Source organism: Mauremys reevesii, linkage group 20 (genome assembly GCF_016161935.1).
Source record: "Mauremys reevesii isolate NIE-2019 linkage group 20, ASM1616193v1, whole genome shotgun sequence".
NCBI lineage: Eukaryota > Metazoa > Chordata > Testudines > Geoemydidae > Mauremys > Mauremys reevesii.
In genome coordinates, this window is record NC_052642.1 from 4,439,433 (window position 1) to 4,722,445 (window position 283,013).

Genomic DNA, 283,013 nt, shown 5'->3' on the forward strand with positions numbered 1-283,013 from the left:
AGTACGGGAGCGCTGGCCAACATTTCCTGGTAAAGCTAGACGGGGGATACATTGCAGCAGACCAGCGGGGGTGTGTGTGATGGGAGATGGAGGAGGAATTCCCAAGAACAAGCCTGCATTGGCAGGATGCACGTGTTGGCAGGATGGGTGGAGTGACCGATGAGCTCTCTCCCATCTCTGATTTCTATGGAGCACACCACCTTTCTCCCTTCTTTTGCTAATGCCATTCTAAGCTGGGGAGAGCTCATTACACAGCTTAGCCTGCTGCAAGCCCAGTCATCGCCTCATGCTAATTTCACACGGCGCAGCGCGGAGACGGTGGAAGCAAGGGATGCTTTGATAGCTCTGTGAAAAGGCCTGGGCTTGAATTCAACCAAAGAACAGTCCTGATGAAACACCATCCCTCCCCCTCATATGGAGAGACACCAGAGGCAACAAAGATTTTTCTTTGTTGAGGGGGGAAATGTGATGGAGCACCTGGGCTCTATTCCGATATCATCTGCTATACGACCTTCATTATGTCCCTGCACTGTTCTCTGCCTCGGTTTCCCCATCTGTGAAATGCAGATAATGTTCCTTTCCTCTGTACAGTTGTGTGGCTAAAACATGCTATAGCAGCAGAGTTATTCATTAACTCTGCAGGCTGGGAGGGTCTTAGCTATAGGGCACCCTCCATGGGTCTGCTCTGCTGTATGGGAGAAGGGGTGAGGTCTGGGTGGTGTACAGGACCCAGCTCTCTACCGCAGGCTTTGGGGGTGGACCTGCTGCCCATGACGGAGACAGAGAAGGGGAGGGTTCTCCTCCTGTTGGGTGCTGGATGTTTAACAAAACCAGCTCTCTGCTGAGTGTGTGGGCTAACCTAGTACCAGCCAGACCCAAGAACTTCAAACAAGCGGGAGAAAAGCTACTTCTCTAGGCCTCACTTGCTTGGTGCGCTTCGTGTAACAAACGTGAGTTCTCCAGTCTTCCAGGACCAGCGGGGTAAACAGGAGCCACATTTCTAAATAAAAACAAACAAACGCCCGGAAACTTCCCCCACAACATTTCTTCTATTAGGAGAACGGAGTCCAACTTTTCAAGCCCTCTGAATCCATCATTTCTTCTGGCAGGTCACCATTAAAATGCTTCTCTGGTTAGATGCATTTGTGCTGCTCAATCGAATGGAGCAGATATCCCAGGCTGTGCAGGAGTCATGGACTCCTAACGCTGCATGGGAAGGGAAGATGTATGCACCCCCGCCATGCATATACGCACACCCACATGCATGTGAGCACACATGTAGACATGTGCACGCACACACGCGTGATGCACCACAAGGCGGTCTCCTCTCCAGCCACCCTGTTTCAAGGCCTTTTGTCCTTGCGACCCAGGTGTGTTTATACACAAAAATGAGGGTGGGTGTGACCAGCACCACTGGACACAATGCTAGATCCTTGGGTTTGGCTGAGCTGGGCTTTGCACGGGACCCGAGCACGGAGGCAGAGATGGCGTCACGCCAACCCCTGACCCTGGGGGCCCAACCTAGGGGAGTCTTAGGGCTGCTCTAACTTTAGCCAGCTGCTCACAGTCCCTGGGGATTGTTCTACAGATCCAGGATCATAGGATCACCCAGCAAAGCCCTCCAGTCACACCCCCTCTCATCTCCTACACCAGCAACCAGGGCCATAAAGCCAGCTCCAGCAGCCAGCACCCCCACAGCCCTTTGCGCGTCCCGCGCAGCGCAAAGGGCTAGAACCGGGGCCTGGCTGGCCTGCAAACAGCTGGGCCAGAGACAATCCCATGGGAAGAAACAAGGCCCAAGCTAGAATGAGCCTCAGGCAAAGCCTTTCCGCAGGGGGCGAATCCCAGCTGCTCTACTCCACCCCCGGGAGAGCGTGAGGCAGTGCACGGCGTGGGGAAGGCGCCGAGGGGCCCCGGGGTCCATGCACGGTCTGCCTCCTGCAACGGGCACGTTGCCCCCGGCCACCCCCCACCGGTTTGGTGCTGCAGCAGGGAGGACATGCCCCGTAGTGCCCCGGGGCCCGTGCACACAATGGCAGCTAACCCCCCCCCCCCGAAATGTGTGTGTGTGTGTGGGGGGGGGTAAATGTCCTGCAGCGTCCGGGGCCCTGCACACGGTGCATCCTCGGCACGGGCAGCAGCCCCGAGCCAGGCCCGGGGGACTTGCCTCGCGCCCTGGGCTTTGCCACGGAGCCCGGCGCGCGCCGGGGCTGGGATCGTAGCGCGGAGACCCGGAGGCCGGGGGGGGCGGAGGCGGCTCGGGGGAAACCACGTGATCGGGGAAACCTGGCGGGGAGGGGGAGATGCGGGGGGTGTTGCTCTGCCGCTGACTCGCCTCGCAGGCTCCGGAGAGCGGCTCGTCCTCGCCGTGGAGCTGCCGGGGGGAGGATCCGGAGGTTGCAACTGCTGGGGGGGCCCCTCCCTGAGCCCCCCGCCCCCCTTTGCATTGGGGGCATCGCCTCGCCTGCACCGCACACCCCGGCTGCCGCCCGCTTTGCACCGCCACCGCGGCGGCTCCGGCTCCGGCTCCGGCGGGCCCGAGCGGGGCTCCGGGGGGGCGAGCTGTGGATTTTGCATTGCCGGGAAAGTTGGAGCGCAGCGGGCAGCGCGCGCATTGCGGGGCAGGGGGCTGCCGCGGGGGCCCAGCGCCCCCCGCCCCTGCGCAGCCTCCTCGCACCGCGGCCGGGGGAGGCGCAGCAGGACCGAGGACCGTGCGGAGAGCGGAGCTTGGCCGGCTCGCTCCGCCGGAGGCTGCCGGCCGCGTCCCCAAACTTCGCCCCGGAACTTCGCCAGGCCGGATGGATCCATGAGCGGCGGCGGCGTCTTGCTCCTGCTCCTGCTGCTGCTGCTGCTGCTGGCCGCGGGCTCGGCTCGGCGAGCTCGGAGCCCGGCGGGGCGCACGGGCAGAGTTCGCGCCCTGGCACTGGAATAAACCCCTGGAGATTTCGCTGTTCCGGCCGGGGGGGCACCTAACACCCCCCTTAGCAGATCGGGGAGGGGGGGATACACGTGCCCGCTCCTCTCGGACCCTCCTGCCTGTGGGGCGGAGGTGCCCCCTTTGCTGAGTGGGTCCCTCCCCTCCTGCGTTGGGGCTTTGCCCCCTTGGGTGCCGGGGCTCAGGGCGCCCTGCGGGGGTGGGAGGAGGAGGCGCGGGGGCGGCGGGAGGAGCCCAGGGCAGCCGCCAGTGGTGCCCCCTTCCCCCGCCCGCCCTGAGCTGGGCGCCCCGGCAGGACCGCACGTGGCTGGATTTGTTTGTCCCCCACCGCGGGGGTGGATCCCGCACCGCACCGACCGCCATGGCCCCGCGACCCGCCGCCCTGCTCTGCTGCCTCGGCGCGCTGCTGGCCCACGGTAAGAGCTCGCCCGCGCGGGGACGGCGGGGTGGGGGGCTCTCCGTGCGCCCGGCACCCTCCCGATTCGCCCAGTGCCAGGGAAAGGGCTCGCTGCACCCGCTCCCCTCCGCTGCTCCCCTCTGTGCCTCCCTGAACCCCCTTTCCTGTACCCCCGTGACATCCCCCCTCCGAGCCCCGCTGCCGCTCCACTCCTCTGTGCCTCCCTGAACCCCCTTTCCTGTACTCCCTGACCTCCCTCTCCTCCAGCCCCCCGAGCACCACTGCCCCTCCACTCCTCCGCTGCTCCCCTCTGTGCCTGCCTGAACCCCCTTTCCTGTACCCCCGACCTCCCTTCCCTCCAGCCCCCCGAGCACCACTGCTCCTCCACTCCTCCGCTGCACCCCTCTGTGCCTCCCTGAACCCCCTTTCCTGTACCCCCGTGACATCCCCCCTCCGAGCCCCACTGCTCCTCCACTCCTCTGCTGCTCCCCTCTGTGCCTCCCTGAACCCCCTTTCCTGTACCCCCTGACCTCCCTACCCTCCAGCTCCCCGAACCCCACTGCCCCTTCACATCCTCCGCCGTCCCCTGCGCCCCCTGGCTAGGGGAAGGGGCTGCTTTCATTCCGCTCTGCCCCCGCCCCTGCCCCCAGCCTGTTGCCCCCATCGCTGCCCCTCGCTCCACCTCGTCCCATCTCCTCCTGCCCCCCAGGGAAAGGGCAAGGATTAGAGTTGAGCCCGGACTTAATAAAATGACAGATTGCGCTTCTAATGTGGGGCTCCCAGGACTGCAAACGGGGGGGGGGGTCTTAAAATATATATAAACTGCCCATGTCTCCTGCTTTCTTAATACAGCGATGGATTTAGGATAAAGATCAAAGTCTTTATCTGCTATTATCTCACAGCTTTATCCAACAGACCAATGCAATCAAATGCACAATTTTTGCAGCCGGGGCTGCCCATGCACTGGCTTGGGCTGGTAGCTAAGCGATGTTGCTCCGGGTTTGGGTGTGTGTGACTGATGGTTGGCTTTTTTTCTTTATACCTCAGTGCCTCTAGATGTCTGTCCCCTCTCCCCCTCCTCCCCCTTTCTGCAGTCTGATGAAAAAACCTCTTAGTTGTTCACTTTCCCTGAGTTGCATTCAAATCGCTCCCTTAACCCTATAATTTATTGAAGCTGTGTGCATGCCATGCTGTGAAATCATTTGCTGCCATTAGGGATTACGGTACCTGCTGGTGTGGTGCCCTTTTGCTGAGCAAGGTAACAGACAACAGGGGAGTGGCTGGCTGCACTATTGCGAGCTGCAGAACCCCCCTCCCGTCCCCCCCGGTTCGGTTTGGTGAGGATGCAGTGGGTGCAGGCGGCTCCCCTTGCAAGGGCAGCTTGTGGTGTTCTCCTTGCTGCGGTTTTGGGTGGGTGGAGAGGTGGAAGGGCTGGATTTATTTATTAGTGCTGTTATTATTAGCCTGGCTAATGAGGGGGCCCTCGGGCACAGCACCGTCTGGAGGACGCGCGCTCCGTGCCCACGCTTCCAGGGTGCCCTGGGTGTTCACTGCCACGCTCATCTGGTCGCTCTGTGGCCATAATCACCTCCCTCCCCGCCACCCCCCGACTCTTGGAATGAAATGAAATTGTGCCGTGAGAGCCTTGTCCCGCTGTTTATGAACTGTGTCACTGGAGCCCTGGCTCGCTGAGGTGCCCGCTGCAGGCGAAATGGGGTTCAGAGGTGCCTTTGTGGTGCACTTACCGGGAGCCATGAGGCCCTCAGAGTTGTCGACTAATGGAAAAGGGACTTAAAAAAACCCAGCGTGTGATGCTTTAGTGGAAACACTACCCCCCGGCTCCCCTCCTCTGTTCCACTAGGAGGCAGGGATGCTGATTATAGCTAAGCAGATTTTTCAGCAACTTCTTTGAACCAAGTCAATTAGTAGAAATAAACAAAGAGACTAGATGCTTTAGCAGGCAGTGATGAGTGATTTCCCCAGCCTTTCCCTACAGAGCTGTACAAATCCTTCATGTGCAGAACAAGGGTTTATCCTGGGTGCTTAAGCAGCAGTAACTTTTATTTAGCATCCCTTAAGTGCCTCGAACGCTTTCCCCCGTTGTCTTCCAGACAAGTTGTTTGTAAGTTTTATTTCCCTGGCTGTGTTTTGCTTGGGTGAGTCTTGTTCTTTAGGAACAACAGGTAACGGTGTTTGCAATCCACGTGATTGACAGCTGGCAGGCTTGTGCGTTGGGGAAGATACGGTCTGGTTTTTTCCCCCTGCTGCTTTATCAGGTTTGGGTGGCTGGATAATCATTTTTCCAAAAGGTGGTGAGGACAATCAGGTGTCACGTTTGTCGGTGGTTGGACGGTAGCAATACAGGGAAACTCATTAGAAAAGCGATGAATAATAAATTATGATGTAGGATTAAAAGACTCCAAACGGAAGCGACATAGTCCCTGTCGTTACCCACGTTTCCAGTCGGCACGCTGTCTCTTTCCCTTGATTGCGAGCAGATGGTGAGTTAGAACCGGTGACCCGAAAACCTGGGCAAAAACTTGAGCTGTGGGCAGGTAATAAGGAACGTGGACCCAGCACATGTTGGCGATGCTAATTAATGGCTGTGGCAGTGATTGTGAAGACGGGGAAAGTGTTGTTGGGTAATTAATCTACCTTGAAATTTAAAGCTGGGATTGTGGTCTGATTTCCCATGCTGCTGCTTTAGTAAGATGCATCTTGAAGAATAAGCTGTGGGTTTTTTTTTTTTGGTTATTGCATATAGAGAGATCTTGAAAAACCCAAGCTAAATCCTCTGTTGGTGTAGAACGGTGCAGTTCCATTGAAGTCAGTGGAGTCGTGCCAGTTTACGCCAGCAGAGAATTTGGCCTCCAGTCTGTAGCTCTGAGAAGCAGGCTGCGAAATGCACGCATTCATTAGATATGCATCTACTTGATAGGCAGGCGAAGGGAGGGGGCCCTGTGGGGAAAAGGACTCCTTCCCCATCCCGTTCAAGGTTGCACTGTGGCATGTTATGTGAGCACAGGTACCAGGAGCTGAGGATGTGCAGTATCTCATAGGCATGAGCCCACAGAAATCAGTTGGAAAGTCACCATTTGTCTTCGGTGTCAGACCCTTGTAGAGCACAGATTGCCATGGATCTCACTGAGCGCCACCTGCACTCCTTCCACAAGCAAATAAAGGTCAGGTCACAGCATCGCTTCCGAGCTTTAGGCGTTTATTGTTTGACAAAAGTTAATACCAACAGAAATGCCCCCTCCCCCCTGGTTTTCCCCAAGTCCCTGGTGCAAGCGCTGGAGGACCAGAAAGTCAAACTGATTAGAAACAATGAGTGAAACCCGCGTTTCCTGCTGTTCCTCAGGCCAGAGCCTGTGAAGTGCAAGGTAAACAAACAGCATCAAAGGTGAAAAACAACCTCAGTGTTTTAAGATCCACAGGGGTTCTTCGTAACTGAGGTCGGGAATTTCAGTGGCGAGTCTGTGTATATTTAGTGTCTCTTCGTATCTGAGCAGCATAATAATAAATAATAAGCTTTATCTGCTCTATCTGTGTATCCCTCAGCACCTGACACTGTGGTAACGTCCTTGCCCCCTAAAATGTCACACAGTAAAAGCAGGAAGTTGGGAACATTAGAACCAGGCGATACAATTAAACCCTGACGTGCTATGATGGAAAGTGCTCGTCGCACCAAAGCAAAGTGCGGGGCAGGTCCCACCCGTAGGGGCTGAAGACGTGGGATGGGATGCAGAGCTGGGCATCCCTGCTCGAGGGAGGGAATAGAGGAAGGCACATGTGAGCACGGTGTCTCCAGCCGGCAGTGATCAGGGGCCGTGGTTGATCTGGATGGGAGGGTGAAGTTTTTTGTAACCCTCGCTAAGCACGTCCTGGAATGGCCCTTGATGCTGCTGTTGGGTGGGAGTCTGCACATCCTTCTGGACTGCCTGGTGTGCACAGGCCCTGCATGCCCGGCAGCAGATGAGGGTGTGTTGCTCTGATGCCGGGAAATCCAGTTGCCAGCATTGCTACGACATGGAAATCTTCACACTGCATCCCTAGAGCAGTTGGTTTAGATGCGGGGGGGGGAGAGGGGGGGCTAGCTGTAGTTAGGATCCTATCCCCCAGGGTTCAGCCTTGCCACGCTGTCCTGAAGGCTGCCTGTTAAACCTACTCACCGGGCTGTGATGGTAAAGCCAGCGATGCTTTAAGAGCCTGTTAAAATGGCTCATTCCAGGTGTGCAGACTGGGAGGATTTTCCAAGCTGCGCGTGACCCCTTAGCCTTCTGCCCCCGACTTTCATTACCAGACAGCATTGCGCCTCCTTCCCCTGCGTGCAACCCGGCCTCCTTCCAAGGCGGTGCAGCGAACTCCCTGCGACTTTGCAGCGGAAACCAGGCACGCTGACACACAGGTGCACTAAGCTGGTAGAGCCTGCTCTGGGCCCCCAGGGTATTCAGAGACCCCCATCCACCTCACCAGACTTTGAATTGGGCCTTCAGTGACTTGCAGTACGTCGGACGCTGCCAGGGTGGGATCCTGCACCCGTGGGAGCTGGGCCATGCGCAGGATCGGGGCCCACCTGCTGTCTAGAGTGCTGAGTTGCCTTGTGAGTCACTGCCCAGTCGCGCTCTGTCCTCTGATGGACAATGAAGGTCTCAGCACCTGCACTGGCTTTTGGCTTCCGGCGCGCTGGGGAATGCAGGTGCCGAAAGCTGGTAATTTATAAGCCCTTTCTCGCCAATTACTTGCATTTGCTGCCAAGGTCAGTTTGCGGCTAATCAGGGCCCTTCTCCTCTGTTCCGTTTTTAATTTAATGCCTTAGTAACAACTCGACACCCTTCCCTCCCTCCCCCTTTCCTATTCTGCAGCCTTTGAACAATTTGGCTTTGATAAGCAAATGGGCTGGTTTGAGACCGGCTTTCGCAAATGTCTTTCCACAGAGCCAGCAGCCCTGGAGACCCCGGGTGAGATCAGCCCTTTGTGTCTCCATCCAGAACAAGGGTTTGGAGTGAGGCCATGTGGCTGCGAACCCCGGAGGTGCGGGGGTCAGAGGGGTAAAGCTGCCTGAATCATTTGCACCGGAAAGGAAACGGAAACGCCCAGGAAAGCCTTGTTCAATGGGGAGCTGTAGGGATCCTGGAAGGTGTCGTTGGTTTGACAGGATTGGGGTCTGCCTCTAGGAGAACATGGAGCTCGAAGGGGCACAGAGATGAGTTGTCGCAAAGGGGGCGGAACCCCTTGAACGTGTGATGAGATCATTGGTGAAGTGTGGGGAGCTTAGCCGCTATGGGGCAATCCCTGGCCTCTCCATTGACTAAAACTTTGCACTGACACGGAAGGGAGCGTTGGACTGGGAGTGTGGACTCTCTTCCCATCTGCCAGTGACTCGCTGTGTGACCAGGCACTTGGCGGTTGTGTGCCTCAGTTTCCCCCTTTGTAATATCGACCCACCTCTGGAGCATGCCTGCGATGGAAGGCGCAGGATGCAGACGAAGTATTCCTAGCGCCTGACCCGTAGCTAAACGCAGCCCAGGAGTTCAGCTTCTGTTAGTACCTCTCGCCCGCCCTCAGGAGAGCAGAGCAATGATAAAACATTTAAGGCTGCAGCAGTCATATGAAAGGTAACTAATTAGAGCAAAGTGATTCCAGCGTAATACACACTCCTGCCTGGCTTTGCACTGCAGCTCCATTGTGTCTGGGGCCCTCTGGTGGAGGTTTTGTTGGTGTTTCATAGACTCCGTATTGATCAGAGCCCCGGCGTCAATCGATGGAGCCAGATACATGAGGGCTGCTTAGTGCCAGAGGGGATGGGGTCTGCCGGGGGGGCACCGTTCATCCCCAGCAGTCTCCTCCTCCTCCTCCTCCTTCACTGGGGCCGTGGGTGGGAGGAGGGGACTCTCCTCCTCCAGGAATGGGGGACGGGGAGGGTGGCTGTGACCCCTCGACACCTGGCTGTGACCCCCACCCGGGCTGTTGGAAGAGCAGCAGCTCCCCCAGGCCGAGTGCCCTTGCTCTGCCCCTGCTCACCCCCCCTCCGCCCCATGCTCAGGCGTGCGTGTGTGTGTGGGGGGGGCTGATCTCTCTGCTCTCCCCCTCCCGACTCAGTCGCACTGCGTGGGGTGGGGGTGGGCCCGGTGCCAGAGTGGGTTGGATGTTGACCAGCCCTGTGGGCACGCAGGCAGCAGCAGGCCTGGCAGACCGTCCCATGCCACAAACTGGGGCATCCCCCTTGGCTGCCAGTTCTGCGGGCCTTGTAATCCAGCTCTGCTTGTCATTCGATATCCACAGACTCCCATGCCCGGGGCCACCGTGGCCAGCACCGTCCCAGCAAGCTGCTACGGGGCTGGGTGAGTGGGGAGGGGTTGGGTTTGATTCCCTATTTGCAAGCCCAGGGCCTCATCAGAAGCCCAGCGGTGCCATTGGGCTTCGGTTCGGACCCGGGGCTCCGGCGTAGCTCTGGTCCTGGCTTTGATCTAGCAGGGTGCTGGCCTGGCCTGCGTGAAATAACCTGACCTGCTGGTTTTGTCAAGCAGGAGCCTTGTAAAACAGGGGCCGTCCGTGGCCACTGCTCTCCTCGAATGGAAACAGCCCCCATATTTCAACCCCCCTGCAGCTCGCCTTTAAGACATTACACGTCCCTCCTCCCGACTTCAGTTTCCTGCCTCCCGAGAGCATTTCGGAGCAGGGGAGCTGATTAAGAGCCCAGAGAATTGCATGGAGGTTGTTTGTGGGAGTCATTGGCTGGGAAAATGCACCTTTTCCTCTCCCAGATGCTAAGAGCTGACGGTGCTGCTGTCTGCACGGAGCAGCAGCGTGAATTTTTAAGACCAGTAGATGGAGATATGCTATAAACTTGGTGGCAGGCTGCCGAAATCAGCTTGATTTTTTTATTTTTTTTTTTTAATTTCTATATTGATACCATCCCAGGCAGATAATCTTTAGGAGCTGACAGTTTAGCATTAGTTACAGCACAAGGCAGAAATCGCCTCCTCTGCGCACATACAGCCTCTGCTCTGCTGAAAGATTCCAACCCCAGAAAGCCAGATGGATCAAGGTTAGGTGGCTGCTGCTGCCGTGCCTAACCCAGCAGCGCAGCGGATGCTGCTTCTTTCCAGTAAAGGCATTTTCGTGTACAGCTTGTTACGCACGAAGCGATCAGGGGACATGTGCATCTATCATTAAGCAAACAAAGCATCCATCACTTGACACCAGCTAACAGGCATTTGCAGTCGTGTTTCAGAAAGCAGGGTGGGAACCCTGCACCTTCAATGGAGGTGTACTAAAGGAGTACTCTTGTTACCCGGTAGCAGTAGTAGGCTTTTATCCTCTCACGTGGACCAGTCACTAGGCAGGGACAAAGGCTGTGCCAGGGCAGCTTACACTGGCCCAGTTTGATTGACTTTCTGGTGGCTCCAGTGGGTGCTGGATCAGAGCCATTGACTGCACGTCTGAGTGACGAATGCCCTTGGAAACCCACGGCCATGTGCCAGTCCCATTGACCCCGGAGGGCTGATCCCTCCACATGGGGCCAAACAGCCCTTGCCCCCCATTCCCTGCTCCGTGCTGGAAGGAACTGCGGGGAGGGGAGACAGGAGCAGTTCTCAGGTCTCCGCTGGTGAGCAAGCCCCTGAGACCCAGTGCCGGCCAGTGCCAGGGGACGGGCAGGTTAACCAGATGTGGGGTGGGGGCTAGGTTCAGTGGACAGGGCTGGACCACGTGGGGCTTTTCAGAGCAGTCACAGGAGGCCTGTCTAGATAAGGGAGGGTGTGCAGGGATGTGGCAGAAGGAGCATGGGAAGGATCCTAGTGAGGATGGATTGGAAGGAGGTGGGGGGTGCTGGGCTGGCCAGGAGTGGGGGGACAGCCCCATACCTGAGCGAGTGCAGTGGGAGGGGGTGACAGCGAGGGGAGTGGAAGACATGGAGAACAAGACAGAATGGGGGAGGAGAGGAGGAGGGGATACAGGCGGTGTCTGGGGCGCATGGGGAGCCTAGAGACAGTAGTCACCTACCCTGATGGCCAACACGTGGCAGGGGCCCGTTCGCTGGTGGTAAATGCCGGATCGATCATTTGCTCACATAAGCCAGTGAGGCGATTGGCGTGTTCTTGGGTGTGCACACTCCTCTGGGTGTGTGCACGGACCTTGTGTGTGTCCAGGCGTGTGCGCGCTGTGGCTGGAGGAGTGCAAGAGGGGTACGACAGGTCAGCCTCCTGCACCACAGCTCAGAGGCGGCCGGTACCGTCCCAGCTACAGAAGGTCCTGGGAGGCCGGAGGAGGGAACAGCCAGGTGGGTGTGTCCCTGTACCACTCCCGACCCCACAGCCTCAAAAATCCCTCTGATCTCCCGGAGCTTGGGAGATCAGAGGGATCTCTGAAATTGACCAGTGGCAGGTGCGCAATGGTGTGTCTGTCTCCGCAGGGATTGCCACGGCGGAAGCCAGGCCAGCTGGCAGGACGTCACCGCCACGCCCTCGGCCGCAGGAAGATCGCTGTGTTCTGCAGGGCAGAGAGCTCTCGGTGGAGCGGGAACACGCGAGGCCAGTGGAGGGGACCAGTTCCCTGCTCCCCTTTGGCGTAAATCAGGAGGGACCCCACCAAAACCAGGGGAGTGATGCTGGGGAGGGGAAGAGGGAAGCGTGTGCGAGATCAGTGATGTTCACCACGGAGAGCGGGGTCGCTGGGTAGGACACGCGTGGTCATTAAGCATTGACAGGCTGCCAGCGAGTGGTGCTCAGCACGGGGTTAGCTCCCCAGTGGCAGCTCCTCTCTCCCTGGGGCCGCTGAGATGGGAGCGGGTGGGATCGTACGGCAGTACACACAGCATGGAGCGTGTTCTTGGCTCGGCTGCGCTGGTAGGGGGTGTGCTGTAGCCAGAGTCCACAGGAGGGATTGGAGCTGACTCAGCCAGAATTCCTAGTGATAGATTCTTGTCTGGCTCATATCCCCTGCCCATCGAAACTGTATCTGAGCGCCTCACCTAGGCAGTGCAGAACAGCGCATCACCCTGGAGGGTCGAGCATCCAGCCGCTTGCACGCTGTGCACTCTGCCCCATCTTTGTGCACCCCACCTATAGGAATTGCTTCGTCCATCACTGAAATGCAGCTGCCTCTGGAGTGGAGCCTGGCAGCTGTGTCACAGCGCACAGCAACGCTTATGGGGGAGTTTAGGGCAGGCAGTGTAGGAGAAGCCCATTGGAGCTGCTAGGGGGCATTTAAGGAAGGGCGGGTTGGAATTTGGCCAGGACATTGGAGTGGGACCCCTAACTTGTGCAGAGAGCCCTTGGCGTTCCACGCAGATCAGATGGGGACTGGGGTGAACAAAGCTCCCTGCCCACCCCATGTTAAATGGCGAGGGTGACAGGCGGCTGACCCTGCCTAATCCAACCCTCTGGCCACGGAGGGTCTGGTTATTTCGCTCCCGGTGATTAGCCCCAAGGCGCCCCCTCCAGGCGGGGCTGGGGAACGGGGCGGGGCTAGTGATGACAGTTCAGAAAACGTGCAAGCCAGTTTCTCACCAGTCCTTCCCTTGTGACAAGCCAGGTACCTTAGGCCGGGTGGGTTTGGCTCAGGGGCGGGTAGCGCCCCCAGCACGGTTGGCGGGTGACCCCGCTGAGTGTGGGATGCTGGCTCTGTGACTCTGTCCTCGTGGGCCGGTGGGGGTGGGAGTAGGGACGCGCCATCTCTGTCCACTGCAGGGGACCTTTAAAGCTGGAGGATGCCTGGGGGGAGCCAGGCTTTGTAAGGATGCGGCAGTAGGAAGGAGCAGGATCACATCTCCACTCCCTCTGGGCTGGCTTGATGCAGCTGGTGACACGTCTCAGGGTGGCGTTGGCATTGGGGGCTCTCCCTGACTCCCTGGCACCCGTGGTGGGGGGGGGGTGTCACAATGTAACCCATTAACAGCAAACACCATCTAGCTATTTATTAGGTGCTTTACGGTAACACCCCTAATAGCCGCAGTCATGGACCAGCACCCCGCTGTAATGGATGCCGTATATTGTCTATTAGGTGCATTATGGTAGCACCCCTGACAGCCGCAGTCATGGACCAGCACCTCGCTGTACTGGGTGTGGTACATTGTTTATTAGGTGTATTACGGTAGCCCGTAACATCACTAATCATGGACCAGCATGACATTGTGCTAGGCGCTGTACTTTCTTTATTTGGTGTATTATGGTAGCACCTAACAGCTGCAGTCGGGGGCCAGCGCCCCATTCTGCAAGAACCCAGAACAAGGAGTCCCTGCCCCAGAGGCCTTACAGCCCCTCTACCCCTCCCTACTGAGCCTGGTTCTCCTCAGAGCGCCACCGTTGCTCCATTGGCCCTTGTGAGGCTGCTCCCACTTTGCGCCAGATCACAGGGTGAGGGATGGACCCCCCCATTGCCTAGCGGGGGGCCTGGTGGCTGCACAGCACCCATGCCGCCCAGGGCTGTTCCCCTTTGCCGGTGCCCCTCGTCAGAGCGACTCAGTGCAGAGAGCCCTGCCGGCGGAATGGTTTCATTAGCAGGGGAAACGGGCTGTGAAAGGGACGTGCTTTCCAATCCCGAAATTCAAACAAACGGAGGGTTTTAATAGGAGATTAATGATCCCCTCCCAAGCGCGGCTGTATTACCTTCTTAATGTTCAAATTGAAAAAACAAACCCAGAGCGCCGCTGCTCCCCGGGCTACTAATTAATAACGGTAACGAAGCTGCTCTGCTAAGGGCTGGGAGGACTTTGGGCTTCCCCTCTCCTGTGTCTGTTACCCCACCTGTGGCACACTTGGGATAAGCCCTGCAGCCAGTGAGAGTTGAGACGTGTCAATGTATGCGTGCAAAGCGCTCGGAGACCTTGAATGACAGAGGTAACGCAGGTGCGAAGGCCTAGGATTCGTTAATTCCTGGGCATGGACTTTCAGTGCTTTCCCGAATCAAGTGGGTGTTCTTATTCTCATGTTACGGATGGGGAAACTGAGGCGCAGAGGGGTTCAGTGACTTGCTCACAGTCATCCAGCAGGTCAGGAGCAGAGCAGGGAATAGACGTTCAGTCTCAGCCCATCTTGGTGTACTGGCCCATACTCCTCCCTTTACTTGGATATTTGGGAGTGGGACTGTGCCAGCTGGCTTCACTTGGACATCACTGGGCTGGCTCCGTGCCAGCACTTACCCTGTGGAGGGGAGGGGAAAGGGATCCACATGTGGTGAATGGGTCAGGAGGGGATCCATACAGTAGCGAATGGGGAGAGAGGGAGATCCAGATGCTGGCGAATGGGAGGAGAGAACTGAGTCTCTCTCAACATAACATGGGATAAGAGGGAAGGTCTCTCATGGATCGGGAACTGGTTAAAAGACAGGAAGCAAAGGGTAGGAATAAATGGTCAGGTTTCAGAATGGAGAGAGGTGAATAGTGGTGTTCCCCAGGGATCTGTTTTTGGCCCAGTCCTGTTCAACACATTCATAAATGATCTGGAAAAAGGGGTAAACAGTGAGGTGGCAAAATTTGCAGACAATACAAAATTACAAGGACTATCAATTAATCGCAGTTAACTCAAGCGATTAACACAGAACAAATTAACTAAATTAAAAAAAGTCACAATTTAATCACAGTTTTAATTGCACTGTTAATAATAGAAACCAATTTAAATGTATGATAAATATTTTTGGATGATTTTCTACATTTCCAAATATTGATTTCAATTACAACACAGAATACAAAGTGTACACTGCTCACTTCATATTTATTTCTTATTACAAATATTTGCACTGTGAAAAAGATAAACAAAATAAATAGTATTTTTCAATTTACCTCATACAAGTACTGCAGTGCAATCTCTTTATTGTGAAAGTGCAACTTAGAAATGTAGAATTTTTTTTACAGAACTGCATTCAAAAACAAAACAATGTAAAACTTTAGAGCTTGCAAGTCCACTCAGTCCTACTTCTTGTTCAGCCAATCGCTCAGACAAACAAGTTTGTTTACATTTACAGGAGATAATGCTGCCCACTTCTTATTTATAAAGTCACCTGAAAGTGAGAACAGGCACTGTTGTAGCCGGCATTGCAAGGTATTTACATGCTAGATATGCTAAAGAGTCGCATGCCCCTTCATGCTTCGACCACCATTCCAGAGGACATGCTTCCATGCTGAGTTTAAATGGGTATTTTGTTATTGTTTAGCCGTGCAATTAATCATGACTATTTTTAAAATTTAATTGTGATTATTTTTTTAGTCATTTGACAGCCCAGAAAATTACTCAAGATAGTTAAGTCCAAAGCTGACTGAAGAGTTACAAAGGGATCTCATCCAACTGGGCGACAAAATGGCAAATGAAATTCAGTGTTGATAAGTGCAAAGTAATGCACATTGAAAAACACAATCCCAGCTATACATGTCAAGTGCTGGGGTCTAAATTAGCTGTTACCACTCAAGAGAGAGATCTGGGAGTCGTCGGGGGTAGTTCTCTGAAAACTTCCGCTCAATGTGCCGCGTTAGTCAAAAAGTGAACAATGTTACTTGCTGATATTAGGAATGGGACAGAAAATATCCTAATGCCGCGCTATAAATCCATGGTACACTCACACCTTCAATACCGGGTGTAGTTCTGGTTGCCCCATCTCAAAAAGATATAATTATAAACTGGAAAAGGTAGAGAGAAGGGCAACAGAAATGAAGAAGGGTCTGGAACAGCTTCTCTATGAGGAGAGATTAAAAAGCCTGAGACTGTTCAGCTTGGAAAAGAGACGACGGAGGGGGTATGGCAGAGGTGTATAAAATCACGAATAGTGCAGAGAAAGTGAGTAAGGAAGTGTTATTTACCCCTTCACATAACAGGAACTAGGGGTCACCCAATGAAATTAATAGGCAGCAGGTTTAAAACAAACACAAGGAAGTATTTCTTCACACAGCGCACAGTCAACCTGTGGAACTCCTTGCCAGGGGATGTTGTGACGGCCAAGACTATAACGGGGTTAAAAAAAGAACTAGATAAGTTCCTGGAGGACAGGTCCATCGATGGCTATTAGCCAAATGGTCAGAGATGCAACCTCCTGCTCCGGGTGTCCAGAGACCTCCCTGACTGCCAGAAGCTGGGCCTGTACGACGGATGGATCACCCTATTCTCTTCACTCCCTCTGGGGCACCTGGCATTGGCCACTGTCAGAAGAAAGGACACTGGGCTAGACGGACCTTTGGTCTGACCCAGCCTGGCCGTTCATATGGAACATGCCCCCCCGCCAGCCTGCAGGACCCATTAGCAATGAGGCTGGCAGTGCCGGGCTGGGGACGAGCTCTCCAGGATGGAGGAGTGAGGCGGGTTCCCCTGCAGCAGCAGAGCGCTCTGCTTTCCAGCCCACACCTTCCTGGGCAGCCACGGCTCGTTAGGACGGCACAGCGCACGGTTTATTTTTTGTCCAGGCGGCGCAGCCAGCCCCACAGTGAAACATGCCGTTGAGCAGGAGAGAGCAGTGTGGGGTGCGGGGGAGCCGCATCGCGTCTTCCAGCCTGTCGTTCGGCCAGGACATGGGGATTGCAGTTGTTTTTGGGGTGCCGGGGCCTCCTGCTTCTTTCCCACGTTCACTGTGAAGGTGCTTGTACACGTCCAGCGGACGAGCGGGTCGCACTAGCCGGAGTGGCTACTGAACAGGTGTGGGGGCGAGTCAGACTGTGATATGTTCCTGTCCCATCCTGGCCTGCAGCAGCCTGGTCCGGGCAGCGAGCGGCAGTCGTGACAACGCAAGAACTAGGCTCAAGTTCCCGAACAGGCCAAGGTGGGTTTCTCACTCAGAGCACCGCCGAGAAAAGCTGGGGCCCTCCTCGCTCCCTCCTCTGTCCCAGCCTGTTTGAACCCTGCCGAGGCCTGGGGGCGTGCGCTCGCCGTAGGCCGGCTAGTTCCAGGCGTGGAGCTAGGAGTGTGGATTCAGGGCCCCCCGGGAGGCGCTGATTCTCCTCTAAGTGCACTCGCGGTGGTCTAGGGATCCGACCCAGCCTTGGCTGTGTGTGTGTGTGGGGGGGGGAGCCGTGCGTGGGGAGCTGCAGATAGCCCCAAACCTGCGCCTTTCTCCATCTTCAGCCACGAGAAACGGGACTGGGCCAATGGGGCTCGGCTGGTTTGTGCCAGCTGCGGATGCAACTGTCTGGAAACGAAGCCAGTCTAGACAGACACCGTAAAGCCGGCGGAGCAGCAAACCTCTTCCTGTGAACGGGGGTTCTCCTGGAGCTTTGTGCAGGCTTTAGCCGGCTGTCATTACTGAGCCTTGTGGCCTGCATGAAATCCCCTGCCAGCCGGTAAAGCCGGCTCCGGGGCCGCCTTTTCTATCGCCAATAAACACCGTGCTGCCCACAGCAGCGGCTCCTCCGCAGGATTTCAGGGTGCGCTGGCTCTCGGGCGATGAGGCCGTGCACGTCCCAAACATGGCGATGGAGCTGAGCAGCCGTGTACAGGAGGCGCCGGCCGTGCGCTAATTAGAGCTCCAAAGCCCAGGATGACTTTGGCGTGGTCTCACAGCCAGCGCATGTGAGCAGACAGCGCTCCCGTCCTTCGCCAGCCACTGAGACGCTAGTGGTCGGACAGAGGCAGGCTGGGTTTTGTCATTAACGGGACAGGCATCCTCTTTCCATGTCCCCTTTGCTGTTCTCTGCTCTCTGGCAGGGCATAGGCGCTCACTACCTGCGACCCGCCAGGGGCCCGCTGCAGCGCCGCGTTTTGTCCCTTCTCCGTGTCCCTTTGCACTTGTAGCAGCCGATTCCACCCGTGAATCACTCCTGCCCATGGGGGAGCGCAGCCCCGAAATGGCTCTAAGCCCCGCCTCTCGCTTCCTGCCCCAGCCGAGCGGGGGCAGACGACGGGGCGGCTCTGCTCACAACAGAGCACCAGCAAGGCCAGGGAGGCAGAGCCTGTATCCCGCTGCGATGGGCTGGGCAGACGGGCAGGATCGTACGATGGATGGCTTGGGAGCTAGATTGGGGAGCGTGCAATAGATGGGTCGATAAGAGACGGACGGATGGCTGGATAGCTGGATGGGGGGAATACGATGGGTGGGTGGATAGAGGATGGCTAGACAGAGGGAAGAGCGCATTTTCTCTTACCACTGGCTCTCAGACAGCAACTGTGATGGCCGGCCCCATGTCTGCAAACAGCGGTTCTCAGCCCTTGGGATTGGGGTGGCTGGTCGAGGGATCGCACAGATCCAGGGGGTGGGACGGGGAGGAAATCCCACCAGAACCCCCGGCAGCACCGTGTCTCTGTCCTTGCTTCCCTTCCCCCCGCCTTTGTGCACGGGGCTGATTACGAAAGGGAAACACCGGGGAGTTGCTGTTCCACTCAGCCGGCTGCCGGTTCTGCCCTGGGGTGACGCGGCACAAAGGAATAAACACTGCACAGATCCCCGCAGATTGCCCCTCTTCTGCAGTGGCCGCCCAGGGAGGGAGAGAAAATAACCAGCCTGCGCTGGGCGTGTTGCTCGCTCGCTCGCTGCTGAGCTCCAGCTCCATTAAAGTGTGTGGAATTGGTGCCCACCCATGTCCTGGCTCCTGGGGTCTCCCCACACCGCTCTCTGTCACGCTGTCTCGTGGCCTCCTGCAGCCAGGAACGCACGGTCTCCATCGCAGGAGCCACGCTTGGGGCAATCCCCCGGCAATCCCGCCCCGTGGCCACGCATCCCTGTGCCAGCTCCCTGGAGGACACAGGTCCGGTGCAGCCTCCAGCTGCAGGGCCTGCTCTGTCAGCTCACGCGGTGGGGCCTGCTGCTCCCAGGGGGGCGTATGTGGAAGCGGGGACCAGGTCCCAGCAGGTGGAAACCGGTGCAGCTCCACTTAGGTCTGGTGGTTTCCGCTCCCTGGGATCTCGCCCCTCGGAAGCTGGCGAGGTGGCAGAGAGGGAGAAAATGGAGAGGAGGGGACGAAGGCCAGAGCCTTAGGGGTTGTCAGCGGCGAGGGAGGGGGATGGCGTGGCCAGCGAGGCAGGGAGCATGTGAGAAACAGAGTCCCCCCCCACCCCCCCGGCTTTCACTGTGCCTGCCAGGGCCACGGCTCTGCCACTGCTCCCCGTTCCTTAGGCAGAACATCCAGCCTCACCTGTGGGTGCTGCTGCACCCTAGGAAATCCCCCCTCTATTAAGCCAATGGGAAAAATCCTGTTGACTTGAGGGGAGCCAGGGATTGGCCCCGGGGGCGGCACTGCCGCCACGTTGGTTTTCCTGCATCCACGTGCAGCGCTGCAGTGAGCACTGCCCCGCGCCCACGCCGCTCGGAACCCAGAGAGCCCAGCCGAAGGCAGGTACCGGGGGGGCGGCGCCATCCTGGGCTTTCGGCCTGTGCCACGCCCGCTGCAATGGAGACTTTGCCTGGTTCAGGCCTCGGGGCGCTGGTGCTGCCCCTGCCCTTGTGCATACGGGTGCCGGGCAGGGGAGTTGCAGGAACCTCCTTGAGACGTGGCCTTGTGAGTAGGACAGGACCCCCCTGTGGTTCCTGGGGCCAGGGTGCGCGTGCCAGCCCCGGCCGTGGGGGCAGCGGAGGGCGGATCTCTGCTGTGCAGATGTAGCCCACTCCAGAGGGGCTGCGCTGCCTGTGGGAGTGTTTTCCCTGCGGCTGGTCCTGGTACAGCAGGGGCACCCCGGACTCTCCCTCAGGGGCCGCTCGGCTAGCCAAAGAACTTCCTGTCCATAAGGCTCAGAGCCCGCCCCCGCTGCCTCTGTTAACCCCCCGGCGCAGCCGGCAGCTTGGCAGTGCCAGGGAGAGGCCTCCTGAGGCCTTTGTGTGAGAGCGGCAGAAATTCCTGCCTGGCACTGGCCCAGGGCTGCCGCCCGTCCTGGGGCCGTGCACTGCAGAGTAATTCTCAGCCAGGTTGGGGGACAGGGCTGGGCTGGAGCAATTGCTCTGCTGCAGAGATCTCGCTTCGGGTACCAATAGGGAAGCGCCTTTCGTCTCTTCCTCCCCACCCCCGTGCTCGTTTTAATTTGCCTGGGCTGTTCTCCCGGACGCAGGAAAACCCTGCCTCTCTCTGCTCTGCCAAGCCAGCTGTGAGAAGGCCGTGCGGGGAAGCATTTAAGGGAAGGAGAAGATCACAGGAATGCGAAGCCGTGCGTTCGAAATACGCCAGGCGATGATTTTATCCCTAGAGCCTTGAATCCTAATGCAGGTTAAAACTCTAGGCTGAGTTGTTGCTCTCCACTGAGTTCATTTTTGCATCCTAGCAACAAGTAGGCCCTTTTAAAGATAAAGTGCACATCAGAGCAGTGGGTTTGTTCCCTATGAATTTAAAGATGCGTTAGGCTCCTTGATTTCCTCAGCAGGAACGATGTTCTCCTGAGTGTGTGCGCGCGTTCCCCTCCCTGACAAGCATGCAAAGCTGATCTGTCCACGGCCGAGTTCTCCGAACAGTAATGTTCTTCTCTCTCTGTTGAGCCCTGATGTATTAGAAGGTAAAACTCCTGTGAAAGGAGTGCTAATAATGTTCAAAGCCGGCCGGCAACGCAGGTACTGCCACCAGGCTGCCCGGTGATTCATCTCTGAGACATCTCATTAATTTAGCAAATGCCGCCTGAAAGGAAGAGAGCGCCGGCCACCCAAACCGTTCCCACAAATAAAATCCATATCAGGGGCCACTCACCTTTCCGAGGCGGCCTTGCCTTCCCCTCCCCTCTCGTCTGAAATGTGCGTGGATAGAGGTGAGTAAGCAAATGTGCACTCCCTCACACGCACACACACACACACAGTGACACATCTATAATCATACAGTGCATCGCTCTGTTCCTAGGAGCTCAACAAAGTTCACCTCCGCTCATTAAAGGTGACATGCTAAACGATTGGATTTGAGCTCTTTTTCCCCCCCTCTTCTTTATGGTGGATAAACAAAGCATGGAAAGGCTTTTTTTTAAAATTGTTTCTTTCTTGTTTTTCACTTTGGACATACCCAGTCTTAGCTTCCCTGTTTCTGTTGGTGGGCTCCAGAAGGAGTTTTCTAATCCCTCGAACCAAAGGAGTAGGAACACTGAATATTTAGCAAAGAGAGCTTTTCTCCCTACTGTGTATTCGGCATTTGAGTGAAATGGGTGCCCACCCCCCATGCACCTGTTTCAGACAGCCTGACCCAAACCCCCTTCCTTCCTCCCTTGATCACTCAGGTTTCATTTCCTTGGCACTTGATGAGAAAGCTGTGCAAATCTGTGATCACCTGGAGCATACTGTGCACGTCTTAGTACACTTCTCTGTCACCCTGTTTGGACTGTAAGCTCTCTGGGGCACAGACTGTGGATGATAGTTTTGCTTCTCTGGCACAATACAAAAGAGAGGTTTCCGTGGCGTCACCGTGTTAGTCTGTATCGGCAAAAACAACGAGGCATCCTTGTGGTACCCTAGAGACTAACAAAGGTATTTGGGCATAAGCTTTCGTGGGCTAAAACCCACTTCATCAGATGACTTCATTAGACTGACCTCCCACTTGGTAAGGCAACTCCCATCTTTTCGTGTGCTGTGTATTTATACCTCCTACTGTATTTTCCACTCCATGCATCTGATGAAGTGGGTTCTAGCCCACGAAAGCTTATGCCCAAATAAATGTGTTAGTCTCTAAGGTGCCACAAGGACTCCTCGTTGTTTTTACAAGAGAGCCCACATCTGTGCAGGAGACGGAGCTTTCTGAGGGGCCGGTCCCAGATTGGAATGAACTCTGTCAGGAACTAAGGACCATCCCAAACCGCCCCACTGCCTGCTCCAAATGCCAGGTGTTTCTTTACAGCGCCTTCTCTGATACACACACACATAGCAACTTGTGCGTGTGTGTGTCTGTTATTAAAAAACCCACTCGATCGCGCACACTTCTCACCCTTGGGAGACAAGGGAACAAGTACGTGATGGGCGTTAGTTGTGTAGCGTAATGCACCACTGGAAGGTGCTGTGATACTGTGGTGGTGAACGTGGTAAAACAGCCTGCACAGAACAGGTTGTTCTGCACGGGAGCGACGCTTGAGATATGTCTGTGCACCCCCCAGCAAAAGCAGGGCCCGGCTGATTGTGGTCTTTCAGCACTATCGCGAGAGAAACGTTAAATAATAATAACCCGACCTCGTCAACCACTAGTTCCGTAGTCACCCCTAGAGCCAGCCGTGAAAAAAAGAGCTGCATTTCTAATGTAAAAGCAAATCAAACCCCACGGGGCTTTAACCACACGTACCCTTTATTCATCAGAAAGAAGCTGAAAGGAGCGTGCCCTGTGTTTGGTTCCGAGCCCAGGGCACCGTTTGGAAGATGTGCTGATCTCAGGATGGCAGCATAGGTTAGGCTGAGGGCACAGGCCTGGGTGTCAGGACACCTGGGTTCTATTCCTGACCTGCTCTTTAGCTTTGGACAAGTCACTGCATTTCTCCGTGCCTCTGTTTCCCCACCCACTTTTTGTCTGTGCAGACTGTAGGCTCTCTGGGGCATGGCCAATCTCTCGTCATGTGTTGGGACAGCTCCCAGCACCAGGGGCCCTGGTCTCGTTTGCGGCCCCTAAGCCCCACCGAAATAGAACCAATACAAACAATAACTTCCAGGCGGTGCCCAGCTGAAGGGGTGGGGCAGGAACCACGCTTGTGTCAATCCCGAGAGCCGCAGCACTGTATGAAAACAGCCCCAAACGCCAGCACAAGCAGCTGGTTTCTGCATAAACCAACCAGCCTCTGCAGCCCGGACCCGCAACCTGAGAGCGACTAACACAGCCGTGAAAGTGGTTTTCATGGCCCGAGGGGAGAGAGACGCAGAAGGAAACGTGGCGCCAGAGATGAGAATGGGGGATTTTAATACTGAAAAGGGGTCAGTAGTAACAGGGGCGTAGAAGATTGTTCACAGGCGACATAAGGGGCCAGATCCTCAGGTGGTGGGGTCGGGATCTCCGCTGAAGTCAGTGGAGTGACGAGAGGTTACACCAGCAGAGGATTCAGCTGGGGACTTTTGGGTCCCTTTCATTGAGCCTCACAGGAGGCTCGGTGTGACCCCCGTTTTAGAAGTGGGCCAGGGGGAGTCCTGGGCCTGTGATGAACTAAGCCAGGGATTCCCTGCTGGACGCAGGCAGGCCTGGTGGTTCTGTCTGGCTGTGACCAGCTGATCAGTGTTACCCATAGGGTCTGCTGCCTCTGCTACAAGGCAGGTTCCACAGATGGGGAAACCGAGGAATAGAACCCCAGCCTCCTGACTCCCCCTCTTCTGTCCCCAGGCCCGAGCTCACGCTCTGGTTTAGAGCGCACTCGGCGAACGCGCTTGCCGTGCCGTCGCGGGGCCGGGGGGATGGCGCTGTCTGATCGTGGCGTCTGTCTCTGTGGAGTGGGGCGCTTTTGCTCTCCCTGGGACAGCTCTGCAAACATTATCAAGGCAGGGACTGCTGGGGAGGGAGTTCTCCTGCCCACCCGTCTGCTGTTGGAGTGGGGCTCGATCAGACGGAGGTTGGGTGCGGAGCTGGCGGCTTGGCCTGGCTCTCGAATGCCCCTTCCTCAGAGATGTTGTTTCCGGCTCCTGCAGCGTCGCTGTGGCCCGTTATCTCGGTAACTTAACTCCCTGGTAGAACACGTGCTGAGCTAGCCGCAGCCGCGTCTGGGACCGGCTGGGTCCCAGGGAGTCTTCAGAGAGCGGACGTGTTGTGAGAGGCGGGGTTCTGCAGCGGGGATGCCATCGGGATGCCCAGGGGACTGCGCGGCCTGCTGGGCAGCCGCTGCAAAGGAGGCGTGGTGCTGGTGGGACGCCGTGGGGAGGAGAAGCGGCAGCCCTGGTGGAAACGGTTTGAGGTGTTGAGTGCTGGGGAGCCGCGTGTGTGTGTGTGTTGAGGGGGGGGGATATAGGCTATTGCTTGGTGGAAGAAGGTGAGGACTTGTGCGTGTCTGTATCTAGATATATGGAATCTCATTAAGCACCGGTTTGATCCTGCAATCTCCTTAAGGATGGGCCTGATCCTGCAGCCCCGCTGATGTCTTGCCTAATGGCTGCTGGATCAGGCCCAGATGTTGTGCCTGGCTCCTTGCAGGTGCAGAAGGGGAGGGTGCCGAGAGCTCGGGGTGGGGCTGAGAACGCACAGTCCTGAGCCGTAGAAGCAGGGCGCAGCCCCGTCACCCCAAAGAGGGAGGGTGCTGGCTCCATGCCGCAGGGGGTGCTCTGGGGGGCTCCTGAGCCGCACCCCCTCGCACAGCTGCCCTCGAGGGCCGCAGCCCACGCTCGGCACTGGGGACGCACGGGGCTGCTGAGGGCAGAGCGTGTAACTGAGCACTGCGGTCCCCTCTCCTGCTGGGGGAGTCAGCAGCAGACCCAGGGAAGGGGGACGGGCTGGGATCAGATGGAGTCTGTGAGGCCACCTGTGTCACGAGGTCGAGATGCTGCTGCTGTGCCCCTGAGGTGCTGGGGGGCCGCCGCTCAGGGCGAGCGGGAGGGCGGAGCTGGGGCCTGGAGCTGGGTCCGTTGTTGAGCCAGGAGTCAGTGCCGCAGGGGGGTTCGGTGCTGTGGTCCCCGAGCGGAGGAGAGGACCCCTGCCAGGCACCTCGATGCGAAGCTTGTGCCCTGGTGCCCCAGGCTGGCTGGCACTTCCATTTGGGGTCTGTTCAGGAGCGGAGTCCCTGTCCGTTCAGCCCCACCCGGGTTAGGACCCAGCTCTCTCGGACTCTGCTTCTCTTCTCTTTGGATGGTCCTGGCTGTGAACATGCAGAGGCAAAGTGGGGATTTCCCAGAATTGCCCTGGCTAGGCTCCCTGCACTCTGAGCCCTCTCAAGGGATGTCTGCACTGCATAGCGATCTCCCAATGCACTGGAGCTCCAGGGCTGAGATGGATGCTCCGTCTCCATGGCCCTTCCAGGATTTAGTCCATCTGCTGAGACACCCAGCAAAGGGGCATCTAGATCGTGCTGCTTGTGGTGAGGATACTAGTTCATTCCCTGGGAATTGGACTGAGACACGCCCGGCCCCCCACTCACTTCGTCTCCTGGAAGGGAGCGGCCGTTCATTTGGAGAACGAGAATATCCAGAGTTACAAGGATAAATAAATACACAATAAATGAGCTCAGGGAGGGATCAAAACTCTCATGCTTCAGGGCATGAGCTGACCTCTAACAACTGGTGGTCAGGAGGAAACTGCCCTTGGGATAGGTTACCCCATCACTGCCTCCTGCGGGGTTCTGACATCTTCCTCTGCCACATCTGCTGCAGCCCACTGTTAGAGGCAGGCTACAGGGCTAGATGGCCCCTTGCGATCCCTCAATCGCCATGTTCTCATGGCCCACCCGGTGGTAATAGCTGTGGTTCATTGCTACTGAGCTGGGCTGCATCTGCCCTTGTAGGGAAAGGCTCCATCAGAAAGCCCCCGACTCTCACAGCCTCCCCAGAATGGAGTTTTCTGCTCAGCTGGGAGCTGGGATTCAGTGCATCATTTTCCAGACAGACTCGTCATTATGGCATCAGTCCCCCCATCTCCATTCTTGTGACAAATAAACTGCTTGCTGGCTGCTCTGCAGACAGGCTGCCGGGCCCTGTTCCCCTCGGGCAGCTCTCTCACGTCCTCGGCAAAGTTGCAAGCCCGGCTTTGGGGATGTTTCAGTCTGTGGCCATCTGTACCCCTGTGAGAAGCAGCACTGCAGCCAGTTCACATTAATCTTAGAATCGTACTGGTGCATGCTTCCTCGGAGCCGTGCCCCTGCAGGGGCCGCTTGTCAGAAGCTGACTCAGAAGCACCGGTGCGTCGCTCTCAGTGGCCGGCTGTATCGGTGCCCTGTCATTCTTCTTGGCTCATGGCAGCTCAGGGGGGCTGGAGCTGGCGATGGGCAGAGGCCGTTCTGAGTTTGTCTAGCTGGAAGCTGAAGGAATTCCGGCTGCAAATAAGGTGTAAATTTGTAACAGTGAGAGGCGTTAAGCACTGGAGCCGTTTACCAAGGGTTGTGGTGGGGCTCCGGGGATGTTTTTCTAAAAGACCTGCCCTAGGAGTTATTTGCGGGGCATTCTCTGGCTTTTGCGGTACAGGAGGGAAGAGTAGGTGATCACCATGGTCCCATCTGGCCTTGGAATCTGTGCAAAGGATCCTGCCTCCGTTGCAGTGATCAGCTGGAAACCAAGGGACGGGGCAAGCAGCAGCAAGGAAAGCAAAAAAAGTTGGCCACCTACAAACCGATCAGGGAGGGCGCTTGCTTTCAAAGGCCACGGTTGGAGAGATTTAGATACAACAGGCCAGATCCCAGCTGGTGTAAATCAGCATCGCACCATTGGAGAGAATGGGCCAGATCCCTGGCTGGGGTAAATCAGCCTGACTCTTTTGAAGCGGCTCTGATTTACCCCCGCTGAAGAGCTGGCCCAGTATTTTCCTAGGTGACAATACCCTGTCGCTTTTTAAAAAGCAGCTACTGCCGAACCGAAGTGTGGGGGTGGGGGAGAAATAGCTGCCGTTTAGGTACGAGTCACACGACCTCACCTGCACAAAGGCAGATGGGATGTGTGTGCGCGGTGTGAAGGGTTGCGGCCGTTGTGCCGCAGCTGCCCGGTTTGCAAGCACATCTTGGCCTCATCCCCACAAATCTTTGTCCGGCCAGGCTGTACTTTCCCGCTGCAAAGCCAGCGCCCAGCCTGAAGGGGGCGCACACGGTCGCCACCTGAGGGGAAAGAGGGTGACTGAATCTGGTGTGTCAATCCTGGAAATAGTCCAAAATCTGGGGAGCGTGTTAAAGGCAACGAGGGTGGTGAGTCCCACATTGTACCTACCTTATAGCTGCCATGTTGTTCTCCCCCACTTCTGAACCATGAGAATACCCCCTCCTCGTCCACCCCCAAACAAGGGTTGCTAGGCAACCAAGTAAAACAACCCTACAAAAACAAACCCTGGGCACATGAAGTCTCCCCCTTTGTGGTCATTCCCCTGTTCATATCAGGGTTGGAAGGGACCTCAGGGGGTATCTAGTCCAACTCCCTGCTCAAAACAGGACCAATCTGCAGACAGATTTTTGCCCCAGATCCCCAAATTGCCCCCTCAAGGATTGAACTCACAGCCCTGGGTTTAGCAGGCCAACGCTCAAACCACTGAGCTATCCCTCCCCTCAGTCCACTTTGCTCCCTGCTCCACTCTGTTCAGGGACCTCTGGAAATCTACACGCATGCTGCTCTCTAAGGTCACGTCTACACTCACGGCGGCGTGCAGAGTACCGGCACTACACAGGTAGCCACACGCCCTGGGGAAAGGCTCCGGCAGCCCCCCACTGCTGGGGCCTTTCCCCGCTGCTGGAGCCTCTTACTGCAGGGAGGAAAGTCTCCGGCAGCGGGACACTACAGTGCTAAAAACAAACGTGTAGACTTGAGAGGCACAGTTTGGATGCGTAGAGAGCCACGTAGGCTGCATATCCCGGGGGGGTGCAGGTGTGTGGGTCGCTACTCTGCTCACCTGAGGCGTCCCTCGCTGGCTACCCTGCTGTTTGTAGCCAGGCCGGCTGGGCGTGCAGTGACACACGCCGCTCGAAGTGGAGACATGTCCGAAGTGGGAGGAGTGAGGAAAAGTGTCTTGTAAATTCTGGAGCCGATGGGTGGGAAGGGGATGGACCAGCGAGCTCAGCAGGGCTCTTATACATCCAGCCATGAATGGAAGGCACGCTGGTTAGCCTGCATGAGGCCGTGTGTGGCAAAGACCCAGGCTGGGACACCGGCACACAAATGATTCATGTTCTGGGCAGCCGTCCTGTGGTATAAATATACCCCGGGCCATGGTTCTTTATTGCTGGGCTGAGGGTGGCAGCTGCCGCAGGGAAGGGCTGCCAGCTGTGGCGGGTGGAAGGAGCTCTGGGGCGCGGACGAAACGAAACCCGTTCAGAAGCATGTCGGAAACCGGGTTGAGAGGTGGCTTGGATGGGGAGCAGTAGCTGAGGCGGCTCTTAAGCTTCTAAGAAGGGCGTCCAAAAGAAATTGGCGAGTAAAACAGAAAGTGGTTCAGAGCTCCTTGCTTGCCCTGTACGGTCACCTGGCCTTGTCTCACCCGTACCCGATGTCGCTCCAGAAGCAGAAAGGGGTCTCCTGGAGCAGCTGTGGGGAGATTTGCAAAGATGCAAAGTACCAGCGTTCAGTGGGAGTTGGGCACCTGCGGCCTGTGTGTACCTGTGACACTCCCCTCTTGAGGCGAAGGGGGCAGTGGGGTTTAGTGGTTAGAGCGGAGGAGCTAGGGGAGGCTGGCGCAGTGGCTAGGGAGCTAGCGTGTGGTTTGGGAGACCTCCGTTCAATGCCCTGTTCTGCCACAGGTGGCGTCTGTGACTTGGGGCCTCTGGGCCTCAGGTTCCCCAGCTGCACAATGGGGAGAATAGCGCTGCCCTGGGTTGCTGGGAGACTGACTGCATTAGAGATTACGAGGCGCTCAGTTACAGGGGTCTATCAGTACTGAAAAGAGCTTTGCTGCTGGTTTGTTTTTGGCAAGTCATTTATCGCCTGATTCCTGCCGGGAGAAGGGGAGCTGGCTTGAGTGGGGCTTCTGACGGCACTTTGACCGTGGTGCCACGTGCGTAAAATGGGTGTCGTGATATTTCCTGGAGGAGGGGAGGGGCTGAGGCCTCTGTTAATTACTGTTTGCGGTGGGCTTGGAGAGCTGCAGATGCCAGGAGTTCAAAGCACGAATGGTCGTTATCGTTCTAATGATACCATCCTGCCGCTCCGGGAGGGTGGAGCGCGGTGCATTTCAGCCACGGCCCCAATAATCCTGAGGGACACCCTGGCACGGACACTTCTCCTGCCCCGTCAGTGCCTCTTTGCTGTGCCGGGCATGCCCACCTGTTCCCTTTCACCGTGCTCTCCGAGGGGGCCGGGGACAAAGGAGACGCCGGGTATGACTTGGAAGCAGAAAGGATCCATTATTTCCTGCTTCTCTCTGCGTCAGCCGGGCCCCGCGGAGCCGTCCGCTCCGCGCTGGGCTCAGATTGCCTCCCAGGAACCTGGCACTGCTGAGAGCCTCTTGAATTTCCGCTGGTCCCCATGGCTGGTCTCCAGCTAAATGCTGCAGGAAGTGCCAGATCTGGCTCGTGTTGGGATCGGGCGGCTGCAGTGCAGGTTCTGACCTGCCCTGGCCTACACTGCCAGCTCCCAGCGCTGGGAACGGCTCTTGATCTGGGCTCTGCCGGGCTGCGGCGGCGGCGAGGCGTTGCTCTCGCTTTCGGTTGTCACAACAACGTGCCGCGGCAGCTCCACGCCGGGGGCCGCTGAAGGATCCGTCCCTGCCCCGCTGGGATCTAGTTAGGGATTCTGTAGCATGTTGCACAGGCCTGACTCGGGGCGGGAGGCTTTTTTAATCCGAGCGCTCCTTGAAAAGCCTTTCTTCTCCACATTGTGACAAAATGCTAATTCCCTTCCTCGCCCGGCTCCTCCAGCACATAATGCAGGGAGGCAGCGTGGAGAAAATGAGTTTGCAATGGGCCGAATCTGTGCAGAACGCTCTTGAATTCCAGCCGAGCGTCAAACAGCAAAGCCAGCTGCTGTCAGTACCAGTAGCCCTGTTAGTGTGTCTTCTCTTTAAATTCCCTTTCTGCTTCTAGAATTATGCCTTTGACATCAGAAACAGGATTAAATGGCTGGTGAACAGAAGGGCATCGCCGATTCTGCATGTACACAAGAAAACCCGAAGAGATGAATAGTCGGGGAACATCAAATGTTGACTGTTTACATGGTGTAACCTGATTTCATCTCCCGTAATCGCATCACCAATACAGCATGAAATTGGAAAGATGTGGAAGCTATTAGAGACTGTCCCCTTCCCACCCTCTCTCCCACACACACTGGCTCCCCGTACAGCGAAAGCACCAAGTCTGTCTGGAAAAAGTCTCTCTAATGTAATCGGAACCTCTTATTGTTAGAACAGCAACCCCAGCTAGCTAGCGACCGCACGCCCCTGAAAGGCAGCTTTTGTGGGGGCGGAGGGAAGGCATTAAAGTCCTACCCTCATAAAAGTTCCAGCTTAAGCTTTAAGGCTGCCGGTACGTGACCCGAGCGATCCAAACGCGTTGAATGGGTGGAGGGTCTGTGTCCAGTGTGAGACTGGGGCGGGAGAGACTTGAATTCAAGTTCATTTCATGCTAATAAAGCAGCCCCCAGGAAGGCAGTAGTAGTATTGGACACACCCCTATTTGGAGTTGTTGAGGAACCAAGAGGGGAAACTGAGGCAGCAGGCAGCTTGCGGGGCTGCCATGTGGTGGTGCATGGGAGGTGGCTGACAGTGGGACAGTGAGTGTTTTAAAAAGAGAAGGAGGAAGACGCGGCCCATCGTGTAGCTATAAGGACCAGCCCCCCGTCCCATGGGCTGTAAGCAGGGTTTGACTCCAAGGCTTTCTGTGCCCCAGCCTGATCTCTCCCGCGTGACTAGCGGAGTAGCCGTTCCCTCTCTGCGGACCAGCCATGAGAAGAAGACTCGCCGGCAGTCCCCTGCAGCCCCTTGCGTGCATCGCCGGCACCCAAAGGGACCCAGCCTTTTCCCTGCGGCCCTGGGATTTCTAGCTCGCGGCTTCGATAAGAAACCTTCCAAGTCCCAGCCCGGATTCCGCTCTGAGTTGCTCCCATGGTGGGGGTGCCCAGGGAGCAGAGAGCCGACCCCGGGCTGGTGTGCGTGGCTGTGGGACTGGCATCAGCGCAAAGGTGGCAGGAGAGGCTGGAGCGCTCCCGAGGGTGGGGGTGGGGGGTGACGTCCTCGCTGAGCCTTCAGCTGTTCCTCACCCGGCCCGGGGCCCTGCCTCTCCGCTGCGACTGACTAGCCAGCTGTTCAGCATGGCAGCAGCAGCTGCTTCGGCTTTACTAGTAGTGGAAACCTTCTTATCTTCTCCTTCCCGGCTAGCGGTGGCGAGGGCGAAATCTAGGGAAGCTCTGGCTCACCGCTGGGGCGAAAACGGTGCCTGAGCGTGGGCCGGATCCTGCCAGGCTCCAAGGGCCAGATCCTCAAAGGTGTTTAGGCTCCTAGCAGCCACAGTTAAATACCTTTGTGGTGCTGGGCCTGGGAATGGCCTAGGTTGCCCTGGGGGCTGCCAGTTACATCCGTGGGCCCGGCTGGGTGAGGCCGCTGGGTCGGAGTGAAATTCCCGGGAACGGCAGAATCCCCAGCCTTGTGGCGACTGGCTGAGCCGCCGCGTTGCCTTGGATACTGGTTGGGAAACAAACTCACCAAATAAAGGCCGCACAGACCCTCGGCTCCGACCTCCCCTCGCCCCTGGAGCTGCAAGCGGAGAAGGAGCCAAGTTGGCAGCTGCTTGCGATTGGCAGGCACGTTCCAGGCGCCCGCTCCCCCGAAATGAAAGCTCCCTGGGGTCACGCTCTCAGGCCCTTTCTTTAACCTGCCGAAGGCGGCGGCAGGCTGGGCTCCATTGAGCGTGACGGAGATTTAGCTGCCTGTACACTACAGGTAATTAAAGATTTACACAAAGCCCTGGCTGGCTGCCAGGTTGCCATCACTCACTCATTTATTTAGAGTCTTTTCTCCTTCAGATGCTACCGGCAAAGACGAATGTTACCTGCCCGGGGGAGGAACTGTGTTCCCCAGAGCCTGGGGATTGATGTGCGTCTACACCAGTGTGGAGCAGGGGGGGCTGTGCTACGCTGGGCACAGCACGTGGCAGGACGTTCCCCCTCCTCTCTGGTGCTGCTCCGGGCTGCCGGCTTCAGGAGGGGTCTAGAATCAGACCCTCACTCCCACACACCTTTGTGCTCCATCCTCTGGGCTCTGGCTTTCTAGCTACGCTCCATAAGCTGGAGGCTAGAGATTTCCACGCGGTGCGCCTGGGTCTGCCTCCTAGCTGCATGCCGACACTGCCTCAGAGCATTGGGGGCAGAGCTGGGCCAGGCCCCTGGAGTGACAGCACCTCCGGTCAGCCTGTACTAACGCCGGGATCGTACAGTCGGTTGTGGGCCTATGATGGTTGAAGTACTCAGCCAGGGCTCGATCCTGCGGGAGGCTGAGGGACACCCCTCTCCCACCACTGCTGGGTCATTGTGTTTAAGATCAGAAGGGACCATCAGGTCACCTAGTCTGATCTCCTGTATAGCCCAGGGCATCCCCTGTCATAGAATCATAGAATCTCAGGGTTGGAAGGGACCTCAGGAGGTGTCTAGTCCAACCCCTGCTCAAAGCAAGACAATCCCCAGACAGATTTTTGCCCCAGATCCCTAAATGGCCCCCTCAAGGATTGACCTCACAACCCTGGGTTTAGCAGGCCAATGCTCAAACCACTGAGCTATCTTCCTCCCCCTCTGTCACCCAGTTCCCTCTGCACTGAGCCCTACAACTTGTGTATGGCTAAATCACCTCTTACGGAAACGCCTCACGCAGGAGACAGCGAGAGAGCGAATCCGCCACTTCCCTGGGGAGTTTGTGAATCCCCCTGGCCCTGAGTTCAAAGGGAACGTGTCTGGCTTTAATGGCCAGCCCTGGGTTCTTGTTCTCGCTGTCTCCACTGAAGAGCCCTTTCGGAGCCAGTAGTTTCTCCCCCCGAAGATACTGATACCCTGTAATCAGGTCACCTCTTGAACTCCTGTTTGAGAAGCTAATCAGATCAAGCACGCTCAGTCTCTCCCTGGAAGGCTTTTTTTTTTATTTTCCAGCTCTTGAATCATTCTCTGTCCCCCTTCCAATTTATCAACCTCGTTTGCATGATGCAGACACTCGAATTGGCTGCGCTGTTCCACTACCGGCCTCCCAGTGCCCTGTACCAAGGATCTCCCGCCAGGATCTCATTAGCTTGTGTTCGCGTGCTCGTCCGGTTCCCTGCTCCCCGAGATCCGTGGGAGCCGAGGGTGCTCCGTGCTTCACGGTTGCAGGCCTGTGGTGCACGCGGTGATTGTGCTCTGGTGGGAGTGGCGGCTCCGCGTGAGCGATACCCAATCTCTTGTGCTGAGGGAGATGGGCACAAACTCCTCCCCTCTGAGCCGGAGCAAGTTGGGAGCAGTGCCTCCTACCGGGTCACGTTCCCTTCCACCTGCCGTCCTGCTCAGTGGGGCGATCCCCATGGTGCCTGCCTGTCTCCTTTTTCTGAGCAGCACTTGGTAATACAGATTCAGCTTCGGAAAGGTTGGGCACATCCATGGCTGGCATCAGTCCGCGTGCCCAGGGGCGATGCCATTCTGCTCACCGTGGGCCAGATCCTCAGCTGTCGTGTCACTGGTCCCGGGCGTCGCACAAGGGGGAAGGAGTCAGGGAATCCTAAACCCTTGGTTCTGCCTGGGTCATGGACATATCTTCCTGCAAAGCCTCTCTGAGATCACATTGGTATAAGTCGTGTTTGACACCTGCATTGTGCCTGTTCACAAGAGAGTTGCACTGGTGCAGAGCTCCTCACACAGACAGGCTCCAGATTAAATAGACTAGCCATCAAGGAGGGGAGCCAACATGGCCTGCCGAGGCCTGCTAGGCAGCATCAGCACAGATGACATCATTTGAAAGGCTCAGGCAGCGTGGCCTAGCGGACAGAGCACTCGCCCGGGAGTCAGGAGACCACAGTGCAAGTTGCTCTCCGTCTCATGGCTCTTTCTCCTCGCCTGTTTGGCCTGTGGAGGTTGTAAGCCCCCAGCACGATGCGACCAAGGAGGTCATTCTGATCGTCATCAGCGTAACGGCGACAGTGGTAAGAACTTTCTCCTCTGCTTGAGAAGACTGTTCCCGGTGACCGAGGGGGGTTTGGGGTCGGCTCTCTCTGACATCCGCGTGGAACACCCCTCTCTGCGCGGGCAGGTCAGTTGTAGGTGGGGAAGGATCGACAGCCAGACGCAGTCAGTTACTGGTTGGCTCCGGGAGACGTCATCCCTGCGGCTGATCCTGTGTCCCGGGCTGCGTCTGTGCTGGTTCGTCACTCCTGTCATTTCTAAGGCTCTTGTGTAAGAGTAAGAAGCGCTTATCTCGCGGCAGACCCAGCTCCCAGGGCGCGGCGGTGGGAACACAGACAGCCGGGCGGCTCTCGGGGGTTGAGGAAGGTGTGTTATTCCGTGGGGGGGGGGGGGGGGGGTCTCTGGAGATGTTTGTGTTCTCTCTCTGCTTAGGTGCCTGGGCATCAGACTGTGTGTGGCTGTGGGTTTTAGTGTTATCTCTGTGTGTGTGCGTGCCAGGGGTGAGCGTGTGTCTGTGTTTGGGTGGGCACTGACACCTGGGGGTGGGGGTGCATGGCCACGCTGGCACCGGGCTGTGTGTGACAGCTTTTGGGCTGGCCCTGGTGGCCGGGCCAGCGCTAACGACCTTTGCTGAGCTGCAAACAGCGTCTCGCCTCTGCTAAGCCAACCCGGGTGGGGTGAGCCCTTCCCTCCTGGATCTAACCGCGTCACGGCTCTGGGGATTGTTCTTACGCCCGCTGAGTATTGAATCACGGTTCCGGGTGCTGAAGTCTCCCCAGACCTCCTCACTAGCTCTTCCCCAAGCAGGCAGCGGGGCCTTGCTCCGGGGGAAAGAGGACCGGTCCCCGGGGAGCCCCCCTCCCCAGCGGGGGTCTGGGCTTTGTTCCTTGTTAGCGGCTGGCTGGGTGGCTCGCCCGCTGTGACACAGGGAGCCTAGCTGGGGACAGGGGATGTCTCCTGGGACTCCAGGGGTGGGATGTGGGATGCAGTGAGTGGGCCTGGGGTTAGCTGGGAACCCAACGCCTGGGAAAGAGCATATCCCGGGTGTCTGTCTAGGGACCATGTTCGTTAGGGAGCCTCCATCCCCGGCTGTGCCTGGGCCTAATCCTGCCTCTCCCATCAGTCCCGGGGAGCTGCGAGCCCTGAGTCTCTTTCAGGATTTGGCCCAAGGTTTGCCCCCAGGGGTCTGCTGCAGCTCACCCGGCCCGTGGCATGTCCTGCCCGTGACGCCCCAGAGCAGGGAGCGGCGGGAACGGCGGGAAGGGGGCTGCTGGGAGCTGCTGACGTCTGTCGGTGTCTCACCCCGCACAAGCTGGAGTAAAGCCCGGGGCTCGCTCGGCATGGGCTGCCGTGCTCGTGCTAGCCCAGCAGAGAGGGTCTGAGGGGGAGTCCGGTTTTCTGGCCGGGTGGCCTGCAACAGCCGGGGCTGGAGTTGATGTCCCCTGAGGCCCCTTCCAGCCCCGTGTCCTATGTTCTTATGACTCCTCGGGTTCGCCCAGGAGAGGACCGTGTCTGAAATCAGACCCTCCTCTGTCCGTCGTGCAAGCATCCCATGGGCTCTGCGGGATTTGCTATGATCCTGGGCATTAGCACCAGGCCCCGGTGCCTGCTAGGGCCATTGGCACTAGGACTTCCCGACCCCACCGACGCTGGGCTTGGCTCGCTGGTGAGGCTGGCCTCACCTCGGAGCTCCTCTCACCGCTGGGCAGCTGTCACGGAGTCCCCGGGCGCTGCTCTGGAACTGCTCCCCACAAAGCCAGGCAGGACTCTGGGGAGCCTCCTCGCCCTTGGAGCAGACTGTCTGCAGGGCAAGAAGCTCACACGGCTTCACCTCCTGGGTCTCTCCTTGGAGCATTCAGCATCCTCTGCCCCTCCGTGCGCTTCCCACAGCGAGTCCGCCCTGGTGGGGTCCTGGGGAAGCCACAGGGTCCTGCCCCCCCACTTCGCAGTCAGACGTGACTCTCAGCCAGCCAGTAACACAGAGGTTTATTAGATGACAGGAACATGGTCTAAAACAGAGCTTGTAGGTACAGAGAACCGGACCCCACAGCCGGGTCCATTCTGGGGGGCGGTGAGCCAGACCCCCACGTCTGCCCTCGCTGCTAGTCTCCAGCCAGCCCCAAACTGCCCAAGCCCCCTCCAGCCCCTCCTCCTCTGCTCAGCTCCTTTCCCGGGCCAGGAGGTCACCTGATCTTTTTGTTCACCTTTAGCATCCCCTTGCAAGGGGGGAAGGGCCCCGGCCATTGCTGCCAGGAGACAGAGTGTTGGCCGTTTATGCACACTGGAGACTTAAGAAATGCATGGGGGAAACTGAGGCACCCACACCGTATTCAGAGGAAACATTAAGAACAGTCCCACTTCCTCACAGCAGCAAACAGCCGTGTCAATGTAGGAGCGTGCAGGTGAGCTGGGAGCAGCCATTAATCGGAAGGGAAGGGAGTTCTGCAGCTTGGAACATCCCCCCATCTAATCCCGTCTGTCACGCTGGCTCTGTGCCGGATGAGAGGCCTCCGGGGAATGCCGGGCGTGATGGGAGAGGTGGCGTGGGTGACTCAGCAGCTGGCACATGCCGCTCTGAGTCAGCCCCGAGCCCCTGCTCCGTCACTGCACGGCGGGAGCGGATGCTCTCGGTGGCGTCTTGCGCAGCGCGGGCAGAGCCGAGCCCAGGGCGGGTGGCAGGTCCCAGCGCTGGACTCTGGAGGAGGGGTGATGTCCCAGCTGGTGTGTGCAGCGCAGAGGCTGAGCTCGCTGCTGTCCCCGCAGAAGTCATGAGTGGAAGCCTCTCGAAGTGAGAAGTCTGTTAAGGCCAGATCCCCGGCTGCTGTGAATCCGTGCAGCTTCCCGGACGTCGATGGGCTGGCACTGATTCCCACCGGCCGAGGGTTCTGGCTCATTACAGTATCAAGACGTGTCACTGATGGACCTGTCAGCCCTTCGCCTGCGCCCAGACTGGGGCGTATCTTGCAAACGCGCTGTTCTGCTTCCTTTGCCAAGCGGCTGTTCAAAGCTATGTGTGATGAGTTTTACCCAGAGCCTTTTCGAGCCAGCTGCTTGGGTCCCCCGCAAGCTTGTGTGACTCAGAGCAAAGTATGAGGCTGTTGATCAGACTGTGCAAACGGAGCTGGATCAGGACTAGTAAAATCCCTCTCCCTTACCCCCACGCTCAGGAGGCAGCGGGGCTGCGTGCCCACTGGGGAGTGCACTGGGGCCAGTGGAATGTGCCCAGATGCTCCGGTGATGGGCAGCAGGAGAAAACCCATAGATCAGAGGTCCCCAAACTGTGGGACATGCTGGAGGACCATGCGGGGGCAGGGGGGCATGGCAGCCCCTGGGCCAGCCCCCATGGGGAGCAGGGAGGAAGCACCTGCCAGCTCTGCTCTAGTCCTGCCCCCAGCCACGGCAACTGGCCTGGCCCCCGACTGTGGCCCGGCTGCGGCTCCACACCCGCTCCTGGTCCCAGACCCACCCCCAGCCGCGCCCTCCTTACCCCTCCCTGCGTCCCTCTCCCCACGCCCCTCACCTTGCCCAGGGCAAGGAAAACGGAGCCTATTGCCCTGACGGGGTGAGTGACTCCCGCTGTCCTGGCCGTCTTCCAGCACTGCCTGTTCCCGGCCGGAGCAGGACCCCCCCATCAAACTGCCCTTGCCCTGCCATGTCCGGAGATAGACCTCGCTCCTCCACACACCTGTCTCCTGCGTTGGGACGCTTTTGTCTTGGCTAACAGGCAACGGGGTTTTGTCATCCACGTGAGGCGCTGAGGGCCTGACCCTGGGGGGAGCTGAGCACCTGGGCTGACGGGCCTGAGTCCCCCAACTCGTGTCAGTGGAAACTGTGCCGTTGATCTCAGTGGGAGCAGGATCTGACCTTGCTAATTAGCTGTGCATTGGCCGAGGGTTAGTGGTGATGTTTCCCGGTCTGGACAGTCCTGGGGGGCAGTTCCCCCACCTGTGTCGTACAGGAGGTCAGACTCGGGGATCTAGAGGTCTCTTCTGGCTTTGGAATCGATGAATCTATTACTCTTCCAGACACTGGGGGGAAGGACAGCTCAGTGGTTTGAGCATTAGCTTGCTTAAACCCAGGGTTGTGAGTTCAATCCCTGAGGGGGACCACTTAGGGAACTGGGGTAAAAATCTGTGTGGGGGCTTGGTCCTGCTTTGAGCAGGGGGTTGGACTAGGTACCTCCTGAGGTCCCTTCCAACCCTGAGATTCTGTGATTTCTCTGCTGTGTGTCGTTGCCAGCGGGCGGGTGACCCATGTAGGAGAATACTGAGGCTTTGGAGGCAGTGTGGCTTAGTGCAAAGAGCCCTGGACTGGGAACCAGAAGATCTGGGTTCTGTTCTTGGCTCTGTCATTGATGTGCTGGGTGGCGTTGGGCAAATCTCTCTCTCTGGACCTGTGATTTCCCCTCTCTCACACTGAGATTATAGCGCTGGGGTCAGCCAACCCGGTGTGGGGGGACATAGTGCGTTCATCTACTCCCCTTCCTCTGTAAGTGGCATTGAGCTCTCTGGATGCAAAGTGCCGGGGGCTGTGATGGGCTCGGCTGAGCCCCAGGCTACTGTGTGCTTCCCTGCGGGGTCAGAGAGCATCACTGACTTCGCAGCCAGAGCTCTGCTGCTTTCCACAAAGGGCGGGGGTCTCCTGGCATCCTCAGGCTCATCAACGCTACAAAACTGGGTTGACCAATTAAGTCGGCTGTTGGTGTCCACACTAACCTTCCTTCCGCTGGTGGTGCGACTGAAGTGAGGCAGTGTGGGGCACTGAGAGCCCCGTGGGGCTTATAGCCCGAGCCCCCCACCTGCCCCAGGTCTGAGAGCCGCAGCCCAGATGTGAAATAATAGCAGCCATGGAAGGGACAAGTGTCCAGTTCACTGCCGTTGGCTCCCTGCTGTGAAACAGCCCTGCTCCATCCGCCCTGGGAGGTGGGAGCTGCGAGCCCCGGGCCGGGCTGACAGCCGACAGGCAGTGTAAGCGTCGCCGTAACTACATTGACCCGAACCCCGCGCCTCTCGCGGTGGTGGAGTTATGAAGCTGATGTGGTGGGTGGGTTAGGTCGGCGGGAGCACGGCTGTAGTGTAGACGCTTCCAGAGAGAGTTTGCCATAAGCTGCCTTATGTCAGCCTAACTCTGTAGTGTAGACCAGTCCCGAGAAAAAGGGGGGCTGGAATGCAGGGCAGTGGGAGGCCTCGGGGGGAGCTCTAGGGTCACAGGGAGAGCTGGGGGGAAGATTGAGGGAGGCCTGGGGAGCAGGCGTGACTCCCTGCAGAGCCCATCCTGGCTTCACCTTCCTCCTAATTGTGCCTCACTCCTGCTCTGCTCTCTGGGTGGCCTCTCTGCCTGGCTCCTGGCATTGCCCGGCTCTGTCTCAGGCTCCCAGCAACTCCAGGAGCCCCTGCCTGGTTCTGGCTACAGCATCCCTGGCTCCCTGTGTGCCAACCGGCCGCTGCCCACCCTGGCCTGGCACCAGCTGGCTTGGGGGACACTCTGAAGCCCTGGAGGGAAAGAAGCCGATGGGCCTGGGGCCAGGAGAAGTACCAGAACGACGGTCCTGCTCCTAGAAGTGCCGAGAGGACATTCGGGCGTGATTCAAACACGGCTCCCCGATCATTTCCCTCCCCTCCCCCCGCTGCTGCATTTGCAGCATGAAATGGGATTATCGCATTTGCCAGCTAATTCCATTTACTGAGAGTCCAGACATCAGGTGTTTTTAAAGACGTCCTTTTTTCCCCCCCCCTCTTCTCCCTGTTCTAAATGATTTGTGTAAATTGCTCTCAGGAGCTAACAAACAGAAGCCCTGCTTCTGTGGAGCCGGAGCATTGCACAGCACGTCTCATTGGTGTTTTATTTAGTTTTGTCTTTTGCTAATAATGGGTAATAGGATGCTGTCCTCAGCACTGGGGTCCTCGGCGCGAGAGCCAGGGAACCGCGCGAACTGCTGAGCGTATGTCTCCATCTTTCGGGCCTCCTGGCAAAGGCCAGTTTTAGCACTGGCCTAAACTGTGGCTCACAAAGCCCGAAGTTGCGTGCGTTGCCTCCCGTAAAGCAGGGAATTGGCGCTGCCAAAGCACTGGGCTTTTCAGTAGGGCTGTCGTGCTGGTTAGATGAGCAAAGGTGTTTGCAGAATGCGCCGACGCTGATGTGTTCTCTGGCCACCCACCACCTCCACCCTTGGTAACAAGGCTCACACAAATTGTATGATCTTCAGATTGCTTTCCTAGGTAACCCTAGTAGCCCTCCAGCCAAGCAAGCCTTAGTAAGCCCATTTGACAGGTGGGGAAACTGAGGCAAGAGGGGTGATTTGCCCAAGGTCCTACAGTGGGAGTCAGGCTCAGAGCTGGGGTTAGAATCCAGGTGCTTCCAGGCTGCTGGGCCGGGCACATGGCCTGTTGGCTGGCTGGATCCAGCATAGGTTGTGTTTCCAGTTTTCTCTGCAGAGCCTCTCCTCTCAAGGCATTTCCTGGAACGTGATGTTTCCCCCAGGCTGTCCTGCCCTGGGCTGCGTTCTCAAGGCACGCTGGAGATCCCTTTAGCCCAAGGAACCTGGCTTGAAATTTACCAGGCTGCAGCCAGGGCCCTGCCTCTCTCCAGCCTTTCTTTCCCAGCGTGTCCATGCATCTCTCATCCCCTCCACTGGCGCTGCTGCATGCTCAGGGTTTGCAAACAGCACTTCCCCGGGGCTCCGGGACTGCAGAGGGCCCACCGCTGCCCTGCCCCCCTCGGCGGCTGCACCCAGCACTAGCCAGCGGCTTTGGCCTTTCCGAGAGCTCTGGGGTATGTGAGGACGATGAGGAGGCCAGACGCAGTGGGGGGAGATGCTGGCGGCTCCAGCAGCCTCGTGCAGGGGACAGCTGTTTGTTGCCTTAACTGTAATCTGTGGCGCTGAGTCCCTAGCTGTCTCCCCTGGCTCTGTTCCCCAGTATCAGCCGTTCCCTCGGAAAGCAGCAGGGAATCGCTTTGCAGACGTGATTGCATTAGCCCTGCATAACCAAATCAAAGGTCTGGTCTCCACTGTCTGGGGCAGATGCAGCCCGGCCGCCCGTGTCCACAGTGTCGCTGCATTCCAGACATTTGGTCTCTTCCGCGTTCCCTTCTCTGTCACGCGCCGGAGTCGCAGATGACGGGGAGCGATGGGAGCCGGGCGGGTGTGCCCAGTTCAGGACCAGCGTTGGCAGGGCGGTTTATCCCTGCTTCCCCTCGCTTCCCTGGAGGTGCAAAATCCCCTTTCTCGCTAAAGCACGTGGCTCCTCGGGGGCACAAAGGGGCCATCTGCTCGGCTCTGTCACCGAGCAGGGTAGCCGGCCCCAGGAGGGGGAGCAGGGTCAGTCGTGGGCTGGACACATCCTATGCGCGCGTGTGTGAAGCTGCTGTGTGACAATCGTCTTGCCAGCCTTGGGCCCCAGGAGGTGGAGCGGGGTCAGTCGTGGGCTGGACACATCCTATGCGCGCATGTGTGAAGCTGCTGTGTGACAATCGTCTTGCCAGCCTTGGGCCCCAGGGCTGCAGTGAGATCCACAGGGCAGAGCCTTGTTGATTTCAGAGCACTCCATGCGGGTGCAGCCGTCGGCCCAGGCAGATCCGATTGCAGGATCAGGGCCTCCATTGGGCACAGTGCAGAGCCATAGGTCGGGATTTTCCAAGCTGCCAAGGGAGTTGGGTGTCCAGATACCGATGGATTCCAAGGGCAGCTAAACCCCTCTGATGCCTTTGACTGTCCTGAACCCCTTGGAACTCAGATTACAGGTGCTGGTTTGAATCAGAGCATCAGCCCCCAGCCGGTTCTTTCTTCTCATGCTCCAGAGGCGCCCGCCGTCCCCCTCCTCGCCGTGCGAGTGCTGCGCGTGCTGCCCCAGGAAAAGCGTCCTGTGCTGAGTGCAGTCTTGTGGCTTTATGAGCGACCACACCTCGACTCTCATCAGTGCTGACAGCCCCCATGTGGGCGCGGGTTCAATACCGGGGCGCGATGGTGACGGCTGCTCCAAACCATCGACTGAGGGTTAGCGACGTGATTTGCCCTGGTGCCAATTTTGTTCCTGCCCCGCTCTTTAACCTGCCAGGACAGCCCTTCGTGGGCCAGCTGCAGGGATTGAACCCACGACCTCTAGGGCTAAAAGCAGGCGTTTCTACAGCTAGAGGAACAGCTTCCTTAGGGCAGACTCAGAGACTTCCATGCCAGGAGAGACCCTCGTGATCATCTCGTCTGACCTCCTGCACATCGCAGACCTCAGAACCTCCCCAACCCACTCCTGTGACAGACCCCGAACCTCTGGCTGAGTCACTGACATCCTCAAGTGGTGATTTAAAGATTTCAAGTGACAGAGAATCCCTCATTTACTCGAGTTTGGCGGGTCTCAAACATTTGTGCTGGTGACCCCTTTCCCACAGCAAGCCTCTGTGTGTGCCCCCCCCCATAAATGTAAAACACCTTTAAACATATTTAACACCATTATAAATGCTGGATGCAAAGTAGGGTTTGGGGTGGAGAGATAGCTCAGTGGTTTGAGCATTGGCCTGCTAAACCCAGGGTTGTGAGGTCAATCCTTGAGGGGGCCATTTGGGGAACTGGGGTAAAAAACTCTCTGGGGATTGGTTCCCCTTTGAGCAGGGGGTTGGCCTAGATACTTCCTGAGGTTCCTTCCAACCCTGAGATTCTATGAACCCCCCATATAATAACCTCATGACCCCCTAAGGGGTCCTGACCCCCAGTTTGAGATCCCCTGACTAGTTCAATCCAGCAAGTAACCCAGGCTGCAGAGGCAGGTGAAAACCCCCAGGGTCTCTGCCAATCTGACCTGGGGAAAACTTCTCAGACCCCAAATCTGGTGATCAGTTAGACCCTGAGCATGCGGGCGAGACCCGCCAGCCAGACGCCTGGGAAAGATTCTCTGGAGTAACTCAGAGCCCTCCCCGCCTAGTGTCCCATCTCCGGCTGCTGAGGAGATTTACTAAGTGCAGAGGCAGCAGCGGCCTCCGGAACCGCTGTATGTGGTTTGGACGAAGGGCCGCCCTACGCTGGTGGGGTTACTTGTTCCTCCCAGTGGCCTGCCGCCCGCCCTCCCCTCGGCGGGGGGGTTAGCTCATGGTACTTGCAGAAGACTGGCAAGGGGTTGGCTACATTTTCATGGGGCCGTGAAATGAAGCCTTCTTCCAAGGAGCTGTCTTAGGTGCTTGAAATGCAGCCCTCCGTGTGGCCAGGAAGTCGCTGGCCCCATGCCTAGGCCTCGGCTTCCCCTCCCTGTTCAGTCTCAGCCGTCAGCACAGAGGGTGGGAGCTGCCCCGTTCGGCCCTCCGCTCCCCACGTGTTTCGTGGTCGGGCTCGCTCTCCCGGCGGCGCTGGCCCGCGAACGCAGGAGCCCAGGCTGTGATGACGGAGGTGCGTTGGCCTGGATCGAGCTGTGCTTGAGAGCGGAGTGACGCCCGGGCACGGGTCGGAGATTCAGTGTCAGGGAGGCGTGTTTGCAGCCTGGCAAGGAGGCTGGGGTTTGCTAAAGGTCTGATGGGAGTTGGGCACTCGGATCCCATGGATTCAGGCGCTCTGCTCCCTTGGAAAATCCCAGCTGAGACGCTCAGGGAAATCGTAGTGGCTTTGTAGACGGAATGATACCATGTAACGCTGTCCCCCTGTTCTGCTGTCATTGACTAGGGGCCTAGGGGTGCTAGGACGTCGTCCGCCCACAGCCAAAGGGAACGGTGTGGTGTGAAAGGGGGACAAAAAGCCTCCCCGTGTCACGGAGCAGATGGGCCTGATTCTCCTCTCCCCTGCTCCATGGACTTCAGGGATCGCTCCTCGCTGACCCCAGAAGCGAGAGGAGGAGTCGTCCCAGAGCTGAAAGCCTGTTACATAGAGTGGGACAAATTCTGCACTTACGCGTTCTGGTGTCAGTGTGAAGCAACTCTGCTAAGCTTTGTGGAGGAGCCAGGTCTGTCTCAGGACAAGGCAGGGACCAGGAGTCGGCAGTGTGGAGTAATGGCTAGGACTCTGCCCTGGTAGCTAGGACTCCTGTGTTCTAGCCTTCACTCTGCCACTGATGTGTTGTGTGTCCTTGGACATGTCACTTCTCCTTCTGGATGTGTCTGTGCAGCGCCTGGCACAGTGGGGCCCTGATCTTGGTGAGTGTTTCCCCAATAATGCACTGTACCAGGGTAGGATCTGAGGCCTGGATTCACTCACCCTGGAGTGACTCTGCTGATGGGAGACCAGAAGCCAGCACAGAGGGTTGGCCACGCCAGAGAGACCCCTTACTCCCTCGATACTAATCCCAAGCTCCGTCGCTGCAGGGCTGTGGCTCGGGGCGAGTGCCTCCCGCAGCTCTGCCGGGTCCCTGCTCTCCTCGGAGCAGGAGCAATTAGAAACGCCAGAATCCCAACCAAACGGCTTGTGCGCTTTATTAGCAGGACTGGCCACGGTTATTGCACGCCGGGGCTGGAAGGAACAAACTGAGGCGGGCTGTCAAAGGCAATTACGCGTCCCGTCGCTCTGCAGGGCGAACGATGTACTGCGAAGCGAGAGGCGCTAATGGAATAAGCAGAGGGAGGCGTGTATTCCGGAGGCCCGGATCATACCAGCGCGGCGTTAGCCTGGCTCACGGGACAGGATCTGACAGCGGGAGCTGTCAGCAGCTGCGAGCACTTAGTGCATACGATCCTGCCGGGCCAGGGCAGCCGCAGGGCAGGCAGGCAGAGCTGTTCTGAGCTGCTGCGTCGCTCAGGCCAGAGGACCTCAGTCCCCAGCCAGCCCGTTCCAAGCAGTCATGTGCTCCCCCACTCCCCCTTTTCCCTAACCACCCTTTCTGGCCAGTGCAAATTAACCATCATCTGTGCGCAGTGTCTGTGCAAGCCCTGCAGGAGGCGATCTTCACCCCAGCACTCAGGGACCATGGAAACACCTTTCACTGGCTCCAAGCCCCTCCAGCAGCCTGGATCCGTTGCTGTGATGTGGTCTGGAGCTCCCCAGTTGGTGTCTGCCCCCCTGACCCCTTTTTAAAGAAGTTCCCCAGCGCCGAATGGGCTCATGCAGGCAGGGTGCATCCAGTGGGTGCAGGGAAGGTGATCGGGGAAGGGGTAATGCACCCGAGGGGTGTGATCCATGCCTGGGGCACAGCCACGGTTCCCTGCCTGCGGGGGTGTTGTGAGGGCCGTGGCAAGGGGCTGGCGGGGCATCGCCGAAAGCGTCTCGCAGCCTGGTTGAGGATCAGCGCCGTGTCGGACTGGAAGGGATCTCAGTAGATCTCAGTAGATCACCCGCTGGCTTTACTCTGCCAACGCTCGGCATTGTTTAGATACGAAAGAGGCGCGTTGGCCTCGTTAACTGCAGCCGTGTGAGAGCCGGGCGGCTGTGATCACGCACGTAACCCCGTCGCCTTTCTGCAGCATCGAGTGCTGAACCGAGCTCTGGGCTGGCGGGCGTCCGGAGGCTTGGCTCTGCTCCCGACTCTGCCCCCAGCTGGCTGCACGGTCTAGGCCAAAGCCGTTCCGCTTTCTCTGGACATCTTGCCGGTGTCCTGCAAATGGGAGGAGACCCAGCCCGTCCCCCTGCTTCTGTAAAGTGGGGGTGACAGTGACAGAGCCTGCTTTGTGCAGCTTTGAGATCTGCCGCCGAAGGATGCTCTCGGGCTGCGGAGCGCGGCCGTGTCGGGGGGGGTAACAGCGGGAGGGGTGCAGACAGGTAGTGGAGAATGGGGGGCAGGACTCAGGAGATGTGAGTTCTGTGCCTGACTCTACCACGGGGTGGCTGGGTGACCTTGGGCAAGTGTCACGGAGTCCCCGGGCGATGCTCTGGAACTGCTCCCCACAAAGCCAGGCAGGACTCTGGGGAGCCTCCTCTCCCTTGGAGCAGCCTGTCTGCAGGGCAAGAAGCTCACACGGCTTCACCTCCTGGGTCTCTCCTTGGAGCATTCAGCATATGCCCCTCTGTGCGCTTCCCCCAGCGAGTCCGCCCAGGTGGGGTCCTGGGGAAGCCACAGGGTCCTGCCCCCCCACTTCACAGTCAGACGCGACTCTCAGCCAGCCAGTAACACAGAGGTTTATCAGATGACAGGAACGGGGTCTAAAACAGAGCTTGTAGGTACAGAGAACCGGACCCCTCGGCCGGGTCCATTCTGGGGCCCAGCGAGGCAGATACCCACGTCTGCCCTCACTCCCCGTCCCCAGCCAGCTCCCAACTGAAACCCCCTCCAGCCCCTCCTTTCTGGCCTTTGTCTCTTTCCCGGGCCAGGAGGTCACCTGACCTCTTTGTTCACCTTTAGCTATTCCCTTGCAGGGTGAAGGGTCCTGGCCATTTGTTGCTAGGATACAAAGTGTTGGAAATTGATGCACACTGGAGACTTAAGAAATGCGTAGGGGAAACTGAGGCACCCACACAGTATTCAGAGGAAACATTGAGAACAGTCCCACTTCGTCACAGCAAGTCACGTCCCCTCTCAGTGCCCCAGTTTCTGCATTTGTACAGTGGGGCCGCTGTGATAGCGCCCTCCCCTGCAAAGCGCTCCGAGGTGCCCTGGCGGGAAGCCCTGGCTTGAGCTGGGGAACACACGCGCTGCCCTGGCAAGCTCGGAGGGAAGGTTGGGGTCAGCGGAACGACGTCCGTCGCCGGGGCCCGTCTCGGCTGCAGTCAGGAGATGTGATTTGCAGACATACCCAGCCAGCTGTGGTCGCTCCCTCGGCTATTCGCTTCATGCCTGGGGCTGACCTGTGCTCAGGTAGCCGGGGCTGCAGCGCTGTTGGAGGCCAGGAGGTTGGTCCCAGGTAAACGAAAGCAGACGTGAGTCCGGTCTGCATTCTCCCTCTGATCTCCCGCCAGCTGTCTGATCCGCCGAGTCCGTCTGCTCCCGATGCACCTTCCACCGCCGTGACTTGATGTCACCTGAGCATCCTCTTAATTATTGATGTGGCTGGGAAACACCGCGGCTCTTAAACTGCTGCAAATGCAGAGCCGGTGGGTTCCCCTTTCAGTCCTAGACTGGGCATGTGGAAACCAGCAAGGGCCGCGGCCGACAATCAGTCACGTGGGTCTCGGCAAACGTTTCACTCCCGCTAACTGCAGACCTGAAACTCTCCGGTGGTGTGTTTGGCGCCTCGGGGGAGGTTGCTGCGCGGCTTTGATCCCTTTGTGCTGGTGCCGTCCCGCTGGCTGCGGAGATCCTGGCATTCCCACCTCCCTCGTTAGAGCTTATTGCCGGACGCCGGCGGCACCTTGTAATTGGAGGCTTCGCTCCGGACTTGGGGCGCGGTCGGAGCGGCCATTCGGAGAGGTGGCCGGGCGAGGAGGTGCCAGGCAAGGGGTCCAGCTGGGATCCAGGGGTCCACCCTGGGAGGTCGCTTTGTTGCCTCTGGGCACGGTGACTGCAGGAGTCAGGAGCATTTTGTGGGCTCTGGGACTTCTCCATAAGGCCGTGGAAACCTGCCCCAGCACAGTGTGAAGCAGGGTAGGTCAGTGGCCTGGCCTGGGAGGGCCGGTCTGGAGAGACCCGCTGAGATGAATTCCCAGGCCACTGAGCCCAGATCCTTTCTCTCCTGCACACGGCTGAGCGGCGGTAGGGAATGCTGCCCCAGGCGGCAGGGCACCAGCAGAGCCAGCTTCCTGAAGGGAGGGAAGACGAGCAATCATCCGGCTTCTGGTCATCAGCCTTGTGGGGGTGTGGGGAGAGGATACATGGCAGTGTACAGGTGGCCCAGTGCATCTTCGTGGCCGCTTGCCTTCCTCTGAAGCATCGGGGTCTGGCTGCCCGAGTTCGCTGGGTGCAGCGCGTTGGTTAGTCTGCCGGTGGCATAACTCCACGGGATCAGCATCAGCGCGAGAGAATGCAGCCCACTGTTCCCGGACTGGGACAATGCGTCGTCGTCGTCTATATTCCAGCAGAGCCGAGAGACCCCGACTGAGATCAGGGCCCCGTTGCGCCGGGCGCTGCACAGACACACAGCGAGAGACGGTCCCGGCCCCAGAGAGCTCTCACCGTCAGATGCAGGGTAGGAGGGGAAGTGACTCACCTAAGGGGAGCGGGTCAGTGGGGGAGCCAGGGATAGAACCCAGGTGTCCTGAGACCCGGTCTAATGCACCACGCTGCCTGCCTGTGGGAGTGCGGCAATGTGTCACTCGTGTTCACTGACTTACAGCAAAGGTCCCGAGGCCTCGTCTGCGCTAGGGATCAGCCCCTGCTTCAGCAGCTGCTGTAGATGCTTCAGTGCAAGTGCTGAGTGCGAGGCTGGAAGGAAGGAGGGTGCAGTGGTTAAGGCCGCAGCCTAGGACATGGGAGACGGTGTTCAATTCCCGGCTCCCTCATGGACGCACGCACACACACACACACACACACACACTCTCTGCATGACTTGAGCAAGTCACTTTGTTCTCTGTGCCTCAGTTTCCCCTCTGCGTATTACGGGTCCAGCTAAGTACTTGTGTTAGACAAGGAGAGCTGCGGCTGGGCCTGCTTGAGTGAAGCTGGTTCCAAGCAGGGCGTTAAGTTGAGCTGTTGCAAACCAGCGCTTTCTTTCCCCGTGGCTAGCTCCTACCCATAGACAAGGCCAGGTGCTGTCGAGTCTGGCATGGACCCAGTTTACGAGCCCAGCGAAAGATTCTCTCGCTCTGTAAGAAGTGTCAGACTGGATCAGTTCCATTCCAGTGGCCGGCACCAAAGGAAAGTGGAAGAACTTCCTAGCAGGTAGATGGGGGATAATCCCTCCTGTTACCCCCCCTACACGATCTCATCCTGATCTCTAATAGCTAGAGACTAGCTGAAGTCCACTTTTCCTCCACGGGGTTGCAGAGAGTTCTCCCGGATCGACACCAGCCGGGGACAAGAGCCAGACCCAAAGCGCTGCCCCGCACGGGGCACTTGCTGTCAACGCACCGTTTAAATGGGTAAAGGCCGCGGGAGGGGAAATCAGAAATGCGAACACCTCCCCGCAGCCAGTATCACCGGCTCGTCCGTAAGCGCCGCCTGCCCTGCCGGCATCTGCTGGGGAATAGCCCCAGACGCGGGAGCCGGGGTTTGTTATCTGTTTTCTGCCTCATTTTGAATGCAGCCCCGGCGATTCATTTCCACAAGTTGGTGGAAGGTAATTTTACATTTGTACCAATTATGCACTTAATTGAGTTCCAATTAAATCAGAGCGGAGATGGAGGTTTTTCAGCACATCAAAGGGAACAGTAACCATGTTGTCTTTTGTCTCGTTTAAAATAATTTTACTCCCAGTTGTTAAGAGGCATTTTTGAGTTTTCCACAAGGGCCCTTGCTTATTTTTTCGCTCTTGTCTATGGGTTTTTTTTTTCCCACGGGTTTATTTAATGATCTCTCTTAGGCCCGGGAAGAGGAATTCAGAAAGTCAAAACCGCCTGCTGCCAAGCTGTGTAAATGGTTGGGTTTTGGTACCTATAAGGCATATGACTAGCTATTATGGGGCCACATTTTCAGAAGAGCTTGGGGCCGGATTCCCCAGGGCTCTGCGCCCACAGACGAGGCGGTTTTCCCCCCAAGAGTTCAGTTTCTGTCGCATGCAAGTGGTGCAAACCCCTGTTTGGAAGCTCTGATGTTGGTTTAAATCGGGCTTTTTCTATTGGGTTAAGCTAAACTGAAAGAAAAGCATTAATACTGGGGTTTGCACCAGTTTAACTAAACTGGATTGAAACTGATTTAAGCTAAACTCGAGCTGCTTACTGGTGTAGACGAGGCTGGAGTTGGGAGGGCAGCATTCTGGTGTGAGCACTGTCATGGATCTGTCGGAAGAACTGCGCCAGGCCTCCTCAACACAGCTGGTGAGCTTCCTTGGCATGGTCTCCAACATTGGGCGTGCTTGAGAAACAGCAGTTCCACACCTTGTTCCCGGCACGTGGCAGGCATCTGTCGCGGTGCTTCGTGCATGACCGGGAGGCACTCAGATACTCCGGCGATAAGCGCCGACGCGGTTAGAGAAATCCTGCGCTCACAGTGCTGGCGGGGGTCATCTCCTTGGCGGCTGCAAATCGCCGTAGCTCCCTGGAAGTCAGAGAGCTTCTCCAGGGCTTCCAGTGACCTTGGCCTGCGGTGGGTGGGGCTCTGTTATGTTCCCTTGGACGTGCGTGCACAGAGCTAAGCTTCACAAGATCGGCCTCGACTCAGAGGGGGCGTCCGCCTTCATGAGGTCCATCGCTTTCTTGAGGGAATACGGGATTTTTGGGTCTTTTTCTTAAATCGGCTCCTATTACCCTCCACCCCCGTCCCGATTTTTCACATTTGCTGCCTGGTCACGCTGGGGCTGCGTCGGATGCAGGTATTTAGGCCTAGAAGGAGGGATGTCTCTTGTTTGTGCGGGGGTGAGGACAGGATCCCAGCGCGTGTAATTACTGACTAATGAGGCTGCTCTGAAGCAGCCAGCACAGGAATATTCCCAGCCCCACGGTTCTGCTTTCACCCAGGCTTTGGGCCCTCCGTGGGGGGTTCGAGTCCGCTCTGATCTGCCCCCTACAGAGCCAGCCGTCTGTAACAAAAGCCTGAACGCTGCAGCTCCCCGTCTGGTGCGTGTGGGGCCAGACGCTCAGCTGGAGTCAGCAGAGCTGTGCCTGCTGGTGCCGGTGGAGAATCGAGCCCTGGATACAGGCTGTGACAGCCGGAGCTCTCCACTGTGCTGACGCAGGGAATCTCCCCTGGGAGCCTGGAGCCGGTTCGGGTTCCTGCAGCTGGCGTAGAGTCCTGGCAGCAGCCCCAGAGGAAGCTGCAATTTCCACAGCTGGCTTGTTCGGTGTCAGAAGCTAGCGAGTGAATCGAGTGCTGGTAAAGGGGCTCCGCTGACTCACGCTGGAGGCTGAACGACGTCCTGCAGTGCCGCAATTCGCCCTAACCCCCCGCCCCCCAAGTCAGTGTCCTGCTGGTCTGCCTCGACCCTCGCCTGCAGGGACCGCCCCGGAGGTGGAGGGGAGTTCGGTCAGCAATGGGGCTGTGATCTCGGCGGGCGGGGGGGAGGGACTGTCTCTCGCCGTGTGTCAGTGCAGCGCCTGGCACAATGGGGCTGTGATCTCGGGGGGGCAGGGACTATCTCTCGCTGTGTGTCTGTGCAGCCCCTGGCGCAATGGGGCGGTTCACAGCCCTGGTGCAATCCTGGGCGTTACAATTCCCAAATTGGCCTGTGGGTCGCTCTGAGCATCACTGGTCTAGGGGCTGGGACACCTAGATAGGACTCAGGACAGCGGGGCACTTTTCCCAGCTGTGACCTTGGGCAAGTTGCTTCATCTTTTTTGCCGTCCTACCCTGTGCCTGCCTCGTCTACTTAATCTGCAAGCCCTCTGGGGCAGAGCCTGTCTCTCGTGATGGGTTTGTGCAGCACCCAGAGTGCCTGCAATACTTCTGCCAGGCGGGCGCTCGGGGGCATGTGTTTCGGCCGTGTGTTCCCCGTACCCCTGTGCACTGCAGGGAAGCAGCTAGCGCAGCTAAAACCCAGTGTCCGGTTTGACAACCCCACCTCCCCTGAGCAATCCGGACGTGCATCGTTAACCCCATAAACCAATGGCCCCAAATCCTTGTTGGCTTTCAGCTTATGTCACCCCGCTCCGCGTCTCCCTCCTGGTGCAGTGAGAAACCCACGGCGCCTTCAGAGCGGGGATGGCGTGAAAGGAATGGAATCGAAGAGCAGAATGAATCACCCCAGGATTGGGCCCTGGTTGCCCAAATCATTTCCAGGTGTAGTTCAGGACAGGCCTGGAATTGTTCATTTAAATCCAGCTGCTGCGGAGTTTCTTTACCTGCTGCACCAGAGGGCTGCAGGCTTTTGCCATCGGCTTCAGCACCAGCTCGCTGCTGACTGGTGCGCGTGGGGCCTCGTGTGCAGTGAACATGGTCCCTGGTTTGACTGGAACGGGACTGGTGCCTAAAGCAGCAGTTGCCGCCTGTACCCCGGGTCCTGCCATGGGGTCTGTGTGGGCAGGAGGCGCTGTGCGTGGGTCTGATTGCAGGATCCTGCCTGCTGCTGTTGCAGTGTCAGCTCCCGCCGGGGAAGCGCAGAATCCTGGACTCAGGACTCGATGGGGAAGTGACGGCCCCGGCCCTGCACACCCAGGCTTAGCTTCACGCACGTGACTCCTGCAGTCGACGGGTGGGATCCCACCCTCCCTCTCTGGCCCCTATGTGCCACTGTGGTCTCCCAGAGGGGCTGGGTGGGGAGTTCCCCTGCTGCAGGCCTGTATTGGGCTGCCAGGGGGTGTGCCGGGTGGCGCAGAGGAGCCATGCTGGGCATTGCTGGAGCCCAGGGGAGGCTCTGGTGGAGTCCTTTCAATCCTGGAGTTGGGAAGGCTTCAACGTGTCTTAAAGTGGCTAGGCCAACGCCAAGCACTTCTGCAAATCTTCCCTTCAACTGTGCTGAGCATCAGTTCCCCATTTGGCAGCTGAGGGGAATGGCTCCTAGTTAGCTGGGAAGCTCTTGGTATCCGGCACTGGGTGCTTGTGCAGAACCTGCGTTATATCGATAACAGCGGTCGTGCCCGGCCGCCAGCGGAAGCGCGGAGCTTCATTTCCCCAGTGCTTAAAAGAAAATGGAAAAATACGGCCGTTCCCCTTTGAATATTGACATGCGAGCCGGTGATCTTCGGGCATATGGAGCATGAAGGGGGTTTATGAGATGTGCTTTGCATGAGCCGACTGCCACTAAGTGTCTCATCATTCAATCCATATGCTTGCAGAGGTGTGAACCCTTTAATGGCGTTTTGAATCATGGCTCTTTCACACTTTATATACTGGACGTTCCCCCTCGCCCCCCCCCTCGGTCACTGGCCTGCCATTAGGAGCACAGAAATGAAGCCGATTCGGAACCAGCGCTGGTCTCGCGTTTTTTACACAGGCTGAAATAATGAGTCTAGAAAATGCCTGGTGCCGAGTTACTGTTTAAAGCATCCGTCAGCTGCAAGGGCCAGCATGCAGCCGGGGAGGGGCGGGGGTGTCACTGCAATACCGGTGCCCCCCCCCCCCCGAACTTAGCTCTTCTTGCTGCAGGGCAGGGCCTGCGCTGGGGTTTCAGTCCTGGCTCGGGGACTTTTCGGCAAACGTTAGCACATTTTGCTTTCTTGTTCTAAACAGCGGTGGGCCACATGCCACATCCTCGTCTGGGGTAAATCCGCATAGCTCCATTGGAGTCAATGGGCCAGATCCCCAGCTGGTGTCAATCTGTGTAGCTTCATTGATATCAATAAAAGCAGCAAAGAGTCCTGTGGCACCTTATAGACTAACAGAAAAGGTGCCACAGGACTCATGTGGATTGCCACGTACACGCAGGGGCGAAAGAAAATGCAGGCCTGTTATTTACCAGGCTGCACGTGGCAATAGACTATATTGGTAAGGGATGCAAGGAGAGTATGGGCCACGATGCAAACTGCAGACACACACACACACACACAACTAAAATTAATCAATTTAAAGTTTTATTGGGGATAATTACAAGGGGTAAGGGAGCAGCGTATGATTAGCTAATAGAGTTAATGAAACTTAAAACACACAATGACTAAATATCTACTAACAATATTTATAAACAAAGATGCAGCATTTAGTAATAACTGATACTTACAAACACAAACCAACGCATAACGACCGCAGCGTAGAAGCTCTGTTTGAAACACGTGAGCTGAGAGAGAGGCTGAGGTGATCAGGCTCTGTCACGGGTGTACACAGGATACACAGGATTCGTTTTCTTTCTCCTCTCCCTGCCTGCACATGGCAGGCAGGCCTAAGTACCAACTATGACATCATAGAAGTGTCATGACGGGCCCAAAACCTGTTTGTGTTCGTTTCTGATTGGCACAAGCAAAGTTTACACCAAGTAGGGGAGCAGGTGCCTTAAAGTCTGGCTTCGCCCCCAAAAGGTGAGGAAATGCTTATTGTGTTAGAATGTGTTCAACACTGAATGATAAAAGAAGAGGCCAGGGCAATACCGGTATGGGCAAGTTTTACAGGATGCAGACAGGAACTCATCTCAACAGTGCCACAGGACTCTTTGCTGCTTTTACAGATCCAGACTAACACGGCTCCCCCTCTGATAATTGATATCAATGAAGCTTCACTGAAATCAGGGCCAGTTCACAGTGCTAGCTGAGGATCTGGTCCATTCTTCCTTGGGCAGGGAGAGAGGGAAAGAGTGTGTGTGTGGAGTCATTCCCCCAATTTTCAGTGATTGAGTGTGTGTGTGTGTGGGAGGGAGAGGGAATGAATCTGTCTATCAATAATCCAAGGGCTGGAACAAAGTGCATGTAGCAGGATTAGGTTCCCAGGAAATAAAGCCAAGAAGGAATGAACCCTAGGACCTACGGAGAGGAGAAGTGCTTTGCAAGTGTGTTGTGTGCAAATCTGTAGCAAGGAATAGCCTCTTCTGCTGGGGGAAACCCTTAACAATAACTGTGCCTTAAAACCTAGTGCCACGCAGCGTTTGTTGGTGACGAGTCCCTAGATGCGGCGGCTAATTATCAGTGGCATTTGCTTAAAGGAGATTTCGCGCTTCCTCTCAGAATCCATCTGCTCCTGGCTTGAGTTCCCAGTGCTGGGCCCTGTATGTGCCCGCCGTTTTCCTGGGCTCATGGAACGCCCTGCTCTGGGACCCAGTGATATGGGTTAAGTTCTTGGCTCTGCCACAGGTTCACTGAGCGGCCTTGGGCAGGTCACTTCATCTCTCTGGGCCTTTGTTTTCCCCTCTGTGAAATGAGGATAATCCACCTTCCTTTGCCTAGTCCCTTGCCGGGCACAACGGAGCTCTGCTGTGGGTTGCTGGAACCCAAATAATAATATAGATCAGAAGGGGAGAGAAATTGGGCTCGAGAGTCGGGGCAGGGAATCCTTCTCACGTTCTAACACAGGAGAACCTGCTTATCGTGAGGTGGAGTACAAGTTCCTGACTGCTTTCGTGCATTCAGTGGATACTCACTCTCTCAGGCCTTGTGTATAAGTTCACACTAGCCCTTCCTAGTGCCTTGATGTCTCGGTTCTGGAGCGAGCGGCACATCTTTCTCCAGTGTCTTTGGGTGCACCCCTATACCTTCCCCTTTCTCAGGGCAAGGGCTATCGTGCCCTGTGGATCAACTATGCTCACTATCAAGAGGTCTGCCTGGGTTCTGGTGCCTGTGGGTCTTCCCTTTGGGAGCTTTTCATTAGCAGTAGATCCGGTGGTCAGACAGCCTTCTCAGTCCAGGGTGGGTTGATTCAAATCAAAGAAATGTAGAGCTTTGATTTTAATCAACAAACAGGAAACCTTAAATCATCGATTTTAATCATGCTTTTTAATTGTTTTTCTAAAGAAAAGTTGATTTTCATAGGCTGATGACCATTAAAACATGTTGATTTGAAGCTAAATAGAGCCTTTACGTGAAAATTGGTACTGCTTTTTGCTAACAAGGAGGAGGCACTGTATATGCTCATTTATATTAGCAGTCATATAGCTTAAAATACATTTATTCAGATTCTTAATTCTTACATTTTTATTTTGTTAGAAAATGTGAACGACACATTCCTTGTTTACTAGATAATGATTAATCTTTTACTCGTGATTTGTGTCTAACTGCATTTGGATGGAAATTGGAATTCAATTAAAAAGGCACTAAAGCAGCATTTTGAAAAAAGTTATTAGCTAAATAAAACTGCCGTAAATATGGTGGATGCATTAGAAAAAAAAAGTAACTTTATGAAAACAAGTTTTGGGTTTGTTTAGTTTGGAAAAGAGAAGACTGAGAGGGGACATGATAGCAGTTTTCAGGTATCTAAAAGGGTGTCATGAGGTGGGAGAAAACTTGTTCATCTTAGCCTCTAAGGATAGAACAAGAAGCAATGGGCTTAAACTGTAGCAAGGGAGGTTCAGGTTGGACATTAGGAAAAAATTCCTGACTGTCAGGGTGGTTAAACACTGGAATAAATTGCCTCGGGAGGTTGTGGAATCTCCATCTCTAGAGATATTTAAGAGTAGGTTAGATAAACGTCTATCAGGGATGGTCTAGACAATATTTGGTCCTGCCATGAGGGCAAGGGACTGGACTCGATGACCTCTTGAGGTCCCTTCCAGTCCTAGAATCTATGAATCCATGAAACTAACTGATTTAATAACCAAAGGCAGTATTATCAGCAGCTAGTGAATTGATCAGCTTCTTTCTGGTCACCGTGCCCTTCAAGATTTTAGAACTAGTAGAGCTCGTCCTCTCACACCTTGTTTCTATTCGTCGACTGGAAGGGGAAAACAAGCATTCCTGCTTTGTCAGTTCTCAACTGGTTTCTTAACTTTGAATGAACTAGTCGTTGAACTAGCTGAATAGACTGAAATGAAGAAAATATTCGCTCTGCCCCTGCAGAAGAGGCCACTGCTGTGAAAAGTCGGGTTAGTGTTCCAGCCAGTGACTTCCACCAGTTCAGTGGTTTGACTTTTTTAAATTTTGGCAGCATACATGGAGTGCTTGGATGTGGACTGGCGAGTGAAAGGAGATGGGATGTTTTCCTAGGTTAGAGACTTCCCCTCTTATGGGGAAATTCTGTTTCCGAAGCCAAACCCTGATCCCATTGGAGTCAGCGGAAAACCTCCCATAGGCCCCAGCAACAGTGTTATAAATGTATCACTACAGGCCAGAAGCTGAGGACTCAGTTGTAACTCCGGCACTGAAGTCACTGACCTGAGGGAGGCCCTCTGAATTTGGGCTACGTAGACAGGTACTCAGCTGGCCCCCAGCACCGTAGCATCTAGGCCTCTAAGTACATCTACACTGCAGTAAAACTACTGTGTCGGCGGATTGGGGCTCAGGCTTCCGGGCTGTAAAATTGCTGAGCAGACGCTCGGGCTGGAGCCTGGGCTCTGGGACCCTGAGGGACGGACAAGGGGACGCTAAGGGCCCCAGAATCAGGGTCCAGCCTAAATCCAACTGTCTCCGCTGCAGTTTTACAGCCCCGCACCCCAAGCCCTGTGAGCCCGCGCCAGCTGACGGGCCGGCCGGGGCCGGCCTGTTGCAGTGTAGACGTACCCTCTCAGGCATCAGTGTACTTATCCTCTCAGCGCCCCTGTGAGGGAGGGAGGTAAACTGAGGCCCAGAGCAATGACAGCTGGGCTCTCCGAGCAGGAAGGTAGGACTCGCAGTGGGGAAGGGCACTAACTGTCAGCGCAAAGGGCTGGTCACACGGGGTGTCACTGTCAGAGCAGGGAATTAAGCCTGGATCTCTTGAGTCTCCGGCCGTGGCCCTAGCTCCAGGGCCAGCCCTCCCCTCCGCAGCAGCAGCAGAGCAACTGCAGGCAGAGGCCAAGCGCTCCTTCCTCCCGCGAGGGAGCCCTTCTGTGCCAGGCCGAGCGGTACGCCCCTCTGCCGCTGGGCCTTGTCTGCATTTTCAAAACACAGGCTGGCTTGGTTCTAGTTCCCTCGTTTTCCTGCTGTGCAGAGCAGGGAAGCCGGGATCAAAGACCCTGCACCAAAGGCCCTGTCAGGGTCTACTTAGGGTGACCAGATGTCCCGATTTTATAAGGAGAGTCTCGATTTTTGGGTCTTTTTCTTATATAGGCTCCTATTACCCCCCACCCCCGTCCTGATTTTTCACACTTGCTCTCTGGTCACCCTACACCTACTAGAGAGGGACTCTGAGCTGCCTCGGGTGCACTTGGAGCTGAGATGCAAACAGGGGACCCCCAGGAAATCCTTTGGAGCGGCCGTTCACTCCTCCCCACGCGGAGGGGAGCAGCCCCACACTGCTCCGTCTCGGTAACACACGGTGCCTAACGAGGATGCAGAGACGCTCCCCTCCTGGCAGCTCGGCAGTGTGGGAGGCAGTTCTCTTCCCAGCCGTCCATGGTTCATCCTGAGGAGGAGGAAGGCAACCAGGTGTCTGCCCCAGCCGCCGCAGCCGGTGTGGGGAGATTGTACCGCAACACCCCTGCTCCCGCTCGGGGGGTGGGGAGAGCCGAGGCGATAATGCAGATTTCATTAACCCTGTCGCTGCAGGGCCTGCCGGTGTTCAGCACCACAGCAGGTGCATCCTAAGTGCACGTGCCTGGCACATCCAGCCGATGGGATTGTAGCTGAGAGCACCTACCCTGCTCCGTAGCCCAGCAGGTGCGTTCTACCTGGGGGTGATTGATCTGCTCCAGCAGCCCGGCAGATGCAGCGTAGTGGGAGGTACCGAAAGCATTCGGTAGCCCAGCAGGTGTGTTCAACCGGGCGCGTCTGATACACTCAGCAGCATGGGGTGGGCCGGGGCATTCGGTAGCTCAGCAGGTGTTTGCTAGGTGGGTGTATAAATAGCACAGCAGGTGTGTTCTACCTCCCCGTGCTTGGAGCTCGGAGCAGCTGCTTGGGTGCCCCAGGACCGTTGGATCGTGTCGGCGTGGCTGAAATGAGATGCGTAGTTGTGGAAAGGAAGCATCGGGTTTTCTCCGTCGCTTTGATACTGAGCTACTGGCAAATAAACTTCCCAGCGAGATAGACACAGAGCTCCTCTTTGCCTTTCAGGCAATGTCCTCGACATGGGCTGTTGAGAAAAGCTGGGTCTCTTTTTACATTCACACAAATCACCGGTTCATAGCTTGTCAGACGAGCTGAGCATCAGACCTGTCTTGCTTTCCCTGAGCTTCCCTTCCAGGGGGTCAGACCTGCTGTGGCGTTCGGAAGCTGTGTGGCGGCGCAGAGCCATTCTGCTGACTCACCCTGGCCGCCAGACCTCGAGGGTCTCATTAGCGCCGGCTCAGGAGGGTGACAGGCTCAGTAGCAAGACCGAGCCAGAAGGAGGCACAAATTACCTTACTGCATCAAGGCTGGGCTCTCACCTCTTTTTACCCAGCCTCATGCTGTAATGGTGCTGCATGATGCCCTAAAGCTGGGGATTTCCCCGTCCTGGATTTGCATGGCGCAGGATGGAGTGCGGCTCCTGTGTCTGCGCAGCCTGGAGGGGCTGGGATCTGGCTGGAGGTGGGCTCCCCTTCAGCAGGGATGGCACGGCTCCTGCTGCTTCCCTTGCAAGGCAGGGCCGGGGCGCTGGTTGCTGGGCATGGGACTGGCACAGCTGGGCACCGCAGCACCGAACAGTGGCCGGCCCAGCCCAGGACGCAGCAGTCACAGCCATCGCTTGCCATTTGCAGGCACTGCTGCCAGATGGTCGCTGTGGAAACCAACGCAAGGCACAACTCGCGGTCGAGCGGCAGCATGCCAGGAGCCCTGCCAGGCCGGGAATATATGGCACAGAGCAGCTGCCTTGTACCTGGGCAACCCAGCAGGGATGCTCCAGCTGCGGGTGCTGGAAAACCTCATCCCCATATAATACGCTTAGAAGCCTGGAGTGGAGCCCTGAAAGGTGCTGCCCCTTCCCCTCCAGAGCCCCCCCTCCAGGTTGTAATTTAGTGCATGGGAGTGGGAGACAGATCCACCCCTGCCCCCCTGCAGGAGAGAGCCCTGCCTTGCATCCTGCCCCGCAGCCAGCCAGCAGCGGGATTCTGCCTGGCTTCAGTGTTCAGCAGCTGTCTCTTGGAGCGCGCTCTCTGCCCAGGGGGCAGCTTGTGCTGCTAGGATGCCACCGCCTCCCTCGTGCCTGCCCAGACCCCTTTGCAGTGGGCAGAGCTCTGTGTGGCGGCTGGGCTCAGCTTGTTTGCAGGATCGGATCCTATCAGTGGAAATCGTTGCTGGTACCAGTGCAACCCCCCAGAAGCAGCTGCAATATCTCAAGCGGTGGGAAACAAGCCTTCGCACCCTACAGTCGTCGATAACGCTGGTCTGACTGAGCGAAAAACTAATTCCTGGGTAGCACATGGGGCTGGAGCCTCAGCTGGTCCGTGGATGTCAGTGACGTTGCACTGACTTGCACCAGCTGAGACTCTTGGCCCATTGACGTTAATAGCACGGGGCTGATTTACACCAGCTCAGGATCTGGCCCTTCGTATTTCCACTCAGATGCAGGCAGCAGAAAACAGCTGCTTCTTGGTTTTCCAGTTTGACATCTCAGGGCCCCAAGGAGTTTTTGAAACTGCAGCTGTGGGGGTGTGGTGTAGGGAGGGAGAGGGCTGGGTTACTTCCCTGGCTGCCTGGGGGGTGGGGGAGGGCACGGCCATTCCTTGCTGTCTGCAGTTCAGGGACTTTACTAACCTCATTCTCAGCCTGCCCCGCTGCCTGCTCAGAGAAGTGAAATCTGCATTGCAAAACAGGCGCGCATCCCTCCCCTCCCAGCTACTCACCTCTGCTCCCTGGCTTTGAATGATTGCAGTAGCACTTACAGGGCCTGGTTGTGATGGGCACTGCACAGCTACATTGGGAGAGACAGGCCCTGCCCCGTAGACCTCACAGTCTAACCAGATAAGGGGAAACTGAGGCACAGAGCAAGGGCCGGAACCTGCCCCAGTTCACGCAGCAGGTCAGGGGTAGAGCCAGCAGTGGAATGCAGGAATCCCAGTGCAGGGCCGTATCCGCTGGACCGTGCTGCTGACTCTCTCTGCAGTGCCTGGCTCAGGGCACGCAGGTGCTGCGGGGTTTGAAATAATACTAACCAGACTCTGTTTGCAGACCCCACTGGGACATTCTGCTCTCTGGCCGACTCTGGCCGTGATCTTGAAATAGCCAGAGGGAACCTTTGCCTTTCACCCCCCGGGCCTTTGCGCTCAGTACAAGTGGCAGGTCTCCAGCCCTGCTGCGTATTCTTCATCCCCGTCACTGCCAGGAAACCTCCCTGCTGAGACCTTGCTGGGCTAACAGAGCTAAGAAACAACCAGGACCCCTGGCTGCTCCGCCCACTGACCTGCACTGTCCCGCTCTAAAGCTGTGCCCTCCCCCTTTTTTTGGGGGGGGGGGGATTATTCTTTGGAATATTTTAATGAAGAGTGACAGGCCCAAACCGACCCGCCAGCCTGCCTACGGGAGCGCGCGGTGTTCAAACCCCACCCCTGACGTTTGCAGCCAGCCTGCGACGTTAAATATCACAGAGCCCCAAGCCAGGCGCAGCAACAGGGCTGGCCAGTGTGACCCACAGAGACAGCGTCCGCTCTGCCAGGGCGTGTGCATCTCTCTCCCTCTCCCTGTCTGCCCAGGTGCCCAGAGCAACCTTGCTAGCAGCATCCATTGCTGGGGGGTGACGTGCTTAGCTGGAGCAGCCCAGAATCCTACAGCAGGACGCACTGGGGGCCTGCCCCCCCATCCCACCCCTGGCATGCCCCTTACACCAGGGCCAGCGTGAGCCCAGGCAGCTTCCATTCGGGGGGCATTCTCTCGGCCCCCCCTTGTGTCTCTAATGATCCACAACAGCCTCTGGGGGCAGAATCGGCCTCTCTAGCTCAGTTGCTCCATTCCCAGAGTCTCTGCAAGCCCAGCACGGGGACCGAGAAAGGCTGTACTGTCAGCCCCTTGGCTTCGGTGTGGATGCACCCAGTGTTTTAACCATCTCCCTCCAACATGTGTGAGAGCCCGACTGAGACCTTGGGCCTCGGCATCCTCTTAAAGGGAGCAGCAGGGTGTGGCAATTAGAGCTCCAGGACTCTGGAAACTTGGGTGCTGTTCCTGGCTCTGTCACTTGGCCAGGTGCCCATCCCCTCCCCGTGACTCAGTTTCCCCATCTGTAGAAGGTGGCTGATAATGTCTTTCTCTTGGGTGTGCGCCATTGGAGCGTCTAGAACGCCTGAGATGCCCTAGAGGAGGGCAAAGTCTTACAGCCAGCCGGCGGCCGGGGAAGCGTAAGGGTGAAGCCTGGAAGAGAAGGGGGCGGTTGTGACGTTTTCTCAGGGCACCCACACCCGTAAGCCACCGTGTTCCCTCTCTGCAAGGAAGAGCTTTGCTGGGGCTGCCACGCCAGTCTGCCCACCTCCCCAGCAAACTCCTCGAGACGCTGCGAGCCTTGGTCTTGTTTTGCAGGTACTGTTCAGTGAACCCCAGTGCCCGGAGCCTCTGGGAGAACATTCCTCTGCAGCATCCAGCCCCGGTCTCGAGATGCCCAGAGAAATACCAAGATTGCTGTCTCCATGGAGACGGAATACACATCCCACCTCACTTTAACGTAACAGCGCTGAGATGACTTTCTGGTAAAACTAAAATGAAGTTTGTTAATAAAGCTCAGAGATTGAAGTGACGCTAAGTGGAGATGGTAGAAGCAGAATATGGTTACCAGTCATTAGACAACACGCTTTTTAGTGTCTAAAACTTAACAGATAATGCTGCTTGGCTCCGGCAATTTCTCACCTACAGTCAGTTCTCAGCGCGTGGCAGGGGATTCACCATTCACAGAATCCAAGAGCGCTGGCCCCTCTTGTCGCTTGAGTGATGGGTAATAAAGGAGACACCTTTCTTCCCCTTTGTAGTCCAGCAAACCTTTGAAATGGATGCTCTGAAAAGCAAACCCCCACCGATTTCCTGTCCCCGGCTGCTGGCTCTTTGGGGTGCAGGCACCCAGGCCTCTCTTCATCCTCTTGTCAACTGGCTTTTCCGGTTGGCTCGATCACTTTGTTCACCTTCGGCGCAAATGTGCTTTTATCGTCCTTTGCTTTTGATGAAACCCTGCTGTTTTCTCAGCTGCCTGGTAGCATAGTCCGTACAGACAGGTATAGAATCATAGAATCATAGAATCTCAGGGTTGGAAGGGACCTCAGGAGGTATCTAGTCCAACCCCCTGCTCAAAGCAGGACCAACCCCAACTAAATCATCCCAGCCAGGGCTTTGTCAAGCCTGACCTTAAAAACCTCTAAGGATGGAGGTTCCACCACCTCCCTAGGTAACCCATTCCAGTTCTTCACCACCCTACTAGTGAAAAAGTTTTTCCTAATGTCCAACCTAAACCTCCCCCTCTGCAACTTGAGACCATTACTCCTTGTTCTGTCATCTTCTACCACTGAGAACAGTCTAGATCCATCCTCTTTGGAACCCCCTTTCAGGTAGTTGAAAGCAGCTATCAAATCCCCCCTCATTCTTCTCTTCTGCAGACTAAACAAGCCCAGTTCCCTCAGCCTCTCCTCATAAGTCATGTGCTCCAGCCCCCTAATCATTTTTGTTGCCCTCTGCTGGACTCTCTCCAATTTATCCACATCCTTCTTGTAGTGTGGGGCCCAAAACTGGACACAGTACTCCAAATGAAGCCTCACCAGTGCTGATGGGAATGATCACATCCTGCGATCTGCTGGAAATGCCCCTACTTATACAACCCAAAATGCCATTAGCCTTCTTGGCAACAAGGGCACACTGTTGACTCATATTCAGATTTTAGGTCCTTTTCTGCAGATCTGCTGCCCAGCCATTCGGTCCCTAGTCTGTAGCAGTGCATGGGATTCTTCTGTCCTAAGTGCAGGACTCTGCACTTGTCCTTGTTGAACCTCATCATATTTCTTTTGGCCCAATCCTCTAAACCCACATCCCCGTGTCTAGGGCAGGCTTGTTTGGCGACTGCTTCCGTAACGTATTTTAAGAATGTATTTCTCGCACCCACGCGTAACTGCGTACATACATTCCCCAGGGGTATACATGATTAGCATGTCACCAGTTTTCACGTGAGACCTTACACAATACTGTCTGGAGAGCTATTCTGACGACTGTGTGTTGGGGATCATGAATTTGTCAGACCTGCTGGGAACAGTGCCCCCTTTGCCAGCTGGTATCAAGAAACTCTTAGGGTCACAGCTGCTCTGAGTGTGGTTTGACCCCCCCCCCCCATTTTGGAAAGTTGTGTGTGGTAGGGGAGGCTCAGATACAGGGTGATCAGATGTCCCAATTTTATAGGGATAGTCCTGATATTTGGGGCTTTTTCTTATATAGGCTCCTATTACCCCCTACCCCCTGGCCTGATTCTTCACGCTTGCTATCTGGTCACCCTACTCAGATACTAAGGTATTCAGGTGCCTGGCTGCCACTGAAACCATTATTAAGAAGGATGCTCGTCCCATAAATTCCATCAAGGAGGGACTCCATCTTTTGGGAAGGGAGGTTATGAAAATTGTTTCTTCTCTGGGTTCCTCTGGCCGTGGGGTTTGATTGGAGACAATTTGCTCTCCGAGCAGAAACAAAGAGGACTTTGATTAATGATGGGACAGATGCGGGAGGGTTTGGGGCTATCTGGGATGAAACAGTTTGTCCCCAGCCTTATCTGAAGCCAGCTAGTGAGAAGTGCAGTGTTTTCTGTGAGTCACGGACCCGAGAATTTGTGTGTGTGCGAGGACCGGGAGCGAGGTTATAAATAGGATTTGGGGAGGTAAGAAATAGCTGGTTGGATTGAAAGACACACAGCAGCCACGGCTATATTTAAAGCTCCCAGTGAGTTTTCGCTGCATGCCGTGTGATATTAAAGCATCTCTCTGTCCTACAGGAGATTGCAAAGGGCAAGCAGAGATTCTGACAAACCTCCTGCCGTGCTGACACAGCCGGCAGCTGCGGGAGCTGTATTCTGCTGCCACATACACCCCGGCCACGGTGGGGTATCTCCAACCAGCGCATGGCAGAGAAGCCACCCTGGGGCCTGTGGGCGGGTGGGGAGGACAGAGGGGCGGGGTCTGTGCACAATACTCGGTGAGTGTAATCAGATTTCAGCCCTCCTGCTGCATGGGCCAGATTCTATCCTCAGTCTACACTGAGGGTAAATCAGGAGCAAATGTGCTGGCTCTGGTGGAGTGGAGCAACCAGGGGTGCAACGGACAGAGGGGTGTGTGTGTGTGTGTGGGCTGGAGGGGGGGTTGTGGTTTCACAAATGGGCCTGGTTGTATCAGCGCCGTACGTATATTCCTGTAAGCTCCTTTAGCCTTCGGAGGAACAAGGAGTCATTTACAGCGGCAACAAAAAGTCCGTTTGTTTTCTGAAGCGACGGGGTGCTTCAGGCTTCAGATCTGCGTTAGCGGCGGGGGCGAGTCCTAAGGAGTTAATTTTTTGGAACCAGCACCTTCAAAGCCTTGCGGTTTATTTAAATTCAAATTTGTCCCAACCCGACCGAAGCGGCAGACAAAGCGAAAAAACCTTACGTACTTTCAGTCACGTCTGTATGCAAACTGCCAGCAAAGAGCTGTCTTCGCTGATCTCCTCGGGCTTTCCCCTCTCGAAAAGTGAATGTCCGCGCTCCTGGCTTCTCTCCTAGATTTCTCACAAAGCCGAGGCGGGAGGAAGGAGGTTATGTAGGTCTGTGAAAGGAGCCATATCTTTGAGAAGTAGCATGGTCCTGAGAGCTGGGGCTCAGGACTCCTGGGTTCTCTTCCTTACTCTGAGGTTGTGTAAGTCCTTTTCCTGCCACCCTTTTTCTGCCTTGTCTCTTTGTATTGTGAGCTGTCCAGGGTAGCAGCTGTATTGTCCAGTGGGGTCTCACGATGCGACGGTTGCATGAACCACACTAAAGAGAGCCCAGAGTGGAGACAGGAGCTGGTTGCATGGGGCTCGGAGGGGCCGAGTACGGACCGCTCTCGTTGCGTCTGCCGGCTGAGTCGCAGCCCTCCTGCTAGGTTGGCGTAGCCCTCACACGGTTACACCCTCCAGCACGCTGGCACGGCGGCTGTTACTGCTCACAGGGCCCACAAGCATGTCGCAGGGTGGCTTGGGGCAGCGGCAGGAAGGAGAGAGACAGAGCGGCTGCCCCCGGCCCTGGCCTCACTTTGACATTCGGCCGCCTGTCCGGGGCCCTCGGTAGGGCTGTGCCGCCGCAGGCACAGCGGCAGTGCTGGCTGTTCCCGGGCGCCGTGGCTTTGCTCTGTCCCTCGACCACGGGCCTTGGCTGAGGAGGGAGCGGCCGTCGGCAGCGCACAGGCTCGCGCCGGTGGCTCCAGCCTGACTTGTGGGGGCTGCCGTAGGCAGCACTGTCCTCGTCTCGGGCTTCAGTAGAGCAGAAACCAGGGAGAAAAACACGTCTTGCTTTATGATTCCTGCTGATCAGCTGCTCTCCCGGCCACGGACCCCCTGGCCTACATGCAAAGGAGGTTTTGCTGGATAGGGACAGTTGCTGCAATAACTGCTCCCAGGAGCGATCCCGGCGAGGTGCTGAGCCCCTGTCTCTACCATCCAAGGTGGTGGAACCCCTTGGGAGCCGTCTGTCTGGGCTTATTTAAAATCGCCCATCGCCGCAGTCAGTATCTGAGCACCCTAAGCAGGGCTCACGTCCACATTAACCGGGGATACCGCAGTGTCTGAACCCCCCGGGTAGCCTGGTATGGCCCATGCAGATGGCCAAGGGTGTGAAATACGTAGACGAGTTCTTTGCACAAAACGGGCTGGGATGCCGGCGGCTCAGACTCCACCAGCCTCCGTGACTGTCACCTTGAGCCGGAGCTGCGGGGTCCGTCTCTACGCTTAGGTTTGAACCCAGCTAGGAAGACGGGTGGTCGAGTTAGCAGCCCGCTGGTGTGGGATTTACCAGACCTCCGTTCTGGTCCCAGTTCTGCCTCCCACCGGCTGGGTGACTCCGGCTCAGTCACGTCCCCTCTCTGGCCCCCTTCTGCCTTGGATTTAGGTTGTTAGGGTCTTGGGACAGGGGCTGCCTTGTACTAGGTGTGTGTACAGGGCCCCGCATGAGGGGCTGGGTCTCCAATTGGAGTCTCTAGATGCTACCGTCGGAACAAGCTTTTGTGCTGCGTCTACACTAGAATTTAACGTCATGTTCAAACACCATTAAAGAGCCGAGTGCAGCCGCCCCTGAGCGGTCAGGTCGCCCTGGCCCTCTACTGCCCCTGCTGGCCAGAGAGAGCCAGCTGGGCCGGTGCCTTTCTGGTCACGTCGCTCCGTTGGATCTCTGCTGGAAAGCCATGTTCCCCAAGCATCTATGGGCTGGGAGTGACTTCCAGTAATGCCCCACCCTGGGGCCAGATCAGGGCTGTGAGGGGTGTCCCAGTGTGAGCCCCCCTCCCGAGCTGTGCAATCTAATTGGAAAAAGCTGAATCTACTGAGAGACCAGTCACCTTGTCCGGCTGTTTGCACAGCACCTTTAACCCTCGCTCGCCCGGGCTCTGCTGCGCAGAACGGGGCATTAGCTGAGATCCCAGCTTGGTGGGGCAGGACGAGGGGGTAGGAGGTGTGGGCGCCAAGGGTTGGGTAAGAGGCCGGGGGAGGGGGGCAAGTGGTGTTGGGAGATGGGGAGAAGGGGCTGGGAAGGGAGGGTGGTGGAGTGGGAGCAGTGGGAGAGCCAGAGGCGAGGCCTCGGCTGTGGGGAATCGAGGGGGATCTGATGGGAGATGCTTGGGGGTGGGGCTGGTCTGGGGGGAGTGGAGGAAGGCCAGGCCTTTCACGTGGGCTAGCTGGTAGGGGTTACAGCTGCACTAAGGAGCTATCGAAAACTTTCCCACCAATATTATTGCCAGGTCAGGGTTAGCGCTGGGGGAGCCCTAGTGTAGACAGGACTCCGGCAGCGCCGGTGTTCCCACCATGTCACTGAGACGCAGCGGATGTCTCTTCTGCATACACACGAACCGCGAGCCCGTCCACTGGCACTGGGAGGTGGTGACCTGCCATGCCTGTCCCTTCTGGTCCTCGAGAAATCCCACCGCTACATGGGAGATCATATTGCCGGCGGTGCTATGGAGCATCTCCCAACCAACCATGGGCTTGCGGGGGACTCGTGGTTAAGGGCAGATGTCCTGCTTTGGAGACTTATCACAGGGCACCAATCTCCTAGATCTTAAATCTCCAGTATCTTAGTGATCGCTGCTGGCTAAATCCACTCTGGGTCCTGGTTGGTTACCACAGAGCCAACCGGCCGCCTTGTCTGCATAGTGATAATAAATCAATAGGTGTCGGGGATCACAGCTACTGCAGCAGAGTCCTGTCAGGCTGGGCTTTATATTTTGCGTGATGGCTATTGAGTGAAGTTAGAAAACAGCCAGTTAACGGGGAGCAGGGCCATCTGCACCTCATTAGTCGGCTCATCCCACCCCTGCTTGGCTTTCTGTTTGGATGTTTTTTGGGTGCCCAGCACAAGATCTGGGTCCCTGGACGGTGAGCACAGCGGATGTTGAGGTTTAGGTGCTCGGTGCCTCTGAAAACCAGGCCATTTCTTTGCTGTCATTTATTTGGACGGTGCTAGTGCTGGGAGTCCAGGCCTGGACCGGTGCCTGACAAACGCAAAGCCCCAAAGAGAAGCTGAGCGTGACGTGCGGGTGTTGGATCCTTGGGAGCATATTAGACGGATTGCTTAAAGTGCTGATCTTTAAGCGCTTAAGCAGGGATTTAAGGCTGAGATTTGCAACGCTGCCTTGGGGATTTCGAGGCGCACTTTCCATTGCTTTCTGGCTGCGGTTTTCAAAGCTGCCTAAGGGACGCCCAGATCTCATTAAAAGGAATGGGGCTGGGCACCTGACTCCCCTCGCCGGCTTTGCCAGGTTCAGCCGTCAGCCTCCGAGAGCTCCTAGTCCCAACATCGAATTGCCAGCAACACTGAAGTGTCTCTGTGCTGAACAGTGTCCGTTCCTGCAAGACCGGGGCTGCAGCTGCTGCCGGTAGCCTCCGACCTGTGGGGTCGTGCATGATCCCGGAGCTCCAGGTGCGCTGCCTTACGTGGGGCCGACCTGGAATGCTGCAGTATCACAGCCCCTGGCATGGGGGCAGCGACAGCAGCAAAAGTGTTGCCTAGTAGGTAGATTACTGGACTGGGCCTGCTGGGGTCACTTGCCTGCTCCGTGCCTCAGTTTCCCCATCTGTAAAATGGGGGGAATGATCCTGACCTCCTTTGTAAAGTGCGTTGCGATTTCCTGATGAAAAGTGCTCTATAAATTTAATCCTCTGCCTGTCTGCTTGGGGCAGTCTGCCTGGTCTGACTGACGGACAGAGGCAGCTGTCTGTGTGTCTAATTTGATGGGTCTGTCTGTCTGTCTATCCTACACGCTGTACCATAAACCCACTCAGCCGTTTGAAATGCAGCCACCTCTGCAGCGCGGCAGCCGTTCAGCAGACCACAGGCCCGTGCTGCCAGGGCTTGCGTCCTCGCTGCAGAGGATTTAGCTGCAGGCCGTGGGTGGGACGGAGGCGCGGGCTCCCAGACACAGCGCAGCGCGGGGTTATGTTCGCTGGACCCTCCCTTCAGCTGTCAGAGCCGGGCAGGGGCTTCTCCCAAGATACACATTTTGTATGTCACTTTTTGCAGCGCACGGCCCAGCTGCCGAGCGGTGTCAGAACTCAGGTCCGTAGGGAGCAGAAACACTGTTCCCTCGACCAGGGGCAGGGTAATGGCCCCACTGCCAGGCGCGGGCACTTTCGCCAAGGGGTCTCGTTCTCAGGGGTTGGGGCAGGACGGTCACAGGCAGAAACTACAACTGCCATGTCCACAGTAGGAGTTCAGCCCGTGTTAGTTACCACCCATTTAAAACCCACCCTCCTTGCCTTGTGAAGAGAAGGCCGTAAGGGGCACGTTGGTTGGGAAAGCGGGCGCGGGAGCCTGAGCGCACCGGGAGCTGAGCGCTGCGACGGCGGCAGGCCCTGGGTCTCTGCGGTCTCAGTAACTAGCCGGGCTGGTCGCAAAGGGGCAGAGTGGCCCGGTGAATGGCATGGAAACAAGTGGGTGAATAGCAGAAGTTGAGTTACGGTTCAGCACAGAAAGAGTTAATTAATGGTTGATTGTTTTCCCAAAGGGTTGATCAGTTGTTATCGAATCCAGCCAGTCGCTGATAGCCATAGCTTCTAGCAAGATCAGTAATTCCTATTTCTTATATAGGGCTTACAGCTCATGGTCATCGTGTCTGACCTCCTGCACATCGCAGGCCTCAAAATCTCCCCCACCCACTCCTGTGAATGACCCCGAACCTCTGATGTTCTCACATCATGATTTAAAGACTTCAAGGTACAGAGAATCCACCATTTACACTAGTTGAAACCAGCAAGTGACCCGTGCCCCAGGCTGCAGAGGAAGGCGAAAAAGTCCAAGGGTCTCTGCCAATCTGACCCGGAGGAGAATTCCTTCCTGACCCCAAATCTGGCCATTAGTTAGACCCTGAGCATGTCAGCCAGACCCACCAGCCAGACACCTGGGAAAGATTCTCTGGAGTAGCTCAGAGCCCTCCATCGAGTGTCCCATCACCGGAGGTTGGAGATATTTGCGGCTAGCAGTCGCAGATCAGCTACATGCCATTGTAGGACGTCCCATCAGAGCCGTCTCTAGGGTACGGCAAATCGGGGAGACCGCCCCAGCTTTGGGGGGCCCCGGGGAGGCGGGCGGGCGAGCGGGATGAGGAGGTGAATGAGGGGGGCGAGGAGGAGCCCCCTTGCCAGAACCTAGCTACCCTTCCCCCTGCCGAACAGCACCTCCCTCTCAGCGCCCGCCGCGGATCAGATGTTCTGCCGGCGGCGGCAGGAGGCGCTGGGGGCAGGGGAGAGGAGCGAGGGCGCAGCGCGCTCGGGGGAGGGGGTGGAATTGGGCGGGAAGAGGTGGGGTGGGGGTGGGGCCTCGGGGGAAGGGGCGGAGTGGGGGTGTGCCCTGGGCGGAGCCAGGGGCAGCACCCTTTGGGAGATTATGTCCCGAGCCCTGCGCCCCCCTAGGGGCGGCCCTGATCCCCGCCATAAACCTCCCGAGCACAGTCTTGAAGCCAGTTAGGTTTCTGCCCCCCCTGCTCCCCTTGGACGGCTGTTCCAGGACTTCACCCCTCTGATTACGAGCCTAAACTTACCGCTGGCCGGTTCGTATCCCTTTGCCCTTGTGTCCACAGTGGTGCTTAACTGAGCTCCTCTCCCTCCCTGTATTGATAGGGAGCGATCACATCTCCCCTCAGCCTGCGTTTGGTCAGGCCAGGCCAGCCAGGCTCTTTGAGTCTCTTCCCGGAAGGCAGCTTTTCCATTCCTCAATCACCCTTCTCGGCACCTGTTCCAGTTTGTGTTCATCTTTCGGAAGCCTGGGAGACGCTGTGTCACCGTCTGTAACACGCTGCTTGTACCCGCGACATGCGTAGAGCACCTCGTCGGAACGTCTTACCCACTCCTCAACACCCCAGCTGCTCAGCCGGCTGCCCCAAAGCCCAGGGGAAGGGGCGCTGGGCGCCGTCACCCCTCCCCGCCTGGTCTTTCACTGCCTCTCTCACTGCGGCCTCCGTCCTGCAAGCACTTGTGCCCGTGGGTACCTTGTCACACCTGAGCAGGGCCATCGACGTGCGCAAGGCTGTTTGCACGTGTACAGGTATTCAGCACGTGTGGACAGCCGTCGGATCAGGGCCAGTCTTGGCTTCTCCCTCTGTTGATTTGGTCCCTATTTACGCTTGGCCTGGTGCTCGACCCCGTTAGCACCCGGTGTTCGGCCGACGTCGGTGGAGTTACTCCTGATTTACACTGGCATAAACGAGAGTTGAAGTGTTTCTCCTGATTTGCATCAGGGTGCGACCAGAATCGGGCCCATGTCTCAGCCCTACCTGAGTTCTCCCTTCACGCACCGTTTCCTTCCATACGCCCAGCATCTCTCGTTTCTGTTCATAGCCCCGTCGCGTTCCTTTCAGCCCCCTGTGCACGGGCGGCCCCTCTCTGCTCTGTGCCCTGTCTGATGGCGCTGCAGCCCCTGGCCCAGGTGTACTGGAAACGGGTGATGGACGGCTAGGCAGCCCCTCTCTCACCTCCCCAACCCGTTATTAATGAGCACGGCGTGTTGAGAGCTGAGCTTAGTGGGGGCTTGACTTCCCCTTTCGTCGCGAGATCATGGGATTTTTCTAACCCAAGCCCGGTAGCCCAGTGCGGAATCCCTCGACAGAGGGCTGGGTCCTGAGCTGGTGGCCGTGGCCGGCAGTGGCTCCACGCCTCTTCTCTCCAGCTCAGCATGGGCCGCGCCGGAGAGCAGATTGTAGTCGGAAGAGAGTCCGGCTGGCAGGCGTATTAATTCCTCAAGTGGGAAAGGTTGTACGGGGAGACTTTGGCAAACCAGTAAAATGCTTGAAACCACTATGGCGTATTGTTAAAGGCGGCCTAGTCGGCAAGCTGCGAATTGGCCATTCAGCAATCTCAGCTTGACCAAGGCAGGAGGGGAGGGGGTTTTGGGTGCCACAGAACGGGCAGCTTGACCCCGCGTCCTTCCTGATAAGAATTGTGTTGAAATTGCTGATACCTGCATTTTAAACGAGTAGGATATGTCCCAGGAATGTCTGTTGGGGTCTCAAGGCAGCAAACTCTGGAAGAACCCACACCTGGTTCATCAATAATCAGAAGGAGCCTCTTGCTTGATCATTGAAATGCTGACTTAACAAGGTCGTTTTAAGGGACGTGTCATTCTATTACTAATGTATAAATAAGAGGAAAAAGCTTGAGATGGGGGGGACTCTTCAGGACTGGTCTCTCGCTCTGAATGCATCTTGTGTTCCTCACCAGCAGACGGGCAGCCACTGCGCCACGCAAGAGCCACACTCAGCGTTGGTAATTATTGAGGGCTGGGGGTGTGTTACTAACTTGTTGCAGAGGTGTGTAAGTGCTTGAGACTAAGTAAAGTTTAGCTTTAAGTGAAAGCACTCTTGTGTTGTCCTGTTTGTGCCGGCATCTATCGGTTGGACAGCCCTGTCTCCCCGATTTATTTCCTGACACCTCCTCGCACAGAGTAAAAGTTACCAAGAGCTTTGGGTTGCAAGAACCCTGGGGAACAAGGTGAGTGAAGTGGAAGAGAGAGATGGAGCCGCTTCCTCGCAGGTACGAAGTGCGATGCTGTCTACCCCTTGAGTGAGGCAACGTTCTAGGAAATAAAATGCTGCTTGGTCTGAATGTTAAAAAGCTGCCGTGGCAGGGGAAGCGTAGAGCCAGCTCTGGGCCTGGTACATCATATTTTTCACAGTATGTTTCATGGCTCATCTGCCCCTCGATTTTTTTTTCCGTGTGGTCGATAATCAAGGAATAACTTTACATTTTTCACATAAAGATGTCGTTTGCTTCTCCCAAGCAGGCTGCCGAGCTCTGATGTCCCTGCCCAGTGCTGCAGGGCGGCAGATGCCCTTCTCTTTGTCAGTCAGCCGTCTCCATTCTGATGGGAGGGCGAGCACCGCATTATGTGCTGCCTTCTCTGTTTGGTCTGTCGGCGGGACTGGGGGTAGGTCTGTTCTTCAAGGCTGGGCTGCGTGATGCAGGATGTGTCGCCAGGCCCGTGCTAGCTTCGATCTAGCTCCTGAGTGTATCTAGAGCAGGGAAGCAGCAGCGCCACTGGCTACCTGCCTGAGTGGGTCCCAAGGGTCCCATGCTGCCATGGCTTCGCTGCGTAGCAATGGAGGGTACTTGTGCCACACATGCTGCGCTCAACCCTTCCGCCTGCATCCCGGACATACCCTACGTGTTTCTTTGCGGCCCGGCATCCCTTTGCTATTCCACTGGGGATAGCTGGGGGGATGGGTTGGAGAGAACACCCCACTGCACCTGGGAGGCTGCTGCAGACTTTCAGGAAAGGGCCCAGGCCCTGCTGCACTGGGGCTGAGCGGGGAATGCACGGAGGCAGTTCCGCCCCGGAGCCAGAGAAGTTCGCGAAGGGAAAGGCCTGCTAGACGTCTCACCCATCTGTCCAGGGCCATGAGAGGATTGTTGTTTACAGCTGTTGGGATTCCCTCCGAGACCTTTTCCACTCAGCTTATCCAGATCCCCTTGTCCAGTTTGGGGAGGAAGCTTCACCCAGTTCTCTGGGATCTACAAAAGCTCAATTTGACTCCAGATTTCATCACTCAGGCTCTTTTATTTGGCACCCAGCGAAGCTTTGCTGAGCTGATCAGACTGAAACATAGGAGGTGGGTACAGGGCGTCTCACGCGTCCAAAGTGACACAGGAAACCGCTTCCTTTATACACGTGACGTTCCATTTACTGTGCGCTGCGTCACACGTTTTTGGATTGACGCGGTTACTTTTCAGAAGCCAATCCCTGCACCGCGTGCTCTGTCCCTACGCTGCTGTTCGGGTAGAACCTGATCTTTACATTCCAGATGTATCTTGTCCTTTGTTAGTATGTGGTTCCCTGGGTGTTCTCCCTCTTATCTTAGCTGGCTCAGACATTCTGTCTTTTTAGCCTCCTGACCGATTTCCTTATCTTACTTAGAGCAAACGTTCTGTTTTCAGCCTAATGATCTGTTTATCCTCCAAGAAATGAGGCTTCCCACCAGGTGTTAATTACTCAGGTCAGGCCAAGCCTTAGCTGCCACAGGAGAGGATGGAGGGTTCTGTTCCTCTGGCTATAACTTTTTTACCATCTACTGCAAAAATTACAGCAGTTGGCAAGGATCTCTGGGCCAGATCTTCAGCTGCTGTAACCCGCTGAAGCTCTGCTGAGGTGAATTTATGCCAGCGGAGGATCTGGTCTTATAATAATTATATTCTTAAACCTCACCGGCCAGTGGCTAATATGATAACGCACGGGCTGGCGTTGGCTGGCACCCGGGTTTAGGAACAGCATAAGGCAGGCTGAGGTAACGCTGGAGCTGGATAGGATAGCAGTGCTGGAATTCCTTCTTCATCTCCTGGCATCACCATTAGGCACAGAGCAGTAGAGTGTGTAAATCAAGAACAAATGGGGATGAACTGGCCGGGAATGAGAAGGAGGTTTCTAACCATCAGAGGAGGGAAGATCTGGAACAGCGTCTCCGTAGGAGCAGTGGGAACGAACAACCCAACTGGGGTTAAGATGGAGCTTGATGAGTTTCTGATCAGATTCTATGACTGGGTTGCCTGAGATAGCAGAGGACTGGCCTGGGTGGCCCAGGAGGTCCCTTCCAGTCCTGTGATGATTCCCCCCCCCCCCCCAATTCCTTCTCCATCTCCTGCTTTCTTGTGGCAATCTCTCTTTCAGTCTCATTGCCGCAGCATGCAGGTGTCTGTAATCTTTACTCCGGTAGTTCCATGGTTCTCAGTGGGAGGAAGGCGTGAGCAAGGATGGCTCGAGTGATCCGATCTGGAGGGGCCAGAGTAAACGGCCCCTGTCCGATAGCAGAGTTCCTGGCTGCCGGAGTTAGAAGGCTTGAGAAGCTCAAGAGAGTTCAGCCATAACCCCCTGCAGCACGGGGGGAGTCAGGATCCATCTCCTTGCCCCATGGGACTTGTCCGTGCTGTTTATCTTTGGGGGCTCCCTGTGTAGCAGAGGGGGCACGTGGGTCTGTTGTAGCACTGTTCTAAGTCTATGGGGTTTTTTTCCCTCCAAAGCCGGCTGCTGACAAGCTGCTCCAGTCACTGGCGGGACGCTGCTGATGTCAATCCATCAGGCAGCATTTTATTTGCTGTCTGGCTCTGCCACATCAAATCCATTTGCCAACATAAAGAGAATCTATTCTATAAAACAGGAAAGACGTGCTATAAAACACTGGCACGCAGGCTCGGTGGAACAGCAGCTGAGACTGAATACCGAATAAAGCTGGTCTGGCTGGGAGTGCAGTGCAGGCACTGGGAGATTGCCATGAGGCCAGCGGGCAGGGACGCCAGCCCTCTCAGGACCCGCAAAATGCAGTGGCTCCAGACTCAGGAATGTCTCTGTGCGTTATGGAGCTGCCATGATGATGCAGGATTCTTTCCACTATATCTAAATGTTCAGTGTATCACAGCAACATCGTCATTTCCCTAGTCCCCAAGGGCAAGCGTGTTCAGGGAGAATGTAATTTCCCTCATTGGAATTCAGCCAGCATATGGTGGTCAGCAGGTGGAAAATGCCCTGAGATCTTTAATGACTACATGCAAGGGCAGATTAAAGTATAAGCACTAGAGAGTCATCCTAAGGCACCAGTGGTTGGAGTCATGTGATGATCTCTCAGCTTTCACTCAAAAAAAAAAAGCGAGTTTCTAATCTTCATGGTTGCAAAGAAAATCTTGAAAACGTGACTTGAATGTAACTGATGCAGTGATGCTGCCTGAGTCTGCAGAGAGCCTGAGACAGTAGCTGTGCAAGGTGTGAACTGCACCACGCGTCTTTGAGAGAGGAAATGGGGGAGGGCCCAAGGGGCAGAGCCATGAAAGGGGCCCTGTGTTGATATGTCCTAGGGCCTCAGATTGCTTTAACCTGGCTTTGAGCGCATGTGATCAGACTCTAGGATTGAGAACTCAGCAGCTGGAGACATCAGTAAGCGATTTAGTGTTATTTTTCTTGTAACCATTTCTGACTTTGATGCCTCATTACTTGCACTCACTCAAAATCTCTCTTTGTAATTAATAAACCTATTTTGCTGTTTTAGCTAATCCAGTGTGTTTAAGTGGAAGTGGCCCGGTAACTCCATTTGAGGTAACAAGTTGTGTGCATATCATGCCCTTAAAGGAATAACAGACTTAATATATTCGTACCCTCTGGGAGAGGGCTGGGCAGTACAGGACATATGTTTCAGGAGGGGGGGGAAATCTGGGACTGAGAGTGGGTTGGGGTCACCCTGAAGCATAACCAAGAGCCAAGAGGTGGCTGGCTGGTTGTAGCACCTCCTGATGAGGGATAGCTCAGCGGTTTGAGCATTGGCCTGCTAAACCCAGGGTTGTGAGTTCAATCCTTGAGGGAGCCATTTGGGGATGGGTCCTGCTTTGAGCAGGGGGTTGGACTAAATGATCTCTTGAGGTCCCTTCCAACCCTAATAATCTATGATGTGGCAGTGTAAGGGCACCCCTGGTTAGAGGGCAGGGGTGACACAGCTCCTCATTGGTCTGGATCAGGGGTTGGTGACCTTTCAGACGTGGGGTGCCAAGTCTTCATTTATTCACTCTGATTTAAAGTTTCGCGTGCCAGTCATACATTGTAACATTTTTAGAAGGTCTCTTTCTATAAGTCTGTAATATATAACTAAACTATTGTTGTATGTAAAGTAAATAAGGTTTCTAAAATGTTTAAGAAGCTTCATTTAAAATTATATTAAAATGCAGATCCCCCCGGATCGGTGGCCAGGACCCAGGCAGTGTGAGTGCCACTGAAAATCAGCTCGCGTGCTGCCTTCGGCACTCGGGCCATAGGTTGCCTACCCCTGGGCTGGACTGTACCCTGCTGTGTCACAGCATGACACCAAGCAAGCATGCTGCTGGCAAGGCACGTGTTTGATGGGTTGCCCGGAGCCGGCAGTTCACCATGTGCAGTGAGTTAAATGACCGGGCAGGGAGGAAATGCCGGGTGTGATCTGGTGAGCTTGTAAAGCCATTTGGCTGATAACTCGGAGAGCCAGTGCTTGCTTTGCCAGTTCATTTAGCCCAGCCTGAGATTTTGTCCTGTGTCCAAATTCTCCTCTCCAGTGTGTAATGGAAAACAGACAAGAAAAAAGGAGTCCCGACCAGGGCTTTAAATCAGTTCGAAGCAGCTGCTAGGACAAGACTGATCACAGAGTAACTCCCTCCCCCCGCATACTGTATCTTTCTCTCCCAACAGCCCTTCTGAGGAATTTATCGAGGGGGTTTATCATCATGTCAGCTTAAGTAATTGCTTCACAGACAACTTTCACTCCAAATGGGTGCGGCTGTTCTCCAGGGAATATATGTTATTGCCCTTCAGAGATGGCTGGAGGTTATGAGCCGTCGGGGTGGGTGGTGGGGCTGGGTGCCTGGAAGCCATGTGTGTGAAACACCCGCTGCTGTCCCATTTATGGGGCCAGATCCTCGGCTGGTGCAAATATTTGCTGCCAGCTGAGGGTACAGCCCGTGAAATCTGGTGTCAGGCTGCAGATGTTGCAGAAGACCAGGCGCTTCTGGCATACGAATTTGCTGAACCAGAGGAGCCACTAATTAGTTTAATTCTCTAGGTAGAGTCCATATGGAGCAAATCAGTTTAAATAACATTTTGTGGATGTTTGTGGAATCCAGATTCAGCTCTCATTTACAACCTTATAAATCCAGAGTGACTCCAGATTTCCACCAGTGGAACAGATCAGAATGTGGCCTTTTTATTAGTTCTGTTCCAGTCGGGATCTGGGGGCCCCATTGCAAGAGACAGGCCGTGCTGCAACGAGCCACACTCTGAACAGTGAAGGCAGGTGAAGGCTAGCAGAAGGGCCGCGTTATTATTCCCATCATACCGTGGGGGCACCCAGGCCCAGAGAGAGATTAAGTGACTGGCCGAAGGTACAGACTGGCCAGGTCTCCTGGTGTGTCAGGGAGACTCCCATTTACACCTAGAAATCTCTCGACTCCCCAGTTAATAATGTTATCTCCCGTGTGAAAACGGTGGCACGTTTTTGGCTGGGCGAAACCGGAGTGACACTGCAACCTGACTCCTGTTCGCTCTGATTTGGAGGGGGTGGGTGTAGGGGCTCATGGAGCACGATGCTGTTGAGGGGGAAGAGGAGGGTCAGGTGGGGGGGGAGGGGAATCTATGCCCCCCTCCCACTTTAAAGGGTGCTCTGCAGCCCCCTCTTTTTAAACGTTATCAGCAGATTAAGGACCAGCACTGAAATTCATTTGAAAATGCTGGTCAGTGCGCTAAGGTCACCAGGGCGGAACCGGGAACTGAAGCCACATCAGACGCTGTGTTGGGCCTTAGCCGCAGAGCCAGACTTCCCCTCGGGCTGGCCTCTGGGCTGTTGCTGGTGAGCGTAGCTAGACTGAGTTCAGGGGTGGGGGTGGGGGCTCTCCCTGTTTGCTTGGCAAGACAGGGCTGACGTCCACGGGAGGGTTCATGGCTGAGAATCCTGAATGGAGATGGGGCCACCCACTGGTCCAGCATTTCCCACGGGCTGGCTTAGGCAGGCTGGCTTCTGAGAAGCCCAGTCCAAGGTGCCGGTCTCTTCCCCTGTGTCGGATAGAGAAGCTGGCACCTAACTGGGGCTACGGTAGGGATAGCTCAGTGGTTTGAGCATTGGCCTGCTAAACCCAGCGGTGTGAGTTCAAACCTTGAAGGGGCCATTTGGGGATCTGGGGCAAAAATCTGTCTGGGGATTGGTCCTGCTTTGAGCAGGGGGTTGGACTAGATACCTCCTTCAATTCAATTCTATTCCCCAGGGCACCTCAGCATCAGCCCTCGGTGTCCTGGACGTTCCTCGCTTTGCAGTGATAGCAACAGAGGCTGGACTTTCCTAAAGCCACGTGTCGACTTCCCAGGAGATGCAGGCTGCTCGGTGCCCGAGTTGCTTTTGCAAATAGGACATAGGGGCTCCTAAATCCCTTAGGTGCTTTTGCAGATTTTGCCTGAATGCAGCAATACACAGGAAACCTCTCCCAGCAGGGAGTTGCCGAGGAGGCTTTTTCAGACTCAGCAGCTCCAATCAATACCCTGCCATCGACTGCCTTAGCAAAACAAACCTTGGCCAGCGTCTGCTCATCAAGGACGAAGGGCAGATTTTTAAAACAAACAGCACCGTGGTGCTCACAGCCAGAGAACAGAATGGCCGCTGGCTCGCTGGCTCCAGGAGATGTTTACCAGGCGTGTTAAATGCTCCCCAAACTCTCTGAAGGCCGACGTGGCAGCTGAGTTTGTAGGAGAATTAGGCGGCATTAATCTGTAGACAAAGCAATCGAGAGAGGAGTCAGTCACCGGCGTGTGCTTGATTCACAGCTTCTTCTGTCACCCACTGCCCAAGACGTGCGAGCTCCTTGTGTTGCGAGTCCCTGACGGGCTGGTCCTCTCCCATGGTGAGCTGGTGGGCCAAATCCATCCTCGGGGTGGCTCCGGTGGCTCTCGGTTCGGGTCAGGTGGAACTGCGTGGAGCGGCATCGTCACGTTAATCACCGTAGTGCCTAGGGACCAGCCGAGATCGGGCTCCATCGTGCCAGCATCGCGCAGACACAGGGATGGTCTCTGCCCCAGGCCGGTCCAGCTGGACAAAGCAGACGCAGAGTGGGGCACAGGGGTGGAACACACCAGGCCTGCGTCAGTCTCATTAGAGACGGTCCCTGCTGCAGCACCGAGGTGCAGAGAGTGGAAGTGCCGGAGTCCCGGCCTGCCCAGACCCGTGGGATGTGTGCGGCTCCCCTTGCAGTGCCTGTGGCGAGCACTGGGTGTGGTGTGGGGGTGCAGTGCCCCCAGGAGAGCGCTGGCTGAGCCTCGTTAGGTCTGTTCCGACGGGGGAAAGCTCTGTCTGTTGTTCCTGTTGCCTGGGATTATCCAAGGGGTCTAACTTCCGCTTCCCCTCAGCTTCTTTCTTGCGGAGGATGGCGGCTTGGCCCTGGCTCTGCATGTGTCTGGTGTAAATCACTGAGGGGCAATGGCAGGAAAGGATGGCCAGGCCCATGTGGAGCCAGGAGGTGGGGATTAGGCCTTGTCTGCGCTGGGGTTTTAGTGACTGGGGTAGATACTCGGGTGCATTGGTGCAGCTTATCCCCGCCTGAAAGACACCCAGTCGGGACGAGGCCTTAGGCAAGCTCTGGCTTCCCTCAGCTTGGCCCTGGCTGTTTGCTGGGGAGGGCGTGCAAGTGTGTGAGTGAGAGCAACTTTCGGCATTTAAAATATCCGTGCAGAAACACGGCAGCAAAAACAATGAATTACAAATTCAAAACTAGTTGGTCATCCCTGATAGTGCAAAGTACATTTCCAATAGCCCACTCCTGAATACACGGCTCCAAATCCCTTAAAAGAGGGTAACGTCTAACTTCCAAATGAAGGCATAAACCCACTAAAAATAACAAAGAACGTCGGCAACCCCCGTACCAAATAATTTCCAGTGGCTACTTTTTAAAATGGGCAACTTTGCTTGACCTCAAATAAAGTTTGCAAGGCCTCCCACAGCTCTGTCTGGGAACCAGTGCTGAACAGTAAAAATAAAAACAGCAGGATTAAAATCAAAGGGGAATAACCGAAAAATACCCTGAAGTAAAACAAATAGCGGCTGTAACCTGGAACAAGTAAGAAACATACGAAAAACTTCTCCGGTCACAAAAAGGACATGACACGAATGCCTGCGAGGTAAAAAAATGCACAAACGTGTTCACGGCAATAGCCCCGTGAGGAATTCGCCACTGGAGATCACCCAACCTCTTTGTAAGCTGAGGCTTATATAGAGTTTGGCTGGCTGGGTGGTTGGAGTCCGTCACCAGACGCTGTCTTCTCCATACCGTATTGGGGTAATCAACGCATGTTCGAAAATAACGAATCTGTACCACGAGCAGATACGACTTCTGACCTGAGCCAGCTTAGGAGGCAGCAAGCCGGGATCAAAAAGAAACTCTGACCTAAGCTATTAAAAGTAAATTCCGAAGACCCATTGCTGCTAGGCTTGTCCATGCCAGGAGCGACAGGCCAGAAAATAGAAACATGCGTATGTTCAGGAATGGCTCACGCAAGGAGGTGGCCGGCCATACGGACAATACCGCCCTAGAAAGGGCGGATTACATCTCGGATAAACACCGAGTAAGCCAGCAAACAGAATGAAAACCAAGCTCTTCAGAAAAGAGATCCGCTGCGACCTACATAACCTGAGTAAAATCAATGAAATGAACCAGTCTCGTTCTGCTGCAGTGAGGGAAAGGACAAGGCTCCTAGAAACAAGACTAGGAATCCTCATAGCAGGGTTATAAACAAGGGGTGCACCCACCAGCCCTGGGATCTCCGGCCACCTCAATAAGGAGGTGCCCAAGGTCTAACAAAAAAAAGTTCCCAGTCAAATACCAACTCCCCTCCCCGCCAAAGAAAAGCAAAGGTCCATTGCTTCCAAGGAACAGATCCATGCACAAAGAAGAACTGCTGCAGAGCCTGTAACTGAAACGTGGCATTATACGTTAAATCAATGCAGGAGACAAACCTGGGCCTCAAAGCAAAAGCACAATGGGTGCAAAACAAATATCCATGATCTACACAATCAAAAGCCGCCTCTTGATCAAGGGAAATCAACCCAATGTGCAGATCAGGCATTTTTGAAGTCAAAATTACATCCCACAATAGGAAAGGGGGATCGAAAATGGACCTGCTGGGGATTCAGATGACCAAACCAATCACAGTTTTCAGTCTGTTTGCCAAGGCCTTGGGAAACGTTTATAGTCAGAGCAAAGCAGGGACACAGGTCTCCAGTTTTTCACAGGTCTCCCTTTCTTAGGCCACAAGGTAAGAAGTGCTTGATGACAATCTTCTCTCTGATGCTCTCCTGGAAAACTTGGAGCAAGCCATGCCTGAGAAGGGTCCAAAAGGCCTCATAAAACTCAACAGCCAAACCATCAATACCAGATGCCTTCCCTGGAGCAAAGCCATTGAGGGTAGTAGTTAGTGTCAGGTCCTTTTCAAGTCTGTCCACATCCAACGTTCCGATCCTGGGAAGATCCTCAAGGAGCCGCCAAATCTCACGTGGTTGCACAGGCTTCACAGCAAATTTCCGAATTCCCACAGCATCTGAAAGCACTTGACCCGACAACATCTTGAAGTGGCCAATCATCGTCTGCTCCACATGTTTCTTTCCCAGGCCTAAGAAGAACAGAGTAGGTGCATCCATTTGAGAGAGGCCTTGAAATTGGGCCTTAACCAGTGCACCCTTTGCTAACGAACAGGTTCCGCAAGAGCTGGGTCTTGTATTTCTAGCTTTCCTGCAACCCAGCATTATTGCTACCAGCAAAAGCTTTTTCAGGTACCACAGTCCTCAACTCTAACTCCTCCATCCTCTGGCGAAGGCCCAGGTTGTCTGCTCTGTGCGTTGCTGACAAAAACATGTATATTCACTTTACCCAGCTCCCACCACTGCCTCAAGGAGGGGAAAACATCCTTTGATGCAACCCACGCTCATCAAAAATAATTGAACGAGTTCCGAAAGTGAAAATCTTGTACAAGGCGAGTGTTAAAATGCCAGTATGGATGACGGTCTTGCATAGCAGGAAGAGACAACACAGAAAAAGAGCAAACTATGGTCTGAAATCCCAGTAGGGACAATACAACCAGAAAGCAAACAAGACGAATGATGTCACCACACCTTGGTCAGATCAGAAGCCTGTAGAAGAGTTGCGGGTCCCTGAGCAGACAGTGGCCATGGTTCCAAAGGGTTCCTAGACAACCTCTCATTAAGAGTACAATTAAAATCGTTCCCCAAAATTAAAACATTGCGTGTCAAACAGTTTGTCAAAAGAGCACCCAAGGTCTGAAAAAACCACACCTTGTCTTTCCCTAGAGTAGGAGCATAGATATTAATCCAGAAAAGACATTGTGGTTCAAAAGTACCTTGAACCATCAGTAAACATGCAGTGACTACTTCCTGTACAACCACCGAATCGGGCTTCACCCTGGCCACAAAGAGAATGGCAGCTTCTGTGTTTGCAGGGGAGCCATGACTCCAAAAATCCTCCCTTCTCCAGATGGGTTGGTTGCCAGCATCTGTGTGCGTCTCGTGCAAAAATGAAACATCCACCTTTTTCTGGGACAGGTACTCAAAAAGACCCAGACATCCCAGCACCCATTCACATTCAGAGAGCCACTCATGCAGGAATCCATCAGACCAATACCAATCAGAAAAAAATAAGAATAAAACAGACCCAGAACCACCCCCCAGAACCTCACCCAATTCCACCCAATTCCCTATATCCATGAAGCCCCAGCATTTCCATTCGTCAAAGAGAGACGCTCTTTGGGCATCATTTTTTCAACCCGTACTGCTTCTGTTTGTCAAACTCAGAGACACGTCTCATCGTGTCCTCGGCACACAACAAAAACAGACTGAGGTCAGGAAACCAATCTGCCACCTCTACTCTGTACCACTTAGTCTCACCCAGATACCTGCCGTTAGTGTCCGGGGCGTATCCCTGTGCGGGTAGTTCAGGACCCAAAGAAGCTGTGAGTTCGTCATCGCCCGCCCCCTCAGACTCAGTTATTACCACCCTCGAGGGGGGAACCTTAGAGAGACCGGAGAGAGGCTGCTGGGGCAGAGGAGGCAAAACTACGGCCTGCGACGTCTCCGTGTGCCCGCTCTCAGCAGCGTGCTGCTCAAGCACCCTCAGCAGCTCAGCCGCCATGTCGCAGGCAGGCTCCGGCCAAGAGGCCGCTGCCTCAGGAGCCACGGAACCAATGGTGCCATTTCCTCCAGGTCAAAAGGGGGCACTAACCCCCCTAAACCAACACCCCCCAGACCGCTGGAGCCGGTGGGACCCTGTCTCTGCCACAGCCACCCCACCCTGTCAGAACCCCGTCATTCCGAGGCAGCCTGCCTCTGCGTAGGGTCCCAATTGACCAGATGTGTCAGACTCCCACAAAGAAAACTGGCCGGGCACTCGCACTCCCCGAGCCTGTACTTCAGGGAAACTCTTACCATTGTTTAATACCCTATACACCTGCCCACGAAAGGACAGGATGTACCAGAGCTCGGGCACTTTACAGCCCAAAGGAATCCGCCTACCAGAGCAGTGAGCTCTCCATAACTCGCCAGGTCTCTGGCCAGCAGCTCACACAGGTGCTGGAACTCGGCGTGCTGGGGCTGCTGCTGCACCCTCTGGCTTGAGTGGTTTCTATTCTATAGTTTGGTTCAATGGCTCTCAGCACCCCCTGGCTGGTCATTTCCTCAAAGAGGAGGAACGTTAGAGAAAGTGACTTTAACAACGGGTGTTGAGAGGGGCCCTACAGGGACAAAACCACCACGCACAGCAGTCTCCTAAGCATGGCGACAAACACAACAATGCCCCGCTCATGCGGGAGGCAGACCTTACACTTTTAAACCCAGTCACCTTCCCACAGCTAGGACAGAGAGAGAGCTGCATTCCTGCTGGGTGCGCGGGCGCACGTGTAACCCTTCTGCCAGGTGGAGCCGGCAGCGACCAGGACCAGGTTCAATATCTAGCGGTGCCTTTTCAACAATACAGCACAGAACCGGCTTGAGCCCCCACCCAGTAACCTGGGAAAATTACACACCACCCCGAGCGTCTCAGAGGTGCGTCTGTGTGAGTTCACCCCGAGCGTCTCAGAGGTGCGTCTGTGTGAGTTCACCTCTCACCCGGGGAAGAAGGCACCTTGCTTGGTCCTCCATCCGAGCACTTGCTCTGGCTGGCTGCCCCACCAGCCATGGCTCCTCTCCGCCAGCCACCCCGCCTGCCACTCATTACACTCCTCTGGCTGCCTCGCCGGCCACCTTCTGCTGCCACCTGCCTTTCCGCTGTGACCTCTACAGGTCAGTCTCTTGAGGTTCCATCCAGCTCTTAGTGACTGTCAGCTCCTAACGAGCTCTTAACAAAACAACAGACTCCTAATGGAGCCTACTTAGCTCTATCTGTGAACAGTGGGAGGGACAGGTTAAAGGAGACCAGGGACCATTAGGGAGAGTTGATATCTCCTGGAAAGGACACCTGACCCCAGAGTCTGGCATTTGAGCCCTTGGGTTAGCAAGTGTCTTTCAGCTGAGGGTGACCCCCTCAGTCAGGCCAGGTTAAGCACGGTTCTGCTCCCCTTTCTTCATACAGTAAAGATAACAGTGTGGATAACAACATTTCACTCCCCCTGCATTCAGCACTAAAGTCATTTGTAACCCAACACCAGGCAAAGCTGATCACCGTGAGCAACACAGCTTCCGCCAGCTGGGTACCTAAGCAGAGTGGGTGTGGTCATGTAAATACAGTGTGGTCCTGAAGTCTCTCCCCCTCCCTAGCTAGCTGTCAGGGAAGAGTTCAGTGAGACCCTGCTTACGCATGCATGCATCTGTGTGAGCAACGGTGTGCACGAGTAAATGCATGTGTGCACGAGTGTGTGTGCACACATGTGTGTGTGCACGGTGGTTTCGGGAGCTGCTCCGAGCTGGCGTGGTGTGCCAGCGCAGAGCACGCTCCAGCAGCACTGCAGCGGCGGTTGGCGCGGCGAGGCAGCGAGTGGGTTTTGTGCAGTTAATGCTTTTCAGTAACGCTCTCCGTGGCGCGAAAAGCTGCCACTTTATTTTCCCAGGGTCTGATCAGCATCATAACAATGAAGGAGGTAAATACGAGGGATTAAGGGATTGACTGCTCCATTAACCAAACCTGACAAGCCGGGCTGTGGGTTGGAGCAGATACTGTACTGCTCCCGGATGGCCACAGTCACTGGCTCAGACCGTCTCGGCCCAGAAGGGGTGTGGTTCTGGCCCCATCCGGCAGGCGCTTAGCGCCGGCTGTTTGTCAGCCTGAGACAGAATTTTGGGTTTGACTTTTGATACTCGTAGCTCTTACACTAACACGTGTAAACAAAGGCCAAAGACGGTGTATGTTGCTTGTGCCTAGTCAGGTGGGTTTGTTAGTACAATGGGAACAGTGCCAGTGTTACAGGGCACGGTGGGAGTGTGATAGATGAGCACACTTTACGGTTGCCTCAACCCCTGTCTCAAGCCAAGGTCAAGCAGCCAGTCGAGAGGACCAAAGAAATGCCCGTCCCTGCCCGCAGCACAACCTCACTCCTTACCCCTCCCATGGGGTACAAAAGAGGTGGGACAAAGACCCCAGACCCAAAACGGAACATGACCCTAACTTGTAAGGGGTGGGATTGTATGTGCGTGGCAGGTATATTTGGGCCTGCTAAGAAGGGGGGGGGATGGGGAAACGGGGACATAGGCAAGTCGCTGCGGTGTCAGCGCCGGGATGGGGGGCGCGGGGTGAACGCGCTGCGGCGGCGGAGCCGGGGCGGGGGACGCGGGGTGAACACGCTGCGGCGGCGGAGCCGGGGAGGGGGGCGCGGGGTGAACGCGCTGCGTGAATGCAGAGCCGGGAGAGGGGGCGCGTGAACGCGCTGCGCGCGGAGCCGGGAAGGGGGCGGGGTGAACGCGCTGCGGCGCAGAGCCGGGATGGGGGCGGGGTGAAGCAGCGCTGCAGCAGCGGAGCCGGAGGCGCGAGGTGAAGCGCGGCGGCGTCGGCGCCGGGGTGGGGGGCGCGGGGTGAACGCGCTGCGACGGCGGAGCCGGGATGGGGGACGTGGGGTGAATGCGCTGCGGCGTTGGAGCCGGGGAGGGAGGCGTGGGGTGAACACGCTGCGGCGGCGGAGCCGGGAAGGGGTGTGTGGGGTGAACGCGCTGCGGCCGGGGCGGAGCGCGGGGTGAGCAGCGCTGCGGCGCCGAGCCGGGAGGCGCGGGGTGAGCGCTGCGGCGCCGGAGCCGGAAGGGGGCGGGTGAACGCGCTGCGGCGCGAGCCGGGAGGGAGGCGCGGGGTGAAGCGCTGCGGCGGAGCCGGGAGGGGCGCGGGGTGAAGCGCTGCGGCGGAGCAGGGAGGGGCGCGGGGTGAACGCGCTGCGGCGTCGGAGCCGGGAGGCGCAGGTGAAGCGCTGCGGCGGAGCCGGGGCGGGGCGCGGGGTGGCGCTGCGGAGGCGGGAGGCGTGGGGTGAAGCGCGCTGCGCGGCGGAGCCGGGGCGCGGGTGAATGCGCTGCGCGGAGCCGGGAGGGGCGCGGGTGAACGCGCTGCGCGGCGGAGCCGGACGGGGCGCGGGCGGCGCTGCGCGGGCGGAGGGGCGCGAGGTGAGCGTGCTGCGGAGCCGGGAGGGGCGCGGGTGAACGCGCTGCAGCGCCGGAGCCGGGAGGCGCGGGGTGAACGCGCTGCGGCGTCGGAGCCGGGACGGGGGCCGCGGGGTAAACGCTCTGCGATGTTGGAGCTGGGAAGGGAGCACTAGGGAACAGACTCTGCTGCCGTGTAGCACGGTGGATACGCTTGCTTGGAACTAACCGCAAGAAACATGCATTGCCTGCACTTTGGACTTCTGGTCTTCTGCTTTCTGCCTGTGCGCCAAGAACCATTGGAGGAGGCGAAGGGAAAGCCCTCTCACACTGGCCTCTGCTCAGAAAGGGCCTCTCCGGAGTCTCTTACGAGTAACACAATTCCCCCGTCTCTACAGCCTGCTCTGTCCTTCGGGGATGATTTATACTCCCGTGTTATAGTCACCCCTTTGCTTTCTGGTCATTCCACCCCATTTCCCTGAAGCTTTATAATTCTCCGCTCCAAGCCCGTTGCCATTGCTGCTCCTTGCACTGACGCAGAGGCATTTCTAGCTTTTGGCCATGATCTGTATTGTTGTAACCCCTTAGCGCCGGTGCCCTGCGCGATCTCAGCCTGTCCCTGCTGCAGGCCAGCTGTGATTTCTGTCCTGACCTTTCCTACTGGCGCAGGCCAGGTTGAAACTGACATTTGATTTGGGTTTTTTTTTTTCCTGCCCTTTGCAAAGTCTGTTACCTGGGTTGTTTTGTTAATACCAACTCTTTCTTCAGAAGCCTCCATGCCAGTATCCTGCCCTCAAAAGCAGCCCCCAATAATAAATCCATGTAAAATGCAGTGCTCAAGGAGTCTCCTGCATAATGGGTCATGGCTGGAGATCCTTTAGTAACAAGCCCAACTCCCCCTTCGATAACCGGACAGCGAGATATCCAGACCCTACAATAACAAATCAGTGTGTGCATCCCAGTGCTCAGGAGAGACCCTACAATAACAAATCAGTGTGTGCATCCCAGAGCTTAGGAGAGACCCTACAATAACAATCCTTAGATCCGCCTTTAGTGAATAAAACAAAGCTGTGTGAGGAGGCAGGTTCCAGGTGCTGGGGTGAGCAGCGGCAGAGCACAGGACGGGTTGGCGCAAGGCTAGGATAGATAATACTGTAACTGTCTTGCTTGCAACACTATGGATAGCTGGGTCCTTTTCTCAAATGGATTGAAAAATGAAAAAAGAAACGTAGCCCTGACAAGCCAGGGGAGACGGGAGCTATAATTTCCAGCCCTGATCGCGGGCGCCAAGCCCTGGGGAACCCGGCCTTGAGCTCTGTTGGAAATCTGGCCCCACAAGGGATTATTAATTTGGGACGGTCGTACTCTGAACACAGCATCTTGGGCTTCTCTCTCCATTAGCCCTTGACGGGATCCTTGCAAGCGCCGCTGAAGCTGAGCGGTGTCTGGATCAAGAGCCCCACTCTCTGTAACACGCCCAACCTGGATCCCCACTTCCGAACAATCCCAACATTGGGGAACTTCCTCCTACTTTTGCCTTAAGCAGATGCCGTTATGCAGGGCAGGGCTGTTCCTTACAATGATCCTGGTGCCCTAGCACATGCTAAAGACAGAAAAACAGCTCCGAATTTTGATCAGGATTAGGGGAGGGAAGAGAAAGGAGGAAAATTGCTTGACAGGCAACAAAGTGCCTTTACTGCTCAGCATCTGAGCCTAATTACTAAATGAACCCATCTGTTTCCAGTTCTGCACAGCTCCCTGCAGAACCGCCCCTGGGTCTGACTCTTTGAACTACTGCTCTGTATGCTCTACACCCCGGCCCTGGTGCTAGCCCCTGCATCACGGAGGAAGCATGTCAGTGAAGATGCCAGACTTGCGGGACTGTGGCGGAGATGCTGCCGTATATCAGCTCCCAGGTAACAATGGCTGAAGGGGACAACACCTCCAAGTAACCTTTAGTTCTTCTTCGAGTGCTGGTCCCTATCTGTGTTCCCCTCTGGGCACGCACGTGCGCCACAAAAATTCTTGCAAGCAGCATCCATTGACCTGCACCTGTGTCCCTTGCTGACTTCATGCTTTCGACCGAGGGCAGCAGGCAGGGCGGCCCAACCGCCTCTCTCGATCCTCCTTACTGCCGCGTGGCCTGGGGCGGAACCGCCAATGGCCGAGCTTCCCTTTCTTCTTCTTCCGTCAGTTTCGGGAGTCAGGAACTGCATTACAATCAGCCGTTGATGCAGTGGACAGAGCGACGGGGTTAATGGCAAATCATGGCTGCACGCTTGGGGGTGTCCCAGGGAGGTTCAGAACACTGGGCAGGACTTTCGGCAACAAGACAGAGGAGTCCTCTCGCAGGTTTCCATAGCCACCCTCCACTCCAGGGCCGCCCAGAGGGGGGAGGGCAAGTGGGGGAATTTGCCCCGGGCCCTGCAGGGGCCCCGCGAGCCCTGGCCGAGGATCCCTTCCCTGGCTAGAGGCGCCTGTTTAATTTCTACTCACCCGGTGGTGGTCTGGGTCTTCAGCGGCACTTCGGCGGCGGGTCCTTCAGTGCTGCTGAAGATGCGGAGCGAGTGAAGGACCTGCCGCCACCGCCGCCAAAGACTCGGAGCACCACCCAGTGAGTACAAGCGCCGCAGCGGGTGGCGTCTTTTTTATGTCCGCTCCTCTACTTTGCCCCAAGGCCCCTGAATCCTCTGGGTGGCCCTGCTCCACTCCCTATGAGACATACACCCACCTCAAAGAGGAAATGTCACCACCTGCCCTAGGCTGCGTGCCGAGACTCGTCAGCCGGGCTGCGCTCCAGGGTGCGGTCGTGTAGCTGATCTGGGCAAACAGGCAGTGCCCTGTTACACTGGGGGATGGGTAGCCTGGTTGAGACTGGTGGCTGTGCAGGATACATGTGAGATAACAGCCACTGCCCAAAACACAGGGCATGTCTAAGGCTGGTCAGAACCTGAGCTATGCGGGTGGAAGAGTTTCACTGGGGGGCTGAATGCAAATACAGGGGGCTGGATATTGTTTGGCAGAGGGGGGTGTGTGTTTGTGTATGGACAGAAGCACCGATAACATGCCCGGAGAGAAAGCCAAATGAGAGAGCTTTTTGGGCAGAGTGCTGGATGGGAGAAGGCTGGGAACTGTGAACAAAGAAACTCTCTCGTGTTATTTGATTCCTATTGTGTTCAGGGAAACAGGACTTTGTCCAGTCTTTGTAAATAAGTAGGACTGTGTTAGAGAAATACTTCTCCTCTGAATGGAAACAACCCTCAAGGTCCTGAACATTGGCTACCCTCTTGGAGCAAAACAGGGCCACAGTACTGTCGGCCAGAAGGGCAGAGGGGGAGGCAATGTAGCGGGAGCTGGAGTGAGTCTAAAGGGAATGAGCGGAGACAAACCCGTCTCCTCGGAGGACTGACCAGCTTCATACATCAGCTTGGCTCAGCGAGTGACTTGGTGGGGGGGAGGAGGGGACTGCAGTTGAATTCCTTCTGGCTCCCAGAGCTTGGGGCTGATCTGGTGATCTGCAAAGACCACGCAGGGTACTGCGGGAAGCGGTGCTGCTGACTCTGCAGGGATGTGCTTCCCTCTGACTCAGAACTGACTATACGGCTAGGGGGTGCCGGGCTGGTAGAGGTGCCATCTTTCAACAGAGCCGTAAAACTGTGGTCTGGACCTCGACTCTACATTAACGACCTTGCTGCAGTAAAGTCAGGGGCTTAGTTTTGGCCCCTGGCCAAATGCCAGCTAGGGTCGTTGCATTCTGTCTTTCTGTATTCCCTCTGCAGTTTCCATTAGATGCAGCGGCCTTCTCCACCTTGGCCCCAAAACAAGTGTGTGGCTGTTAATCGGCGGCCATATTCCACCCCAGAGGTGGCTGCATTTCAGATGTGGGTGAACTGATCCTTGCTTGACTCAGAACTTTTTTCTGTGTATCTTCTGTTTTGGGGCTGGAATAATGGGAACCCCCCCCAGCCAGTTCTCCTGCCCTGGTCCCTACCGTGCCCTCGGCTAGGAGATGCTGGGACTGGCGTGGCCAGGAGCTCCCCCCACAGGCAGTGCTCTTTGATTTGCACGTCCTGTATTGGTGCAGCGCTGTCACGTACGGAGGGCCTTCCCAAAGGGCTCTTTTGTGGCCAGCAGACAGGACGATGACTGATTGCATTTCCAGGGATTCTTTGCGGGTAGAGAGCGCAGTTCTGTGTAGGGGAGGGGATGGGTAATGCATGCTCCTTAGGCGGAACCCGGCTGCCAGCTGGGGACTGGATTGCAAGGGCTGCAAGCTGATCGTAACCGAGGCTTGCAGGGCGAGCTGTGTCAAGTCTGTGCTTTTCTGCCTTTTCCCGAGTGGGGCCCCCAGCTCCCTGGCAGGCTGAAAGGGGGCGAGGTGGTCGCGGGACAGTGATGTACGGGCCAGTGATGTCAAAGCTGCCCAGCCCCAGTCCTCCCCCGATCACACCTGGAGCTAGCCCCCCGCCCCCAGCTGTGATCCAACCTCTGACTCCTTTGCCCACATCTTGCCAAATCCTGCATTTGCACTTGTGTCCAGGCAGGACCGGGAGTCAGGACTGCTGGGTTCTATTCCTTCCTCTGTCACTGGCCTACTCGGTCACCTTGGGCAAGTCACTTCCTTGCACCGTGCCTCAGTTTCCCGCTCTGTAAAATAGGGGCTGTAGCCCTTCTCGGTGCTGGGGGAAGTGCTCTGATGTTGGAGGTGACCATGGAACTGCTGCCACGCTGCCGTTACTCTCCCCTGCCTTTCATCACGCTCTGATCTTTGGAGTTACATGAAAGAACATCTCCTTGGCATTCAGAAAAGCCAAATGTCTGGTCTTTGAAGCCAGACAGACCTGTCAGACTCGGTGCGAGGGGGCCCTTCCGAATCCCAGCTTCGCAGCGCGCCGTGCCTTTGTCTGAGAACACACCCACCCACTCCTTTCACCTTTTATCACCCGCCATCCGGGTGACGAGCAGGACGCTCCGAGACGTCAGGGGAAGGGTTCTACTAATAGAGATGAAATTCACCTCCAAGGGATAAATTGTTGGGTTATTTTTTGGAGGGAGACAGACAGGCCGGTCTCAGCTCCCAAGATTTTTGGAGGGGGAGACATGAAAGCTCTGGGTACATCTTGCCAACACTGACAGCCTGATACGCGCCTCACTGGGAGTCTGTATGCTAACCGGGGGTTCAACACAGTCGAGAAAGCACAACCCGTATTGTGTGAAGAGGTTTGGCTGAAGCCGGGAAAGATCCATCAAAGACATTTACTTTGGAAGGAGAACAGAATTGATGCCATCCATCAGCTCCGGTTGCCTTTTATGCCAGTTCAATTTATCCTTCGCAGCCCTGAGAATTATAGGGTGGAAAGTTCCGTCGTGGAAAGTCTCCTGCCTGAGTATGCGCTGAAGTCAGATGGCGTTTCGAGGTTGCAGGGTTTCCAGCCAAAATGCCCAGGTGCCCCTAGCCCCGGCCCAACCAAACCAGCTCCTGTGTGTAGAAGATGAGTGCGATTTTGACTTGGAAGGTTTCTTTTCTATCGATGAGCCCAGACTTCGCAGCTGGGAGTGTTATTACTGGTTACTTTATAGCACCCAAAGGGGGGCTGGGTGCTTCACAGACCTCTGCTGCAGAGATCTTTCTAGCCAAAGGTGGGGCCAGAGCCCTAGCTGTGCAAATCAGCTCCTTTGTCTGCACCAGCTGAGGATCTGGCCCTTAGATCTGATGCCAAGTGCAGGTGACTCCCAGAAGGTGGGGCAGGCAGGGCCGTCTGCATGCGGGGTTCCGGGCGGGGGAGTTGGGTCGGATGTCTCTGGTTTCTCTGGAGGGACTTCCCACTCAGTGTCAGAGGCTGGGCGGAGGCCACCCACTCATGCCAGGGATGCCATGACGTCTTCTACAACTAACGGCCCCTCTTCTAAGTCTCTCCTGGACAGTGCCAGCCAGAGTCCATGCTGCAGGCCGGCCCTGCCAGTGGCTGCCCCACCAGTGCAGGTGCAACACGCTAGCCTGCCAGGTGTGCCTGGCTCCCCCTACTGGCTGGCCCCTGGGGAGGATAAAAGCCTGTTGCTTATGGCTAGCTAACGCCATAGCTTGGGCAGTGGAGGTTCTGGAGTGCAGCCATGGAGAGCATTATTATCCACCACCCTGCTTGGAGATTCATAGAGTCATAGAATATCAGGGTTGGAAGGGATCTCAGGAGCTCATCTAGTCCAACTCCCTGCTCAAAGCAGGACCAACCCCAACTAAATCATCCCAGCCAGGGCTTTGTCAAGCCTGACCTTAAAAACCTCTAAGGAAGGAGATTCCACCAACTCCCTAGGTAACCCATTCCAGTGCTTCACCACCCTCCTAGTGAAAAAGTTTTTCCTAATATCCAACCTAAACCTCCCCCTCTGCAACTTGAGACCATTACTCCTTGTTCTGTCATCTTCTACCACTGAGAACAGTCTAGATCCATCCTCTTTGGAACCCCCTTTCAGGTAGTTGAAAGCAGCTATCAAATCCCCCCTCATTCTTCTCTTCTGCAGGCTAAACAATCCCAGTTCCCTCAGCCTCTCCTCATAAGTCATGTGCTCCAGCACCCTAATCATTTTTGTTGCCCTTCGCTGGACTCTTTCCAAGTTTTCCACATCCTTCTTGTAGTGTGGGGCCCAAAACTGGACACAGTCTCCAGATGAGGCCTCACCAATGTCGAATAGAGGGGAATGATCACGTCCCTCGATCTGCTGGCAGTGCCCCTACTTATACAGCCCAAAATGCCGTTAGCCTTCTTGGCAACAAGGGCACACTGTCGACTCATATCCAGCTTCTTGTCCACTGTAACCCCTAGGTCCTTTTCTGCAGAACTGCTGCCTAGACACTCGGTCCCCAGCCTGTAGCAGTGAATGGGATTCTTCCGTCCTAAGTGCAGGACTCTGCACTTGTCCTTGTTGAACCTCATCAGCTGTCTTTTGGCCCAATCCTCTAATTTGTCTAGGTCCCTCTGTATCCTATCCCTACCCTCCAGTGTATCTACCACTCCTCCCAGTTTAGTGTCATCTGCAAACTTGCTGAGGGTGCAGTCCACGCCATCCTCCAGATCATTAATGAAGATATTAAACAAAACTGGCCCCAGGACCGACCCTTGGGGTACTCCACTTGAAACCGGCTGCCAACTAGACATGGAACCATTGATCTCTACCCGTTGAGCCCGATGATCTAGCCAGATTCCTATCCACCTTATAGTCCAATCATCCAGCCCATACTTCTTTAACTTGCCGGCAAGAATACTGTGGGAGACCGTATCAAAAGCTTTGCTAAAGTCAAGGAATAATACGTCCACTGCTTTCCCCTCATCCACAGAGAGAAGGGGCCTGTGCTTGGAACAGGAGCTGGGCAGGAAACGGGCCATGAATGGAACAGTCCTTCCCTCCATCCCCATGAAGGAGGAGAGGCAGCAATGCCGCAAGCTCCCCTGGGATCTTGCTGTGGCCTTTACAGGGAGGGAGTCCAGATGCATACTCATCCAATCAGGGAAGAGAAACGGTGCCATGTTGTCCATGCAACCAATCAGAGAACAGCAAACAGTGCCATGTAGCACATGTGACCAATCAGGGAACAAGAGACAATACCATGTAGCATATGTGACCAGTCAGAGAAAAGACCCTGTGGCTTATGTGGCCAATTGGGGAACAGTTCCGAGTGACTCCGCCCAATCACAGCTGATCAACATGACGGGAGTTTGAAATATTCCCACTCAAATCTGTAGCGGCCCTGATCAGCCCAAGGATTCTGGTGGATGATGTCATCGCCTGGGGGCGGGGCTATTCTGCAAGGAGGGAGAGAATGCGGGGGGGGGCTGAGGTGATGTTTTGGTGGCAGATCATCCCCCCCTTCTGCTCACGATGGGCGAAATTCACCATGTGCAGAGAGACAGCCCCGAACGTGCCCCAGGCCCTTGTTCTCCATCAGGGACGGCTGCTGAGCCCGGGCGCTGGGAAGGCGGAAAGGTTCCGTTAGGAGGGCCGCTGCGATCGGGACGTTGTGCAGCATGAAGATCAGGCGCCGATTAAACCTTCAGATAAAAAAGAAGAATCGTCCTTGGTTACTATGGCGGGATTAGAACAGTGTTAACCTATAAAACAACGTGTAAAACTTTTAAAGGCGTGTGATTTATTCCCTTCTGACAGTCGCAGCAGCTTGTTAGAATAGCGGGCAGGGAACTCATCTGTCTACCCATCTATCCGCCCCCCTCGTTCTTTCTATCGGTCTGTTTCACAGATCTGCCCTTCTGTCTTTCTGTCTGTCCGCCCTCCTGTCATCCGCTTTTCTGCCTTTCCATTCTACGCATCGATCTATCTGTCCATCCATCTGTTCCACCCTTTCTCCATCTCTCATGCAATCTCTCAGGCCCCCAGCCTGTAGGTAGCTCCTTTTAATGTTTGAAGGATTGCAACACTGGATGTGGCTTGCCCCTCCGCCCTGATGCAGGGAGATGCAAATTCCCCTGCCCCTTGGCAGGAGGGGATGCACCCTGGGCAGGGCAGGCAGTGCTGGTGCTATCACCCTGCCTTTGGCTAAGCTTTAGCCGGTGGTCAGCACATCCCCCAGCTGCCCTCCCTGGGCCACTTTCCTGGCCCGCTCCAGCTGCTTTTGGGGCTGTGCTGGCAACACCGTCTCTGCTGCCAGGGACGCTGGGTTGGATTGTCACTCCTCTTTACCCTCTGGGTTGACTGGGTCCTGGCCATTGATTGGATGGGGCACTGACTGTGATGGGGAAAGAGACCACCTGTGCCAAGAAGGACTGGAAGTGGGGAAAGAGACACCTGTTTTCTGAAGTGGGTTGTGTCTGAATGTGAAGTTTCCTCTATGGGGGACTGTTTCCAGGTTCCCCTGTGCAGCAGTGCAAAGGAGCAAACACTCTATTGCCTGGCAAAGAATGGGCTGCAAAAACTGCCCTGGCTGTATCCTGGCAAAAAATGGCGGACAACTCCCCCGTCGGAGGAGAGATAGAGAAAAGAAAACAAGGAAAGAAGAGAGGAGGGAGGAGGAGAAAGGGAGGGAAGCCCAAGGGAGGAGGCTGGGGGGTGAGGGTGGGGCAGGGGTGGGGCTGGGGGGAGGGCCCAGAATGGACCCGGGCTGGGGTGGGCCACTGCCCCGGGGCTCTGCCTGCTGCCCCCTCCTCTGCTTTAGAGATAAACCTGTTTTACTGGCTGGCTGAGAGTCACGGCTGACTGCAAAGGGCTGGCTGGCTGAGTGGGGGTGCCCAGCCTGTGCCTGTGGCGCACCCGCCCTGGGACCCAGGACCCCCGCTGGGCGCACTCGCTATGGGCTGGCATGGAGGGCATATGCTGAATGAGGAGAGAGCCAGACAGGCCCACAGCCCTGCAGGAGGTCTGCTCCTGGACAGTCCTGCCTGGAGGCAGTCTGCTCAGTCCCTCCTGCTGTCTGGGGTGGTGACCCCCCCCAGTGAGCATCGTCGGGGATCGCGTGACAGGGAGCCTGGCCAGTGAGCACCTGGCCTCCAGCCACCTCCCTCCCCTCCTCCCTCTCAGCCAGAGGGGCTGCCTCCCTTCCTCGGCTCTGCTGTGCGTTTGATTTTCTCTGCTCGGCTCTGCTCCGCTGCAGCCCTTCCCAGGGCGCAGCGGCGCGGACCCCGTGCCAGGCTCGCTGAGGCCCCAGCAGGCTGCTGGAGGCTGGAGGCGGGCGCTGCTGATCGAGGGCAGGCTCAGGCAGGTCCAGCAGGCAGGGTCAGGCAGGCAGCTGCTCTCATCTGGCGGGGGTCTGCCCTTGCTGCCTGCCTGCCTGCCAGTGAGTGAGTGGGGTGGGCAGAGTGGCAGAGACCAGGAGCAGGAGACCAGGCTTCTCAGGATAGCTGGACAGCAGCTGCTTCCACCATGTGAAACAGGACCAGGTGACCAGCAGGACTTCCCTCCATTGGGCACACAGCACGGGGGCACCATCCGGGGCAGCACGCCACAGCAGGCGGCGCAGAACAGGGCAGCAGGCAGCGTCCAGCAGGCAGCGTGGCAGGGGCGTGGCCGGGCGCCGACCCGGCTGCTTCCAGCCCAGCCCAGCCGCCAGCCGGGGGGTGAGCGGCGGCGGGGCACCGGCTTGCCCCTCCGCCGCCTCCTCCTCCCGGCCTCCTCCCAGCTCTCAGTGTCCCCCGTCCGTCAGTCACGTGGGAGAAGGACTGAGAGAAGGACCCCAGCGTTAAGGGACTGGCCCAGAGACAGGAATGAAGCCCAGCCCCGTGTCTTAACCACAAGATCAGCCTTCTCCTGCCTGTGGACGCTGCAGAAATCTGCCCTGGGGGAAGGAGCCGTGTCCACACACCCAGCCTGTCTCTCCGGCCGTGCCTTCTGTACCACGGCCTCTGGCTCTCACCTCCTGCCCTGGATCCTTGCGAAAGTGCAGCCTGTCAGACCCCTCCTTCCCCTCACTGCAGGTAATGGAGCCTGTGCCCCATGGTGGGGAAATCCTGGGGCCCGTTCCCAGCTGGTGCGAATGAGCAGCGCTCCGTGGAAGTCTGTGGGCCACAGGGCTGGATTCCCCAGAGCTCAGCCTCTGCAAGCGGGGCCACATTCCCTGCAATTGGCACCAGATTTTCCATAGATCCTGGCTCCCGTCTAGGCCCCTACACAAGGGACATATCTGTGCCCAGTGTGCAGCGCTCTGCAGGGGAGGATGGCCTAGTGGTTGGGGTGCTTGCTTTGGATTTGGGAGCCCTGGGCTCAAGTCCCTGCCACAGAGTCTGATCAGTCACTCAGCCCCTCTGTGCCTCAGTTTCCCATCTGTGCAATGGGGATATTAGCCCTGCCCTGCCTCGCAGGATTAAAGATTGTGGGTGCACAGGTCACGGGGGCTATGAAGATTGACAATCAAGCTCTGATTGGGGGGGGCAGTGTTAAATGCCCTCAATAAACAAATGGAAAAGAAAGCAGACCGGCTTTCCTTGTGCCTAGGGCCCAGCAGGAGTCTGTCCACACCATTCCCGGTGCAGATCGGCGTCTAGGGCAAGCAGGGGCGTTTCAGACAGACACGTGCTGTTCCCAAGGACGCTGTCCCTTCCGCCGAACGTAGCCCCGGGGAGCAGGTGCAGGGTGTGGTGGCAGCGTTCAACGGGCCCCTCTCGCAGAGCGATCCGGGGCTGGGAACGCTGCTCAGAGCAGAAAGCTTCCTGCCTGGATGCACGTTTAAAACGAAAAGGATCAAACACTTGCTCTCCTTGTGCGAATGGGTGGAACCCCCAACCCGGGAGACGTTTCTCGTCGGGGGGATTGCACCAACTTTGCCCCTTCAGAGCTTCTTCTGCAATTTCTCCTGTTAGTTAATTTAAAAAAAAGGCGGGGAGGAGGGGCGGGGTGCTCAGAACTGCTCTGGTGGCCCTGGGGCTAGCCACCAATCAGCTGTTCAAATAAATAAAGGCAAGTTCCCTGACAGTGTATTAGTTGTGTTCTGTTGCACTTTGCATTTCCTGTGTGCCACACCATCCAGCTCGCACTTCAACTGATGACAAAGGAAACAGAGGCCATGGCTACCCTTGCAAATTTGCAGCGCTGCAGCAGGGTGTGAAAACACACCCTCTCCAGCGCTGCAAAGCGCCAGTGTGGTCAAAGCCCCAGCGCCGGGAGCGCGGCTCCCAGCGCTGTCCGTTATTCCCCACAGGGATGTGGAGTACGGACAGCGCTGGGAGAGCTTTCTCCCAGCGCTGGTGCTTTGACTACACTTAGCGCTTTGAAGTGCAAGTGTAGCCATAGCCAGAGAGACCAGGTGCGGGGGTGTGTGTGTGTGTGTGTGTAAAATCTTTTATTGGACCAGCCTCTGTGGGTGAGAGAGACGAGCCATCATCCATCTGACCTCTCAGGCCTCATCCTCAAAGGAAACCTGCCCAACACTTTCGAAAGTTGAGCCAGGGAGATTAAATTCATAACTCAGCTCGACACTAAAAATCACGGACTGAACAGAGCACCCGGATTTATGGTTTATTGCAACAATCCATAACCCACTAACAACCTCCCTCCCCCGCCCACCCCGCAGCAACAGCCCCCCCTTCCTTTCCCCACTGTGACTGGAGGGGAGTTAACAGGCCACTTTGAAATATGTGCTAACTACTTATGCTAAACAATCTGCTCCACCTTGGATTTAGCTGGGAGTTTCCCAGCATCTTTCCTGGAACCTGAAGAAGATCTCTGTGTAAACCCGAAAGCTTGTCTCTCTCATCAGCAGAAGTTGGTGCAATAAACCATATAACCTCACCCACCTCGTCTCTCTCTTATCCTGGGACTGGCCCCGCTACAACAATGCTACATCCGAGAAACAAAATAGGCTGCAACTGAAACATAAAACGCATCTCTGCACATGCAAACGTGTGCCTGGCCTTTCTCTGCAGGCGAGCATAGAATCATAGAATCTCAGGGTTGGAAGGGACCTCAGGAGTCCAACCCCCTGCTCAAAGCAGGACCAATCCCCAATATCTGCATGCCCGTGTGTGTGCGCATTCACACCCGCAAATCTGACGGGATCTCTCTTTTTCTTTGCACTGATTGTAAAGCAGCCCTCGCTATCTGGTGGTATTTTTATTGTAGCAGGTCACCAAAGGGAAATAAAGTTGCCAGGCCTTGGACCCTACGGAAGGAACACTCGGTATTAGGGGGCCCTGGAATTCCCTGGTCCCCTGCCCTTCGGGGCGGCTTTGTGAGATCCCGAGGGAGGGCCATTACACAGATCAGAGCAGGCCTCTGAAGGATGGTGAAGAACTGGAATCGGTTCCCTAGGGAGGTGGTGGAATCTCCTTCCTTAGAGGTTTTTAAGGCCTGGCTTGACAAAGCCCTGGCTGGGATGATTTAGTTGGGTTTGGTCCTGCTTTGAGCAGGGGGTTGGACTAGATACCTCCTGAGGTCCCTTCCAACCCTGAGATTCTATGATTCTATGTGAGATGACTCCCTGCCTATGCTGGCAGGGCCGAGCAGCGCTTCCTGCTGACTGCAGTCTGAAAGCAATGCTTTCCAGGGCTCCTCGTGGTATCGGTCGCCCAGCACTGACTGGGCGTGTCCTCACAGATGGAGCATGGCTGGGCTCTGGGTCCAGCTGGAAGCTAAATGCCCATATCATTTGAAATGCAGTGAATCAGCCTGCCTTCACAGAGCCCGGCAGCCTTCGTCCAACGCCCTTCTGTGCGCGAAGAGTGCCCAGCAGTGTGCACACGGCAGCCTCACACTTCTGTATGCACGGCACACTGCAGAATGGCACGTGTAGACATGCATGCACCCTGCAGAACTGCACATCTGGTGCATGTATGAACACGCACACCACCAAAGTGCAAATCCGCACGCACTCCGCCAGATTGCACAGCTGTCCGCGTCCGCATGCACACCACAGAATTGCACTGCTGTAAGATAGAGCTCTCTAGCTACCATGGTGATAGGTACCTCAGAAATACTACAGAGGGGGGAGGGAGAGGGGGAGAAATAGCCCACAGCCCTAGTGCCTACAGGAAGAGTGGGGGAAACAAAACTTGGGCTTTTCCCCTCAGGGCACTGAATTCCTAATCAGTTTATTATGTGCACAGAGGGTGTGAATTCCTGGTGAGCTCTTCGAAATCTGTTCTAACAGAGGGATGCGAATGTGACTGTGGGGGCTGCATGCCCAGTAAAAACTCCATTCTGACCCCTCCTTTGAAGTGCATTTGTGTGTGTGTGTTTGTGTGTGTGTGTGTGTGCATGGTGCCATGCAAGGAGGCCATTAGGCTTATGGATCTGGTGGCCCCCCTAGGGAAAGGAAAGGTGGTCATGGGGTTAGGTTGTAAGATGAAGAGCTGAAGACTCCTTGCTGTCTTGGCTTTTGATCTGTTGTCTCTGGCACATCTTCTCATTTGGCGGTGGTCCGTCCAGCTGCAGCAGCGGCCTGGGCTAATTTCACAGCCGTCCCTCTGTCCGTCCGCTCGAGTCCAAACGCCGACCTGATTCCTGACAATTTCCCGACTGCCTGAGGGAGCAGAGCCTTGTGAGCTGCGCTCTGCTGGAGCTTGGCAAAGCACAGAGCAGCTGCCCAAGCGCTGGAGCGGTCTGTCTGCAGACTCAGGCAGGCAGCTGGGCACCAGTTTACGTTCAGCTCCTCTTGGAAAGCACTCTTTACGAGCACAGCATGGCCAACACCAAGACTTACAACATCACGATTAAAAAAAAATTAATAATAAGCATGAGATTGGCTTAAAGTCATGAGATTTTTTTTTCTCTAAAATTGACAAATGTGTGGGGCTCAGTTTATTTGTCTTCTGGTTTTGGAGCCTTTAGGGTGGGCCTGGGGCAGCTTTTCAAGCTTGTCTCTGCCATCATGGGAGCTAGAAACTTCCTTCCTTTAACTGTAAACCACGATCCCATGCCTCCGGGAGCTGGGGCGTTAGGCAAAGCTCCAAATACCGCAAGACTTCTCTCAAGGATTGGCATCGCTGCAGCCATAAGAGCCAGACCCTTACTTTGACTATGAAACGAAAGCTGAAATTCAGCAGCAAGTAACATTTCAGAATACCGCGAATCCAAGTGCGAGCTCAGCTCCCAGGGGACTGGGGCAGTGCCTGGAGGTGGATGCATGGGCAGCATTTCCTTTCACCGGGGAGCATCTAACAGGGACCCAGACTAGTCTCTGCGCCTGGACCCTACGGCGCCGTAAGGGCTCGTCGGTTGTGGGAGGATCAGAGCCAGAGCTCGAGCCCCAGGTGTGTGCAAAACAAGATCTCCGAACCGGAAAACGTCAGGTGATATTTTCGGGGGGAGGTTGCATCTTGGGAACGCCTTGCTCAGTTGCCCTGAAACTTGGACCCTAGGCCCTAGCCTGCGCCCCCATGAGGAACTCTGCTTTTCCAGACAGTCTGAGTCAGCGCATGGATTTGAGAGCACTTGGGAAGCCAAGCGAGTCTCTGCAGGGGGCAGGCAGGGGGCACAGAGACAGGACAGGAGCTTCCTTATCCCCCTGCTTCCCCAGTTCAACTCAGCAGCCACAGGCCCTACCTGCTAGCGGTGACCGTGTCCTCCTCTGCACTGCATCAGCTGCACTCACCCATAGTTCAGAGCCAAGCTTTCCTCCAGACTTTGCCCAAGCACTGCCCACTGCATGAGGCCCACGCAGTGCTGGCTGCACGACCCCCCCTTTCCCCCCTGCCTGCAGTGAGGTGCCGTGGGTCTGTCCTTCTTATCCCACCTGATGCTGCTGCACGGGCGCGAAGGCTGGGCTCCGTTCCAGCCCGCGGTGTGCAGATCACAGAGGCCGACCCGGGCTGTTACGGTAGCGAGACAGACAGACAGGTGGGCATAGGAGAGGAGCTAGAGAGATAAGGGGATCTCTGGACAGATGGGTGGTGACTTCCTCTGTGTGTACAGCCCCCGGCACAGCAGGGCCCCGATCCTGGCTGGGCCCTTTGCAACCTGCTGCCTTCTAAACATTACATAATAACAGGCAGAGCCTGGCGTGTCGTTTGGGGGAGGGCCCTCTTTTCCCTACCTCCTGAGGGCTCTGCCTCTCCCCAGCCAGAAAGCGCTGGCTTGTTTTCCATTCAAGTGATCACCAGTGCTAATAATAGTTCATTGCTAGCAACTTAACAGTCTTTATTAGATGCATAGTTAACATGTAGCCAGAGCATCTTAACGCCTGTCTATCAGTATAACCTGCAACCAGCTGCCTCCTCCCACGCCCCGGAGAGGCTAGCCATTGGCTCAAAGCCACAGCGATACCACGTCTCTTTTCCGGGAGGTTTATTTTAGAACCAATTTACTCATCCGTCTATATCAGAATGATCGTACCGGGTTTTCTATAAGTCTTTTAACAGGTCGTCTGTGACGCACGGCGCGTCTAACTGTATTACTGAAGTTCTTATTACTTAGAGGAATGCTGGATGCAGGCAGGCTGAGGATATTAGAGAGACAAGGTAGGGAAGGGAATATCTTTTATCGGACCAGCTTCTGTTGGCGAAAGGGACAAGTCTGCGAGCTTACACAGAGTCCTGGTGTCGTTTCCGTTTTCTCAGTGCTGTCGTTGCGGTACCTGTATCGTTTCTTTTTTCAGCTAAGCCTGGTCTTCTGGGTAACAATTCCAGATGTCGCCAGTTTAGTTTATGTGCTTGCCCTTTATTAGTCGTGGCGTCATAAGGTATTGGCAAGGCCAGAATATACCTGGGTTGAAAAAAGAACTAGATAAGTTCAGGGAGGATAAATCCATCAGTGGCTATTAGCCAAGATGGTCAGGGACACACCCCATGTCCTGGGTGCCCCATAGCCTCTGACTGCCAGAAGCTGGAACTGGACGATGGATGGATCACCGAATAATTGCCCTGTTCTGTTCATTCCCTCTGAAGCACCTGTCGGGAGATGGGATCCTGGGCTAAATTGACCATTGGTCTGAGGTAAAGATATATAAATCTCAATCTCCTAGAACTGGGGAGGAGGAAGGTCATTGAGTGGCCCCCCCCCTCACTAGCAGGACAAATTTTTTTTTCCCCCCCTCCTAAAGTGGCCCTCTCAAGGATTGAACTCATAACCCTGGGTCTAGTAGGCCAATGCTCAAACCACTGAGCTATCCCTGAGTATGGCTGTTCTTACGTCTCTTGTAAATTCCTGGGCTACTTTTTTTGTTACTGTGGCTTTCTGAGGCCCGTTTCTCCCATTATAGAGACATACTCTAGCATTAGGTTTCAGATAAGGTCATTTATCAGAGATCCTCTATCAGAATAAGTCTTTTGTTACAAACTCAACTGATATTTATACTTACTCCTTTCCTTATATCGTTCTCAGATAAACGTATGTCATCTGTTTCTAAGCGTTCTGTTAAATAACAACTGTGCAGATGATGCATCCGGATGGAATGGCCAAGTGCTGTAATTGAATAATGATCTTTATTACAAATACTCCAGTTCCGATTTTCAAACTTCCTTCTGTTTTTAATCTTGTCCTGAAAGAACCAGGTTCAGATGGGAGTCTGTCCCCCACCCCCTCAGTTCTTGCAAGTATACCTCCTTCATTGAGGACTCAGGAAAGTGGCGACTTGAGTGGATACCAACCCTTGTTGAAACGGGCACTTATGGGTTTTCCACTGTTCCTTTATCATGGGGATCTTTTCATTCATCCTATCCTTCAGTATTTACTTTCCTCTGTGACACAAAGCACTTCATGTTAAGGATACTTAAGTCAAATGCTATATGCATAGTAGATCTTCCAGCACTGGTGGCCAAATGTATCACCATGGACTTTCAGCTTCTGTTGGCCTAAGTGCTGCTCCTCCTCCAGGTCTGCTGTATATCAGAGCCATAGACAGTGATTGATTTGAGCAGGATCTTTTCTGGGAAGTTTGGCTGAATTGGTTTTAGTTCTATGTTGAATTCCTAAGCTGATGTTTTGTTTTTGAGATTAGATTTGTTAGTTAAGATTAATCCAAATCTTCTCTTTTTCTCTGTGGAGTTAGCACAGAAAGAAGGAAACTAGGGTATGGGTTTGAGGCAGATTCACAATGTAAATGGAGGGAATCCATTTTCTGAAATTCACCTTCTTTCCAGATTGTCTTGTCTGTTTTAAAATTAGAGTGGAGGAATTAATGGGAAAATATCACATTCATTAGTAAGAGGTGTCGTCACTACAGTTGATGGTGGGATTTTAAGGAATATTATGCATAAAGTTAAGTTTCTGAGTAGAAGGGTTGGTTTCTGACTTGATCACTCTGGGCTACTTACACTTAGCTGCAGCACAGCAGCAGCAGCAAACAAACACTGCAGCGCTCTGCAGCGCTGCGCGCGCCAGCGCAGCGCCAGTGTAGTCAAAGCCCCAGCGCTCAGAGCCCCAGCGCTGTGCGTGTATTCCTTCAGGGAAGGGAGGAGGGTGGGCGCTGGCTGGGGTTTTTTTCTCCCAGCGGCTGTTGACTACACTTAGCGCTTCAAAGCGCTGCCGCGGCAGCGCTTTGAAATGCAAGTGTAGCCAAAGCCTCTGACTTGCATTTAAAACTTGGGAGAAAAAATAATCTATTTTAAGCTTTTTAAAATTCTGCCGCTTACGGCTTTAAGATTGGCACCAGTCACTGCATGGAAACTTTGCTGCTTCACAAAGTGGCCAGCTGTAACCTCTCTGTCTTTGTCTGGAACACGTAGATTTTCTCTGTGGTCTAACCAGATTTCTTTTCCAAATTCATCTTGTTTAAACTCTCTGACTGACAGCAGCTCTATATGCAAATTCCCTGTAGCTGGCTAAGTACTTTCTTATATCTATCATAAAGACCTGCTTTTATATGGGTCGTTCCTTGTTCAGAATTCTTCAGCGGGAAACAGAATGTGAGAATGGGTATTCGACTTCAAATCGGAGTAAAGGAAAATCTCTTAAAATTCCTTTTTGAGAAACTCTTATAAACATATGCAACATATTTATACCACCAGAGTGAATTTCCTGTATTTTTATCAGTCTAAAACCCTTGACTACTTTTGGTCACTAAAGATTCCTTTGCATTTTTTGCAAAACAGGGTTTTGACAATTATGTCCTTGCCAAATACTAACTCAGGTAAATACATTCTGCCTCCATATAATCTCTGCCATTTACAGTAAATAAATAAATCTTACCTTCTTCATCAGATGTGTGGGAACAGTGCTGGTGACACAGGATGGACACAGTTACATACAGTGAGAATGGTATTTTTGAAGTGGGTGGAGTGACCTCTGTTTGAAGAGTTTATAAAAGCACTTGGTGATTTGGGATTATAGGGGCTATGTAAACATAAAGGATTATTATCTCTTTACAAGTCTAAGGTAAATGTGCAACTTCTTGTGAACATGTACATTATGCAGCTCTGGCCCAGCCTATGTGGTGTCCCTTCAGTGTAAACAATCAATCTTCAGTGCAATTAAAATATCCCAGTGTATTTTTCATCTGAACTTGGGTGTATGAAATAATTTTGCATCTGCCTATATAGAGTTAGGAATTCCTTTGCAGTTTGTCAGATTCAGATGCAGATATTTGCACTTAACAAAAAAAGAACATCTTACAAGCGGTCTCTTACAAGTGGTCTCTCTTTCCCAGTGGAGAAGAAGGGGTCAGAAAGGACCCAACTGTATGCAATGGCAAGAAAGACAACTGACTCCAATATGTGTCCAAAGCAATAATGCTTCTCTTTGGCTACGTCTACACTACCCGCCGTATCGGCGGGTAGCGATCGATTTTTCAGGGATCGATATATCGCGTCTCATCTAGACGCGATATATCGATCCCCAAACGCGCTCCTATCGATTCCGGAACTCCACCACCGTGAACGGCGGTGGCGGCATCGACATGGAGAGCCCCGGACATCGATCCCGCGCCGTGAGGACGGGTAAGTTATCGATATAAGATACTTCGACTTCAGCTACGTTATTCACGTAGCTGAAGTTGCGTATCTTATATCGATTTTTCCCCTTAGTGTAGACCAGCCCTCAGTTTAAGCTGCAAGTGCTCCTGCCATGACCTTGGTGCAAAGGATACAAGGTATGGTGGGACAGTCAGCCTTTTGAAGCTTCAACCACTATCTCATTACACTCCTAATTAGCATATGTATGTTTGTTTGTTACTATTGTACAATTAGGGTGCAAGAAAAAATGTAGGACCAAGGGAGCTCAAATTAATCTTCTTAAAACTGGTACAGTCAGGCAATTGGACAAAATGGATTTGAAGCACTGGAATGGGTTCCCTAGGGAGGTGGTGGAATCTCCCTCCTTAGAGGTTTTTAAGGTCAGGCTTGACAAAGCCCTGGCTGGGATGATTTAGTTGGGGTTGGTCCTGCTTTGAGCAGGGGGTGGGACTAGATACCTCCTGAGGTGCCTTCCAACCCTGAGATTCTATGATTCTATGAATAAACAAAACAAATGTATTAACTATTAAAGGCAGGTTTTAAGTGATTATAAGGGCTAGCAAACAGAAGAAAGCAGATAACTGAGCAAATAAAAGAAAACCCGCAAACTAAACTTAAGATCTTAAGGAGACTGGTTTCAAGAAGTAATTTCTCACCCTAAATGTTATTTTAGGCAAGTTGCAGAGTTACTGTAGCTCAGAGTTCCAGTTATTTCTTCTTGCAGACTGGACCCTTGTCTCAGTCTGGACTCACCTCTGCTTTTCCCCTTGGGATAGTTCCTTTGTCCCGCCAAGTACTTTCAGCAGCCTTTCTTCTTGGGTAGGCAATGGAGGAGAGACCAGGTTAACCCCCTCCCCAGCCTTAAAAAGGATTTACCTATGGTGAGAAACCTTTGTTTGATCCCCATCCTCCTACAGAGGAGAAGTCCCAGCAGTGTCCAAGGTGGTGTTTTGTATCAGGCGATCCTGCAGTGTCAAAGCAACTATGAAACCAGGTTTATTTGCAATGTCCACAGGAAGGAACTCCAGACAGCTGGAAGATCCACATCTCCAAAGACTCATTGCCTTTTTCTAATGGCCTATTCAGTCTGATGGCTTACAGTCTGGTGGGCATTTCCCCGAGTACACACACACAGTTGTAATTGTTACACAGTCAGTATTCGTAACTTCAGATACAGCAATGACACATGCATACAAATTGGATAATCACATCCAGTAAATCATAACCTTTCCAGTGATATCTCACCTGACCCATCTTGCATAAAGTATATCTTAGCTGTGCCATATTCATATCCTAACCATATTTCTGTGAAGACTACGGGGTGTAATGTCATAACCACATCATCTTTTTTTAATTGCATTGGTTACATCATAAGCTCTAGAAAGAGTGTCGGCCACAATTAATGATTTGCCTGGCTGATGTTCTCATTTAAAAACATATAAATGCAATTGGAAAAAAAACCCCACATCTTTGTAACTGGGATGATATGTCTGACATGTTCCTTTTTGAAATATTCACTGATGGTTTATGATCTGTTTCTGCCAGTACTGATCTACCGTATATAAATGTGGGGAAACCCTTTGCACGCAAAAACCAATGCTAAAACCTCCTCCTGTATTCTGTTTTCGACATGGCTATGCATGCATAAGCAACTGGTTTCCATAAATCACCATATTTTTTGTAATGGAATTGGTCCTAGGCCTTGGTAGGTTGCATCTGAAGACAATTTTATAAGTCTGTTACTATCAAATCGTTTTACTAGCGGAGCTGTTTTTATTAGTTGCTTAAGCTGCTTTAATTCTTGTTGTTATGACCAGTTCCATTCCCTTGGATTATTTTTACAAAACAAAGCCGTTAAATGGGTTGTTTTTACTGCTAGGTTAAGTGTGTGTTTTCCTACAATTTTAGCTCTACTCAAAACTTTCTGTAATGACTCCTAATCTTGTGAGTAAGCGATATTATCAATGGGTTGTATTCGCTGCGGATCAATCTGTAATCCCTGGCTGGTGAGTTTTTCTCCTGGAAATGTTAATTCTCGCACTTTGAATCTATATTTATTTTTGTTACGTTTCAATCCTGCTTCTTTTTTTTCTAGATAATGCTTCAGCTAATCTTCTATTATGCTCTTCTAAAGTTCTTCTCCATATTATTATATCATCCATGTACACTTGGTGTGCCATCTGTATTTTCAAAACTCTTGTGTATTGCTCTGTGAAATGCCTCTGGAGCGCAGCGTAATCCCCAAAGTAATCTTTTAAACCACTAACATCCTAAAGGTGCGTTAAATGTACATAGCAATTGACTTTCTTGCTCCAACGGTATCTGCCAAAATCCATTCAAAGCATCTAAAAGTATTTTGCTCTTGACATTTGTCCAAATATTTCTTTCCGGGTAGGTATTTTAAAATGTTCCCGTTTAACATACTTATTTAAGTCTTTTGGAGCTAAGCATAAACATAAGAATCCAACATTCTTTTCTACTATTACTAATGAATTCATCCACTCAATCGGCTCTTCCATTCTTTTAATTATATCTAAATGAACTAATCTTTCCCATTCCTTTTGTACCCTAGTTCTTGAAGCTAAGGGTATTTTTCTAGTTGCATATGTAACTGGTTTCTTGATTTCATTTTACGCATTGCATCCAATTCACCAATTCCAGGGAATAAGTGTAAATTGATGTTCTATTTCCAGTGTTTCAGAGCCCTGAAGAGTCTGAATTCTGCCAATTAGATTTAGCGCTAAACATGCTTTTAAGCCTCAGAGGGAAATGTTTTGTCCTTTAACTACTAGAAATCTTACGTTTTCTAAATTATCTTTAACTTTGACCTCTGAGTCACAAATACCCATCACAGGAATTTTTTCACCACTATAAGATTATAGATTAATTTGTATTTGTTCTCTTACTACAGAGCAAAGTTATAATTTCTTCTGAAGTGACATTAACTTATCTGTTACCTATGAAATGAATGTTCCATTAGTAGATGGGGTAACTGCAAGCCCGCCTTGTCCATTCCACGTTAGGTGTGCGCATGCCGTAAGCACAGTTGCTGGAGATTTTTCCCCTCGGTGGCATCCGTCGGGCGGACTCTAGCGCCCTCTGGTGCCACACGCTCATGTGCTGGTATAAGGGGCCTGGCTGGTCCTGCACCCTCTCAGTTCCGTCTTACTGCCTATGACAGGCACTGGAACAACTTCTCTTGCCTTGGCAGGCCCAGGGAATTTCATCCTGGATCACTTCCTGCATTCGTACATGCTACGGGCAGGCTGGCGTCCCACCTCCTGCCATTTTGACCACCCGTTTGATGAGAGCTCAGGCTTCGTCAATGGCATTTCTGGCCCAGATCCCGATCCGAGATATCTACAGAGCAGCGACCTGGTCGTTGGTACGTACCTTCTCCTCCCACTATGCCATCACCTAGCAGTCTAGAGATGATGCCAAGTTTGGTAGGGCAGTGCTGCAATCCGCCTGTCCTTGAACTCCGAGCCCAAATGCATGGGTACCGCTTGGGAGGCACCTAACGTGGAATGGACACTCGGAGAAGCAAAAATGGTTACTAAGCTTTCCGTAGCTGTTGTTCTTCAAGATGTGTTGCTCACATCCATTCCACAACCCACCCTCCTGCCCTTCTGTTAATCGGCAAGAAGGAACTGAGAGGGTGCGAGCCCGGCTGGGCCCCTTATACTGGCGCATGAGAATGCGGCACCAGAGGGCGCTAGAGCTGGCCCGACAGATACCACTGAGGGAAAAAAATCTCCCGTCGGCTTAGATCGGCTACATTAGAGAGCTTACAGCAGCACCGGTCCGTCAGTCCAGCTGCGCCGCTGTACGTTCTCTGGTCCAGCCATGTCCTAAGACTTTTGAATTTGGAACGAAACGTATATTGCTAAGTTTTTTCAGACTTCTCTGCTTATAAACTTTTGGAAAATGATTCTGCTTCTTGCAGATATAACAGGTCTGACCATATGCTGGACAGTTTCTAGGTCGGGGCTCCTTCCACATCTGGAACATTCTTTTATATGCTCATGTGTTTTAACTTGAATGCTTTCACTCTGGTTTCCTCCAGAGAGTCGTTTTTTTACTTTTCCTTATTAAGTCTATATTCACATTCCTTCCCCACTCTGAAATTTAGGGTACAGATGTGGGGACCCGCATGAAAGGTCCGTAAGCTTATTTACCAGTTTAGGTTAACAGAAAGCTGCCACCACCAAGCATGTTCCAAATCTTAGGGGAGAGCCACTTGGAACTCTGCCTTCCCCCAAATATTTCCCAAGTCTCTAACCCCCCTTTCCTGGGCAGATGTGAGACTAATCCCTCTTCCCCCCCGCAAGTCCTTTTCTTGGGTAGGCTTGAGAGTATACCCTCGCCAATTAGTCCTGGTGAACACAGATCCAAAACCCTTGGATCTTAAAACAATGAAAAATCAATCAGGTTCTTTAAAGAATTTTATTAAAAGAAAAGGTAAAGTTCGTCTCTGTAAAATCAGGATGGAAATAACTTTACAGGGTAATCAGATTCAAAGAGCCCAGAGGAACCCCCTCTAGCCTTAGGTTCAAAGTTACAGCAAACAGAGGTAAATCCTCTTAGCAAAAGGAACATTTACGAGTTGAGAAAACAAAGATAAACCTAACACGCCTTGCCTGGCTGTTACTTACAAGTTTGAAATACGAGAGACTTGTGCAGAAAGATTTGGAGAACATGGATTGCGGTCCGGTCCCTCTTAGTCCCAAGAGCGAACAACCCCAAAACAGCACAAACAAAAGCCTCCCCCCCATTTGAATGTATTGTGTCCCTTATTGGTCCTTTGGGTCAGGTGTCAGCCAGGTTACCTGAGTTTCTTAACCCTTTAGAGGTAAAGGGATTTTGGTGCCTCTGGCCAGGAGGGATTTTATAGAATTGTATACAGGAGGGTTGTTACCCTTCCCTTTATAGTTATGACAACGTCCATTTGTTTTCTTTCTAAAACGTGCAGTAGTTGTTGATTCAGTTAATCAGTTTGGCAAATTCTCCCTGCTCTTTCCAGATTTAGATCTGGCTCTTTTAATGGTCTTTTTCTTGCACTGATCTCTTTTATACCCGTCGCCATTTGATCTCTTATCGTTGACTTAGATACAGTCTGGAAATTACCCGTCTGACTTCTTAACTTTAGATCTGTTGGAAACGATTCAAAAGTCTCTTCCTCCATTTGATTTCTTGAGTGAAACAGAAATCTTTCAAACGTATGCATTGCTGCTGCCGTGTGGGTCCCAGGATGCTGGAGAGACAAGATGGGTGAGGTAATATCTTTTATTGAACCAACTTCTGTTGGTGACAGAGACAAGCTTTCGGGCTTACACCGCGCTCTTCTTCAGGTACCTGGAAAACGTGTCTCTCTCACCAACGGAAGTTGGTCCAGTAAAAAAATATGACCTCACCCACTTTATCTGTCAAATATTTCATTTTGTTTTGGTAAACTGCATGCCTCAATTTTTATTAAGAGAAACTCATAGGCGCCTCGTTCTCTACCATTAAGCTCAAATGAATTATATAATGAAATTGCTTCAGTGCCTGAATATTCAAAGAGTTGGCAATCTTGTGTTCATCTTCCTTCTGAGCAGATCCCGATGCCCTCAGAAATAAATCAACGTCTTGTTTAAACCTTTGCCAGTGTTCCGCGGCATTTGTTGACATTTTTAGAAACAGGGAAACTCTTAATTGATCCATCTTATTTCATTCAGACTTGTTTTCACTGCTGAATAACTTTCACCTCAGGTTGTTAGTTGTTGTTTTTTTAATTCTTTCAGTTCCTTTTATCATTTCCTTCACTCCTGGTACCTGTTGTTTTATATTCAAGTATTTCTGCTAGTCTTAATAATAATTAATTGCTAGGAACTTAACAACAGTCTTTATTAGGTACATAGTTAACATGTAGACAGAGCATCTTAACTCAGGTCAGTCTAACCTAAAACATCTTCTCATTGTCATGGCCTGGGTGGCCAGTTGGCTGGTTCTCTCCAGAGGCTGGCCCTGGAGAGGGGCCAGAGCGAGGCCGTTACATTCTGATAAGTAAGCTGGAAAAATGCGGAACTACCATTAAGTGGATTCATAACCCCAAACAACGAGTCACCTATTAATGGAATGATGTCAGATTGGAGGGAGGTCTCACGTGGGGTTCCACTGGGATCTGTTCTGGGTCAGATGTTTAACATCTTTATGAATGACCTGGATGTAGGACTAGAGAGCACACTGATCACGTTTGCACATGCCACAAAGCTGGAGGGGGGCTGCCAATGCTTTGGAGGATGGAGCTAAAATTCAGAGGGATAGTGATAAATTGGAGAATTGGGCTGGAGACGACAAAATGAAATTCAGCAAAGACAAATGGAAGGTGCTACACTTAGGGAGGAAAAACCAAATGCACAAATACAGAATGGGGGGCGGGTAACTGGCTTGGCAGCAGCACTGCTGAGAAGGATCGGGGAGTTGGGGCGGATCACGACCTCGACATGCGTCAGCAATGCCATGCAGTTGCAAAAAAAGCAAATGCAATTTTGGTTGTATTAATAGAGGCAGAGCATGCACGTCCCGGGGCGTGACAGTACCGCTCTACTCGGTCTGGGTTAGGCGTCAGCTGGAGTCCTGTGTCCAGTTTCAGTCACCAGTGTAAAGCAGGGATGTAGAGAAACTGGAAAGGATCCAGAGGCAAGCGACAAAGCTGATCAGAGGGATGGAATGGAAGCCATAGGCGCAAAGGCTGAAGGACCTGGGCATGTTTAATGTGGAAAAGAGGCGATTGAGGGGGGACATGAGATCGAGGGAAGAGAGTGTGCAGTTGCTTACTCAAAGCTCCCTGCTAGGCTAGCGGGCTAATTCCCCCTCCCTTTGGGCTAAGACTCCACCAGGGCCTCCCACAGCATGGTGGACAGGAGAGGAATCGCTCCCAGGCACCGCTTGCTAATTACAAGAGGAGCAAGACCGTGACGGGGAGTTTGCAATGCCAGCTAAGCCCATTGCGTATGGTGGGATCTGGGTCCCCAGTGCCAGGGTCCATTTGCAAGCCAGAGCCCTGGCTCAGGGTGTAGGGACACTGGGGAGAAGCAACACTTGTGCATTGGCCCAGCCAGGGTGATGGCACCCTCTGCGGGTTACCCACGGGTGCACTTGGGCACATTGCCAGGGTGCTGGGTCCAGGGCTGGCTGCAGACTCGTTCGGGGATTCCTGCCAATGGCTTCCCTGGCACACGCTCCGTTATCTCGACCCCCTCGCTCCCCAGCCCGGCTGCTGGGTCACAATCTGGGGGAGCGGCAGGATTTAAAAGCTTGGTGGGTGACTCGGGAAGCAAGGGGCTGAGAGCGCCGTCTGGCTACGGACAGATGCTGGACAAGCTTCCCTCCTAATGTCCGCCCACAGCCCCCCATTCTCCGAGCCCTGAGCCTCCCCACCCACCCAGACCTGCTGAGACCCCTCAGGCCCCACCTTCACCTGGAATGTGTTCTGTTCTCGTCCCCATCTTCCATGGCTCCGTGCCCACCTGCCCCCTTCTGCGCCCCTCCAGAGCAGAGGATGCGAATGACGGTGGTTTCTGGCCTGATTCCCTGCCACCCTCACGCCCAGGGCTGAGTGGCTGTAAAATGCCACCACTCAAAAATCCTGCCATGCGTTTAAGGTGCCCGGGTGCGAGCTGGGTGCTTGGGAGAGGCTGGTGCCCAGTGTGCCGTCTGCCCTGCAGAGCACATGCCAGCGGGGGGGGCTCTCCCTTCCTGCAGGGCGGAGGGGGCAATACGGATGGGCTGGGGAGCCGGGGAGCCGGGCCCTCCCGGTGGCAGAGTTGAGTTATTTCCCTGCACTTGATTAAAAGCCTAATTAGGAATGAGAGCTCCCTACATGCGTGGGAGCAGGGTCGGGGGGTAGCGCGGCTGGCAGGGTAACGCCAGCAACGTGTCGGTGGTATCCAGGCAGCTGTGGCAGATTCTTAATTACCCTCCTGCCGACCGGGCAGGTTGGCGCCGTACAGATGAGGAGGCCCGACCGGGACAGACGCCGGGGCCGGGTGGGACAGGAAGGGGTAGCTGTGATGCACGGCACTGCCACCTGAGCCCAGCTGTCAGCAGGACCCCTGCAGGGCTGCGGGGCGTTAGCCGTCCATGCTGCGGCTTAGCTCACGCTGCACTGACCGCAGAAGGAAGCGGGTGGTGGGGGGGGCTGGGGAAGTGGGCACAGGAGGAAGGTGCACACGGGTTTGTAGGGCAGGGGGCCTTGGGGGAGGCTGCTGCAACCTCAGCACGTCCCTGCAGAAACCCACAGTGACCCGCCGACGGCTCAGCTACGGCGGGTGGGGAAGGAACGAGTGGTGATTGGCTGTGGGTCGCCCCATAGAACTTCCTCAGCTCAGACTAGCTCCTGCCCCCGGATTGGGGTGGGACCCCCTGAGGGCAGAGAGCTCCTCCCCCTGCATGGGGGTGGGGCCCCAGGTTTATCTAGCTCCTCCCCCTGCAGGGGGTGGAGCCCTGGGCTATCTAGCTGCTCCCTGAACGTGGGGGTGGAGCCTGGGGATATATAGCTCCTCCCTCTGCATGGGGCCAGGGTTGGACGTACAGTCAGATCCTACCTTGCCTCCCTTCAGGACTGCGGGGGCCAGTGTCCCCGGGCCGCTCTTTGCAATGCCTGCCCTTCCCCATCCTCCGCTGGGAGCAGCAGATCCCCGGGGTCTCCGCAGGGCCATTTCCCAGGGCCGTAACGAGCCCCGCTGAGTCCCAGCGCACCCCGTGCCCTGCCTGTCTCCTGGGGATTCCCGGGGACCGGGCCGAGCCTGGGGTGACTTGGCTGCATATCTGGCTCCCGGCCCCGCCCCGAGATGCAGAACTGTGAGAGCCCTGGGCCCGTGGGTGCCCGGCCCGGGGGGGATCTGATGCCTCTGGCCGACCTTCCCCCCGCCTTTCTTAGAGGGTGTCGAGGGGAAGCAGTGGAGTCCCAGGTGCCTTGATGGGGCATCGGGGCTGTGCCCTCTGACGCTGGATCACGCGTGGGCCCAGTGTCCGTCTGCCACAGCCCGAGTCCAGTAGCGAGTGGCTTGGTGCGGAGAGCCATGGGGGGAGTGGGATAGACCGGCTGGGATCACCAGGCCCAGGGATGCGCCAAGAGAGTGGCTGCACCTCCGATCCCTCCCCCTGCTCTGACCCCTTCCACCCGCACCCAAATCCCGCCCCCCCAGCCACTGAAACCACCTCCCCTAGTGCCCCGATTCCTCCTCCTCCCATATCCTCAGTGGCAGCCAGCTGCACCCACCCATTTCCAAACCTCGTGTGTGGCTTCCTAGAGCTCGCTGCCCACGGACCGGCCGTGCCCAGGCTGGCGGTGGGCTTTGCCTGTGCTGCTTAGAGAGGAAAGGGTACAAGTGGGGGCACTGAAGGAGGAGCAGTGGCTGGCCCAGGGCAGACGGAGAGCTGAGGATTGGGTCCCAGGGAAGCCGGGGGCAATTCCCAGCTCTGCCACTGATGCCTCGTGTGACCTTGGGCAAGTCACTTAGGCCCAGACCCCAAAGGTAAATGGGTGCCTAACTCCCATTGATTTGATGATCCGGGCGTCAGTCCCACGCCTGCACAGTGAAACCTTCCTTGTGTCCGCTCAACTGGGGAGCGTTTTGGGGCAGGGGCTGGGTGTCCAGCGCCAGGAGGGTGTGTGTCCAGCGCCATGCGCCCGCTCGCTAGCTGCGGCTTTAATAGCGACAACGCAGGAGATGGAACCCCTGGGAGCCGGGGTGGGAGACACCCAAAACCAGCCTGGTCTAGCTGCTGGTTGGGGAAGGTCTGTAATGAGTCGGAGAGGCTTAGATGCGCTAGCTAGGCCGGGAGCGTGTCATTCCCCATATGATCCACAGACAGAGCCCGCCCGGTACTGACCTGATCTGCTTCTCTCTCCCCCCAGTCTATCTGCTTTGGGTCTGATTTCCGCTCTCCGGCGCTCACAGATGTTCCGGGCCCTGGCTGGGTCGCAGGTGCTTGTTTTTCACCGTGTGTCTTGTTGAATTATTTAGCCTTAGCGACGGGATTCAGGCCTTTGTATTTTTCCACCCCCCGCCCTTCATCTGATTTTCGTTTCACGGCGCCGCTGTTGATGTCAGAGGTTATTTGGAGTTAATGTCAAGGCTTTGATGTAGTGGAGGCATTCAGAATTACATGTATTAGCACTGGCATGACCTTCATAACAGTGCTAAGAGCAGCTGGAAATTAAGTTTGACAGCCACTGATCCTAGCAGGCCAGGTAAGAAGAAAGCCAATCTGGATTAAAGGGGATCGGCAAACCAGAGCCACGCTCCTGGCCGCAAGCTGCCGCCTCTGAAAGGTTCCTGGTGGGATGGAGGGCAAGAAGATAAGACTGGTGGACAAGGACTTGTGTTTTTCGTGCGGGCTGTGATGGGGGATTGAGGGGCATCGTCAGAGCCAGGGCTGGGACAGCAAGGAGAGATTGTGGGTCAGGATTACGGGGCAGCCGGGGCTGGAGCCCAGGCCTGGAATTGCAGGATGGTCTCTGGGTGTGGCAGAGCCGGGAGCCCCAGAATGAGAATTGCATCCCAGGACTAAGGTGCCTTGGCAAAGTTGTGTTTGGTGCCTGGTGCCTGGGCTGGAACAGCAGAGGGCTCTGCACGAACAGATCTCGGTGTAGGATGCTCACATGGCTCCTCCCTCCTATGCCCTGCTCGGCTCTGGAGAGCGCTTCCAGGCCTTTAACAAAATTAGGGACCGAAGCTGGCAACACCAAGCTAATAGGGTTGCGTCCCTCCCGACTCCCACGCTCCTGGTGCCTGAGACTCATGGACAGCGAGCACAGACGGCCGTTTGGTTCGAGGGCTGGAGATCTGGATTCAATCCCTGACGCCCTGTTCGACCCGGCCGGCAGGTCGTTTCAGCCCAGAGTCTCGCCTCTGGGTGCCTGAAGTTCGTACTCAGGCACCTACGCAAGCTGCCGATTTTCAGTAGCGCTCAGTGCCCACAAGGAGCAAACTGCCCAGAGAAGGGGTGGATTCGCCATCCCTTGATGTCTCCAAGGCCTTTGTGGAAGATACGTTAGCCAAGCACAGCTACCGAGCGGGTCTGTGTACAGGGCTCGGCCATCTCTCCCCGGGGGCTCAGCCGCTCAGCTGGGTCCAGTTTATTTAGCCCCCAGGTGACTCAGTGAAGCCACGTCTGCAGCCCCGACGCCGCTGGCCAGGCTGCGGCTGAGGGTGGGGGACGACCCCCGTCTCTGAGCAGACGGGATGCACCCGCTCCGCCCCGGATCAGAGCTGCGGATCAGTCCCGGCGTCCCCCTCCCCAAACACTCTCCAGGGATTAAAAGGAGAACGTGCCGGGGGATTGCCCGCAGCCTGCACCCCGGCAAGCCGGTTAGGCCTCTAAGCACCAGCCTCTCCTCTCCATTACGCCGGCCGAAATCTGCTTACCCCGTGCCCCCTCCCCTCTCGGTTCACACGCACCATACGATCCATAGCAGCTGCCCTGGGGGGGCACGAGTGGGGAGGGGGGCTTACAGGATTAGCAGCGACTCATCCCCAGCCATGTGTGGGCTGCTGGGGCTCGTCCTCTCTCCCGTGCCTGCCCCCCTCCTCTCTGCCTTCCCCCTCACCCCCGCTGCCCGGAGCGGGTGGGTTCCTGTCCCTGCCGCTGCCCATGCCTGGGCCTGTCTTCTGGATGAAGAACTAAATGTTGGCACTGGGAAGGCTGCCGCCACCTTTAGCAGACTGACTAAAAGGGCGTCGAACAACTCAAAGCCGACCATCAGCACGAACCTGCATCCCCAGCATCCTCGTGTATGGTGGGGAAATGTGGACGACGACGTATGCTCATCGGGAGAAAAGGTTGAAGAGTTTCCACCTACGTTGTTTCCGTCACATACTCGACACCCAGACAGCCCTGCTCAAGCAAAGGCGACGGCGAACGGCAGGACATCCGGCTATAAGGACACATGCGAGCGAGGCATGAAGGGATTTGGAATTGATCCCGACCGATGGGAAGTCTTGGCAAGTGATCATAAAAAGTGGCGCCATCGTCGCCATCAGGGCATCAGCGTCCGTGACAGGACCTGGCTGCTACAGCCTGAAGAGAAAAGAGCCCGCAGGAAGTGAGCTGCTCCCAACCAAGACACAGACATTTGCAATACCGGCCAAAGATCAGGCAGACCTCGGCCTGGACTAGTCAGTGACACGAGCCATTGCAAACCGTCGGCATCCTAGGCTGCAGGTCCCACCGGCCCTCGCAGACGAAAGGACGCTAACGGGCCTTGGAGACACCGGGAACCCCGAGATGAAACTGGCTTGTCGTGTAGCCTCTTTGAAATCGCTGTGGCCCCTCACTCAGCCCTGCTCTTCCTTTATTTAAATCCCCAGTCCTTCACCCTGTAAGACACTTCTCCCCTCTCGGTGAGTGACTCTCCCCGGGATGCTGCAGCAGGGGGAGGCCAGCTAATAAGCCAATGAGCCCGTTTTCGTGCCCCCGTGCGAGCTGCTCTGGCTGGGGGCTCTATCCACTAGCTTGCACTGCCTCAGCAGCTCCTCGCACTCATCCCTTGTTTGCATTGTCCCTAACAACCCTGACTCAGCCCCAGCCACCTCAGTGCCGCTCGCTGGCCAGTGGTGATCCTGCGTTGTGCCAGACCCACATGCCCTGCCAACATAAGTGGAAAGAGGCCCTGTGACCCCCATGGAGGGGTAAGTGGGGATATAATCCCCGAGCCCCTGCAGCGCCCAGTGGGATCAGTAGGGATAAAGGGAGGCAGATCCCCTCGGAGTGGGGATAAAGCGATCCCCACCAGACACAGCTGGGCTCTGGGATAATGCTTTCACTCACTGTTGATTATTGCGGCCCTATAATGGGGAGGGGATGGAGAGTTTAACCCGCTAAGGCCTTTCACTGGGTTAATCAGGTTGCTTGAGGAGCTGGTATCTCTGATAATCGGCCGGGGCTCCCGGCCTGGGTCCCTGCCTTCGGGGCTCTGTGTGGGGCACTGTGATTATGAAGGGGGTGGGGAGGTGCTGTGGCAGAGGCTGTGCGGGGGCCGTAGCTGTGGGCAGGGAACCGGGCTGGGCACCCAGAGAGCTAGGTCTGCACATGGGAAACAAACACGGATGCCTGTGGCCGTTTCCAGCGGCTCCGAGCAGGTCTGGGGGTACCTCTCCTGCTCACTCCAGCGCCAGCCCCACTGTTCCTTCCTGTTCGCTCTGGCCAAGGGAAGTGGGATGTAGCCCCTCCCCAGAGCTGGGCAGCCCACTCCACGGGGCCGGCCAGGATGGGCTTTGGAGGGGGATTGCCCAGGGCAGAAGGGAATGCCGGGTGCGGGGCAGGGATTGTCGGGGGCAGCGGGGAATGTCGGGCGCGGGGCTGGGATTGTCGGGGGGCAGCGGGGTGTGCCGGCGCGGGGCAGGAATTGTCAGGGGGCAGCGGGGAATGCCAGGCGCAGGACAGGGAGTGTCGGGGGGCAGCGGGGCGGGCCGGCGCAGGGCAGGGAGTGTCGGGGCAGCGGGGCATGCCGCGCGGGCAGGGATTGTCGGGGCGGCGGGAATGCCGGGGGCGGGGCAGGGATTTTCGGGGCAGTGGGGCATGCCGGGCGTGGGGCAGGGATTGTCGGGGGCAGTGGGGAATGCCGGGGGCGGGGCAGGGATTTTCGGGGCAGTGGGGAATGCCGGGGGCGGGGCAGGGATTGTCAGGGGCGGCGGGGAATGCCGGTGCAAGGCAGGGATTGTCCGGGGCAGTGGGGATTGTCGGGCGCAGGGCAGGGATTGTCCGGGGCAGTGGGGATTGTCGGGCACAGGGCAGGGATTGTCCGGGGCAGTGGGGATTGCCAGCTTTTGGGACAGGTACTTCCTGCAGTTCCAGTTTTGGGGTCCCCATACACTGCTTCAGTGAGGCTCCTCGGTCCCCCTGTTATTCCAGCCCTGGGCTCCCCATGAGGCTGCTGCCCAGCAGGCAGGAGCTGGGAGCACAGTAGAAGGATATCTGGTACGTGGGGAGCTTGGTGTACGTCGGGGGAGAATCCACCGCCCTTGGCTATTGGGGTGACCTATGGGCATAGGGCAGGTGTGTAGCAACGAACTGGGCGGGAGGGGGCGGGCATGGGGCTCGTCTCCCCGCCCTGTGGGTGTGTGGGAGGAGTTCAGTGTAAATCCCGCTGGCAGAGGGACAGACAGAGGGTGAGAAGTGTATGGGGCTAGGGGGAGGGATGGGGGAGAGATGGCTAACGCCCAGGTTAGTTACTGCCCATTTCTCTCTCGTCTCAAGTAATGGCCCTGCTATTTCCAAGTTCCGCCTTGCCTCTGGATGGTCTAACGCCAGGGCTTTCCCAAACTGGGGCATCTCCCCTCTGCCCCGCCCCGAGGCTGAACCTCAGGCCCGGCTCTCCCCCATGTGGGCCGGGTGCAGCCAGGGCTCCCAACGTGGCACTATCGTGACTTGGAGCTGTTTGATCAGCATCTCACCCCACAGGAGGCACTTCTGTCCCCTCGCTGCCCTGCAGGTCTTCTCCTCCCCAGTGGGGCCAGCACATTGACGTAGTCTGGCGGGGTTGGGAGGCATGGTTCCCGGTGGTGGTGATGGGTCAGGACTCCTGGGTTCTATTTCTGGCTCAGGCTGCCTCAGTTTCCCTCCTCAGCAAACGGGGCCGATAATGGTTCTATCTCACTCTCCTGGGGCCGGGCAGCTCAGCTCATTCATATCTGCAGAGGGCTGCGAGATCCTGAGTAGTGGGAGGAAAGGGGCCATCGCTGGTGGGTCTCAGGTGCTCTGACCCCAGCTGCAGACTGGAACAGGGTGGTTATCTGGCCAGCCTGGCACTGCCCAAGGGATGCGCTAGGCAGGCGGGAGCGTCATTTTAACTGGCTCTTTCTGGCCAAGAAAGCCTGGGGCTGTCTGGGGGGCAGAGAGCCATTGGGCTGTCCTGCTAGTCAGAACACCAGGGAGGAGACAGCCTGGCACTGAAGGGCCGTGGGTCAAGGGGCATCCTGGCACTGAGACCCCATGGGGTGGCCAAGATGTCCCGTGGAAGGGCTGGCACGGACACCCCAAGGGGGCGGTAGGGGCTGGCAGTGATTTCTCCTGAGTTTCCCCATCCCTTTGAAAGACGCCTCGCCAGTCCGGTGCCCGTCCCCACAACGGAAGGCCCCAGGGCATCTCCGTGCGGCCACCCAGCAGCAGCTGAACCCAGCTTGTGCTCCACTGCCCACAACCCGCTGTGGACACGGCCCATGGGAAGTCCCGCCTCAAGGGGTCTGACAGGCAGCAGCCTCGTGGCTCCTGATTGGCTCCCCGCCCTATATAAACCCAGGGGCCTTCTAGGAAATGTCCAGGCAACAGTGCGGCTCTCCTGGAGCTGCCACGATGGGTCCTGCTCCTGGGTTTCACCTCAGCTCAATTTGGCCCTCGCCCCCTGACCTGGGGAACGTGACTTTGAATCCTCTGCTACTCCCAGCCTCAGGTTTGACCCTGCTCTGACCCTTGCTCCTGACTGCCCTTGGTAGGATCCTGACATGCAGCAGGGGCCCCCGTTGCCCTCCATTGGGGTGGACTCCCAGCCCCTCTCCACCCCACTGCAGAAGGTCGGGCTGCATGGATAAACTCCACTGGGTAATGGTGCTCATGCTGCACGCCCTGCCCAGAAGGGTCTGGCTGGCGGGTGGGGATGGGAGGGGGCAGGTCCTGCCTGCCTGCCCCGTCATCCAGCCCAAGTGAAACCCCATGCCTGGAAGGGTCTGGCTGCGGTGAAGGATCTGCCCTGCCCTGCTGTCTAGCTTCACACCGGGCTGTGCCCCATATCCGGCTGCGGGAAGCCGGCCCCATCTAGCTCTCCTGTTCCACAGCGTGCCTCCTCCGCTCATGGGAAGCCGAGGTTTAAACAGCTCCCGGTAAACGCCACATAACCCCGGCTGCGGGGCAGGAGGTAATTTCCTGCCAGCAGCCGCTTGCATCCATCTCTTCGCGGGCTGCCGTTGATCAGCCGCGAGGCAGCGCGGGCAGGGTCGGGGCTGTGCGGCGCCGGCAGGGCCCTTGATTATGATGATTGTTGTTCCCGCCGCACCGCCGTGATTAGAGCGCCACGTCGAGAAATTGGATCGGGAGGTTAACAAACACTCATTGCTGTGCAGAGTGAAGCATGAAATCAGGAACACGGGAAACAAGCGATGGGCTGTGCACAGGGGAGGGGATGGAGTGGGGAGAGCCAGTTTCAGGGACCGGGCTGCTTAATTAGGCCCATTGCCATGTCTAGTGGATTTCGGGAGCTGCTGGGGAGCAGGGCGGCCTGGTGCCTCAGCACGGTGGATTTTCCATCAGTGTGCCAGCAATACCCTCCTCCTCTTGGTACTGCAGGCCTGTTACCTCCCAGGAGATGCCTCTTTTCCACTGCCACGGATACACCGGCCCTGCTCTGGCAAAGAGGCTGCTGGCTGGGCCGTCAGGGGGATGCAGCTCCTGCCCACTCGGCAGCTGGCGTCTCCACGTCCTGACCGGGGTGAGATTTGGGGAGGCGGCAGAGCAGCTGCAGAATGCGTCTCTCCATCCCCATACGCACCCTTCAATCTCTCTCCCCATACGTCTCCTTCTAGTCATTTCGAGTACGCCCGGCACCGGGCAGCTGCAACCATTGCCATATCTTTCCGACACGTGGCCAAAGCCCCCGGCTGCCTAAACGAGTTCATAAATCAGGTATAAAGGCCTTTCTGGACGTGTGCTCATCAGTTGGTTGTGGTTTATGTAGCTTTGGAGACCAATCTTAGCCTCGGAATATTCATCAATCAGAGCCATGCTTTCTGGTTTAAGATGGCTGCCAATAATTCAGATCAAACAGAGACTGGTAGTAGCCACAAAACCTTTAGCAATGGGTCTGAGATGTGGCCAGCGGGTGGATTTCACCTAGGCAACGGCAGTGTTGCCAACTCTCATGAGTCTTGTGATATTTGTTAATTTAAAGACCTGGCTCCTGGAGTCACGTGATTAGGTAAGAACCCGAGCTTTCATTTAAAAAAGAAGCAAGTTTCTAGCTCTCATGATTGTGAAGAACCGCTTGGAAACATGACCTGAGCGCACTTCAAATGTTCAAAATCCAGAAGGTAAAGAAGCCGTATGGGTCTTTATAAAATCTCATGGGTTTTTTTTTTAAGTCCTTGTCATGATTTTGGGGTTTATGAATCGTAATGTTTGAACTCCTGGCGTTGGCCATGCTGCAGACATCTCGTCTGGTGTGGGTGTGTTTTCCCTTCTGAATTGGCGGTTTGCGGCTCGTTCTGTGACCGAGCAAGCAGCTTCCGATGCTGAGCAGAAGACTGAGAGCGGATCCAGGGCTATGGCCCCTGAGAGTGGAAAGCAGCCATATGCTGGGGCAGCTTAGTGATATCAGTGTTCAGATCGGAGATTTAGGCAGCCAGTCAGGGATGATTTTGAAAGGCAGCTGTTTGAAGGCAATTGATACGGAGCCTTCGTCTGAGCGAGGCGTTTCTCATCTGCCTTGTGGTGGGAGACCAGGCGAAATGGCCAAAGGATCTCCCCGAGGGGGAAGGGGATGGGGCGGGAGGACGGGGCCGTGCTGTGCGGCACATCGCAGGTCATTGAGCAAGGGGTGCAAGCGAGTATAATGACCCAAGCTGCCATCAGTAACAAATCCCGCTAAGCCTGGGCTGAGATTTGTGGTGCCCGTTAAGTTGGTTTGCTTCGCGCCGTGGGTGCGGTCGCAATGTCTTGGTTTTCCAGACCCGCCGTGTGGAGCCGGTGGGGGTTTACTCTGCCCGCAGCACACGTAAGGAGACCGCATGCTGGTGGGTGGCAGCGGTGTGCTCAGAACTGGGGCAGTGAGTTATCTTGTCATCCTACACCCATCTCTGCTGTGACCTGAGGCCCCGATTGACAAAGAGGTTTAGGCACCCAACTCCCATTGAAAGCAGAAGGGTGGTCGAGTGAGTGGTGAGGAGAAAGTGAATAAGGAAAAGTTATTTACTTGTTCCCATAACACAAGAACTAGGGGCCACCAAATGAAACGAATGGGCAGCAGGTTTAAAACAAATAAAAGGAAGTTCTTCTTCACGCAGCGCACAGTCAACTTGTGGAACTCCTTGCCTGAGGAGGTTGTGAAGGCCAGGACTATAACAGGCTTTAAAAGAGAACTGGATAAATTAATGGAGGTTAAGTCCATCAATGGCTATTAGCCAGGATGGGTAAGGAATGGTGTCCCTAGCCTCTGTTTGTCAGAGGGTGGAGATGGATGGCAGGAGAGAGATCACTTGATCATTGCCTGTTAGGTTCACTCCCTCTGGGGCACCTGGCATTGGCCACTGTCGGTAGACAGGATACTGGGCTGGATGGACCTTTGGTCTGACCCAGCATGGCCGTTCTTATGTTCAGTGGCTAGCTCATTCGCCTAGTGGCAGTGAGCGGGGCGTGGGCAGTAGGGCCTAGTGGTTAGAGCTGGAGTCAGTGGTCAGGACTTGGAGGTGCGGGTCAGGACAGGGTTACCTGGAGGGAGGTGAGGCAGGGAACAAGGGAGCCGCAAGGCTGGGAATGAGCAGGAGCTGTTGCAGCCATGGGCAAAGGCTTTGAACAGCCCCTGCACTGAACGGGGGCGGCTGCTGGGCTTAAGAGCCAGTTTGGCCAACTTTCCCGGCCATCAGGCGTGGAGCCGATCGGGCAGCCCGCTGCAGGCCAGCTGGGCCCACTGGGCTGCCTGAGACCGGCCCAGCGGCAGGCCCTGCTTCCTGACATCTGGAATTTGGGACGCCCGGTTTCAGTTCCCTTCTTAGCCACAGACTCCATGTAAGACCTTGGCCAAATCACGTCGTCTCTCCAGGCCTCCGGCCCCGTCTGTGCCCGTGCGTCTCGTTAGTTATGACGCGCTGTGGTGTGTGGCTCTTGAAGAGGGAAGTTGGCTGTGGCTCCCGGGCGTGGCAGCAGCATGCACGGGGCTGGGTGCTTAGCCAAACGGTGCCTCGGCATGGAGCAGGGGGTGTGCGGAAGGGATCCGTGGGGAATGCCCCGTGTGGTGGTGGAGAGGAAGGGATGCTAGCGTGAGTCAGAGAGGGGAGGCCGGGCGGACCCACCCGCCACACTGCTGCAGCCCCCCGCCCGGCTCACCGGCGCCCCCCGCTGGGGAGACAGGGCGATCGCCAGGCTGCTGCTGCTTCACGTCGCTAGTGAGCTAATACAGATGTGGGGCTCGGCGGCTGCTGTCTTGTAATGAGGACTGTGCGCCGGCCGCAGATTACCTCCTTCCCGGGCCTTAGTCCCCATACCACATGGGGTGGGGGAAGGGGGGGCCTTCTCTCCTGCTCTTCCTGGGCTGATGTCTGTCTGCGTCCCTCCGGCCCACCGTGGGGAAAGCGGGCTCCCACGTTCAGTTCGGGGAGGCCAGGAAAGAGGATTTGCTTTAGCCTCCAGGCACGAATCTTGGAGGGACCATATGGTCTACTCAGGTCTGCCCCAGTAAGCCCCCCACATGCAGCTCTGAACCCCTCCCCCCATCCAGAGCCCCTGCGGCTGGAATGAACCCTGCGCCCTCCCCCCATCCAGAGGGGCTGGGAGCAGCACTTCCCTCTAGGAACTGCAGCGGGAGAGCACGGTGGGGGTGCCCTGTGCCCCTTAATCCCATGGCTCCCCTCTTCCCTCCCCTCTCCTTGCCCCTTCCCCCCACCAACGGGGGAGCCGAGGTTCCCCACAGCACTCGCGGGAGGCAGGATTCGGCTTGGGTCATGAGTGGACGTCTCCACCCGTTTCTCTGTGCGGGAATCCCCAGCCAGGCCCGTTATGTATCTTTCTAGTTGTGCACGTCCTGGGAACACTGCCGAAGGGCTGGACTTATGGCGAGGGAAGGGGGATTGGCCGACCAGAGCCTGGAGGCTGCGGGATTCCCCTGCCCATGTCAGGGGCGCGTTGCTCCGTCCCACCAGCGCCCTGCTTGTCCCTTGCCTCGGGCCATAGGGGGCACGTGGAGCTGGGATCCGCTGCATCGTCCGGGCTGCACCAAGGAGTGGCTCTGCCTGGTGGTATTTTAGCAGCGGGGAGTGCCAGGTGCTGTACAGTCAGAGCTGACAGCCCGCGCTGAAGCCAAGAGACAGCGGATGGGTACAGCCGGACCGACAGGGGAGCCCAAGCGTGCCAGTCAGCCAGGACGGGCGCTGTGCTCAGCCGGGCTCATACTCATTGCTGCGTCCTGCCATGCGCCATTCCTCAGTGCCAGGGGCCAGGCACGCTGCCGACTGGGCCGTCTCTGCCCAGGGGGCACAGGGGAGAGGGAGCCCCTCGTGCTGGCTGAACGGGGGCAGCGTGGAGCACCCCCAAAGTCCTGCCCTCCCTTAGCCAGTCGGATGGCGGCTGCTCACGCGCGGTGGTGATGGGAATGGGAGGTATCGAGATCAGGGGTGAACCAGGAACCACGCAGGACAGAGCCGACCCCCAGCCTCTCGCCCTCCCCAGCGAGCTGTGTCCGCCTCGCACACGCTGCTCAGAGGAGAGTGGGGCTGGCGTCTGGCGGCTCTAGCACACACCTGTGTAGCTGATGAGGGATTGGCAGCGGTGAGGGAGACGGTGCGTGCCTGATCCTAGTTAGGATCGCTGAGACTGCCCTGAAGGAAACCTCTCCCCTGCCCATCTGCCCCACTGCACAGCACAGGGCCAGTGCTCTGCCAGGGGCTGGAAGCTGCAGGGGGATGCTTAGAATGACCCCCCCCCCCCCCGTTTTCTCCTGGAGGCAGAGGAGCCGCAGTTGAGGATCTCTGGAGCAATTATCCGCCGTGTGGTATCTGAGCAGCTCCCACCCTTCAGTGGGTTTCTCCTCACGCCCGCGTGGTCGGCCAGGGCTGTCTCCCCACTTTAGGGTTAGGACCAAGGCCCAGAGGCTAAGGGACTCTCCCAAGGTCACAGTGGGAGACTGTGGCAGAGCAGGGACGTCAGCCGAGGTCTGGCCAGTCCCAGGACTGCCCTAGCCACTGGTCCGGCCTTCCCCTGGGTTGTGCTGTAGCCCCGGCTGCCCCATCCTCTGAGAGGAGATGGGCCCGTCCCTTCGGTCCCAGCGCGGCCGGGGCAGTGGGGACTGTAGCATAGTGGCTCTCCCTGAGGCTGCTCTGTGTGGGGCCCAGGAAACGCCGTTTCAGTCCTTAGCACCAGGGCACCCGGGCTTTGGCCAGGCAGGCGCCAGTCGCTGCCCCGCGGAGACCACGCGTGCCAGCATGCCATGTGCACCTGGGATGGGCAGCCCATGCCCAGAGCTGTGGGGCCGTGTGGGCGGCACTGGGCTGTAGGTAACAACTCCCCTGCCCGTGTGCCCCTGAATGTGGCCCCATGCTGCTCTGGGAACGCTCTGACACCATGGTTCTGGGTGTCGCTCTCTGCCTGCCCACCTGTCCCAGCAGCTGATTAGCCATCCTCATGCCAGCACCCTGCATAGCCCACCAGCAGCCATTGGGAGGGCAGCCACCCACGTCCTGCCCACTGATAACCCCCCGTGGGCCTGCCCAGTGCCTCTCCCTCACACTGCTCGGTCTGCACCCTGTTAACATCCTGGAGTGTCACCCGCTTGCTCTGGCCTGAGTTTAGGGGCCCGGCGTGTGGGAGGGACGGGCGAGTCTCCCTCAGCCAGGGCTGGAAGCAGGCCGATTAGACAGCTTTCTCGCAGGATTAGTTTCCAGCAGAGGAGCGATGTCTGCTCCCTGCCCCCTGCGGCGACAGATTATAGGGTCGTTTAAATGCATTTTGTTTTTAAAAGGAAATAGACTGGCTCCGTGCTGGGGATCCAGGGCTCTCGAAATTAATCTTGGCCGGAGCTTTTCTCCTGTCCCCTGCTCAGCCCCCGTCGGCCACCGATCAGGATTCAGGCCCCGTCCCCTGCTGGCTGAAGGCTGGAAAAGAATGAATCAGTTCAAGCGGCTGCTTCTGGCTGGCTTGGGCTCTGCGCCGCCAGTGCCGCCGCTCAGGGCTCCCCCTTCGCCCCCACCCCTCTGGCGAGGCACCTCGTTCGTATTCAGCCCAGCAGCCCACGGGGCCCGTTTCATGATTCTTCCTCCGCTGGCGGAAGAGCCCAGACAAACGGGCTTGAGCCCTGAACCCAGGCACTGGATCACCCCGTGAGGTGCCAGCCTGCAGCGTGGCAGGATCCTGTGCCCACACAGTGCCCCTTCTGTGCCCTCCCATCCCTGGCAGGCTGTGCTAGGGGCTGGGTTGTGGGCTCGCACTGACACCAGCTTTTCCTGGCTGGCAGGTCTCCTCGGAGCCTGTTAAACGCCGGCGGAACGAAAGTACAAACGCCCCATTTAGTCACAGGTCGCTCAATGGGCTGGGCCCTAAATAACCCCCAGGGCCTCGCACCACAGCATCGCCCAAGGCTCGGCATGGCGGCTGGGTGGGGCCGGGGGCGGCAGGCCTTGGGCAGGGGCCTGGCGCCCACCCTGGCCCTGCGCCTCCCTCAGGCTCCTTCACCCTCGGCACCGACTGGGAAACTGCTGGGGGGGGGGCGGCTTCCCCACAAAGGGCGACACCCAGCCCCTGCGGCCCTGCTCAGCTCCGGACACCCCAGGATGGTGAGATTCCCTGGCTGAAACAGGCCCTGGAGACGGACGGTTCCTCCAGACTGCAGCCACCGTGGTGGTGACCCAGTTGTAGAGTGCACTCACTCACACCCACCCACAGCGCACACCTCTGCATGCGCACGCACACACGTGCACCCCCCCCCCACATCCACACACACACACCAGTGCACACATCACTCCCCTCCCCATACAAACACTGACCAACATGGCGCATACCCCCCCCGACACCCTGGAGCACCCTGCCCCGCTTGGGGCAGGTGGATCCCTGGTGCCCGGCACCCTAGAGCTGCAGACGGCCCAAGGCCGGCCCCTCCTCCCGCCCCCATCAGGCCAGGCCAGGCCGGCTGCTGCAGCTGGCTCTGGTTCCGCGGGTTTTGCACCAGCGATTTACTGTTGCATTAACCACATGTGGTGTCGGTGCTCGGGGCCGGGACGACACACGGGTCCCTAACGTGCCTGAGCTGAGAGTCAGCTGGGTGGAGATTGGCTTGGTGGGGGGGAGTGGAGGAGAAAAGCTATTTCACGGTCCAGCGGGCCCGGCGCCGGCCGGGAAAGGAGAACAGCCTCCCTCGTGCACGTGTGATCCCAGCGGTCCCCACCCACCACTGATCTCTCCCATTTCCGGCCGGGTGGAGGGGCACGGCACAGAGCGGGCACTGCCACCCCCGTCTGCCGCAGCGAAGTGGGAGCGGGGGCAGGGATACAGGCAGCCGTTCTGTCCATCCCAGCCTGGATGTGGCGCGCAGGCGCATGGGTACCGGTAATACCCCGCCGGCCCGTTATGGAGCAGCACGCCCACGCCGATTGATGGGGGGAGAGGGTATCGGGCAGGACCCTGCGGTCTCAACCAGGCCCCCTGCCCCCCACCCGCGAGACAGCGGGGGGGCTGCAGGGCAGGGTGTGGAGTCAGAGGTGGGGTGGGTCAGTGCTGCTGACGCCCCCACGGGGCGCTGTGCCCCTGTCGCTCCCTGACTGGCTGGTTATTATTAATCATGAGAGATCGTTTGCCCAAGCAGGGAGGCACCAAGTTGATGCTGCATAACCCAGGGGCAGTGCAACAAAGGCACTTGTGCTCCCCCCGTCGTCTGGACCAGCCAGGGGCCGGTGCAGCCCCCACCGTCAATCGGAGCAGCCCTGGAGCAGCACGTGGGAGTTGAGGGCAGGGGCTGGGATCCACCCCCTCCCAGAGTCCTGATGACCCCCCCACACACACACACACCCCCGCCAAGCAATTGTATCCTGCCATTTGCCAACTTAATTCCTCTCCATCCCCTCTGCTAAAGTCCCTGTGCTGCATTAAGCACCTGGCCTGTTCCACCCCAGAGGCGGCCGCATGTCAGCGGGCAGGAAAGTGGGTATGATGATTATAGACATGGCACTCAAACTGGACGAGGGGCCTCCCGGGCGGTCCCCTGCCCCATCGTGTTGACAGTCCCACAGGGCATTGCGCAGCCAAAGGGGGCGGGGAGGGGAACAAGCCTAGCAGGAGTGGGGCGGGAGGGATAAACAGGAGGCTGCGGAGTTGTGGGTGCGGGACAGTAGGTGACTTATTGCAGGGCTGAGGAACAAGCAATGGATGGGAGGTGTAGAGGGACGGGGGAGGGGCTTGTGGCTCGGCACCCTGGTGCTGTGGGTTCAATTCCTGGCTCTGGTACCTTGGGAGAGACCCGGAGAGCTGCGTTTCAAAGGTGCCCAGTGGGATTTTTCAGAGGCATCTAAGTGGATTAAGCACCCCAGGGGTCTAAGTAAGTCCCATTGTCAAAAGTGATGTTAGGATCCCAAATCCCATTGGTTTTGAGCACCTGTGTCACTTTTGAAAACAGGATTTAGGCTCCCAAGTCTCTTAGGTGCTTTTGGAAATGTGACTCTTAGGTGCTCCGTGCCTCAGTTTCCCCTTCTGTGAAATGGGGCTAATCCTTAGTGGGGGTGGGGGTGAGGATAGTGTGCTAGTGAGGGGGATCCCAGAAGCACTGAAATGGACCTAAGAGGAGGGAGGGTTAATTGGCTAAAGTCTGTCCCTGGCGGTTTCCCAGCTGGCAGGTGCTGTAGGAGCCTGCGATGCCAGTTCTGAGTGCCAGGCTTTTCCTTCCTGGCGTGGAGCTCTTCAGAACAACCCCCGCCCCGGTAGTGTGGCGCAGGCCTCACCCCTGGTGCCACCGCCCCAGCAGGCTGGAAATCCGCCTTGGGGATGGTTTTATTCCCCTTGGCCAAAGCCTGGCGGGGTTCTCCGGGCGCGGGCGGCATCCGTCCCATTGCTGTACAGAGACCCCGCTGTGAACAGACCCCTTCCTGATCCATAGCCCGCTGGGGGCAGCGGCCAGTGTCTGCAGAGCAGGAGCCGGCCAGGCCAGGGGAAGGGAAGGGCTGGGTCCCAGGGCTCAAAGGCAGCAGGGGAGGGAGCCGGGCGCCATGCAGGCTGCTACAGACCTTCACCAGTCGCTCTGACCGCTCACGCCCAGCCCCGGCCTGGGTAGGGCTGGCAGGGGCGCGTGAACGACAGGTCATCCACGTATGAGCCTCAGCCACGCGGTGCAGTCTGATCGGGCTGGGCGGACGAAGGGGTGGGCATGGGCCGGGAGGCAGAGATGGCAGCTTGATGGGCTGTTGGATTCTGGGGCAACTAGATGTCCAGTGAAAGGCGATGGGGGCCAGTAGAGGACATCTGCTGGGATTTCTGTGCCCTGACAGGCCAGATGTTCAGGCTGCCAGTCCATCTGCCCCTCTCCTGCTGCCAGCCCCCAGATTTCAGCCACTGCTGAGCTCCAGCCAGATTGGGGGCGGGGGTGGGGGGCAGGGCAGGGAAGGTCTAGGACCACGAATGTGGCCATCCCCGAGAGCAGGGGTCGGCAACCTTTGAGAAGTGGCGTGCCAAGTCTTCAGTAATCTAAGGTTTCCCGTGCCAAAATAAACTTTACATTTACAGAGGCCCTCAACAGAACCCCAGACCGGCAGTGGGCTGAACGGGGCTGGTGGCCGGGACCCCGGCTGGCAGGGGCCGGCGGACGGAACCCCAGACTGGCAGTGGGCTGAGCGTGGCTGGTGGCCGGGACCCCGGCTGGCAGGGGCCGGCGGACGGAACCCCAGACCAGCAGTGGGCTGAACGGGGCTGGCGGCGGGGACCCCGGCTGGCAGGGGCCGGCGGACGGAACCCCAGACCGGCAGGGGGCTGAACGGGGCTGGCGGCGGGGACCCCGGCTGGCAGGGGCCGGCGGACGGAACCCCAGACCGGCTGCCACCCCTCTCCTCGAGGCCATTCCCTTCTCTTGATGGGTTGATACCATGGTGTCCTGAACAAACTCCAACTCAGGCAATTCCGCTCTGCCTCAAATCCCGTGTCCTTTCCATTGGAAGTTGTGTTCTTCGCACCCTGCCTTACACTGGCTGTTAACCAGCCGCTGCGTTCTGCCCCAGAGGGGGCTGCATGTCCGTGGTGGGGAATGCACTTTTGGACTTATTCCAGCCAGGGAGAAATTTAGATTCTGCAGCAAACAGCAGGGAGGTAGCTGGACCAGTTTAAGCACCAGAGCAAGGGGGGGGGTGGGGGTGCAGCCTGGATGGACTGAAGCTAGTGCGTAGCAGCTGATTATTACGGTGGTTTGCGGGAGTCACGGAAGGTCCCGCCGCTCTGCCATTAGCCCTGCATGTAATGGGGCTTCTCACTGAGCCGGAACTGCTCCATCCAGCCATGCAAATGCAGAGCCGCCCAGCGATTGATTTCTGCAGTCACCAATTTGGGTTTAAATTGTGCTCGGCTGGTTTGAAGACAAAGTCCAAGCCAAAAGGGGAATAAATGAGGGACAATAAATTACTGCAGCTGCCCGTGCATTTATTTATTATTATTTTTTATGCCCACAGAGAGTAACTCAGACCCAGCAGCTCTTTCGTGTGGGCTCGTCAGTAGCCCAGGGCAGGGCCGTGTGGCTGGTCTGCTCGGAGTGGTTAAAGGAGTTCAATCTATTTAGCTTAGTGAAGAGAAACTTAAGAAGCCTCTTGATTGTGGTCTGTAAGTACTTCCATGGGGAGAAGATACCTGAGAGCAGAGGGGTCGTTCATCTAGGGTGACCAGATGTTCTGATTTTATAGGGACAGTCCTGATTGTTGGGTCTTTTTCTTATATAGGCTCCTATTACCCCCCATCCCGATTTTTCACACTTGCTGTCCGGTCGCTCTACTTTCATCTAGCAGATGAAGGCAGGTTGAGATCCTGGCACTGGCAGCTGAACTCAACAGAGTTCAAAGTGGAACTAAGACTCACATGTGTGACCAGGAGGGACAACTTACCTAGCAGCCTGGTGGATTCTCCATCCCTGGAGTCTTTAGATGGCGCGTGGAGAGCTTTCTAACAGCCACACGTTAGCTGCAAGTTATGGGCTGGATGCAGGAATCCCTGGCTGACGTGGGAGGTCGGGTTAGTTTGGTCCCTGCTGGCCTTAAAATCTGTGAATGGAGCCGGCCGCTGGACAAAGACACCTTCACAAATGATCTGGCGGGCGGGATCGGGTGTGTCTATAACGCTGCCCTCTGCTGAGCGAGCTCGGGACGCTGAGAGTGGCGAATCGGCTGTACTGACGCTGCCCCTCGGCAGGCCTGGCCGCTGCAGGCCGGGGGTTCTCCTCCCAGCTCCTCCTCCGCTGGCGAACGCGTTGGCGCAGGAGCCGGCAGCAGCGCAGCGAGCGGGTGAACAAATGGACGGAGGCCGCGGCAGGTCTCTGGCCATGCAGCGATGTCAGAGGCAGGCTGCCCGCTGTCCCAGGGCAGGCGAGCTCTGCAGTGCGATAGCAACACGACCTCCAGAGAGCAAAGGGAGTGAGATCCAGTGCCCTGCCGGCGTGTAGCCTGGGCACGGAGGCCCTGCCCGCCCCATGGGCCCAGTGGCTTGATCGTCACCTGCTGGGGCGCTGCTCTCCGAGGGGATCGTGTTGAGGGAGGGATTGATCTCCACCTTTGGGAAGGCCACACCCACTTCCCCTATGGCCTGTCCCAGACTGTGCCTGCTGCCCTGGGAGTGCAGGGCCCCTGGGACAGTCAGATGCAGCTTGTACCTTGGGTTGCCACTCTTGGGGAGGGATCAGCATTTGCCAGGATCAGGCCCAGAATCCCCCATCACCCCCCGCATGTCCCCTCTGCCTGAGGAGCCCTGCGTCCTGCGTAGTGGGGCACAACCTCCCGTCGTTTATGGGCCTCGGTCTCCTCTCGCTGCAGCTGAGCGGCTCCCACTGGTGCTGGCTATAGATTGGGGCCCCGCCGCTCCGTTCCTCTCGCTGCAGAGTCATTAACGTGAGGGCTGCTGCCACCCCGCTCCCAGAGAGCGCTTCCCTTCAGCAGCTCTCGGTATGCTTTACAAAGGCGGGCGGGATCATTAGCCCCATTGTATAGATGGGGAAACAGAGGCACAGACGGGGCATGATTTGCCCAGAGTCACTCAGAAGCAGGAATCAACCTCGGGTGTTCTGAGTCCCGGTCCAGGGCTCTAGCCACTAGGTTACATTGCCTCCCCGTTCGCTGGCCCTGATTCTATTGCCCTCACTCATGCTGAATAGCACGTCACTCTTGTATTTCAGTGGGGCCATGTGCGGCACACAGGTTCCTCTGGTGGGGCGGGGAGAGGGCAGCGATTCCCAGGCTGGGCGCAGGGCAAGGGGGACCCTGGGGACAGCATCAGGAGCAGGTTCCCTGGCCTGTGCTCAGCCGGAGGTAGGGGCAGTGCCCATGTCCTGCACCCTGCACGTCTCCTGCTGAGGTGTCCTCGAGCTCTGGGGAGACACTGGTGCTGTGAGCGTCTCTGGGCCAGGGCTGGCCCTAGCCCGACCCCAAGGTCCCTGCTTCCCAGGAGCCGGCAGGATTGGCTGCGCTGGCCCAGGGAGGAGGATCTGGACACATGGGACAGTCAAGTGTGCCCCCCCCACATTGTGCCCCCCAGTATCAGGAGGGGCGAGTCGTCCTGCTCAAGCCAGGCCTCTTGAAATGTCCCATGGCTCATCTTAGCCCAGGGTGGAATTTGTCAGGCAGGTTAAGGTGGTTTGGGTTAAGGCCACCAACCTCTTTTCAGTTGTGGCCCAAGGCAAAACAGTGCGGTTGGTCACTGGAGGGACAAAGCTTTGTCTTTGCTGAACGTGTAATTAGCCTGTGGAACTCATTGCCACGGGGAGGGTGTTGAGGCCGGGGTCTGAGCAGGGCATCTGTATGTATAACGAGTATCCAGAGTTACAGCTGTTACTGGTAACAAAAATACTGGAAGGGACATTAAACCTGGGGCTTCAGGGCTTGAGTTGCTTTCTGGCTACTGGAGATCAGGGTGAGAACTTCATGGGGGGGCGGATTATCCCACCTCTGCTGCTGTGGGGTTAGGAAGGGGTAAGAACTCGGAAGCATCTGGTGCTGGCCACTGTCAGAGGCCGGATACCAGGCGGGATGGACCTTGGGTCTGATTCAGGATGACAGCGTCTGTGCCTATGAAGCGCCCACTGGTCATTCCGCATGTTCTTCGCAGCCCCAACCCGTGCTGCATGTAGCACCCCCTGGTGGCCAGTTGGGAGCAGACAGGCTCTTCTTGCCGCAAGTTTCTTTGCTCCAGCACCTTCCAGGCAGATGGGGCGTAAGTGTCTTGCCAGTGGCTGCAGCTTGAGAGCCTTTGGATACCAGCTCCGTGCCAGCAGTCGTTCAGTCTGGGGAGGGGAACGCTTGCCCTTACCCTCCCCATAAAGCCCCTTGTCTAGCGATCTCCTGGTGACGTTGCCAGATGCCATATTGGATGGTGCCAAAGACGCTGCCTTTGCCATGAGCTGATCGGAGCCGGAAATCTGCAGCTTCCTTCCTGCCTGAAAGGTTGTGACGTGTACGCAGAGAGCGAGAGCGAGGGGCGGTTCCTTGTTAGCCAGGCACATTTTAAATCTAACCTTTTAAACACTCTGCAGCGGAGCTGCAGTTCATTATTCCCACGAGCCTCCTTGTAATTCAATTAAAAGTCTTAAAAGAAAAACAACCCACCGTGCTACTTGTTTATTTCACTTGGAGACTTTAGGAATTTGCAATAAAGCATTTTAATACTCCAGCTACTTATAACGGTGATGGATCTATCCCGTGCGATTCCTTGTCTCGCTGCTAAAATGGTTAGCGACAAATTCCCAGCTGGCTCGGACAGCCCGAAATGGAACCCGGGGCTATGCTGTTACTGGTAGTGCAATATCTAGAAGTCTCAGGTGAGATCAAGACCCTCTTGTGCTAGGTACAGTACATACAAATGGCAAGAAACAACCCATACTCCAGAAAGCTTGCTACTGAAATAGACAAAGAGGAGACAGAGGAAGGGAGTGACTTGCCAAGGGTGACGCTGAGCCAGGACTAGACGCCAGGTCTCTGGATGCCCAGGGCTGCGCCCTAGCCATTGGATCATACTGCCTCTCTCTGCACCTTCTGGATTCACAGCCATGCCGCCCACGCTGACCTTGAAGTGTTTCTCTTCTGGGAGTTGCAAAACATTTAGTGGAGAGCTTGAATCCATCAGGTATGTGCCTTTAATGCTGCGGGGCGTAACCCCCGCGGGGAGCCTAACGCAGTTTTCCCTTGGATGTGCTGGTATTGCTTACTAGAGATTTGGGTCAGCAGGCCGCGGGCACCCTGTGAAGCAGCCCCTGTGCCTCCCGGTGCAGCACCAGGCTCTGCCAAGCTGAGCTCGTGGGACCTGATCTACAGCTGATTGGGATCCTTCCATCCAGCTCACTGGCCTTTGCATCCGGCTCTTTGGGGAGCACATGGTCTCTCGCAGCCGCTGGGGCTTAGAAACGCTCCTCTCGATTGCGTTATGGAGGCCAGATGGGCAGATCTGATTCCCAAGAGAATGCCAGGAAAACATGGCTGTTTAATGGGAAAATTTAAGCAATGGACAGTGCTGGCAAGGACCGGTAGCAAACCTATCTGCCAATGTAACGTGCCCAGCAGCGTTGTGGTCTGGGCACAACACACAGGCCACTCAGCAGCGTGGGGCAGTCAGATTTTTCCCTCATGCCCTTAGTCGATTGCAGCCCACCCCGTGGCTCTCTCTTCTCCAGAGAACCTGTGGGAGCTCAGGGTCACGTCCTTTCCAGCTCCTGGTGCCCGGCTGCTGTGGAGGGGAGGGGGAGTGTTTGTTGGGCACAGATTGAGACCCTGTGTGGAGATGGCCATGAGACGCTGGGGTAGTTCCCATCAGTCCCTGCTCCCCTCCTCTCCAGGAGTGCGGCGAACCCAGGGGGCACTCGGCGTCATCGGCTCAATCCTGGGGGAGGATAGGGCATTCGAGTGGGACTCGGAACACCTGCTCTCCGGGGTGCTGGGAACTAAGATCCATTGAGGGTGATGAGGGCCGGGCAGGGGTGAAGAGAAATCGCTACGTTGGCACTCGTGCCCCATAGCCTGGGCTCAGTGACCTGATCCCAGCCATGCTAGTGCTGGCTTTGGGCAGTGCCCCCGGTCGGGTTTGTGGTGAGTGTGTCTCTCTCTCTCCATGCCCGTCCCTGCCGCAGGGAGCCAAAGCCAGGAAGCGCCGTGCACTGGTTGTTAACGTGGCGATAGACTGGGTGCAAGGCGGCTGCTGTGGGCTCACCGGCAAAAAGCAAATGATTCCTATCTGCAGCAACGCAATGCAGAGGAGCAGTGGGCTGGCGACCGGAAGGCATTTATCTTGGGCGCGTCTGTCCTGACACCTTGTTAATTTGTTTCCCCTCTGGGAGCTGGGTGAGAGGCATTGCCCAATGGTGCATTGCCAGCAGACCCTGGCCTTTGGCCAGGGCCTGGGGAGGGGGACCAATGGAAGCTGTGCAAAATGCAAAGCCTTCTCCTAGCCAACGGGTCCCAGCCACTAGCAGAGAGCTGGATGGGCCCAGGAGAAGGTGGGGAACTGGGTGTCAGTTGCTGCTTCTCCTAGTGAGCCTGTGAGTAGGTTTTGCAAACTGGACTCCCTTTAAATTAGAGGTGGAAAAGTTCTGCTGGGAATCTGTGTCTCCGTTCTATGCTCGCTCTGGTTATCTAAATGTGTCCATCAGCACCATATCTCGGAGCCATTCAGGCCCCCTTTGCCACTTGCTACGAAACAAACAAGGGGCAGAAATCCCCTGGTTCGAAGCCCCCTGTCACTCAGGGTTGCCCCTAGACACCAGGAGCCCTGTGAATGCCCCATCTCCTTTAAATGCCAGCCAGCCACCTGCCGCTGTTCCTCCCTCTCCACACACAGCCGACAAGCGCAGGGAGATCTGAGTAATCTAGATGAAGAGGGCAGGAACGTGGCAGATTACAACCGGCTTCACGACAAAGAGCAAAAAAATACCCACAATCAAAGGCTTCCGAGCTATTGGTGTGTCATCTCTTAATCCACATGGTGCTGATCACTCAGTCTGTGTCGTGTGTGCGCGCACGGGTATGAGTGTGTGCTTGTATTTGGGGGTGTATGTATCTGTGTGTGTGTCTTTGTACGGATGTGTGCCATTGCACGTGTGTGTGTCTGAGTGTACGTGTGTGTGTACGCACGCATCAAACAGGTGATAGAACCTGTGAATCCCAGGTGGAACCCTATTGTTTTCAGTGCCATTACACCAGCCAGGATCTTGGCCCGGTGTATTTAATAATAATCCTTTGTCCTTAAGTAACGTTTTGTTTATCCCGGGGATCTCAAAGCACGTCACAAAAGCAAGGCAGAGGACTATGGACAGGCCGTTGGGTTGGGACTCAGGGTGCTCTTCCCAGCTCTGCCAGTGGTGGGCTGCGTAACCTTCGACAAGTCACATGCCCTCTTGTGCCTCAGTTTCCCCTCCAACCTTTGTTAGTCTTGTCTGTCTGTAAGCTCCTCGGGGCAGGGACTGTCTCACTCTGTGCACATGCAACGCCCAGCACAATGGGCCCCGGGTTTCAACTGGAACCTCTAGGCGCTACTGTCATGCAAACCACAGCGGTCCCAGAGTAGCATGGTCCCTTTAACAGGGAGCCTGTGTCTCATTAACAGCCTCTCGATTGGGCCTGGTGGATGGCAGCTGAGCTCCCTAAAGAGCCAGAGGGGCACAGGAACCAGGGAGGGTTGGCCGGGTTGTGACTGGTCTGGTCTGGCTGACAAGTGGGACGCAGGCGGCTGGGCTGGAGGGTGGGTATCTGCTCCTCTGGCTGGGCTGGACTTTGGAGGAGACGATGGAGAATACTGGAACCAGCAGAAGGGAAGCCTGGTGGCAGGTGAGGAAAAAGAGAAAAACCGAACTGCTCTCATAATGAAATCGCTAGGGAAGGATGCTGAGGCAGAGGCTACAAACCCTCTGAGAGCAGCAGGTGGGTTTGAATGAGTGTCAGAGGCAGAGCGCTAGAAAGCCACAAGGAGGGGATCTGTTAGTTGAATGTAAACACAAGGAACACGTTTAGAAGGCCAGGAAATCCGAAAGGAAGCCGCCAACTGCCTAAGTGTCTGACACGAGACGGGGGGAGTTGTAGCTGGGGCGCTGATCGAAATGACTGAAGAGAAGGTAAAGCCAGGCGCAGGGCTCTGTATGTAAGTGGCTGATTAGCAAGAGAGGAGGGGGGAAAAGCCACCAACCACTGTGTGGGCTGCAGTTCCAGACAAGCCCTTCCAGACAGCGTAAGGGCAGGGTACCCGATTGCACCCTTGCCGAGATGCGGCAGATTCCAAAGGTTGGGACTTATGGCAAATTTATGTAAAGGGAAAATGAGATGCAGTAAAAGGGAGTGGGGTGGGGGGCGCACGCCGATGACAATTGCGTGGAAGGGACAGAACGGAAGAATACCAGCTGTGGAGGGGAGCCCAGTGCAGCACTGTGGCGAACTGGGAATGTTCTTAATGTTTTCTCTGAATACTGCGTTGGTGCCTCAGTGTCCCCTAGGCAGTTCTTAAGTATCTAGGTTGGGGGATAAGGGGGTGTGGTTGCTGCAGAGCAAAGGGCCAGTGCACCTAAATGCCTGGCACTCTGTCTCCTAGCAACTGATGGCCTGGGCCCCTCCTCTGCAAAGGTGGCAACTGAAGGTGTTGGAGACAAAGAGGTCAGGTGACCTCCTGGCCCGGGAAAGGAACTGAGCAGAGGAGGAGGGGCTGGAGGGGGTTATTAATCTGGAGCTGGCTGGGGACGAGGAGTGAGGGCAGACATGGGTGTCTGGCTCACTGCCCCCAGAATGGACCCGGCTGAGGGGTCCCGTTCTCTGTACCTACAAGCTCTGTTTTAGACCCTGTTCCTGTCATCTAATAAACCTCTGTTTTACTGGCTGGCTGAGAGTCATGTCTGACTGCGAAGTGTGGGGGCAGGACCCTCTGGCTTCCCCAGGACCCCGCCTGGGCGGACTCGCTGTGGGAAGCGCACGGAGGGGCAGAGGATGCTGAATGCTCCAAGGAGAGACCCAGGAGGTGAAACCGTGTGAGCTTCTTGCCCTGCAGACAGGCTGCTCCAAGGGAGAGGAGGCTCCCCAGAGCCCTGCCTGGCTTTGTGGGGAGCAGTTCCAGAACATCGCCCGGGGACTCCGTGACAAGCACATGCAGGTTACACAGAGGCGAAGCAAGCAAGAGAGATTCAAAACCCAACCGCTACAAATCGCGTATCCTATGCGGAAGCACCGCAGCAGCATCTGAGACCGAGCAGGGAAGAAGAAAGGAAGCTCAGGAAGGAGGAAGATAAACACACAACCGAATAAATCAAAGGATATAATGCATGATACAGGGGAAATAGGAGATGTATTATGTACAGACAAAGAAAAGTTTATGGCTTTTGTGATTGAAGTAATAAACTGTATATCACAGCCGGGGAAGAAACCGGCGAAAATGAAAACTGTAATTAAAGCTGCAGAAAAGTGCATAGATGTTAACAAGTTATTGGTGGAACGACTCCGTGGTTTTTCAGTGAAGGGTAAATAGAATGGCCCTGTTTCTTGCTGGAATGCCCGTCGCCTAATGGCTCGTGGACAGGAATTACAGACAAGAGCCTTGATAAGGCTACTAAACCAAATCTCATTTGCATACAAGAAATCCGGTTCATCAGAAACCCAGATGGCCAAATCCCAGGATAGGGCATCTGTAGGCAAGTCAGGGAAGGAGGAAGAGGAGGGGAAGTTTGTACGCTCCTCACCTCGAAATTGAGGGGAAGAACCGAAATACGGAATATAACCCTATTGAGAGGCCAGTGCAAAATAAAGCTGCATCTCTGAGTGTATATAACGTCTGGAGCCCCTGTGGAAAACTGGAGATGATAAATTTGACAGAGATAATATATGTGAAAACCGGAACAGCCATAACACATTGTGGGGAAATGGAAAAAAGAGAAGAATGGCAAATGTTCATTGACGAAACGAATTTCATAATCCTGAATGAAGGTACAGGCAGCCAATGGGAATCCCTCCGTTCTGCACCTGGAATTGTGTCTAGCAAGCAAAGGCAGCTGGGAAGTAGATAGAGGGGAGGGTACGGGAAGCGATCACTTCCCTGTTCTTCTAGCACCTCAAGGTAAGGGCAGTGTTGAGGATGGAGGAAGGAATGTATATAAAACCAGGCTGGGAACTAGGTAGCCGCCAATGCATTGACCCCATTAACGAACAGCGTATAAGGGATGATACTGAGGAGTTTCGTAGCAATGTTCCTAAGGGAATTGTCATGGCAGCAAGGTTAGCTGTACCGAAGCTGTCCAGTCACTCTAGCCGTAGAAGCCATGTAGCGCGGCATGACGGGCGGTATAAAAAAGCAATTAAGGGAAGGAACAAGGCATGGGAGAAAGTGAAAAATGCAATGAATAGCGAGGAGTTAATGAAGTAGAAAAGAAACAAGGCGGTTGCGCAAAGGGCTGTGAAAACGGCCAGAAAAGGAAGCTGGAGGAAGTACAGTGGGGAAATGAATACAGTCCAAGCTGTGTTTTCGGGCACTTTACCAGCTGGAAAGCTCTAGAAACCAGCATTTCTGATAGCCATTCAAAGGCCAGTTGGCGCGGGGCCGGCAGGCTCCCTACCTGGCTCCGCGTGGCTCCCTGGAAGCAGCGACATGTCCCTGCTGCTCCTAGGCAAAGGAACGGCCATGGGGGGCTCCGTGTGCTGCCCCCGCCCCGAGGGCTGGCTCCGCAGCTCCCATTGGCCGGGAACCATGGCACACAGAGCTGCCTGGCTGCACCTCCGCCTAGGAGCAGCAGGGATACATCTCTGCTTGTGGAGAACCACCCGATGTGAGCGCCACCCGGATCCAGCACCCCGAAACCCCTCCCACACCCCAAACCCCCTCCCGCACTCAAACTCCCTCCCTCCATTGGTAAGTATAACTCTTAGTTAACTGGAGTTTTTGACTAACCGGCACCCTCATTTCCCCCAACATGCCGGATGCCACAGCTTTTACTGTAAATACTAAAACAGCAGCAGTATATAGGCAGGTCAGGACAGCGAATGCAAATCCAAGTGAGAGCACTTCTGTACCAGCCTCATTGCAGAAAGCCAAGGGATGAAAAGTTCTAATGAAGGCAAAGCGGAAGCCGTAGCAGAAATATCCCTTAATATTAGTAATGGTGAAAGTCGGAGTGTAGAAATCCATGTGATGGAGAAAAAATCCTTAGAGAGAACTGGCAGAGGTGGGAGGAAGATGAGGATATGAGATTAAACAAAAAGTCCTGCACGAGGGAACTTCAGAAAGCCACAGCTAACAGCAGAAACTCTGCACCAGGCAAGGTGTAGGCGGTGAAATGCTAAAACACTGGGTTGAAGCGAGTCTGAAGATAAAGCTCAAACTGTCCCACAGTATATGGGGAATAGGTGAACTGCCGATGGAGTGGAAACATGCCGTTGGAAAGAATGGTGCAAGATTAACGCTGTATTTAGAGAGACATGGACTTAGAGATGTCGTACAAAGTGGGTTCGGGAGGAGAAGGAGTACACTGATCCTGTAGTATGAGAATAAAGTATATATGAGAGGTTCCCTAGATGTTATGGGAAAAGGACTTATTACATAAAATAGCATCCATGGGGATGAAAGGAGGAATATATAGGTGGATAAAGCATTTCTTAAGTAAAGGAAAGCAAGGGACACTTACTCTAGCATATATACAATCACAAATGGCCCTTGGCAGGGGAGTATCATCACCCGTACCGTACTCAGCGTAATGATGATCTCCGAAAAGGCTGCATGCAGGAATAGGCATTTCCTCGTTTGCAGATGACCGTGCCACATGGGCTGAAAACAAGAACCAGGAAATATTTGAGACGTGAAGGAGTGAAACACGTAGGAAAAGTGCGGCCTGGGGACATGTGGGGCTTCACTTTTGAGGACTGACAGAGTCAAAGAATGATATTCACTAAAAGGAAAATTATAAAAGAGTGGAAACTGGCGCTGTATTTACAGCCAGTAAGTGTAGTTAAAAGCTACAAATTCCCGGGTGTGACATTTGATAGCAAGCTAACGTGGAGGGAGCACATTGAAAATATTGTAGATAAACATGAAGGCAAAATCAATCTACTTAAAAGTATCGCCGAAGCCACCTGGAGTGTGGATAAGACAGCAGTGGGAATGCTGCACAGAGCATTAATAAGACTAGTCATTGCGTACGGATGCCAAGCGTTTAGTTCAGCATCAGAAACGAACCTAAGGAAGCTCGATTCAACCCAAGCCCAGGCATCATGCATAGCATGCGGCGCCTTCATCTTGACCCCTTTGTGTGTAATGCAGATAGCTGCTGGTGCAATGCCTGTAGCGTTAAGAATGAAATTATCTTAACCTTTTGGGCAGGAAATAGGGAAGATGGAAACACTGAACAGATATATGAAGAATGTTGGCAATTCATTGGTCAACATGAGGAGAAAAAAACCCAAAATGCCTTCTGGTAATAGGACAAGTATGGATAAAGGAATTAAGAAAAAAAGACTTAAAAGAAATTAGTAGATATCAAAAAGAACAGGAGTACTTGTGGCACCTGAGAGACTATAAATGTATTTGGGCATAAGCTTTTGTGGGCTAAAACCCACTTCATCAGATGCATGCAGTGGAAAATACAGTAGGAAGATATATATACACAGAGAACATGGAAAAATGTGTATTGCCATACCCACTATAACGAGACTAATCAATGAAGCTGGGCTATTATCAGCAGGAGAAAAAAAAACGTTTGTAGTGATAATCAGGATGGCCCATTTCAAACAGTTGACAAGAAGGTGCGAGTAACAGTAGGGGAAAAATTAGCATGGGGAGATAGTTTTTACTTTGTGTAATGACCCATCCACTCCCAGTTTTTATTCAAGCCTAATTTAATGGTGTCCAGTCTGCAAATTAATTCCACTTCTGCAGTTTCTTGTTGGAGTCTGTTTTTGAAGTTTTTTTGTTGGAGAATTGCGACTTGTAGGTCTGTAATCGAGTGACCAGGAAGGTCGAAGTGTTCTCCGACTGGTTTTCGAATGTTATAATTCTTGACGTCTGATTTGTGTCCATTTATTCTTTTACATAGAGACTGTCCGGTTTGGCCAATGTACATGGCAGAGGGGCATTGCTGGCACATGATGGCATATATCACATTGGTAGATGTGCAGGTGAACGAGCCCCTGATGGTGTGGCTGATGTGGTTAGGTCCTATGTTAGTGTCACTTGAATAGATATTGGACAGAGTTGGCAACAGGCTTTGTTGCAAAGATAGATTCCTGGGTTAGTGTTTTTGTTGTGTGGTGTGTGGTTGCTGGTGAGTATTTGCTTCAGGTTTGGGGGCTGTCTGTAAGCGAGGACTGGCCTGTCTCCAAAGATCTGTGAGAGTGGTGGAGCATCCTTCAGGATAGGTTGTAGATCCTTGATGATGCCTGGAGAGGTTTTAGTTGGGGGCTTAAGGTGACGGCTAGTGACGTCCTGTTACTTTCTTTGTTGGGCCTGTCCTGGAGTAGCTGACTTCTGGGACTCTTCTGGCTCTGTCAGTCTGTTTCTTCACTTCAACAAGTGGGTATTGTAGTTTTAAGAACTCTTGATAGCTGTATATCGGTGGCTCTCAACCGTTCCAGACTATGGTACCTCTTCCAGGAGTCTGATTTGTCTTGTGTCACCTCACTTAAAAACTACTTGCTTACAAACTCAGACATAAAAATACAAATGTGTCACAGCCACACTAGTACTGACAAAATGCTTTCTCATTTTTACCATATAATTCCAAAATAAATCAACTGGAATATGAATATCATTACATTTCAGTGTATAGTCTATAGAGCAGTATAAACAAGTCAGTGTCTGTATGAAATTTTAGTTTGGCCTGACTTCACTAGTGCTTCTTATGTAGCTTGTTGTAAAACTACTAGGCAAATATCTAGGTGAGTTGATGTACCCCCAGAAGACCTCTGCGTATCCCCAGCGGAATGCGTACCCCTGGTTGAGATCCACTGGTGTGTATATAACCATGGGGAAAATGCATTAGAGGTGGGAAATCACTCCCCTGATAGGAATGTGGAGCTATATAATGAAATCAAAAAGGGAAAAGGAGAGCTAACTGTATGAAATATAGCAAATCATAGAAGCATACGTGATGAATGGGGCAAACGTTGCCAGGTATGTACGGATGGGTCTAAAGATGAGCAAACCAGAGAAGGGGGAGAACGTTCTGCCTCCCAGCACTTGAAATAAAGAAATCCATTCGACTATCAAATTTTGTAGCCATCACAGCGGCCGAACTAGCAGGGATAACGTTGGCATTATGCCGGATGGGCAACTTACCTCCAGTGGTATCCTGTCAGGTTCACTGGCAGTCAGAACTGGGAACTGGAGGAGCAGGAATGAGAGAATTAATGACATATTGTTACTAACAATGGAATTGGCACAGATGGGAGTACACGCTGGGTGAGCATGGATCCCAGCACGTGTTGGGATAGCAAGAAACGAGGTGGCAGACGTAGTAGCAAAAAATGCAGTAAAAATTGACATAACCCTCGCCCCCCATCTAAGTAAATAGAAATTTAAAAACCTAATTAAAAATGAACTAAGAGAGCAGTGGCAGGAAGTCTGGACAAAAGAAACAAGGGGGGAAAGATTACATGCCGTATGCCGTGGAATCGAAAATGCTGCGGTACTGCAAGAACATCAAGGTTGGAAGGGACCTCAGGAGGTCATCTAGTCCAACCCCCTGCTCAAAGCGGGACCACTCCCTAGACAGATTTTTGCCCCACATCCCTAAATGGCTCCCTCAAGGATTGAGCTCACAACCCTGAGTTTAGCAGGCCAATGCTCAAACCATTGAGCTGTCCCTCCCTGCAAGGAAGAGTGCAGGAGCTCCATTCCTAATACCTCCCAGACACTATGACGTAAACAGTAACTTGGTCTTAATGAATAAACCCAGAGATGGACTGCGGGAGACATTCAAGGAAAGGGGTGATCACATCCTCAGGGATTGCAAGGATGGGAATTTTAGGGAGATTTTATATGACAGACTCAGGCACCAAGAAGTGACAAGGTTTATGTCAAAATTCCTAGTGACGGCATCAGGAAAACGGAGCGCCGTTAAGAAGCAATATTACAAATTTTCAAACATACTGGGGAGAGAGCGAGACTGTAATTGTAGATCACGATCATGAACTCCAGCCCCTGCCGGTTACAGGCTGAGAATGTGAGTCAGCTACACCATGAAAGACAACAAGACAAAACAGGGGAAAAGCTCTGGAGTGACGGCAGAACGCAGGAGGCACCTGCAAGAGACATTTGACAAGAGGGAAGGGTTTGGGCCTGAGGCTGGAGATGGCTGAAGGCCAGGGATAGCACGACTTCACGGGAGAAGAAAAGACTCCAGTCAGGTGGGAAGAGCTGCACAGAGCGGGGTCCAGGAGGCAACGGAAACCCCAGGACTCAGTTTTGTTTGTGGTTTGTGTCAATGAATTAGACACTGGGAAGCAGGGCATTACTGGGCTAAAAGCCTTTGTGGAGTTACTGAGAAGGGGAAACTGAGGCAGTGTGCCTGCAGAGCCAACTCAGAGCACAAGGGGGCGCTTAGGAGGCAGCTGACCCTGTAACAAGTCTTATCTGCATTTTATAGAAGGGAAAATGAGGTCCACTTGGGGGGTGACTTGCTGTAGATCACAGCACAGTTTGGGGCAGAACTGGGAAGAAAACTCAGGTCTCATGCGTTGCAGTTTCCTCTTACCACTGTTAGACCCACGGGGCTTGTTTCTGCTCCTGTGACTGTTGCGCCAGGCTGGCTTCCCTGGGCCAGCCCTGGTTTATCCTGGTGCCAAACTGGAGTCAGTTTGGTCTGTGTAACATAACTGTGGGTTGCCGGCCCTAATCCACTGCATGGGACAGGATGATGGAGCTTCCCGCCGGCTCCCTCCCTGCTGCCTTGTCTTGGGGGAAGCTCCTTGCCCGGGATGCTCTATCCCCCGCCCCTCCTGCCTGCTCTATGCTCGCAGAGTGCTTTGGGTGGCCTCTCTTTCTTCTGTGATGTAAGCTGCAAGGCCCTGAGCCAGATCCTCAGCTGGTGTAATGTGGCATTGAAGTCAGTAGCCGAATTGCCATTTTACCCCACTCCATGGTGCAGTCTTGTTGGGCTGCCCGTCCGGCCCGGGAGCCTTGCATGCAAACTCTTTCGGATTTCAGGGCGGGGAGGGGAGATGCCCAGATCCGAGCCTGGCCCTACTGATTTCATCAGATCCTGCTCAAATCCAACCCCCCGGTTCCGGCTTGGGCGCTTCTGGAGCCCCCACAAAAACCATTGCTCCCCGCAAGATCTCTAACAAGGCACACAAATCCAAGCAGGCTCCGCTGCTGTGTTGAGGCCAAGAGGCAACATTTTCCAGAGCACCTAAGTGATTTAGGAGCCTTGCATCCCATTTTTCAAAATTGACCTAAGCACCAAGGGGACACACTGTCAAAGATATTTAGGTGCCTAAAAATGCTGGGGTTTTCAAAAGCACCTAGGCAGGTTCGGTGCCTAATGCCCATTGAAAGTGGAATCCTTCCCCCTTGCCTCAGTCCATGTTCCCGATCCATACTCTGCCTCCTCCAGCTAGTATTAGAGGGTGAGAGGGTGATAAGGAGTAGCCAGCATGGACATGTCAAGAACAAATCATTCCTTGTCAACCTAACTTCTTTCTTTGACAGGGTTACTGGCCTAGTGGATGGGGGAAGCAGTAGATGTGCTTTATCTTGATTTTTAGTAAGACTTTTGACTCAGTCCTACATGACATCCTCATAAGCACTCTCAGAAAATGTGGTCAGGATGAAATTACCATGAGGGGGGTGCACAACTGGTTGAAAGACCGTTCTCAAAGAGTAGTTAGCAATGGTTCGCTGTCAAACTGGGAGGGCATTTCTACTGGGACCCTGCAGGGGTCAGTCCTGGGTCTGGTACTATTCAATATTTTCATTAATGACTTGGATAGAGCATGCTTATAACATTCAGAACATAAGAACGGCCATACTGGCTCAGACCAATGATCCAGCTAGCCGAGGATCCTGTCCTCCGACAGTGGCCAATGCCGGATGCTTCAGAGGGAATGAACAGGGCAATTATTGAGTGATCCATCTCCTGTCGCCCATTCCCAGCTTCCAAGCAGAGGCTAGGGACACCATCCCTGCCCATCTTGCTAATAGCCATTGATGGACCTCTCCTCCAGGAACTTATCTCGTTCTTTTTTGAATCCTGTTATGGTTTTGGCCTTCACAACATCCTCTGGCAAAGGTTGACTGTGCGTTGGGTGAAGAAATACTTCCTTGTGTTTGTTTTAAACCTGCTGCCTATTAATTTCATTGGGTGACCCTAGTTCTTGTGTTTATGTGAAGGAATAAATAACCCTTCTTTCTTTACTTTCTCCACTCCAGTCAAGATTCTATAGACCTCTGTCATATCCCCCCTTAGTTGTCTCTTTTCCAAGCTGAAAAGTCTCAGTCTTATTAATCTCTCCTCATGCGGAAACTGTTCCAGACCCCTAATCATTTTTGTTACCCTTCTCTGTACCTTTTCCAACTCCAATATGTCTTTTTTGAGATGGGGTGACCTGATCTGCACACAGTATTCAAGGTGTGGGCGTACCATGGATTTATATAGAGGCAAAATGATATTTTCTGTCTTATCATCTGTCCCTTTCTTAATGATTCCCAGCAGTCTGTTCGCGTTGTTGACTGCCGCTGCACATTGAGCGAATGTTTTCAGAGAACTAGCCAGACTCCAAAATCTCTTGCTTGAGGGGTAACAGCTAATTTAGACCCCGTCATTTTATACGTATAGTTGAGATTATGTTTTCCAATGTGCATTACTTTGCATTTATCACAATTGAATTTCATCTGCCATTTTGTTGCCCAGTCACCCAGTTTTGTGAGATCCCTTTGTAGCTCTTCGCAGTCTGCTTTGGACTTAACTATCTCGAGTAATCTTGTGCAGTCTGCAAATTTCGCCACCTCACTATTTACCCCTTTTTCCAGGTCATTTATGAATATGTTGAATAGGACTGGGCCCAGTACAGACTCCTGGGGGACACCACTATTTACCTCTCTCCAGTCTGAAAACTGACCATTTATTCCTACCGTTTGTTTCCCATCTTTTAACCGGTTACCGATCCATGAGAGGACTTTCCCTCTTATCCCATGACAGCTTCCTTTGCTTAAGAGCCTTTGGTGAGGGACCTTGTCAGAGGCTTTCTGAAAATCTAAATACGCTATATCCACTGGATCCCCCTTGTCCACATGCTTGTTGACCCCCTCAAATAATTCTTATAGATAGGAGAGGAATGAATTCCCTTTACAGAAGCCATGTTGACTGTCCCCAACAAATCGTGTTCATCTATATGTCTGATAGTTCTGGGTCTTTACTATAGTTTCAACCAGTTTGCCCAGTACTGAAGTTAGGCTTAGGGACCTGTAATTGCCGGGATCACCTCTGGAGCCTTTTAAAAAAGAAATGGTGTCATGTTAGCTATCCTCCAGTCATCTGGTACAGAACTGATTTAAATGCTAGGTAACATACTGTTTGTAGGTGACATCAAGCTGGGTGGGGTTGCTAGCACTTTGGAGGACAGGATTTGAATTCAGAATGACCTTGATAAATGGAAGAATCGATCTGAAATCCACACAATGAAATGGAATAAAGACACGGGCAAAGTACAGCACTTAAGAAGGAAAAATCAAACGCACAACTGCCGAAAGGGGAATAACTGGCTGGGTGGCAGCACTGCTGAGAAGGGTCTGGGGCTTACAGGGGGTCACAAATGGAACATGAGTCACCAGTGTGATGCAGCTGTGAAGAAGCTTAGTATCTCTCGGGGGTGTATTACCAGGAGCGTGGTGCGTAAGACACGGGAGGTCACGGTCCCACTGTACTGGGCAGAGCTCAGCTGGAGCGCTGGGTCCAGTCCGGGTGCTGCACGTTAGGAGAGATGTGGAGAGAGTCCAGAGGCGAGCGATAAAAATGATCAAAGCTTTAGAAAATCTGACGGGTGAGGGAAGGTTTAAAAAACTGGGTTTGTTGAGTCCTGAGAAAAACAGAGTGAGGGAGACCCTGCTAAGTCTACAGGTATATTACGGGCTGTTCTAAGAGGACAGGGATCCGTTGTTCTCCAGGTCCACCTAAGGTAGGACAAGAAGTGATGGGCTTAATCTGCAGCAAGGGAGATTTGGGTTCGATATTACAAGAACTCGAAGGGTGTTAAGCTCTGGAATAGGCTCCCAAGGGAGGTTGTAGAATCCCTGTTATTCTTGGACCAACACCTGTCAGGCCCGGTCTAGATTTACTTGGTCCTGTCTCAGCTCAGCGACCTCTTGAGGTCCCATCCCCTGACTGATGCCGGCATTAACTCCTGCCTGGGCTGACATGCTTGCCCCTCTGTGGTCGAGGGATCCCTCCCACTCTGCTCTGAGCTCTACCCCCTTCTCCTAGCTCTGCCCCTGGGGCACCATCCTCTTGTGTTCCCGCTTGCTTTGTTTTCGGGGGGCTTTCCATTCTTTCCTCTGGCCGGGCTGCTGCCAAATGCCGGCCGTTAACCCAGCATTCGGGCAAGGCCGTCTCCGTGGATCTCTTCTGCGGCCTGCCTGCGGGAGACGCTCCGTGTAAAGTCACGTGGGAGAGGGGAGCTGGGATGTCAGGGATACATCAAATATCCCCTTCCGCCCTCTCGGGCAATCGGTGGTATTTTGTCTGGTTCCCAGGCTAGCAGTTGCAAGAGGCAGGGTTGCCAACCCTCAGCCGTGGGGAAAGTCTGCTGCCAGAGCCCGTCTGACGCCCAAAGATCCTGCCTTTGGGCCAGTGGAATAAGCCTAAATATGTGATTCTCTCCCGCCGCCCCGCGCCTGCCCATTACACCGTTAGCAGCCCCCAGTAACGGGGAGGGGCCGGGGAGTTGTAAAGGAGGGGTCCTGGTTAGTTTCTTCTGTCCTGTTTATTATTTGTGTCACGTTTTTGGGTAGATTCCTATTTCCCTGCGTCCTAGCAGCCCTTCGGGAAGCTCCCGGTCCAGTCCATGTCTACCCAGTGCCTGTTATCTCACCACACGTGCATGGCGTTTGTGCCATGGACATAACTGAGGGTGGGGCCGCTGATGGGCATGGGGCCATGCTGGTGCCTGCAGCGCCACCCCACCTCGTGTGTCGTGGCTTCATTTCCGTCTGCCCCCGTGCAGCGCGGGGCTGGCGTGTTCAGGGAGCCCCAGGAGGCCAGGCCCTGCATGCAGCTGTGTTCTTCATAGCAACTTTCCACTTCTTTGCATGGAGCAGACTGGAGCCAAAGAAACCCCACGCGCAGGTAGTGACTGGATCCTCCATCCCGCTCTCAGAGCCTCATTCTGCAGCCCTCCCTGTGTGGTGTGATGCAGGGAAAAGCAGCCAACCCAGCTGCTCCCATCTCTGAAACTGCCTCCTTCCTCGAGGGAAAGGTCCTCATGGCCCATCAACCCCCGAGTGGGCATGGCCAGGGAAAGGGGAGGAGCCCTGGTCACCAGCATGCGCCTCCCCCAAGGATTGTGCAGTAAAGCCCGTGTGAGCGAAGGTGGCTTGTACTGGGACAGAGAAGGGTCGGGAAGGGTGACACTGGTGTGATGAGTCGTTAGCACGATTCGAACCCAGGACCTTCAGCACTGAAAGCACAGACCTCTACTGCCTGGGCTAAAGGAACAGCTCTGTTAGCTGGTAGCAATAGTGAGCTCTTACCCTTTCACATGAGCCAGGCACTATGCCCTTAGCCGGTATGTTACACTCCCGGGGCTGGGGGCTGGGGGAGTCCTTCCATGAGGCCGGCTGGGATGAGGTCACTGAGGATCCCAGTCCTGGCTGCTTCATACTTGGGCTTTAAGACCTCTCTGCATTCCCGTCCCTCCCTCCGCAGGCCTGGGAAGGGAGCGTCCCCTTCCCCAGGCACTGTGCCTGGCAGATGGGCCCGCGCGTTCTTTCGCTTGTCTTGTGTCCATTGCCCGGGGGCAGTTCCCCGTTGCCCCTGGATCCGCACTCTGCAAAGAGCAGCAGGGAGGGGGGTCGGCCTGCTCCCACCACCTTGGTCCCGGGCCGGCGTGCCCAGCAGAGCACCCCCCGCCTCCTCGGCCCTGAGCCGTGGGGAAGGAAACAACTCTGGGGATCTGGCACCTCTGCTCCAGAGCCAGCAAATCTGCCATTGTGCTGACCTGGCTGCCGAGATCCCCGCTGAGCTGGGTGCAGAGCTGCAGGGCGGCGGGCGGGGGTTGTTGTTAAGCAATAAAACCAGAGAGCAGATGGTGGCCAAAGGTCCCGCATTAAAGCAGGAGGCTGCTAATTGTCCGGCATTCGGCTTAGAATGAAAAGGCTTCGGTTGATGAAATTAAACAGCTCAGAGGAGCAGGGGGCAGGCAGAGGTATAGGTCAATCAGCCTCAGTTTGAGTGACTCACTTCTAATGGCTCCAGGGGTTAATTCAGGTGAGGCGGGCGGCTCCAATCCAAGGGGAGGGTTTGGAAGTCTAGCAGCTGCCGCAGCCGGGATCAGCGAGGGGCTGGTGGAGAGGCCGAGGAGGGACAGCGTGCACCGGGGCAGAGGGGATTTTGTCCACTCGAGCCATTCCGGTGTCACGGTGATGCTCCAGCTCGGGCTGCAGCCAGAGCTCTGGGACTCTCCCGACTTGCCGGGGCTGAGAGCCTGGACTCCAGCCTAAGCCCGAATGTCTACACCACAATTAAACAGCCCCTTAGCCCGAGCCCTGTGAGCCTGGGTCAGCTGGCAGGGTCTGATCGCAGTGTAGACAGGGCCTCCATAGACCAGAACAGAGCTTGCACCAAGCCCAGTGAGTGTTTCTCCCTGGGCAGCTCCGTGCTCCCCCCCCCGGGTAACCGGGGGGGAATCCCAGGCAGTGACAAACCCGCCTGCTCTTAGCTCTGTTGCTGTGACACAAATTCTCTTAACAGCAGCGCGGGGTGGCAGCCGGAGTGAGCATCCTGGAGAGAATCGTTTCTCTTCTTCCAGCCATGCCATCCCAGAGGAGAGAGAGAGAGAGAACAAACCCCTCTCAAAGTCCCACCTCCCCAGACGTGGGCGGGGGGCAGGGGGACATGACCCCATTTCTCTTTCACTGAGAGGCTGGCTTCTCGCTAGCAGTTGGCTGAGTATACCAAGTGGATAGATGATTGCCGGATGGAGGGTGTGTATGGGGGTAGATGGGTAGGTAGATAACGGTGAGTGGGAAGGGGGGATGGATGGATGGAGAAATTTGATAAACATCAGCTGGATCATTGTTACCAGTGTCACTAATTAGGGGCCTCTTTCCTCCTCTGCCTGCTAATCTCCAGCCGTGTCCCCTGAGCTTTCTCCTCCAGGGAGGATTTGCGGTGTCAGACCAGTCTCCATCGTGCCCTGTGCCCTGTCGCTGGCATCGCAAAGCCCGGCTGCCTCAGAGGAAGGACTAAACCTCACGTGTTCTTAATGCATCTAATCACCGCCTGCTGTCCCAGGGCAAGAGGGGAATTCTGACTCAGCCCCCACCTTTGATTGGTTTATGCCCGGAAGCGTGAGACTAGACAAAGCCCTGGTAATTTTTATCTTCTCTAGTGTAACTGCAGATGCTATTCTTATTGCTATAAACCTGTAATCCTTTTGTGAGCCTTGCTAAGCTGCTTGTCTCCACAATATCCTGCAGCAGGGAGTTCCATTGGTTAGTTGTGGGCTGTGTCAAAAGATAATTCCCTTCTGCAATTTACAAAGTACTGGTAGCTGGATCATGCATCTCCCGGTGGTTGTGCTAGAGGGGCCTTCAAGCAACTGCCTCTACCATCTCCACCTCTCGCTCTCTTCCTTTCCAAACTACGCAGCAGGGCTGGCTGGAAAATTCTGTTCAAAACCTCTTCCTGTTGGGAAATGGGGTTTAGTCAAAACCACAGATGTCTGGGGTGGGGAAATCACTGCAATGTCCTATGAATCTCTGCGTCCTCCTGACCTGCTGCAGTGTCTCCTGGGAGTTGTAGTTCCGGCTCCCTCTGGCCCTAAGGGCCCAGGTGCCATGAGAGACTGGCCCTACCTGAAGAGCTCACAGTCTACAGAGGAATCTGAGACGGGAAGGGACTGGGAATAAAACCCTGCTCCCGTGGCATGCAGGATGGCGAGGTACCCTGTGCATCTCAGCCAGACTTTCTCTTAGGATGCAGCATCTCTCTCCACAGCACACCTGGGGCAGCACTGCCTGCAAACAGCAGGATCTCGCCCTGAGGTGGAAGTCCGGGGACCGTGCTCTGTCACCTATGATGCTATACACCCAACAGCAGGGAGCTGCTAACATCACAGCCCCAGGGCCTTTGTCGCTGGCCAGACCTGCGTGCTGTACAGGGCGCCGCGGATCCTAGGACTCTCTGGGGCCGCAGGCTGGAACCGCAGCAGCTCCAGGGGCATCCAGCAAGGGAGGCTTTTCCAGAGTCAGATCCAAACCCGAACTGCACGATCAGTGAGTTATTACAGCAGTCGATCCTGCTCGTTTCTGGGTTGTAATGCAGTCAGCTTATAGCTGCTTCCTGGATGTTGTCAGGGGTATCTGGGGTGTCTAGCTCTGGGGGGAGCATCGGAGACAGCCGGGAATGGTGAGAGAAGCGCATGCACTGGGCAAGCAGTTGGCAGTGCAATAGCTACCAATGCTGTTGTTAGGTTTCAGAGTTAACACACCTCCCGGCTGTTGTTGCAAGCTGTGTGCAGACAAAGGCATACAACACCCCATTTCTGACGGCCGGGTCTGCTTGACTGGGGAAGGGTGGAGAACATTGCTGGGAGTTAAGGAAAGCCGAGATTCTTGAGAACAATTGTACATCAAGGGTTGGGTTCTGCGGCGCCTCGGCTGTCTATCAAATGGAGGGAGTGCTGTGCTGAGGTCAGTGCACGGGGTGGTAGACAGGCTGCCTGGTTTCTGTCCTCCAGGTGGGAAATACTGGTGAGTTCACAAGCATGTGCACAAGAGGACAGCCCTGCCCGCGCCCCCTTGGTTCCTGAAATGTCCTCTCCTGCCCTGGTAAGGCGCAGAGACAGCGCAAGGGGGTGAGGGGGAGGCCTGTGTCCTGTCCCCTCCGGCTGCCCAGCGGCTTGACTTGCTAAGCTCGGTCTGGAGAGCTCAGCGTGAGGGGCGGAGCCATCGGCACTAGTTTTCCCATCGAATATTATACGAGCCCATAGACCGTCATTTGAATGTAAATCCCTCACTTAGTCACAGTCATCGGAGCGCCGTAGAACAAACGAGAGGATCGGTGCGTGATGCCGAGACACGCTGGCTTTGGCATCCACCCGTTCCGTGCTGGGGAGGAGGCTGTGGCGAGCACTGGGTGCGGTGTGGGGGTGCAGTGCCCCCAGGAGAGCGCTGGCTGAGCCTCGTTAGGTCTGTTCCGACGGGGGAAAGCTCTGTCTGTTCTTCGTGTTGCCTGGGATTCTCCACGGGGCCTAACTTCCGCTTCCCCTCAGCTTCTTTCTTGCGGAGGATGGCGGCTTGGCCCTGGCTCTGCATGTGTCTGGTGTAAATCACTGAGGGGCGGCCAGGCCAGTGTGGAGCCAGGAGGTGGGGATTAGGCCTTGTCTGCGCTGGGGTTTTAGTGACTGGGGTAGATACTGGGGTGCATTGGTGCAGCTTATCCCCGCCTGAAAGACACCCAGTCGGGACGAGGCCTTAGGCAAGCTCCGGCTTCCCTCAGCTTGGCCCTGGCTGTTTGCTGGGGAGAGCGAGCAAGTGTGTGAGTGAGAGCGACTTTCGGTGTTTAAAATATCAGTGCAGAAACACGGCAGCAAAAACAATGAATTACAAATTCAAAACTAGTTGGCTGAGGGGGGATCTGATCGCTCTCTATAAATATATCAGAGGGATAAATACCAGGGAGGGAGAGGAATTATTTAAGCTCAGTACCAATGTGGACACAAGAACAAATGGATATAAACTGGACACTAGGAAGTTTAGACTTGAAATTAGACGAAGGTTTCTAACCATTAGAGGAGTGAAGTTCTGGAACAGCCTTCCAAGGGGAGAAGTGGGGGCAAAAGACATATCTGGCTTCAAGACTAAGCTTGAGAAGTTTATGGAGGGGATGGTATGATGGGATAGGCTAATTTTGGCAATTAATGTGGCAATTGATCTTTGATTATCAGCAGGTAAATATGCCCAGTGGTCTCTGATGGGATGTTAGATGGGTGGGGATCTGAGTTACTGCAGAGAATTGTTTCCTGGGTGCTGGCTGGCGAGTCTTGCCCACATGCTCAGGGTTTAGCTGATCGCCATATTTGGGGTTGGGAAGGGATTTTCCTCCAGGGCAGATTGGCAGAGGCCCTGGGGGGGTTTCGCCTTCCTCTGCAGCGTGGGGCACGGGTCACTTGCTGGAGGATTCTCTGCAGCTTGAGGTCTTTAAACCACGATTTGAGGACTTCAATAACTCAGACATAGGTTAGGGGTTTGTTACAGGAGTGGGTGGGTGGGATTCTGTGGCCTGCGTTGTGCAGGAGGTCAGACTAGATGATCATAATGGTCCCTTCTGACCTTAAAGTCTATGAGTCTGTGAGAAAGGGGTTCATCCGGGGGTCCTTACCCTTATAGCCTCCTAGGGGGGGTGTTAGCAGATCCAGCTGGAGCCGCACAGGGGTCCACTAACGAAAGCTCTCAGTGGGTTATTCCTCTTGGAGGCCGGACAACCAGCGGAGGAGGCTTTGGGTGAGGGTCCCACAGGGAGCCAGGTGGCTCCAGGCACCATGTGAAAACCCACCCTGGGGCAGTGGTATAGAGAAAGCCAATGGCAGCAGCTTGCCAGGAAGGGAGTGGGAATTTCTTGACCTTGTACGACTGTATTATTTGTGTATCGGTATCAGATAAAGGCCCCAGCAAAGATCAGCGCTAGTCCCTGCCCAAAGAGCTCACAGGCTAAACAGAGAACAGGGAGGGAGTGAAAAGTGAGACACAGAGAAGGGGCGACTCAACCAAGGCCTCAGAGCAGTTCAGTAGCAGAGCTGGGACAGGAACCCAGGAGTCCTGAGTCCCATCCAGTGCCTTATCCACTGGCCCATGCTGTCTGAGCCAGGGGAGGGGGTCGGGTGCTGCTCTCTGACTCCAAAGATGCCCCAGGATCCTTGGGGAAATCCCACAGATCCCAGGGGTCCGCCGAGGGCTGGCTCATTTTTTAAGAAGGGTTGGCCCTTGTGTGCTAATCCCGGTCTCCCCTCCGCCCCCGCCAGCAGTGCTGCTGCTACCGCAGTGCCTGGCGCTCTGCCTGGGTGGTGATGTGTGGCTGAGGGCAGCCCGGGAGATAGGCGGACACACAGGGGAGCGGGCTCAGGACGATGGGCTGGCTCAGGGCTTTGCTAACGGTGCACAGAACCGGGGGCCTGTGTGCGAGGGACTGAGGTGCCTGTGCGTGAGCCGGGGCAGGGGAGGAGAGAGAGGCTCATGGAGCAAGCTGGCAGGGGCAGGGCCGGAGCAGGTGCCATCCAGCAAAGGGGCCGCGAGGGGCCTGGTGCAGAGCTGTGGAGGGCCGTGGGCAGTAATACACAGGGTGCACGTTAGGCCAGACTCTACACAGCTCAGTCAGACAGGGATGGAGCCCTATTCCCTGGGCGGACACTGACCTGCCGGGTGACCCCTTCGGCAGGTCTCGGCCCTGCTCTGTGCCTCATTTTCTGCTCTCGGCTACGCTGCTTTGGCTGGGGCCGCCTGGATCCAGCCATTCCCCCCAGCTCTGTGCACCCAGAGTTTCCATGGGGCCAGCGCTGGCAGGCCGTACTTTGCCCTGCGCGTAAAGCCAGGGAAATGGACTCCAGGGTTCGCTATCGTGCCCCGTGCCACGCACTGCCCCCAGCCTGCCTGTGGTTATGGTGCCGTTACGCCGGGTGAGCCGGCCCTCCTGCTGCAGCCGGCTCCTGGCCTCTAGTACCCGCAGTAAAATGTGCCCTCCAGGGGAGGCCGCACACGGAGGCAGCAAGCTCGTCCTTTGTCTTGTCCTGTACCTGCCAGGGCTGAAGCCTGCCAAGGAAACCCAGCCCTGCTCACGTCCCTTCCCTCCGCCACTCCCACTTCAAGGATCACCTGCCTGGCTTCCGCGCTAGCCCCCGTGAGGCAGCTGTCCAGTGAATTTCCTCTCGTTTCCCACCCTCTCTCTGCGGGCGTGGGGGGCTGGTGGGGGTCCGCCGCCATGGGCCCCAGGTGCCCAGTTCGCCTGAGAATCTCAGGATGTTAATAGTTACCCTCAGCTGAGTAACCGGCTCGGCCTGCGTCCGGGCTGGGTACCTGTCGGATCCCGCCCCCAGCACGCCAGCCTTTGAAACTCATCCCCCCGCCCCCGGCATATGAAGACCCCGACATGACAAGAGTTCATACAGCGGCTTCCCGGCACCGGGCGAGGAGAGTTCCCCCCAGAAGGGCTCTGCCGTGGGCATGTGGGCAGGTCGGCGTTCAGCATGGGCATGGGGGCATGCTGCTGGGCTGTGGGGAGGGCCTAGCCGTGGCGTGCCTGGTTCAGCGGGTTCAATCTAGGGGGCTTTGGGGGGACAGGCTGCAGGCTCCATGGCACCCTAGAGATGCACCGTTTCCCCTTTCCCAGTGTGACCCTGCCCCCGCAGTGCCCTGTGAAAGCAGAGCTGCTCCATCAGTCTGCGTTTGCCCCCAGGGCTCTGCTGAGCCCCCTGCCAGGGAGTGAGGTGGCTCTCCGGGGGCCGGGCTGGCACTGGCTTGGTCTGATGGGAATAGATAGAAGCCCAAGGGGAGCGTCTGCAAGGGACAGATTGTCCCTGAGCTGTTTCCTTAGCAGCGTGCGTATCACAGGAGCAGCTAGAGGCTGAGATCTGGGCGCCACGGTGCCAGGCCCTGCACAGACACCGTCCTACCCCAACAAGCTTCCTGTCTGCATAGACAAAGGGTGGCGGGGACCCAATGGGATAAGAGAAGTGACTTACCCAGGTTACCCAGCTGCGTGAGCAATAGAACCCAGGTGTCCTGCCACCGGGCCCGAGGTTGCCCTTGCTCTTCTCTGCTGCTTGCCCCACGGCCGCCCTCCGAGCGTGGCGCCCTCCTGGCTTTCCCTGCTCCAGCTCCTCTGGGCTCCTCTCTCCTGGCCGCAGCTCTGGGGCTGGGCGAATGGGAGGAGAAGGAAATCAGAGGGCCAGGGAGGTGGGTACTTGCCACTGGCTCTAGTGGGGGGCGAGCCACATGCTGGCTCCCAGGGGATGCCCCAAGGCAGCTGACCAGCCCAGCCTGCAGCCTGTGCGGCCCAGCAGAACCCCCTGCCCTGTGGCTCAGTGTCCCTGGTACCGCCCGGTAGAGCCCCCTGCCCTGTGGCTCAGTGGCCCTGGTACCGCCCGGTAGAGCCCCCTGCCCTGTGGCTCAGTGGCCCTGGTACCGCCCAGTAACCCTCCCACCACCCTATGGCTCTGTGTTCCCGGTACAGCCCAGTAGAACCCCCTGCCCTGTGGCTCAGTGGCCCTGGTACCGCCCGGTAGAGCCCCCTGCCCCGTGGCTCAGTGTCCCTGGTACCGCCCGGTAGAGCCCCCTGCCCCGTGGCTCAGTGTCCCTGGTACCGCCCGGTAGAGCCCCCTGCCCCGTGGCTCAGTGTCCCTGGTACCGCCCGGTAGAGCCCCCTACCTTGTGGCTCAGTGTCCCTGGTACCGCCCGGTAGAGCCCCCTACCTTGTGGCTCAGTGTCCCTGGTACCGCCCGGTAGAGCCCCCTACCCTGTGGCTCAGTGTCAGTGGAAGAACTGACTAGAAACTGGATTTTCCGTTCACTGGGATATTCTGCAATTTTGAAAAGTTTGAAAATTTCCCGTGAAACAATTTAAAAAAAATTGTTTTGAGTCAATCAAGAGATTTTGTTTAGATAAAATTTGAAATGTTTCATTCTGATTTGGGCATTTAAGAATCTCTGTGTGTCTCTATATATCCGTAACCAGAAGTCACCTCAAAATGAAAATCAGAAACATTCCATTCCAAAAACGTCCAAACAGAACGTTTCCGCCTTATCAAAATGCTCTTTTCTCTTAAATGAAAATTCATCAGAACTGCCACGTTTCTGCAAAACATTTTGCATGTGACAAATGTGCATATTCCGACTTTTTTTTTTTTTTTTTTGGTAAAGAAATAACCTCTGGCAGAAAGCAAACCTGGAACATTTCCGCCTCAGAGATGAATGAACGCGTCTATTATTTATCAGCATGCAAGACAGAGCCTTTGAATGGAAACCGTGGCCAACTTCTTGAGTGCAACGGCTGCTGTAATGTGGGTGCACATTGAGCCGAATTCTGCTGTCGACTAGATCAGTGTGTGCAGAGCATAGAAATGTGGTCCTGTCCCTTTAAATAGTTTGTGAGTCCTCGGTCGGCACTCACTGTGTTGTGTGTGTTGTAGCCCATATCCCACTGGTACCACGAGCCACGTGCTTTAATAGAAATGTTTTCATGGTTTCTTTTTTTGAAATCATTTGAGTCCAAACATTTGCTGCATTTGCAACCAGAATAGTGCAGCACGGTGTGAGAGCATGGGAGCTGGAGGGTGAAAGTGATCGGAGACTGACTGTAGGGAAACTGAGCCCTTGCGTTCATCATCTGGTGGTGCAGTTGGGAACAAAGGTAAATGATCTGGTTAGAAACAGGCAGGAGGGAGGAATGTTCGCTTGAAGTGCTTTTGGCTCGAGCAGTCTCCGGTGTTCCTGGGAAAGGGAATGTGCTTCTAAAGAAAACATCATTCTGAAACCGACCGGATCTTGTCATGTATTTATACCACACGCGTGTTCCCCCCATGGTGATATTTACATGGATTTGTTGGTGTGGTTTTCTGCATGCAGATCAGACTGTACCTGCCTCCCCGGCCCTGTGCTGGGGTCTCTCACACCGAGCATCACTACTACACACCAGGGTCGGATTTTCTGCTCTGCAGGGGCAGGGACCCAAGCACTGCTTTAAAACTCCCAAATCCACTGCCCCTGCAAATACTCCAGCCTGAGCCAGGGGCCACTGACGGGCGCTTCCAGCCCCCACCTCCTCCGCCACAGCTGTCAGTGCCAGGCTCCCTGGGTGGTTCACACGTCCGTCGGGACGGGGGTGGCTGCGTGGAGACGTGCCAGGTGTCTGTGTCATCGCGCTGGGAACCTCACGAATCACTGGGACTCCCTGCACAGACTGTACGGGGCCTGCAGCCAGGGGCCGGCGGTGTCAGTGGGTGGCCCCCTACTGGCCACAGATGGACCTTGCAGGTGATGGGATGGGAATGGATAGCTCAGATGTGGCCCATTATTAGCTCCCAAAATACTCTGGGCACACTCCAGATGCAGGGGAGAGGCCGTGCCTGCCCCGGGGAGCTGGTGGCTGTGAAGGACAGGGCAGCCTGGGGGGGGGGGGCAATTTGCCCCAGGTCCTGAGCCCCACAGGGGCCCCCACGAGAATATAGTATTCTATGGGATTGCAATTTTTTTTAATGGAAGGGGCCCCCAAAATTGCTTTGCCCGAGGCCCCCTGAATCCTCTGGGCAGCCCTGGTGAAGGAGGCTATGGGGGCATGGAACATACAAGGGAGGTAGGGTGACCAGACAGCAAGTGTGTAAAATCGGGACAGCGGGGGGGGGGGGTAATAGGAGCCTATATAAGAAAAAGACCCAAAAATCGGGACTGTCCCTATAAAATCAGGACATCTGGTCACCTTAAAGGGAAGAGACCGGCCCCAGCAGGGGCAGATTATTGGTATTCATTTGTAGAGCGGCCCAGCAGCCGGGAAGTCTGGGGCAGTGCCAGGCAGAAGGGAAGGATCATTCCCCCTGCTTTCCTGGGAAGGGCGGGGGGTCGAGGCCCGGAGAGATGTAATGACTCACAGTCACACCGGGCGCGGAGCTGGGAGCCGCTCCCCGATCTCCTGAGTTCCGCTGCTTGGCCGCTCTGTCTCCTCAGCGCCTGTTTCCTGGGGCACCTTTCCTCGTCCTTTCCACGGTCTCGTTTTCACAGGCCCGCGTTCCTACCACGCCCCTTGGGCGACGGCGACAGGATCTCAGTCAAGCTGCTGGACTGCATGTTAATTTCCTCCTGTGCCCTCCTGGCAGCTGCAGCCTGTGATGGAGGTGGCCTGAGCCGGCCCAGCCAGCTCTGGGCAGGGCTTGTGGTGGGTTCCAGCCCCCTCTGGACGGGGGGGCTCTGAAGCTCACAGGCACTGTGCTAATGGGACAGCTCGCACCTTGCTGAGGCTGAATCGGGGCCCTCCAGAGCTAAGAGCAGAAGCTGCTGCAGCTTGAGGCAAAGGGCCAGGGCTGTACGGCTGCTGGCTGTACCAGACTCGCCGCCTCTGTGGATGGGGACACCGGGGCCTTGGTCACACGCCCCAGCGGGTCCCACAAACCAAACGCTTGCAGTGTGCAGGGGAATGGGGCTGAGGGCTGGACCCACTGAGGCTTCCAGCTGTGGGGAAAGCTCCAGGAGGCCAGTCTGCAAAACGGCCGCAAGAGAGAAAACATCAGCTTCCTTCGGCCGCCCTTCCTGCCCAGGCCCCTTCTGCTGTGTGCAGGCGAGGGGGCTAGCGCAGTCCCGCCGGGGCCCTCCGCACTGGCTGGGGAACTGGGAGGGGCTGCTGGAGGTGGATCGCAGCTAACCCAGCGACCAGCAAGGTGACATCTAGTGAGCGCGGCTTGGGAGGGGGCGGAAGGGACACACCGGCGCAGCAAAGGGGATGAGCTCAGTGGCTCCCGGCAGGTCTAGGCACTGCCGGCTGGAGGAATCGGTGACGTGGGAGAGTCTGTACCGGAGCAGGCCTGGGACGGACTCGCCTTCCCCCAGGGAAAACTCAGGAAGCGGTGAGCAGAGGGGAGGGGTCACTGCAGCTGTGGTCTCCCCTGCTGGGGGGGGTGGTCAGCTCAGGGTTGGGGGGACTATATCCCTCGCTGTTGGGGGAACCCTTCTGGGCCGGGATTGGGCCGCACTGGGGGAGCAGCGTGGCGACTCACGGGGGGCTGCGGGCGTCCTCCCTGTGAGAGTGACAGACGCTGCTGTTGGAAAGAGTCAGTGTGACACACAATCGGGGCGGCGGGGGCAGAGAGCGGGGGGACCCGAGACAGGTGCACTGTGCGGCGTGGGGAGTCCGAGCGTGCCCAGCCCAGCCGGGTGGCTAGACAAGGCCAGACGGGGACGCCCCCATGGTGAACAGATACAGGTTGGCATCCCATCCTCCTGGCTAGGCCAGTAACAGGGGAACTCACTGAGGCCTGGTCTACACTGGGGGGGGGGGGGTTCGAGTTCAGCTACGCTATTCACGTAGCTGAACTTGCGTACCTTAGTTCGAACTACTCACCCGTCCTCACGCCGCGGGATCGAAGTCCGCGGCTCCCCCGTCGACTCCGCCACCGCCATTCGCGGTGGTGGAGTTCCGGAGTCGACGGGAGCGCGTTCGGAGTTCGATATATCGCGTCTAGATGAGACGCGATATACCGAACTCCGAGAAGTCGAACGCTACCCGCCAACCCGGGCGGGTAGTACAGACGTAGCCTGAGTCATCTATAGCAGCTGGAGTTAAAGCTGACCTGCAAAAATTGGGCACTGGATCTTGTTTGGTTCTTCCTGGAGAACAAAGGAGGCCAGAAAGGGTTACATCAAACAGGTCTCTTTTCCCTGCTTGATTGTCTCCACTGGCAATGTCAGGGCTTCTCTCCCCGGAGCCCGCAGGGCGAGTGCTGGGCCAGCGAACGGGCGGGTGTCAGGAGGGCGGGAGCCACTGGGAGGAGAAGGGCTTTTGACTCCAGTGCCTAAGGAACACTCTGGAGAAAGGACATCCGCGTTGAAACTCAGCTCCCCTTCCCCCGCCACGCATGGAGAATACTCGTGACGTGCCTGGTGCTGTTATCATAGTCTGCGTCTAGTCTGTGTCCAGCAGCCTCAGTATAAAATCCCTTTCTACTGGTCCCTCTCTGCCACAAGGGACACCTACGATCGTCAGACGCCCTATGGAAGCTCTAGTCCATAGTCTCCCCAGGCTGGGCTGTTCAAAGGAGCCCAGGAGATTTAGGCACTGCAATGGGAGTGGGGCACTTCCTTTACAACCCCCCAGCCCCAGCCGGCACCTCGTGGCAGACGCTTCCGTCTGTGCCATAAATCCCTAGAGCCTGTCTCCATTCTGGGAAAGCCAGAGAACAGCTGATTGAAGGACGAAATCTGCATGCAGTTAAGAGGATGATGAGGGCAACGAATTATTAACACTGATAATCACGGGCATTAATAACGGGTAGGGCTCTGGGTCTGTCACGGAGGTTGTGGAAGTCACCGATTCCGTGGCTCCGGGGCCAGTCACACTGGCCACTGCTGGAGCGGCTCTGCAGCCAGCCGCTCGGGCGGCCCCAGGGCCAACCACCCCGGCTGCTTCTCCGGCAGCCCCAGGCAGCGGGTGCCGCTGGCCCTGGCCTCCACCCCATCCCACGTTGCTATTCAGCCTGTTTGTAGCAGTATCGCCCACATGCAGCCAACTCGGGGGGAAGGAAATTGCGACGCTGCACATCAGTTTAGGACAGGAAGTGAAGCAGGGCACAGAAGCACTGAGAACTAGGGGGAAAGTGAGGGCAACCAGGAGGGAGGGATAGCTCAGTGGTTTGAGCATTGGCCTGCTAAACCCAGGGTTGTGAGTTCAATCCTTGAGGGGGCCATTTAGGGATTTAGGGCAAAAATCTGTCTGGCGATTGGTCCTGCTTTGAGCAGGGGATTGGACTAGATACCTCCTGAGGTCCCTTCCAACCCTGATATTCTATGATAATGACTCTCCAGTGAGATTGGATCAACGCAGGTGACCTGTTCTGGAGCAGTGGGACCCTTATCTCTGGTGTTCTGGACAGATTCTAGCTTGTGCCTCTATCCTGGCCTAAAATGCCAATGGTTTCTAAATTAGCTACAGTATTTCTCCTAGAGCGGCGTGTCGTGAGGCTGTTAAGCAGCTGATTTGTTCCACCCCAGAGCTAGCTGAACCATCTCAATCTCACTGTCTAACCTGGGAGGCTCTTGGGTCAGAAATATAAGTTGCTTTCTGCGTGGCTGGTGCTCCATGTAACTGGCAGGTCGCCCGGCTCTGGTTCAGGGGGGTTGGTATTTCAGACCCTGAGCCCCCCAGTTCAATGCAAGGTTTGGGTCTTTTGCACCCTCAACCTTTCGGGCCCCCAGAATTCAGCTCTGATTTGGGGGGGGGGTTCACCCACAGAATTCCCACAATCCTGCTGTGATTTGGGGGTTCAGTGTTTCAGTCCCCGAACGCGCTAGGGCCCAGCAGTCTAGCTCCCTGCCTCGGCCGCTCCTCCCCCTGGATGTCGGTCATGCCCGAGCGGCTTTCTCGGTGAGCCTGTTTGCTGGGAAGATAAATGAAGCAGCGTCCGGCCCTGCGGCGTGCTTGAAGCTGCCTGTGCTAATTGCTGGCGACGAGCTGCTGATTTATGGCTCCGGCCTTCCGGAGAAGTTTGGCTCCCGCTCTGTCTCGCTCGCTCTCAGAAGCGTGAGCCGTGCGACGGGGCCGGGGAGGCGGCCGGGCGGAGATGCGGGGCGGAAGGCCCGGGCGGGCAGACGATTCGAGCAGGGAGAGACGGAGAGACCCGCCCTGGCGCGAACGGGCTGCTGAGATGGGCCGTCTCGGCAACGCTCTTTCCCCTGCTCAGATACACGGTGTGAACGCAGCCCGCCGCTGGCAGGGCCCAGCGTGACCCCTGGGAAGGACAGCGCGGCGACGCCAGGCGGCTGGGCCAATGATTTCGCCAGGCCACCCGGGCCGGTGAGAGTCACCCCTGGTTAGCTCGTTGGCGGGGAACACGACCCCCTGAGCGGAGACGGCCGGCAGCCCCTAATGAGTGCTTGCAACCGGCCTCCGGGGTGAGGTGCCTGGAGCTTAGCCATGGCAGGGCCCAGCTCCGTGCCACATGGGGGGCTGGGGCTGTGTGGTCAGGGCTGCCCTGGGTGGTGGGAGCTCCAGAGGAGACCAGGCACCTGTACATACGATGCATTACTGGATGAAAAAGCAGAGAGGGGAAGGAAAGAGGCTTCCGCCAAAGAGGGGCCGGAATCCACATCTCTGTTAAGTTGTTCATGGCACCTACAAATCAGACAGAAAGTGTCGGATCCCCTGAGCCGCCCTGCCCTGCCCTGCAGATCAGGGAACGAATCGACCCCAGGGCTGGGTCCAGGTCTCGGGCAGCCCAGCGGGCACCTGTCGTATGCTGCCTGCCAAGGTGCACGGAGAACAGTCGTCTGTGGATGGCGCCCCTGGTCCCACCTTCCCATGGCGGGGGGGTCAGGACTCTCTGGAGCTATCTAGCCACCTAGCTATCTGCAAATCCCCCCCCCCCCATCTATTTAGGGTCCCATCCCCGTGGTATCTGAGCAGCGCATGCTAAGTTAGCTGCTCCCCCTGTCCAGGGTGTGTCCACGGGGGCGTGGGGTGGGGGAGAGGGGCTCGGGCATCCGGCGCGCTCTCGGCAGAGGCGTGAGGGCAGAGCCGGGTCTGGGAACGTCTGCGTGTGCTGAGTGGCGGAGAGGGGCCTGTGATGAGAGGCGGCGATAGCGCCCGCTCTGCAGCAGGCAGATAGCAAGAGCTTCATTAGCTCTGCCCTGTGCAGCTGGAGCCGCAGCAGCCGCCTGCCCTGATTACACAGTGAAGCGAAGCGGCTGGAAGGATTTCATTAGGCTCTGGCTCCCTGGCCAGGCAGGGGCTCCCCGCCTCCCCCCACCCCTCATTGCAGGGGTCTTGGCTCCGGGGCTGGAGAGTAGCTTAGCACAGCCTGCCCTGGGCCCAGCGTCTGGATTCAGGAGGCTGCCCGAGGGATAAGCGATGGTGGGATGGTGGGGGGGGGGGGCTCTGCTGTGAGTCCCTGCGTGACCCTAGCGAGTCCCGCCGGCCCCGCTCCTCAAGGGAGTCTACGTGCCTAACTCCCATGGACCGAGGCTCTCGAGTCCCAGCTCTGTGCACCGGGGAGGCTAATTCTTCCCTTCCTTCGCTCTTGTCTGTTTAGATCGGGGTGGGCAAACTCTGGCCCGAGGGCCACATCGGGGTCCGAAACTGTATGGAGGGCCGGGTAGGGAAGGTGGTGCCTCCCCAAACAGCCTGGCCCTGCCCCCTATCTGACCCCCTCCCACTTCCCACCCTCTGACTGCCCCCCTCAGAACCCCCAACCCATCCGACCCCCGCTCCTTGTCCCCTGACTGTCCCCTCCCGGGACCCCTGCCCCAACTGCCCCCTCCCAGGACCCCACCCCTATCCAACCCCGCTGCTCCCTGGCCCCTGACTGCCCCGCCCATCCACACCCCGCCCCTGACAGGCCCCCTCAGAACCCCGACCCATCCGACCCCCTGCTCCTTGTCCCCTGTCTGTCCCCTCCTGGGACCCCTGCCCCAACTGCCCCCTCCTGGGACTCCCACGCCTATCCAACCCCCCCGCTCCCTGTCCCCTGACTGTCCCCTCCCGGGACCCCTTGCCCCAACTGCCCCCTCCTGGGACTCCCACACCTATCCAACCCCCCTGCTCCCTGTCCCTGACTGCCCCATCCCCATCCACACCCCACCCCTGACAGGCCCCGGGACCCCTGCCCCTTATGCAACCCCACCCCTTACCATGCCGCTCAGAGCACCAGGACTGGCAGAGCACCGGGACAGGCCAGAGCCGGCCACGCCACCGCGCAGAATAGAGCACCGGGACAGGGCGGAGCCGGCCACGCCACTGCGCAGCCTAGAGCACCGGGGCAGGGCGGAGCCGGCCACGCCACTGCGCAGCCTAGAGCACCGGGGCAGGGCGGAGCCGGCCACGCCGCCGCGCAGCCTAGAGCACCGGGGCAGGGTGGATCCAGCCACACCGCCGTGCAATCTAGAGCACCGGGGCAGGGCGGAGCTGGCCACGCCGCCACGCAGTCTAGAGCACCAGGGCAGGGTGGAGCCGGCCACGCCGCCGCGCAGTCTAGAGCACCGGGGCAGGGTGGAGCCGGCCACGCCGCCACGCAGAATAGAGCACCAGGGCAGAGTGGAGCCGGCCACGCCGCCACGCAGAATAGAGCACCAGGGCAGAGTGGAACCGGCCACGCCGCCGCGCAGTCTAGAGCACCGGGGCAGGGTGGAGCCGGCCACGCCGCCGCGCAGAATAGAGCACCAGGGCAGGGTGGAGCCGGCCACGCCGCCGCGCAGTCTAGAGCACCGGGACAGGGTGGAGCCGGCCACGCCGCCGCGCAGTCTAGAGCACCGGGGCAGGGTGGAGCCAGCCACGCCGCCGCGCAGTCTAGAGCACCAGGGCAGGGTGGAGCCGGCCACGCCGCCGCGCAGTCTAGAGCACCGGGGCAGGGCGGAGCCGGCCACGCCGCCGCGCAGCCTAGAGCACCGGGGCAGGGTGGAGCCGGCCACGCCGCCGCGCAGAATAGAGCACCAGGGCAGGGTGGAGCCGGCCACACCGCCACGCAGTCTAGAGCACCGGGGCAGGGTGGAGCCGGCCACGCCGCCACGCAGTCTAGAGCACCGGGGCAGGGTGGAGCCGGCCACGCCGCCGCGCAGTCTAGAGCACCGGGGCAGGCCAGCAGCTCTCGCAGCCGCACTGCCCGGCCGGAGCTCGCAGCTCTGCCACCCAGAGTGCTGGCAGCACAGCAAGCTGAGGCTGCGGGTGAGGAGGGACAGCAGGGGAGGGGTCACCTCTGATTTAGATGGTAAACGCTTCAGGACGGGACGGTCTCTCGCGATGTATATGTACAGTGCCTGGCACCTGGGGCCCTGATCTCAGGCACAGTCCCTAGGTGCTCCTCACCTAACAGTAACCCCCTGCAGGGCCCTGCATCACAGGACCCTTCGTTATCTATCAGTGGGCCCAGAGGAGCGCAGGGTAGTCGGGTCAGCTAGCTTCCTCCACAGACAGTCTGCAACTCGTGCCCGGCTTGCGTTCGGCTCTGCGTTCTCAGCAGACGACATGGCAAAGTGGTAGAAGACTCAGGCTGGGGGGCTGCCACCCCGTCTCTATCCATATGAATTCAGTGGGTGCTGACCGGCACAGAGACCTGTCCGAGCCCTCCCAGCTCCACAGAGTCGCTGTGACGCTGCCCGCCCCAGCAACAATAATACACTCGTGTGTTCCTGCCGAAGGCAGCATGTCTAGTGGTTAGAGCGGGAACGGGCTGGGATTCAGGACACCTGTTCCTGGATTTGCCACTTGGGCGAGTCACTTTGCTGCCTGTCAAACGGGAGAACCGACCGGGACTTGCGGACGTGCTGTCGACCGGCCGGAAGCCCTCAGACGGACACACGCAATGTTGGGGGGGATTTAAAGCGCGACTTGCCTCCAGGAGAGCTGCCCCCATGGTCCCTCGTACCCTGAGCTGGAACGAGGTCAGCAGATAACATTCGTATGGGTGTGACAGAGCAGCGCTAAATGCCTTCACGACTCTCTGGAGGGGCCAGATCCCCACGCTCTGTTGACTTCAAGGCATCTATGTTGATTTACACTGGCTGGGCTCTGGCCCTCGGTCCCTGCGTTTGAGTGACTCAGAACTTCCCCAGTGTTTCCCTCCGGTTCTGAAATTTGCTTTGTCGCAGTTCCAGAGCGGATTGGTGGTTCTTCTTTTTTTGCCAAGCGGGAAGAAAATCCACATCTCTGCTTTGGAGTTGGACAAGCGCCGGGGGGGAGAAAACAGCCGCGACATTTTATGCTTGAAAAACAAACCCAAAGCTTCTGTTGTTCTGACGCTTGCGGGTTACAAGGGGCCGTGTTTGAAAACGTCAAGCTCCGGGGGTGTTTCATCCCGCAGGAGGGACGTGTGCGCTGCCTTGTTTGAAGGCGGCGGGAGTTTGAAGTCACAAAGTGAGGAGCGGTTGTCGGTCGTGCCCCAAACGTGCTCCGTGTGCCGCGTGGCGTTCTGATGGAAAGGACGGGCCTGCTCGGAAACTGACGGGGCAAAAATAGCACCTCCCTGCTCAGCAGATCTGGTCAGAGTCACAGCAGCTGACTGGAGTGATCAAAACAAGTGTTTACTGTTTGGAATCCCGACGGGAGCCGGATTCTCCCCGCATTAGCCCTGCCCGGCCGGCCCAGCGACAGGAGCCGGATTCTCCCCCCATTAGCCCTGCCCGGCCGGCCCAGCGACGGGAGCCGGATTCTCCCTGCATTAGCCCTGCCCGGCCGGCCCAGCGACAGGAGCCGGATTCTCCCCGCATTAGCCCTGCCCGGCCGGCCCAGCGACAGGAGCCGGATTCTCCCCCATTAGCCCTGCCCGGCCGGCCCAGCGACGGGAGCCGGATTCTCCCCGCATTAGCCCTGCCCGGCCTGCCCAGCGACGGGAGCTGGATTCTCCCCGCATTAGCCCTGCCCGGCCGGCCCAGCGACGGGAGCCGGATTCTCCCTGCATTAGCCCTGCCCGGCCGGCCCAGCGACAGGAGCCGGATTCTCCCCCCATTAGACCTGCCCGGACGGCCCAGCGACGGGAGCCGGATTCTCCCTGCATTAGCCCTGCCCGGCCGGCCCAGCGACAGGAGCCGGATTCTCCCCGCATTAGCCCTGCCCGGCCGGCCCAGCGACGGGAGCCGGATTCTCCCTGCATTAGCCCTGCCCGGCCGGCCCAGCGACGGGAGCCGGATTCTCCCCCCATTAGCCCTGCCCGGCCGGCCCAGCGACGGGAGCCGGATTCTCCCCCCATTAGCCCTGCCCGGCCTGCCCAGCGACGGGAGCCGGATTCTCCCCGCATTAGCCCTGCCCGGCCGGCCCAGCGACGGGAGCCGGATTCTCCCCGCATTAGCCCTGCCCGGCCTGCCCAGCGACGGGAGCCAGATTCTCCCCCCATTAGCCCTGCCCGGCCAGCCCAGCGACGGGAGCCGGATTCTCCCCCATTAGCCCTGCCCGGCCGGCCCAGCGACGGGAGCCGGATTCTCCCCCCATTAGCCCTGCCCGGCCGGCCCAGCGACGGGAGCCGGATTCTCCCCGCATTAGCCCTGCCCGGCCGGCCCAGCGACGGGAGCCGGATTCTCCCCGCATTAGCCCTGCCCGGCCTGCCCAGCGATGGGAGCCGGATTCTCCCCCCATTAGCCCTGCCCGGCCGGCCCAGCGACGGGAGCCGGATTCTCCCCGCATTAGCCCTGCCCGGCCGGCCCAGCGACGGGAGCCGGATTCTCCCCGCATTAGCCCTGCCCGGCCGGCCCAGCGACGGGAGCCGGATTCTCCCCGCATTAGCCCTGCCCGGCCGGCCCAGCGACGGGAGCCGGATTCTCCCCGCATTAGCCCTGCCCGGCCGGCCCAGCGACGGGAGCCGGATTCTCCCCGCATTAGCCCTGCCCGACCGGCCCAGCGACGGGAGCCGGATTCTCCCCGCATTAGCCCTGCCCGACCGGCCAGCGACGGAGCCGGATTCTCCCGCATTAGCCCTGCCCGACCGCCCAGCGACGGAGCCGGATTCTCCCGCATTAGCCCTGCCCGCCGCCCAGCGACGGAGCCGGATTCTCCTGCATTAGCCCTGCCCGCCGCCCAGCGACTGGAGCCGGATTCTCCCCGCATTAGCCCTGCCCGGCCTGCCCAGCGATGGGAGCTGGATTCTCCCCCCATTAGCCCTGCCCGGCCGGCCCAGCGACGGGAGCCGGATTTTCTCCCCATTAGCCCTGCCTGGCCGGCCCAGCGACGGGAGCCGGATTGTCCCCGCATTAGCCCTGCCCGGCCGGCCCAGCGACGGGAGCCGGATTCTCCCTGCATTAGCCCTGCCCGGCCGCCCAGCGACGGAGCCGGATTCTCCTGCATTAGCCCTGCCCGGCCGCCCAGCGACGGGAGCAGGATTCTCCCCCCATTAGCCCTGCCCGGCCGGCCCAGCGACGGGAGCCGGATTCTCCCCGCATTAGCCCTGCCCGGCCGGCCCAGCGACAGGAGCCGGATTCTCCCCGCATTAGCCCTGCCCGGCCTGCCCAGCGATGGGAGCTGGATTCTCCCCCCATTAGCCCTGCCCGGCCGGCCCAGCGACGGGAGCCGGATTTTCTCCCCATTAGCCCTGCCTGGCCGGCCCAGCGACGGGAGCCAGATTTTCCCCCCATTAGCCCTGCCCGGCCTGCCCAGCGACGGGAGCCGGATTCTCCCCGCATTAGCCCTGCCCGGCCGGCCCAGCGACGGGAGCCGGATTCTCCCGCAGCCCTGCCCGCCGCCCAGCGACGGGAGCCGGATTCTCCCCGCATTAGCCCTGCCCGGCCGGCCCAGCGACAGGAGCCGGATTCTCCCCGCATTAGCCCTGCCCGGCCGGCCCAGCGACAGGAGCCGGATTCTCCCCCCATTAGCCCTGCCCGGCCGGCCCAGCGACGGGAGCCAGATTTTCCCCCCATTAGCCCTGCCCGGCCTGCCCAGCGATGGGAGCCGGATTCTCCCCGCATTAGCCCTGCCCGGCCGGCCCAGCGACGGGAGCCGGATTTTCCCCCGCATTAGCCCTGCCCGGCCGGCCCAGCGACGGGAGCCGGATTCTCCCTGCATTAGCCCTGCCCGGCCGGCCCAGCGATGGGAGAGAGAACGATTCTATCCCTTGCTGTGGATCCTTGGCAGGGCTGTTACCTTCCAGCCATAGCGGAAATGCGCCCTCCCAACCCACCCCTAGAACAGGGCTGGGAGCTGGCCCTACCTTAGCTCCAGAGGGCCAGGGAAGACCTCTGCCCAAGGGGATTCTCAGCAGCAGACTCATTCCCCATTAAAGCCCCTCTGCACTGCCAGAGCAACGCACAGGGACAGGAGCGCCACTGAGAACCAGCCCTCGGAGCCCAGGCAGGTCTCAGCATAGACCATCATTTTGTTTGTAGGCTGAGCTGGATGGACTGGGGTGGGGGTGGGGGGGAGGCTGGCAGCCAGATGGGCCTGGCTTTCTTGGTGCCATTCAGCAAACTTGCTTTCAACTACCTGAAGGGGAGTTCCAAAGAGGATGGAGCTCGGCTGTTCTCAGTGGTGGCAGATGACAGAACAAGGAGCAATGGTCTCAAGTTGCAGTGAGGAAGGTCTAGGTTGGAGATTAGGAAACACTATTTCACTAGGAGGGTGGTGAAGCACTGGAATAGGTTCCCTAGGGAGGTGGTAGAATCTCCTTCCTTAGAGGTTTTTAAGGTCAGGCTTGACAAAGCCCTGGCTGGGATGATTTAGTTGGGAATTGGTCCTGCTTTGAGCAGGGGGTTGGACTAGATACCTCCTGAGGTCTCTTCCAACCCTGAGATTCTAAGATTCTATTCTATTTTTACACCCCCTGAAGTGATTCACATCCCAATCTGTGTATCCATCCCGATCTGCACCCCTCTCCCTGTCTATGCTGCTCATGTCCCGAGCCACAAAAACCGTCCTGATCTTTTCAGCCCCCCTGCTGCAAATTCCCTGATCTTTGTCTGAAATGGATTTCCCAATTTATCCCCTTTGCAGGGTCTGAATGACTCCGCCACTGATATGCAGCCACCTCTGGGGTCATACTCAGCGGCTGTTCAGTGGCGCCGACTCAGAGCAGAGAGCGCCTCCTACTGAATCAGCAACCCCACGCCCTGCAGCCAGTGGGGCTTCCTGGGAGCCCTTTCCCATCCAAGCACAAGTGATAGCTGTACCAGGCCCGATCCCAGAGCTCCAGTGGGAGAGCTCAGGATGGGGTCCTTCAGTAACGCTGCTCAGGATGTATACGGTGCTCGGCAGTCATTAACTACCGCACGTCATGCACGTCACAGCCGTCCCTGGGCCCCGTGTAAGTGACATCCACACAGCGATGGGGTGAAGCCTCTTGCAGAGCTGGGAGTGAGGGAAAGAGAGCCGATTGGCCTTTTGGGCTGTCAATCACCCAGAGAGCTGGGGAGGGACATCCCTTCGCTGCAAAGGGTTCTGGGTAGGGAAGCCCTCTATAAAACTCCCTGGTGTCCAGCTGGGAGGTGAGAAGAAGGGTTATGTGTAAGGGTTGGTTGGAGTTGATTCACAGACGAGGTTCTCTGCAGGCAAAATGTTCTGGTACAGATCTGCCCCCAGTGACGAGCCCTGGTTCACACAAGTCAATGCCCAGCCTGGCATAGAAATCAGGGCTCCAACATGCAAACAGTCCCCACTCGGAGAAGTGTATGAATCAAACCAATAGACAGGCCCATGCCCAGTCAGTGCTCCGCACGCACACGCAGCTTATCAAACAGATGACTTCAGACGGGAACAGGTGCTGAGAAGGGCTACTCGGATGGGCAGAGGAATGGAGAACCTACCTTACGCGAGGAGACTCAAGGAGCCTGGCTTGTTTAGCCTAGCAAAGCGAAGGGGAGATGTGATTGCTCGCTGTAAATACAGCCGAGGGATAAACACCCGGGAGCAGAAGCAGTTATTTAAGGTAGGGGGCAATGGTGGCACAAAACCAAAGGGATATAAACTGGCCATCAATGAGTTTAGGCTGGAAATGAGACGAAGGTTTCTAACCATCAGAGGAGTGAAGTTCTGGAACCGCCTGCCAAGGGGAGCAGTGGGGGCAAAAACCTATCTTGTCTTAAGACTGCGCTTGATGAGTTTACAGAGGGGACCATGTGATGGGACTGTCTACATGGCATGTAGCCAATCTGCACCTGCTAGCAGCAAATATCTGCAATGGCTGGGACAGGACACTAGGGTGGGGAGGGCTCTGAGTTACTACAGAGAATTCTTTCCCAGGTGTCTGGCTGGTGGGTCTCGTGCTTAGGGTCTAACTGGTCACCGTATTTGGGGTCTGGAAGCAATTTCCCCCCCAGGTCAGACTGGCAGAGATCCGAGGGCAGTGCCGCATGGGTCACTTGTAGGTTTGAACTAAAGCAAGTGGTAGATTCTCGGGCTTTAAATCCAGGTTTGAGGACGTCAGTAACCCAGCCCGGGTGAGGGGTCTGTTACGGGAGTGGGTGGGTTCTGCGGCCTGCGATGTGCAGGAGGTTACACCAGCTGATCATGATGGTCCCTTCTGGCCTTAAAGTCTCGGAGTCCTGAGTTGGAACCGGCTCAGCCCCACCCAGAGGGTGGCACCGGTCGCTCCAGGCTCACCATGCTGGTCTGGCCCCTGGGCACGGTCTGTTCGTCGCAGGCGTGTTCGTATACACCATTCCTCCGCTGCCATTAGCCCGGCTCGTCAGAGCGGCTGCAGACGCTTCCCCTGTTTTTCCCAGCGACGTTTCGTTTTTAATTTGCTACGCTGAAACCGCCAGCCTTTCTCCATATTCATACAGCTCCTGATGTGGATCAAGCTACGGGCCGCGCCAACCCCCTCTCCCTCTCCCCCCACCCCCGCCGGGTGCCCTGTGCAAACCAGGGTGGAGTGTATAGGGGCCAGAGCTCAGATCTTCAGCCAGGTTTTGTAGCTTGTGCTCTGTTAAGTCTGAGGGAGAGACATTCGCCCCCGAAACGCAGAGGCACTCTCTGTCTGTTACACAGCGCGTCCAGCTGCAGTTGGTCAAAAATCACAAGTCAGGGCCCCCAAAGTCATGAGATTGGCTTTAAAATGTTGAGATTTTTAAAATAGTAAACTTCTTATTTGCTTTCTGGTTTCTGAGCCTTTTGAGGTTTCGTTTTCCAGCTTTTCTCCCCAGCCACAAGGGAGAGAAACTTTCTCTCTTTTATTTAAATTAAAGCTGAGCGTCCCCTCTGATCACCTGACTCCAGGAGCTGGGGCTTTACGAAAAATGCCAAATACGGTGAGAGTTGGCAACAGCGCTCACTGGGAGCAGAGCATAAAGGGGTAGCCTAGCCGCCGTGGGACGAGGGATATATCACCAGGCGTGGCCTGTGGTTCGGGATTGCCCCATGCCAACGTGAGCTAGCTGGTAGCAGAGCAAATCAGATCCTGCCATAGCCATGGGTATGTTAGTGGGGACTTGGAGAAGGGCTGGGAAAGATGGGCAGAGGCCTTGCACCACATGGCTCCTGGGTGCGGGTGCGTGGCAGGAAAGGAGAAGGCATGTGCCCCGTAAACCCGCAGTGCCCCTGCTAAGGAGAGGACTGGGTCCCGCTGGTCACTCATACCCTGTCCCGGGCCACGCTCTGGGGATGTGCACACCCCTGCTGGCCCGGGGGTCCCTGTGAGCAGGCCAGGCCCAGTGCCCCTGTGTCAGAACAGGTGGGCCCATTTCAGCCACTTGAAAGGGGGCAGGGCAGGAGGCCGGGGAGTGGCTGGGGCAGGCTGGAGGCGCCAGGGAGGAGTGGGGCTAGCACCGGTGGTGGGGCCCTGGATTAAGGGCCCAGGAGGGTAGCGCGGGGGGCGATGCTCCAGAAGGGGAGCAGAGCTGACTGGGACGGGAGGCTGTGAAACCCTTGGACAACGGGGCTGTTTCTGGCTCTTCTATTTGCTTGCGTTAGCTCAGGAAACCTTCCGAAAGGAGCCTGGGCGGGGCAGTGTGTGCTTGTGCCCACTCCCGTGCCCATGACTGCGGTCACCGCAGGAGCAGGGCGTTGACTGCCTGGGGGGTGGGGGGAAGGAGGGAGCTGGCTCCGCCTAATGCCGTGGTACCTGGAAGCTGGGGCCGAACGACTGAGGGCCTCCCATTTGCATCACCGAATCTCCCCGGCTCTCTTTGCCAGCACCGGACACTCCCCTGAAATCCACCCCGGCTTGGAGAGTGGTGTCCCATCTCCCTGCTTCCCTTCCCTGACGTGTCAATCAGCTACGGCCCTGGCCCACAGCGTCAGCCTTTGAAAAGGCTGCCCCGCTGCTCCCCAGAGGTGGCTGCAGTTCAGTGGTGAGGGAAGGGATCCCGGCAGGCGTGCGTTTTGGGTCAGGTGCACAGATTCATCCTGGCGACAGGTGGCACTGGATTCGGGGCACTTTGCTGTACTCGCAACATCCCCCCGGGGACACTGGCTGCAGCGGATTCAGCCCCAGCGCTGCCCTCTCGGGTGCCCGGGTTGGCGCACGATTGCTGGCACTCCTGCGGGTTAATCGCACGCCCGTTTGCACACCCAGCCCCTCAGTTTGCACTGGAGGGTGGTGCTTTGTGTGTGGAAAAGCAGGGTTGTGAGAACACTGATCGCACCAGTGTGACGTTATTGATATAAATTGGGACCATATAGAACATGGGTTGCAACCAAGGTCCTGCAGTGGCACCAAATCTTAGATAAAGGGGGTCATCTAAGGTGTCTAAGACCAGATTATGGGTTGCTGATTATAATTATGCTGTCTGTATGTCTGTATCATTTGTAGTTAAAGTTATAAGTATTGGCTCTGTAATGTCTATAGTTTGTATTCTGCTCTGCCTCTGGGAAGTGTCCCAGACAAGCTGATGTTAGCCCGGCATAGCTGGCTTGATGGCCCATTTAAAGAGCCATCAGCTACACAATTGACCCATGGAGAGAAGGCAGACACGCCTTGTGACTCAGCAGAGTATGCAGGGACTGGCTCATGTGACTCAAGGCTCCATTTTGCTGTAAATTTCCACAGTGAAGACAAAGGGATTCTTACACCTGGAAAAGTCTATATAAGCCTAATGCCTCATCTCCATCTTGTCTTCAATCCTGCTTCTGACCTCTGGAGGGACTTTGCCACAAACTGAAGCTGTACACAGGGGACTGAACGACCCATCCCGGTGGGGGATGCTCTCCAGAGACTTAAACCTGCAGTTTACTCCAGCACTGCTGCAAGCCTGAACTAAGAACTTTGCCATTACTGTATGTAATTGATTGCATTTAACCAATTCTACCTCTCATCTCTACCTTTTTCCCTTTGTAAATAAACCTTTAGATTTTAGATTCTAAAGGATTGGCAACAGCGTGATTTGTGGGTAAGATCTGATGTGTATATTGACCTGGGTCTGGGGCTTGGTCCTTTGGGATCGAGGGAACCTTTTTCTTTTATTGGGGTGTTGGTTTTCATAACCATTTATCCCCAGGACGAGTGCACTGGTGGTGATGCTGGGAGACTGGAGTGTCTAAGGAAATTGCTTGTGTGACTTGTGGTAAGCCAGTGGGGTGAGACCAAAGTCCTTTTTGTCTGGCTGGTTTGGTTTGCCTTAGAGGCGGAAAAACCCCAGCCTAGGGCTGTAACTGCCCTGTTTGAGCAATTGGTCCTGATTTGGCACTCTCAGTTGGGTCCCGCCAGAATCGCTCCGTCACAGTGGCGTAGTCGTGCTTGGATCCACAGAACCAGGTCAATTAAGCTTTGGGTCAGAACCCCACGCTGTCCAAATTTTAACTTTGGGATTGAGAGTTTGGTTGGTTAAAGATCAGTGACTATGAGACAGAGAGCATCAGGAAAAGCAAGGAAACTGCAAGCCTTGAGAGACAGCTTGCAGTTTGATTATGAGCAAGAACTGGCAGAAATTCGAATGGAGAAAGAGGCTGATGAGAGAAAGAAAGAAGTTGCTAAGAGAGAAGAAAAAGCTCGTAAGAGGCGTCTGGAGCTGCTGGCTGCTGAGGAGAAAACTCGACAGATGCAACAGGAGACAGCTAGACTCCAACTCCAAGTCAAAAAAGCAATGGAAGAACAGCAGAGACTGTATCCTCTTGAAAGTCCAGTTTGTAACAATGTTGGTATGTTGTATCACTCCAAGCAGTTGTCTGTGAACAGCCCTGTGTGCTGGGACAAGGGAAGTAAAATCCCAAGCTGTGTGTCTGGTAAAGGAGAACGTGTCTCCGGCTCTTCTGTGTCTGTGGAGCAGACAGAAGGTGCCTGTCAGCCTGTAATGGTTGAGGGTGATTCAGTTGTCTCGAAGTTGGTTGTAAATACAGCTAAAGCCCAGGAAGGGAATGGTCCTGAGTTTGTGTCTGCTGGGGGGAATGGCACTGTGACTAGGTTGCATCCAGTTAGTGTCTTAGCAAAATCCCAGAGACCAGACAGTTCTGGTGCTTGTAGTTTGCCAGTTGCTAATGTGTGGTTGGAAAAGGGTGCAGCAACTCTGTCTGATCAGGGTGATACCCCAGCCGGGGCACAAGGAGAGCATAAAGGTGATTTAATTGTGTTACCGACTGACAGTTTGACAACTTGTATCAAGAAGGAAAAGATTCCTGAACTTGTTCATGGCCAAGGGAAGGAGACTACTTCTGACCTGTTATCTAGAAAGTCTGTAGCATCTGTGGTTGCTCAGGAAGTGTTCCTTTAGAGCAAGCCCTAGGTGAAGAGGAAGGGCAGAATTTCTGAGAGGGGTGAATTGCTGCTTAGAGAAGCTCCTAGGGAAAGGAATCCTCATGGTAGCCTGTGCAAGCAGTTTACTGCAACTGAAGGGTGTAAAGGTGATTTAATCAAGAAAGTTTTAGTTCCTAACAGCCAGAAATTTTCTGTTGTGAATGGATCCACTGACTTTCCTTTTGAGAGATCCAGTGTGGGCAGCTTTGAAAAGGTCTCAGGTGGAGTAGAAGCTGTTAAGGAAGTTGAGCAGCCCTATAACCACCTGGCTGTGTGTGGCCAGCTTGTTGGTGGGGAGACAATGCTGTTGGGACAGGAATGTCTCCATGCTGAATCTGTAAGTGAGCAGTCTGTGCTTCAGGATCTGAGGACAGATTCAGTTACTGGTGTTTCAGGGCAGAACAGTTGTATGGCTAAATGCTTGAGGAGGCAGGGAGAGCAAGCCAGCTCTCACCCTCAGACTCTTTGGATTTGTGTGGTATCTCTGTAAGACAAAGTCCAGCCGTGGAATCCATAGCAGCTAAGAAGTTAAAAGCTAGTGTCTGTGTTGATGCGAATTACTGGGCTGGCAGGGAGAAGAAAGACTTGCTAATGGCTGTTAGCACGGAGGGCCCACCCCATCAGCCAGTGATCTCTGTTAAGCAAGAGAAATCAGGGTTTAATCCTGAAGAACAAGAAGGAAAGAGAAGACTGAATTTTGCAAAGGGAACCCGCAGGTTAACCCTAAAAGGCCCAAACTCCAATGGTATTGAGCCAAGGGTGTGGCATGACAAACATGTTTGTAGATGGACACTTGCAATCAATTTGTTGTTATTGCTAATGCTAACTGTAACAATGTACAATGTGCCTAATCTTTTGGAAAATCCCTTGAACATGTTGAAAGGAATACATGAAAACACACTTTATGTTAAAGGGCCTTGCTATACTGATGTTTCACAGTTAATGCCTGTAAACAGTGTTGGAACTTTTCACAGGGGAAAATACATTCCAGACCTGATGTGCTGTATGAGAGGGGAAACTGAGGCACACTACCATATTGCTTTCATGGCTAAATGCCAAGATTCCTGTTCTATGAACAACCTCAATATCTACATTGGTTTAATGTTAATTGGGTTCCAAACATTGGCCAAAGCTGGTATGGATAAAGTAGCTGTTTTCTTTAGCTCTTGGCAAGATCACATGAAACATACAGGAACCATGCTGCAAAAGCTAACCAAGTTATACCTTGAGTTTGTAAGGAGATTCATTCATGTTATTGAACATGACTTTGATAAACCATTTCGGTTATACACTGGTACGGCCTCTAGCCCAACACTAGCTGTAGTGAGACAGACCCAAGGAAAGGGGGCTCTTGGGATGCAGTCAGTGATGTTTTGTCATCCCTTCCTGCATCAATTTTGCGTTGGGGTGTGACGTTATTGATATAAATTGGGACCATATAGAACATGGGTTGCAACCAAGGTCCTGCAGTGGCACCAAATCTTAGATAAAGGGGGTCATCTAAGGTGTCTAAGACCAGATTATGGGTTGCTGATTATAATTATGCTGTCTGTATGTCTGTATCATTTGTAGTTAAAGTTATAAGTATTGGCTCTGTAATGTCTATAGTTTGTATTCTGCTCTGCCTCTGGGAAGTGTCCCAGACAAGCTGATGTTAGCCCGGCATAGCTGGCTTGATGGCCCATTTAAAGAGCCATCAGCTACACAATTGACCCATGGAGAGAAGGCAGACACGCCTTGTGACTCAGCAGAGTATGCAGGGACTGGCTCATGTGACTCAAGGCTCCATTTTGCTGTAAATTTCCACAGTGAAGACAAAGGGATTCTTACACCTGGAAAAGTCTATATAAGCCTAATGCCTCATCTCCATCTTGTCTTCAATCCTGCTTCTGACCTCTGGAGGACCTTTGCCACAAACTGAAGCTGTACACAGGGGACTGAACGACCCATCCCGGTGGGGGATGCTCTCCAGAGACTTAAACCTGCAGTTTACTCCAGCACTGCTGCAAGCCTGAACTAAGAACTTTGCCATTACTGTATGTAATTGATTGCATTTAACCAATTCTACCTCTCATCTCTACCTTTTTCCCTTTGTAAATAAACCTTTAGATTTTAGATTCTAAAGGATTGGCAACAGCGTGATTTGTGGGTAAGATCTGATGTGTATATTGACCTGGGTCTGGGGCTTGGTCCTTTGGGATCGAGGGAACCTTTTTCTTTTATTGGGGTGTTGGTTTTCATAACCATTTATCCCCAGGACGAGTGCACTGGTGGTGATGCTGGGAGACTGGAGTGTCTAAGGAAATTGCTTGTGTGACTTGTGGTAAGCCAGTGGGGTGAGACCAAAGTCCTTTTTGTCTGGCTGGTTTGGTTTGCCTTAGAGGCGGAAAAACCCCAGCCTAGGGCTGTAACTGCCCTGTTTGAGCAATTGGTCCTGATTTGGCACTCTCAGTTGGGTCCCGCCAGAATCGCTCCGTCACAACCAGTTTCTTTGTTAAGCCGCTGACTGCCAGAAGCCGGGTTTGGACAGCAGGGGATGGATCACTGGATCATTGCCTTGTTCTGTTCATTCCCTCCGAAGCACCTGGCACCGGCATGGGGCTGGATGGAGACCCAGTATGGCCATTCTTACGCTACCAGTCTTAATCGTTAACCCCACACAGATACATTTGGCGGGCACTAGCAATGCAAGCGCCCCCTCCTCCCCGCCCCCCGATATCTAGGCTGGGTCTATAATAGATTTGAATTCCCATCATCTCTCCCACAGCTCAGTTCTGCCACTGGTAGGAACACAAGGATCCCCCGTGTAGATCAGCTGACCCCCTCCCCCGGGCAGGTCGAAACAACAGCTCTATTCCTGTGTGTTTTACATTGCCGTAGTGCCTGGAGGAGATCACCCTGGTCCATAGAGTTGCATAGAGGCCTGGTGTACAGCCTGATCGATCCAGATACCCCTATATTGAGCCCAGATGAAAGCGTTTCAGCCCTCTGAGTGTACCCGGGTGCCACCAATGCCCAAGGCCCATGAAATGGGGAAGGGTTTGATTAGGTGAGACACAGAGGGCCAACCAGCTGCAGGGGAAGGTGAAAACCCCCCAAGGTCCCTGTTGCTCTGAGCTGGGGGAAAATTCCTTCCTGGCCCCCAGTCAGCATGCGAGAGAGGCCCACCAGTCAGGCAGCTCAAAGAGGATTGTCTGTGCCAGCTCCAGGCACCGGCCTGCCCTGCCCGGTGTCCCGTCTCCGGCTGTGGCCAAGCTCTGATACGTGCGAGGAAGGAGCTAAGACCCCCCCCGCCCCCAACCACCACCACGGACGGGGAGCTCAGAGCCAACCCCTGCCCCCAAGAGATTGCTGTGCTCTTGCCATTTCAGCCAGTTCAGACAACACTGGGGTGTGACGCTGTTCAGGGGGAGCAAAGGGGATTGCATAGGAAATGAATCGGTGATGCTGAACATTCAGGAACCATAGAAAGGGCTAATCAGAGACTCCTGGGTCTTGTAATAACTTGCTAGCCAGCGCCTATAGAATCCAGCATGGAGGCGAAAATGCCAGTGATTACCGGGGGCCTGTAGACTGGCCTTTGAGCCACACTCTCCATTGCTCCGTTCCTCCACTCGCAGCAAGGACAGAGAGGGTACAGCGTATGGTGGTTTTGAATCCCTGGAGACGTGCAGGGCGTAAATCAGTGCAGCCTCAGGGCTGCTCCTCCTGGCCCCCTAGAGGCACTGGGGAAAAGCACAACCCTAGTGCCCCACAATCCGAACACCCCCCACTGATTTATCCCCATGCCAGGAGTGGTGTTATATGCCTGCGACACTCTAAAGCCTCTTTACGGGGCATAAACGCAGCAGAACACAGCAGAGAGTCAGGCCCCGGTTCCCACCATTGCTGTTGCTGCGTCAGCCCCCACTGTCAGAGCGATGGGGGGACTCTGCTGTGCCCAGAAAGCCTTGGAGACCCAGAGCTGTACATACACCCACAGATGGAGACTGAATATTTCAGCGTCTTTGATTGCCGGGTCCTTCTTCCTGCAGTGGGGACAGGACCGATCGGCTGCTTCGGAAGTGAATCACTCCAGCTCCCCAGCGGGCGTCAATTGGCATCGCTCCATTGAAGCAACAGACCTTGGCTGATTTGCACCAGCCTGGTGCATTTCAAGAGGCCGCATGCGCCAGGGCTGTCTGGCTCACAGCGGAGCGAGCTGTCGGGGTGCAGACCGACGTGCTGGAGATGAGAGAGGGGGTGGCGAGAGCTGAGGAGCGCAGCCTGCCGAGCTGACCCAGAGTACGAGAGAAATGAACACCGGGGAGGTAGGGATAGAAGGAAGGAAGAACATGTGGACAAGGGGGATCCGGTGGACATAGTGTACTTAGATTTCCAGAAAGCCTTTGACAAGGTCCCTCACCAAAGGCTCTTACATAAATTAAGCTGTCATGGGATAAAAGGGAAGGTCCTTTCATGGACTGAGAACTGGTTAAAGGACAGGGAACAAAGGGTAGGAATTAATGGTAAATTCTCAGAATGGAGAGGGGTAACTAGTGGTGTTCCCCAAGGGTCAGTCCTAGGACCAATCCTATTCAATTCATTCATAAATGATCTGGAGAAAGGGGTAAACAGTGAGGTGGCAAAGTTTGCAGATGATACTAAACTACTCAAGATAGTTAAGACCAAAGCAGATTGTGAAGAACTTCAAAAAGATCTCACAAAACTAAGTGATTGGGCAACAAAATGGCAAATGAAATTTAATGTGGATAAATGTAAAGTAATGCACATTGGAAAAAATAACCCCAACTATACATACAACATGATGGGGGCTAATTTAGCTACAACGAGTCAGGAAAAGATCTTGGAGTTATTGTGGATAGTTCTCTGAAGATGTCCACGCAGTGTGCAGAGGCGGTCAAAAAGCAAACAGGATGTTAGGAATCATTAAAAGGGGATAGAGAATAAGACTGAGAATATATTATTGCCCTTATATAAATCCATGGTACGCCCACATCTCGAATACTGTGTACAGATGTGGTCTCCTCACCTCAAAAAAGATATTCTAGCACTAGAAAAGATTCAGAAAAGAGCAACTAAAATGATTAGGGGTTTAGAGAGGGTCCCATATGAGGAAAGATTAAAGAGGCTAGGACTCTTCAGTTTGGAAAAGAGAAGACTAAGGGGGGACATGATAGAGGTATATAAAATCATGAGTGATGTTGAGAAAGTGGATAAGGAAAAGTTATTTACTTATTCCCATAATACAAGAACTAGGGGTCACCAAATGAAATTAATAGGCAGCAGGTTTAAAACAAATAAAAGGAAGTTCTTCTTCACGCAGCGCACAGTCAACTTGTGGAACTCCTTACCTGAGGAGGTTGTGAAGGCTAGGACTATAACAATGTTTAAAAGGGAACTGGATAAATTCATGGTGGCTAAGTCCATAAATGGCTATTAGCCAGGATGGGTAAGGAATGGTGTCCCTAGCCTCTGTTCGTCAGAGGATGGAGATGGATGGCAGGAGAGAGATCACTTGATCATTGCCTGTTAGATTCACTCCCTCAGGGGCACCTGGCATTGGCCACTGTCGGTAGACAGATACTGGGCTAGATGGACCTTTGGTCTGACCCGGTACGGCCTTTCTTATGTTCTTATGTTCTTATGACTCGCCCGGGGAAATCAGCCTGCGGGACTCCCAGCTGCAGCAGGTCAAGGAGGCAAACGCTAGGGCCGGCCTGCATGATTTGATGGCCAGTCATAATGCCGTCAGCAGCGCTGTTGTAGCCGTGAGTGAGACGAGGTGAAAGAGAGAAGCTTCTTCAGGGCAGACAGAGCTGTGGCGCTCGCAAGCCTGCCTGTGTCACCGGTAGGAACACTGGCAATCATGCACCAGGCTGAGATGCACCCAGAGGGACCAGCACCTGCCTTTGGCGCCGGCTCTGCCCATGGGACTGGATGCTCTGCACAGCGGTGAATGTTGCCGTAAGAGAGGGGTGAGCAGATTCCCTTCTCCTGGGCGCTGCCTGAGTCAGGGACATCGGGAGGATGATTTATACCAGCTGGGGACCTGGTCCAGGATTCCTGGAGTGCCCTGCTGCTAACCCCACCCGTCTCAGGCCATCTGCCGTCCTTCGTCAGTGTTCACTCGGTGTGACGGTGCTGCGCCGTCATGACACAAAGTGAGTTCCCTTCCTCGGCTCGTATTGTAATTCTAGCAGAAGACAAGATCGTGCTTGCCTGCCGATTCAGTTGTCCTTATGCCTAGGCTTGGAAGGATTAGATTTGGATTGGTAAATGTTGGTAAACGTCCATTTCACCACACCCCAACCAAGGAAAAAATATTCCCTCAGTGCTCAGCTCACTTTACAAAGAGGCAAACCAAGAGAAAAGCCGCTTGAGAACGTATGAGAGTTTGATTTCTATTTCCTTTGTGTCGTTTGACCAGCGACGTTGACAATTCGCGTTTTAACCGTTCTAAATCTCGGCATGGAATCGCAGATATCGACGGTCATGACACATTTTGATTGTCTGAACTCCCTCCCCCTTCATAATGTTGCACAACTGTGACCCTTTAAACTGATCAAAATCTAACAAATGTCTCTGAAGAAACATCGATATTGTCCATCGAAATGGTGAAAATATAAAAATCAAATGTTGCCCAGCCTAAACCAACCCCTCGGCATTCCTTACGGGCGAGCTCTCATTAAAAGGCCACGTTTAATGCTGCTCAGAGCTGGATTCCCCAAGCCTCAGTGCTGGCAGTTCGATCTCGGCACCTAGCGGGCACCCCCCACACGGAGACCTTCTGAAACTCCATCCCTAGATGGGTGCAGGTTTCTTTTCCTCGTGGCATAACATCTGCTGCACTGGGATGAAACTCAGCTTGCCACGGTGGGACTTCCTGGGATCAGTGCGTTTCCTTATTTCGAAAAGTGCCTCCCACATTTGAACGTGTTCCATTTGTCTGGATTTTTCAGAAATAAGTGCCTGCGGTGGGCACAGTACGTTTGTTCGCCCTTTCCCTTAAGGCCTGGGATCTGTGTTGTCTCGGCTGGCTGTTTTGTGTCTGTCAGGCCAGGCACGGCTCTCAATTGGACATCAGGCCTGGTGGAAGCAGGAACTGGCCCCTTTGAGTTTCCCTCACTAGCTGTTTAATCAACAGGCAGCGATATTGCCAGCGAATTGTCCAGTGGGCTGCTCTTTAATTCCCTGGGTCGAGACCGCAGGAAGGAAGGAAGCTGCGGAGATTTAGTCCCCTGTGTGTTAATTAATGGGTTCTCCCCAGACAGGCTGGTAAGGGCCTGTCTTCGTGTCCTTAATTCCAACCTCTCTGACCGCAGGAGCAGTCTCCTGAGTGGTGACCCTGATCTGTTGCCCTGCTGGGCTCTGCAGACCTGGCTTGTTACTGGGCCCCTGGGTTTCATTAATGACAGTTGGTGTGGCCGAGTTTTGCTGATTCACTCCAGCCGAGGACGTAGTTCAAGGATACAACAGGCAGAAAGCACAGTGCTGCCCCCCCCTCCCCCCAGGATTTACCCCAGTATCTGCTGGGGAGGTGGGCTGGGCCTGCTCCACCCTTCGCCTTCTGTCACACAGAGTCCTCTGCTGAGGTGGGGTTGGACGGGCCTCCACAGCAGCGGGGCTGGGTCTTAACACCCTGTTGAGATGCTTGGGGCAGTTCCCCTCCCCGCCCAGAGCAATTGTCTCAGGCTCTCTGCAGACTCAGGCAGAAGTTGCTGCGTTGGTTACGCTTGAGTCACGTTTTGGGGCTTTTTACCACCGCTTCCCAGGCTAGGAACTGACCTTGGTTTTTTAATTGGAAGCTAAAAGTCTGGTGTGATCATAAGACTCTGGAAGCCGGAGCCCTAAGAACTGGCCTGCCGGGCCTATGATTTAAACTGGTTCCATTTCCCCCCTCCAACTGGGCCAGGGTGAAACTGGGGTGGGCCAGGTCCCAAATACTGGCGTTCCCATTCATACCAGTCCCCTCTCCTCATGAACCTTTCCCATGGGTGTGCACGTGCCTACGGGCTCCCCAAGGTCAATGGGAGGCTGTCCTTTCATTCCTATCCTCCAGCACAAAAGGGGGTTCGTTAGCTCTGTGTTGTGGCACCGCAGGGCGCTGGGGTACGTTAGCTCTGCGCCGTGGCACCACAGGGCACTGTGTTCGTTAGCTCTGTGCCATGGCACTGCAGGGCGCTGGGGTTCGTTAGCTCTGTGCCGTGGCACTGCAGGGCTCTGGGGATTCGTTAGGTCTGTGCCGTGGCACCGCAGGGTGCTGGGGTTCGTTAGGTCTGTGCCGTGGCACCGCAGGGTGCTGGGGTTCGTTAGGTCTGTGCCGTGGCACCGCAGGGTGCTGGGGTTCGTTAGGTCTGTGCCGTGGCACCGCAGGGTGCTGGGGCTCGTTAGCTCTGAGCTGTGGCACCGCAGGGCTCCGGGGTTCGTTAGCTCTGTGCCATGGCACCGCAGGGCTCTGGGGTTTGTTAGCTCGGCGCCGTGGCACTGCAGGGCTCTGGGGGTTCGTTAGCTTGGTGTCGTAGCACTGCAGGGCACTGGGTTTCATTAGCTCTGTGCCATGGCACCGCAGGGCTCTGGGGTTCGTTAGCTCTTTGCCGTGGCACCGCAGGGTGCTAGGGGTTCGTTAGCTAGTGCCATGGCACCACAGGGCTTTGGAGTTTGTTAGCTCGGCGTCGTGGCACTGCAGGGCGCTGGGGTTCGTTAGCTCTTTGCCATGGCACCGCAGGGTTCTGGGGGTTCGTTAGCTAGTGCCATGGCACCACAGGGCTTTGGAGTTCGTTAGTTCGGCGCCGTGGCACCGCAGGGCTCTGGGGGTTCGTTAGCTCGGCGCCGTGACACTGCAGGGCGCTGGGGTTTGTTAGCTCTTTGCTGTGGCACCACAGGGCTCTGGGGTTTGTTAGCTCGGCGCCGTGGCACCACAGGGCTCTGGGGGTTCGTTAGCTCGGCGCCGTGGCACCGCAGGGCGCTGGGGGTTCGTTATCTCGGCGCCGTGGCACTGCAAGGCTCTGTGTGTATTTAGGTCACTCTGTGACACTGCAAGGTTAGACCCCCCTCCTCTGCCAATGCCCCTCAGTCCTGACCCGAGTCCTGACCTCTCTCTCCAGGGCACTGCTCGGAGCCGGGCCCTGGGCCCTGGAGCTGTGTCCCAGGTGCTGGCATGGTGAGCTCACCCCAGGGCAGTGGGGCCGGACTGCTTCTTGGAGACTCCTATCTCCCCGCCGCTAATGCAATAGCAGCCCCCCCCAATGGAGCCGAGCCCGCTGGACCCCCCCCATTCCCTGGTTGTGGAATTAGCTCCCCAGTCTGAGCTTTCACTTGAAAAACCACAACAGGCCCACACGTCCGCCAGCGTGAAGCAGCCCCACCCATCCCAGCTGATTTCAGTGGCGCCACCTTGATTTATACTCCCTGACAAACCTGGCCTTCTGCGCCTCCCCTTCGCAGTTGGGCAGGCCTCAATGCATGGCGTGGTGCGGCAACGTCCGCCTGAGTCTGCAGGCAGCCTGCTCCAGCAGCTCGGCAGGCGGGTCGGAAATTCGCGGCACTCGGAGGACATCGATTCGGTGCCATGGAAGCAGTTCGTGGTTTGACTTTTACACATTTGTAAGAGCCCAGACAGGCGTCGGTCCGAAACCTGCTTGATTTCCCTGCCAGCTCACCCACCTGGCTTCAGCGGCCTGCCTGGTGGGCTGACAGAGTCTGGGAACACCGGTTCCCTAGCTCCAAGGTTCCCGCTTCAACCGGGATTCCCAGGGCGTCTACACCCCCAGCCCAGTCAAGCCTTCCACGGTCCCAGCTCCCTGTCAGCAGGCAGGATGCTGGGGAGCCTGGAAGCCGTAGGACTGCTGGCTCCTCAGCGGCCCCAGCTCCTGACGTCCTCTGCTCCATTCCCTTTTGCGGAGAATTTTGAAGGTTTTTGGTTTCATTCCAAATTGGAAGGAAACCAGATTTTGCAACATCAAAATCCTCCTGCTAAACAGAACTGCCTTTCTCCGCCCAGCTGCAGTTCAAACTGCTCCTTTGGTCTCGATGGGGCGTTACCTCTGAAACCTACCAATGTCCATCTAGAGGGTCACATTGCTCTCTGTTGCACTGCTGCCCAGTATGGCAGTTCCTGCGCTTCTCCCTCAGCCCACCTGGTGCCCAAGTCCCACACTGCCCCCTCCCCAGATGCCCGACCCCCAGCTGCCTTCTCACAACCCCCACGCTGCGGCTCGGAGCTGCCAGCACCACCCCCCTGACCCATCACAGTGGGAAAGGGAAGATCAGTGAAAAGCATATTGTCTCGCAGATCAAAGGAACGCTCCCAGGGGCTGCTGGGCTGAGCGTACTGCTTATTTACATAGTGGCTTCATTAAAAACTCCTAATTTTAGCAAAGCTTCCCCAGAATCCCCAGTCTGCCCGAGGCGGCAGGATCCAGGGGCCTGCTGCAGAATTTAGATCTAGCTCCCCACAGAATCGACGGGGCCTTCGTGTTCTCTGGCTTGCAGCAGCTCTTAGCAGCCCCAGACCTCAACTCCTTGTGCTGGGCACTGTATGTTATTTATTAGGAGCATTACGGTAGCGCCTAGCTGCCCAAGTCAGGGGTCAGGATGCCATTGTGCTGGGTACATTATTAGGTACATTACGGTAGCACAGTGGTTCCCAAACGGGGGTTCCAGAACCCCTGGGGGGTTGCGAAATGTTACAGGGAGTTCTCGGGAAAGAATTCCCTAATGGCGGACAGAGCTGTCGTAGGGACCCCGGGCAGCGTGGGGCCAGCAGCCCGGAGCCCCTGGACTTCCAAGAGTGAAGCAGATCGAAGCAAGCGTATCTATCACACTGAGGAGATTTAAACTTCAAGATTCCTAATAAGAAATGGAAAGGGAGGTGGATATTTTTTGCTGTTTTTAAAATTAAGTAGGCAGCTAGTGTTGTTTTTAAAATTATGATGAAGAACAAGTTTAAGCTTTGTTGTAATGAACGTTGTTTGCCTGGACTGCTCAAGATCTGAATGCTTGTGTAGGAGGAACGATTTGAGTCGGCTTCTTAAATCCCTTCCTGCTGTTTCACATATGATACTTGGCTCGGTATGTTATTTATTAGGAGCATTACGGTAGCGCCTAGCAGCCCGAGTCAGGGGCCAGGACCCCATTGTGCTGGGCGCGGTACGTTATTTATTAGGAGCATTACAGTAGCGCTTAGCAGCCCGAGTCAGGGGCCAGGACCCCATTGTGCACGGCGCGGTACATTATTTATTAGGAGCATTACGGTAGCGCTTAGCAGCCCGAGTCAGGGGCCAGGACCCCATTGTGCACGGCGCGGTACGTTATTTATTAGGAGCATTACGGTAGCGCCTAGCAGCCCGAGTCAGGGGCCAGGACCCCATTGTGCTGGGCGCGGTACGTTATTTATTAGGAGCATTACGGTAGCGCCTAGCAGCCCGAGTCAGGGGCCAGGACCCCATTGTGCACGGCACGGTACGTTATTTATTAGGAGCATTACGGTAGCGCTTAGCAGCCCGAGTCAGGGGCCAGGACCGCGTTGTGCTGGGCGCGGTACGTTATTTATTAGGAGCATTACGGTAGCGCCTAGCAGCCCGAGTCAGGGGCCAGGACCCCATTGTGCTGGGCGCGGTACGTTATTTATTAGGAGCATTACGGTAGCGCTTAGCAGCCCGAGTCAGGGGCCAGGACCCCATTGTGCACGGCACGGTACGTTATTTATTAGGAGCATTACGGTAGCGCCTAGCAGCCCGAGTCAGGGGCCAGGACCCCATTGTGCACGGCACGGTACGTTATTTATTAGGAGCATTACGGTAACGCCTAGCAGCCCTAGTCAGGGGCCAGGACCCTGTTGTGCTGCAGAAACCCAGTGGATTTCCAGTCTGATTCCCCACCTTTTCCAAATTCCTCGCTGCATTTTCAGTCTGTATCTCACGGGGGCGTTGGCAAAATCTGGGGCTCTGAACCAACCCAGGTGGAGATCGGCATCTCCCCGAATGGGCCCCAGTCTCTCCTTGCGTTTTTCCTAATGCAGTTTTGCCGCAGCTTATCTCCCGGTCGGTGTCCCCCCACCGTGCGTTTCCTCCCAGAGCCCGCGGTGAGACCTGGGGCGCAGAGCTCTGGCGGCGAAGGGCGGAGTTGGGGAATCAATGTGGGAGTTTCTTCACCTCCCAATAAAAACGGTTGTGAATACACACACTCACGTCCCCCCTTTCCCCCCCCCCAGCAAACTGCCCCGTGCTGCCGATGGTCTGATGGGCCGGGGCGTTTGCCAGGGGCCGGCTGGTGTGATAAAACTCATGGCCGGTGGCTTATAGGCCCCGACAAGCTGTGGAGAGTCTCCCGGGAGGGGCCCCACCCCGCAGGGGGTTGCACAGACTTTCAGCGCCTCAGGGGTTCCTGGAGCTGGGACTCCAGGGGATTGTGCAGGCACCGTACCGAGGGGATCCCATTCGCTGGATCCTTCGGAGCTTTGCCTCTGGATGCCAGTGCTGTAGGTGCCCCACGCCGGCGCTCCCGTGGGACTGCAGGGGAGGTATAAACCCAGCACGGAATCCAGCAGAGACAGCAGGCCGGCTCCTGAGCTAGTGTCCATCTGTGCCTCGGTTTGCCCATCTGTACAATGGGGATAATGAGACGGCCCTCCTGTGTAACGCGCTTTGCGATTGGTGGATAAAGGCGCGGTCACAGTGCTGCTGACAGCATGGGGGTGTGTGTGTGGGAGACGCAGGGGTACATGGCAGGTGCAGGGCAGTGGCCGGTCAGGGGTGGCGGGGGCTGCCGGGGGTGGCAATGCATGGGCGCTCAGCACTCTGTCCCGTCCCTAACCCGCCCTGTTCTCTGTCCTGTTTCCAGCCCAGGGCAAGGTGCCGGCGCCCAGCTCGGAGCCCCCGGAGCCCTGGCCCCCCGCGGCGGCCGTGACCCTGCCTGTGAGCTACCGCCTCTCCAACACCCGCCTGGCCTTCTTCCTGAAGGAGACGGGGGCGGGGCCGGGGGGGAACGCCAGCGCCCCCCTGCAGCGCTCCGAGCCCTTCGTCGTCTTCCAGACCAAGGAGCTGCCCGTCCTCAACGTCTCGCTGGGGCCCTTCAGCACTGGCCTGGTCCTGCCCAAGGAGCAGCTCCAGCCCTCCAGCACCCTGGAGATCCCCGACCGCCTCACCGTCAACTGGAAGGTGCGAGCCTTCATCATCCAGCCGCGGGTGCTGGCCAGCCAGCCCGTGGTCCAGGTGCTCTTCTACGTGGCAGGCCGGGACTGGGACGACTTCGACGTGACCGACCGGCTGCCCTGCGTCCGGCTGCACGCCTTCCGCGAGGCCCGCGAGATCAAGAGCTCCTGCCGCCTGCGGGGCAGCCTGGCCACCTGCCTGGTGCAGGCCGAGCTGCCCCACGCCTGGTTCGGCCCCTCGGCCGTGCCCCTGGGCAGGAGGAAGGTGCCGGAGGCCCTGGAGCTGAGCGGCGAGAGCCAGCAGGCCGAGTTGTACTACACGCTGCATGCGCCCGACGGGGCCGGGGAGTGCCCCGGAGAGACGGCCCCGCGCCGGGGGGGCGGCGCTGCCCGGACCGAGGGCCCCACGCAGCACCCCCTGCTGCGCATTGGCAGCATCAGCCTCCTCCAGCCCCCGCCCACCCAGCTGATGCAGGAGCACAGGCTGGACGGCAACATCTTCATCCGCCTGCCGGACAAGCCCCTCAAGCCGGGGGAAGTGCTCAGCATCCTCCTCTACCTAATGGCCAACTCCACCGTGGAGCACTTCACGCTCAGGTACGTCCGCGGGGCCGGGGGCGAGCACGGTAACCGCTCCTCTGCAGCCCCGGCCTGAGCGCCAGCCTGCTGCTAGGAGGCGCTGTGCTGCTGCGTCGCTGCGCGCTGGGATACAGCTGCCGCGGCCCACCCCAGAGCGGGCTGCATTTCAGCAGCGAGTGCAGCGATCCCTCCCAGGTTTGGAAAGGCGCTTGGTTTCGTTGGGAGTTCGTTGGCTGGGCGCTCTTGAAAGTCCGATGGGGAGCCTGTCTCCCGGGGGCAGGTTCAGCGGCGGGTGGGGAAGGGCGCGGGTGGCGCTGTGTGTGATGTTTAATCCCCGGAGGTGATTCTTCGGGCCTTTTGGTGGGCGCAGGGGAGGAAGTGTCGTCACGCGTTGTTACTGCGGAGCACAAGGCCCCCGATGCAGACGCCCCCGGGGAGCTAGCCAGACCCACAGACGGGGCGTCCGAGGAGATCAGAGCAGGGTCTGACTCGGCGTTTGCTGCTGTGTCATTAGAGCGGGTGGGAAAACGGGCCTTTATCAGGCCCAAGCTTGTGTTTCAAACACAGACTATTTTGATTCGGGGCCGCTGCCGTGGGTCCCTCTGGAGGCTAGGCCGGCTGGCTGCACCGCCTCTGCCAGGCCGCGGGGCAGGGAGACCGTCCATCATGGGATCATGCCCCTTGGCTCAGCGCTCAGAGGGCTCCACCTCAGAACGGTGGCTTCCCACGGGGCCCACAGGCCAGGTTTAACTTCAGAGCTGCCGGATATTTGGAAAGGTCTGGCCCTACGGGACTTACCCAAGGTCCTATGGAGCCAACAGCAGGGCAGATTTCCTGGGTCCCAGCCCAGCCTCCCTCGCTGGCTCTGATGCTGGTTCGGAGGGTGGCCTGGAGGAGATGGCGCCGCAGAAGGTGGATGCCAGGGCAGGGCCTGGGCGCTGGGTTTTCTGGGGGGTCTCGGGGGACAGTGCTGTGAGGATGCTGCGAGCACTTCGGCGATCGGCTCAGCTCCCGGGGTGCGTGGCAAGGGCGCAGTGAACAGGGATCCCTTGTGAGGTTGGCCTCGTTAACCTGATGCCAGTAACTGTGGGCATCCCCACTGTGGGTGCATGTTACAGATGGGGCGTGGTGCAGAGAGAGAGGCCCTTTTTGGGCGACAGGGGAGGCCGGTGTGTGTGTGTGTGTGTGTGTGTGTGTGTGTGTGTGTGTGTTCCTGGCAGCCCTGCTCGTCGCCCCAGCGCACAGCTGTCCCCATGCCAGGGACCCCGAGCCCATGGCAGGCAGTTCAGTGAGTGTTGGGGAGCCCCTGTCAGTCTATCATGGGAGTCATACAGCACAGGGCGTGAACGTCTGCCTGGCCCCTGAGCGGGACGGGCCCTGCCATGGGGCACAAGGGACAGCCAGAGCAAGAGGTGCAGGGTCCTGGCAGGAGGCTGAATGAGTACGGGGGGTGGAGGGGAGAGGAGAGTGGGGCTGGAGCTGTGGGGTGCAGAATGGGCATGGCCAGAGAGTGCTGCAGTGGGTGGGTGGGTGCTGGAGGGGCCGGGTGGCAGAGCAGTAGGGCGCTGGAGGGGCGGGGTGGGCAGGGCTTTAGGGCACTGGAGGGGCCGGGTGGCAGAGCAGTAGGGCGCTGGAGGGGCCGGGTGGCAGGGCTTTAGGGCGCTGGAGGGTCCGGGTGGCAGAGCAGTAGGGCGCCGGAGGGGCCGGGTGGCAGAGCAGTAGGGTGCCGGAGGGGCCGGGTGGCAGAGCAGTAGGGCGCCGGAGGGGCCGGGTGGCAGAGCAGTAGGGCGCCGGAGGGGCCGGGTGGCAGAGCAGTAGGGCGCCGGAGGGGCCGGGTGGCAGGGCTTGAGGGCACTGGAGGGTCCGGGTGGCAGCGCAGTAGGGCGCCGGAGGGGCCGGGTGGCAGAGCAGTAGGGCGCTGGAGGGGCCGGGTGGCAGAGCAGTAGGGCGCTGGAGGGGCCGGGTGGCAGAGCAGTAGGGCACTGGAGGGGAGGGGTGGCAGGGCTTTAGGGCGCTGGAGGGGCCGGGTGGCAGAGCAGTAGGGCGCTGGAGGGGAGGGGTGGCAGTGCTGTAGGGAGCTGGAGGGGCCGGGTGGCAGAGCAGTCGGGCGCCGGAGGGGCCGGGTGGCAGAGCAGTAGGGCGCCGGAGGGGCCGGGTGGCTGAGCAGTAGGGCGCCGGAGGGGCCGGGTGGGCAGAGCAGTAGGGCGCTGGAGGCCGGGTGGCAGAGCAGTAGGGCACTGGAGGGAGGTGGCAGGGCTTTGGCAGGGCTTTAGGGCGCTGGAGGGGCCGGGTGGCAGAGCAGTAGGGCGCTGGAGGGGCCGGGTGGCAGAGCAGTAGGGCGCTGGAGGGGAGGGGTGGCAGGGCTTTAGGGTGCTGGAGGGGCCGGGTGGCAGAGCAGTAGGGCGCCGGAGGGGCCGGGTGGCAGAGCAGTAGGGCGCTGGAGGGGCCGGGTGGCAGAGCAGTAGGGCGCTGGAGGGGCCGGGTGGGCAGGGCATTAGGGCGCGGGAGGGGCCGGGGGGCAGGCCCGTAGGGCGGCGGGGGGGCCGGGTGGCAGAGCAGTAGGGCGCTGGAGGGGCCGGGTGGCAGAGCAGTAGGGCGCTGGAGGGGCCGGGTGGCAGAGCAGTAGGGCGCTGGAGGGGAGAGGTGGGCAGAGCTTTAGGGCGCTGGAGGGGAGGGGTGGGCAGAGCTTTAGGGCGCTGGAGGGGAGAGGTGGGCAGGGCTTTAGGGCGCTGGAGGGGTGGGCTGGGTGCCCTGCACACACGGCCAGCTGCCCAGGGCGAACCGCCCACGCAGTGGAAAGGAGGGGGAGCTGGCACCGGGTGGCCACGTGGGCAGCGTGATGGGCGCGCCGTGTCTGGGGGAGGGTTCGGACCAGCTGCTGGCAGGAGGGTGTGGATAGGGGGCTGGGAGAGGTGGAGGGTGGAGATCCCTTTAGGCCAGACTCAGAACAGGACCCTGCCGTGCATGGAGCAGTCGTGGTCATCCGGCAAGGTGCTGAGCCCCCTCCCCCAGCCCCGCCCAGGGGAGCGCTCGGCGTCTGGCACGTGGAGCCCTGGCATGCTGGCATCACGCCCTTCTCCAGTGCCAGAACAGGCATCACACTTCCTGGCGTCCTTCCCAGCCAGTCCGAGCCCGGAGCTCCTGCCCGCTCTCCCTCCAGCAGCGCCCGTGGGGGGCCCCGTCGCTGCTCCTGCCCTGCCCTGGGTTCAGCACTTGGGAAAGGGAAGGATTTGTGGCCTCAGCAACCTGGAGAGCTGTGCCCTGCTAGCCCAGGCCTGGCTCCTGATGCCCCTTAGCCCTGGCCTGCAGCCTCCTGCTATCCCCCCTTCCCCCCTTCCCAGATCTGCCAGGGCCCCTCCTTCCTTACCCACAGCCCCCTGCCATGCCAGCCCCTCATGCCAGGTGCACCACTGTGCTTGCAGACTGCCTTGGGACTGGGCTCCAGACAGGAGGCATCTGGCAGACATGGCATAAAACAGAGCTATGGAAAAGCGTAAGCAGGGTGCCTGGATCCCGGGGGTGGCAGCTCCTGGTTCATAGAGCCCTTGATTGGAGCCCGAGCGTAGAGCCCTCCCTTCGGTGATATCACTGACGTCATGGGGCAAAGACAGAGCCATTTGTTAGTGAACGAGCCGGATGCGAAAGAGATGGGAGAGGGAGCACCATCCCCACCAGCTAAATGCTCAATGCACCCTCCTAATAACCCCACCCCAAGCCACCGAGCCGCTGCGTGCGCCGCTCGCTCGCCCGCTGGGAGTTCATTCGCTCGGCTCCCGTCCTGTCAGGGCCCCGCGGGAGGGGAGGGAACAGCGAGGGGAGCAGACTGTAGCAATCTCCCTGGAAGCACGGCGGAGAGCCGGGGATTGAGCTGCAGAGGGAGCTGCCTTCTCCGCCCGTTGGTAGTGGGACAGGGCCCCTTTGTCCCAGGTCTGCACCGGTGAAAGTCTCTCCAGCATCCCACGGGCGATGAGCTCGGAGGGTGGTGGGGGGGGTGGGGTCCTTGATCCAGGTCCCAGCAGGCCACAGAACCGATCACCACTACTTGCCAGGTCAAGGACCCCCGAGCGTCTCCGCGCGTCTCTGCCCTGGATGCAGCCCTGCCGGGGGAGGGTGGCGAGGAGCGGAGGGGCCCGGGGTGGTGCGTCCCAAGGAAATAAACCTTGGTGCACGCAGCCCCGTCTGCCTGGGCAACCCTACAATAACAAAGGGAGTGTCCTGCAGCTAGGGCGTTACCCTGGCCTTCAAGAGCCCCCTGCTGTGCCCCAGACTCCCCGTGTGCCCTTGGCCACATCACTTAGCGTATGATTGCACCTGGAGCAGCCGGACTTTCAGCCCAGCTAGCTCGGGTCCTGAAGCTGTAGCAGCACCCAGAGCCCTGGTAGCACGTGGCGCCGCATCCTCACAGCTGAGTGCTGCCGACACCGCTGCTGCGTACGTCACCCACCCCAGGGAGCCAGGCTAGGACCCTGGGCCCGTTGCTTCCCCACACACAGAACTCTCCTGCTTGAATGAAAGACCTTTCCTAGCTGGTAGCAGCAGTACGTCTGTTATCCGTTGGGCGGGCCAGTCTCTCCCGTTCTCACACACACTGTCAGGCCACGCCCTGCCCAGACCCGTCGGCAGCATCCTTCACCTCTGCATCAGCGCAGTGCACTGAACTCCTGCCCCCTAGTCTGCCCTGGCCGCCGGGCACCACACGCGCACACAAAGCCGGGCCAGAGCCGACGTTCTCTAGCTCGACTGCAAGATCTGGGCGGGATGCAGGGATCACTGGGTGAGGTTCTCTGGCCGGGGTCATGCAACGGGTCAGACTAGCTGGTCACCGGGTCTCTTCTGACCTGGAAATAAGCCCCTGCAAAGCAGAGTAATCCAGTATTAGCCACCTACAGTCACTGCCAGGCTTTCATAGCCCCTGAATAACACCTCTCTCTCACGTTAACCTCGGAACGCAGTAGCACCCCCGTCTGCCAGTGGGGAAACTGAGGCAGGGAACGCCTCTTTCCTGACTTCCAGTCTAGTGCCCTGCCTCTAACCCTAATGGCTACTAGCCGCCCCCAGCTGAATACTAGCCGGTAGCCGCAACGTTGTCCACTGTGGTCCCTGGGGGAGGAACAGTGCTCTGGGACATGACGCCCCTTCCCCCGGTATCGTTCCCGCCGTGTGTGGCCGCAGGCAGGCAGCCGTGCGGACGTGAGCCTGGCTCTCCTCTCCGGCTCTGCAGGGTGAAGGCCAAGAAGGGCGTCAACCTCGTCAACACCAAATCCAGGAACCTCCAGTGGCTGGTGACCTCCGAGCTGCTGACGGGCGGGAAGCACTCCACAGCCACCGTCGACGTGGCCAAGGTAGACGGCGCGCTGCCCAGGTAAGCGCCTCGCCGCGTCCCTTTCTCTTTCTCGGGGTCAGCGTCTGACCGAGCCACGGCATCGGGCGGGAATTTCCCCCCGCTCGGATCGGCATGGATGGGGTCTCTGCCTTCCTCCGCAGTCCGGGGCACGGGTTGTCTGCTGGGATCCTCTGGGCTGGGCACGTCTCACGTGCCGCGGCACTGGTGCACCTCGTGTTCTCTGCCTGCGGCTCGCCAGGGCTTAGTCTCCAGGGGGCTGCACTTGGGCTCCACGCGGGTTTGCAAGAGATCTGGTGGCCCCTTCCGACCTTCGCCTCCAGGATCACTCACCAGGGGGCTCCTATGCTGCCCCCCCGAGGGCAGCGGCACCCAGCTGAGGGGCGGGACCGTGGTGGTCTGTATCCTCCTGCTGCGACACGGCCCCTGGCGCTGCTCGGCCTGGCTGGCAAGGCCCATTCTGTGGCCGGGAGCATTGCAGGGGCGGGGCAGCATTTGTGGCTCATTGCAGGGGGGGGGGAGGGAAGCGGGGTCTCGTGTTGCCCTGCGGGAGCCCCCAAAGTGGTTGGCTTTGACGAAAGACCCCGTCCCCCCCTCCTAGGCCAAAGGCTCTGGAGGGGCGTTGCATTAATGTAGATAGACTCGATGGGCCGCAGATGTTAGCCAGGATGGGTAGGGAATGGTGAACACACCTGCACCCTGCGTCTCTTATCCCCCATCCCCGGTGAGTGGGGTCTCCTTGCAGCAGGCTTCCCCTTTCAAATTTGGCATCTGCCTGTACCTTGCCGGCTGCCCTCCTTCCCTGGACACTGCCCAGAGCGGCACGCAATGCACGTGGGCGGGGCCGTGCTGGGACTCCGCTCGCCCGGCCTGCACGTGCTGGAGCTGATAAACTTGCCCTTCTGATCTAATGCGTCCGTGCCGCACGTTAGCCCACAGGGGAGCTCGTTATCTCTGCACAACAGACCTGAGCGGCGCTCCTGGTGCTCGGATCCAGGCAGCGGCCCCGCTCCGGCCTGCACGGGGCTCGCAGTGCAGCCGCGCTCGACGGGCCGCCTGGGGAACCCTGCCCGCCCCAGAAATACTCCCATCCCCGTTCCCAAATTCCACTCCTTTCCCCTGCTCTCCAGGCAGCCTGCCCGGGAGCTCATCAGAGCTGGGCGGAGATGCCGGCGGCATGGAGAGGCTTTGCTATTCACTGGGATCCTCTGCCCATTGCGCTCTGCTTAGGTGGGGCCCCAGCATGGGGCTGGCTCTTTAAGCACCTGGGCATTTGGGGACTCCAGCAGGGATCTGTCCCCTGGGCCTAAGACCCACCCTGCCCACCCCAGCAGGGATCCGTCCCCAGGGCTCTCACGTCTCTTGCTCACTGCTAGACAAGCTGATATTTGGGGAAGGAGAAGAGGCAGCCTTCCCCCTAAGCAGCTCCCATCCCCAAAGCAGCCACGTGAACCTTCAGGACACAGGGGCGATGGGGGCAGGTTGCCTGCCCAGTGAGATCTTATCTTGGCACCCTAGATAGCTGGGCAGGTCCCAGCCAGGGGATTAGCCTGCCCGGCTCTGGTGTAGCCAAGGACAGTGTGAGAAACCCCAGAGCAGAGAGTTCTGTGCCCTGGCGGCTGGGCCGGCGCCGGCGGTGGGGTGTGCAGTGGCAAAGCTGTTTGTTTCCAGGAAGAGGCTCTGCCGCCCACGGGGCTTGGGGCCAGCTGGGAAGCGGAGTACGGCCGGGGGTTGGGATCTGGCTGGTTTAACAGGGCCGGGGCAGAGTTTCTGGACGGAGCGCTGATCACGGACGCTGCGCCTGTGTCTGGGGAGACGAAAAGCCGGGGCTGTTGTTTTGTGCCGTATGGGAATGAACGGAGCGGGATGGCCGTGGGGAGCCCCGCGCCCAGCAAGACCCAGCTGGGGCCTGCAGAATGGCAGTGGGCCAGGAGACAATCCGGCAGGAATCCCAGCAGGCTCCATTGAAACCCTCCTGTTGACCTTGCTTAGTTCGTAGGGGCCTCTGCTTCTACGGGCAGATCCTTAGCCCCAGGAATTAGAAGCCCCAAGAGACAATCGGCCCAGTTGCTATAGGTGCTAGCTGGAGGCACTAGAGGTACAGGCGCCCGGGGGGCAGGTTACAGGAGCGTGGGGCAGGTGGGGTTGGGAACTGGAGGTGCTTGTGATGCTCTCGGGTGGTGGGGTCGCCTGGAAGCAGCATGCCCCCCCCGACGAATGCCTGAGGGCCGGCAAGATCCCACCAAGCCGGGGCAGCGAGGGACAGGCCGCTCTCCAGAGTCACCCTGAGCTGCATGAAAGCGACTCTACTGGCCTGGCCTCAGGGCGCCTGGTGGTCTGCAGCTGGCCTGGGCAGGGGGCCTCGTGGAGAAGAGAATGGCTTTGGGGCGTATCCCCGATAATGGGCGTGGAGCCAGAGCCCATGTGCGTGGTGGCAGGGATCTTGGGGCTGTCCTTAAAGGTATCTCAGGGTGGTGGGAATCCACGTCTCCTGGAGTTCCACAGGCACTTTCCTCCATGCGGCCAGTAGAGTTTCTTCTGTCCCGACGCAGGAAAGCCAAGGCTCTTCCTGCCAATCAGAGCCTGGTCCAGGATTCACCCGTGCAGCTGGACTAGACTGAGCTCTTCTGTGATCGGTGTTGTCCTTTGCCACCTGTCTCTTCGGTGCCGATTTAACTGGGGTCACATTTGTGGAGGATGATGCCAGAACGGGAGGAGCTGGAAGCTGGCTGCGTGGTGAGCTGGAGAGATGAGAGTGAGAGTGAAGGAGGAGCTGCCACCGCTCGGCACAGACCCTGGAGCATTTAGCTGCGTGACAAGGATGGCGCTTGTCCTCGTTTGGTCTGAATTAATTCCAGGGAGCCAGGCCTAGAACCTTGATCGTTCACTCCAGAAATACAGGCCTCTGCTTCTTGCACGAAAGGAGAACACCTGCTGCTGCGGCTAAAGGTGCCGCAGGCCCAACTATTTCATTCACTTGCTTGTGCAACGCAGGCCAGTACGTTACACCTACCCCTTGGCCAACAGCTCAGCTGGGCTGGGAGGTCCCATGGGAGGGAGGAGAGACACGCCAGCTAAATGAAGGCCACAAGAAAGCCCCAGACCTGTTGAGAGGAGCTGGCATTGGACTGCGGGGGGAGGGAGGGATCAGACCAGATCTGGAGCTGAGCTGTAAGTTTGGCAGCACAAAATCAAGGTCACACTTTGACAACCCCCCTCCCGGCCTCGGGAAGCCGGAGGTGGCCCTCAGGGGGCTAATTCTGTTCCGCTCGCCCGGTGTGCACTCCGTGGGAATGCCTGATAAGTGTTTGGGGTGAGGGAGTTTTTAACTGAAAGAGCAGCTTGTGAATTCCTTGAGGAAAGACAAGTCCAGATGCTCAGGAGAAATTCCTCAGCCTTGAAGGTGGACTGAAAGCTAAGCTGGAAATAGAGGTAAACTTAGATGTAGGCCCTAGACACCCCTAATGCCCAGTCTGGGGGAGCTATTGATCACCATCATTGGTTTTAATTTGCCGTAGTTAATAATCCAATGGCACCTCACAGTTTGCTAAAAGAAACCCTAGAATGTGCATTTCTGATGAGGTTTACTTGCAGTATATTAATCAACCACTAGATGGCTCTGTGATGTAGAGTTCCAGGATCAGGTCCCTGGTAAACAAAGGCAACCAAGCTGGAACTCAAGTTGTGTGGAAGAATGTTTCTTTGCAACTATAGCTGCTGTTGATTTCTTTAGTAAACGCCTCCTGCTTAGGAAGATCTGTGTCCCTCCATCACACGATGGTGCCAGATACTTAAGCACCCTGAGATTTCCATAGTAAATCAGGAAGCGATGGAGGATTTCACAGGGTGGGAAAGAAAGAACATCATCATTACCATTACTTATTTATTAAATATCATTAACATAGCAGGACGCATTCACACAGCTCCTTACAGACATCAGTTAACATAAGAGCCTGGCCTCTAGGAGGTTACTGATCCAGCTAACTTAGCAACAGTTAAATCAGTTGTGATTTATGTTCAGAAATAAAGAATTATTAATTGTCACGATTAACTAATCAATTAATGTGTGCAGTGTAGCAGCTGGGGGCCCCAATCAAGGTCTCATTGTGCCAGGTGCTGCGCAAACATAAAAGGAGACAGACTCGTCCCTGGGGAGCTTAAAATCTAGTTAAGAAAAATGGACTACAACTGTTGTATTGAATGCCCACTTCAGCAGTTAACCTCTAAGCCCATGGAGCAGGATGGGCTTAGACCCAGGGAAATGCAGCAGAAGTGAACAAAGAAAGGGAGCGGGACCAGGCGACTTATTGAGTTTGAAGCATTAGATGATTCAACAGACACGTCTGCATTTGAGACCCAAGTGAGTGGGTAACTGCCCTGGCATGTGTTAACCTTTTCAGCAGGGGGCGCCCTAGAGCATACTAAACCAACACGCCATCCTGATGCTGAGCGTTGTCCGAGACAGGATGCTGGGTCAGGAGGACCCCTGCTCTGATCCGGTGTGGCTCTTCCTGTTCTGTTCTTGTGTATGTGGGAGTAAATCCAGAGTCACACCCATTGACTTCAGCAGCCAGAGCTGGTGGAACCATTTACATAATCAATTTCATATTATTCTCCTCATTAATTATTCCGCTACAATATGGTGGGTTTGTGACATGCTGCTAAAATGTGTTCTGCGTCCCCTTTCAGCGGCCAGTCTGTGTAAAGGATGACAGCCTACTACTGCAGCTAGCTAAAAGAGTTGTTGTAGTCCTTCAGCTCGCGTGATAGAGGCCTGCGCTTTCGAAGCGGCAGATCTTTGCTTCAAGCCCTGCTGATAACCCATGGGAGTGAGGATGTGGTGACAGTTTCATTATTTGCCCAGCTGCCTAAGCTGGGTGAGTCGCTCAAGGCTGTTTGCAAACATACACAGTTCTGGGCATTTTTTCAAATGCGCTGTTGACAAATAATCATATTTTTTTCCAGTCTTCACCGATCTGGAACCTAACCAGGAGCAGAGTGATCAGCAGTAAGCCTGCGCTTGTCCGTTAGGCCTGCTAGTGCCTGGGAAAGGCAATTAGGTCCCTAATTTGGTTCCTCAACCTCAGTGATGCGTTTACATGGGTGTAACACAGAGTCATTGAAAAATGTCCCCATTGCAGTGTTTGCATTCCATTGTGAGTGGGCTGGGGGTGGGCAGAGATCCCTGTGACTGGGGAGGGGTAGGACGGGGAGTCAGGGGAGGTCCCATTCTCCACTTCTCAGCCTGATCCTGAGCACAACCACAGCTGCTCCAGCCTCTCTGAATCCTGCTCTCACTCCCCACACAGCCCCGGGTGGGTAGGAGCCCGGAGGTAGAGCCCCCAAAATACCTCAGTTGAGGGGGACTAGTCCCCTGCCCCTGCATCGCAGGTTCCACCACCCTTGTGTTGCACTGCCTATGATCTGACTAACGAGTGGGAGGTTTGGATTGCGGAGCGTTGGGAATGAAGGTTCCTCTTGTTTGGTGCATTGTGTGGAAAACTTCAGTCCAAGGGAAGCGAGCAATGGCAGGACACAGCAGCTAACGGCAGCAAAGAGCATGGAGACCCAATCAGCTAGCAGCACAGGGACCCCTGGGTACGAAGAGAGAGGACATGGCATCGTGCATTGATCCTAATAAAGGATCCTGACCCTCAGTGCCCCGGGCCTACAGGGAGCGCTCAGCAGCTTGCAAGTTCAGGCCCGGATACTTTACTGGAATTGATCAAAAACTGGAATTTTCATCCTGTGGGAAACTCCAGAATATCAGCATGTTTTCTGACATCGGGACAAAGCACAGAAATATCCAAACGTCTCGCAAAATGGAAACCGCAGAAAAGTGTCTATGGGCAATGTGTACGTGAAATGGGAATCCCATGATGCATTGCGGGAGCTCAGCCACAGGGAGATAGTCTAGGGCATGCTGGGGTCATGAGGGCCCTGGAACTACAACTCCCATGAGGCACTGTGACAGCTCAGCCACAAAGCAAGATCATGGTGCATTGTGGGAAGTGTAGTCCGTTTTGGGAGCAGAGTCCATAGAGGACAGTGGGGACTGAGATGCGTGGAACTACAGCTCCCATGAGGCACCACAGAAGCTGAGACAGACATAGATTTATTATTGATCTGAAATTAAATGTTTCATTTTGATTTCAGCAAAACCCCATTTCCCAGCAGGAAAACACTGAGCTGGAAATTCGTTGACCAGCCCTGCTGTCTAGTCCTAGAGCAGCCTGTTGTACCAGGCACTGCACATACCCACAGTGAGAGACAGTCCCTGCCCCGGGGAGCTCACAGTCTAACTGAGCAAGACTGCAGCTGCATAACCCCACTTCCTCTGCTCCCACAGCAGCCACGGGTGCTGGCGTAGGACAGATCCCAGGAAGCCGGATCTTCAGCCCACATTGCACAGCTCCAGCTCACACACATGCCAGCTACTCAAGGAGCCCAGGCGCTGGCCATAAGGTGTGAATTGGGTTAGTCCCACTGATTTTAATAAAGCATCGTCAATTCACACCAGCTGGGGAGCTGACCCCTAGTACCTCAGGACATGCAGCTCATGTGGGTTACAGAAGATGCCAGGACGTCAGGATGCCACCAGCAGGTCTAGCCTGGCATAGCACGTTCCCCTACATAGGCTGGTTCCCCACTTGCACCGTGGGTAACCGGCTGCAGCTGTTAAATGCTACCAAGTCCAGGTGGCACTCGCTATGCATGGGCATCCAGGGCTATTCCGGGTGCTGGCAGGAAAGGATCAGATCCATAAGAAACGAGACCCCGTCTGCGCAGATTGTGCCGGACTGTTGGTTCTAGGGAGACGTTGGTTTTCACCAGTGTTACCATCTCCTGAGGTGGCCTTTATAGATTGTGAGAATGAAATCGCCCCCTGCCCCACAGCTCATCTCGGTGTCTTGTCCGTACCAAAACGAACCGATTCAGTGCTTCCAAAAGGAATGTTTGCGGAATCTCCGTTCTGGGGAACCGTTGGACTTTTCGACTTTTCTTCCAATTTGGAACGAAAACAAGATTTTGAAATGACAGGATTTCTCATGGGACAGATGGTCCATGAACCGCCCCCCCCCCACCCCGGCACCTCAACCTGATTGGAACTTACCAGCTCCTGGGAAGCTCTGTAGGGCAGGGCAGATCCCCCGAGCTCTCCCACCTGGTCAACACCCCAGGGATTGAAACCTTTGCAGATCCTCCCTCCCCTGCAGATTCTTTTCTGTGTCCCTTGCTGAGCACAAATCGAGCCTGCCTTCGGCTGCCTTGAGATGTGGTGATTGTGGGGGGTCTGGCACTCAGCTCTCACCCTTAGCTGGCTGGGGGAGCGTTCACCACTCTAAATCCTGATCATCTTCCTCTCCCCGCCACTTGGGGCTGGGATTCCCAGGGCACGAACCTGCCTTCCTTCTGTTTCCCTGAGTGCAGATGTTAGCAGCTGGAGAAATGGCGGGGTCTGAAAGCAGCACCCGCTTACATGGAAATCCCCAGATGCCAGAGGGTGGGTGGCTCTTTATCTGGGAGCTAGGGAGGTTTTTATGGCAGTAATATTTTCTTTTAATGAGACGAAGGGCTGGCCCAGGGAAGGAGAGATGCTGACGGGCTCTCCAAACCCCCCACCCCCACGTGCAGATTAAAATGAGCCTTGAAAGGTTAGAGACGGAAGATGAATTTAAAGTGATTACAATCACCTTTTAGGAAAACAACTTGATCAAATATGAATGTAATGGAAAGTATAAATGACTTAAGCCCGTTTCCCCCCTCAGGGATTTCAGCATAAAAGGATTTAATGGTTCTTGGCATTTGAAGCCAGTGTAGGGTTGAGTTTGACGACTTCTCCCTGTAGAAGGCGCTGCAGGGTGTAGGGTAGGAACAGTGACTCCAGTCCCAGCTTCTCCCAGCAGGGGGTGCTGTGGGGAGTGGGGGAGTCATGCTGGCGGTTGCGGGGAGCACCCGGTTACTCCAATCCCAAGCTGTCCCAGAAGGAGGCGCTGTAGGGAGAGGGCATCATGGGGTCCATCCCAGTTATTCCCGTCCCAGTCTCTCTCTGCGGGCAGTGGGACAGGAACTCTGTGGGGGGATGCACCTCCCGTCTCCGAGCTGAAGGCGAACTTGAGCAAAGGAGTGTTGAACTCTGCCAGTCATGTCCTGAAAAGACCACGCCCGGCCGGGCGACAGCACAGGGCCAGGTGCCAGGGAGTCATGGATTGCAAGATGACAGGCGTCTCTGGGAGCTGAGAGCAGACGGCTTACTCACATATTTTCCTCCTTTTGTTCATTCTATATTTATAGGAGTGAAACTGGCCATGTAAAACATCCCCAGATCAATGGTGCATTCTCAATAAATGTAACACGATGAGAAATCAATTGCTCGCCAGCTGCAGCCCGCTCAGACCTTGGGTATTAATTATTTCTCTAGCAAAGGGACAATGCCGGGTCAAAAATCATAGGGATATATACAAATACAGATCAGCCTGGCTTAGCTGATACACGAGCCCTTAGATTGTTAACACTGACAGCATTTCCAAAATCTCCCGGACTTTTGCCCCATGTCAGCACTTCGAAGCTGGTTCCCATTTCTCTCAATGGGCAGGGAGAGTCATTTCACTTCTGAGCCTCGTCGGTTTCACTTCCTGCTTCTAGGGACCCCTGGTGCAAAGGTGGAGTCCACAAATGCTTGGTCTGCATCCCCCTCGTGGTCTCAGGCGCCCTGTGCAACCCCCGTGGCCAAATGCAATGATTGTGGAGACAGATAAGAAAGGACGGGGCAGAGCTGTCCCAGCGTGTAGAGAAGGGAAATCCGGAGCTTGTGACTGTCCTGGCTCATGACACAAAGACAGGGGGACGTTCGGTGAAAAGAAGAAAATGTAACAGGGATAAAAGGAAATGCTTTTAAATATAATTAGCCTGTGGAACTCATGGCCACAAGAAGTAGTGCTGAAGCCAGGTTTCAAAAGAGGATTGGACGTTTATATGGATGGTGAGAATATCCAGATTAGGGGAAGGGTTAAAAACTCAACAGCTTGGGAGGGATATAAACTCTCCTACTTCACGGCTTGAGCAAGTGTCTAACCGATGGGGCTGGTAGAATAGGTTTTGTCTGAGGCAGATTATCCCCTAACTGCCTCCTTTGGGTGACTTGCGTTTCCCCCTGCAACAGCTGGTACTGGCCATGGATGGAGACCGGCGGCTGGCCTGGCTGGGTCCAGTATAGCAATGCTTTTGTCACAAACGTGGATTGCAATCTACACATCATGGGCTGGATTCGGCTCCCCCTTCCACTGGGGCACACCAGGATTCGCACAAGGAGGGCCGTGCTTGCAGAGATGTCGGCTTTCAGGTGCTATTCCTCTTGGGCCTGTTTCCAGGAGGCTTCCCAAGCAGGAGTGGCCATGGAGCCTCTTACCCCCGGGTCTTTCGTACCGTGGTGGGTTGCCCGCCCCCTCAGATGGACATGAGAGCCCTGCTCCCACGGTTGCCACGGGTGGGTATGGCTTCAGAGCCAGCGTCTGCTGCCATGTGTCTGCGTTGTGCCATGCATGGGGGAGGCGCTGCGGTGATTTACGAGGGGGCTATTCCAGCGGGGAGGAGTGTGTGCATCACGTGTGATGTCTCCAGCGCCCCTTTGATTGCACTAGTGCGCTGCTGGCTCGCCCAGCCCTCCAGACGTGGGAGACGTTAACGCCGGGAGAGCCTGGGGCCGAAGCAAACGGCTCCTGGCTAGAGTCAGCACCATTTGGCAGGAGGAGAATAGAGTTTCCGGCCAGAAGGGATCATTGCATCACGTGGCGTGACACCCTGGCCGGTTGCTGTGTATTTGTACAGCACCTTGCACAGCGGGGTCCTGGCTCAGGGCTGGGGCTTCCAGGTTCTGAGTTAATCCATATAATACATCGTCAGCAGTTGCACAGCCCCTGCCCACTACCCCCATGTTGAGCCCAGTGATGCTAATTAGCCCAAAGCATTTCAGGCCTCAGGAGACCGAGCTGTGATGTGCCAGGGGCAGAGACTAGGCGGCACCGAGGGGCACCAATGCCCGAGCGCCTGCAGCGGCAGGGAATTGACTAGGTGAGACGTGGCCACGTGGCACCCGCCACCTGCGCAGCAAACAGGCTTTTCCCATGGCTAGGGGAGGTTGCGGACGGTGCCAGGACCCCGGGGGCAGAGAGGTTTGTAACGCGATGCTGACAGGCACTGACAGCCAGCAGCCTGCTTGCTAATGGCCTCCTGCGGTTCCTTCCAGACGGCTCAGGTCAGGCCGGGGAACCGGGAGTCCGACAGCGCCGTCGGGTGGTGACAGCTCCGCGGCGTCTCCTGTCGGGGAGCGGGTGGCCGGGACAACATGACGGGAACTCGTTTGTTTCAAAGTGTGCAGCGTGCCGAAGCTAGTCTGCAATGCTGCGGGTCTCTGAGCAGAGGGGGGCATTTCGTTTGGAACGGCCCCGCGGATGGCTCCTCGGTGCCCCACCCCGGGGTGCAGCATTGCAGACTAGCTTTGGCACGCTGCAGGGCGCCGCTGGAATCGACAAGCCGCCCGCCAACCCCCGGCGCATCTGCCCGAGAGGGATCAGCGAACTCGACCGGATGCCGCTGGGTCCAGCTTGGGGCGCTGCTCTCTGGAAGCAGCAGCCTCTTTGCTGCGCGTGGCCGGTGCGAGGCTGGTCGAGCGATGGGAGGCCAGCGTGGAATATCCCTGGAGCAAGCCCGCTTGGTCACGGTGCAACGTGGGAGCGAAGAGCAGGAGGCGGCAGAACCACGCTGCCATTAGAGGGAATTGAAAAGGGGAAGAAACCTGATTCAAAAAATGATATTCAGGTCCCAGGAATGTGACTGGCCAGACAGCCCCTTTGCCTTCCATCTGCGCACTGTCCGGACACCCTGTCTGCAGAGCTCTGCGCACACGGCCCTTGGTGAGCGGCCACTTCTCCAGCACGGCTCCCCCCTCGCCCTGGAATAGTCTGCATTTCCATCCAGTGCTTTGCAAACCACATGGGGGTCCAGGGGAATGCAGCCACCTCTGGGGTGGAGGGCAACAGCCAAGCGGAATGCCGCACTGCAGAGGGGGAAGGGCTATGGTACTAGGGGTGTGGAAATCCCCATTCATTGGATCTGTAACGTGCCCCCAGGATAGGCAGGATTCAAGCCCACTTACCCAGCGGAACAGCCATAACTGTCCACTAGGGGGTGCCACCTTCCTTTGCAGGCCCTGGCCACTGGGTGGACTGTTGGCTCCTCCTAGGTTCCTCTGGCCTTGCTGTGAACGGAAACCAAGCTGGGAAAGCTGGGGAGGGGGCAGTGTTGCCTAGTGGGTACAGAGCCGGACTGGGACTCAGAAGACCTGGATTCTATTCCCAGCTCCTCTGGGTGATCTTGGGCAAGTGACTTCCCCCTTTCTGTGCCTCAGTTTCTCCAGGGGGATAATGGGATCCACTGATGAAAAAAGCTCTGTTATTAAGCACATGGCAAGATTGGCCACGAAGCCTTCCCTGCCGTACGAAGCTAGGCTGCTCCGATGCCATCTCGCGGCAAGAGGCCCCTTTCCTTACCTGCCTCTCTTTGGCCCTTTGGCTGGACTTTCAGGAGAGAAAATGAAATCCCAGGAGCAGGTTAGAGCGGTAAATCCAGCCCCGCCCTGAGCCAGACGGCGCCCCCAAGCGCAGGGCAGCGCCCGGGTCACCCCTGGCCGGCGAGTCGTTCGTTCGGCTGCTCGCGCGGCAGCTGCGCGGTTAATTCCGCTGCCCACTCCCTTGTACGGAGCTGATACGCTAGAGCGGACCCCTTGGAAGTCCCGTTGCTTGGGGCTCCGTAGAGAATCCGTAGGGAACAAGAACTGTGCTGCGGGTAATAGCGAATTCTCCCCCTGCTGAAGAGTTCTGTAGGGTCGTTCCCAAGAAGATCTTCGGGATTTTAGGGTCCTTCGTTCAGTTTCTGGAAGGCCTGATCGGTTTCCTCTCTCTAGTTCTGTGGGATTTTTCCACAAGGGTAGAGACAAAACCCCCCAGCCCTGGGGTCATGGCCTCGGGCCTGATTTTCCTCCTGCGTTAGAGCAAGGCCTGGCCTGTGGCTGACCGCGGCTGCCCTCTGTCTCCTGGCAGGGACGGGGACTCCTCCTACGAGATCATGCAGCTCGACTTCGAGATGGAGAATTTCACCAGCCAGGCCGTGACGCGGCGCATCATGTGGCACATCGACTACCGGGGCCGCAACCCGCCGCCCGACCTGGAGAAGGTGGTGACGGAGCTGACGGTCATTCAGCGGGACATCCGCGCCATCGTGCCCCTGGCCATGGTGAGTGAGCTTGGACGGCTCCTCCGCCGCCTCCGGGGCAGGGCTGTGGTGGGGGGGGAGTTCCAGCCGGCCCCCTGCATTCCCCGCACAACCGCACGCACACAACAGCACGCAAACCGGACCGCCCCCGCCCATGCACTCTAAACCCACGGCACGCTCTCACTTTACACCTCCCACCCTCATTTTCGTGCATACACACCCGCCTGTAACACGCTGCACACACGCACCCCTCCCCCTCCAAATATCCAAGGGGACACACACAGAGCTAACCACACCTTGGTGTGTGCTCCTGTAACACACCCTCGCGCCGCACTGGTGCTGGCTCAGAGGCTGGGCTTCCCTGGCCTGGGGCAGAATCTCAGGGCCGGCTCCTGGGCGTTGGGTCTGGGACTGGCACCCAAACGCCTCCCCCGGGGCAGTGGTGTCTGTTTCCATGTGGTGCCGGGTGTGGGGGTAGAAGCATGTCCAACCACCAGCAGCCCCTGAATCCCTGCTCAGAGAAGCCGGACACAGCCCGCCAGGGCCCCTGATCAGTCCCCTCCACCCATGGGGGTGGGGGACACGAGACGGAAGGGGACACAGCAGGTCGTTCCGTCGGGGCTGGGGCCTGTGCTGGTACCCGTCAGCAAACACACCTGAGCTCGAGGGGTTGGGCCCCATCTTCTACACTGGCTTCTGCTGAGGGCCCCATTGTTTGATGGGGAAACTGAGGCACGGAGCAGTGACATGTTTCTCCCAAGATCCCACATGAGGAGCCAGCGGCAGGGCTGGGAGCAGAACCCAGGAGTCGTTATTCCCAGTTCCCTGCTATAACCCCTCTATCACATTCGCTCACAGAACCAGTTGTGGAACCTTTGCTCTAACCCACTAGACAACTCTCCCTCCCAGGGTTAAAAACAAGGAAGGCAGTTTCCAGTTGGTTCGGATCCCGTTTACACCAGTAATCCTACTGGGAGTGACTCCAGATTGTCATGGAGATCAGGGTCTGGCCAGTTGCGGGTCTCAGAGCCCAGCTCCAGCCTGAGCCCAAAGATTTACATGGAAATTTTATAGCTCTGCAGCCGAAGCCCAAGTCAACTGACCTGGGCCAGCCATGGGTCTTTTATTGCTGCTTCCAAGGGTTGTGAAGGTAGGGGGTGGGATCTGCCTGCAGAGTCCTGCCCCTCGTGCCTGGGGGTCACTGAGTGATGGGGGGGCTCTTCTTGCACTTTAAGGGCTTAGTTCAAGAGGGTCTGTGCGGGGCAGAGGGAAGCTGAACCGGTGCCTAGAAACTCTCCCGCTCCATGGAGCCCCACCCCTGGGATGAGAGCGAGCCAGCGATCCCTCCATCAAAGACAATCACATCACAGGCTGCCAGGAAGGCAGATTAGATTCCCTGCCATTTCATTGACTTGAAAGGTTATCTGTGCTGGCTCGCCTCCATGAGCGAGGCCCAGCTCCGAAGCAGCCAATTTAATTTCTGTATCGGATTTCCATGTTTGCATAATTAACTGGTTTGCAATTAGACTTGCCCTCCATCTACACTACTCTTGCTCTTTGAAGTTTTTAAGAGCTTGCGAGGCCTCCGAGCGAGGGGATTGAGACGGCATCGCGAGCGCCATGCCCGTGAGCGGGCAGGACTCCCTTTGCCACGGCATTATAAAATAAAAGGGGGCCCAGCGCCCCCATCCCCAGCACAGCGCCAGGTACTGGGTGCAGTGCTGACTCCCAGAGGAGAGCGCCCCCTACTGAGTCACCCGCGCACCCGCACACATTTGGGGTCCATTCCTTGCACCTCGCCGGCTGTAGGTGGAGTGGGGTCTCAGGGCAGGGGACAGGAAAATGGGGGCTGGACACTAATGCAGTGTCCCCTTTGCCTTCCAGGACACGGAGATCATCAACACAGCCATCCTGACGGGCCGGACGGTGGCCATCCCGGTGAAGGTCATCGCCATAGAGATGACCGGCGTCATCACGGACGTCTCGGCCGTGGTTGAGTGCAAGTCCAACAACGAGGACATCATCAAGGTGGGCCCGGCGGGGCAGGGAGGGGGCAAAGATTCCTGGAGCCATCCGCCCTGTGGGCCTCTGCCCAGCCTGCGAGCTTTGGCTCGGACTGGCAGGCCCTTCACGCAGTATGTATCCCAGCCAGCCCCAGCCCCACCTCAAGGCAGGAGCACGAGGCCAGGCAGGATGGAAGTAAAGGGCTCCCCCGACATCTGATGCTGGGAGAGAGCCCATGCTGCCCTGCAGGTCGCCCTGTGAGTTTGCTGCTTTGGGGGATCCAGGATCTAAGCTGTCAGGAGAGGGCCGCACGGGCCAGATTCTCAGCTGGTGTCAATCAGTGAAGCTGTATTGACTGCAGGGAGACTGTGCTGATCAACACCCGCTGGGGAACCGGCCCTGTGCCATTAGCTTTTCCAGAGATTGTGACCCGTGCATAGCCAGCGTGGTGACGTCTGCCTGAATCTGCAGACAGCCCAAAACAAGTGCTCGGAGCGGTATGAACTTCATCCGTGCAGTGCAATGGGGCGTTAATTCTGAACCCTAACAATGACGCCCCACACAGCAGTATTACAGTTAACCCTTTCATTGATGATCATCCGAACAGGAACATCCAGCTCAAGTGCTCGTCTGTTTCAGAGGGACGCAGGGCCGGGTATTGAGATGGGGGATCAAATTGGGCCTCTGGGTTTTGCCAAGGTTGGCTGGGGTGGAGAAATGATGGATTTAACCCCTCCTCCATCCACAAATATTGATATTCAGTTAACTCTGAAGGCTCTACCGCTGAAGGAGGATGGGTCTGGAAATAGACATGAGAGCCCTGCTCTGACTGGCTAGCTAGTCCCATACACCTCTCTCCCCCAGCAGGATCAGTGCGTGGGCTGGATTTGCCTGGCCCTGAGATCAGCGTCTGCACATTGACGCCCCAGTCTCTGGGTGGCTCTAAACCCGCCCTCTTGCTGCCACCGGGGCAAATCCCATCTCCAAGGCCCCCCAGCTCTGCGGCCGATGTGCCCTTTTCAGCTGGCAGCTCAGGTATTCCCACAGCTGCCTCCAGCATGTGGTCCCGAGTGCCTGCTCCAGCCTCGCTAATCTGCTCCTGTGTTATGTGTTTGGTGCTGCTTTGACATGACCCCGCGGCCTCAGAGCACGCGTGGGGTAAGGATCACCACCAGCCACAGAAGCTCCTGGCTGAGCTGAACAGCATGGCAGGGCGTTCGCAGCCTGTGCCGTTGTGTGTGTGTGTGTGTGTGCATGCGTGTGCACACATGCGTGTGTGTGTATGTGCGTGTGTATGCGTGTGCACACACGTGTGTGTGTGTGTGTGCATGTGTGTGTGCGCATGCTCCCTCACACAGAGCCAGCCTGGCACTCAGCACCTCTGCTGCCCGAACAGAAGTCACTGAGTTCTGTGTGCCAGGAACTCTGCGGGATCATTGCCCCGTAACCGCCCCGGCAGCCCCTGCGCCCCCTGCCCCGCCATGTCCTCAGGCTGCTGACCTGCCACCTCTCACTTTCCTAGCATCCCATCAACAGGGATTGCTGGGTGCCGGGGTCAGGCAGAGCCACTCACAGGCTCAAAGCCCAGCAAGGTGCCCTGGAGGCGCAGGGAGTGTGGAAGGATCACCCCCTAAATACCCCCTCTGAATGCCCATTGACACACTCACACAAACTCCTGACAACTCACACTCATCCTAACTCACACTAACGCACTGTCACTGACACACACACACTCCGGTTAACGACCCCTGCACAATTTTCCTGGCAGGAAACACACTTGTCCTGCTAACTGATGCATATTCCTGCTAACACTCACACACACGCTTGTTGTGACACACACACACACATTCCTGCTAACACATGTACACACACAAGTTCATGCTCTCTCTTTGTCCCCCCCCCCCCCCACACACACACACACACATTCTCACCTGGACTCCCACTAGGTAACAAACACCCCGATATTAGGGGCTTTGTCTTATATATGCAACTATCCCTCCTGAAAAAAAAGTGTCCCGATTTGTCACACTTGCTCTCTGATCACCCTAACACACATATACCCACTGCCTTGACACGCACTCCACTAACACAGGCACTCACCCAGACACACACATTTCCAGCAAGGCGAACGCACGTCTTCTCACATGCACCCCCCCACACCCCCCCACTGCTGCTGCCACAGACAGATGCTGTCACGGAGTCCCCGGGCGATGCTCTGGAACTGCTCCCCACAAAGCCAGGCAGGACTCTGGGGAGCCTCCTCTCCCTTGGAGCAGCCTGTCTGCAGGGCAAGAAGCTCACACGGCTTCACCTCCTGGGTCTCTCCTTGGAGCATTCAGCATCCTCTGCCCCTCCGTGTGCTTCCCACAGCGAGTCCACCCAGGCGGGGTCCTGGGGAAGCCAGAGGGTCCTGCCCCCCCACTTCGCAGTCAGACGTGACTCTCAGCCAGCCAGTAACACAGAGGTTTATTCGATGACAGGAACACGGGCTAAAACAGAGCTTGTCAGTACAGAGAACTGGACCCCTCGGCCTGGTCCATTCTGGGGGGGCGGTGAGCCAGACACCCACGTCTGCCCTCACTTCCCGGCCCCAGCCAGCTCCAGACTAACAACCCCCTCCAGCCCCTCCTCTGCTCAGTTCCTTTCCCGGGCCAGGAGTTCACCTGATCTCTTTGTCTCCAACACCTTCAGTTGGCACCTTTGCAGAGGAGGGGCCCAGGCCATCAGTTGCTAGGAGACAGAATGCCAGGCATTTAGGTGCACTGGCCCTTTGCTCTGCAGCAATCACACACCCTTATCCCCCCACCTAGATATTAAGAACTGCATAGGGGACACTGAGGCACCAACACAGTATTCAGAGAAAACATTAAGAACATTCCCAGTTCGTCACAGATGCTCCCCAAACCCACACAAAGTCCGGCTACTTTGCACTCCAGGTAACACACCCGTAGGAATACCCACTGATGCCCACTCCCGGTAGCACACTGGGAGCGCGGATAAACACACTGACCCACACTCCCACTAAGATACACACACAAACACCCGCTCCCACAAGCGCATTCTCCCAGCCCCACCCAAGCACTGAAAACGCGGGAACTTTCCTGGAGCAAAGCGCCGGGGGAATTCAAGGGGAGTTTCCCTGCAGTGACGACGCCTGAGTTTGTCCCTGCGAGATTTCAGACAAAAGTCCCATCTGGCCCTTACTTGGCCGGAGTCCGCTCCCCTCCCTGTGCCACCTCGTCTCTGGGATCTGAGTAGCCAGAGCAGGAGGGACCGATCCCGGCTGCCCCTTTTGTCGTGTCGGTTTCTGGAGCGAATCCCAGACCCATTTCTGGGCAGGTTGCTTTGCTCATGAGCCGAGTGGCTAACGAGAGTCCGGATGCTGTTCTCGTGGCTGTTTCTTGCCAATTTCCTTAGCGGACCGGCAACAAAGGGGACACGTGGGGCAGGGCAGACCCACACTGGACTTTCTCGTGTCTTTGTAAATCAAAATAAATGGGTGCAAATACGATAGTGAGAAGGTGGCATGCGGTTGGCCTGGGCAGCTGTTTTGCTTTGGTCACCAGTTAAGTCCCCTTGTTTACCCCCCTGCTCAGTGTGTACAGGGTCCCTGGTCTGGGCCTGATCCACCCAGGAGATGCATCTGTGACAGCCCCAGCTGGAGGGCTTCTATCTCCAGCCATAGCAGCTTGTGCTTGTAGCTCTGGAGGTCCCTGGTGTACTCCCCAGGAGGGCGGCTGAGCTCTCGTGGAAGTTAGGAGGGCTCCAGGCTCCGTTCTTGCTCCACTGAGAACTTTTGTAAGATGGCCGAAACCTGGAGTCTGCTGGGCTCCGGCTGGACCCTTCAGAGGGGAGGAGAACCGGGGAAGGAGAGAGGAAAGCAGAAGCCAGAAGAAGGTTTGTGGAGCAGGGATTGTGTAGATCGCATTAGTCTCCTGAGGGTTGTAATCCTTTGACCCAGTTGCTGGTGGCCAGGGAGATACAGGATGTTGGGTTAGAGGATTTGGTGGTGGCCCCTTCTGGCCTTAGACTCTGACTTTCTGGTAGCCCCTGGGCTAACCCACATGCCTTATGAAGCAGCACCCCTGTGCACCTTCTCCAGATGCAAAGGGAAGGGCAGGGCTGAGGCAGCCCACTCAAGCCCCCAGGAACCTCTGTGAATTCGGTTTCACTTGACTGTAATGTCACCTCTGAATGCAAGTGCAGATGCTCAGAATGCGGAGGGAGCCAGAAGGCCGGGCAGATGGGTTATGACCATCCTGGGGCCACTCATTCCGACCAACTCATCTTGCTGACAGATTTCTCACCGCGTGGCTGTAATTAGTCACCGGACTAGCTAAATGAAGAGCCCAGGCCGCTCCAGAGCGCAGGGGCGGTCACTCTCCATCAGTCACACAGCCGCTCCTTGGCACCCTTCTGGGCATGTGAAATGCCACGGCTTCACAGTTTGATTGGTGCCACCTCAGGGCCAAGATGCTGGAGCCTTGGGCTCTGGCGTGGGGTTTCCTGGCTTCTCCTGGAACCGTCGTCTCTGGTCCTTCTGCCGGCAAATTGATTAGGACCCAGTCTCCCAGGATTCCCTGTAGCACTTGCTCTCAGCTCACCGGCTCCCCCTGCTGAGTGGGGCTCCCATGTATTTGCTGCACTTCCAGTGTTGGTCCCCCTGCAGCTTTGATCGTATGCCCAGGGGACACCGCAGAAGAGGGGCTTTTTACTATGAGCCCAGCTGCTTAAGCTGACCCAGCGAGAAGTGTCACTGCTTGGACACAAACAGAGGCGTCACCATGGCAGGGGAAGGCAGCTCCACGCACCTTTGGAGACCAGTGCTGCAGAGCCATGGGGCCTTTCCTCTGCTGCCAGACCCCATTGATCAGTGGGGTCGACGGGAGTGACTGACCTCATCTGGGCTCCAGTGCTGCGGCGTCCTGCCCGTTGTCTCTGTCCTGAGCATGGAGAGGCCTGGCAAAGGGAAGTCAGGCACCTAACTCCCTTGGGCTCTGATACCAAACCCACTCAAAAGACGATCCAGTTGCCCTCCCACCTCACCATTCCCCACGCTGAGTCTCATCCAGCCCCTGAGAATGCCAGCGAGGTCGGCGGGCAGGGCAAGCAGTGCCCGCTGCGCACGGCACGTTCTCCCGGAGAATCCCAGAGCTCAGTGCAGTTGCTGCCAGGGCCACGGGGTCCCGCCTGCCCCGAGGGCTGGACTGAGGCCCACCAAACTCATTTCACGCCAGGGCCGTGGTAGAGCCGCGAGCTGGTCCGACCTGAACCGCATTCCTCTTCTGTGGATTTGATTTCAAGGCTTGCAGGGGAGTGAGAATCACCATCCAAGGGGAGCCACAGGAGTACTCCCGTGTCTAATGTACTAGCAGTTGGAAGCAGCTGAAACTACAGGTTATCAAGCCAGTTATTACTGATAAGGCAAAATATTGTTGCTTTGAAATGTAAATGACAAGTTCTCATTAGTGGCTTCACTTCCACCTCAGAGCCTCATTTCTTTGCAGTCGGGATCAGCGGCTAGAGTCAGGCAGCTCACGCTGACACTCCAAACTGCACAACTTCTCCCCCGGGTCAGCACTGGCGCCGGCCAAGGCTCTGTACTTGTGCTTCTCAGGCTCCCGAGAGCTGGCACCGGGGCTTACAGAGCCGGCAACCGCCCAGAGGGGCAGGTGGGTTGGGGGGCCTGGCAGCTGCGCCTTGCTTTGCACTCGCTGAGCTGGGGCGAGCACGAGGAGCTGGAGAGCACCTTTGAGGCATGATGGCCGTGAGTGGGGCACAGGGAGAGGTACCAGGAAGAGAGGGTAGAGAATAGAGAGAAGGAATAAGGGGGAATAGATGACAAAGATGCATCTGAATGCCAGCTGTGTGTCTGTTTATGGGATCCCCATACATCCCATCTATCTATCTATCCCCACACATCCCATCTATCTATCTATCTATCTATCTATCTATCTATCTATCTATCTATCTATCCATCCCCTGCCCCCTCTTTCTAGCTCTTGGCATTAGAGCAGCCCCATGCAGCATGCTCACCATCGTGGTGTGTGTGGGGAGAGACGGCAGGAGATCAATGCTAACGTGCCCTTCATGCCACAGGATTCCCAGAGTCTTCCCAGATGGCACGCACGGAGCCCCGTTGACATGCAGCCACCTCTGGGGCGCAGCGCTGCAGGGCTGTGGGCGGCGGTCACGAAGTACACGACGGAGTTGTAGGCTAGGCTGCATGTACAGAAAGTGCTCAGGCTCCGTCGGGTGGCCTCAGTTTGGAGTGGGTAACGCTGGTGCTGGGAATCCTGCGCTTGAGTTCGAACGGCGGGAGCCAGTGGAGCTATGGCCGATTTACCCCACCTGGGGATCTGGCCCATGGGGCTGTGGTGATTTACCCCCAGTGGGGATTTGGCCCATGGGGCTGTGGTGATTTATGCCAAGTAGGGATCTGGCCCCATGGGACTATGGTGATTTACTCCAGTGGAGATTTGGCCCATAGGGCTGTGGTGATTTACCCCCACTGGGGATCTGGCCCATGGGGCTGTGGTGATTTACACCCAGTGGGGATCTGACTGCATGGGGCTGTGGTGATTTACCCCCAGTGGGGATCTGGCCCATGGGGCTGTGGTGATTTAACCCCAGTGGGGATTTGGCCCACGGGGCTGTGGTGATTTAACCCCAGTGGGGATCTGGCCCATGGGGCTGTGGTGATTTACCCCCAGTGGGGATTTGGCCTGTGGGGCAATGGTGATTTACCCCCACTGAGGATCTGGCCCATGGGGCTGTGTGATTTACCCCCTGTGGGGATCTGGCCCACGGGGCTGAGGTGATTTACCCCCACTGAGGATCTGGCCCATGGGGCTGTGGTGATTTACCCCCTGTGGGGATCTGGCCCATGGGGCTGTGTGATTTACCCCCAGTGGGGATCTGGCCCATGGGACTGTGGTGATTTACCCCGAGTGGAGATTTGGCCCGTGGGGCTGTGGTGATTTACCCCCAGTGGGGATCTGGCCCATGGGACTGTGGTGATTTACCCCCAGTGGAGATTTGGCCCGTGGGGCTGTGGTGATTTACCCCCAGTGGGGATCTGGCCCGTGGGGCTGTGGTGATTTACCCCCAGTGGGGATCTGGCCCCATAGGGCTGTGGTGATTTACCCCCAGTGGGATCTGGCCCGTGGGGCTGTGTGATTTACTCCGGTAGCGACTCGTGGCAGAACTCTTCCCCCTGGCTCCCGGAGGGGCGCTAAGTGGCTCCCTCAGGGGTGCGCAGGGAGCCGTGGCAGAGGCCCAGGCATGGAGCTGGCCAGCTCCCAGGCGAGTGCTGTAATGACTGGGCCAACCTCCCTTCCTGGCCCCATTCCCGGACTCTCCCTGGGCCCCCAGAGCAGCCAGATCCCGCAGTCTGTGTTCTCCAGCCCCAGGCTGTCGCCTCAGCTCACACCAAGAGAGACTGGGGAACGGGGCGTGGCAGCCGCGATGGGAGAATGTTTACCCGAGTCCCAGAATAAAGCTCTCGTCTGCGCGATTTACTGCCCCCACCTCTAATTTATGGCGCCCCGGTCTCTGCAGCATGATAAAACACTGTCGCAATAATACACTTCCGGATGGACTCCCAGACACTTAAACTGGCTAATGCGCTGCCGTCCTGCTCATAAATCTGCTCCCCCCACTGTCCCTGCACCCAGGGGGAGCGGGCACGTGCGCACGAACCGGGATGAATAATGGATGGCGCAAACCTCCGGCCCCGCAAACTTTGCCTTGTGCTTTCCAGGAGGCGCCTCCTTGCAGTCTCTGGCTGAGTTATTTTTTGTTTGTGGCTGAGATTTGTTCTGCGGGAGCTTTCCGTTACCAGGCGAGACTGGGGAGTTTGTAAAGCTGTTACATAAATCACAGATTACAGAGCGGAATCTGCTATCTGTTCCGGTAAATCACCGAACGGTAAGAAGAGCTGGGGAGCTGAACATGGCGGCCGCTGCTGTGTACACAGAGAGGGTGCGGAGTTATTACACCCAAAAAGAAAGCGTTACAAAAGCATTTATGGCTGCAAAGTCGAGCATTCAAAAGTTGGGAAATGCCACAAGTAAAGTGTCAGAGGGGGAGCCGTGTTAGTCTGGATCTGTAAAAAGCGACAGAGTCCTGTGGCACCTTATAGACTAACAGACATATTGGAGCATGAGCTGCCGTGGGTGAATACCCACTTCGTCAGACGCGTGTTAACTCAGCCCCCTTGGGCATATGCATTATGATCGAGTCTTTAATGCAGAGGTGGATAAACTATGGCTCGTGGGCCACATCTGGCCCGTGGGACCCTCCTGTCCGGCCCTGAGCTCCTGGCCCGGGAGGCTAGTCCCCAGCCCCTCCCCTGCTGTTTCCCCTGCCAGGCAGCTGCAGAGCCGGGGCCTGACCCGGTGCTCTATGCGGCGCGGTGGCGTCGCCGGCTCCAGCTGGGCGGCACGGCTGCCTGACCCGGTGCTCTGTGTGGCGCGGTGGCGTGGCCGGACCATACCTGGCTGTTTGGGGAGACTCAGCCTAGATGACCTCCTGAGGTCCCTTCCAACCCTGAGATTCTATGATTCTAACCGGCCCTCCATATAATTTTGGAAACCCGCTGTGGCCCTCAGGCCAAAAGGTTTGCCTGCCCCTGCTTTACTGCAGCCTGCTTCTTTCCATGGGCCCCCTGCCTCATTCAGTGCACGGGACCTGCTCTCGGGAAGCAATCAGGGCTGTGCAGCAAGGCGGCTGTTATCTGGAGGAGCCCTGCCTCGTTCGTTGCCGGAGCTGGGGGCAGTGCAGTGAAGGAGGCAGGGATGCAGGAAGAGAAAGGAGGGTCTCTTGGTGAAGGCATTTGCGTGCTGCCCTGGCGAATTGGATTCTAGCCCTGCTGCTGCCACAGAGCTCCTGTGTGAGGCGTCGCCTAAAGAAAACTTTGCACAGGGCGCCTCTGTCTGCGTCTCCTGTTCTGGGTGCCCAACCTGAGACCCTGCGGTCCAGGAAGTGCTGTCACAACTCAGGGCTCTGAAAAGTCAGACGGGGCATCTCAGACAGGGCACCTAAAAGGAGATGCCACGTTTGACAGTTTTGGTCTTCATCTCTGTGCCGCAATTCCCCAGAGACCATGAAAGCACCTAGCCTGCCTGGGGGGCCAGGAAGCTAAATGCATTAATGTTGGGAAGGGATTCAGGGACTTCATCGAGAGCACCACAGAGAAACCCGGGAGGAAATGAACCGTTCGGCAGTCAGAGCAGGGTTTGAATGGGAAGGCCTGGGGCCACCAGGGGATGATGACGATGAATGAACCGTGGAATAGCTGCTCTCACAGAGCACCGTCCATCCCGTGCACTGAATGAGGCCAGGAGCCTGTGCAATCTGAATGTTCTTTTAACGTCATTTTTCTGGATGTAATTGTGATGGGTGAACTCCTGTCCTGGGGTCCCCCCTGATGTGCTGGGGTCCCACTGAGCCCGCCCTTTCCACCAGCCTGGGTTTCCCCACCCTGCTCGTGCCGTGCTAGGCGCTCAAACCTTCTCCAGCTCGCACACAGGTACGGCCACACCCAGCTGCAGACACAGACTGAAATCAGCTCCGGGTGGGAGGACTTAGCTAGGGGAATGGCCAGCACTCACGTGCACACCTCCTTTGGGGTATGTACCCCAAATAATACTGTGCTGCGCAGTATAGAGAGCGATATAGTGCAAGCTCATAAAAATTCACCCTCTCCCTCAATGTGGAGAGAGAGATGCACAGCTTTTTGCCCCTGCCTGCAGATATGAGTCGCATAAACTGGGTTTTTAAATAAACAAGAAATAAGTTTATTAACTGCAAAAGGTGAATTGTAGGTGATCATAAGGGACAGCAACCAGCACAAAGCAGATTACTGAGCAAATAAAACAAAACCCGCAAACTAAGCTTAACACGCTCAAGAAACGGGTCACAAAATGTAATTTCTCACCCTAAACGTTGTTTTAGGTAAATTGCAGAGTTTCTGTAGAGTTCCAGTTATTTCCCTTTGCAGACCGGACCCCTGTCTCTGCCTGGACTCAGCCCCTGCCTTTCCCTTCACGGGGGGGTTAGCAATCTTCCTCCTTGGGCGGGGAGGCAGTGGAGACGAGTCCTGATTGCCTCACCTCCCAGCCTTAAAGAGAATGTACATAGGGCGGGAATCTTTTGTTTCCCAGTCTGACCCCCGCCCCCTCTTAACGGAAAAACACTGAAAGCCCAAGATGGGGGTCTAGTACCAGGTGACCCGATCACCTGACCCTGTAGTGTCAAAGCAGCAACCCGGGGAGCATCTCAGGAAGGCAGGAGGTTAGTATCTTATTGTTCTTCCTAATGGCCCCTTCAGGCTGACGGCCTCCTGTCTGGTGGGTGTTCTCCCAAATACACACACAATTGTAATTGTTACATGGTCAATATTCCTAACTTCAGATACAGAAACGATACATGTATGCAAATAGGATAATCACATTCAGTAGCTCATAACCTTTCCAATGATACCTCACATGACCCATCTTGCATAAAACACACCTCAGTTATACCATATTCATCTCACAATATTTCTATGAAGAATATGGGGTGCAAGTCACACTAATAGCCAGTGTTTTTTAACACTTAAAATGAAACAGCAACAACAATGGCTGGGCTCTTTAGATCCCCGGCACAGTCCTGTACCAGCTCAGCTAACGGAGAACTGGTAGCAGTAGTAGGCTATCGTCTATGTGGACCTGCCGCTGGAGGGGGGTTGGAGACACACACTTTGCCGGAGGGTTTCACAGCTGTTTGCTGAGAGCGGAGGAGTTCTGAAGCTGATGGAGGCCCCAGGGGTGTGCAGGTACAGGGTACCATGCTCGGTAGCGAAGGGCCTGTTCCTCTGAGGGATAGCTCAGTGGTTTGAGCATTGGCCTGCTAAACCCTGTGTTGTGAGTTCAATCCTTGAGGGGGCCATTTAGGGAACTGGGGTAAAAATCTGTCTGGGGATTGGTCCTGCTTTGAGCAGAGGGTTGGACTAGATACCTCCTGAGGTCCCTTCCAGCCCTGATATTCTAGGACTCTGGGTTCCCTGGAGCCGTAGACACGCAGAGGATCTCTTTGTAGTGTCAATACTGGTGCCTCTGTAGCTGCTCTGGGAGGACAAAACAGAGACAGCGGCAAAAGGTTCCAGAGGGTGAGCGTGAAGCTGGCAGCTCTTAACGGGGCTGGAGCTATCGGCTCCTTGCGCAAACAGGCGCTGCTCTCCTCACTCAACACTTAGACGTGAATCCTTCAGCTCAGGTTACTCCAAGCATGGCCGTAATAGAGTGCAGTACATTTAAGAGCTAATATACAGTAGCTTTATAACAGGGCCGCTCCATCATCAGGACAGGGCGGGTGGCTTTGGGTGAATTGAAACGCTGGTGGCCCCAGACCAGCCGAGCTGGTGGATTTATTACCTAAGGTACTGCGAGCAGCAGACCATCATATTATTGTGATCAACGGCACAATATCCAGAGTGCTCATTCACCGGGGGATTCATTTCCGAGCTCATCTTTATTCAGACGCAGCCCAGCACAGCTGAGATTGTCTGCAGACATGCTGAGCTTGTGTCTATCTGATGTCAACGCCGGGCCAAGGAGAGCTCGAGAAATTAAATACCCCTTCTTGTGCCCTCCCCCACTGCCCACAGTACAGCGCCTGCCTGATCAGGGCCGGATCCCGCAGGGCTCAGCATCTGCAATCGGGGCCAGACCCCCCAGGGCTCAGCGCCCGCAATCGGGGCCAGATCCCCCGGGGCTCAGCGCCCGCAATCGGGGCCAGATCCCTCGGGGCTCAGCGCCCGCGATCAGGGCTGGGTTCCCCGGGGCTTAGCGCTCGCATTCGGGGCCAGATCCCCCAGGGCTCAGCACCTGCGATCGGGGCAAGATTCTCCGGGGCTCAGTGCCAACGATCAGAGCCGGATTCCTCAGGGCTCAGCTCCCGCGATCGGGGCCAGGTTCCCCAGGGCTCAGCGCCCGCATTCGGAGCCGGGTTCCCCAGGGCTCAGCGCCTGCCGTCGGGGCTGGATTCCCCAGGGCTTAGCACCCGCGATCCACACCAGATTCCAACAGTTCAGCTCCCATTTAGACACCTAAACAAGGGCCAGATTTGCACAAACATCCGGTTGTGACAAGCATCCAGCACACCAAGTCCTTGAGAAAACCAGGCCCCGTCCTGGGTGCCGAGCCCATCTGCAAACCTCCCCAAGCAGACCTGATTTGCAGCCACCACCGCTGTTTCAGTGGAGAGCGTTTTGCACCTGTCAGTCATCGAGCTCTCATGTTTTTCTGAAACCGCAAACCCAACTCGGTGCATCCGACTGAGCTGATCTGCAGAGGCAGCTGGGTCAGCGGCCAATCTCTCGGGGGCAGAGAGGCAGGCTGGATGATTTGCAGGTGTGGAATTGCACTCACAGAAACGCAGGCTGCCTGGAGACCTTGAACAGTATCAGAGTCGCTGGTCTGAGATCCTCCTTCCACCCTCCGGGCAGGCAATGTTGCATTCTGGACTTACAGCCCGAAGAGGAAACATGAGCAATCCATTAGTAATTTCCTCCCTTAGCGCCTTAATTGGCTTGGATTGGTCTGTAATAAGCAGCCCCCTCAGGATATATTTGTTTTATAGCACATTTAACTAATGTTATTTGCATAAATGGAAATTAAAGAATGGGGGAGACACAACAATGGGATTAAAATTGATTCGGTGGAGAAACATCTCAAGGTATTAACGTTAATGACGGTCACAGGGGTGCCAGTGAATAGCACCTTAAAGGCAGATCCCATGTAAATACATTAGCAACAATGCACGGCTAATAGGGATTGCTTCTGTTAAATGAATTGTTCCAGGACGCGCCGCTGGCACATGGAAGAGGCGTGTCTAATGCAATTGACTTATCCACTCGGCGCTGCATAGCAGAGGTGTGGAGAGCTGGCTGGGTTTCTCGAGCTGGTTCTAATATTACAGGGCTGGGTGCAGAGCAAGGGTGGGCTTGTGTTTATGGATTTAGGAGCTGATGGGTCAATGCTTAGCTCTCCCCGTGTGACCCACGACAAGTTGTGTAAACTCTCCATTGCTTGACACAGTTGGAGAAGTTTCAGAAAGATGCAGAATGGCACAAGGGAAAACTGACTCTAGACGCAGCTCGTCCTGTCGCATCCAGTGTCAGAGAAGGGGAGGGAGGAACACTGGGAATTTCAGGCCCTTTTCGGGTTTCGACGGAGCCAAAACAAAATGACCGTTTTGAGTCAAAGCCAAATGAAATAAACGTTTTTGTTGCAAATGGAAACACTTTAAACAGACATTGTTGAATGAAAATGTTTGATTGTGGGGGGGGGGGGTTGTTTTGACCAGGTTTGGGTGTTATCCAGCCTCTACGGGGGGAATGTGGTGGGAGGTATCACAGAGGCTGATTGTCTAGATCCGTCGATCTCAAAGCACTTTACAAAGGAAAGTCAGTAGCATTATCTTTATTTTACCGGTGGGTAAACTGAGGCACAGCAAAGTGCAGGCATTTGCCTGTGGTCACACAGCAAGTCAGTGACAGAGCCTGGGGTTCCCAAGACCATTCTCTCCACTGGACCATATGTGCGACTGCTTGCTTGCGGTGTGCAGGTTTGCTGCACTCGCACAGGTACATGTCCCGATTTTAGAGGGACAGTCCTGACTTTGGGGTTTTTTCTTATATAGGCTCCTATTACCCCCCCCTCCCCTGTCCCGATTTTTCACACTTGCTGTCTGGTCACCCTATCCGTAATGCAGAGCCATGGCTTTGGGGACTACAGCTCCCAGCAGTCAGCGCTCCAGCAGGATCGGAGCGCCCCGCTGCACTGCATGCTGGGAACTGTAGTCTCCCCAGGCCACACTCCATTGGGGTCTGGCCCCCCGGCTCCGGCCAAGCTGCGGCGGGAACAGGGGAGTGTTATGGCGCCCCCTGCTGCAAGGCTCAATCCAACCTGCAGCCCTGGGCGTGGCCGCGGGCCGCCGGCCCCGCTGCTCAGTGCCGGCGCTTCCCTCCCTGTCCTCCCCAGGTGTCCAGCAGCTGCGACTACGTGTTTGTGAGCGGGAAGGAGACGCGCGGCTCCATGAACGCCCGGGTGACCTTCAGCTACGAGCACCTGAGCGCCCTGCTGGAGATGACCGTGTGGGTGCCCAAGCTGCCGCTGCACATCGAGCTGTCGGACCCCAGGCTGAGCCAAGTGAAGGGCTGGAGGGTGCCCATCCTGCCGGACAGGAGGTGCGCCCCTGCATGGGGGGCGGAGGGGCGCTTGCAGCCGGGGGAGTGGGGGGCAGGGGACTCTGCCCTTGCCCGGCTTTGCCAGTCACAAGTGCAGTTCCCGTTGGCTTGGTGCTCCGCCCGGCTGGAAATCGGGCCCTGCTGCTCTGCGCTTCCTGCAGCGGGAAGATCCTCCGGGCAGGGAACCAGCCCCGCTCCCCGTGACGCCTCCTCCCGGCAGTAATGGAGCAGGCTTGGGCCCTGTGCTCAGGCTGCGCCGCGGGACGAGCTGCCCAATGGCGGCTCCCTGCTCGGCCACTGGAGGGCGCCGCCGAGCGAGACAAAACCCCCCTTTTCTGAAGGGGGCAGCATGCTGCCCGCATGGCACCCCAGCACCTGTGGCCTGAATCACCAGGGACCCTCATGCTGCCCCCTCAGCTCCGCGAGGCTGGACAAGCTGCCTTTCTGGGGTGTTTCTAGGGCACAGTGACTCTGCAGACAGCTCACAACTCCGCCAGGCTCTGAGGGGAGAGGGGGCCTGGGGCGGAGGCCCTTTACGTTAACCCCATCCCCTCCAACAGCAAATGCCACGTGCCGTGGGATCTCATAGACTTAAGGTCAGAAGGGACCATTATGATCATCTAGTCTGACCTCCTGCACAACGCAGAATCTCACCCACCCACTCCTGTAACAAACCCCTAACCAATGTCTTGAGTTATTGAAGTCCTCAAATCGTGGTTTAAAGACCTCAAGGTGCAGAGAATCCTCCAGCAAGTGACCCGTGCCCCATGCTGCAGAGGAAGACGAAAACCCCCCAGGGCCTCTGCCAATCTGCCCTGGAGGAAAATTCCTTCCCGACCCCAAATACGGCGATCAGCTAAACCCTGAGCATGTGAGCAAGACTCACCAGCCAGCACCCAGGAAAGGATTCTCTGTAGTAACTCAGATCCCACCCATCTAACATCCCATCACAGACCACTGGGCATACTTACCTGCTGATAATCAAAGATCAATTAATTGCCAGATTTAGGCTATCCCATCATACCATCCCCTCCATAAACTTCTCAAGCTTAGTCTTGAAGCCAGATATGTCTTTTGCCCCCACTGCTCCCCTTGGAAGGCTGCCGTCCTGTGCCACCTGCATCCAGAGCCCTTTTGTCCGCCAGCTGCCTATGTGCTCTTCTGCCCGCCGGGGGTGCTTTGCTATCTGTAGCACTGCTACTGCACATCTTGATTTAGACACAGGCCTCAGTTGAGCCCCACGCTCTTTTTAACAGCTGTTTACATTTTCATGGCTATTATCCGGTGCCCCCAAGTCTTCCCTTCTCTAGAATCTGAACACGAGTCAGATTTTCTAAACCTTTGCTCATTTTTGTGGCTCTCCTCCCGAATGTCTCCAGTTTGAGCACGTCTTTCTGACAGTGCGGCGCTCCACTCGAGGCCTCCCCAGTGCTGACAATCACCTCCCGGGTCCTGTTAATACAGCCCTTTTCGCCACTGCCTCACGCTGCTGGCTCCTGCTCAGTTTGTGATCCCCGCTAGCCCCCAGATCCTTTCCAGCACTATTATCACCTAGCCAGGAGCCCATTCCTGCGATGAGGCACTGGCCTGTTACCTTGGTACCCGCTAGCTGCAGGGCAGGGTGGCTGATCTGTCTTGTGCCCCCAGGTCAGTGCGGGAGAGCGAGGATGACGAGGACGAGGATGAGCGGAAGCAGAACCGGGGCTGCACCCTGCAGTACCAGCACTCCACCCTGCAGGTCTTCACCCAGTTCCACACCACCTCCTCGGAGGGCACCGACCAGGTCATCACCATGCTGGGACCCGACTGGCTGGTGGAGGTCACCGACCTGGTCAGCGACTTCATGAAGGTGGAGGACCCCCGGGTGGCCCAGCTGGTGGACAGCAGCACGCTGGCCGGGCGGGAGCCGGGCACCACACTCTTCAAGGTACGGGCCCCTCACCCCCTTTGCTCGGGGCGGGGGGAATCAAGTGGCTGGAGCTGAAAGGCAGCGACGGAACGAGCCCTGCGTGCAGAGGGGTGAGTGGGTAAGCCGGGGGGGGCCGTGCCTGGCACGTACTTGCTAGAGGTGATCAGGGATTCCAATGGGGCCCCTGTCCCTCGGGGTTGAGCTGACAGCTGATGAAGCAGGGCAGGAAGTCCTTCCCTTCCCCCCAGTGGGGTCAGGCTGTTTCCTGCCCCTCCTCCCTCCAGCCATTATATATTGGACGGGGAGAGTGGTACCAGGCTCCAGCAGCTGAAGGCTGGGCCACCCGGAAGGGGCCCCCGGCAGCATGATGGAGCAAGTCACGTGGGGAGGGACAGACACCTGCCCAGGAGCAATGTCTAGGGAAGCCCCGTAGTTGCCCAGCCAGCCGCACGGGCTACCCGAGCTGGGGCTAGTTGCAGGTACCTGACTGCAGGTTGGCTCAGGGCAGCAGCCCAGCTCTGTACATGGACCCCGCTGGAAATCCTCAGTCAGGGTCAGCTCCACTCCCTGTCACCCTAGAGTTAAAGGGGCAGAGGCACCTTTCGTCCACTGCCTGTAAATGAGCCTCCCACAGGCATGGGGCCGATTGGCCGATGCCGGATGCCAACCGCTGTCAGCGGGGAGCCACTCCAAAGCTCCTTGCCCTGGAGAGCGTCTCCCTCCTGCAGCCGCCCCCCGGGGCAGGGTGTGTGCTGCAGGCGCAGAAGGAGAGGTCAGCCCGGCACCAGGCGTCTGAGGGGCCTCAGGCTGGGGTAGTCTGGATCTAGGGTCCTTTGCAGCTTTCTGGTCCAGAGGCCGGCCTGGGTGTGTCCGATGCACAGAGGGCGTGTGCAGGGTGTTGGCATCCTGCGCTCGGAGTCCCCCAGAGAGGCAGTAAATGTGCAAATTCTCTGCCATGCTGAAGCGGGCGTCCTCCCCGCCATGGGCGCCCGTCCCTGAGGTCCCCGCGCCCCAGAAGCAGCGTCTGCCTGGCCGAGCCCTGCCTCTGATCCTCGCTCTGGCTGGGAATGTCATCCTGGCTTTGAAGCTCAGCAGCAGACTCTCTCCTTCCTCCCCCTGGGGCTGGGGGAAGGGGAGGGGTGACAGGGTGGGCGCAGTTAAAAGTTATCTCCGGAGCACATGCCTCCCCTTCGGGCTGGCTCCAGCCATTAACTGCAATGCCAGGCGGCTCGGGCTGTAATTAGTTCTGGGCCTGGGCTTGGTTACACTTTTCTAAGCGAAATTCCTGGTTTCTTCGATACCGGCTTCAAAGGGCCGAGCGTCTCAAGGTCAGCGCGGCTGCTGCCGGCGGATCAGAGCTCTCCAGGAAACCCTGCTCAGTGTGCAGCAGCAGCTTGGGCGCGGTGCAGGCAAAGGTCGTGCCCATGGGGTCGTCTCTGAGGCCCCGCCAGACGCTTTGTCAGCTCCCTGGCTCTCAGGGGGCCAGCGATGTTCCTTGGCTGAGGAGGAGGCTAGGAGAATGGGGGAACTGCAGCGCTGCTTTGTGGGAAAGGGTGGGCCCTCCTTGGCATCAACAGGGCACTGCTGTAAGGGAGCTCGCAGCACTGGGGGTGGTCCCTCGTTGGCGTTGGCAGGGCACTGCTGTGAGGGATCTCATAGCACTGGGGGTGGTCCCTCGTTGGCGTTGGCAGGGCACTGCTGTAAGGGAGCTCCCAGCACTGGGGGTGGTCCCTTGTTGGCATTGGCATGGCACTGCTGTGAGGGAGCTCGCAGCACTGGGGGTGGTCCCTTGTTGGCATTGGCATGGCACTGCTGTGAGGGAGCTCGCAGCACTGGGGGTGGTCCCTTGTTGGCGTTGGCATGGCACTGTTGTGAGGGAGCTTACAGCACTGGGGGTGGTCCCTCGGCATTGGCAGGGCACTGCTGTGAGGGAGCTCCCAGCACTGGGGGTGGTCCCTTGTTGGCATTGGCATGGCACTGCTGTGAGGGAGCTCACAGCACTGGGGGTGGTCCCTTGTTGGCGTTGGCATGGCACTGTTGTGAGGGATCTTGCAGCACTGGGGGTGGTCCCTCGGCATTGGCAGGGCACTGCTGTGAGGGAGCTCGCAGCACTGGGGGTGGTCCCTCGGCATTGGCAGGGCACTGCTGTGAGGGAGCTCGCAGCACTGGGGGTGGTCCCTCGGCATTGGCAGGGCACTGCTGTGAGGGAGCTCCCAGCACTGGGGGTGGTCCCTTGTTGGCATTGGCATGGCACTGCTGTGAGGGAGCTCACAGCACTGGGGGTGGTCCCTTGTTGGCGTTGGCATGGCACTGTTGTGAGGGATCTTGCAGCACTGGGGGTGGTCCCTCGGCATTGGCAGGGCACTGCTGTGAGGAGCTCGCAGCACTGGGGTGGTCCTCGGCATTGGCAGGGCACTGCTGTGAGGAGCTCGCAGCACTGGGGTGGTCCCTCGGCATTGGCAGGGCACTGCTGTGAGGGAGCTCGCAGCACTGGGGGTGGTCCCTCGGCATTGGCAGGGCACTGCTGTGAGGGAGCTCGCAGCACTGGGGGTGGTCCCTCGGCATTGGCAGGGCACTGCTGTGAGGGAGCTCGCAGCACTGGGGGTGGTCCCTCGGCATTGGCAGGGCAGTGCCAAGAGGCGGTGGGTCACTGGCTGGACCATCACGGCCGCTCCCCGACCGCTCTCTGTTGCAGGTGGTGTCCCCGCTCATGGAGGCAGTGCTGGGGGAGACGGTGGTGACGGTGGCAGACGAGAAGGTCAGCATCACCGATCTGAAGGCCCAGGTGGTGTCCAGCCTGTCGCTCTCCCTCCATCCCAGCCCCGGCAACAGCCACACCATCGTGGCTAAGACGGCCGCCCAGCAGACCCTGAACTTCTCCAAGCAGGTAACACAGGGCTCACACCGCATGGCTCACCGAGTGTGGGACTACGCCTCCCACCATGCACTTTGGCTCTCCAAGGGGCATTGCATGCTGGGGCCTGTAGTCTCCCAGTGCCACACCCGCACGTGGGCACCTGTACTCACTGCTCTGCCATTTGGATGCGGTCCTGCCCCGGAGAGGGCCTCTGGCTGAGGCACCCTTCAAATAACTCGCTCAGAGGAGGGACGGGGCATGCAGTGCGGCTCAGAATCAGGCTGTAGGGTGCAATGATTTCGTTGGGGCTCAGCGGAAATTCGCCCCCATCCCATGTGATGTGGCAGGACTGCTCATTTCTGGCTGGGAGAGGCCCTGGCTCCATCTGGGGGGCGGGATCCCCGATCTGCTGGCCTCGAGGGAGGCTGACTCCTGTAAGAGCCTGTAAAACGGCGGGAGTTCCCATTGCTCTCATTCCGTGTAACCCCCGGTGCCCAGCCCCTCCTGGAGACCTCACGCGGCCAGCTGGCCGGCAGGGATGACCCCGCAGCTGCTCCTCCTGGCTGCCAGGGGCACTGGCACTGCTCTGCTGGCAGAAGTCAGGGGCCTCTCTGGCTCCTCTCTCACCGATCCCTGGCTGGATCCAAGCAGGGCCAGGGCAGCCAATGGTGGGAGCAGACGGTGAGGGGGTTCAGTACTGGCCCCCTAAACCACCCACCCTAGATACCCTCAGCACCCATTCACCTGCCTACCCAGACACCCCCAGTTCCCATCCACTGACCGACCCCAGCTCCACCAGAAACCCAGCCTCTTACCCCAAGCTTCCGGCAGCTCTGTGTCCTGCCCCAGCCACTGTTTGGGTCAGGGTGTGTTGATCATATGCAAATTAATTGCAGACATGCAAATTAGCTCATTAACTAATTTGCATGCTCGACTTTGCATCTGTACCAAACTTGTCAGCTATGCCTAGGAGCCACCAGGTGAGGCTTGGCCCTGGGAATCGTTTGCAGCAGTGCCTTGGCATGGCGCTGGCTCAGGCGCGATATCCTGGGGCTCTTCGCTGGCCATATTGTGCTGTGCAGCGCCCCATAGGGGATCTCCAGGGGGCTCTGCGGTACGAGAGGCCAACTGAGCGACACTCTGTACTGTGAAGTCAGTGCCAGTCATGATGACAGGCGGGTGTCATGGGACTTCCACTGAAATAAGAGTTTTGCTGGGCGTGAAATGGGCCCAAGGAATGGAACCCATTGGCACCGGGGGGTTGGGGGCAGGTCCTAAATCCTTCCTCTCTGTGGGGGCTTTTTATTAGTCTGCTGAACAGCTCAGTCCTTTCAAACCCATACTCCCCCCTAGGGAGAGAGACAGAGAATGGGGAATGGATGAAGGGATGGTTGAAAAGATTGTCAGATGGATGGATGGAGAGCATGGGGGATGGATGAACAGCACGGGAGATGGAGTGAGTGGGGGAGGGAGGGAGAGAATGGATAGAGAGGATGGGGGGTGGATGAATGGATGGAGGGTTGGAAAGCATGGGGGATGAATGGATGGACAGAATGGGGGATGGAGGGATGGATTGAAGGATGGTTGGGGAGCATTGGGGATGGAGGGATGGATGAATGGTTGGGGAGCATGGGGGATGGAGGGATGGATGGTTGGGGAGCATGGGGATGGAAGGATGGATGGTTGGGGAGCTTGGGGGCTGGAGAGAGGGATGGATGGTTGGGGAGCATGGGGGATGGAGGGAGGGATGGATGGATGGATGGTTGGGGAGCTTGGGAGATGGATGAATTGATGGATGGTTGGGGAGCGTGGGGGATGGAGGGATGGATGGATGGTTAGGGAGCATGGGGGATGGAGGGAGGGAGGGATGGATGGATGGTTGGGGAGCATGGGGGATGGAGGGATGGATGGTTGGGGAGCATGGGGGATGGAGGGATGGAGGGAGGGATGGATAGTTGGGGAGCATGGGGGATGGAGGGATGGATGGATGGATGGATGGTTGGGGAGCTTGGGGGATGGATGGATGGATGGATGGTTGGGGAGCATGGGGGATGGAGGAATGGATGGATGGTTGGGGAGCATGGGGGATGGAGGGAGGAGGATGGATGGATGGTTGGGGAGCATGGGGATGGAGGCATGGATGGATGGTTGGGGAGCATGGGGGATGGAGGGATGGATGGATGGTTGGGGAGCATGGGGGATGGAGGGATGGATGGATGGTTGGGGAGCATGGGGGATGGAGGGATGGATGGATGGATGGTTGGGGAGCATGGGGGATGGAGGAATGGATGGATGGTTGGGGAGCATGGGGGATGGAGGGAGGGATGGATGGATGGATGGTTGGGGAGAATGGGGGATGGAGGGATGGACAGATGGAGGAAGAGATGGATGCATAGATAGGTAGATGCCCATTCCCCGTGTTTGTTTTGCAGGAAGCCCTCCTGAGCATGTGGGTCTCATACAGTGATGGCACCACGGTCCCCCTCTCCCTCTACGACCCCAAAGACTATAACCTGGTGGTGAGCAGCCTGGACGAGAAAGTGGTGTCGGTGACCCAGGACCGGGCCTTCCCGTTGGTGGTGGCGGAAGGCGAGGGGGCTGGCGACCTGCTGCGTGCCGAGCTGGTCATCTGCGAGAGCTGCCAGAAGACCAAGCGCAAGAGCGTGCTCTTCACGGCACTGGCCAGCGTGCGGGTGCGCTTCAGCTCCGAGGAGGACCCCACCTACGACTATGGGGACGCCGGCCACGTGCCGAGCAAGCCGGGGACCTCGGGGAGGGAGGAGAGCGCGGCCAGCACCACCCTGCGGGCAGACGTGGAGAGGAAGCTGGAGCCCAGTCAGGACAGCGGAGCTCCCAGCATCCCCCATACCACTGAGGACTTCCCCACCATCCCCACGGGCTTCGTGCAGGTGCCGCGGGGGCTGACGGACCTGGAGATCGGCATGTACGCCCTGCTGGGCGTCTTCTGCTTGGCCATCCTGGTCTTCCTCATCAACTGCATCGTCTTCGTGCTGAAGTATAGGCACAAGCGCATCCCGCCCGAGGGCCAGACCAACATGGACCACTCCCACCACTGGGTCTTCTTGGGCAACGGGCAGCCCCTGAGGGTCCAGAATGACCTCTCCCCTCCGCCCGAGAGCCCTGGCAACCCGCTGGAGAGCGTCCAGACCTGCTGCCATGGGGACCACCACAGCAGCGGCAGCTCGCAGACCAGCGTGCAGAGCCAGGTGCACGGGCGGGGAGATGGCTCCTCGGGGGGCTCCACCAGGGACCAGAGCGAGGACCCGCTCAACTCGCCCACCTCCAAGAGGAAGCGGGTGAAGTTCACCACCTTCGCCACGCTGCCCTCCGAGGAGCTGGCCTACAACTCCATCCCCATCGCCGACGAGGAGGACCTGGAGTGGGTGTGCCAGGACATGGGGCTACAGGATCCCGAGGTGCTCCACGACTACATCTGCAGGATCAAGGAGATCGCTTAGCGGACTGCCGCACCCTGCCACACCACGCCAGCCGCTGCCCTCCGGCTGGGGCTTGAGCGGCTACCCCAGACCCTGACCACAGGAGCCGATTTTCAATACTCCCCTCCCTTTCCCTTTCGCTCGCTCTTCCGCGCACGGGGCTCCCCCTTCCGCCACTTTTGTTTTTTCTTTGAAAGAGAACAAGTGTCGAGCGAGCCAAACGGAGCGGGGTGACCCCTGGCGTCCCGAGGGAGCAAAGGGCCGCCTCTGCCTTCCGCCCACTCACCGCCAAAGTGCCGAGGTGCCTGCACGCTGCTTGCACAAACGCCCCCCCTCCTGCCGGGCGGTAGGCGGCGCCGTAGAGGGGAGCCGGCGCAGCGGGGGGGCGCGGAGCCCCGCGTGACGGGGCAGACACTGGTGGGGGTGCCGGAGCCAGAGAGAGAGCAAGAAGGGAGGGGGGGCAGGCTCAGACCGGGAGCGATAACGGTCAGCGTGGAGGGCTCAGCTCGGATGTGTCCGCTCTCCACGTGCCCTGAGCATCGGCCACGACAGGCGAACAGGATTTCTCTGCTTTACTTTGTTGCACAATAATGTTGAATAAATATACATTCAGGGATCCCCCCGACGGGCCCGGTCCTGCCACCGGTGTCACGGGACACGCTGCTCTGAACGCCGGCGGGGAGGGAGGGGAGGAGCGGGCGGGGGCATGGCCCCGAGCTAAGGACCATTGGTGCCTCGGGAGTGCACCAGAAAGCTAGAGCTAAGCCCTGTGGCTTTGGCCCAGCCAGCCCCCGGGGAATACGCGGCCACTCCCGTTGCCAATCAGCCCCCGTCTGTCCCTGCTGCCTGTGCCAAGCCCTGGGCTCCTCGCTCCCGTCCGGGGCCTGTTCCCGCCACATGTAGCTTCGCTTCTGAAAAGCCAGGGGAGGGAGGGATTGGGGCCAGGGACCCCGTTGGCCTCCGAACCCAACCCCAAAGCTCCTGAGCTGCTTGGGAATCTAAAGCCGAGGTTCTCGGCCCCGGGCCACGCTCTTGCTGCTGCTCCCAGCTCCTCGGTCCCGGGCCCGCCCCCGCTTGCCTTTCGTAGTCCCGGCGCGTGTGCCTTACACAAATGGAAGCACATGCGGAAGTGGCCCCAACCGGCACGTCAAGGGTCCCCTCGGCTGGCGCGCCCCAGGCGTGGGTTCTCCGCCAAGGCCGCTGGCCTCCCGCCCATGGCGGGGCGTGGGGTGAGCTGAGCTCCCAGGCCGCAGGCTTCGAGAGGCTGCGCTGCCTCCTGTTTGAAGCACAAGCCTGGGCGTCAGCTGCCTTGGGTCCCATGCGCGAGCCAAGCTTGAGTGAGTCACCCTCCCTGCACTGCCCCTGCCGTGCCTCAGTTTCCCCTCTGTCCAACATATGACTGTGGTTCTTCTTTGGCTCCCCTGTCCTTCCCGGGTTCAACGCAGGCTGTTATGGGAGGGAATTGCTCGCTTCTCTGCCTTCTGCTGCCCAGGGCAAGCCCAAAGGCTGAGCAATGGATTGAGACCTCGCAGGCCACGTAGCAACTCCCGCTGTGGCCCACTCCCTCACATCCCCTGGGAAGGGGCAGCTGCTCCTGGGGAGAGGAGACGGTGCCAGCCCCACAGGGGTGGGGCGCGGCTCTGAGTGAGCGGTTCAACCACGATGCTGTGCCCATAGCGCCAGGCCTGGTCCCAGTGGGGCCTCCCAGAGCCAGGCCCGGCCAACCTGCAGTCATAGGGTCTGTCCCCGCCACTGCCTCACCACCTTGAGGCCTCAAGCAGCTGACCCCCTCTGCCAGGGAGCCCGGAGTCTGGGCCTCTGCCATCGCCACATTCCCACGACTCTCACTGCGGGGCCTGAGAGGAGAGTGGTGCCTGCGTGCTGCCCCATGCCACGTGCCCCGCACTGACCAGACCAGGCGGTGGACACACCGGCGCTGACTAGCAGAGGGGCAGGAGTGCAGAGCTGCTCATGCCAAGGCGGGGAGGGGTGTCATGTTATCTCTCGAATGGGCTTTACCCACCACTGTGTCTAATTTTTATTAAATAAATAAAAGCGACTAGGGGAAAAAGGCACCGGAAAGGCGGGCGCATGGACAGCATCTCTGTTGGGTTTGTGTAGCGTTGCCCCTTTAGCCTGCGTGGTCTAGCCAATAACCAGAGCCTTGCGGCGGGTTCTGTCTGTTCGGAGGAGATAGTGATGAGAGGCAAACTCATGGTGGCGGCTTGTTTAGTCACAAAGAATGTCCAAGCGCCGTCCTGTTCCCTGAACGCAGGAGCCGCAAACAGCAGCAGGCACTTTCCTGTCTCAGGAATCCCCATGCCTGCTCCTCCAGCCAGCTCTGTGCCCAAGAAGCCCTGTGTTCCTTCTGCCGCTCCGGATCACACTCACAACCACCATCAACACGCTCTGGCTGCTATTGGTATCCTAGCCCCTCTGTTTGCAAGCAAGGAACCCCACTCAGCCTACCCAGCTCAGCTCTGAGCTGCCATGTGCCTTGGGCAGTCTCTCCATAGTTATAGTTCTCTTGACTCCATAAAGGGACTTAATTGCTCCTTTCATTGAGACTGAAAACCTGCTTGGCCATATTAATTGACGTTAACTAGGGGCTTGTCTACACCCGGAGTTCATCAGGAATAGCTGCTGCACTTTAAATTCACACCTGACCTTCAGCCGAATTCTCTTCCAAGTGTAGACAAGCCTCAAGCTGTGATTGGCTGAGGCGCCGCTGACGGCAGCCATTCGCCCCGGGCACAATAGTGGTGTAGCTGTACACAAGGCACTGCGTGTGGCCATTAAAGCAGAAGGGAATTGGCTTCACCTTTGCCAATGCTGGAGGAAACAGCCCATGGGCTCCTAGGTAACCCAAGCTGCTGGCCCTGCATTTTAGCCTGAGCAGCCTGGATGTGATTTCTCAACCTGGCTGGTCATAAAGGGGTGTTGGGGGTCCGCAGGCCCCCTGCCCTTCCCACGGCGCAGCTGGGAGGGGCTCCCTGTGTGGCACGCTTGTGGCCCACTGGCAGAGGGAACTGGCATGGGCCTTGGGCCCTTCTAAGCTGGCTTCCTTCGGGTGTGGCACTAAAGACAAGCTGGGCCCCGGAAACCCTGTGCCAGGCCAAAGCTGTGCCAACGTGGGCCCACTGCACCGCACAGCCCTTCTGACGCAGGTCTGTGGCGTGAGCAGCGCCCACGCCGCAAACTGACAGGTCTTGGCCTTGCGTCACGGTCGGACTCGGATCACCGGGACCCGGTTCCCGAGCGCTTGCTGGCCTGAGTCAGACTGATGTGTGTGTGGATGGAAGCGGGGCCTTGGTGTGACGTGTCGAGACCCTGACAGAGTCTGCCCACAGCAGGCGCTAAGGTGTGTGCTGCATACTGATGTGTTATTTGTGGTGCCAGTCCTGGCCCAGGCCCCTAAACAAACACAGAACAGAGCAGCTCCCTGCCCCAAAGAGCTTCCAGTCCATATAAATGCCCACGTCCGGTCTGCCGCTAACGTTCCTATTAAAGCGGGTGCCCCTGCTGCAGAGCCGGTCTGTGCAGGGCGTGGCACTGGCCAGCAGGCCTGAGTCCCAGAGCAGAAAGAAATCTATGGGCCGTGACTGGAGCTATCAGGATCAGGGCGAACACCTAAGGGTCTAGATCCCTTCTGAGCTTTTGGGCGTCTTTGTTTTCCATGCAAAATTAAAGCATCTCTGGGCCTGATTTTCTTCGGCAGAAACATCCGTTGCACCTGCAAAAGTTCTCAGCTAGCAGCAAATATTGTTCACAGTTAGCCAAAAACCCAGCCCACCTCCTGCCTTTCTCCTGGAAGATAACCCGGCCACCCTTCCAGCTACTGGCCCCAGGGAACAGCAACTCTCCCCACTGCTCGGTTAAACAGGAGACTCGAGAGGACCCGGTGTTCTGCTTGGGGACTAGCAGCAGGAGCCGTCAGGCTGAACACAGCTCCCACAAAGGGGTCTGAGTGAGAGGAGCTCCCTGAAATGAGCCTGGGCTACCCCCTGGAGCAGCCCCCATTTACCAAACTGGTGTGTGGACACACACCAGGTTTGTAGCGATGCCGCTGACACCCGTAACCGGCTCTAAGCGATGCAAGACTGGCCACACACAAAGCTGCCCCCAAGTCAGTTTATCCCCACACCTTTGGTTAAACCAGCACGATCTCTACGGGAAGACCAAGCCGGGGCTGGCTCCTGTGGCTTCCTAGTGCTTGTGGGGTGTCCTGGGGCACGGCTCAGGATGGCCTCACATCAGCCTGTCCCCCTTAAACGATGGGTAGCCGCATGCTGGGCCGGCTGCAGGTGTCATTGGCTGATTTCCCCAAGCCAGCACCGGGAGCAGAGCGGTTTGCATTGCTGCTCGGTGGAGAGCCGGGGTTTTCATTGAGCATGTTGCCCCAGATTCTCTGAGGACTAGTCCGAGCAGGGGTAGCTCAGCGGAGACCGCGTGTCAGCCCTTCGAAGAAGCAGGGTTAATGCAACACGAGCCAGGAAGCGAGGGTGGGCGAGGCCAAAGCCGAGTGCGGGGAGACAGGGCCTCGGGACAGCGGTGTGTTTGGGGAGCGGGGTGTATACCGGAGACGTGTGCTAGGCAACGGCTCAGGTTCCCGGCTAGGGTGAAAACGCCCCACCCTGCTCAGTGTGGTTAAGCTGGCGTATGTCCCTGGGTAGGCAGCGCTTCTGGTGATGTAGGTACGGCCTCTTGGCATGGTGGGGTACCTCCACCCGACGCCATCGGTAGTGTCTGCACTGACGTCCTGCAGGCCTCACGCTCCAAACGGCCCCGGCTCGGCACTGAGCATTCTGGGGAGCGTAACCCAGCCGGCGTGCTCTGAAGTAAGAACGGCTGGGATTAAATCTGCCACTAGAAGGCCCCCAAAACACAACAGGCAAAACCAAGGGGGCAGGGCGCACCAAGGTTACCACTCCCCCTTCCCCGTTTCAGTCCCCAGCCCTGGTGCACCGAGAGCAGTCTAGGGGCTGCTCTAACCTCCCCAAAGCACCATTTGCCAGTTGAGGCCAGTGAGAGCAAAGTGCATTTTGGCCATGCCCCATCTCCACCCCCTGTGCTGGAAGGGTGACTCTGGAGCCAGCTGTGCCGTGACAGTGGGAATCCTCAGCTGCCTGATCATTGGACCATACAAATTGTCAGAGTGGGTCAGACCTGAGGGCCAGCAGCCAGCACCAGAGGCTTCAGAGGAAAGCAGCAATGGGATAATCCGCCCGCCAGGGTCTCACCCTAATCACTAATAGGCCTTGGCTGCAGCCCTGATGTATGAGCTTTAATTTCCCTTCTGAAACGTTTGTTATCATTAACTATAACCACTCTCGTTACGCTTGTTCTCCATATAAATGACTGATCCCTTGTTGAACCGTGCAAAGTTCTTGGCCACAATCACTTCTGGTGGCAATGAGTTCCACAGGCTATATGTTGTGTGACAAAGTACAGTCAGGGCAAAGGGTAGACAGCTGGGCTCTGTCCTACCTTTTCTTATCTTTCCCAAGTGCCTAATGATCTGTGGGCACAGTTTATGTCATTTGGCCATCATGTAGCCAGCTGCCCCTGTCTGGCAGGTAGCTAGGGCTAGGGTTTTCACAGCCTAAGGGAGTTAGGTGCATTGCCAAAGCCCAGTGAAGTCAAGTAGGTGCCCAACTCTCGTTGGCTGCTTTGACAATCCCCTGCATCTGCAGGTTTCGGTGCCTCTAGACACATAAAGGGCGGATGGAAAGCCACTTGAAGATGAGGCACAAGGGGAAAACAGTGGCTCTGTGAGCTTTTTTGCCTTTCTTTCGATGGTTAAAAGAAACTGGTAAGAGCATCTATTTTCCAAAGGGAAGGGCCGGCAGGTACTACTTGTTTTTGGACATTAGAAATTCATGCCTTGGCCAGCCTGTTTTCCAGGTACGAAGCAAACAAACCCTGTTTAACTGAAAGGGGCTATAACGGCTTGCGTTTGATAGCACTTATGTAACTCAAATGTCTGACACAGCTGGGAGGAAATCTTGCTGGGTTAAAGCTATAACACACTCCCTTTGACTGAGGTCTGAGAGGGTGCCCGTTCCATTTCACTGAGTCCTCCAAGGAGACCTCCAGCCGGCTCTGGAGAATCAAACTGGACCGTCCCGATCTTGCTTTTCCTTTCTGTTTGCTGTTTTCCATTTACAAAGATGCCGTTTCTGGGATTTCTAAGGTAAAAAAAATGAGTAGGAAAAACTCAAACCAACTTAACCCCCCCCCAAAAAAAACCCACTGAACAAACTCTCCGACCCCCCACAAAACCCAGGCCTGTCGGGCATTCTGTGTGCATCAAAAACCAGCACTGAGAAATCCAGGATGAGCTGCTCTGCCCCCTTCACATAGCTGCACCCCCATAAAGAGACCCTACAAGCCCTGGATCTGACTGGGGGAGGATCCTGCCAGTTCTGGCTGCAGGGCCGCCCAGACGATTCAGGGGGCCTGGGGCAAAGCGGGGGAGCTGCGGCGCTTGTACTCACCCGCCGCTGAAATGCCACTGAAGACCCGAAGTGACTGAAGCCCCTCCCCCCCCCTCCGCCAAAATGCCGCTGAAGAACCTGACCACCGCTGGGCCAGGGCTCACAGGGCCCCTGCGGGGCCCAGGGGAGGCTGCTGTAACTTAGGCCCCTTTGTGGTAAGTTATCCCTGGGGGTCCCTCCAGCCCCATGAGCAGCCCAGAACTGGGACGGTTCCAGCCATCTGACTGCCCCCCACAACCGCCTGGGCTGTGGCTGCGCGTTGCTCCTCTTACAGGCTTAGCACAGGAGCTCACCCTCAAAATGTTCCCTTCTGAGGGCCCCTTTGATGGCTCCCGGCCCACCTCTTCTCTGGCCAACATCGCCTTTTAAGTTCCTCATCCCAAGTCACGGCTACCTAAGCTATCGCATTCAGAGCGAGCCTTCCCGTTAGAGGAGCGTGCACTTAGGTACCATAAGGAAGCAACGGCACGTCGTGGTGAAAGCAGAGCAAGGAGCCAGCGGCGTCTGTCCCCAGCTCTGCTACTCACCTGCTTCTTTGAGCTTGGCACAGCTGCTTAACGCTGCGTGCCTCAGTTTACCTATCTATAACGGAACAGCAATGTCACTGGGACAGTCAGGGGTGTGGCTGATTCACCGATTTCCTGCAAGCTCTTTGAGATCTTCCAGAACTTCAGCCTCTTAGCCGATTTCTCCTGCCTCGCCCCTAAAACTTTCTTGCAAGGGCCTGCACAAATTTTTGTCGCCTCAGGAGATGGAGGAAACACACATACTACATTTTTACTGCTCCTAATTATAAAAGGGGGCAGGCGTGATTAAGCAAGCTGATTATCTAATAAAAATTCTCAGCAGTAAAATTAACACATCCTAATTCCCTGCTTGGAACTTAGAAGCCTCGTCATTAAATTAACATATATGAATCTGTGTTTAAAAAAAAAAGAGAATATAATAAAATTTTATAATTGCAATAAGAAACTCCGGCGTGTGGATTATGGGAAATAAACTTGCCCCAGGTGGGCTGTTAGGCATGAAGTTGAATGGGAGTTTAACGCGCCCTTTGTGCATTAATATCCCACAATTCACAACCTGTCCTGCCTGGAGGTTTAAGTACCGGCCCCTGAGCCGGGTTCCACATCCAATTGTGGCTATGCTGACATGCCTGGGAGATATCACCGTGTTCCAAGGAACAGGAAATTGGAATTTGCATGTAGCTGGAAATTCCAACATTTTGGTTCCAACTTGGGACAAAAAGTTGAAATATCGAAACTTTTCACGGAACAGAAACCTCCAAAAAATTGTTGGCCTGGCAATGTCAAAATGTTTCTTTTCAGCTCGGTTCCACATTAACCTGTGACCACCTGACCTGCTGCACTGCCTCATAGGAGTGATGTTTGGGTGTCTTATGTGAGTTATAGTTTGGGCGCCTCATGCCCCCGTGCTCCTCTATGGGCTGAACTCACCAGCTGGACTACATCTCCCATGATGCACAGCGGCGGTTCGGCTTGAGGGGGATGGAAAATTGAAACATTGCAGGAAAATCAATTTTTTCCTGAGGAACTGTTCGATTTTGAAGCAATTCCATTTCAAACACGTGCACTCCGCGCTCTAGAAAGCCGTCTGCTCTTTGGAACACCCAGCAACAGCTCAGGTTGGCTGACGTACCACTGTCCATGACCAACATTTCAGACGTTGAGGATACGGGCCTTAAAGTGTTAAGATCCCACTGTGACCAAAGCTCCCTCTAGCCATGTGAGATAAGCCCTGCAGACTGTCTGACCAACAGAATATCTGCAGGGAGAGGGTTTCATTATCAGAACATAGCAATTTCCTTTTAGAAGCATAATGTAATCAATTGGCCAGTGTCTGTGTGCTACTGCCCTCTATCACTTGGACTCAGAACTCTCCATCTGTGTATCATAAGCCCTATACTGCCAGCACCTAACAGGGATTCTCTATTAGCTCAAATGGCCTTTGTTTTTGAATGAGGAGAATGTGTGTTCGCCCCACACTGCTGCACGATTAGTGGCCACAGCATACAGGATAGTGACAATGGTGGTGTTCTGTGTTTGTGGTGTTCTGTGTATCACAACCACCAATTTGTTCCAACAGCTTATTGTGTCCTCATAGTGGCTTGGCGACATTTAGGAAGCTGAGCTGATGATAGCAGAGAAATTACTCTGGCATTATACACATGTATCCCCTCTGCCATCAGAGGATCTTCAACTCATCCCACTCAGTTATCCCTGAATAACTGGCGCAGACGAGGGCTTGGCTTTTCAAAGAAACCTAAGGGAGTTAGGTGCTGGAGAGGAGAGTCTAGCCAATTATTTGAGTCCCTAACTTCCTTAGGGCTCCTGTCTGGCTGAATCATGGCACACTGGCTAATTATTCAATGAAAACTGACTTGAAATTCACAATTACACCTTCACAATAAATCATTCAACCAGCTCTGGCTGAGTCTAACACTTGGTCCATTCCTTGCAGGTTGCTGTTCTACTCAGTCTTATTTCTGCAAATTATTGACACTAGAAATAATCCGCCCCAAACCCTTTGTGCACATAATTTATGCAGCAGGAATAAATCCCCCATCGTGGCCAAGCCATTTATGCCCCAGATTCGCTTTCACAAAAAACCCTGAACCAGAAAGTTTTCATTGCTCTTGTTGTTATTTTGTTTTTTTTATTGCATTGAGAATGTTTTGGCAGAAAGAAGGTGGGAGGGGGGGGTCTGGGGACCTTGGGTGTGTGTGTGGGGGGGGCGGGTTAACATTAACAGTGCAGTCCAGAGCGCTGTGAGAAGTTGAGTTCCCTCCCTAGCAGCCTTGCCAGGTTCCAACATTTTATCCGAAGCCTTGCAATATTTGGCATTTCCAATGGGTAGGAGGACTCTAGCCTAGGACTAAGGACACCTGGATTCAATCTCCCGTGTGACTGTGGGCCCAGATTGTCAGAGGTATTTAGCTGCCTAACTCCCACTGAGTGCATAAAAACAATGAACTCAAGAGGCTGGCGGATCTGATCCGCCATCTCTCGGTGCCTCAGTTCTCCATCTGTACAATGGGGACATCGGCCCTGCCAGCCTCCACAGGGGTGCTGCGAGGACAAATAAAGAGATACTGACCAGGGTAAGGGGGGGGCCTGGAAGTGCAGGTGACAGCTGGCTCCCCGGTCTGGGTTACGAAGGGAACCCCTGGCTTATGCTCTGTCACTCAACTGAAATGACCAAGACCCTGGAAATATCTTCTGAGCTTCTGGCTCAGCAAATAGTCACTCTCTTTCTGAGTCACCTGTTCTTGACATCTGCAAATCCACCCGGAGTAATATGCCAGGCCCTTCCGATTGTCTCCACACAGCCGGAGTTGCTCCCACGGACGCTGGCACCCGCGGTAGGCTTGGAAACAGCATAAAATATCTGTGCTGGGGATGTGGTGAATCGATCCTTCGGCTCCTCAAATGCCACCTCCCAGGCTCTAGCTCAGTTCCTGGCAGTGTCTGTTGTAGGGAGTTCATGCAGAACCGGGCCTGAATTCACGGGGGAATTTGCACCAAAACTTGACCGTGCTGAGGACTTGCTGAGTTTGGTTAGAGTTACCCTGGAGTCTCCAGGAATTCAAAATTAATCGCAGATGAAAGATTATGTCATGTGACGAACCCTCCAGGAATACAGCCCACCAAAATTGACAACCTGAGTTTGGATACATCTGTAGTCAGTGGCCCCCCGCTCCATCCCCACCCACTTTGGCATGGTTGCGTGGCACGACTCACACCCAGTCCTTCTGTGCCAGAAGCCTGCATGGAACACATGGGAGCAGGGGAAGATTCTTCACACCTCAAAACTCCTGCTTTGGTGCCAATCGGCAAAAGGATTCTCCTTCCCTTCCTGTGCGAACCCAGGATGTTGCTGTGTGCTGTTAACTGCAGCCTCTGCTTCACCCCAGAGGTGGCTGCATTTCAGCAGGCCCCTTCTTTCTGCCTAGCATGTCCCCACTGGACTGGAGGGAGGCAGGCTGGCTCTCACGCTGATGTTTGCCTTTTCAAGGGATGCAGAGGTAGGGGTTCTGCTCTCCCTCATGCAGGTGCTTAAAGAGTTTAAAAAGGCCTTTCCCTTTGTAGAACAAGCCTTGCAGTTTACCTGCAAGCAGATAAGGTACCAGGACTGTGCATTTCTGAGCCATTATCACACTCTGGAAATGTTCCACATCAGGGAGCGGAGGCCGAGCAATTTTACCCCGGAGAAGTGCACTAATTCCCCTGCCATGCACAGCCGAAGGTGCCTCATTGCAGCTACGGAACAGACTTTCTACACAGTAATCAGTGAAAAGCAGCCAGAGCTGAGCCCAGCATTTACTGCCGCTTTAATGATATGATAACTTACAATTATACATCGTTCCCTGGCTTCACAGACTTAACAAGCCAGCACACAAACCCTACATAGGGAGTGCTTCATCTACCGCTGAAATGCAGCCACCTCTGAGGTGAAGCAGAGGCCACGGTTTAACGGCACGTAGCAACATTGCAGTTTAGCATAGGAAAGGAAGGAGAATGCTGTTTCCAGATGTAACAGGAGCAGGTATTTAGGGAGGTCAAATGTAAATACCTAAATCCAAACGTAGCCAGGGCAGGTAAAGCATCTGCCCTTACAGAAAGTGCCGGAGGAAGCAGGGGAATCCCCACAATACACCTCCCCAGTTGTGCAGTGCTGAGCATAGAGGCAGGTGGCCCCTGCATGCATGACAAGCCTTCCCTGTGATGCGTCAGACTCTGCTGCGAGAGGCCACTGTCGGAAGACAGGACACTGGGCTAGATGGACCATTGGTCTGACCCAGTATGGCCATTCTCATGTTTTTATAACACAGCAACACCCAGACACGTGTGCACCACAACAGAGCGCACACATCCCTGTACAAATACACCCATGCGTGCCCCATAACGCAGCCATGGCAACACACCCACCCCAGCACCCCGTCGCTCCGTCTCCATCGCTGTGGCACGCCCATTGTTAGCTCAGAAGGAATCAGATAGACTCACAAGGAGCCGGGGGCCAGTCTGCTAGGAAACTGCCAGCTGCTGGGGGGTGAGGAGACAGACCTGGCCTTTCTCAACGTGGCACTTACGCCAAACAAAGCGCAGGCAGATCTCAGGCTGTGACCAGTGCGGCGTCTGGGCCTGGGCCAGCAATGGCGTGTACAGAGATAGAACTAGCTCTGGCTGGGGCCAGGTCGGCTCCTCGAAGCAGCGATCGCGTTCCTCTTGTGTTTCTGATGGGCCTGAGAGGAGCAGGACTCCTGGGGCGTGTTAACCTGGCTCTGGGCGTCCACTTCTGAGCCAGCAGGGGGCACTCCCGCATATTGTGGGGGTCTCGCATCACCAAGTGTGCGCCATGTGTCACTGATGCAGTAGCACGAGTCTGCTTCTCCACACACTGTGATTTTACTTTAAAAAGTGGATAGAGCTCCGGCCTAGGACTCAAGAGACCTGGGTTTTATTCCTGGCTCTATCACGGGCCTGGTGGGTGAACTCGGGCAAGTCCCGTCCCTGCGCTGTGCCTCAGTTTCCCCATCTGTAACATGGGGATAACGATCCTGACCTCCTTGGCAAAGCGCATTGAGATCTGCCGAGGGAAAAGTGCCGGGTTAGTGTTCGGCATTATCATTATTAACAAAGGGGAGAGTGCATAAGGGAAAAGGGCACTGGAAATATAACGGCGTGATGAAAAGCAGTGTGATGCTCCCACCCGAATACGCGGCTCTTTGCTGGTTGCCCCATCCTAAAATAGCAATGGCCCTGTTGGACTAGATACCTCCTGAGGTCCCTTCCAACCCTGAGATTCTATGATTCTGTAACGGGTTGGGACTCACCACCTGGCGCCTCCTGCTGGTGACTCCAGGAATTAGCTCTGTCCAGTGGAGTGCCCCCTCCTGGTGGTGTCCCATCCATCATCCCACCCTCAGTTGGCATCTCTGGACCCGTGTTGCTCCCAACTCGCGGCGTCCTCTTTGAGGCCACTGCCCTCCGGCAGTGCCCCTTAGTCCATCCACGCCCCCTTCTGGGGGGGAGGGGGGCGGGTAACAGGAGTCTCCACACCAGCCTCAGTGGCCGGCCACAACCCCCAAGTCTAGCCCCTCTTACGTCAGGGGGCAGGTTGCAGCCTGACTCAGCCCCTGCTCCATGGCCCGGTGCAGCACAAGGGGGAAAGGTGGGGGCCCCAGGCCCGCCCACTACTCTGGGTCCCAACCCAGGGACCCTCTAATGGCAGCCTCTTGGCCCTCCTTCTCTCTCCTTGCCTTCCACCTTCCCTGGGTCACTTCCCCTCTGACCTCATTGCACCCTCTAGGCCCTTCTACTCAGGGCCCACAGCCCGGCAGGCATCAGGCTGAAGCTCCAGTTCCCAGTTCCCAGTTCCCAGTTCCCAGTTCCCAGTTCCCAGTTCCCAGCTGGGCCTGGGTGCTGGTCTCCTGCTCAGGAGGCAGACCATCCTCCCTGAAGGTCTGGGACAGACTGACTGCTCCCTTCCTGGGCAGCCTTCTTATAGGGCTGAGCCTGGCCCTGATTGGCTGCCTCCAATCTGGGCCCTGATTGGCTCACAATAAGTCCTTCTCTATTTGGATCCCTGTCTGCGCAGGTGCACTGGCCTGCTGCAGCCCACGCGCTCAGGGAGTGGGGCAGCCCGCCCCACTACAGGTCCATATAGACGAGATTCAGAGCTTGCTGGTGAAAAGGATTGGAGCCATGGATAGACTTTATTATGAGGAGACAGTGAGCAGATCAAGACTGGTTAGAGAAGGGATGGATGGTGGGGTGGAGATGGAGGGCTATAAATGACCGAAAGAAAATAAGATTTTGTGTTTATCCTGGGTCCCAGTGCAAGCAGAAAGGGGCCATTCCGTGCAGCTGACAGCCGGGGAAAGGAAATGCAACGTTCTTTTACAATGCACATACGCAGGCTGTGGAACTCACTGCCACAAGAGAGCATTCAGGCTCAGCGATCAGCCGGGTTCAACAAGGGACGGGAGAGTGAGAACATCCATTGATGTCTATGGGATTTAAACCTTCCTAGTATGAGCCAACCTCTAAGTGACTGAACTAATGTCCCTTGGCTTCAGTGCACGTTGGATCCAGGCCTGAGGGCCAGCCTCTCCATAGAGTTCAACACGCTGGGTGAGGGGCTTGGGAGAAAACCTGGCCCTGATCACGGGCGCTGAGCCCTGGGAAACCCGGCCCTGAATGTGGGTGCTGAGCAGGTTATTCCACCATTGTCCTCAGTAGAGATTATTGCTCCTTGTTCAGAAGCACTGTCAGAGACAGACTAGCTGGATCTGGGGTCTGAGCCTGTCTGATAATCTCGACCTTCCTATCTCCTTTCTTTATGGCTGTCGAAGCTGGAAGAAAACATGGCAAATCTCCTTTTATTTTTTTTTCTTTCAAAGAGAGAAAATAATTAAAAAGAAACCTCTGGTTCAACTCCCCTCTCCCTGCCTCCGGCTCCCCCGATATAGCCTCTTTCCTGGGGAGCGGTTTATTATCTGCTCCCAGCAGGCAGGGAGAAATTTGCATTTTAATGTGGTGTTATAACGCAACACAAAGTACCTGTGTCTATCTTCTGCCCAGGGCCGCTCACTCCCTCTGCTACTTATCAGCACAGCCGCTTTGCCTTTTAAGTTGAGGCTCATTTTCCGTTTCCCCCTCCTAGAACCCGATACTCCCCCCTCCCCTTTTTATTTTTGTTTCAATCATAAACCATTCAAACCTGCCACCAAGAGAAGAGCCAGCAACCACCCCCCACCCCTAATATTTGCTGGACAAAGCAATGAGTTTGCACGGCTCCCTGCCTATAGCCATCTGCGTGCGGAAGGTAACAAGGGGCTGCTGGGTGTGAGAAAACCCTTCCTCCAGGCTAGCAGGCATCTTTAGTTTGAAATCCTCAGGAGAGAGGAGTTCTTACATCCCGCAGCCTGTTTGCTGTTATCTGTCACTTGTATCCAAATCAAATACGCAGTCATCTCTCCGCAGAGAGCGAACGCTACCTGCGTGTGGCTGTTATCCGCCCCCCCCCAGGACTGGAGCTGCTCCAGGGGGGGAGGGAGGGAGCGGAGGATGCTAATGTGCCATGGGATTGTTCATCTCCTGGATCGGTTTATGTTGTTTGCAAACCGTGTCTGTTACAACTAGGGAATGTACAAATGACATGAAAGCCTGGAGCTGAACGGGGCCTTGACGTGCGCAGCCAGACAGTCTTGTGTTAATAGTAAAATACAACAGTAAGAGACAATAATTATCATCTATCTATCCCCATCCACACCCAGCATCCATCTCCCCACACATCCCATCTATCTATCTATCTATCTATCTATCTATCCCCACACATCCTATCTATCTATCTATCTATCTATCTATCTATCCCCATACACACCCAGAATCTATCTATCTATCTATCCCCATACACACCCAGCATCTATCTATCTATCTATCTATCTATCCCCATACACACCCAGCATCTATCTATCTATCCCCACACATCCCATCTATCTATCTATCTATCCCCATACACACCCAGCATCTATCTATCTATCTATCTATGTATCTATCTATCTATCCCCATACACACCCAGCATCTATCTATCTATCTATCTATCTATCTATCTATCTATCTATCTATCTATCTATCTATCTATCACATTCCCATATTGTCTCTTCATTACATATAGATTTCTTGACCTCTTTTCTTATTTCCCACCACCCCCGCCCCCAATCAGGCGTCTGTGAGCGTGTGTTTCCCGAGGTGGCTGGAGCAGTCAGGATGGCAGTGCAGTCTGGTGGTTAGAGTAGATGACCGGCAAGTAGGGTGACCAGATGTCCTGATTTTATGACAGTCCCGATTTTTGGGTCTTTTTCTTATATAGGCTCCTATTACCCGCCACCCCGTCCTGATTTTTCACATTTGCTGTCTGGTCACCCTACCGGCGGGTCAGGGCTCGTGAGTGGGAAAATTGCCCAATACAGGGCCAGGTCAGAGGGGTGAGCTCTGCGCTGCCCTGCAGCGGTGCCGTTTTCTCCCCAAGGTGCAGAGTGACAGAGAATATTAGTAGCGTTATCAAGCCAGTCAGGGCTGGGGAGCTGTGGTGTCTGTAACACCGGAAATACAGCTCTCGGAACTCGAGATTTGCCAGGTGAGGAAAGCGGAAGCAATTTTTAACTCTGGGGAACCTGATTTCCCGAAACACCTCTCTGGGCAGCCCAGCGTGACAGCCATGGACACTGGCCGATTTGCAGTCACATGACAGCTGACTGCGCATGCTGAAAACTGTCTGAGTCGGAGACCCCAGCCTGGCCCGAGAAGACTGTGCGGAGCCACCACTGTTCAGTGGGTGGATCCTGGTATCCATTCTCGGGATCCTGCCTTCCGTAGCTAATCAGCGATGCGCCCGGTAGGGCCTTCTCCTATTAAACAGGACTTTCCCCACTCACTTCACTGGGACAGAAGCCAGTAGATGTATACGCCAGGGATATGAAAGTAGATGGTCATTCAGGCCTCTGCTCACCTCTCTCATGTCCATCCATCCCTCCAGCTGATGCTCATCCCTGTGACATTGCAGGTCAAATTCTCTCCAGCGCAGAAATCAAAACATCTCCTCCCTGGTTTTAGATCCCCCAAGCCAAGCTGCCCTCGGGAGACATTATAGCCATGGACTGGGGACTCACAGGGCTGGGCTCAGTAGCCACCCCAGGCAGTGGGGCCTAGTGGCTAGAACACTCTAGGAGATCTGGGGTCTAGCCCCAGACCCACTCTGGTACTGAGGGAAAGTCCCTCCTGCCCGCCATAGTTTCAGGCTCCAGTGATGCCTTGATCTCATCTGGCACTTCTGCATGCTGCCATAACCCCAGGAAGAAACCCGGGTTGGGGGCCACCGTGGGTTATGGCTCTGAGGGCTTGGAGAATTCAGAGCTGCCCCCTGCCCAATCTCTGGATTTAGGAACCTCGCGGGTGGGCACCTTCGATTGAACAGTGTCTTTTGGCAGCAGAGTGAACGTGTAACCCGGGTTTTAGCTGCTTGTGTTGGAGTCTGTGCTCCCACCTAATTAAAGGGGTCAGCGGGTCTACATAGGCATTAAAGGGGAGGTTCCGGTCGAGTTCGGGTAACTTGATGGCCAAACCCACCTTTTGGCCTGGACAGATGTGGCCTTAAGTGTCTGGAGATGGTTCTGGTGCTTTTGGTGGCGGGTCAAGGAGCCCAATGGAGGAGGAATGCTTTGAAAACTGACCCCTTGGGGGTCCTCTGAGATCAGAGCTCCTGATCCAAACTTTACCAGGTCCGGATCCAGGGCTTGTTTTTTCTAGTAAGCCCCAGCTCTTTCCGTCCCCAGATCTCACAGTGCTGTATAAAGGGCTGCCAATGTCATTAGCCCCAGCCTACAGAGGGGGAAACCGAGGCACAGAGCCATGAAGAGACTTGCCCAAGGTCTCCCAACAGGTCAGTGGCGGAAGAGGAGCAAAGCACAAGACTCCAGACTGCCAGGCCAGTGTCCTACCCATTGGCCCATGCTGCCTGTTGGAGCAAGCGCTAACACAACGCTAACATTCAGCTGCTAAATCCATACTCAGGCCGCTAAATAAATGGCCTGGTTTTCAGAGATCCGAAAGCCCACAAGTCCCATTAGCGCCTGAGTGTGTGCAGCACGTCTGAGAAGCCGGCAATTCGTGGGAGGGCCGAGGGACGCAATGCTTCAAGCAACCAGTATAGCAAACACCTAGAATGCCAGAAATCAGGGCCGGCTCTAGGCACCAGCGCTCCAGGCATGTGCTTGGGGCGGCACTTTCCAAGGGGCGGCACTCTGGCTCCTTTTTTTTTTTTTGCTTGGGGTGCAAAAAGCCAGGAGCCGGCCCTGAGCGGAGGTGAGCTGTGGCGGTGGGGGGCACGGGGAGGGCCGCAGGAAGTAACCTGGGGAGAGGGGCAGAGGAACCGCCCCCTCCCCCCGCAGCTCACCTCTGCTCCACTGCCACCTGCTCCTCGGAGTGCGCCGCCGCTCCGCTTCTCCCCCCTCCCTCCCAGGCTTGCCGTGCGAATCAGCTGTTTTGCAGCAAGCCTGGGAGGGAGGCGGGAGAAGTGGAGCGGTGGTGGTTCGCTCAGGGGAGCAGGCGGAGTGGAGGTGAGCTGCGGCAGTGGGGGGCGCGGGGAGGGCTGCAGGAAGTAACCCTGAGGGGGGGCAGAGGAACCGGCCCCCCCCAGCTCACTTCCACCTCCTCCCCTGAGTGTGCCGCCGCTCCGCTCCTGGGAGGGAGAGGTAGGAGGGGAAATGCCGCACGCCCGGGGGAGGAGGCGGGGCCGGGGATTTGGGAATGGGTTGGAATGGGGTGGGGAAGGGATGGAGTTGGGGCGGGGCCATGGGGCGCGGGAAAAATTTTTTGTTTGGGCATCAAAAAACTTGGAGCCGGCCCTGCCAGAAATGTAGGGACCTCAAGAGGTCATCTGGTCCAGCTCCCCATGGTGAGGCAGGATTAAGTCTACCTAGCCCCAGACTTAGCCTCTGTCACTCATTTGTGACCATGAATGTTCCTTAGGAACAGTCACCTGGAAAGGATAAATATGTGCCTACGGAACATGGTACTGTGGCAAGGTGGTGACATCTGTTAGCGGTGATCAGAAGGGATCTTTGGGGGGCTGGATACACACTTGACTTCTGCTGCCAGCGGCACCCAAGATGCACCCCTGCCTACATGGACACATGAGCTGCCATTCCCCCCTGCGGCAGAGAAACCGGCCACGGAGAGAGAACGCTGAGCCTGTCTGATCTGAGAAACACTTATTTACATGGAGCTGATGGTGGCAGTGCCGGGAGTGATGTGATACAGGACAAACAGGATTAGCCGGGGAAGAAACATCCACAACTCAATTAGGGATGAGAAGCTCTGAGGCTCAGCTCCCGAGATCAAACAGCAAGCACAGCATTGGGCAGCAAACGTAGCTGAGCGACAGGCAGGGCACTTTAAATCCTTCCCTTGGGTGCTGTATAATGAAGCAGGAGCAGGGGGATTGGACCGATATTGTGTACCCTGGCAGGCTCAGCATGGCAAGCTCTGAGTTGAAGGTGGGGGGTCTTGGTGGATAGAATTTGAGGTTGTTTAAGGCAAGTTCTCCTAAGAGGAGAGGGTCTCACTGGGCCTGGCTCTCTTCTCATCAGGGCATAGGAGCTGGAACTAGGGGGGCTGCCGTATCCCCTGGCTTGAAATGGTTTCCATCATATCCAGGGTTTACAGTTTGGTTCAATGGCTCTCAGCCCCCCCACTATACAAATTGTTTCAGCCCCCCCGCATCAGGGGTAAATACACTGAAATCAACACAGTGTTACCAGTGTGAAACTGAGTGAGAGGAGAATGGCCTCCACTGACTGGAAGTCACCATAGATGAGACTCGAACCAGGGTCCTTTCGGCAGCAATTCGACTTCCTTCTAGCAGGGCTGTTACAGAGACACATATGAGTGGATGAAGCCTTCTGGGTCACTGAGTCCAGTCCCCAGCAAGTGATTCGTTGGGTGAAATTTACCCCTGTGTAGAGGGCCAGGATCAGATCTGGGCATCACTTGAGTCCCACTTTTAAACCCTATGGGATGAGGGCCTGGCAGACTACGCTCGGCTTATTTTAGAACTGACCCATGCTGGCAGCTGGGCAGTGACCCCGGCACAGACAGCTGGGCTCTGTTTCTACAGCACAAGCGGGAACGGAGATCAGAATTTCTTCCAACTTGGCTTGTTTTCTAGATCTTCAAAATCTAGCCAGATTTGAAGATGACGGCTGAGCGTTCAAAAGAATCCAGGTCCCACTTAAGCACCAAAAAATGTGGCTGGATTTGAGAAGAACTTGGGACTCTGGGAGCTGAGCTCTTTTGAAAATCCAGCCCCAGTTGTGGGTGCTAAACCCTTGACAATCTATCCCTGAGCTTTCTTGTAAAAACAGGCTCTGTACGTCCTTTGCTGTAACTTAGTGCGTAGTACCCCCACCTTTTATTACACTACATTTTGTATTCATTTGGTGCTAGAGTTGGTTGAAAATGTCTGGAATTTCAATAAGAAAGGCCCAACCATTTTCCCATGAGGTTTTTTCCACCAATTTCCTGCCCCTTTTTTCAGCCCGGTCTCTCTTGCATTCTGCACCGATAGGGAGAGAAATCAGAATTCAATGCAGCAGCGCAAGGTGGCAGAGCTGGGGGCTTGGCTTGCCGCTCTCTCATTTGGGGTGGAGCCCTAAAGGTTATGGTGGATCTTCTGGAAGTCTTTAAATTGAAGCTGGGTGTCTTCTGAAAACATACACGCTAGCTCAACCACCAGATAGGGGCGGGGACCAGGAATCCCTGGGCGAGGTTCTCAGGAGGTCAGACTAGATGCTGGTCAGGGTGGAGATGTGCTTGCCTGCACTGCGGGACTTCTCCACTGACCATCCCTGACCCTGGCTGCTTTCAGTCCACTCGGTCCCACTTCCCCATCCCAAAGCAGCATTAGCAGGGCACAGAATCCAGCGTCCCACCTGGACTCGCCGTTCCCTGACTCCTTCCCTTGCTATTGGCACTGTTCCCTGCGTGCTGGCAGCCCCACCGCTTGCAGGCAGGTGGAAGCCCGCGGCCCTGCTCTGTGCCCCGGGAGCTGAAATCGGCTGCGTTTTGCTTTTGTTTGGTGCTGAGCAGTGAAGCCACGTTGGCTTCTGAGCCTGGAACTTGCCAGGGCACTTGGCCGCTTTATTACCCGCAGCTCCTTCCTCGGAGGGGAAAGTGCTGAGCTGTCTGTCCGTGACTTTTTCCCCGTACGTCTCTCTCGCTGTCCTTCCCTGCCCCGCAGCAGAGCCGACACTTCAGTCCCAGAGGCCACCAGCGGCTGCTTCTTCCAGCTGGCGGAGACTCCAGCAAAGGGCCTGGCTGGCACACCTGGCGCAGCCTGCAAGTCCGTGCATTGAACCCACTGGCAAAGTGTGGGTCACATCTCCCCTCGCGCGGCTGGCCTGTGAGGGGATAACAGCCCACTGCTGCTGCTACTGAAAGGAGCTTCTCCTACAGCTCAAGGGGCAGATGGCCCTGCTGCAGTGGAATAAGATCCCATGTTTCAAACCACTGTGAGGAACCTGGGCATGAAGCCAGGAGCCCTCAGGGAACTCCAGCCAGTGGAGATCACTGCACTGCATCTCCCTAACCACACAGGCTACAGCGAGCCCATCGCACCTCTTCTATGCTGGGGCCACTGGCCAAGTGCCTGCTCTTGATCCTTATCCGCAAGGCACCGAATGCCCTGGGCCCAGCACACCTAAAAGACTGCCCAGAGCTCCAGGATGAAGACCAGGGCCCACGACTCCATTCCTCTGGCACTGTGCAACTTTCTACCACAGGGAAAGCTCCTCTGGGTGGTAGACGGGGCTTTTTCAGGGGCTGATCTGAGGCTGTGGAACGGACTCCCCCAGGAACTAAGGTCCATCCTAGTGCCAGGTGTGTGTCTTCCCACCTGCCGTCTCTAGAAAACACAGAGCAGCGCAGACCTTTACGAAAAACCTGCCGGAGCTCAACACTCCGCTGCAGGCAGGATTCTCCCCCGGAGAGCAGGTAAGGGGGAAACGAACCATGCATGGCAGGGGGCAGTCACATCGCGTAATGCATGGAGGGAAGATGCTCAGATGAGGGCTGTATGGGAACCTATATAGACTAGACTAGGATGTGGTGGGCTGGGAGTGTGTTTCTGGCTGGCCTTAGCTATTGCTTCTTAATCTCTTGCTTTCAGGAGCACTGAAGTCACCCAAGAAGGAGGGGGTGGAATATCCCCTCAGAGCAGAGCAGAGCAGATCTCAACTGGAGAGTCCAGACTCTGTCTCCGGGCCATCAGCGTGGGAGCGACGCTGGCCTCAGAGCTGGGGTGAGGGGCCTTGCAAAGAATAATTCCTAGGGCGAGGGAAATTGGTGTACTGCAAATCCGCTGAGCTGTGATGCGCCTCATCTCCCCTGAGCGGGGCAACGAGGGTGTAGCGGGGAAAGAGAGAAACAGGAGAGGGGACATGGGTAGAGGGGAAGAGGGTTTTGCTATTGGTTGTGCTGCAGTGGGAGGTGGCGCCAAGGGAGAGGAACAGCTGGGTGCCGGGTGCTGCAGGCACCTCGTGAGGGACAGCCCCTGCCCCAGACAGCTTAGACTCTAAACAGACCAAAGAGACTTGCTCACCCAGCAGGCTAGCAACAGAGCTGGGACTAAACCCCAGATCGCCTAAGCCCCGTGCCTTACCCACTAGGCCATGCTGCCTTCAGCACCCCCACCACGCTGGCTGCTTTTCTTGCTTCAACCTTCCCTCCCACCTGGCATGAGAAAGGACGGGGGATTGGCTGCCGGACTCCCGGCACTGCCGGGTGCCAATTAACTGTCCAGGTGGTTTGCAACACTCCTGGCCAGAGCAGCCTGATACCAATCTCCCTGTGCTCACGTACCTCCGCCTCCCCCACCAGCTGTTGTCCTTTGAGCCCAGCGAGCTCTTCGGCCAGGGGCTGCCCCTTGCTATGTGTATGGCCAGGCCCTGCTCATCACAAACCACAATGTGAGCGAGGGAAAAGAGGCTAGCGTCCGCCTGCCGCCTTTTGGTGATCGGCCCCTTTGCTTTACAGAGAGGCCACCGAGCGCCAGGCCAGAAATGCCCGGATCCAGACACAGCCTGGCTGTGAGCAGCAGGTCTCTGGCGGGCCAGGGTTTCATTCAGCCACAGTCTACCCATATTCCCTGGGAACAGGGCTGGCTGCCTCCTTCAGTGACCTGGGGATAGCGGAGCCCCTTTGAGACCAGGTGGTCTGGCCTGGCATTGGGGAGGATCAGACCCAGCTGGGAAGGAAGCCAGGTGATCCTTATAGAAGCAGGAAGAGCCCAGCTGAGCAGGGAGCTGCAGGAAGGAAGCTGGCTCCTGCCACTGGCCCTGGAGCCAGACAGGATGCCCCTATTAGCCTGCTTTGGTCCACGGGATAACAAACAGTGCCCTGAACTGACTCTGGGCAGCTGGGGGAGCCTGGCCAGCGCCCGACATCCCCCCTGCCTTTGCTCCTAAGACAGGCCCCGTCCGGGGCCATTACAGTGTCTCTCCCCTGGAGCCGATGTAACCGGTGAACCAGGGACCCTCTGCCACGGCTGCCCCTCGAACCGTTCCCCCCACTATGGACTGAGTTCAATCCCACACCGCACTGGGGCTCCCCACCCCACCGAGCTGGCCTCTTTACGGACTCATCCCCAGAACGGGCCGCAGTCCAGAGAGACGTTACGCATCCCCCCACGTGCGCCTGTGTTCTCCTGCCGCCCACTGAAGCCAGCACCCCTTGGATCAGCCCCTGGAGCTCTGCCCCCCCCCCCCCGTCTCTTTCAGGGGAACCTTTCCAGGCAGGTTTCCTCTATCGGAGTCGTTCAGCGCGGCAGCTCACTCTGCGCGGGCGTCAGACAGCGCCTGGCTGAGCCCGGCTCTAGAGCTCTGCCATTGGCCTTCTGGCCAAGGCCAAGTCGCGTCACCTCTGTTGTGTTTGTCTGGTGACACTGTAAGCAGTTCGGGGACCGGGGCTGTCTCTCACTGGGGGTGGGTGCAGGTGGTGCTATAGGAAATGTGCATTGCCTGTCTGACAACAACTTTTATGCACAAGCAGATGAAAGGGTTTGCAACGTCGAGAGTAACAGCTAGCATGAGGCTGAAAGGTCAGGAAACAGATACTTCTGTTCTCATCGAGGGCACTACAACGTCCTTATGCAAAAAGCTGGGTTGTGTTTGGGTGCGGGTGTGAATGTCGGGGGGTGACTGTGTGCATCTACGCCTGGGTATAGCTGTGTTTGTGAGTGTGTGTGTATTGGCGTGGGTGGTTGTATGGCTGCGTGTGAGTGTGTGTCCCTCTGCCTGGGCGTTCGTGTGTTTCTGCTCGTGTATGTATTTGCACATGGGTCCGCATGTGTGTTTGCATGTCTGCCTGTGCCCATGCGTGGGTGTGCATGTGTTTATGATGATGTGTGTATGCATTGACATATGTCCTTGCATGTATGTCGGTGCATGTGTTTGACTACATCTTTGTGAATGTGGGAGTATGTACTTGCGTGGGTTTGGGCCTGGCCCATGCAGGCCCATGTGTGGCTATGGCTGCATATGTGTTTGTGCGGGCATGGGGGTGCAACACCTCCCGTTGGGAACCAAGCCCCTTCTCATCTCTTGTCTTTGATGGGAAACGGCCGCCCCTTGGGCTTTGCAAACAGACAGGCCCCTGGGAAGCTGAGCTCCCGGCCATATAACTCATGCTTCCTTTTAAACAATAGAACCACAGACCCAAGTTTCTACCTTCCTGGGCACTTATCAGCCTGCTGCAGCGGGTGCCCCATCTCAGCCCGCTAAGCATAAGGCGCTGAGGGTGATTCCACCCCGGAGCTGCCCCTTTGGGAAAGACGATGCTCTATAAGCAAATAGGTCAAGCAGGAGAATTGTGGGGACAGAGCGATATCGAAGGACAGGGCTAAACTGCGCAATAGCCTGCCTGCACCTCCACTTCCTGCAGGGGGGAGTCATCTTCAGTGTGACGCTCCCAGTGCAAATTTCAACCTGCCCTGTTGCTGGCTTGCCTGGGCAGGAAGGAGCCAAGTCTCCATGCAGCTCCCCTTTCACCCCCACTCCTTGCCACCTGCTCCAAGGAAGAGCAGCGGGCACATGGCGCCTGCTTCTCCCCGTGGGCCCACATCCATGGGCTAGGAAGGTGGGGCATAATGGGCTTTGGGCTCCCACAACGCCCCTCGCTGGACACATACTCCACAGTGCAATGCAGCCCACAGGTACCAGGGTTCCTCGGGGAAGTGTGTGTGTCTGTGTGTGTGTGTGTGCATAGATATGCGTGAGCCTGCATGTGTGTGTGCATGTGAGCACGCAGGTGTGTGTGTATGCACCTGTATTACTGTGTTCCTGCATGCACGTGTGTGTAGCTGTGCATGCGTGCAGTTGTGTGTCCTTGCATGTGTGTGTATGTGTATGCACCTGTGTTTCTGCATGCGTGTGTGTGTGTGTAGCTGTGCGTGCATTTGTGTGTCTCTGCATGCGTGCGTTTGTGTATGCGCATGTCTGGGTGTTTGTGCACACTTGCTAGTGAGCGTGTGCATGCAGACCTGTGCACACATACCAGTGTGTGTGTGTCCGTGTAGTTGTGTGAGTGTGAGAGAGGCCGAGGCAGCCGCAGCAAGAGGGGCTGGGAGGCAGTGGGTAATAGGTTGTGTACAGTCTTACCGAGAGCCGGCAGGAGCTCTGTGAAGGCATTTCTGCCCCGCTGTTAAATGTACCTACTCGCTAAAACACACAAATCCTAAAAATATCATAAACCGCCAAGCCCAGCGCATTATTAAATTGCTGCCGTGTGTCAAGCGGCTGGGGAAATAAGAGCGAGGCCAAGCGGGAGCCGGCGCGCTGGCTCAAACCAATTGAGAAACGCAGCTGGAAGGCAATCGAAGGCGCCTGGTAGCAGACTCAGAGAGGGGAAGAACAGAGGCTGGGCCGGGTTAATCCTGCCATCATCCTTACCCAGGAAAGGCCCCGCAGCCTCCACTGTGCTGCTGACACTCCTGCCGTGGGGATGGGTGGGCCGGGCCAAGCAGAACTCCGGCCGCAGAATCACTGGGGCCTGCTGATGGCACGAGTGAGCTGGGGGCTCTGGCCCTCCTGAAACCCACTGACGTTGGTCTGACCCCAGCAACGCTCTGCTGGAGAAGTTCGTCCCGACGGAGCCTCTCCCTCCACTCTGTCTGAGCCCCGTGGGGGTGGAACTGTGCGTGGGGAAACCGCCCAAGCGGCGGGGGGGGGGGGGGGCGACCTTCATCCGAATCCCAGGCCTTCCTCGGCTGCTGGGACGGGCAACGGGGACTGGCTCCAAACCCTTCAAAGGCCTCGCCTCAATCTCCCAGGGCCTCCGGCACCCGTCTGGGCAATGGGGAAAGTGACCCTTCTGTTCACCAGCCTTCTGTCGAGCTCGGCCCTGGACAGGCAAACCCTGACGACATGCTTAAAGGATTCATTTCCATGGGACTTAAACCCGGGCTTCAAGTTATAGAGTCATCAATTCCAAGGCCAGAAGGGACCATTATGCTCACCTACGCTGACCCCCTGCATAGCTCAGCCTGGGCGATCCCTGCCTCCAGCCTGTATCTGACGGCTGAGCTAGAGGAGGCGTTCCAGGGCGGTTCTGAATAGGGAGGTTTTCCTGAGTTGAGACCTTGGCTTGTAAGCAGGAGCAGGGCCTGTCTCTCACTCTGTGTCTGTACAGCCCCTTGCACAATGGATCCCCGATCTCAGCTGAGGCCTTTAGGTGCTGCTATAACACAAATAAATGCTAGTAATCAGGCTGTGATCACTGGCTTTTGAGAGGCGGCCGTCCCCTGCCTCACTAGCTCACCAGAGAGGTTGTATTCAGCGGGCAGACAAGCCCCACTGACAGGAAGAAAACACGCAGACGGTTTCCCGCTAGATACCCTGCCTTGGCTGTGGCTCCCACTGTCTCCACCGCTCTGCTTTATGCCATCGCATCCATGCGCCAATGTGTATTTACACAGAAGAGTTTAAAGGGCTGCCTGCCTGGGCTATTGTGTTATCCGGGAGCGTTTAGCAGGTAGCTCTTTGCTTCCATCGCGGCGCTCAGCTGGTCTGTCTCACCCACGGGTTGTTTTCTTAAGAGTTATTTTTTTCCTCCTCCTTTTACCTCTAATGAAACTCCGCTGGCTGGGAGCCCGCTGTGACCGAGGAATCTGTAATCACAGCGCGGGCGGCTTTATTCGTTTCAACTAGTTTCCCATGTGATCAATACCCTCCGAGGGAGCCGGCGTCTCAGTGACTCACGTGGCGCTCAGTGGGGTGGTGTCGCCGCGCCGGGCCCAGGCTATTAGCGAGACATGGCGGGGGAGGTGACAGCTTTTACTGGAGGTTACGCAGAGCAGAAGATGGACGCTGGCCCAAGGGATGAGGTTGCCTCATCCACCTGGTCACGCCCTTGGTGCTGTCCATGGCGCTGCCGTCGGGAGGCTGCCGCAAAGGCACCAGCTGAGGCGGGCAGTGCTGCTCCCATTAGACAGGAACATCCACCCTTTGGGCTCAGTCCTCGCCAGCCAGACTAGCTCTCTGCTTCCCTTGCCAGCCGCTGACCTCCATTTCTCACTCTTCCCTTCGAGCCATCCCTATGCCCTCCGTCCCCTCCCATCCCGGCTGGCTGCCTCTCTCTCCTGCTCCTGGCTTCACTCAACCTCATCCTCGCTGAGCTGCTTATCCCTTCATTGCATTTAGGTGGGCCAGAAACCGTCAGTGAGAAGCGTGGAAGTGGCCGGGGCACTCTGGAACGTGAATGAGCTGTAGCAACGCCCACATGGCACGTCGTGGCATCCAGGCCAGTGCACCGTAGCTTACCGCGCACTAACTCACGGCGTAGCCAAGTCCTGTGTCACCTTGGGGAAATCAGTTAGTCTTTCTGGACCTCAGTTTCCCCATCTGTACAATGGGGTAATAATCCTGAATTCCTCCTTTGGTCTCTTCAGGTGCTAAGTTCTTTGGGGCAGAGATTGCCTCTTGCTGTGTATGTGGACAGTGCCCCGTGCAATGGGGCCCTGCTCTTGGTTAGGAGTCTCTAGGCTCTACTGGAATATAAATAATAGCAGCAGATGGTGGGTATATGACATTGCGGGTAGTGAGAATCGTTTGTAGAACAGTGAATTGGGTATTATTCCAGATCCATCCAGCTTTGGGATTTATATGGCCCTTGTTAGTACCTGGGTACCTCACAATCCACCCACCCATGCTAATTATGCCCATTTAGCATATGGGAAACTGAGGCACAGAGCAATTAAGTGACTTGCCCATCACACGGGAAATTTGTGGCAGAGCAAAGAATTGAATCCAGCTCACCCACATCCTAGACTAGTGTGCGAACCACTGGCCCAGCCTTCCTCCCTAGATATAGCTGCCCAACCTGGCTCCAGTACTGGAAACCTCCCTGATTCCCAGAATAGCTTCTCCAGATAGCCAGTTTCGACATGTTTCATGCCCAGTTAAAGCCAATTGATTCTAGATATGCCTGGTAGCAAAAAAATTTAAAAATCTGTGTAACACATTGATCATTGCTGAGAAATACTCAAATCTTGCAGCGCAGCCTTCTCATCATTCTACCAATTACCCATCAGTCAGCATCTGGCCTCGTTCCGACTCCCATTTGCTAATGTGATGCCGGCCCTGCTGATAGGATTTACGGTCATCTCCCCTAAAACCCAACCCCTGATAAAACACACGTGAAAGCCACAAGAGCACGCTTGAAAGTCGCTAAGCTGATATGCTGGACCATGCTCGGGGGGAGAAAATTCTCACGCCGGCTTCTTGCTCCACTTTCAACTGCATTCAGCGGGGAAAAGCGCCCGTGCTCAGGGAGGAGAACTTCCACTTCAAAGGCAGCTCAGAGGCTCTTCTGCTGTGCTAAGGGGGATCAGCATAATCCAGCTGCAGAAGAAATAGCTGGGAGCTGCTCTCAAAATTAACTCTTACATTTCTGCTGCAACAAACTTTTGCATTTTCAAAAAATCTCTGTTGCCAGTCACTGGCCCTGCATTGCATTCTGTTCTGGCAGTGCATACGTTATTCCGACAGAGCGACCACAGCGTTGTGCATTTTGGAGACATAGCAGAGTCCTCGTTACACTGGGCTTTAGTCACCCAAATGGATTCCAGACAACTGAGAGTTCACCTACCCAAGACTGAGTAGCAAAGGAATCAGTTAATAGGGATGCACCCCGGTACTTCATGAGCGATGAAGGCTTGGATGCAGGATTTGAGTTGATCAGGAGCTTGCTAGCTTCTGGTGAGTTGCTTCTGGTCCATGCATGGAAGATTGAACCTGATTCAACAGCAAACCAATGGATAATGAACAGAGAGCAGGGAATACTCCGGCTCGCCTGTGACTAGGGATGTCTGCCCCGAGAACAGCCATTCCCCAAATACTTGTGTGAACCAAAGCTGTTCACCCAAGAGCTTCCGAACAGCCACAAGGGTGGGGATATGAATGGCGTGAAATGGAGCAGCAGTTTGGAACTGGAAGAAATGCTCCGAAATAACCTTTTGCACCATTTGTCTGGTCCCCATATGAATCATTGATTATTAGGGCTGGAAGGGACCTCAGGAGATCATCTAGTCCAACCCCCTGCTCAAAGCAGGACCAATCCCCAAATGGCCCCCTCGAGGATTGAACTCACAACACTGGGTTTAGCAGGCCGATGCTCAAACCACTGAACTCCCCCTCCTGCCTCTTCCTGGTTTGACAAGCTGCCTGCCTCAGTTGCAGAGATTACTGCAGGGATGTAAAAGACCTACTAAGTGCTCAAGGGATCGGACTGTGGAACGAACCTCCAGGAGAGGTGAGCTAATCTGGAGCCTTCTGGGTCTACTGCCAGATCTTCCTTTTTGATAAAGCTTTGCCCCATTGCTCAAATAACAGCCCCATTCCCCACTAAAACACCACCCCAAGCGGAGCAGCCAGGGATGGGAGGCGAGATGAAAGCGCCAGGAAATCTGGTTGGGTGGCAATCTAATTAACCCGGGGCGTGGATGGGAGCACCAGACCTGTGACCAACGGGCAGATAGGTCAGAGAGAACACAAGAATAGCTAGGTGGATGGGAGTGTATGGGGAGAGCTAGCTGGATGGATGGGTGAGTACAGGGATGGCTAGGTAGAAAGATGGGTGTGTAAGGGGATGGATAGATGGATGGGTGTGTATGGGGATAGATAGGTAGATATGGATGGGTGTGTATGGGGATAGCTAGCTGGATGGATGGGTGAGTACAGGGATGGCTAGGTAGATAGCTGGGTGTGTAAGGGGATGGATAGATGGATGGGTGTGTATGGCGATAGATAGGTAGATAGATTTCCTCCACATGTCAATTATCTGCACAGGACATTTTCTACTGCTTTTAGCAAGTCTAGTGTTAACAATCCCAAGTGATAGAAATCCCCCCCCCTTCCCCTGGAGGATTATTCTACATCCTCATAGATCCGTGTTACTGCCTGGAAGCAGGCTGCCCAGAAGATTCAGGGTGCCTGGGGTCTTCGGCGGCGGGGGGCTCCCGCCGCTGAATTGCTGCTGAAGACCCGGCACTTCGGCGGCAGGTCCCAGAACAGAAGGACCCCCTGCTGCCGAATTGCCGCGGAAGATGCTCTGGAGGTCCGGGCCGCGCGCGAGATTTCCGGGGCCTCCGGAGCGAGTGAAGGACCCTGCTCCAGGTCCCTTAAAAAACTCTCGTGGGGGCCCCTGCAGGGCCAGGGCCTGGGGCAAATTGCCCCACTTGCCCCCCTCCCCGGGCGGCCCTGCCTGGAAGTCCTTGGAATTCACCGGGAGGGTCAGAAAGGGCAGCCAGATTTCAGGCCCTCATTTCAGTTATGAAAGGTTCCAGACGGTGCGTCACCAACATAAAGCCCTTGCTACCGGCGTCCTCCCTCACTGGACAGCTCCTCTTCTGCCTCCCACCCACCAGATCCCATTGTCTTCGGCAGGACGGGCTGTGATTGAACCCGGTGTGCTGCATTCACTCCTTGATTCAGCGCTCTGCCTCTCCACTGCCTCACGCAGCGCCTCACTTGTCAGCCCAAGAAATGATCTGTAACAAGGAGCAATGGCAATAAAAAAAAAACACCCCAACAACAACCATGTCAACATATGTCGGGGACCGAAACCCATGCCGTGCGACAGGCACTCATCCTCTGTGCCTGGCGCTCCCCTTTGAAGTCACACCCCCGGTGCGGGCGAGTGTGTGTTTCCAGTACTGGAGCGCAAACATTAAACAGCGACTGCAGCAAATCAATAGGTTGCTAATTAGTGTTTGGAAACACTGCGGCGCGGCAGGAGTTGCCGGCTAGACAGGACGGCATTAAAGACTTCATTTAGGCTTGAGAAATAGCTGCGTTTTCAGGAGAGGTACCGAGAAACCTAACTAAGTGTTTGCCAGCGTTCGTGACGAGTGGGCTTGGATTGATCGCACGTGCTGTTGAAGAAACACGGGGCCTGGGCTGTTGGAGAGGGGCTGGCTTAGAGGAGATGCTGCACGCTTTCCCTGTGAAGGGCCTCTGTGGCTCAGTTGCAGGGCCCAATCCAGAGCCCCCGGAGGAGGCTGGTGGTCACAGCGCCGGAGACGGACTCCGGCGATCTGGCTTCAGTTCCTGCGTGTGACCTTGCCCATATCCTGGGACCGGCACGGCTAGAACATCACCGCACCCTTGCACAAGTCGCTCCGTCTCTCCGGGCCTCTGCAAGGGTGCGGTGATGTTCCAGCCGGTCCGGTCCCAGGAGGGATGATCACCTCGCTGGCCTGCAGGGAGACTGCGGGCTGAATCAGTGCACCGATACTGCGGCGCTGGGCTCCGTCCCAGACAGACCGTCACTGGGGATCTCCAGGGCGAAGCAGCCCCAAGTGGCTCAGTGAGTGCTAGTGCAGCCCGGGAGTCACAGGAACCCCCGCAGCATCTATACCCCTGCTCGGCTGGGGGAATAGTTGGTGGATCCCTGCTGTGGTAGGTCCATTGGCCAGGGAGCCCCTCTGGAGCGCGGCACCCTGCACAGCCACACGGGGGTGGTTTTTCTGCCATCAGCACCCTCCCCAGCATGGGCAGGGAACTGCTAGTTAATAAAGAAGCTCTCAGCCTTTCTCAAGCTGCAGTCCCAGCATGCAATGGTGCAAGGGGGGCCTCCCTGACCCAGGCTGTGATCAGCTGATACCTTGGAACAGGAGAGCTGTTCACTGTGGCTTCCAGGGACTGTCACGAAATGATCCAGCTCCAGTCAATGGACCACATATCCAGGGAGTCCAGTGTAGCCACAGCAATTTGCCCCAGCTCAGGCCCCGGCTCCAACACTCTGCAGATTCCTGCCCCAGTCACGTCCCCTCTGGAGATCTCTGCAACCCGTAGGCCAGGCATCTATGTGAAACGGGCAGCAGGGTAAAAAGAGGGGGAGGAGGCGGATCCCAGTTCAGGGTCATGGGGCGAAGCTATCGAAGGAAGCAAGGTGCCAATCAACGGGAGCTCGACTGAGGCCCGAGCTCAGCACCTGGGGCCTCGGCGAACAGGTGCTCTCTGTCAAGGGCAGTTAGCTCTAATACCTACATGTGCCATTCATCATGGCAGGGGACGGCGCTTTGCAACCACAGGCAAAGCTGTAATTAGCTGGAAACGAGTCACTGGAGTTTTCGACTAATTGACTGCTCGGTTTTAGCTGTCCAGGTAGATAAGGTAGCATCAGAGCAAGCAAGCAGGATGCTGCCAGTCAGTCTAGAAGCCAAGTCCCCCCTGCCTGCAATTCTCTGGCTTAAGAGAGGCCGGGCAAGGCACGGTCTGAGGTTGTCGCTTGTTCCTTTGTCGCAGCCGATCTGGCTCCCTGCACGATCTCCATGGTTAGGGCAGTGACCGAGGACTTTGGAGATTTCGTGTCAGTGCCCTGGTCTGCCACGAACTTCTTATGTGACCTTGGCCTTTATGGCCTCTGTAATACGGGTTAATAATACACCCCTGCCCCAGAGGTGCGGGGTGCAGGCCTACCAGGATGGGGACATGTCCTGGCACTCACCTCCCTGCCAGCCACCTGGCGTGTGGCCCTTTTCTGTACGCGGCGCACGTTTGTCTGGCCAGGACAGATGCACAGGCCGTGTATCTCACCTGTCTTATGTCCTGTGGCAATGGGGGAGTGGCACAGGGGCAGAAAGGGGATGCTGCAGTGTGGACGTGGCATAGACCCTGGAGCAGTGGAGGCGTTCGTATCCTGCCCGTGCATCGGCGCAGGGGACAGTGCCGCTCTGCCCAATCCAGGGGAAGGGGAGAAAAGGCTCCCTAACGAATGCCTGCTCCATTTCCTGCCCTGCCAGCTGACCATGGCGGGGGCATCATCCCATCCGAAGAATGCGATCTATATAACACGCAATATTGCCGCGTGGAACGTCCGGACGCTTCTGGCCGCGGGCAGCGGAGTAGACAGGAGGATGGCCATCGCCGCCCGAGGGCTGAAGAGACATGACAATGACGTTGCTGCCTTTAGGGAAACTTGCTTCGCCGGTGAGGCTCAGCTCAGACATTGGTACGTTAAAGATTGGGAAGCACGTTGAGATGGGTTGATGACGAGGGCTGTATAAGACTCCAGGGTAATTATTTATTCACCTGGATTTGCTGGGTGCTTTGTCTGGGGTGCACAGGGCGTCTCGGGGCACTCATGGAAGCCCCGATTCAGCGAAACATCTGCGCACCCACTTCACTTTGAGCAAGCCGCTAGTCCCTCTGAAACCCGCGAGACTGCCCCCCCTCCGCCTAAAGGGAAGCGTGACCGTAAGTGCTTTGCGGAATCACAGCTTGCGTCAGGAGCTGGACAGGAAGCTGTGTGCGGCGTGGGGGAAGCTGGAATTTGGTGCCCAGCAGAGATTCGGATTAGCGAAAAGCCAGAGCGCTATAGGAAAGAAGCAAGGCTGGGGTGGGGAACGCCGTCTCCAGGGGCAGACCGGAGCAATGCTCCCGGTGCCGGGCCTCTCATGTATTTGGGTGACTCCACCTCCGGCCTCTCAAGGGATGCCCCCTTAGGTGTCAGGCCGGCAGCTGTCTCAGGAATCAGGGCCCGCAGCTGGGCCTGGGATCAGCTAGCTAACCGCAGCTGTAACCCCAGTCTGCCAGATCAGCTGATTTGCTGAGCAGTGCTGCCTGGACTGCTCTTACGCCCAGCAGTAGCACTTGACCAGTGGCTGCTTGATGCTTACCCCTGAGCCGCGACTGTGCCAGGCCACTCCAGCCCTCTGACTCCAGGACTGCGCCTCTGGCTCTGACCACTAGGCATGACTGCCCTTGCCCTGGGTGGTGCCAAGTGGTCACCTCCCTGTAGGCAGGATCCCGTGACCCTCCCCTGCAATTCATTGTGATGATCCCAGCAGGTCTGACCGGAGTCCAGTGCTTGCTGTTCTGCTCTGTGTCAGGGACCAGCCACCAGCCAGCTTTCACAGAGCTTCCTCTGCGACGATACCGTTATGCAGAGAACCCATAACCCAGGTCTACCTGTGGGCTAAGCTTACGGGAGGACGCCCGTCTTCCACAGGAGGGTCTGGCAGGTGTCAAAGACCTTCAGACTCTTCGCGGAGGGTTTGCCTGGGTGGTTCGTGTCTGGTTCTGGATCAAGGGTGGTTCAGGCTGACACTTTATACAGTTTTGGGGGCTTTATCCCCCAGGCTTCCTGGGGCAGGTAAAACCAGCCCTGTCCGTGCAGAAGGGTTCGGCCGGAGCTCGTCCCTCCCTGGGGCGGCGGGGAACCACACCACCTCGCTACGGCCATTCGCTTACGTCGGGGAACTAGTCTGGCCATGGGATCTCGTGCCGCGGCAGCGGTAGAGGCAAAACAAACAGTTACTCCCGCCGGGCAGGCAGGCAGGAGCGAGTCCCACGCTCCGGTCCTCGGATGGGGCGGAGCAAACCGTTAAACAATACGCCCCGGTCCTGGGGCGGGGCGGCTCCCCGCCCCCACGCCCCAGCTCACCTCCGCCTCCTCCCCTGAGCACGCCGTGTGCCCACTTTCCCCCCCTCCCTCCCAGCACTTGCACCACGAAACAGCTGTTTCGCGCAGCAAGCGCTGGGAGGGAGGGCGGAGGGGGAGCGTGGTGCGCTCAGGGAAGAGGCGGGAATTTTGGGAAGGGGTCCAATAGGGGCAGGGAGGGGATGGAGTGGGAAAGGGGTTGGAATGGGGGCGGGACAGGGAAAGGGTGGAGTCGGGGCGGGGCGGGGGGGCAGTAGCACCCACTGGCGCCAAGGAAAGTTGCATGAGCGTGTGCATGCGTGCATTTGTATGTACATATGTGGGCGTGTGCTCTTGTAAGCACGCAGTGGCCTATTGCCACGCCAGCATGTGCTCACCGTGTCCTTGTAATCTGCCCCACGTGGTGGCCAAGATCACTGCCTGACATTTAAAAGCCGAGTGCTGAGTCCTTTAGCCGTCCAACCCTTTGCTCTGTAGCGAGCGATGCTAGGGGGCTGCTAGCTGAGATGTCCCCTTTCATAAGGGTTAAACCAAACCCTAATGTCAGTGCTCCCCTGGCAGAGATCTAGCTTGCTCCAGGCACGAGCAAAAATAATTGACGTTTGCATTCATTTCAGCGTTAATGAATCAGAGCCCAAATCTCTGCCATCCCTTCCTTGCGCCAGGTAAACGCTGTCGGAAGGGTATTTCCCAGCAATGATTTCCATTGGAGTCACGGTCTTGGGGACTGAGATGAAGTTATTAAAAGTCAAAGCCAGCAACTGCCTCTGTCCGCCCTGGTTTGGTTTTGGTGGCTTTCTTGGTCCGAGCGTGGTATGAGGGTGGAAGACGAATGAAACCCGAAGTGCATTTTCCAAGGAATGCCGCCACATAGCCGGCGAGCGCCTGGATGGAGGTGGCACGATAAGATCGCCAGCCATGGACGTAAACTGAACATCCAGCCAGCCCACCTTAAGGACCTAACTAGAGATCAATCCGTGCGGTGCTTCATCTTCAAGTAGGCCATGTCCCTTCTGGACTTGCCTTGATGATGATGTTTGGGATGGATCCGACAAGACATTGAGCACCTTCCACTCCCAGTGATCTCTCCAAAGCCTTCAGTACCCCCCAGGACAAGGCCGGTGATGAAGAGCCAGGAGGTCTGATTTATAGAGGGTTGTGCTGCCCCCAAAGCAGAAAATAGTGCACCAGGTTCTCTTCAGATGTAAATTGGGCATTGAACATAAGAGCGGCCACACTGGGTCAGACCAAAGGTCCATCTAGCCCAGTGTCCTGTCTTCTGACAGTGGCCAATGCCAGGTGCCCCAGAGGGAATGAACAGAACAGGTGATCATCAAGTGATCAACCCCTGTCGCTCATTCCCAGCCAGGGCTGGTTCCAGGCACCAGTGAAAGAAGCAGGTGCCTGGGGCGGTCAATGGAAAGGGGCGGCACATCCGGGTCTTTGGCGGCAATTCGGCGGCGGGTCCCTCAGCCCATCTCTTCCTCTTTGAATTGCTGCCGAAGTGCCGCCGAAGAGGAAGAGAGGGAGCAAAGGACCCGCTGCCGAATTGCCACAGAAGAATGAAGCAGCGCGACTGAGCTGCCGTCAAAGTGCCGCCGATCGGCTTGATCTTTTTTTTTTTTCCGCTTCGCCGCTTGGGGTGGCAAAAAACCTGGAGCCGGCCCTGTTCCCAGCTTGTGGCAAACAGCGGTGAGGGACACCATCCCTGCCCATCCTGGCTAATAGCCATTGATAGATCTATCCTCCAGGAACTTAGCTCGTTCTTTTTTGAAATGATGCCGATTCACCCCTCTGGATGGCTGTTGTTTTTGGGAAAAAGCCAGTGTCTGAGATTCCAAATCTTTCATGGGGAAATTGAAGTTGGACCCAGTTACAGTAGAAATAAAGGGCAAACGCTCAACAAATAACTATTGGAACGATGTACCAAGGGTCGTGGTGGAGTCTCCATCACTAGCAATTGTCAAATCAAGACTGGCTGGTTTTTCTAGGGGGCGCAATCTGGCCTGCGTTACACAGGAAGTCAGACTGGCTGAGCACGGTGGTCCCTTCTGGTTTTATAATCTATGATTTAGACACTTGATTGCCATTAAATCTAATGGGAAATGCGCATCCAAATCCCTGGTGGCTTTGATAATTGCAGCCTGTAATTTAGTTTCAAGTGCATCTATTGTGTCATCCTACACTTTCGTTTTGCTACGTGTTGACAATTCCTCCTACATCCTTGCTTCCAATGTGTTGCATTATCTTCCGGCGCGAGCTGCTAGAGTGACTGTTGCGGCAGCCTGGAAATAAAGCCAATGTTCCCGCACCAGACAGATGGTTGATGAAAATGTGGACAGTTTTAGCCATGGGAAAAAAATGACACGCCTGAAGAATGCTTCACACGACAGGTCTCTGAGCGCATAGCTCCCTTCCATCATGCTTCCTGCGGGACCGGATTAGTCCCTCCACAAAACACTCAAAGCCAGCTTTCTGCAAGGACGTTTATCCTTCTTAAAGGCGAACCGCGAAGGGTTTGTTTAAAACAAGAATGAGGCCCCTTTTTAGCTCTTTCGCTGAATAAAGAAGACCTGAAAGTTTTTTTTTTCATTTATAAGCCATCTTTATATCACTTTCTTCCAAACTTAGAATCATAGAATCTCAGGGTTGGAAGGGACCTCAGGAGGTATCTAGTCCAGCCCCCTGCTCAAAGCAGGACCAATCCCCAATTTATATCACACAGGCTTGTATGTTATTTAGCACTGTAAAGAATTTGGGGCCAGAGCTGTTTGGAACCAGGCTGCATGTGGATGGATGGATGGATATGATCAGAAAGATGCCAAGTGAGTAAGGCCATAAGCAACTCCCGGGCTGCGATTCTGGGGTGGAAACCGCAGCTTCTAACACACGTTGCAACTTTCTGTAGTTATGGAAAGTTGTGTGGCATTGCGATCCGGTGCGCCAGGTCGCACTGCCACTCACTCACATTTGCCTGGAGCTTATCCTTGGGGTGCAGCTTGAGGGGGTTTCCATTCCGAAGGAAAAGAGTGGAGGGGTAACCTGGCTAGAATAGCAGGGCAGTGCCTGCCTTGAACTGACCACACCAAACCCACATGAACAAACTGTGACTGCATCTTTTGAACCGGGGGGAAAAATAATCACAACTTTCTTACAGGCTTATTCATGAGTAACATTTTCATAAGCGCCCATGCGACCTAGTCCCATTTTCAAAAGCGACAGACGCACAGGAGCCAAAGCTCTTTGCCTTCCTATAAGATGTCGGCTCCTAAGGGCCAGATTCACCTGGGGACAGAGTTGCCCCGCTGCCTGGCAGAATTCATAACCCCGAGGTGGGTGCCGGCAGTGCAAGACGATGCCCGAGGGGTGTTAGGCACCTAACTAAAGGATTTGCGGAGGTCAGCACCGTGAGCGGCTAAACGAGCCAATTGGAAAAGCCATGAAGCGGTGCAGGGCCTAAGCTGGGAGCTGGACACCTCTACTCAGGAGTCAGAGCCGTGGAGCCTCTCCTGGCAGTAGATGCATATTGCTGTTCAGGAGCGGCTGGGTGTCACGGCGTGAGGGGGCGTCAGGGCCCCGCACCCCCACTTCCTGCGATTCGCCGGGACTCTCGGCCAGCCAGTGACACAGAAGGTTTATTAGAGATGACAGGAACACAGTCCAGACCAGAGCTTGTAGCACAAACAGGACCCCACAGCCAGGTCCTTCTGGGGGGCAGGGAGATTAAACCCCAAACTTGGGGTCTCCCTCCTCTTCCCCAGCCCACTCCAAACTGACATCCCCTCCAGCCTCTCCCCCAGCCTCCCCCAGCTTAGGGTGACCAGACACCAAATGTGAAAAACTGGGACAGGAGGTGGGGGGTAATAGGAGCCTATATAAGAAAAAGACCCCAAAATCGGGACTGTCCCTATAAAATCGGGACATCTGGTCACCCTGCCCCAGCTCCTCCCCCAGCCTTTGTCCAGTTCCCCAGGCAAAGGTGTCACCTGGCCCCATCCCCCTCCCAGCTCAGGTTACAGGCTCAGGTATCGTCCCTCAAATAAAGTCACCCCCAGCTCTCCCATCCCCCATGCAGACAGTCCCAGGTCAGTCCGCCCTGCTCCCTGCTGCGTCACACTGGGCAAAGGGCCTGGGACGGGAAAGCTGCCGAGTGGAGACTGGGACTGACTCGGTGAGATGAACGGGACTGGGACGAACAGGCGGGAGTGGGGAAAAGGCCGGACTGGGACCAGCAGAAGGCGGGAGGGGAAGGGAATGGACAGACGTGTCTGTGCTAGCTGGAGAACTCTCCCACCCAGAGCCTGGAGCGGACCCCACTCTTCCTCAGTCTCCCCATTCAGCAAAGAGCTGTAAAACTGGCCAGGCAAATGGCCCATCTCTGTCTATGTTTCGCTATCAATACTGCCTGTGTTCTGCAAGACGCTGCCTGTGTCGATCTCTGTGTTCCCTCCCACCCAAGGCGGACGCACGTATAATAAAACAGCATTTGCAAACCGGGATGGTTGGCATGGCGCTTGGCGTTTTTCCAGCTAATGATGCATTGGCAATAGCAAAGAGAATTATTATTATTAGCAACAAGGTAGCTATTGTGAACACGGAAACCATGGCAAAACAACGGGGAAAGTCCAGACATTCAGTCGGAGCCCCCTCTGCTTTGCACCTGGGATTGTCATCGACATCCGGGCAAAGCAAATTTCCAAAGGGATCCTGGCCCGGTAGCATTTTAGCCTCCCTTTGAACAGGGTGGACATAGCTCCGCAGCGTATGAGGCGGGGGAGAATGGACGATATTGCCACCATTTTACTATTAATAATATTTAACTTTCATTCCATGGGAGAGGAAGGATCATCTTGTGGCTGAAGCACAGAGCTTGGGCCTGCAGTTCAGGGTTCAGGTCCTGATTGTATGCACTGTGTGACCATGGCCAAGTGACTTAATCGTGCTGTGCCTCGGTTTCCCATAGGTACAAAAGAGGCCACACCCCTTCTTCCCTCCCATCTTTTATCTTGTGTGTTTCGACTGTCAGCTGCTCAGGGCAACGGCTCTCTGACTATGTGTTTCTACAGCACTGAGCAGGGTAGTTAGGCGCGTTAGGCCTTCTCCCAGGTGTTTCTTCCTCTCCCTGCCCCTTTAATGGTGCCACTTCCCCAGTGACTGGGAGGGGAGCCCAGACTCACCCGCTACACTGGCTTCCCACCCAGGGACCCTACGACGAGCGGTGAAGGCCTGCGCTATTCCAAACCTCACTGCTCACTCCCTGGGCTACTTCCTACCGGGCCTTCTCTCCCCTTCAGTGCGACTGCAGCTCCCTTCTGCTCTCAGCTGCTGGGCTTTACAGGCCTCTCCTGCTCCTCTGCAGCTGCTCTCTGGGTCCTCCTCCAGGCCCTGCCTAGGCAATGGCTCACCTGACCCCTCAGTCCCCTCAGGCTTTGTGCAAGGTGGGACCCCTTCACACTCCCCTGGTAGCACTGGCCACCTGGATGACGTTGCACAAGCCCCTTCCCCACTCTGTGCCTCAGTTTCCCCATCTGTAAAGCAGAGGTGGTCAGTGCTACATCCCCGGAGAGAGCAGGCTATGGCACACCCTCGCGGGTGGGAAGGTGGGTGCTGGTCTTGTTGCCTCAGACCCGTGGGAGAGAGGGTGCTCGTGGCGTGGTGAGCGGGACCCCACGCCGAACACTGATCTCGGGGGAGGGGAGAAGTGAGGACAGGACAAAAACTTTCTGGCTACACTTTTTTCCCAAAGGGAGACTGGGTGTGGACCAAATGGACATGTTGGTGGAAAGTGAAACTTTTCAAGTTTTCATCCGAAAAACTGAAAGCAGCAATTTTCAATTTTCAACTGAAATTTTTGCATTTTCAGGTTTTGGGTTTTCCAACAAAAAACTTTTTTTTTTTTTAATGTTTGTTTTAACATCCCCTGGAGGAAACAAAAATCCAATTTTCCACCCAGCTCTCGGGCTGGTCCCAAGAAGAGAGCGCAGGGCTGCCGGGAGGGAACGCGAGCAAGGCGTTATTTTACTATTCGTATTATCGTAGCGCCTGGGAGCCCAAGTCACGGAGTGCGCTGAGAGCTGTGTTGGGACACAGACTTGCCCGGGCTTTTTTAGGACACCCAGGGCTGGCCATACTCCCGATACTTCGCCAAAGGGGGATGCGCCTGGTCTCGGCCGACCGCTAAGAACTAGCTGATTGCAGGATGTTTGGAAGGGAAATATTTGAAGAGCTATGCAGAATGTCAGATCTAATGTCCCCAGACTGTTGGCGATGAAGCGTGTCAGTCTGGTTGTCCGGCAGACACGTCTAATTGCCTTGTGCTAAGGGGCGTGTTGAACGGAGGGGAAGCCAGCGAACGGGGGAGCTCGGCTTCGCAGCCGTGTGCACTGCGGGAGTCCAGAAGCCAAGGGGCTGGGTGCTCGAGAGTAACAAAGGGGGGGGGGGTGTCCATTGCTAGCCTACATTGGGAAGGAGTGGGCTTGTGGGAGCCGGGAGAGCCGCGTGGGTGTTGCCTGTAGCCGGTAGCTTTGGGAAAACATCCCCTGGTGGGCACAGATGAGACTCCCTCACTCTGTCAGCAGGTAGCAGTGATTCACCTTGGACACCTCAGTGAACAGCGAAAATGTCCCAGGGGTATTACGGTAGCACCTCGGAACCCCGCCCATGAACCCCACTGTGCTGGGTGCTGCGCAGTATCTATTAGGGGCATTACGGTAATGCCTAGGAGCCCCCTGGACCAGTGCCCCATTACGCTAGGTGCTGTGCAAACAGAACAAACAGTCTCCAGCCCTCCCATGATGGGGAAGGCTGGTTCTGGCATTTCTACCCTCCTCCCATTGCAGGTGAGAGAGGCACCCCCCCAGCAGGCCCCCGCCCCACAAAGAGGGGGAGGGAACCTGGATGACTTTGTGGCTGCTGGAGGAGACAAAGTCCCCCCTTCCTCAGGGCTGCTGGCCGCATCCCTAAACACCTAGTTGAACATCTCGTTAGAAGTGGCTTTGTTGAAGTTAATTTCCAACTGATTTACACCCGCTGAGGATCTGGCCCAGGGCCTTGTGCTTGCACGATGGAAGACATCAAAGCCTTTTTCTCCCTTTGACTCAGGGTCTCCCGAGAAGATCAGCTCTGTCATACCAGGTCCGTACTTTGGCCTACAGAGCCTGGCCCGCCACCACCCACAGCGGCCAATACCTCGGTGCTTCAGAGGCAGGTGACCCCCAGCACCCACTACTGGCCCTAAGCAACCAAGCACCATTGCCTCCAAGTGGGTGGCCCTGCTGTGCACATCCGTGGGACCGGGTCACCTTCTGGACCCGGAGTCAGCTCTGGGGAGAGGGGAGCCATTTAGAAAGGCCTGGATGCATGCAGGCTGCTGAGGGTTATTCAGTCACTGCAGACTTGTGGGCAGAAGGTTGCCCCATCCACACGACCTTTCATGGGGCTAACAGCTGGTACAGAGAACGGCCGGACTCTGCCCTGCCCTGCTCCTTTGTGCCCTCATTCATGCCCGGGCAAGATGGGGGCGAGATGCTCTTAAATCAGAGCACTTGGCACTGGTGTGAGTGATGCCACCAGATGTGGAGGGGCAGAGACTCAGGGCCCAAGGTGATTGTCCTATGACTCAGACGCGCCCAGTTCCTTTGGAAAGTCAATGGGATTAACTGCAACGCGGCTTTGAAAGCCCCACGCACGCGCAGCTGCCCCCCAGGAGAGCCAGGTGGTAACGTCGCTCCGGCTTTTCCCCTCCCTGGAGGAATGTAGTTCAGATCTGAGCTGGCAGAAAGCTGATCCCCAGGAGTTCATTGGGGAAAACACGCCCCACACAAGCTGGGTCTGTCAGCTCTAAAGTAAACATGAAAGAGTTGTCAATAGAGGGGGTTAGAAAATTGTCATCGAAACAATTTTCCGGTGAAAAAAGCTATTACAACGAAACCAGAATTTGTCCCACAATTGTATTGATTTCAATTACATTTTGTTTAAAAGCAATGGAAGCAAGCATCTGGGAAATTTAGATTCTGTCATTAAAAAAAGAATGGTCAAAATTGAACCCAATTTACCCGAAATGATTTTGGGGGAGACAGGGGGAGGGGTTTCATTTTGTGACAGTTTTGAAATTTTGGCTTTTTGTTCTGATTTGGGAGGAAAAAACAAATTCAAAATCTCAAAAAATAATTGCTGAACAGAAAATCTGTTTTCCAACTACCTCTTGTTGTCAAACAGCCCATGTAGAAATCCAAAGTGTCGGGGGGAAATATTGACCGATTCTCCCGCTGGCTAATGAAAATTATTTGGAGAGGAAATGTGCTGTCCAGAACCCACAGTGCTCAGTGGCTGGAGCAGGAGTCATGCCTAGTGGTTGGAGCAGGACTTGGGAGTCAGGAATCAGAACGGAGGGTCAGAGCCGGGTTATCTGGCTTGCAGACTATTCTCTGATCGGAAAGGGGGGTGAAGCACTGGAACGGGTTCCCTAAGGAGGTGGTGGAATCTCCCTCCTTAGAGGTTTTTAAGGCCTGGGTTGACAAAGCCCTGGCTGGGATGATTTAGTTGGGATTGGTCCTGCTTTGAGCAGGGGGTTGGACTAGATACCTCCTGAGGTCCCTTCCAACCCTGAGATTCTATGAAGTCTGTGCTGAGCTGTGTACCCTCAGAGAGGCTGTTTGAAGCTCTCTGCTTGCAGATGGCTAAGACTACCGTCCCCAAAATAGAGCATGCCATCGGGTACTCTGCCGGATGCAGCTCACCCATGTGTAACAGGCTGCTCTGAACTCTTCGGTGGTAGCTGAGAGCACTCGGGAGCTTGCCGAAGGCACAAAGCAGTGCACAATTTCAGGCCTTTAAACTGTTCCTCCACTTCTCTGGAGTAATTGTGACTATTATTTCCAAAGGAGCATCAAGGAGTCAGGTCCCAAGCTCCCTAAGCACTTATTTTCTGCATTGCTGTCCCTGTATGCTCCAGTAAATGCTACACGGCATTTCGCTAAGGTCAGGAGGGATAATACAAAAGGGGATTTGGAAAAAACTTTTGCAAGCAAACATGGTGACTTTGCTCTCCTGCTATCCCTGGGCTCAGTTTTTTTATAGTGGGTGAGACTTCTCATGTCCTCCAGCTTAGTCATGAATCCTGAAACTATCACTGATTGGAGAGCGGAAGAGTGCTCTCTGCTCTTCATTCAATCAGCCAGTGAAGGAGCTGGAACATTACCACATGACTTCAGTGACCAGTCACATGCCACTAAAAGTAACAATAGAAAGAGAAATTCACCGAGCCTATGAACCACTTAGGTTCCACTTAGGCTCTATTTTGGAGACTTAGGGCTAGCACGCACTTATCTACACGTACGGATGGTGAGTTTCGACTTTCTGGAGTTCAAAGTTCAAACTATCTAATCTGGCGATAGTTCGCGAAGAGCGATCGTTTCGAGTCGAACTCCCCACACTCCACCAGTGGGTGCGGTGGTGTGGTGGAGGCAGCGGACTGGATTCCGCGCGCCTGGACGGCGGCGAGAGTTTGTTTGAACTAGTGGGTACCATTCAGCTTATTCATATAGCGTGGCTGAATTGCGTACCCTAGTTCGACCCCGCTTCTTAGTGTGGACCAGCCCTAAGAGGAGTTATGCAAAGGAGGAGAATTTCTCTCACAGTGAAGACCCGAGCATAGACTAATTTTCATCTTCACACAACGCACAGTCAACCTGTGGAACTCCTTGCCAGAGGATGTTGTGAAGATCAAGACTATAACAGGGTTCAAAAAAGAATTAGAGAAGTTCATGGAGGGTCCATCAATGACTATTAGCCAAGATGGGCAGGGATGGTGCCCCTAGCCTCTGTTTGCCAGAGACTGGGAATGGACAACAGGGTGATTGCCTGTTCTGTTCATTCCCTCTGGGGCACCTGGTATTGGCCACTGTCGGTAGACAGGATACTGGGCTAGATGGACCTTTGGTCTGACCCTGTATGGCTGTTCTTATGTTCATTTTTATAAGGTATTGGCCGTATACTGATGGATCATGAATACAATCGCAGAAGCCAGGAGCACGCTACATATATGGAGACCAGCGTTACTGATACCACAGGTTCTATCAGCCATTCCCTTGACTTTTTGCCCGCTGCATGCTGTATTGGGAACCACTGCAGCCTTAGATTAGACAGACTTCGGGTGTGGAGGGTCTTTCAGTGTTGGAGCACGTTTCAAATAAATCACCTATTAAAAAACCAACCCAACCGTGCGAGTGTCTCAATCTCTGGAGTCGGATCTGGTAACTGACGAAATTTCAGAGCTGACCTTCGGTAGATGAGCAGCAGGCCGGTTCGAAAGCGTGTGTCTCTCGCCAAAAGAAGCCGGCCCAATAAATGACGTCGCCTCCCCCGCCTCGTCTCTTTGGCAGATGATGAATTTCGAAGAAAAGAAAGTGGCTTTGCGGCAGGCCAAGTGCAAGGGCCATTCTTAGGTCCCACAGTGATACGTGCCTCAGCAAGACACCGATTAGGTGGTGGAGAGAATCTCTCCTCTGTTTAAATGGAGCGGGTAGACTTGTGCATGCAGTGGCCAGACACCGGGGCCACCTTTACGGATGAGCCATGAGCGCAGGGGGCTCATGCACGGGGTCCTGGGGTGAAGGCACTAAATTGGGACTCAGGAGAATGCGGGGCGGGGGTCATGTGATAATACTGAGGGGGCCGTGGAAGGCCTGAGACAGATGATTGCCCTTATGTGGGGAGAAAGAGAGACCCTAATCTGTGGCGTGCCCACTGCAGCAGGCACCCTGTGTCAGGACAGACCATCTTCCCTGTGTCGGAGGGGGAAAACTGAATATGGGGCAGGGGGGAGGGCGGCTCAGTCAGGAAAAAGCAAAGCCCCTTCCACCACGGTGCCCGAGACTGGGCAGCTGGGAAAGCTCCGGGCAGCTGCCCCCAGACTTCAAAGCAAACAGCAGCCTCTAGAGAGGGTTATGAAGAAAGCCGAGAGGCTGTGCTGGTGGAGAAGCCAGCCGGGGGAGCACATATTGGGGTTGCAGACACAAAGGGAAGCCCCTAATGCTGTCAGTTGCACCCCTCATCCAGGAATATAAGGATGGGGATTGCGGCTGCAAGGCGTGGAGGGTCCTATTTCAACTGTTTCCTGAGTTCAGACCCTTCCCCGCCCCTGCTCCATCCGTGGCTTCCTTGCTGTGATGATCATGCTCTCGTATTCCTGGCAGGTACCGGAGCGCTGATGACCTATCTCAGCTGGATCTGCAGCATCTTCTGTATGTGTCTGTCCCCCAGACAATAGCGGTTTTTAGCCAAGAAAACAGCACTGTTATGCTACAGGAGGCAGCATGTGTTTGGAAGTATCCGCTCGACACTGTGCATGAGCAGATGCTGCTCCACACAGACAGACACAGAACCCAAGGGATCCAGAGCGTGGCTGTTTGCAGTAAGCACATATCTGTTCCTGACATTTCCAGAAAAAACCCATCCCCGGTTTTATCGATTCCAAGGCCTGATGGGACCATTAGATCCTCTAATCTGGCCTTCTGCGTAACACAGTCCCCCCTGTGCGGAGCCCAATCACTTGTGTTTGGCTAAAGCATCTCTTCCAGAAAGGCATCCAGTCTGGATTTGGCGACATCAAGAGAAGAACCCTCCAATTGCCAGGGGAGTTTGTTCTTATGGTTAATTGCCCTCAGCGTTAGGCAGGTGTGCCCAGAAACGTTCCTTCCGAGGGGGTTCACAGCCTCAGAGTTTCGCAACACGTGGGCCAAAATAAAGGAGGTTTTCCTATGCAAGCTCAAGAAATGTCTGACTTCTGCTCACTTGGATGCAAAACCTGACTTCGGATCAAAGCAGACTGAACATTTCTAGAACATTGAGGGGTTTTTTTAAGCTCAAAGGCAGGACTGCTTGAGGGAAAACGGGCTGTTTTCAAGGGAAATAGCTGGGATCGGACTTACTTTGTGGAATCAATATCGAATGCGAAACCCTCAGATTAGCAGGCTTTTGGAAATCATTGTGAATCTATAGAGCTGCCTTCATTCTGACAGCAAAGCTGTAATCGGCAAAGATGGTTAGACAGTCGATGCATAACTGGTCTTTGATTTGGCCATTGGACTATTCATTGCTGAAGCTTGACAATGAGGATAATCTTCATATGTTAAGGCTCAGGGTTCAATCCCCCATTCTGCTATAGACTCCCTGGGTGACCTTGGGCAAGTCACTTAATCTTTCTGTGCCTCAGTTTCCCACGGTGCTGGTATTTCCTGAGCCTGTTTACATTGTGAGCTTTTTGGGGGCAGAGACTGTTTCTTAATGTAGGTAGGTAGGTTACGTAAGGAGGCTGTGGAATCCCCGTCACCATTACAGAAGAACAGGTTAGACAGGGATGGTTTCGGTGTATCTAATCCTGCCTCAGTGTTGGGGGGGAAGGAGAGTTGAACTACGTGACAGCCCTATATTTCTCTGAGCCCATGTACAGTGGCTAACACAATAGACCCGTGAGCTGTGCTGGAGCCACTATTGTAAAATAAACAATAAAATGCTACAAGGGTTATTTTGGGGCCTTCCCTACACTTTTAAATGACCCTGTTTAGCCATAAGATTCCCTGATCACATCCCAAGCAGGAGACGGGGCTTGGATACACCTGCCAAATGTCTATGGTGCTATTCTACCCTTTGGAGGAAAAATACATGAGAGGAAAACATTGGCACTGCTTCAGGTGGAGGGCAGAGATTCGGCCCGGCTGGGATCTGTGCATGGAGCTCTGTTTGTCGGCAGGGATGTCCAGATCTTTCTTTCTGGTATGGGCACTGTGTGGATGGACTTTGAATCCACACTCTGCTTTGTGCCTTTGTCCATGCCACCTGATGGTTGGAAGCAGGAAGCTGTTCTGAGACTAACCAGTCATCTCCCTCTCCTGCCAGTCCCGCCTGAGCACTCCTTTCTTTCACTTAGCGCTCAGTGACAGCCCATCTTCAGCTATTTACTAATACGCTTCTGCCCTGCTTGAGCGCCAGCTTTGTCTCCTTTGTTCACTAGGGACCGAACCCTCTTTGGAACGCCATGCGGCACATAGAGCCACCTAGTGGCTGAATAATGCACTGCAAGGAAATGGGTGTAGCATATGACCTGGTCAGAACGGTACCATTTTACCCCCTCCTTTGCAGGTGTAAATCACGACACAAGCTGCAAGAAAGAGGAGAGTCAGGACCCTCATCTTCCTACCTGTGCACCTGTGGCACTATGTAAACACTAATACCAGAGCACCGATAACTGCAAATCCACTTACTGAAGGGTTAAGCCCTCTGCTGCTGAAAATGAAGGGATCAAACAGCTGAGCCAGTAAATGCTTAGAACCGAGAAACACAATGTAAATAATACGAGCCCATATTGACAGCCGATTCCTCTCCATTTCAAGAGCAAAATACATCCGGGAGCAGGAAAAGCCGACGGATCTGCACCGCCTCCTTCTTGTATGAGCCCACAATTCTGGTCTCCCTCCTGAAACAGTTAAATACGCAAAGAGTATTTGTTGCTCGCACTGTGCTTGTAACCGGCATCGAATGAGCCTGGGATTACTTAGCGAATGAGGGATATTACCTATATTGTATCTGTCACCGATGAAAAAAATGACACCTCTAGAGCCATGTAATCCAATCATTGGTTTATGGACCTGAAGTCCTCCAGGGAGTGTCACGGATTCATCTGATGTCCCCGACTGCTAGATTGAGCTGGATTGAGCTGAAATATGTGTAAAATTATCCGCTCGCTCGCTCTCTCTCGACCACACATCAGAGGGGGCTAGGAAGGGGAGAGGATCTTGGGACAGGGCAATATCATGCAAGACTAAGGAAAGGAAATGTGGCCAGCTCCTCTGCGGGTGCAAGTCAGCGTAGCTTTAATTGCAAGTGCGCTGATTTACGCCAGCAGAGGTTTGTGGCCTAGTGCGGTGGAGGCCCGGAATATTGCCGTGTAAGCCGTTCAGAGGGGGGATGCAGCAAACTCCCAGAGAAACGAGGCAGAAGGGCATCAAAACGTAGCACCCGAACTGGCAGACAACACACACCAGGAGGGGTGGAGGGCCGGAGAGAATGGCCCACAGGCTCAGCGGGTGTCAAGCCGATGGAGCGTCTCAG

The 283,013-nt window shown here is 56.0% G+C and overlaps 1 protein-coding gene across 1 annotated transcript; it reads left to right on the forward strand.

The window, feature by feature from the left end:
- The first annotated feature begins 2,841 nt into the window (after nt 1-2,841).
- On the forward strand, nt 2,842-235,604 carry TMEM132E (transmembrane protein 132E). Its single transcript, XM_039507304.1, has 9 exons — nt 2,842-3,351; nt 191,928-192,834; nt 198,038-198,178; nt 210,256-210,448; nt 212,312-212,455; nt 226,459-226,664; nt 228,312-228,591; nt 231,269-231,460; nt 233,863-235,604. The coding sequence occupies exons 1-9, from the start codon at nt 3,297-3,299 to the stop codon at nt 234,907-234,909; spliced, it is 3,165 nt and encodes a 1,054-aa protein (XP_039363238.1). The 5' UTR covers nt 2,842-3,296; the 3' UTR covers nt 234,910-235,604.
- The last annotated feature ends 47,409 nt before the right edge of the window (nt 235,605-283,013 follow it).

Bases quoted from the DNA above. Each gene is read 5' to 3' on its own strand.
- TMEM132E (XM_039507304.1), top strand. From the start codon at position 3,297: ATGGCCCCGCGACCCGCCGCCCTGCTCTGCTGCCTCGGCGCGCTGCTG. The intron at 226,665-228,311 runs GTGCGCCCCTGC...TTGTGCCCCCAG, and splicing joins CCCATCCTGCCGGACAGGAG to GTCAGTGCGGGAGAGCGAGG. The intron at 228,592-231,268 runs GTACGGGCCCCT...TCTCTGTTGCAG, and splicing joins CGGGCACCACACTCTTCAAG to GTGGTGTCCCCGCTCATGGA.